Source organism: Aspergillus tubingensis (genome assembly GCF_013340325.1).
Source record: "Aspergillus tubingensis WU-2223L DNA, scaffold_12, whole genome shotgun sequence".
In the NCBI taxonomy this organism is placed as follows: Eukaryota; Fungi; Ascomycota; class Eurotiomycetes; order Eurotiales; family Aspergillaceae; genus Aspergillus; species Aspergillus tubingensis.
In genome coordinates this window covers 1-272,077 of record NW_023336286.1, presented here as the reverse complement: position 1 = coordinate 272,077, position 272,077 = coordinate 1, and the positions used below count along the sequence as shown (strand labels likewise).

Below are 272,077 nucleotides of genomic sequence, written 5' to 3'. Positions count from 1 at the left end.
AGAAATACCAAACAGCCAACGCGACAGCAAACTCCACCTTCGACCAATTCTCCCCTCTCATCTTCCCCGACCTGCACAATCCGGATGTCGACGAGGCAACGAAGAAAAAGTACGAAGTCTTGCTGGGGAAAGTGCATCGCGCGATGGAGGGAGTTGAGGAATACTACGATAAGAGAGATCAAGCTAAATTCGTGAGTTTCCATCATCTCTCACATGTTGCCTTGTCCATCGACTAATATAATAAATTTAGATCGCCAAAAACCCCGAAAGCAACCTCGCCATGGGCTGCAAGCCCGAATTCACCTCTCGATACGCAGACCCTACCAACAAAGCCGCCAGCGGATCTCTACTCGCCATGGCTACGGGAGGGAAATTCACCGACGATACGATCCTCGGCTGGATGGGTATCGAGGGACGGTCTGCTCGCGGAGCGAAACCGTCCTTCTTCGGTGGTCTTGCTGATGCTGCGCTGAAGAAGGCAAGAGGGGGAGATAAAGAGGCTGAGAAGGCTCGCGCGGAGGGCAAGCCTGTCCCTCATCAGAGTACGAAGGGGTTTGTGGGCGGTGGGTTGAATAAGTTGTTGAAGAGGGTATGTTCAAACCCCAATCACTTTGAGTTTTTTTTATTGAGTTGGGGCTGATTGCTAACAATGGTTTAGAAAGTTATTTATATGATGATTGTCAATATGCCGAGTGAGGAGGAGATGAGGAGGGCGAGGGAGATTATTGATTAGATTAGATTTTATTAATTGATATCCGGGTTGGTTTTATTTGGCGTTGCGGATAGATATTACTTTATAATTGAGTTCGAATTTCTCCTTTATCTTTCTCTATCACGTTCTGATCCCACTGTGAGAAACAGCCAAGTCTCTAGCTGAGGAGTGTAAGTGAAAGAAGCAGGAGAAGTAAGTAAAATCTCATAGCTTTGACCAACAATGAAAACAAGCTTGCCTCTCAATTGAACTTTCTTGCATACTATAATTCATATCCTAAAGAAATACGACCGTACCTTCATAGTAAAAGAAATTTGTCCCTGCAGAGATTTTGAACAGTTCGCATTCACCAGTAGGTACTACTATCCGAACTAACTCTATATTATTATCTAGTTTGAAGTAACAGTCATAGGGTTGATATTTATGGAGTAAACAAAGAATACAGTCTAGTGAGTCTATTATTCTCTGCCGAAGGCTCTCTATGTCGGTGGTTGGGTTGACATGGGCTCCTGGCCATTGTGATGTGAGCAGGTTCTTCTCCACGTGAAGGGATGGATGGTTTAATGAGAGAATGATATTTCTTTGACTATTGGTACTATAGTCAGGCCGTGTTATTCCATGATATTGTGCAAGACTACCAGAGAATTCATGAATCATGGTAATTCGTAGGATTGGCTAGGTACTTAGTATCCATGATTTGAACGTATCTTCAGTTTGCTAGTGTATGGGCATTGTGGAACTGGATGCAATGGTAGGTAGGAAAGAAATAAAATCTACAGTGCAGCCAGAAGCTACCAATGGAGAAAATCAATATCAATCAATTGTATACGCACACTGCCATGCAAGAATGTCTCGTCACATCACACAGCACAACACAACACCAACACTCCAGCCAGATGAACAAATGAAACAGGCAATGTAATGCACCATATCTGTAACCAATCTAACGTAACCTATCCAGCTAGGATCCCCCGAACAATAATAACAAAGCTTGTCTAAAATCTGTTCGTTTCTATCTTTCTTCACCAATTATCATCCCATCCACCTTCATCTGTACTCTTCCTTGCCGTCGCGGACGAGCCCGCCCCTGTGCCAGTTGTCGCGGACGACGCAGCTGCAGACGAAGTCGAAGAAGCGCCAGCACCACTAGGCCCCGTCTTCATTGCCGCAGTGCCAATGGCACTCGACCTGGATGCGGTCCTCCGATGGCTATCCTGCGCTGCGACCGAAGAAAACGAGTCCCAGAAATCCTTCCTCTCCGGTTCAACGCGGCCTCTCCGTGCCGCGGCTGCGGCTGCAGCTTCGTCGGGTCCTTCCACGAAACGATGAAAATGGTCCGCTGCGCCACGGACACCGTGTTGCATGTTTTGGCCGAGGGTGGCGGCGTGAACGCGCGCTTGAGCTGCAAGGTCGGATTCTGCTATCTAAACAGTGGAAGAAGTCATCAGTTACTGGCCATAACGAATGGAAACGAAGGATGGATGGGAATGTACCGTCTTCGCTGTAGGCTGGATGTACGAATCATTGACTGTCTTCGCGCTCTTGCCTACAGTCGTTGCAAACCATCCGAAGCCCTTCGTCAACGCACCCATGGGATCCTTCTGGAAATCGTCGAATCCTGGAATTGCCGCCCCGCTACCTGACTGTTTGGGCGTGTTTGTAACCGGCATTCCGCCTCCGAATCCGGTAAACTTGCCTCCCTGCGATGGAGGTACCGATTCCGAGCGCGAGGAGTTTTCGTTACCCAGCCGAGCAAAATACGCCTCGTTGCGTTCCTTCTTACTCATCTCCGGTACTCCATCATGGGATGCCGGGGATCCGGTCCGGACAGCGAGCGGTGTGCTCGACCGAGATGTTGGTTCCTTATTCTTCGGTTGCTGCGGTTTGGGTTGGCCCGGAACGTATTCTCTTCCTTCGGCTTTCGCAGCCAGTCTCTCCTTCCACTCCTCGCCAACTTCGCCCTCGTATCTCTCTTTTATGGTGGAATCTTCGAATGTGCGACCTTCGGATTGCGTGATGGGATGGGAATCGAAGAAGTCCTTCCACGGCTCGTTGCCACCGTGCTCCATGCGGAGGATTTCGGAAGTCTTGAAGGCGTCCATGGTGATGGAGCGGACAAAGGAGATGTGAACACCTAGGCCGCGGTGGGTGCCGGCGCAGTTCAAGCAGATGAAGGTACCGAACTTAGGAGATGCCTGGTTGTAGAGTGTGTGTCAGTGATGGTTGTATGTGGGCGTATTGTCGGGTGGTACGGTTGCGCGAATCGTGGCGACAGTGCCGCGCACGTCTGAGGATGGAAGATTCATACCCATTGAGGCGAAGGGGCGCCGCAGTCGCAGCATTTATCGTTGCCATTGGTTTTGGAGAACTGGAGGAGCTAGAGGGGGAGAGCAGATCCGGGGAAGTCAGCGTGTGTTGTCCAAGGCTCCGACGTCGACGCGGAGGCAGTGGCAGAAACAGGAGATGGAGGGGTGACGATGGCATACCTTGGCCCTCGTCTCCGGATCGACCTCCCACATTCGCGACATGACGAGTCAAGGATAATAAGAGCAGGAAGCACAGATGAAGGTCGGGAATAAGACGGGCAACAATTGCTCAATGCTCCCCAGCCCCTGGATGCGGTGAGAGATCGGGGAGGTTCAGCGGCGAGAAAGAGAGGGGCCGATCGGAGGGGAGAAGAGGCACTACCCTTAGCTTCTGTTAGTCTCTCCACCCGCCAGATGAAACTCAACCTGTCGGGTCCACTTAACAGTAAAAGTAGATATCGCAACAGGCGAAACGAGTGAGGCTGTGTATGAAAGTTGAGAAGGGATGGCAGTGTCCAGGGTGCAATTAATGGAAGGCGGGATTTGGCTGCCGAGGATGCGGCCAGCAGTTCCACTCGCTGTCCCATGGCTCCAGCTCAGCCAACTATGGTACCCATTGGGCTTCAAACGGCATCTCAACACCGACAAGATTGAGCTCCACTGCTTCAATACTTATGTGTTCTGCTCGTTCTGTATGAACCATCTGTATCCTGGAAAGTCGGTTTTCTCAGTGCTGTATCTAGAGAAAAATCAGTCAAACCAGTGACGGTAACTAAGGTAGAGCAATTTTCGACGGGCTATGACTTGTGCAAGACTTCAATACGTTCTTTTTACAGAAGGGGATGGTCATCGCATGAGAAGCAGAAAACTGTGGAGTAGAAGCGTCGAGACCCAGTGTAATGCCGGCCACCGTCGGGACTGGGCTGGACTCAAAGCCGTGTAGTGGTTAGTTGTAGCCGATCTCTTTGTTCGAGCTGACCTCAATTCTAAGACCCCTTCAGCCAGTGCATTGGCGAGGGGAGAGTTCCTTGTTGAATCATCTTGGGCGATAGTATATGTGTCGTGATGGGTTTCGCAATGGCACGAGAGCGAAGTTGAAAAAGCAACTACTTTCGGACATAAAACATTGCCATATACTTCTAATTCTTATGACTGAATCAACGAATGTTTGCTGGCAAGCCTCATGTCTGTGCAATCAAAGAAAGCGAAGCATTTCTCACACACGATCGGGCAGCCTGTCGAGCAACTGAGAGTATGTGCACAGCTTTCATTAGCCTGATACCTTGAGCCATTTGGTGATTCTGAAGCGGCTTTATATCTCATTTGGTATAAGTTATAGCCTATAGCAATTTCAAAGTATAGTTAGTAGCTGTCAGTCACTTAAGATGTTGCAGCAAGAGGATGGCGGGATAAAGCCATCAATGGTACGGAGTAGTCAAAACGCTCGAGCCATGAGCATTCTCATATGACACTATTGGCATAACTAGTGCTTATGCTGAAATTAAGCAACTCAATCCGTAAAGCATGAGTCACTTCGATAAGGTGATTTCGCCGAATGGTGGCATTATTGACTTTGAAGGTTGGATCCACCGATCAGGAACCACATTTATGGCTGGCGATTGAAAATGACAGGCACCAAATTTCCCCAAAATTCAGGCTGCCCCCCAGCAAATAGCGTGGTTCCGGACTCCGGCGGGCGCTAGCCAGGCCCGACCGTTGCCTGCTTTGTCCCCTTGCCGCCGGAGAGCTTATTTACCCTCTTATCTCTCCTCTTCCTCCACAAGCCTGACTCAACACTTCACAGCTCACAGGGCCGTAATCCAGCACCTAAATATCCGCCGCAATTTGGTTGTGATCATGAGAACATCCCATCTTCTGCTCCTCTGGAGCACTGCAGGAGCTTTGGCTTCCCCGCACCCGCAGCCAGACTCGCAAGTAGTCTTCGCCGCGGATCGCGAGGTCCCAAAAACTACACTCGGCGAACACGTCGTGGATGAGGCCATCGTCTCGGCCTTGAACACTTATTCCGACCCAGTTGCTGCGATGGTGTCTTTACGTCCTGAAACTGCAGCTCTTCTGGCTGAACCTCGTCTTCTGCACATTAGAGGCGAAGAGAAGGCGGAATGGATGACTGAAGGCGATAAGCTGCGCCTCCGCCAACGCGGTCAGAAGTTCGTAGACATCACCGACCATCAGGACTTTTACGCGGAGCAGGCGATGGCTTCGGTTTCTGGGGATCCCAGTAAGTCTTCCTTTCTGGCACAGTAATTCTTGTTAGACTAACCCCCTCAGACCTTCCCAAGCTGTCCCATAAAGGTCTCGTGAAGCCGCTGTTCTCTCAAATTGAGACGCAACGAATGCACGATGTCCTGCAGCACATGACCTCCTACTACAACCGATATTACGGTGACTTTCACGGCGAACAGAGCTCTGAATGGCTGCACGACCATATTGCTGAGGTATTTCCTCCCCTACAGCCACAATCCTTGGGCATGAACTTACTGAACCAAGATCATCTCCAACTCGCCTTTCCGCACCCACATCTCTCTCGAATACTTCACCCACCCTTTTCCCCAATCTTCAATTATTGCACGCTTCGAGCCTAAAGTTCGCAGCTTTTCTCAACCTTTGACCATTATTGGCGCGCACCAAGATTCGGCCAACTATCTCTTTCCGCTGTTGCCCGCGCCTGGCGCTGACGATGACTGCTCCGGCACTGTCAGTATCCTCGAGGCCTTCCGCATTCTCGCTGAGAATGGTTACACGCCCAAGGATGGACCTGTGGAATTCCACTGGTATGCAGCTGAAGAGGGCGGGCTACTGGGCAGTCAAGCCATTGCGCGGTATAAGAAGGAGCAGGGTGCTAAGATTGGTGCCATGATGGAGTTTGTATGACTTCCAACATTTTGTTCTTTCATTTTTCAGTGCTAATATCTTCAAAGGATATGACGGCTTTTATTGCCCGTAATGCCACCGAGACCATCGGCTTTGTTGCAACCCAAGCCGATGCAGCGCTCACAAACTGGACAGTCAATCTCAGTCGAGAATACATTTCTATTCCAGCAGAAGTCTATGAACTTGGCCCGTAAGACCCCAAAGTATCCCCAGAGACGCGCCATGTACTGAATGATTCATCAGGAACGCTGGATCCGACTACATGTCATACACCAAGCTCAACTACCCCGCTGCCTTTGCCTCTGAAGGCAACCCGCTCGCTGGGGGTTCTTTCCCGGGTGAAATGGACCCCTATGTTCACGGCATCAAGGATAGGATGGACGTTGACGATGAAACGGGCGTCTTCTCTATCGAAGTAAGTTGAACGCATTCCCCCTGTCCATATCTTGCTGACGATTTGCCAGCACATGGCTCGGTTCTCCGAACTGGCTATCGCGTTTGTTGTCGAGCAGGCTGGGTGGGATAATTCATGGAGGTAGAGTATACTCAGAAGTTATTTCAGCTTCGTAACATGTAGAGCTGCTATATAGTTATTATACTTACAACATACCAATATACTGAGATCTTGACGAAAATAACTCTCTTATAATCTTAATCAATATGAAACTGATGCGCCCCTAATTCAATGAGTAAACTAGTATCCATGACCAAACCAATCCACGTACAGATACACCTGACTATCAATCTGCTGCATGCGAATCAGAAAGCATCTATCACACCATGCATAAGATGGATGACTAATGCCCCGACTACTCAAATAAAGAATGTTTACACTACGCCCTTGTGATCTGCTACTTCATTGATTCCATAACCGCTTAGGATAACCATGCGCATAGCTTCGCCCCCATTCAAGGCGATCCGGAATACCTTAGCAATATGGCCGAGAAAGACAATTCCAGCACCCCTCTCGAGCCGACGTTATTCCAATCAACATCACTCCCAACCTCATCTGGATAACATCATCGGAAACCCCAAAGACTTCTTCCGATATACCAGTGGACGATGGCTCTGGGATGAACAGCAACAGCTCCAAGAGAGATACCGTGAATTCAACATCCTTGAACTGCAGAATATTGCCATACAAGCGTCATATTCTAAATCATGTCTCATTATGGGAAAAATAGGGGAAGGATCATATAACAAGTCTTTCAAGCTTACTATGGACAATGGGAAGACGGTTATCGCTCGGATACCAAATCCGAATGCTGGACCGGCATATCTGACGACTGCTTCCGAGGTTGCTACAATGGATTTTGTGAGTTTCTTTCACCTATTGGTCTTGCCAATTTGCCCTTTCATGCTATTTGTCTGACTTGGATTCTAGTTGAGGACCATACTACACATTCCAGTTCCCAAAGTCCTCGCGTGGAGTTCGGCTGTCGGTTCTACGAACAGTGTAGGTGCCGAGTATATTATCATGGAACATGCACCCGGAAGCAATCTTGCAGACGCTTGGACGGACATGGACCTTGAGCATAAGGTCCAGACGATGGAGGATATAGTGAGCATCCAACAGAAGCTGCTATCCTTGAGATTTTCGGTGTTTGTATACCCATCATCAAGGAACCAACTTCTGTATGCCTTCTAAAATCAGCAGATACGGTTGTCTTTTCTATAAGACAGACGCGCCCCCTGGATCTCAGCCTGCAAGAGTTGTCGGAGACAACTGTCCGCCTGAAGTAAGGCAGAAGATCTCTGAGAAGTTTTCCATTGGACCAGTTGTAGATCCAGCCTTTTGGAGCAACGGACGAGAAAGCATGGATATTGATCGTGGACCATGTACGTCTCTTGCCGGTTTGTCATATCTGATCTCCCCTGCTAATCAGAACAGGGACTTCCGCACTCGACTACATACAAGCCCTCGCCAATCGAGAAGCATCCTGGATTGCTAAACACGCAAAACCACGCTCCCCAACCGATCCCTTGTTCACCTCCGACAGTCAAAACAATCCTGCTGAACACCTCTCCCTTCTCCGAAAATACCTAACCATCTCTCCCCACCTAATCCCACAGGACAAAGACATCACAGGGTCATTCCTATGGCACACAGACCTCCGCACCCCGAACATCTTCGTCGACGAAACCGGCCACATCACCAGTATAATCGACTGGCAAAGCACCTGGACGGGCCCTTTATTCCTCGAAGGCCGCCACCCGCATTTCCTCGACTACAACGGAGAAATAATCCTCAAATCACCTAAGAATTTTAAGCACCTGGATGAAGATACCCAAAGAGACCTCAGAGAAAAGATCTCTAAATCAATCCTACTATACCTCTACGAGAAAAACACCGCGAAGAAGAACCCCCTCCTCGACAAAGTCCTCCGATACCCCAACGGCAAGATACTAACCCATCCGATCCACTTCGTGGGAAACACATGGGATGGAGATATCTTACCACTACGGGAATCACTAATACGGATCCAGAAGTATGTGCTATCATCTCTCACATACTACTCAGACTATACTTACTAAACCACATCCGAAGGAACTGGGCTTCCTTGAAACACCCCACAAAAGAATGCCCCATCACCTTCACCCCCTCCGAAATCCACCAACACCACCAAGACAGCGAAGGATGGAACGAAGTTCAGGATTTCTGGGACGCAATGTCTGGAATCCTCGGCAGGGACGGCTGGACCTCGCACCAGACATACGAACAGGCGGTTTCTATATACTCCCAGCTACAGGCTATTGAAAGGGAATCTTCTTCTTATTCTTCATAGTCAAGACATGATGTATAATAATACCTGACAGACACTAATTCCCAACTCCACTGCACCTAGCAATTTTGAGCAATCTCCATCTCATTTAAAAAGACAATACTACTGCCTAAGACCTGCCAACCCTTCACGACATTTCCATCCTCAACTCTTCTCTCTATCCATCCTATTATTCACTAGGTACTGACCCGACTCTATCTAGACATCCAAACTACTACTCCGTAATTAACTAGTAAAATAAGCAAATATAATATACGATAATCTCCAAACACTACTTCTATAACCAACCAATAAATCCCAAGATCCTAGCACTACTGTAATACCACATCTACTGTACCCATTAGAAACCACAGACTGCCGGCCAGTACCGGTAACTGGAATGACATGGTAGATTGAGAGAAATCCAGTGCCATAGTAGTACCTACTAGAACTGAACTACTAGTGATAGAGACTGGGGAATCTCCGTATTGATCGCTGTGTGATTGATTAACATTCCTTTCATCTCCCACACTGGCGGTGCTAATCCAGGCTGGGATTACATACTAGTATTACTCCGTACTGGTGACCAATGACTTTAATGCGGGGGAGATAGTATGATTACCGCGATGTGTTCTGTTACTACGGTGTTTAGTTAGATCGACAGGGTTTTAAGTAATTATGAAGCAAAATGAAGCGAAGAATGGTCGGATATTCATGGCTGAGTACGGACGTGGAAAATGCTACGATAAACACATGCACAAATACTACAAGGCCAGCCTTGCGGCTAATCATAAGCTAAATAAATATTGCTAAGATACAGTGTGGCAGAATGGCAAGATTCGTGAGCAAAGGTCAGGTTCCGTCAGACAATCACATTACGGCATTTTCATCTCCAACAACGAATCCCTTTCGGGTATCCGGATATAACATATAATGAACCCCCTAGGACCAGATCAAATAGGAAGAATAGTCAAAGGTTTTCGGCTTTAGAACTTTTCCTTTCTGCTCTTGCGCCTTTCTCCCCATGCGGAAAAGAAATTGGCCTCCTGCCGACGCCCACTATGAAAAACCATGCAGATGACGGGTCCCGACTTCACCTCCTCCAATCGATCCCCCGAGTTTCCACGGGAGTGTGTTCGTTCAGGTGGGGAACGAGATTGTCATTTAAGCAGCAGCGGGAGCAGCGTTCTCCTGAGCCGGAGTTTCGGTCGCCTGCTCAGTAGTCTCGGCCTCAGCAGGGGCGATAGCGTCGTCCTCCTTGCCGGGGCTGTCGATGGCGACCTTGACGGCGATTTCACGACCCTCAATCTCCTTGCCGTTCATCTCCTGAACAGCCTTGTTCTGGAGCTCCTCGGAGCCCAGGGTGACGAAACCGAAACCACGGCCCTTACGGCGCTCGTTGCGAGCCTGGAGCTTCTTGATCATGAAACGGGGAATGGGACGAAGAGCAATCTTGGCAGAGACGGGCTGGTAGTCGGCAAAGATCTCCTTGAGCTGGGAGGGAGTTAGCATGTTGCTGTGTTTTGTGACTCCATCGTCCGTACCTTGTCTTCGGTCAGGTCATAAGGAAGGTTAGCGACCATGACCTTGGTCTTGGAAGGAATACCATCCTCGGGAGGACCGCGCTGCTTCTGGGGACGAGGAGCACGGGGCTTACCGGCCTGCTTGGACTCGGCAGCAGCAGCGGTCTCGTTCTGGTTGGTGACCTCAGTCAGAGGAGCAGCCTGACCGGGAACGTTGGTGGGCTCGGCAGCCTCCTGACCGTTCTGAACTGGGGCCTGCTACATGGGATATTAGCATTCAATTGGATGGGAAATAATTGACGAGTCACTTACAGAGCGACCAGCACGGGGCAGACGGCCTCCACGACCACGACCGCGACCGCGGCCACGGCCACGGCCACCAGCCCTCTTGCGGCCCTCGTTACCGCTGGCACCCTCACCGCCACTTGTAGCACCCTCGGCCTTGGCCTCGGCGGGCTCGGGCTTGCGGGCAAGCTGCACCGAGACCTTGCGCTGGAGGATTTCCTTTCCAGACAGCTCCTCAATAGCAGCGGTGGCCTCCTGGGCAGTGGCGAGGTCCACGAAGGCGTAGCCAACGGGACGGTTGGTGCGAGGGTTCACGGGGATGGAGACGCTCTCACTGTGAAAGAGCCATTGTTAGATTCGGTGTTACTTCCCGCATAAGAATGTAAATAATCAAGGGGGTTTCAGAGATGGAGCTCTGAAGAATTGGCGTGCCTGCAGTAGTAGTCACATACCACTGCTGCGCGGTATTACCGTCGGATGGCAGCAAGGGGTGTAGGAAACGTGGCTCTCGCCGGCCCCCCGAATCGCTTGGACCAGCCCAACGGAGCTTAGACCAACCGGGAGGTGAAAGGCCAGGTGGAACAATAACAAAGCAAAGTAACTCGAAAGACTTACATCTTGTAGTTCTTGAAAAACTCCTTCAGCTCCCCCTCAGTGGTCGCATAAGCGAGGTTCCCAATGTACAACCGACGTCCTTCATCGGCACTGGCAGCGGCAGCGTCCGTAGACTGCGCAGGGGCGGGAGCAGTGCCGTTGGTAGTAGCCTCGGGGGCGGTAGTGGCGGGAGCAGAGGCGACGTTGTCGGTAGTGTTCTCGACGGCAGTAGACATCTTGATGGCTGAGGACGCAACGGAGTTGAGCGTGGAGAGAATTGAACGGTGGTTTGAGTTGCGCGCGGGGAAGTCTTGACCGGGTTTGTGTGCGGTTAAGACAAGGACTCAGGAGTAGCTAAAGGCTGCCTGTACTTGAAATTCCTTTGAAGCAAGTGGGAATGGGAATAGCTTGAAGAGGGGGGGAGATAGGAGGAAAAGGGTAGCTTGGTGCCCTAGATACGAGAGTTGACTTGGGGGAAATCTGGTATTGAAACTGATGAAGATTTACCTTGAGAGGAAGGATGAAGTCGACGGGGGGGGGAAAGGAGAAGGTGAGAGAAAAAGGGCAGGCAGCGAGGGCGGTGGCGGGCCTATGCCGAAGGGGGCAGGTTGCTGCCTGAAGATGCCTGGATCAGCCCAGATCTGCCTGAAGATGCCTTGGAGCTGGCCAGCCGTACCAGTTCCGTACGACGCTAGACTGCATTGGGGTGCCCGACGTGGACTTTCCGTCCGGCGGTCTGGGCGGCCCTCAGGCACCTTCCCTGGAGCAGTTTAGACGCGATGGAGCAGCTGGAGCCCTTTGCAGGGGATCTGACATCACCGGTTGTTGACTCACTCCTTCATGAACCTTCTTCGATTAACACTAGTGGTTGTTGGGGAGAAACATCGTTGCTTCCTGAACAACTTCCCTCCCACGTGAAATTCTACTACACTCCCAAAAAAATAAAACAAAAATAATGGCAATGATTTGCAGGGAATACACCTCCTCAAATTTACAACACAATGGTATCATTACTGACTAACTAACTGACCTGCAGTCGCCAGTTCATCCTTAGCATTAGTCAGGCTGCCCGCGAGCCCCATCCCCACTTGCCAACCAACTTGTATCTGGCCAGATCGCCCTCTCCCGTCATCGCCACTCCATCCATTTCCACCCGGCAGTTCCCCCTTCGTCCCAATCAGTTGCTCCCCTGTTTGTTGATGATGGTCGTAGTAGTACCGGCAATATTTCACCCAATTGAGGCTTCAATTCCTTGAGTGTCATCACCCATTTTCTTTTTCTTGTAGCTCAAACATGGGGTCTGTGAAAGCTCGATCAATCAACTGCAGAATTGTAGTCTGTCACTCCTGTATGCATCCTGCAAACCCGATTTTCCCCCCTGCAGCCGAGACATCAAGCACATGACGCACCCCGTCAATCACCCTTCAACCAATCTATTTCCGTTCCACGAAATCGCCCGATTCCCGCCCAATCCCAAACAATCTCCATGATGTTCTTACCTGCAACTGCCCGGGAAGTTCCATAATTGGCCTCGAAGTATTAGCGACCTGTGTTTTGGTGAGTAGGGGATATATATTTTTGCGCGCAATGCGAACATACATCAACACTGAGTATCCTATCTTTGATGGTTATTTGTTTTGACTTATCATATCACCATACTAATTAAATATTTTTTTGGCATTAATTTCTTTCCTTGTCAGCATGTTTGGAGCAATTTGTTTGGTACTGCCTGCCAACATGCAACCTTTAGTTTCAATCTCCCCTCTTTACCCCTCCCACTGTTCGGATCCTTTCAACAAATCCGGTAGTAATATTTCATCTCTATATCATTCATGACATTCCAGTTACACTGCAGTCTTATACTTCCTTGCACGGGTAAGAACCAAACCATTCAATACCTCGATTCCTTGATGATTACCACATCGCTGGGAATTACAGCAGCTGGTAGCAAAAGAAGCATATCATAGGAATAAACTCAAGGATCTTCTTTTCCGATAACCTTTCACCTAGTTACTTGTACTCCGTTGTTAGGTTAGCGTTCAAGATAGTGTGCTTATCGGCAGCTCGTCCGCATATTTGCTTCTGCCGTTGTTTCATTCGTTGGCCTCGAAAGTAATTTCTTTTTGTCCTTCACGAGAGGGTGGGTCTACCTGGATATATTAATAGAACATCTATACATCTACTACTGCCCAATCTTCCGAACTTGGGCATTATAGTACCCATATAACGAGAGCATCTTCGATGAAAGCCGAGGAAGCATGTCCGCATACTTCTGCTCATTAAAATATATATTCTTCGAGTCGTCAATTGTTCTCAGCGAGTTACTGTAGAAGTTGGCAAAAAGTCCTGTGAGCGGTCAGGTCGTAGACAAATTCAACGCTGGACAATAACAGAGGATTGTTAGTGGATGCCTCTAGGAAAGACAGTATTGTCAGTACCCTGCAGAGGCAGAGAAGATCAATGAACTGCGACAGATTATTGCTGATATAGAGTAGCGGGTCGAACACTTGTTGATTAGGTGACATGGTTAGGTAGCTGTGCGACAGCTTGGAGTCTGGTTGTGGGGATATCTTCGGCCATCGATGCTGTGTGTTGTCCACTAGAACGTCTTCATATGCACTATAAATGCGATGCTGATCTTGCAACGGACTATTTGTAGAAACCTGCCTAGGATTATACAAAGTAGATCCAATGAACGGAGACAGTTCTTTTGGAATAGACCATGTCATAATCTCCGATAGGAACACACAGGAGATCCGCGTCGGGAACGAGAAAGCGAGCGTAAATGTTCAACTGTAAGTGTACTGATCAGGTCACTATCCAAGCCAACCTTGGTTAGCTCTCATGGGGGGATTGTGTGCTGCGTGCCTTACCACGTGCTCAAGAAAAGTCACAGGCCGGCCGCATGGCACTCTGAAAGATATTCGAGCAAGTAACTCCTCAATATACACACTTTTATTATTCCGTTCCAGCAAGGCAACTTTGAGGACACACCAAAGTTTCTGCATTGCTATCAGATCGATTGATCGTGGGATTTTATTCCCTGCACCAAGCGAAATTGTCAGCTCAAAGCTGTGCGCATTGATTGGCCTATAGCGATAACTACCCAAGTCTAGAGGTTCCATTATGTGCGCCTTCTTGGAGAATTAAGCGGCCGCGTCATGCGTTGACAACCACATAGTACACTGCAAAACATGTGTGGGATGCTGTTCAATGCATAATCTCTGACCAAGATGGAAGAATCGCTGATGAAGAATGTTATAGCCTCCAAGTGCACCACTCGGCTCTTTCGAGAATATATGAAGCCCTTCTTCGGTCCCCGGATACACTGTTGGGTGGGTTCACAGATCGAACCTGGATCCTGACATCCACCACACCATAATTGCTGGCCGAGAATGTTCGTTTCAGACGCTGTAGTGATTTTCAAAACTTGATGCGTACAGGAAGAATCACGGCCTGGTAAGCTGAAGCCCTCATAGGATACTCAGAAATATCTACGTTCGTCATAGGGCGGCGAGCTCATTATGTATTCGCAGAACTGCAGTCAGAACTATAGGACTTACCTAAATCTCCGTCGGAATGAGAGTTGCCACTCGAACATTAGTGGATGAGAACGGAACTGGACCCCGCATCGGCACTAGAGTGGAAACTAAATGCTGACCCTTGCATATGCGCTGAACCAGAAAGAGGTTTAGCATGCTTTTGAAATATGTCTCAGTTCCATAATCTCCATCATGATCTTAAGCTGGGTGGTTCACTCTCCTAACAAAATATGGACATATTCTCGGTTCTGTCGGAGTTAACGGATATTGGGGGAGTTAAGCTGTCATCAACTTGATACTCCCCACTGCTAGCGTGTAAGCTGCCCGCATAGGCGATCTGTGGTACCATAGTATGAGACTACACTGGAGGCGAGAAGTTACAACTTTACACATCAGTGTAAACTCGAATCCCAAGCTGCGAATCAATTACTACAATGGGTACTCGGGAAAAAGAAAGGGTCCATTCCGAGCCCGTGCCGGACTGTCCAGGATCCACCCGGAAGCAGAGCCATGGGCGATGTCATGACCCTACAGCTGTTTCTATAAGAACTGCTTTCCCTACTTGCGAAGCATGCTCAAATTCTCAAGACTTACACACAGTTCAAGGAAGCTACACTATCGAGATTCCTCGTCAACATGGTCAAAACACTTCCCTTCCAAGACATTCAGGTTCCGTCGCCTGGCTTCGGTGCCATGGGTCTCAGCTTCGGCTTGGGCTACAACCTCAGTCTTGAAGAAGCAGAGCCGGTTCTTTTGAAGGCTATCGAGCTTGGCTGCACTTTCTGGGATACAGCTGTGAGTTTAGCCCATGAACTCTTTGAGTAAGATGTGAAGCTCTAACCCATGGACTCAGGTTATTTACCAAGCGGGCGTGAACGAGAAACTTTTGGGAGATTTCATTCGCAAGCACAATGTGCGCGACAAGATCTTCAGTATGTAAATGCGTAACCCAACAATACAATCTGGTACTGACCGATGCAGTTGCCTCGAAGTGCGGATTTAGAGTGGAAGACTTTACCGTCACCAACTCTGCCTCCCATATCAAGGAATACATTGAAGGAACTATTGAACGACTAGGCTTCACACCTGACCTATACTACCTCCACCGTATCGATCCTAGTACGTGATATTCACTCATGTCTTTTATCAGACTGGCTGACCCCAGACAGACACCCCTCTCGAGGAGTCCATCCCAGCTCTGGATGAGATCCGCAAGGCAGGCAAGACCAAATACATCGGACTTTCGGAATGCTCTGCTGCAACTCTGCGCAAAGCCAACTCCAGTTCGTTTAACCGTCTGACTTCTATCACTGTTCAATATCTAACCTTTCCCAGTTGCCAAGATCGACGCCGTCCAAGCCGAATACTCAGCCTTTGAGACCCTGCACGAGACGGACGGTCTGATCGACACCGTCAAGGAACTGGGTGTGGCTTATGTGGCCTACAGTCCTCTGGGACACGGCTGGCTTGTGGACGACTTTCCCTTCAGGACGCCCGAAGACTTTGCGCCTGACGATTTCCGTCGCGGTTGTAAGTTGCCTTGCCCATTCAGGATTACTTCTTAGTTATGCCTACTAAACGCGGATAGCCCCCAAGTTCCAAGGTGAAAATTTCTACGCCAACAAGAAGATCGTGGATGAGATCAAGAAAATCGCAAGCAAGAGAGGCTGTTCGATCAGCCAAGTGGCCCTGGCGTGGGTTGCTGCTCAAGGCATGATTGCCATTCCCGGCACAACCAAGGCGCACCGATTGGAGCAAAACTGGGCTTCTCGGGAGATCGACCTGACCGATGAGGAGAAAGCAGAGATGCGCAAGATCATTGATGCCGCCAAGCCGCAGGGAAATAGATATAATGAGCGACACCAGGCTATGGTTGGGCACTAAGCGGAGCCGGGTCTTTTGGGTGAGGATGTATATATTTTTTGTCGAGCCAGATTAAACTTCTGTTGATTTTTGAGGATTGCAGGCTATTGCAGGAGTAGAGAATTGAATGAGTATACAATTTGTATATAGCACCGATACTCATGCAACAATGCCAGATTATGAAATCCTTTGTGATTCAGTAGTGGAGGATTACGAGAGGGCCCAAAGAGTTGACGATTGGTGATCCAGCAATGGGAGACGCACGGTTGTTGCCCAAGGCAGTCCGCGGGGGGCTAGACCGCAGTTGGACTGGACGGTGCCAAGTTGGTGAACTGACTAATTTATTATCTTTGTGCTTCAGAGGATTGCAGCTCACAGAATTAAAATTCAGGTTAATGTATACACCGATGCATAAACCAAGTTGTGAAAGAACAGCGCACAGCTGCAAGTTTCATCCACTGGAGGAACAAGAAAGACCCCCGACAAGCCTTGGAGGATCGACGAATCCACTTGGAAACTAACTACTAGTCAGTTAACTAAGGAAGGTGGTGATGCTGACTGGCTTAGTCACGACGTAACCACGGCAGCTTCCTTTCCTGGCAGCAAATCCCATCCTCCAATAGATAAATTAGCCTTTGCGGCCCCTTTCGTTTTCACTTTCCATCCTTCGCCTCTTGAATATTTTTGCCTTTCCTTTCCTTTCCCTCCCTCCGAGAAAACCTCATCGTCCATGTGAGATTCTTCGTGCACGCCGTCTTCAATGGACCCCATCGAGCCCGTCAACGGCTCGCCCGATCCCCACGAAGGCCAGCCACCGTCGGCCACGCCTTCCCCCGGACCGACGTCATACCCCCGACAACGTGCGGCCTCGCTGCGTTCTCGCCGCCCGTCCATTCGCCTCCAACGCCTGCCCTCGTTTGAGCAAGCCGTTTTATCCACCCCCCGATCACAGCAATCGCAGCAAAATGGCGATACCAGCAGAACTCCTGGAGTCGCTCTGTCCCCTCTTCCTTCTATCCCAGCAGCTTCCGCAGAAGACGAGTCATGGCAGGGCAACCGCCGTCGCAGCAACTCGGAGCCCCGACCTGGGCGATGGTCTACACCCAACCCGGCTGCTCTGGCACGGGTGACCACGGGCGGCCAGATGCGCCCGGTGCAAGAGGAGGCGTCGAGCCCCATCGTTTCCTCCGCATCAAACCAACGAATGCCGGAAGATGTCCCTCCGCTACCAGAGATACCGAGACGGGGGAGTCGAACCCCCATGCGATGGGCTAGTGGAGTTGGTGTGAACCGCTTCACGCGGAATCGCGCGTCGACGGTTGGTGGAAGTGCTCCGGCTCAAAACCATGAGGTGGACGACGAATATCGGTCTCATATTGTGGATGTTCTGGATGTCATCGGTAAGCTATCCATCACACCAAATGGTTTCGTGGTATAGTAGCCTAATGTATCTCAGATCCGGAAATATCGGCCTTATCTACCCTCACGAATGTTCAGAATTCCTTGTTCATTCCTAACCTAGGGCCTCTGTTGAATCGCAACCAGACTTATACGCTCTCACCGCCATCGCCTATGAGAGAACTGGAATCGACGAGTGACGAGGAACGAGCGGATGAGATAAAGGAGCCTGAAGTTCGTCCATCCGTGGAACATACCCTTACGTCCGTTATCGGCGAGGGGGAGGAGCCTCGGTTTGCTGTGCTGCCTGAGGGCAGCAACCTTGCGGGCTGGAGCCCGGAAGAAATCGAAGAGCTTAATGACCATGTCCGGCACATGTTGCATTCTCGACGATCAAAGTTTAAGCGTTCGATGAAGGGGTTTAGAAAATATGTATCAAAGCGTGAGCGACGACATTTCCAACTCTCGGTATATGCTGCTGACCTCCTTTCCGCAGCTCTTGGATTCCTGGTTACTCTATATGCCACACTCATCACACTTTTTGGTCTTGCCTGGGTACTCTTCCTCATTGGTACGTGACTGCAATTCACCCAGCGAATCATCGAGCAGAACACTAACCCATTATCAGGCTGGATCAACGTCGGAGGCAGGCAATCCTACATTATTAATGTCATCGATAACGTCCTCGTAGCCCTCTTCGCAATTATGGGTGACGGGCTGGCCCCGTTTCGAGCTATCGACACCTACCACATGATCTTCGTAGCTCGATACACGTCCTTGACATGGAAGATTCGGCGCAAACGACACCTCCCCGATCTCAAGAACAAGAACGACCTTCCGTCACGACGAGAAACAGACGTCGACGTCGAACTCGGCGACACCCCGAAGGATGAAGAATACGAATTCACCGTCCTCGATCCCGTGAGACAACTAAAGCTCATCCACCACCAAAATAAGCTCTCCAAATCCCACACCTTCTACAAACCCCACGAAACCTTCACCCACTACGCCTTTCCCATGCGCCTCCTCATCGCTATCGTCGTCCTTCTTGACTGCCACTCCCTATTCCAAATCGCCCTAGGCACCTGCACCTGGGCCATCAGCTACCACGTGCGCCCCTTCGCCCTAACTACCGTCATCCTCTGCTGCTCTATCTGCTGCAACATCACCGGCGGTGTCCTGATCATGATCGGCGACCGCATGACTCGCAAGAAAGATGTCGTCGAGCGCCTCTTCCGTCAGCAACTAACCGAAGAAGCAATGAAGAAGATCCGAAAGAAGAAGCGGAAAGAAGAAGAGAGACGCAACGCCGAGAATAGCGGCGTGTCACGTTCCCATTCTATCTCTTCTCAGCGAAAGCTGTCACTTTCACAGCCGAGAGAAGACGAGTATGAATCATAAGATGATGCTTTTCAGTTCAAAAGCACGCGCACATCCACTTTAATTTGCTTACACGTTTCACGACCTCTACGATGACCCCATATATGTTACTTATTATTCATGATATCCCCAGCATCCTTATTTCTCTTGCCCTTTTATTTCTGTTTATATATCTGCTTCCACCGAACAAAAACACGATGTTCGGTTTGAAATCGTCATAGATGATTTGATGGATGCCGTTTTGTATTACTATCATTCTATGTATATGCAGCTATACAGACGTTATTTTCTATAATCAACAATGTGAGAGCCGTTCAAACATGATCTATTTAGTGTAACAAAACTAGAATATCATATGGGAAGGAAAGAAAGAAATATATAAGAATATATACATTATTAATAAAAGTAATTGGATTAAATAAATTAAATAAAGTAGACAACATCATGTTCTCAAAGAAGAGAATTAAGATTTCTGGGCCTCGAGATGATGCTGTCAGGATATACTCTGAATGGCACGAACTCCAAGTGACTGACGAGAAGCAGAAGGCCGATTGGCGTATGGCATGTGAGATAACCCTATCTATCCAATGGCCTTGACTTCGAGTTGGTGGAAGAAGATTAAGAGCATGTGCAGTTCCTGATTGAACAAGGCGTGACAAAAGGGACTGCCCGGCGATTTGTCCGCGACAACATCCCTGAATGGGTCGAACATGTGAGAGAGCTATCACCGGAGGGCTGCAGTCAAGGTCCCCTCCGATTTCATTGATGACTGAACATTTCTTGATTGCCAAGCGTGATTATTTCCGTCTTATCTGATGAATGGCGAGCATTTGCATCGTCGCTGCGCTGGCCGTACGATATGGCTTAGTTGTTGTTTGGTTTGATAGCTGTTTATGCCCTAATACTCAGATTTCGCAAGGTTGTTTCCACCTTTTCTTTATTTTGAAATATCAGTGATATACTACTACTTACTATGAAACGGCGTCTAGTAGTACTAGTAATGCGATGCACAATCCAAACCGTCAGTTCAAGAAGGGTCGTCATGCAAATGGACACGCAGATATTATAGGAAAGGATAGAAAGTTCAGCCATGGATGTATGGGCAGGATACACTATGAAAAAAATGACTCCGCGGGGCCTCTGTACTAGATCAGTCTCCAGTGCGAGAGGAACTGGTGCGTGTCTACTACCCATTCAGCTATTGTTGACCGATGCAGGTAGTAGTAGGTCTCTCGCTAAAGGTAATAACATAGCACCTGGCTACCAAGCGATGATGACATCTGGCGAACAGTTGTCTGCGCTCAGCCGAGATCACATTCCCATGGACTCCGACTAGGTGGTAGTAAACCTCACGAAGAGGCATAATATCTCTACCCGGGACGGGATGTTTATATACGGTGCGTACGGTTACAGAAGTTTCCACTAGTAATGTGCAGCAATCCTCCTGCACGCAGGTTGACAATATCTGTAGGGGCGGATTGTATGAAAGTAAAGATCTAATGCTCAAACAAATGGAGAAGAAGAAGGGAAAGAAAAGGGAACAAAACTGTTATGTAAAAGAAGGGACGGCGACTCGAACATTGCTTCCCAAACGCCAACAAACGGAAAGTTCTATAGGAAGATCACCTGCGTGCAAGCCTACGCTGTATTCCGATAACTCTCCATACTTAGAATACGCGTTCTCGCAGGCTCCTGCCGGATTGTGCCGGGATGCCAATATCCCCATATAACCATGACGCTCACCATCGGCACAGCATCAAACACGAAAAGCGGCCATTCGTTTGCCAAAAAAGTACCCCTTCTGCCCCGTCGCATACTCGATAACCCGGAAGATTGAGCGGATCATTATCAGCCAGCTAACCGCGTACAGCGGATACAGGTGATGAGTGTAAGGCACTTCACTTGTCGGCGCGCGCTTCATCCTCTTCTCAAAGACCATGGAAGTGATGATAAAGAACCCGAACACAAAGACCTGGATCATAAGTCCACAGATCACGATCGCCTTTGCTATATTCTCCAATCCGTCCGAAGCCATTAACCCTGAGCCTTGGCCCTGAACCAGAAACGAGACAATGTCACCCGCGACGAAAGTCTTCGTAACCCAGCTGATGCGGACTAAGGAGTACTTTTCAGCACCAACGCTGCGAATTAAACGTGCGAGAACCATGTAGACGCTTGCAGCAAAGAGAACGGGACCTAGTAGAATAAGGACGCTCTGGAGTATGTAGAGGATGAGGTTGGCAGTCGCGTTGGTGCAGGCGGCGCGGAAGGCATAGCCGATTACTTCAACTGCGCGAATTAGATGATTGTTCGGTCAAAAGACGGATTGAAAGTGGGCCAAGAAGATACGTACAGACACCACCAAGGATAAAGGGAATGCAGAATCGTGCGTGCGTTTTCCAGGCTTTCCACACATGGAAGAGGGTGGGAGCGAGGAAGAGGAGGAGGAAAATGACTGAGGCAGCTATAGAAGGGACATATTCCCAGAGATAGTAGTCGCCGCTGTAGGGCTCGAGTTTCGCCATGACAGCGGTGGTGATGATAGATTTTACTGTGAAGGGTGGAAGTTGTCTACATTGTGTGAGACTTGGTTTCCTCTATATAGTCCAGTTCAGTCCATCTAGCATCTAGACGACCTGAGGGCAGGTCTTCCCGAATAGGTAATGATAAAAGGGCTGGTCCGTGCACACGCGGACTTTTCTCGCTCCTATTCGCCGGCTCATCACCTTACGAAATCTGCACCCCACCGTGATAGAATCAGGCCCAAGGCTATTTTTACACACGAAACACATTTCGAACTGTTGAAGGCAAATGAGAAGAAGAAGCATTCGACCGAGCCCTGTCTCACACAATAGGCGCCAGCATATCGATTGATTGCTTAATAATAATAACCAACCTACCGGTCTGTTGCCACCCATACTGCCGCCAGCAAGACGCATACTCGAAATGGCTCGAAGAACCCATACGAAATCTCGAAACGGGTGTCTCGAGTGTAAGCGGCGCCATGTCAAGGTATGCACCTCGGTTTAAGTTCTAGCTGTGCCCGTCGGATGATAAACACTTTCCCCAGTGCGATGAGATGCAGCCCATTTGCTCTAATTGCACCACCGCCGGGCTGGTATGCGACTACGGGAGTCGCTTGCTGAGTGCCACCAGGCGGACCCCCCTACTGGGAGCTAGAGCTCAGTCACTGCCAACGACTCCTGCTCCTGGCGGTACCCCCCTGGAAAGCCCTGCAGGTTATCAACCCGTCAACATGCTCCATGTCGAACTGTTCCATAACTTGCACACGCAAATACGCACCGTCCTCGACCCAAATAGGTCTATAGCCTGGCTAGCGGATGATGTGGCTTACTTAGTTACGACGCCATATCTTGTTAACGAGTTGCTCGCATTCAGTGCACTGCACTTAAGTACTACACGGCCGGATCGGCGAGAATACTATCGCTATCATGCAGCCCAACTGCAAACCCAGGCATTATCTATCTTCAAAGAATCATCTCCTCAGGTAACACAAGAGACCTGCATCCCTTTGTTTGTCTTTGCCGTCAGCTTGGGTATCCACACACTCTGCGACACACTTATCTACCGCGAAGGTCATTTTGCTAATTTTCTCGATCGCTTCGTTCATTTTTTCCGCCTCTACTACGGCGTCCGCACTATAGTTGATGAATCATGGCACATGATCCAGGACACGCCTCTTGCCTCATCCTTCAATATAGGCACGGACCTGTACAGATTCAATGGTCACCTCGGGCCCGTCTGCCAGACCTTGCTGAGCCTGATTAACCGCGCGAATCTTGGTAAAGAACTCACAGATATCTATAGACAGGCGATTGAGTCACTACAGTCATGCCTAAAGGTGATAGAGGACCGGAGCGAGTTGCATGTCGGGATTAATGCTGTGACGACATGGCCGATCTTAATAAGGATAGAGTTTGCGGAGTTAATCGAGCAGAGACGGCCAGAGGCGATGGTCATTCTTGCACATTATGCGTGTACGTTGCATCTATTTAGGGATATCTGGCTTTTTGGGGATTCGGGGGCGTTTATCATTCGAGAGGTTACGGGATACTTAGGCCCGGAATGGGATGAGTGGATGGCGTGGCCGAATCAGATGTTGAGATCGTCACCATCTACCTAATGCAGGATTGAGACTCATAATCATTTCCAGACAACGGAGCTCCATTACTGTTTGATTAGCTCCAACTGGATATGAATTCCAGAGATTGGGCGATGTCAGAAGCCTGGTTAATAGATTGAGTATGGCTGGACGATGGGGTGGGATGTTGTTTGTCTCTTGTAGCCAGAAGGAGCTAGATGAGACTCTTGAACAGAGTTTGGGGAGAAGGCGAGCCTATTTTTTACTATTAATACCTCCGTCTGCCTTCGTATTTGTCAAGGACCAAATGCTGACGGCAATGCCCCGAGCAAGCACCGCGCTGGTGCCGGCTGTAGACCTCGTCTTGCCTGTAATCGAAGGAAGCTCCGAGAGATCCAATCGTCCAGGAAGAACATATCAGTTCCCAAACAACGCATACAACATCCACCTTCACAGGGAATCAAACTGGGCACAAGCTACGGGCACATACGAGGAAGTAATGGCCAGAGCGCGGGCCGGCGAAGAACTCCATATTCAGCCCGGAGAGCACGATTGTGTTTTCCAAAACAGTGCCCCAGATCGGACGGATGGTGACTTTGAAGTCGCATGGGTTGTGCTTGCTTTCTCTCTCGGTGGACGGGAGTTCGATGTAAAAGCTCAAATGGTGGCTGAGTGGGTATGACACCGATGAGGAACAGAAGAGGCTTTTTGAACGAGGATTTAGTCGCATCAAGAAAGCAACCGAGGTGTTTTCCCAGGGGATCAGAGAAACAACAATTCAATGCCCGTTTCAATCGCATCCGACATGCATTAGCAACTATCAAGAACAAGACACTGCCCCGGCAGGCTGGAGTCCAGATCGACCTCACGCCGCGCAAGTTCCGCATGGCAACCTGCACGGGAACTTTTCTTGAGCAGCCCATCCTATCACTTATTTTCCATGTGGTTGATAGCCAGGATTCAGACGTGATATACGAGACCTGCAGCAGGGTTGGCAGGGCCAGTGGGTAAATGCTAAACCGCAGTCTATTCCCCCCATTCCTGCAGGCCACACAGCCTCTATCTTGATTCACCAAGATATTCTCTACCGTAAGATTCTAGAGCCATCGATTCTCAAAGGGAATAATAAAGACTGGAAGCTAGAGGGACTCACTGGCTACGAGGGAGGTGGGGTGGGCTTTTCACGCCGCGTGGCAAAAGCCCTTAGACAGGTTACCTTCGACATACCATGTGGACGAGCGGTTGAAACAGCCTTGAATACTAGACAAGCCCATCTGGAGGTCACTGGCTGGAATGAGGATCTCAAGATATGCTCGTCGTACTACTCGTATTTGGATTAGAAAATCATAGGTTTGTGACTTACCAACTCGCAGATCATCCCAGCAACAATTAAGATCTACCAGAAAGCAAGTACCCCCTTTTCATTTTACTATCAGTGCAATACCACAGACACTAACATTCGTGACGTGCAATTAGTATATGAACAGCCCCCCCGTCGCCCGTGTCGAGTGGAAATTTCAAATCCAGTCAAAATGGCAGGATTTCTGGGTCGGCAAAAGACAACGGTTCGGCACTAGGACACGATTTCAGGGATGGTAGAAAAGCATCGAATGTAGGCAGGCAATCAATCTTACCTTGCTTTGCTCACTTTCTGACAACCAACTACAGAGCACCGTGACCTTCCCTATTAATCATGACTTTCCATTAGACACCAATGCTACGGACTACGACATTGCCTTTGACATAAAAAAGTAACGACATGGAAATTCAATGGAATAATACTGATGAATGGCATGAGATTGCAGGCGACTGGTTGGAAATGATTAACCCATGGGTATACAAAGATGGTAAAGGTCCCTTGAACGCGGTTTTCCAACGACGCCAGGAAAAGATGCGTGAGTTACGGCCCACCTTTCACTTCGGGACTCTGGGCTTGGGCTTCTTCCTCACTACTAACTTGCTCAACCCCGGTGTTTAAGGTCATTGAGATCGACAAGCAGGTTGGCATGCGGGTTCCCCTGGGAATCTGTTGTTAGTTGGCAAGGTAGTCCAGGCTGTAGATCCTACCAGTCCTTCCTGAGTCATATCGGAGACAGGTACATACATGGCTTTTATCGCGTACTTCAATCTTATATCTTACCCGGCCTCAGCCTGTTTTATACTAGAACCTTTCAACCTCCTCCCATGATGGCGTTCAGTATAGCTGCCAGTTCCTCCCCATCATGATAATCCTATATCTTATCTTATCTTATCCGGCCTGTACCAGTTTGTTTACTCAATAGGACAGAGGGCGGACGAACGAATGTTAGAGATAGTAAACGCAATTTCTCGATCAGAGCCGAGAAATTCCAAAGCTCCATATTGGCTTAATATAATCTGACTATGTTCCTCTACTTCTTCATTTACATCAAGTACATACGACCAAAGGGTGTGGAAAAGACAGGATCTTTCCGTCCGCTCAGCCGTACGTACTTGAAGTTCACAAGCCCTCTCTGCCCACCCACACGCTCACCCTTTTCTAGTTTTACCCTGATGGAGGGAACAGGTGAACAACCGCTCTTCGCTCGCGCGAGCCGGGGGTGAGAAGGGTGATTGCGTCTTGATACAGGGTCAAAAAAAGAAAAGAAAAAAACGAAGGTAAAGCACAGAGTATTCTGAAGTGTTCGGAAAGTACAGATGGAAGTAACAAAGCCCTCTTCAATAGTGTTGGGGGGGGGCCAAGAAAGTTGAAATCCTAGAACTTCACTATCTCGCACACTAGGTTAAGAGAATGTAGCTTCCTTGTATTTGGGGGGAGGTCGTGAGTAGATACCACTGACTTGCGATCTCATAAAACCTATATGTATACTGAGTCACTTCTACATATTTGTTAGAAGCTAATTGGTATACAAGTTAGTAGCTACTAGCTTAAGATCAGCGACGCAGCACTCGAGCACCATTGAACTAACTCGTAACGAATCCCTGCTTGAATATACTCGGGCTTTCTGCTTTCTGTGGATGTGTCAATCTGACACCCCATATTCAGTACTCTGTACATTACTTCAGATACCATTACGCCGCTATATATATACCGAATGACAGGTCTAATCAAACTAACCCAACAATGCATAAAAGGTAGTAATGAAAGTAATGACTCGAAATAATATATATATAGACATGTAAATAGTTGGTGCTCATGTACAAAATGCTCTCTCTCCTTTTCCGTAGAGCCAAGTAAAGTAGTAGTAGTAGTAGTCACACACAGTTCAGACCGGGGAGGAATATGTATATAGAGACAGGAAAAAAAAAAAAAAAAAAAAAGAGGAAATAACAAAAAGAGAAAGAGTGAGTGACGGAAATGATAGAATAAACAAATGTCTCGCTCAGGATACTTAAAAAACTAAGCATACAAATCCCAGATTGATGCTCGAATTTTGAATCCGACTGTATGATGAGAAGGAATACCGTGAAAGGGGAGAATGTAACCGCCCTAAACACCGCAACTCGCTGACAAGACGAGGAAGGAAGATAGAATGGAAAAAAATGAAAATGGTGGTAACGAGGGATGTATGGGATGCTGATGTCACCATACAATGTGGATATAGCTTGATGCTTTTGCCCGATTCTCTATGATGAGATTGGGCTGTTGCTTTTTGGTGGTTCGGCCTTACAGATCGCTGTGGAAGACTGCTTGGTCCGCTGCAGGCTGGGATCGCCGGTCGAGGAGGATCTTCTCAAGAGTATCGAGCCTTTCACGCGTAGTGCGAATAGCATGGTCCATCTCGAGGTCGGACATTTTTTCTTCGTTGACTTTGCTGGCCAGCGCACGTTCGCTCTGGACTTTGCGAGAGTATTGCTGTGTCCGAGAGCCCGTCGACCGACTAACGGTGGGTATGGCTAGTCCGTCCATCCCAACCCTGTCTTCTAGCCAGCTCCAGAGCTCGCTTTCTTCCCGCCGCCACATTTCCTCATACGCGGCCAGACGCTGGGGTAAAGAGTAACCAGGGCATCCGATGTCGTGGGATACCACGGATGGCTGGGACGGGCGTCGGAAGAAGAGCAAGAAGAGCAGAATGCCGACTAGTACAATGGCGACGTTTCCGCTCAAAAGAGGCTTGACCGTGTCCACAACAGGTCCAAGCACTCCATGGATCGGCTCCAAAACTCCCCAGGAATTCGCCTGCTGTGCTCGTTCCTCCTCCGCTGCTTTGGCAGCAGCAGCCGCCGCCTCCTGAGCGACCTCGCTCTTCTTGCGTCGTCCCTTACCCTTGCCTTTACCGCCACCCGTGCGGCCACGAGGAACAACCGCAGCTTTGAGGGCGGCAACCAAGTCATTTCCAAACGCAGTTTGACCGTCAATCGCACCCTTTTCAATGGGACCTGCTTTCTGTTAGCACAGCTGTAGTGGGTCATTTGACGCAGTAGACCTACCCTTGAGCCAACTCTTTCCCGACCACTCGATGGTACACGTCATGAGGAATCGTGTCTGATTGTTCGGCGCCCATGTGAAGAGGTACTTGGTCTTGGTCAGGAAGACATTACCGCTGGGGACGTCGGGTGTCTGGGTGCCCAGGGTAACAAGGACGGCCTTTTCCAAGTCAAGGAAATCCAGCGTTTCAGTACTGATACATTTTGTCTGCTTGGGACCAATGGATCCGTTCAGTGGCTTGATATACGAATAATTCCGTGTGCGGCTGTCGTTGGTGAGACCCTTGTTTCCAGTTTCAAATTGGAGCTCTCCCGATTTTTGATTTTCGACAAGGAACTTGGTCATGAACGCACCAGATTGCGCTCCGAACACGTAAGAGTAGACTTTTCCGAGAGGCGCTGGGATCACATCATCCTTGACCACCTTATCGTACTGGCCTGCAGGATCAGTATACTCGGTGGGAGGATGAGTTGGCGGGCCAGGGAAGTCAGTGTCACCATCAGCGGGTGAGCCAGACTTGCTGCCTTTTCCATCACCGCTGGAGTTGGCTCCGGCCTGCCCAGCCCCATTGGCATTGGCAAGAGCGCCCGATGCCTTGCGGCTAACAGGCTTGGTAGGCATGGACTTGTCACTCCCGTTGACGCTGGCGCCGGCAGCTTCGAAGAGGCTATCAGCATTGTCGCCTTCTTCATCCTCATCGTAGATCTCATCTTCTTCCTCGCTCTCATCATCACTATCACCGGCCTTCTCGGTCTTGTCTCCTGTGCCGTCCGTGACCCTGGTTCCATTGGCAGAACTCTTGAGAGAAGGGTGGTTGATTTTCCAGATGTTAACCATGAGATCATAGGTAGACTCTCGACTAAGAAGACTGCGGAACGTATGCCGAGCATGTAGCGTCTGGATAGCTATGGCGTTCGGGAACACCATCGCAGTGGACTCCTTTTCTATCGCCACGACTTCGTCAAAGCTAATTACAAGGGTCGTCACCCAGCCCAGAATATTACTGGAAAAGCAGATGTGGCCTTCCGAAATGTAGATTCGACCAGCTAGGATGATCTCTCGTTGCAAGGCACAGCTGTAGTCCTCGATCAGGTAATCGTCTTCGGGCACACTGCGGAACAGTTGATGAAAGTCCCTGTTTCGCTTCTTGCTGGCAACAGCAAAGCCAGTCAATCGCGGCATGCTGGCATTGGCAGCCGGGGCACCCAAAGCAATAGCACTGGCACCAATTGCACCAAGTGTCGATGTAGTTGCTGCTGAAGACCCACGGTGCCGGCGCCGGGCAAGCCGGCTTCGCACGCTTCCGCTTCGATAGGGCCGAGTATGACCGATCTCCCCATCGAGTATACTGCCACTTGGTGGAGTTTGGTCGCCAGCGCCCTCCTTCGTAAAAGAAGCACTGGACTGTAGGTCGAGGCCGTCATCTGTCGAAGGGACTAACGACGTCTCCGAGGGCTTTTCGTAGGCCATTGTGACTGCTCGGGCTGCACGACTATCCTCAAGTCTGGCTGCTTCTTCATCACGTTGCGATACTTTGCGCTTCTCCAAGGGTAAGTCTGGTTTGGTGATCACAACGCCATCCGGCGTGGAGACAGAACCACCGGGGGGTATGGCGATATCCAGATGGCTAAAGTCCAGGTCTCCAGATCCCAGAGTATCGACGGCCAATGGCTTTTTCTCTTCTGCTTTATTGTTGATGGGCTGGCTGGGGCCTGGCGCTCCCTCAGCAGAAGGCTGACTCTCAGATTCATTCAATCCTCCTTGCGCAACATTGCGACCCTTTGACTGAGAGTTGAGACTACTGCTCAAAGTCGAGGCTGCATTCTGTGCGGCGGAAAAGACGGATGAGAAGAACCCGGTTTGCATGGGCCCCGGTGATTTTGCGCTCGCTTTGGTCTCTTCAATCGTCGGTCCTATCGCAGATATGGAGTTCGACAGCTTGCTGGGCTTGTGGCTCGCAGCAGAGGCGGACCGCACACGCCGGTGGGAGATCATATTCCCCGAAGGGCTGACTATGATACCGGCTGGGGAATCTTTCGAGTGGATAGAATCAGGCGACCTAGTTACGTCTGGCGAAGTGAAAAGCCTAGGAAATTCGGTATTCGGGGTGGGAGGAGTTACGGTGGTCTGCGGGTGCGGAATGGCGGTATGCGGGGGTGTTCTCGGAGCGGGAATTTCTAGAGAAGGGAGAGGCTTGTCTTCTTTGAGATCGGTGCGAATGGGAGCTGGCAAAGGCGGGGGCGGTTCGGCAACAGTCTGAGCTCTCTTCGCTGATAAGCTGCCTCTTCTACTGCTTTTGGAGCTAGAAGTAGATTCTGCTCGATCGCGGTTAGAGGCTTTCTTATCCGGGTTGGAACCGAAGGCGTTCTTGAAGCGACGTCCGGGCGAGATGCCTCGTTTCTTCCCGCGGTCCGATGGCACGTTTAATGAAGAGCCATGCGTCTCCTGTTGCGACTCGGGAGCGGCAGCTTCAGCGTCGCCCTTACCATCTTCTTCCGTCTCGTCTACCGATGTGGTCCTTATAAGGGGGGAGGAGGAGGTGTAAAAGCCAGCATGGGAGTTGTGAGATGTAAGAGGGGGTGTTCTTTGGGTCAATCCACGTTAGTCATGCTATTTGACTCGCTGATGGCGTGCCAATGGAATGGGAACACATGAACTCAGAACTCACCTGTCAGGTTCGGAGTCGTCCGTCAGCAAGTTGACAGTGTCATGGTCCGGGGGGCTCAAGTTCTCGTGGCCCACTGATGAGGTGGTGGAAAGGCCGTCGCGCGACTCTGTTGAACGACTCTCCTGGACATCCTTGCTACTCTCTGTCTCCAGCTGGGTGGACGATTCATCGGACTGCTTCTGGTTCTTATCCTTCTTCTTCTTCCGTCGAGCGGCCAAAAGCTTCGAAAATCCGCTGGAGCCTGCCTTGGCGGAATCAGCCTCGCCGGCTTGCGACTTGGGTCTGTCGGAGGTCGAGTCGATTGAGGAGCGCCCATTGCTTCGGGACGAACTTCCCATTGTCTCCAGATCAACCGGAGTGGTATTGGTACGATTCACTTTGCTGATGCTGGGTATATCGGTTTCTGGAACCGGCGGGGGTTCGGGGATCGGGTTGGCCTCCATGGTGGATGAGCGAATGGAGGAGCGGGGGATGAGGGGAGGACGGGTAGAGGCAGAAACGAAAGTGAATGAACAATTGATTTAGAGTTCAAGGGGATATTGGATAGTAACGGCAGTGCGCATGCTAGAGGTCAGAACCGGTCGACGTCTCTAGCAATGCATTGTATGTAGAAAGTAAGGTAACGTCAGCAGAAAAGGAGGGTCGTAGAGGGGAAAGATGGGTCTAACTGCGTCTAGATGGTCGCAGAGCCCGCAGCATGTCCTTCCTCTCACTTCCCTACTGCTGAAGAATTTAGGGAAAAAGATAAGTTAGGGAAAAAGAAAATGGGGGGTGGGGGGGGGGAGGAAGGGGTAAAGATGACGATGAGGAGAAGGAAAGCGAAACGAAGGCGCTTCGAAGTGCAACTCCGCAAAGCTGCCAGACCATCGACGGTGAACGGAGCATTACCGCCGGTGACCTCTTCCGCTCGTATTTCTCCGCTGGGGGGAGGTATATCTACAAGGTGGATTTCCGATCGGCAGGGATACGATTACGATAAGAGGTTCTTCTGTAGCTGTAACTTCATATACTCTGTCGTCTTTCCCCTGGAATTGCTTTCTAGATCTCTAATAATTAATATATCTTAATCGCGATGGTGAAACTTGCCAGTGCTGCAGCTGGTTAATTATAGAACTGCGGCGGTGCCGGAGCTGTCACAGTGTATGCGCCAGCGTATTACGGTCACAACCATACCACGATCCGGAATCAGGGGGTTGCAGCGGTAACAGTGCGGTAGATGCTGGTAGTGGATAGTAGGGGAGAGTACTTATTGGTACTTGCGGGACTGGTTCCATGGGTGGTAATGTTACCGTCCCATTGGTACCACCGCGTGATCTGCCCGAAGCGGTGAGGGGATGTCGTCACCAGCGATAGTCCTTCGTCGGCCCTTATCTGAATGTCTTAAATCGTTCTTCTCCGATCATATTCAACTCACATTCACTCGCTTTGGGGGGTGGCTTGTGGTAGTCCACTCCGGAAATTTACTTCTCTTTTGAGACCTCCACAGCTATGGAGACTGCTCCCCTGACCTTGGTAAGTTCTTCTTGCGCGGCCTCAAGCGTTGTATCCCGCCTGACAGACCCCTTCGGACAAGGCTCATACCCACGCTCGCAATGCAGTTCTCGAGACTCGCAAGTCGAACCCCGTAGCAGCCAGTGAGGAACATGATCTTGCTGCGGGAGAATTTGCCACTGCAGCCCAGAATAGCTCGGATAAAGAGGTACCTATATGACGCATCGCTGCATCTACACTTACACGAGAACGCTGGCTCATCCTCGACTGCACAGGCTCTGCGGACCCTCCACCTGCTAGAACAACATCACAAAAAACTGGCACAGATCCTCCGTTTTCAACATGAGAATCCCCAAAGCAATGCAGGCCCCGGCGCAGCTGCCCAGCTGTCTACAGAATCGGGGGCGAGATCATCCACCTCCACTGATCCCCAGCATATCCCGCGGCTATCTGGACACCCTCGTCTACCGTCGAGAGAGTCATCCTCCATCGCCAGCAACCTAGCATCCGCACGAGGAATCCCCGCGCACCGTGCCTCTCCGGCATCGCCCACAATCGCTCCTCAGCAAGCCGGGGCCAAGATGACCGACGGCCCAAGCAAGATCCGAACAAGCGAGTCCCGACTACGAGGCACCGCACAGATGCAAGGGATGAGGGAGCGTGAGCGCGAGCGCGAGCGCCACCGCACATCAACTTCCGCTCGACAACCCTGGATCCCGCCAACACCCAGCCCAACGGACGTCACTTCACAGCAGTACGCACCAGCGGAGCCCTCAGAGCCATCCCGCCCACGAGCCTCCCTCACCGAGGAACCCTTCCAAAAGTTCTACTCGACCTTTGAAGGCCTTATCTCCAAGATCTCCGCGCCACTAGCCTTCGCCGGCCTCCCCCTAGGCACTGATCCATCCTCGCAACCCTCCGCCAGCCGCAAATCCGCCCCGGACACCAAAACCGACCGCTACAACGCCGTCCCCGACCGCTCCGCCGAACCAGACATCAACAAGCTCTTCTCCCGCGCCGCCCTCCAAGCCATCAAAGACAACACCGGCGGCGCAAGCGGCGGAACCGGCAGCACCGCCGAATCCTTCTACGTGGTCCCCACCACCGGCGGCACCGTCTCCTACGCAGGGATCCTGACACGGGCCGAAAAAGAAGCCCGAAGAAGCAGCTTCGAAGACGCCGCCGACGAAGACTTCGTCGACGCCCGCGAGACCCCTCCATCCCCGGAACTCCGCCAAAGTCTTTCCGGCGCAGCAGCAGCACCGATGGGCAGCAAAGCGTCCCGCACCCCCACTAGTCAGAGCGAGAAATTCTCCCGACTCACCCAGAACCCGAAAACCATGGAAGAGCTACAAATGGAGAACCAAGCCCTTCGGCATCTATCAGATACTCTATCCAAGCGGCTACACATGTGGGAAGTCAACGCCCAATCCAGCTCCATGGCGCTGCAACAATCCCTACGAGCAATGCACCATACTCAGAATGTCCCGTCTCTGGACCAGCCTCAGTCTCATAACCAATCGCAAGTTCCTTCTCCGGTTGCAACTACCGGTGGCGGCAGCGCCGGGATCTCATCTCCCCCTGTCCCAACAATAGACTACGACCAGCGCATCAAGGAACTAGAGGAAATGGTCCGTCGCGGCGAGAAAGAACTGGGTAAAGTCGGCCGCGAGAACGACAAGCTCCGCGATGTGCTGGGGAGGTACAGAGAGCGATGGGAGAAGTTAAAAGAGGGAGCGAAATCGAGACGGGCCGGTGCAGCTGGTGCTGCCACTACGTCCGCAGGTGGCAGTAGTGCTACTGCTCGACCAGGTAGCAGTAGCAGACGATCGAGCACGCAGCAGGGAGTAGCGGATACAGAGGACGGGTCATCGAAAGCGGGAGGCGGGGAGACAACCACGACAACGGAGAATGCAGACACTTCGAATGGTGAGCGGGAGGGGTCTGATTAATTATCTTGCCCTATCTTTACGACTATTCTTATTCTTGGGTTGAATATCTCTATATGAAGTACTTATATACTATGTCCTGTCATTATTAGCCATAAAAGCAAGCACACGAAGTGAAATGATGAACTGAATTTTATATATCCACCACAAACATATCATCCACTGCCTATCACTACCACCACCTAAATAATAGTACTAAACAACCCAAAACGCCGCCCTCCCCCTAATATCCACGGAACTACTCCCAACCAACACCCCAAACTCGCCCTTCTCAACCACATACTCCATCTTCCTATCCCACAGCCCCAAATCCTCCACCTTAATCTCAACCTCCACCTCCACACTTCCCCCCGCCGGAACAACCACCTTCTCAAACCCCTTCAGCAACCGATTCGGCACCACAACCGACGCAATCTCATCAACCACATAAACCTGCACGACCTCCGTGGCCTCCCTCTTCTCATCCAAATTCCTCACCTCAACACTAACAACCACCGTCTCACTAGCCGACACATTCGTCTTACTCAACCTAACATCCCCATACTCAAACGCCGAATAACTCTTCCCATACCCAAACGGGTACACAGCATGCGGATCGCCCAGGACATACTGGTGTCCGAAATCCAGGGTTCCATTGGGGTAAGCGTGTCCGGCGTCGCCGATGTTGCGGGCTGAGTTCAGGTAGTCGTAGTAGATGGGCAGGTCGCCGACGTAGTGGGGGAAACTGACGGAGAGTTTTCCCGAGGGGTTGTAGTCCCCGAAGAGGACGTCTGCGAGGGCGTTGCCGCCTTGTTCGGACGGGTAGAATTGTTGGAGTAGGGCCGAGGTGCTGTTTGCGATCCAGGTTACGTCTGTGATGGGCTTGCCGCTGGAGAGGACTACGATGGTTGGGATCCCGGTGTCCCGGATTGCTTGGATTAGGGGGCCTTGGGCGCCGACGAGGGCGAGGGAGTCGAGGTCGACGTGTTCGCCGGTGCTGTTTGGAGTTGGTTAGTGGGAGGTGGTATGGGGGACAGCGTTGGGGGACGTACGTTGCGTTGTAGTTCTCCCATAGTTCGGTCTGGTCGCGAGACCAGGTGCCTACGACGACGATGGCCACGTCGGATTTCTTGGCTGCTGCGATGGCTTCGTCGAAGCCTGACTCGTCGTTGCTCCACCGTTCGCAGCCTTGCGCGTAGTTGACTGTGGCGGCGTCGCCGACGGCGGCTTTGATGCCGTCGAGAGGGGTGACGCCGTGCCATTGGCTGCCGTAGATCACGTAGTCGCCGTACTGGGTGAGTTAGCTGTGAGCTTTCTGGTAGTTGCAGCGGGGATAGTCTCACGTTCATGAATCCGTGTGCCATAGGCCCGATGACGGCGATGCTACCACTCTTCTTCAGGGGGAGGGTCTCGTTGTGGTTCTCGAGCAGGACGATGGACTCCTTGTCGATGGTTCTCGCGAGCTCGACTGCCTCCGGGCTGTGGATCAGCTTGTTCCATTCGGATTGAGGAGCGGCTGGGTAGGGGTTCTCGAAGAGGCCCATTTCGAACTTGGATCTGAGAACTCTGGAGACGGCGGTGTTGACGACCTCGATGTCCAATTGGCCGGACTCGACGAGCTCGGGGATCTTCTGGTAGTTGCTATGATGTGTTAGCTGGGTTGCTTACGCCGGATGATTGGGGTACTCACAATGAACCTCCGCCCATTTCGACGTCGTTGCCCGCGGGCAGGGCCTGGGTGGTCACGGCCTCCATATCGATGGGGGAGCTTCTGCAGAGCTTGAAGGCTGTGCACAGTCTGTCTGTGGCACCGGAATCGCTGATGACATAGTAGTCGTAGTTCCATTCTTGTCGGAGGATCTTGGTGAGAGTGAACCAGTCGGCCACTGCGGGGATACCGTCATATCTAGAACCTGTGAGTTGATGGCCGACTGTCGATGATTGTGGTGACTTACGCGTGGTAGGCGCTCATGATACTCCATGCACCAGCATCCACAATGGCTCTCTTGAAGGACGGCAGCCAGCTAGACTGTGTTAGGTGCTTGTTCTTCAGAAGGTAAAATGCACATACGTTGAGCGCAGATATCTCTCTCCTCCTTGGACAGGCGCAGTGTTCAGACCCTGTTCAGGCAAACTGTATCCCACGAAGTGCTTGACAGTGGCGGAAACGTTCAAGCTCTGCAGTCCTACGATATAGTGGTAGGCCATTTCACCAGCAAGGTAAGAGTCCTCTGAGAACGTCTCCTCAACCTGTGATCGACTATTGTCAGCCAGTCATTATCGCTGGAGTATTGCAGTTCTTACCCGACCGTATCGGAGTTCGCGAGCCAGATCGGCCAGCGGCGCAAACAGTTGGGTGGTACCAATAGCACGAGCCTCTTGCGCAATGAGTCGTCCCATTTTCTCAACCAACTATTTACAGGGTCAGTCTCAGTGGCAGGTGGCATATAGCAGCAAGCATACCTTTCTGTTGAAAGAACAGGCGTATCCTATCGGGGAGTTGTAGATAGTCGCATTCTCGAGCAGGAAGCCATGAATACCTGTAGACAGCAACCACTGGAATCAGCATCGACATCAGCATGATAAGGAGGTAGACATACCCTCAGTCTGAACAAGAGCAGGGATCCCAAGCGTCGTGTTTTGCAGCAGATAGTCTTGGGCTCTCTTGATGTTGGTCGCAAGCCAGTCCCAGGGAACAGCATATCCAACTACCAACGTTAGTTGCCTGTCTGCAAATATTCAGAGAAAATGCATACTGTAAAATGCACCAGCCTTCATCTCCATGTTCTCCACCAAGCCGGTGTAGTTAAAAGCCCCAGTTGTGCTGTTCATCCAGTTGCCGATGTCACCTATACCAAGCATTAGCCACTGCAGTGAACGCAACCATCCGAACAAAACGATCAATTGATGTCACAGTCATTAGTCTGCTCCTAGAGAAAGGAAATACACACCCTGCATCAATTGACCCATCTTATCTTCAATGGTCATGCGACTGAGAAGATCAGAGACTCGCGCCTCCACAGGCGCATGGGGATTCTTGTACAGAGGTCTGGAGGCATTCTGCACAGCCAGAGCCCCAGACCCAAGCTGAAGGAGCAAAAGCGCCTTTGCGAAAAGACCGGCCACCATGATGGCTAAGTGAAGAGCCAATGATCTGCTCTTCCAGCTCCTTGGGTACGAGCGAGCTTATGCAGGTAGACAAGCAGGCAGATATTGGGGAAAATACAGAAGAGGAAGCTCAAGGGGGAGATCCCCCTCGGTATTTAACATCACGCAGCCAGCATATGATGTCTAGTGTGCAGACGAAGCGGAGCTCCAGAGAACCAGAAATTAAAAACAAGAAAAGGAAAAAAGGAATTGAGCAAGCAGACTAAGGATGCCATCGGCAGCGACGGACAAGGAATCCGTTTAATTTAGGCTGTGCTCATGCGATCCATTCGGAGATGAGGCCAGTACCCATGGGGGCTGGTAGTGTTGGGGAGCGTGGAGAAGCAGCAACGAATGAGGAAGCATGATGCATGAGTCGGAAGCTGAAGGCGAGCCAGCTGACTGGATATCGGTCGAGTGCCACGATACGTTTAGATTGACAGTCGATGGAGTAATTTCCCAGGATGGGAGGTGTACTCCAGTAGGAGCACGGGTAAATTCAGGACGATGGCAAGAAGGAGAGGGGTAAGCAATCTTGGGAAATGACTCGGAGATGATCCATGCAGTAGACTAACAGCTGCTAGTTAGCCCTAGTTGGGCCAGGGTGCAGGGGATTCGGTGCGGACTTGCCGGCGGCTTGCTGCTCTTTCTCCACCTATCGTCGTCTTTCCTCGGACCAGCAGGCCTGCAAAGTGCAAAGTGCAAGGATGGAACTGAACTAAGGCCCGTCCCGATATTGATGGAATGCCCGCGGGGTGGGCCAGCTGAAGAAAGTCTTGGATATGGGTTCCACCTTTTGGACACTAGCAAGTCTAACACATTAAATATTGCCACTGGCCTCGAGCTACCGGAAATACAACACACATTCGCTTCTCAAATTCTATTAAACGGCTATATAGTCGAAGAATGCTAATGCTCGCAGTGGTATGAGACAGCCTCCACCCGTGAATTATCTATAGGAAAATAAACGTATGTACTAACATTCGGTGTGAGCCAGTCACCAACAAGAGCTCAAATTACGCCCGCGTACCTGCGCCGGTACTCTGCCCATCTTGGTTCCCCTGCGACTCGGCACCGTCTTCACCTTCATTCTCTCGGATGCTCGTCGTAGCCTCCGATCCTCTGTTCGCCCCCGGTTTGTGGAGAACGCCACCCAACCAGGCAAGACCACCGCTCCACGAGTCGCTTAGGCTGCGAAGCCGCGAGAGGGAGGTGGTGTTGTCTTCATGCTGGTTGATGGGGCCGTCCTCCGAATCAACAGCAGGTGTGAGATCCCCAGTGCTTACTGGAGCAGTAGCAAGGGCACCAGTCCCTGGAAGTCGACTGCTGGAAAGCGGGAACCCAAGGCTGTGAGCGTTCTCAACATCGCCATCCACCTCGTACTCGCCGCCTCTTGCGTCTCCGTTACGCTGCCGAGTAAATCCTTCCAAGACTGTCGTGCTCAACTGTTTTCTCCGGTCCATCCGGTGGTGTAGTCTTCGTCCTTTATTGGGACTAATCTCGCCGCGGCGTAGTGTCTCCGCTACTACCGCACTAAAGCCAGCCGAGATGGTCGGCAGAAGAGGTCCAGGTGAGAATTTTGAGATGGAGTTGCGTAAATGCCGAGCGGGCGGCGTCTGCGGGACAATCGCTTTCCGAACGTTCGACTGAGTCCGTCCATGTGCCGAAGTTGGGCCTGCCGACTCATCCTCAGCGCCAGGAGCAGGGGGAAACCGAAGGAGAAAGGGTGAATCGTGTGCTGTAAGCTCCGATTGCGCCGGGGGTGTAGAAGGGCGATGGATCGGTGGTTCAGTATTGGGGGTTTGGATGGCCGACTCTAGAGAGTCTGCCCATGGGTTCGTCAAAAGCGAACGAGCATGCATAGGCGAGGAAGGCTCCGAAGAAGGTTCTTCAAGCAACTCAGCGGTCAGCGAGCCGCGTGGGGAAGATGGCGCAGCCGATAAGACGCCCCGAGGCGTCCGCTGGTCGTCATCCACGTCTTCGATGCCCTGACTAAGGAGGGACCCCGAAGGAGACTGAAGATGATCACCTGCCGGGGTACGAGCTTTTCGTCCTGCCTTATGCGCCCGGGCTTGTGGAGCAGGGGGAGATAGATCGACCCTATCTTGGTAACGGTCGGCGCCCAACAAGCCGATAGCCTCCTCTTCATCGTCGATGGAGAAGGTAGACTCGTTGTCTGCGCGTACACGGCCGCTGGTAATACAGTAGACCCCCATAAACGTTAAGACACAACCACCCACGAATTTGCATGCACGCTCAGCTGTGTAGGACTCGAAGTCTCGATACAGTACAGCGCTCCCGATGATGACGGAGAGAGTGAAAAGTACAAACTGTGTTGGGATGACTTGAGTCGAATCGAACCGTTGCAGAGCTCGGTTGATGTACCGAATCTGCATAAGGGCACTGAAAACAAGGACGAAGACTAGAAGATAGGTGACTGGGAATGTAATGACGTGCCAAAGTGTGAAAGATAGCAGCGATGAGACACCTTTAGTCGACAAAGCAGTATATCCACCTAGTCAAACAGTAAGCAACGATCCACCTGTAAATCATTTAACGGGCCATGTGTACGTACCAAATAACGCCACCAAGCCGACATCGATCAGGATTGATCGCGATCCATACTTGCCGCTTGCCCACATGAGCCCGACAATAAGTGCAGCGGAAACGCCCAGGTACAACTCGAACTCCCAGCGCGTAATCATCTCCCAAATATCATGGGGACCAATCTTCTCTTCCGACGACTTTGCACTGAGGACAACCACCACCGCTCCTGCGATCGCAATAAGAACTCCCCACAAGTCACGCTGTCTGAATTTCTCCTTCAGCATGAATGGCGCAATAACGCAGTTGGAGATGAGGGCAACAACGCCGAGCGGTGACACAATGGACGCCGGAGCAAATCCATAGGCCATAAAATTCCCGACCTCGCCAAGTGACATGAGCACAATTCCCACCCACCAGTACGGCGACCGAAGATACGATTTGCGGCGCACACGCTCACTCCCCGACCGCGCAGTCCGGTCGGATATCATGGAGTCCTGCATATGATCCTGTGAGTCTGTCTCGTCGTCCCTGTAACGGCGGGTTCGTCCGGAATGGCCGCGGGGTTCTTCATAATGATCGGGTTCAGACGTAGGAGATTCATCCCGGTAACGACCCGGTCGAGACGCACGATGTCTTCCTCGACTTGCGTCGCCGTCGAAGTCGTCGTCATCGATAGATCCATATGCGCCGGAGCTGCCGTGTCCATGGTTCGCACGCTTCCAATCCAACTCATGTCTCAACTTGTCCTGCTCCCACTCCTTATCGATACGGATGTGAGCATAGCGCTGGATGTTGAGCGCCAGGGAAATCAACACATTGCCCACCAGCGCAGTCACGATTCCAATCAAGGAAGACCATTCGTGCATTCCTCCGCCACTTCCACCATCGCCATTGTCAGACCCGGGACTGGACGTGAACGTCGGAGAAGGCTGGGACGAGGAGGGGAAGTAGTGATACGGTGTGGGTGTCGGCGTAGGAACAGCGGAGGAGGCGAGCGCGGTGAGCAGGCCTGCTGCCAGGGGCACCTCTTGCAAGTAAGCCATCCGCAATAGGAGGTTGGCTCAAGGGTATGCCGGGCGCAGGTAGGCCTGATTAAAAGGCGAGCGCGGGAGTGAAAAGGAGGTCCCGACTGATCCGCCGCTATAAGGTTGTAGGATGCGGAAAGCCTCCGATGTCGACAAACCGGCAAGAAAACTGGCGGCCGACTGACTGTAACGTAGGGGAGGCTTCCGGTAGTCGTCACAGCATATATTCCTTCAGATTGTTGGCATCAGCTTCTAGGGGGGCAGGGGTTCATGCTGCTGTGAGCCACGACATTCTGTATCCCCTAAGTGATAAAATCCAAGCTCGGGAGTCTTCGTTCACCAGCGACAAAGAAGAGACTCCAAAAGGCACCACAAGCAGTAAGATGAGTACAGACGCTCGTCATTCGCGAGCGAGGTCCGACAGTGGTTAAGTGCACGGATGTAGAGAATAAGATGGGGGGGAGGAGGGATGGGGGGATTCTGGGAGAGAGAGAGAGAGATGCCGAGAGAACCGGCGAGAGAGACTAGTCGCAGTCCCTAAACTCGGGCCTAAAATCCTTGGATACGACCAGTTTCGCACGTGCGAGCCTGCTCAAGTTGGGAGAGTGGGAATTACCACGTATAAGCGCAGCATCGCGTGAGGTTTGCTGGGCAATCAAAGCCGGACAGGCTGCAGTAGTAGTAGATTATCGAGGAGCCCGCCGCAGTCGTGGAATCATTGGCTTGCTCGCCTCCTCCAGATCAACGTCGAATGGACGATCCGGAGAATGGACGACTTGCACATCCTGGCCCACCCACCAGCCCCTTCAACGTCATCGAGCAGGCTGTCCATGCCGCAAGTACTTTCTAGTATTCTACACAGCGGAGTACACTTACTCATTATGCATGATTATGTCTACCGTTTCACAAGATTTACTGCCATAGGGTATCTCTGTTGTTTGTTTAACTCCGTTTAGTGGGCGGATGATTATTAACACACTTTATCTGCCACCAAAGTTCATCACGCTCAACGCCGCCCTTGCTCCAAAAGTATACTGTGTACATGTCCTGAATCGTGGCGTAGAAGGAATGGAACCAATGTTTATTATTTCCGATCGGTCGCAACACCTCACCGCTTTGCCCGCTTCTTATCCGGCCCCTGCTCGTTTTCATCATCACTAATATCCCGGTAGATCGGCGTGGGCTGCGTCTCCTTCCACGCCTTGGTGAAGATCGGGTCCTTCTCGGCCTTGTCCGCATACTTAAGCAGAGCTTCCCGGGGATCCTCATCACGCATCGAACTAAGAGGAATGTTCTCGCGGATATGCTTCTCATCCGGTTGCGATTTCGCAAAAGGTGTTTGTGCTGGTAGATGAGGTCTCCGTGGATCTCTTGGACGGCCTGACGCCGTGAGTCCGATGGTCGGGTGCCGGGCGGACCAGGTGGATGAACTGTAATGAGGCACCCCGTTGGATCCGACAACCACAGAGTCGCCAGAAATCCCTTGGGTGAGATCCATAGTAAGGCTCGGGTCATCATCGATGTGTCGACGCTTCGGTGCCTTGGACATGATCAAGGCAGCACCCTTGGTAGACATGTTAGGGTTGTAAAGAACATGAGTTTCTGCGTTGGCCGAGCCGGTAATGATCTGGTTCATCTTCTCATGCCACAAAACGCTGATAACGGGCGATCCTGGCGTAACGGGCGTGACCAGTTCCGGTTTCAACGTGGCTGGATTCAAGATATGCAGGTGTCCAGTCTCCGAGCCCGTCAGAACATTAGCGGATGTAGGTGAGAATATAATATTCGACGACGGATACCGCGTGCTGGAAGGATGGGCGACCGTGGTGATAGGTTGCTTGAACTTCCTAGTATCCCATAGCTTGATAGTGTCATCTCCGCCCTTGGTAATAACAAGCCGTCCGTCCGAGCTGACATCGATGCCACTCGTCCAAGTATCCTTAGCATGGGCATCTCTAATCTCCGCACTTGGCCGAGTGTACGGCCCGTTTCCGCTCCACATGAGCAAACTGCCATCGAGCGCAGCAGCAACGAGAACGTTAGGTCCACCCTGCTTGGGTGAGCCCCATGCGACAGCGGTCATTTTGCTCCGGCCAGCGGATCCCGCCATTTTTGATTTATGCACAATAACCTCCTTCTGTGACCGGCCGACATTGGCATCCCAGATGCGCACAGTACTATCTGTTCCTGCCGTGGCACAGAGATTCTCGTCGGTTGGACACCACACGCCGCCAGTCACCTCAGAGATATGACCCTTGGTGTTATGAAGATCCCTCAAATACATATCACCCTTCACAAACTCGGTAATCGTATCACCATCGCGGCTCAAAATCCTTGGCTGGGGTGTGGCCGAAACAACCATGACGTAGCTGGGGGACAAGGGATTGAAAGCTGCATAATGCACGGCATGCGCCTCCTGCGCAGCAGACTGCTTTTTGGCCGAAGGATCGACGGATTTGAATGCGCGTATGGTCGACGGGGTCATGGACGCAAAGTCGTGTAGCTTTATAGTACAATCGGTCGAGCCGGTGATCAGTCGCGAACCTGCGGGATCCACGGTCAACGTAGTCACTGCGCGGTCGTGTGTCTTCATAACGAGTTCGTGAGACACCGGGAACTCATCCTCATCGTCAGAGTCGTCATCGGAGTCGTCGCTTCCATCGTCACTATCTGAATCGTTTTTCCGGTTCTCTTCCTCTGCCGCGGGACTAGCTTCAGTTGTCGCCTCTCCTGTTATACCCGCTTTTTTGTCGTCGCCATCAGGGTTCACAGAGACTTCTGCGCGCTTGGTGCGATCAATCTGCGAGCTGACATCGGTTTTCTTCTCTTGCTTGCCAAAGCTAGTCGGAAAGAACTTCTTGAATGCCTCCTCGTCAAATCCGTCCATTATGGCAGCTGGTCTCTTGTCCTGGATGAAGTTTGGCGGAGATGACTTCAGATGCGATAGACGATGTCCTTGTTGTTTGTAAGATTTGGCGTATTTGCAGTGTTTGCGTGATATTGTCACGTGTTGATAAGAACTCATAGTTCTCGATAAGCAGTGGCTCGCGACGTCACCGGAGAATGGGTGAGAGTGCTCCAGGTCAGCAGCATCTACAATGCGCACGGACAGATAACACGCATGTGCAATTTTAAGGGCAGGGCCCGTGTCACAACTACTTGCAGGCCACCATGGTGACCTAGTGCTACTATTGTAAAGATACACTAGGATAGATTCTTGACCTAATAGCACCGCGCTACATCGGTTCAACTAGGGAAAATCTAAGTACAACATCGATATCTGCACGCCTACAAGTACAGTCCCTCCACCGGACCTCCGTCCTGCTTCGTCTTCATGATCCGCTCTCTGGCTGCGCGGAAGTCGTCCATCTGCACCCGCATCCGGCGCTCTCTCAGCGCCATCAAACCAGCTTCAGTGCAGATAGCACGGATATCAGCACCAGAGAGATCGTCCTTCTGGTTGATGAACTCGTCCAAGTCGACATCGTCTCCGAGCGACATCTTGGAAGTGTGCAGGGTAAAGATCTTCTTCTTGGTGTTTTCTGTGCATAGTTAGCAATGTGGTATAAGAGGCATCGTGCTGATAGACTTACGGTCTGGGTTCTCGAAGAGAATCTTTCTGTCGATACGTCCCGGACGGATCAAAGCAGGATCCAAGGTTTCAATCTTGTTGGTGGCCATGATGACCTTGACGTCACCGCGATCATCGAATCCATCAAGCTGGTTAAGAAGCTCAAGCATAGTACGCTGGATTTCTCGTTCACCACCCGACGTAGAATCATAACGCTTCGTACCAATCGCATCGATTTCATCAATGAAAACAATGGAGGGTGCGTGCTCAGCTGCAACCTGGAAGATTTGACGGACCAGACGAGGGCCATCTCCAAGGTACTTCTGAATCAGCTCACTACCAACGATGCGGAGGAAAGTAGCACTGGTTTGGTTCGCGACCGCCTTGGCCAGAAGCGTCTTTCCGGTACCAGGGGCACCGTAAAGAATGACACCCTTGGGTGGCTTAATACCCATCTCCTCGTACAGCTCCGGGTGAAGCAAAGGAAGCTCCACAGACTCCCGCACTTCCTGGATCTGGGTTTCCAGACCACCAATATCGGCATATGATTCTGTGGGAGCTTTGTCGAGCTTCATCACTGATACGAGGGGGTCGGATTCTTCGGTGAGCACACCGACAACCGAGACCGACTTGTGGTGTAGAAGAATGCTAGCACCAGGCTCGAGAAGGTCCTTGTCAACGAACGACATGATCGAAACATAGTATTCCGGTCCAGTCGCACTCGAGACGATGGCGTGGTCATCGTCGATCAGCTCTTCCAGGTTTCCGACACCCATGGGGCTGCCTCTCATATCATCAACCCGGCTTCTCTCATCGGCGTTCCGATCCATGATGTCAAGATCGTTACGGTTCGCCGAATCCAGCGCAGCCTGGGCCTTGGTCTTGCGCAGGCGTTCCATATTCTCCACGTACTCTTCCTCTAGCAACAAATGGTCGTGGACTCGTTGCATTCGGAGGTATCGTAATTTACATCGTGATGTTGGGAAGATGTCTGGAAGCTTGGAGGCAGTACTCGGGCCGGCAGCCTTGCGCTTCTTACGTCCGAGACGAGTCGTAGGCGGCGGAGGAGGTTCGTATCTGGGCTTGTCCTTCTGCAGAGAAGCGAAACGTGAGCCGGCCGCTACCTGACAAGAAGACCACGGGGAGTATAGCATACCTTCTTGTCCTTCTCATCTCTTCCATCGCCACCGGGGCCTCCGCCGATGTTGGACTGCTGGTTACCCTGTGATGAAGATTGGTCAGATAGGTGACATCAGGAGCCGACAAGAGCTGTCAACAAGGGCCAACGCCGGGCACCAACCATAGTCCGAAACTGTGAGAAGCAGTAGGCTTCTTATAGACAACCTATGCAGGGGTCTGGGAAATGTAATGAAGAATTCGCGATGAGCGTGGATGGGGTGAAGAGATGGGGATGGGTGAAGGAGGATGGGGACGTGAAGCTGATGCGTTGCGCAGCTGGGAAGCTGTTGGTCGCCATCCGCTCGGGCCTTGGCGCCCGTCCAGCACATTTGACAGCACGTGACGTGATCCGATCCGTACTTATTACATGCCTTGGTGCCTGAGGCGCTAGTGGCTGATCCCTGAGGCATCTCCCGCAAGCCCCTCTTGGGATCCTCCGCCCAGCAGCCAAAAGTAGTCTGGCGTCAACCGAGCTGGGCCCGATCTGTAACAAAATGTACTGGCAGCTCAGCTCTACTCCGAACCGTCCAGGTAGCCCGACGGGTCATTTTCCCCTATATTGCTTCTACAACTTGTTCCTTTTCTTTAGTCCGGAACATATATTTCCGCTGTCATTCATATATATTCTAGCCGAACCCATCCCGTGCTAGGGTTCGACCAAGTTCCTGTGATCTAATCTTGTTCGATTGTTTAGCGCTCTTCCGTGATAGAGCGCTTACTTGCGCCCCGCCGAGAGCATTGATCCCCTCACTTTCGCCCATACTACAACAATCCTCTCTAGTCCGCTCCCACCAGATTAGGTGACCGCTGTTTCAGATCAGTTGTTGGTCTTCAGCGTTTGTATTAATTGCACCTACGCCAATAGTTCCTTCTTTTCCTCAACCTCCCTGCTACAGACCACCTGCTACACTTCCTCGCCCTCTCGGTAGTTAGCTACTGTGAGGCTGACGAAGCTTTGACTATTGCCTCATAGTTCTTAGATCTTTTCTATTCTTATCCTTCAACTGTCCAGACAATCCAAACCTACTTTCTTCGCTTCTTCAGAAAAGATAAAAATAACACAAGCTACTCGTTTTCCCGAGATTGTTCTCACGATGTCTGGCAATCGTGCGAGGCGTATCGCCAAAGAGATCGCCGACATTCACGCCGACACACAGTCGCAAATCACGGCTGAGCCACTGCACGGTGGTGATGATCTCACGCATCTTCGAGGCACATTCCCAGGACCTCCGGGAACACCCTACGAAGGTGGCACCTATACCATCGACATCAAAATTCCCAACGATTATCCATTTCGGCCTCCCCATATGAAGTTTGTGACCAAGGTCTGGCATCCTAACGTTAGCAGTCAAACAGTGAGTCGCTCTAGTCATGCAAGGTTAGGTTAACCCCAGATTTGCTAATAAAATGACTTGCCTAGGGTGCCATCTGCCTTGACACTCTTTCTACTGCGTGGTCACCGGTGCTCACCATCAAATCTGCCCTTCTCTCACTGCAATCCCTGCTAAGCACCCCCGAACCCAAAGATCCTCAAGATGCCGAGGTCGCCACGATGCTCCTTCGGAGACCGCAGGAATTTGCACGGGTTGCTCAGGAGTGGGCTGTGATGTATGCAGGAGCTCCCAGAAGGCATGCAGGTGAAGGCAGTGGCGGTGTGACAGACGAAACTCTTCGGCTGCAGGAGATCAAGTCGAAAGAAGAGCAGGAGCAAGAGGATTTAAGCAAGTATGTACACGTGTGTAGGGTCAAACATGCTCTGGCTAACCTTTCTGTGCAGATACGACGGCTACAACAAAGACTTGATCGACCGATTCTGTAACATGGGATTTGACGTTGACCGCGTTGTAGCCGCATTCAAATACTATGGCATTGATCGAATGGACGGGGAAGATTACGAGCTGGAGGAGGCGTACATGGGAGACATCACGGCGCGGCTCCTTGGTGAGCCGTAGTTGGTGTGATGTGACAGACGGTTCGGATAGTTTAGATTTTGCAATAGCGACGGTGCCAGGCGATTCAGTCGGGTTTGCTCTCTCGAATCTTGAGACCTCTTCGCACAAACATGACCAAGACAATTTCATTTCTCTTTTCTCAAGTCAGAACCCAGGCTGTGATGACCCATGTTTAATATATCCATTCGCTTTCTACATTTTTCGGCAGCATAGCTCAAGTCAGGATACTATTAGCCTTGCATTAACTCAATCAATACCTCTATGACTGAAGGTATAGTGCCTTTCTAATTAAATACTATCTCTTTTACATGATCCAGGTAATCAGCAAACTGCAGTGGAGGTCTAGTACTTAATGTACGGAAGTAAAGGCAGCGGGCCTATCGATAAGCACGTGGATATGCGGCAAAGTCCGCTGCAGATCAGCTTTGACTTTCCGCCGTCCCCCAGAATCCTCGCGCAACAAGCACTTCCATCATTAGCTACACATTTCGCGACAGTGAACTCACTATATAGCTGTCTTTCAACATGATCGAAGACGAAATATACCGATCATCCTCCCAGTTCCGACTGTGGTCCTTCACCGAAGCATCACTGAAGCAATTACGAGCAACCACCAACTCCGTCGCGAGTGACCGAGTGCGAGCAGCTCTACGAAGGGCACAAGACGCCCGAAGATCAGCCACCTCCTCCACAACAGGGACACCAGCCCCGGGAAGCGATGCGGAGAATAAAGCAGCAGAAGACAAGCAGATTGAGTGCTTGACACCCGAAGAAGAGCAGCAAGTGGTGGACTACTACTCCGAACAAATCATACAACTAGGAGAGAACTACAAACCACCACTTCCCACCATCGTGAGAGTACGAGCTTCCCTCCTACCCCATATCCCAGTCCCTCAAATCTCCCTCCCAATACTAACAGACCCAACCCAACCCCAAAGGCCACCGCAATCCAATACCTCCGCCGCTTCTACCTCACCAACTCCCCAATGACCTACCACCCGAAACAAATCATGCCGTGCGCCCTCTTCCTCGCCACCAAAACCGACAACTATTACCTCTCTCTACGACAATTCGCCGAAGGCGTCCCCGGCCAAACCTCCGCCGACGACATCATCGCCCCAGAATTCATCGTCATGCAAAGCCTCCGCTTCACCTTCGACGTGCGCCACCCCTTCCGCGGCCTAGAAGGCGGCATCATGGAACTCCGCGCCATATCCCAAGGCCAAGGCCAACCAGCACCACACCTCCAACCCTCCCAAACACCAGAAGACCTCCGCAGAGCTCTCCTCTCCCTCTCCCCTTCCTCCGCCACCGCAAACACCATGAACGACCGCATCTCCCGCGCCCACCACTCCACCCGCGAGATCCTCAAAGCCGCCGCCCAAATCACAGACGCCTACTTCCTCTACACCCCAGCCCAGATCTGGCTCTCGGCATTCCTCCTCGCCGATCGCCCCTTGGCTGAATTCTACCTCGACACGAAACTAGGCGGTCCAATCATATCATCATCATCCAACCATGATCAAAATCCCCTCTACGCCCTGCGCACGAAACTCCTCACCACCCTCGCCAACTGCTCCGCCCTCCTCCAAGCATACAAACCCTTCGCGTCAGACGAAGCCCGCATGAAGACCCTGAAACGCATCGTCGGCAAGAAACTCTACCATTGCCAAAACCCAGAGAAGGCCAACATCGCAGGCCAGAAACGCATCCCGGCCGCTGCCGCAGCGGCAGCTGCAGCTGCAGCAGGCGAGTCAGGGACATCAGAAAGCGAAATGGAGCGTCTAGCGAAGAAGCGGAAGCTAGAGCGGGGAAGTGAGACGACGAAAGATCTCTTCGGAGGGGAATTAGTCACGCAAAGGACGAAGGAGAGGCAGATGGAGGGGGATCAGCAGCAATAGCAGTTAGTAATAGTGAACCTTATGGTTCAAGTATATTGTTTATACTATAGTTGTTATTATTATTGTTAGCTTTTTTGGGCGACAACGACGTTGGTGAATTATTGTTTTGAGCGTGTAGATAGGCGCAATAGATGGAAAAGCATTTTATTCATTAGTCTTCTTTATTATTAAAGAGAAAATGAGTTTAAGTGTCTCAGTTGGATTTGGTAAATTATAGTACTGTATATTGGAACATGATGTACTAGATGACCTCTACTTACTTATGCGTCCAGACTTATATATACTACCTAGTAGTAGTATAGTTACTGTGGGTACGGCCACCTGGGTGAGTGTACATACTACCACCATTGGGCTCAGAGACCTTAGTAGTTCAGGTGTGAGTTATTTATAGTTATAGCTGTGATACGAGGGAAACCATCCTACATGGGTATGTATGTCTACGATAACGGAAAGAAGTATAGCAAGGGAATAATATCAAATTGAAACCCTCAAACGCTCAAGTCTAGTTAGGTTGGGGGGAGTGACGATGAAGGTATGAAAAGATGAAACACAGACCATCTAAAACAAAGCACCCAAATGTGTAGTAGTAGTAATGAGCAAAGATATCTCCAGGTATTTGAAAAAAAGGAAAAATAGTAGAAAAAACGGATAACCTTCCGCGCGAATGTCATTCATCAGGATGGTTCATCTCTCCTGTAACGGTAAAGAGAAACTTTTTTCCTTCCCCTTACAAGCCTTTTTTATATTTGCATGTGTGTGTCGTCTCGAACATTCCAATCATAAACAAGAAGATTGATCACTTCTTCCTTCGTTTTCAGTGGTTTGTACTTTAGACAGCACCCTCGGAAATCATCTTCTTGCGGAGGTGGTTCTTGTACTCGCCGATAGTACCGTTCCAGCGGGTGACGGTCTTGTTCTCGCAGACCATGATGTCCTTGGCGATCTTGTCAAGGAGACGGAAGTCGTGGGACACGACGACAACACCACCGCTGAAAGCGTTGATGGCATCGGCCAAACTGTCAATGGTGGGGATATCCAGACCGTTGGTAGGCTCGTCCAGCAGGATCATGTTAGGCGACTCGATAGCCAACAGGGCGAAGACGATACGAGACTTCTGACCCTCGGACAGAGTACCCATGAGGGCAGTCTGGGACTCACCGCTGAGACCGTAACGGCCCAGCTGCTGACGCCAGTACTGGTAGTCCTGAGACTTTTCGGGGAACTTGTCACGGACGAACTCGAGGGCAGACTTGGTCAGATCCAGCTGCTCAGCAGAGTGCTGACTGTACATGCCCAGCTTCAAGTGAGTGTGGCGGGAGACACGACCACCGATGGGGCTCAGCTTGCCGGTCATGATGCGCAGCAGAGTGGACTTTCCGACACCGTTGGGTCCGACAAGGGCTGTGCGGGAGTCCATGTCGACACCGAAGTCGAGGTGCTCGTACAGGGTGTCCTCCCACTTGCCAGAGTAGGAGAAAGAGACGTCGTCGAAGGACAGAACGGGAGGAGGAAGCTTTTCGACATCGGCGAAGCGGAAGCTGAAGACTCTGTCGGGGATGACGGGCTGGATGAAACCATCGGCCTCCATCTTGTCCAGGATCTTCTGACGGGACTTGGCCTGTCTGACCAAGTTGGCGTAGGTACCGGCGGAAGCAATGAACTTCTTGATGTGAGCAATTTCTTCCTGCTGCTTGTTGTAGGCCTTCATCTGGTTCGTCTCCTGTTCGGCACGAGTCTTGTGGTAAGAGTCGTAGTTACCACCGTAGTAGAGGAGCTGCTTCATGCGCATGTCGATCATGTTGGTGCAGACACCGTTGAGGAAATCCATGGAGTGGGAGACGAGGATCAGGGTACGCTCCCACTTCTTGAGGTATTCTTCCAACCACACACAGGCCTCGAGATCCAAGTGAGCAGTGGGGTCGTCGAGCAGAAGCAGGGAGGGCTTGACGAAGAGGGCCTTGGCAAGGGCCACACGCATACGCCAACCACCAGACATGTCCTTGGTCTTCTTGTGGATGGTCTGCTTGTTGAAACCCAGACCGGTCAAGATCAGGGAGGCACGGGTGTGGAAGGTCGAGGGATCCATCTTGTCCATACGCTGCAGAAGAGGTTAGAACAAAGCAAAGAGGCAAGAAGAGGTGGAGAGGGGAAAACTCACGTCGTACAGATCCTCGAGGATAGGAGAGTCAGGACCCTCCTTCTCAAGAATTTCTTCGGCCTGCTTCTCCATGCGTTCGAGCTGGTTCTGGGCCTCGGTGACAACCCACTCAAGGGCACCGAGCTCACTGGGAGGAGCACCCTCGTTCAGAAGGTAGATATCAATGTGCTCGGGGATGGGGTATTCGCGGGTGGCGATAGACTTGAGGATAGTAGACTTTCCGCAACCGTTCTCACCGAGGAGACCGTAACGACGACCGAAGTTCAGTTCGAGAGTCGAGTCGGTGATAAGAACCTTTCCGTGGAACACCAGGGAGGCGGAAGTGACCTTGACGTCGCGGGAGGAGGGCAGAGAAGCAAGGACACCGGTCGTGACACGATCGGAGAGACCGTGCTTGTCCATCTGAGCAGTCAACTTCTCGACCTCCTTCATCTTCTCATCAGTGGTGGCAGGCTGGTCATCGCCGCCCTCACCGTCGACGACGGGGTCGTCCTTCTTGCCCTTGGTGGGCTTCTTCTTGTCGGCGCCATCGGCGGCACGCTTTGCCAAACGAGCGGCTTTGGAGGCAGACACCATCTTGTCGAATAAGCGAGTGGTTGATGGGAGGAGAGGAGAGAGGAGAGGAGGGGGGAGGTGGTGGTGGGTAGGGTAAGGCGGAAAGGGAAGAGGAAGGGACGGTCAGGAAGCCTAGATAAAAGCTGTCCGATGAAGGCGAGAGAGAAAAGGGAAAAAAAAGAACCTGAGCGAAAGGTGGACCACTAATAGCGGGGGGTGGGAGGGGGGCGACCGAAAGTCTTCTTGTGAGTGGGGGGTGGTTCCTTGGATAGCCCTTATCGATAGGCTGGCCAGGCAAAAAAAGATGAAGACAAGTGATCGAATGAGATCGCTCTCACAAATAGATGGGGATCTCAAAGGGAGACAAAAGATGAAAAGATGGATTGATATATACGAGCAGATATACTACTCCGACTCAATACACAAGGGAGAATCCCGTTGAAGTTGTAGGAACAGAAGAATCGACAACGAAGAATCGATGAATGGATGGTTGTTTTTGCCTCGAAAATTCCTTCAGTGGGCGGCTGAGCCTCTCGCTGATTGGCTGCACGACGTCACTGCACGGGACGTGGCGCACGCTTGCCGCATTGGGCATCCACAGTCACGTGCTTCAGAGCCTTGCGCCCAAGGCAGGCCAAGATAATGGTCAGCAGTACTCCACCAGATCAGTTAGTTATAGAAGATGAGTAACTATGAATCATTCCAACATACGGGATTAACCAACGCAACGGAAGTAGTCCACTACATGACACCGTTGCCTTATATATAAACTATGCCCAGCAGCAAGTCGTAAAGAAGTCAACAAAATAGCCATCGTGAATCCCCGTATTCGACTCGATTCGTAATTGGCTAGAGACTCTGTCGCGCATACTTAATAGTACTACTAAGTAATTGGCCATATCCAGCCAACCTACTTTCAGCCTCATCTATAAACATCCAAACTTAGTCTCTTATTCTGTGTTGCACGACATGAATTATTGTTAATAATTGGTCGGAAACCTTCTCCTGGGCTTTTGGGTTTCAAGCCAGGCAACTTCCGACCTCTCTAATATTATGTATGTCTATAATCGTTCGCTAATTCTTTTCAACACTACCATCTCCTGCTCCGTAACCGTGATGTTGTCTGGTAACATGACACTCCCTTTTTCAATAACAATATGGGTCGGAACGCCGGGAAAAGTATCGTGAGATTGAACGGACGCAACACTTCCCTCTTTGGCCTCCCGGGCGCTTTCGGTGTCGTCGGGCTTGGGTCGTTCCAAAGACTGTGGTGTCCACCAGTAGATAGGGAAGCGACGTTGAATGTTGTTGATCAACAAGGCCACCGCCTGCATAAGCACACAGCCAAGCAGCATAATTGGGATTAAGTACCATCCCACCTCGTAGGATTGCGTGACGGCAAGAAGAGCGGTGGCGCCGGCAGGGGGATGGACCGTGTTTGTGATCGTCATTATGGCCGTCGTGATGGCACACGCCAGAGCACCGCCGACTTGCGGCATAGAGTGGGCATTCTCGTTCAGCGCGAAGAGCTTGCCTATGGCAACGCCGACGAAACTAGCAATAATCTGACTCAGGACGGCATTTCGTGGTTGGGCAAAGGGCGATTCGATGGCGGAGAATTCCAAGACAGCAGCAGCACCCTGTGAGGTGGTTAGTCGATATTGAAAAGCAGTGGTGGAGTCTGGGGTCTCAAGAGTGACGTACAAAACTGGCCACAATGATTGGCGCATGGTGAGCTTGGAATGATGGAACATGTTCAGACACCTCCGCTACTACGAGCACACCACAGAAGACCCCGATCATAGACCAGAAGGCGATCACAAGATTCCCCAGGGGTTTCGGGGCGAGAGTCTTCCTGTACCCGAAGAACCGAGAGATCGGCTGGGGCAGATGGCGCCATGGTGGAGGCGGCAGATATGGGTTGAGAAAGGCATCGATGTCCACATGTAGTCGAGAGAAGTCGATGCGCTGGAGCATAGACGCCGACTGAGATTTCTGCGCACTCATCCTTCAGCACTGCCGGTAACCAGCCCGGACAGTCTTAAAGCACGCAACACGGCTCGCCACCCTAATGTATATAAAGTCAGATACAGCCGTCAAAACATGGAAAAGCAGGCCATTGAAGATGGAAAACACCACGAATGAAGAGGCAGCCAAGCACACACATTCGAGGAGAAATGACAGACGCAAAATTTGGCCTATGGCCATGCACTGACACCCATCAAGCGACCAGGCATCAGTTTGATTAAATGGAGTCCCGACGGGTCCATGTCAGGGGGGGCCGCGAAGACAAAAACCTACCTTGGACTACGTGGATTGACAGGAGGTGACAGAGAAGCTAAATATAAACCGAGGAATCCCATTGGAGGTTTGAAACAGACGAAGAGCGAGTGGACAAGGCCATTATGGGGTTCCTCGAGATTAAAATACTAGAATGGGGCCATCCGATCAGCCCTGAGGAGAGCTGGAAAAGTCGGCACGCAAAACGAGGTCTCCTACATTGTAACCATGAGGATCTCCGCGGAAGCGGGTAGTCAGAGGGCGAGAATGCAGTGCTGAGTTGGAGATGGTCATTGATGCCCTGGAAAGAGAGGGACAGAGGCCCTTTTGCTGGCTGGTCCAAGGGATCTTTCTGCCACTCATGATATTCGTGTTGGGTAATGGAAACTCCGGTTTCAGTTTAGCGTCGGGGCAGCTGACGATGAGGTCACTTGTCTGTAATATTACGCCGACTGTTACCCGAGTCTGGTTGTCTTTTCCCTCAAATCACCCATGTTTCATAAGCTCGTAGTGGTATCGGGATTTCAGACCGCGTAACATACCTCATTCCCGCCCAGACTTGAGTAATTGTCGATCAATCTGGGGTCCCCAAAAACATGGCGCCGGCGAACCCTCGCGCCTTTCCTCGCAAAACCCTTCGTGAGGGGAAATGAGGGGGAATTGGAGACACTGTTGAGACCAGACTGTATAGGGATGTCTATACTTGGAGTAGTTCCTCCGTACAATAATCGAAAACTCGCCTGCAGCAAGTGGAGCACGCTACGGAGTAATATTTAGTAACGTTGAGGATCACTGCGGCATCTACTCCTCCTAAGAGAATCACTAGTTGAAGGCTTCACACTGTCACTTGTACAATACAAAATCAATTCTATCCATCATTAAATCATGACCCGTGAGAGGCACACTATTTATGCAAAATTTATACATCCAGGGTCTTTCCCTGCTTCGAGCTCTCCTGAGCCAATTCAATCAGCCGGATCACTTCACGAGCCTCGGCTCCGCTGGCTGGGAGATCACCCTCTCCACCAAGAGCCCGCGCCAGCTTCCGGTAGTATTCCGTCCAGGTCGGGGGCTCTACGGTGGGCATGACTTCCTTCACAGGCTTACCATCCTGGATAGTTGTGAGAGTACCTAGCGGACTGTCAGCATGCTGCCTGGTATCAAAGGGATTAATCTTTAGCTTACCGTATCTCTCAGAAGGCTCGCGACCATATCCGCTGTCACCTGGCTTCACACCAGACTTGAGCTGCTCTTCCTGGACATCGAGATGGAACTATCGACGTGTACACATCAGTATTCTGCTACCCATCGACACCTAGAGTGGAAGACCGTTGTCTCACCTTCTTGAAACTACCCTTCTCACCACGAACCCAGAAGCGGAGTTGCTCCTCTTCCGGGCTGACGACACCAGCCTTGGCCGTGACAAGCACACCCTTGGGGTAGTGGAGCAGAACAGTGAAAGAGTCCTCAAAACCAGAAGTGTTGACCTCGCGCTGGGAACCAATGAATCCAGTCACGCGCTCCGGCTTGCCAAGCAGGTGCACGGCCTGGTCCAAGAGGTGGGCGCCCAGGTCATAAATGGCGCTACCACCGGGGATGACCTTGTTCTTCCACTTAGAAACATCGGGGGAGGGCTCCTGGGGACGATGGCGGTCGAAGTGAGTCTCGAATTCCACCACACGGCCAAGAGAGCCATTCTTCACGAGCTTCGACAGAGTCACGAAATCGGCATCCCACCGGCGATCTACCAAATATTATTATCAGACTATGTTTTTCCGACCTGGCGACTGGGTAAAGGAACGTACTTTGGTACACGGCCAGGAGCTTGTTCTGCTTCTTGGCCAGAGCAACCAGCTCGTCGGCTTCCTGAGTGGTGGGGGTGAAGGGCTTCTCGCAGACAACTGTCGCAAGAAAATGTCAGCACTCATACGGAATTAACTACTACAAGTGGCTGTCTGGAAGCTTACCGTGCTTTCCATTTTCGAGGGCCAGCTTGGCCAAGGCGTAATGCGAATCGGGAGCGGTGGTGATGACCACCACCTGGACACCTTCATCCTTGACCATCTCCTCGGTGGTCCTGTAGGACTTGATTCCGGGGTGGTCCTTCTCGGCATCGTCATCGGGCTTGGGGGTGCGCTGCACAACAGCGGTGATCTTGAATTGAGGGACTTCCTGAATGAAGGGAATGTGGAAGGTCTTGGCACTGAAGCCATAACCCACAATTCCGACGTTCCAGGTCTTTGAAGCCATGATGGGTGGTGTTACTTGCGATGGGATGAGGGTATATCTTGAAGAGGATAGGGAGGACAGTGAACAATGGACAATGGGGAAACGGAGGGAATTCTCTGCTTATATACGCTATGGATATTCGTCTAAGGATTACAAATGGAGCAAACCCGCCTTATTTTCCCCCCATGGCAACGAAGTGGCCATTCATGACTGCTGGCGCGGGGGAAGGTCCTGGCGACGGCAACCTTTGGGTCGGGCGGGGCACGCGGCAAAAGCCGATGTCTCAATGCGTCACTTTCAATACTCGGAATTCATTCTGCGCTCTCGCCGATGCTGCTGAGGCCACTCGGTCCAGCCTTTGCAGGTAGCCATCAAGAAATAATTCTCTCAACTTCTATCCTTGGGACCCTTTCATTCTTGGATCCCCACACATCGGCTCACCTCGATCGCGTCCTACAGATTTCGCATGTTAGTGAAATGTCCCCCCCTCACCCCTCATTCAGTCCCCCGGAAATACGGGTGAAACTCACTCGTGTGGTCTCGGGTTTGACCAATTTGCTCTCATACACCAGATTCGGGTTTCCGGTCAGTTCAAAGCTGGGAGTTGCATCCGCAGGCATGAATGACCCGACTGATCGCTGTGGCAGGCTGGTCGTGTCATATGTCTGGACCGGTCCCTTTTTGGCCGCTTCACGCTTCTGCTCCACCGTGCTGCGGACGTACTCCAAATACGGCGGGTTGCCGGGGTAGAGCACGTTGTCCGCCACCACTACTGAAACCCCGGGCACGATCTTGCCGAGCTGCTCGCAGAGCTTCAGATCGGCGGTATACGCAGGCTTATAGTGATCAATAAGCATCACTTCAACCTGTTTGACATCGCCACTCGAGAAAAGTTTGTCAAGGGACAAATCGCTCCGACCAACGAGAATCGTAACGAAGTCGCGCAGGCCCGCCAGCTCAAGCAGCATGTTCGCAATGGCTGCAAACTCGGGATTCAACTCTAGACTGTAATAGTGCCGTCCGCCAGCCCGACGCACGGCATCTCCGAACAGAATGGCCGAATAGCCAACATAGCCACCAAGCTCGATCATCACTTCGGGCTTCTTTTCCTCGATGATGTCGATGATGAATTTGCCCTTGGCCCGACCGATGTTCATGAAGTGGTACGTTTTACCAAACTCTTCGATCAGATCCAGGACCTTGGCAGGGTTGCCCTGGATCTCATCACGGTTCGGTTGGTCGTAGATGAAGTGAAGCAACTTCAGCTCTCGACCTTCCTCACGCTGTCAAGCAGTCATTTGTCAGGGTATAAACCCACCGTATCGGGGTTACGGCGCAAGCTTACCGAACGTTCCACAGGAGGAGGGTTAGAAGGGGCTTCGGGGGTAGCACTATCACCCATGATCGATAACAGGCGCTGCGTGAAAGGAGAAGGAGGCTGGTAAGATCTAGGGATAGTAAATGGAGAGCGTGGACATCGAAGCCACGTTCGAGGGACAGCAGGATACTTAAGAGCGCCGAAAGACGCGCGGACTAGTCGACTCGGCACCGACTTGGACCTTTGTAGCTGATAATGCCGATATGTCGCCATCCGGCTGTGGGCCACACCCATGATGATCGCATCATGATTTCCATGGAATGATAGGAGCAAATAAGCGAAGCTATTCCATCCCTTGTGGCGGACGCAAGAGTGCACGACATCGCATATTCCGGGCAGTCGGAGATGGTTACCACATCGGTCCAGGCAGGTGTGGTCTCGGTTCCCGCGTTAATTCGTCACAGGATACTTAGCTGCCATCTGATAAGGTTTCACCCCTCATCTGGCTTATCGAGAAAAGCAACTCTGCGTCGGGATGTGTCTCCTCATCTCGGTGACTCCGATGGCAAGGCCAAAAGGTCCATATGGGCGCGGGTCATGTGTGGTGTGTGGGGGGCGCAGAATAGGAACAGGGAGACAATGCAAGTACCCTTTCAACAATGCAAACGTGGAGGGCGTACCCTTGGTCGAGACTTATATGATACGACCCAGTTCCGCATGAATTCAGTCCCGTGCTCAACCTCGAAGCTTAAATCTCATTGAAAAGAGCATGATCCCATAGAGCGGCGTTATTGAGGGGTGATGGTATTAATGCACTCGCTCTGAATCTGAAACCCGACCCGATTCAAGAGACGCCACGACCCACGTTTACATCTCCACTGTGGTCGGATCGCATTGAACCTGCTAGGCTGATACTACCTGTGTGATGCCGATCTAACTTTTTCCAAGTAGCTAAGCTCCACCATAGAATAGGTTCGAGGCTTGTTCATAGGGCAGTCGCCTTGTATACGAAGATGCCATGGTAAAGTGCTTGGAAAGAGCTCCGTACCGGATCTATCCCTTCGTCCGCATCCGCCGCCGGCCATGGAATCTCCGACGGACGATCGGAAATGTCACTGTGCAGTTACTGCATTAGGTATGTTGCGAGCGGCATTCAGCTGCTTTACTTCTGCTTTTGATGCATCTGGCTACATGTTCCCTGATCCACTAAATGGTGTCCCGGGATTTGGTGAGAACCAAGGAACACTTTCCCGGCAGTAGTAGTAGTAACCGAAGACGCGGTAGTTAGTAGCTAGCTAGCTAGTTACCTGTAGATCTGCACTTCAGCTAGCGACTACCTAATTATTCTATCTATTCTGAGTACCTCACGAGATCTAGTGCATTTCTCAACTGCTTACTTTTATCTGCATGCATGACACATACAATGACCTCAACGAACCAATAATGCAACTCTTCCTCACAATGGCATAACATGAAACGAAACCGAAACTGAAACCCAATGAGCAGCTGCATGCACCACACAAGCACATCCCGCCCAGCATTAAATTGGGTATCCATCTACCGATTCTTATCTACCTACTGCGTACTGGACAACTTACATGGCAGGGCTAGCTACTCTCCGTAGCAAGGCAAGGAATGCCGCAACCGTAGCCAAGCAGCTACCCTACCTAACCTCGGCCGCACCCATCCAATCAATTCCTACTTGCACTGCAACCCTACAATCGCATGCAAGTCTCAGACACCAACCAGCCCAGCCCGAGGCAAAAAAAAACTGAAATCCGCATATTGCTTTTTCTTTCCAATAGGCTCCGTCCGCATCCCCCACTTTGCGATGTGGAAACCATAAGATAGACGGACAGCTGTTTAGCTAGTCAGTTAGTTAGCTAGCTGGCAGTCCCAGCCACCTCACTCACTCACTTACTTTGACACTCGGCATCAGCAGCAACCCAACACATCTCTCTCCTAGCTACTAGTCTACTAGTCTACTATCTATCTACCTATCTATCTATCCAGCACCACCCGCCTCGCATCACAAATGCGTATCCTATGCTGACGTGGTCGCCTTGCAGCATTCCACACACACAGAGAGACGCACATTACATTTGCATTCGCGCGACACATACTACGGAGTACATAATATAGGGAGAATTTCCGCCCGTGGGTATTTCGCAGAGGCCATCTTCATTTTCATTTCTCTTTATCATTTTGGGTTTCTTTTTTGGTGCTTTCGGGGTTATACTATACTATACAACAATAACCCCACTTTACCTCTAACTAATTAAACTAATCCCCGAAACCTATCCATATACCCACTGGAGACAATAAAAAGAATCAATTAAAAATAACTTCAAAATGACAGTCGGTCACCCTTTTCGCCTCCGCCGCGCCCTCACAACCAAATCCCGGTCTCTGCAATCTCCCCGCTGCTCTCTCCTCCAACTCCAAGTCCTAGTGCACTTGTTCCGCGTCGCTATTTCCCTCGCTCTCCTCCCTCTTGACAACACCATTCTCCTCGCTGCCTACGCCGCAGGCTACTTCCCTTTCTCCCTAACAGACAGCAACAAAACCGGTGCCCGTCGCCGCGCTGCCGCCCTCCGCGACAGCCAATTCAAGCCGCGGACTGTCCTCGTCACTGGTATCGACACTCCGTATGGCCTGGCCATCGCGCGCGGATGGTATTACTCTGGCCATCGGGTCATCGGGGCCGAAGTGGTGGGCGGGGATGACCCGTCGGGCGTGGCGTGCGGGGAGAGTATGTCCCGGGTACTGAGCGGGTATTATCGCATTACCACTGGTGTCCCTGGCGGTACTACGAAAGGGTACGCAGCGCAAATACTAGATGTGGTGATGAAAGAGAACGTGGACGTCTGGATCCCGTGCAGCGAGGAGACAGAGGGGGAAGAAGATGCCGTCGCGAAGGGCGTGGTTGAGGCACGGACGGGATGTAAGTGCGTCACTCTTGATCGGGGGATGGTAGATATACTCTCCCAATCCTCAACGGACCGGGAAGCCTTCCTGGCATTTCTGGTCGAGAAGGGATTACCTGTTGTGGAGAGACACGAGGTGTTGTCTCGGGATGCGGTACATAAGATCCTGCATCGGTCGCCGACCAAAGTGTGGAATATGCGGAGGGCGGATGATCGCGAGGTGATGCTGCCGAAACGGACTCTTAGTCTGACCTATTCCGAGGTCAGTGAGATTCGCATCTCCAGAGAGAGGCCGTGGATGTTGCAGCAACAGACCAGGTTGGGAGGGTTCTATGCCGAGATGGCGGTCGTTGCAGGGAAGGTCAAGGCAACTAAGATCTACCCCGCTGAGGAGGATGGGGATGGTGGCTGGGGCCAGTCACCGATGGACCGCGGGCTCGCAACGGCGATTCAGGCGCTGATAGAGCGGTTTGCGAGCCAGATGGGTGCCCGGTTGACAGGGCATCTGCGGTTGAAGGTGATGGTGGATGAGGAGGTGAGCGACAACTGTCTGCGGTATGTGATACTGATTGATAGCTGCTCGCATGGCGCGTCGGCGGTCAAGTATCGCATCCTTGAGGATGATTTGAAGTCCTTGGTGGATGGGTATCTGGAGGCATTGACCCCGCAGACAAATGGTGTCGCCGAGGGGGAGGCCAATGGCACGGCGAATGCTGCGACTGCGTCTGCGTCTGCTTCTTCAAAGCCCGATATTACTACGCCTCCTCCGCGTCGACGATTCAGTCTGTTTCGCTCTGCGAAGAAGGCCAATGTGAAGGTATTTGGATCGCTGGGAAAACAGGTCGATCGTGCCCTTAACGAGGGCAGTAAGCTCCTGTTCTTCTGGAAGAATCAGAAGTTCTCCCAGCTGGATCCGCTGCCTTGGTGGTGGCATGCTCATGTCTATCAGCCGTTGAGGGAGCTGGAGATGATTGTGAAACCGAAGAGGGTGAAGAGGGCGTGATTGCATACCTTAGTGATTCACCCTTTCATTCTCTTTCTTTCGATTATCAGTACTTTTTGTTCGTTGGTTATTTCCTTTGTTCCACTCAGCATGGACGGACGGACGGAAGGACGGGAACCACAGGACAGGACAGGACAGGACACGATGTTACGATTACTTGGTTATATAAAGGAGCATTAAGTGGCGCCTTGGGATATTGTTTTGTTATTGCTATTTTGAATATTATGACTCTTCTTACTTGTTGAAATATATCTAAGTATAATCAATTGTATGAAGTAGAATATAATCTACAAGATCTGCAGCATAGATAGTCAATATCCCGCGTACTACAAACAGTCTAGACTACATCTAGAGCTGTTTCCATGAGAACAATTTCTTAGCGCTAGTTTAAAACGGCTAGTACTGCCGCTAGATGATGTGATTGGCTGTGCTTCTATGTATGAATTGAGTGAATTTGGTTATGAAAAAGCAATTTGGATTTGCTTGTTTCGGTTGTTGTATTGGGTTTTGGGTTTGTTGAGGGGCCATCGTTATGTGGGTTGTGGGGTTATTCGGGTTGAATAGTAGTAGTACTACTAAGTAGTATAGGCATGTCCAAGTTGAGGATACTATCTGTGGTCTGGTAAGTGGAAATGTTGGTAAAGGAGGCTGTTAAATAGGGATAGAACATAGTAGATAGTATGTGCAGGTAAGATAACTTCAAGTTAGGGATTCTATGGTTTTGAACGGGAAGCACGTGGTGTACGAAGACATGGACTATATGTCTAGTAATACATGTACGTCATTGTACATCAGTGTAGCAGGAATGTAAGACCATGTAAGGCTAGTTAGGCTGATCTCTTTCTTATATTAAGACTAATATAGCGAGACTACTAGGTATATGATCTTTACTATTTACATGTGATGGTCTTCCTTCGACTGAAGTGACGAGATATATATATATATATGTATAGTATATGTATCATAAATCAGGGCCCGGTCTCTATTAAGAGTTTTAAGTCACCTGGAATACGTCTTAATTTTCTCAGAATGCTTCATCTGAGCAGACTGCGTTATCACTGATACTATCTGGATTATACTGTTCTATTATAGATCTTTCGTCTGCCACTGTTTGCCAACAGATTTGGGCCAGACGAATACTAATCGTGATATTCGCAGAAACGATATTGTAGAGTAAGTGCCATGCCAGCACATTATATCCTCTTCTATCTCCTAATACAGCTGCCTGAACTGCTCCCATGACCTCCAGGTGAGCTGGTTGACTGGCATTCGTCAGCCTTGGAAGGCTCCCCGCAGGATTTCCGATTGGTCGACCAGAAACTTTATATGGAGGGCCTTCGGAACAGGTACGGTACCAACGAGGAATGTAAGCAACCGAGCTTCATCCTCAACTCATGTTGGGATGTCGACCAGACAACGGTATTCCGTAGAAGCCGGGAGCTGTGAGCCCAACATGGTGAATGTCAATATAGATAGTAAGTGTATGGAGAAGTGTATGTCAGGTGCTGCTATTTCTGGCGGCCACATCTGCCTAGGCTATAATTAGTCAAGCGGTAAGATCGGCATCGCAAGTTACGGTACCGTACCAAAGACTGAAGCTGAAGAGATGCTGCGCAATTCGCTTCAGCCACAATCATCTCATCTCATTCACATTCATCTGTCAACTTTTCTGCCCCTTACTCTTTCATCTCTCTCAATCTCTCCTCGTTCAAATAACGTGATTGACTGAAACTCATTTCGCTGCTGATATTGTTGTTGCGCTGCGGGTTCGCCAACGCTACCATTTGAAACCGCCCACTTTAGCGTCCGCGCGGCATTGATCGGGTTGCCCCGTTCACCTGGTCTTGGGTTTTTCGATCGCTATCGGCATAAACAATCCATTCCACCCCATCTCACGCCCCTCCACAACGCCTTTTGAGACGTCTGCCTCGACATACAGCGCATCAAAAGTATTTTCGATTTGATTCCTCACATAAACGTCCGATCGCTCTATCCTCCCTTTCGCTTCCGTACAAGGAAGCGCCCTTTGTCGTCAGGCACCGCTCCCCGTCTTCCGTCTCTCTCCTCTTCCTCCTCCCACAATGAGAATCGCACGGCCTTCTTTCAACCCCGGGAGGACGAAAAACCTCATCCATGGGTTCCAGGGGTTCATCATCTTCCTGGCGTGGGCCCTAACCATCGCTGTTTTCACAAAGGGAGGCGGTATTGATGGGCGTTCCGCCTGGTACTTTGCTTTGGTACGTTGCGATTATTGGAATCCCCACACTTGTCGCCTGTTGACATGTACTGATCCTCAATCATTCTAGTGCTGGTTCAGTATTCCCGGTCTGATCTACCTCGTGGCCGTGCCCATGTGGCCGCGCGCACGCCGCTTCGGAAACGTTTATGCCTTCGCAACCGTCGACTGCCTGTACGCCATTCTGTGGTTCTCTGCCTGGGTTTGTGTGGCTAGCTATGTGGCGGAGGGTAAGAGTAAGGGAAGTTCGGACTCTAGTTCCGACTCTAGCTCCAGCTCCAGCAGCAGTAGCTCGAGTTCGTCGAGCAGAAGGGATACTAGCAGCAGCAGCAGCAAAAGCGGATGCGATAACTGGGCCTACGGAAGCGCAAGTAAATGCAAGGTCAGCACAGCTACTGTGATTCTGGGCGTTGTTGTCTTGTGAGTACACCCATGGCTTCCCTAATATATCTGCTAATAATATAATAGCCTGCTCTTCTGCGTCACTGCCTTCATGTCCTTCCGCAATGTCTCGCATTTCCGCCGCACCGGAACCTTGCCCGACGCCGTCTCCGATCCCACCTTTGCCGCGCAGACAAAGGCCGCCTTTTCCTCGAACCCTGCCCATGATTTCGAGGAGGAAGAAGACGACTTCCGCTCCCGTGCTGGTATCGGTTCTTCTGTCCGTGGCGACCGAGACGAGGACTACGCTCTGCTGCAGCAGAGCGAGGTGGACGAGTTTGGAAACTCGCATGCAGCACGCTCGGCGCTGTCGGGCACATACGACCCGACGGTCTCTAGTGGAAGCGTGCTCCACGACTACAACACCAGCTATGGCGGTGCACACGGCCAACATTACGGAGGAGCGTCCGAATTCGGATCCAGTGTTAGCGGCTATGGACGCTGAGCGTGGCTAGCGGCGGTTTTCTGCGTTTATCTCTTCGAAATGACCATGGAGCGGTGTTTGTGGGCGCACTCGTACTGTATTATCTTTTTGATTGACTTTTTGCGTGAAGTTTCAACTGCCCATTCCTGTCTGCTGCTTCCACTGGTGATGACTGTATGTTGTGATTGGACGGGACAAGTCCCTTACGTTTTCGCATCGGACCTTATGTCTGCATGGTTATTGATGATCTGGATGACACTGTTGGACTATGACATAGATAGCGTTAAGTGTAAATGTATATGGCTACCCAATTCTCCCCTATAATTGCCTAAGCAGGGTCTAAAATCCATGCAGACTTGCTTTTTCCCACCTCTACTGCTGGATGACTTAAATATTTGAATCTTGACATCGTCGATACTTTGATGTCTATACCTGCAACTGTCATTCACTACTATGCCTGGGCAGAGAATTAACCTCCGCACATGACACACTTCTTTGTCTACAGGTACCCCACCCCCTCACAACACCTCAAACATCCATAATTATTAAACCCTACAAGCCATAAACCATCTGAAATCCAACCTCCCATAGATCCACATCTCCTACAATGGACTGCATTTAACTTGCTTGCTTTTAGTTTACCTTGATTGGCTGGTGTTTGGTTGCTGTGGATTCCCAACCGACGCTTTTCCTAGAAGGGCAGATATCAAGTGCCTACATACTACGTAGATAGAAGTCTACTGTGTAGGAGCATCCCTGTGCTTGAAGCGACGGTTTATAGCTGTTCTGATATTTTGGATTGATATACTGGTGCGCAGTATGGAACTATTGCCAGTACTATTTAGTGGACCTTGTGACAAATTACCATACAGTACAAGAATGGTGCGATCACCGACCCCTGTGATGACAGCCTAGCAGGCCGCAACCGAAAGCTCCTTTCATCCACTGCCGCAGTGACATAGCTTGTGTGGTACAGTAGACGTTAGAAATGTACAGTGCTAATGATGCCCTGCCTTCCGCTGAGGCTTATGGTTGAGGCCCACAACACAATTCCACGCCAATTGCCAAGTAAAGTTGCTCTAAATCTTCTCAAATCATACAGATCAAATCGAATAGTGAAGTGAAATTCCAACATGTCTTCTGCTCTTCAGTCTAACTATAAAGGAGCAAGCATCTATGGCGATGGAGATTTTCTTTGCAAGTACGGATTCAAGATGTACAAATCGACAGTGAGTGACAAGAAAAGCCCATATTTTGGGAAGAAGTGTTAGCCTACCTCCCATTAATTAAGCTGAAATAACTAATATATCGAAGATTTGGCATGCAGACGAGGGAGGAAAAGCGCAGACTGGTGCCGGATTTTCATCTGGGACGAGGAACTCCCTCAGATAAAGCTTCTACTCTCTTCGTCTTCAGAACCTGCAACACCCAGAAGAACGTCAGATATCCGACAATATGGGATCCTCACGCCAGTTACCAGTTCAAGAAAAGTACATCCTGCCATAGACAGGGCCAGTAGAGGGAACGAACCGAGCCAAATCACATTCTCAGCCCAGGCAAAGAAACGTTCACTATTTTCGACTTCCGGGCAAGTCCCAAAAAAACCGAGAATAGTGTGTACACCATCTCGGTCGCCTAGCCCTACGCCGTCCATATCTCTCGGTAATGGCAGCCCTGCATCTAGTCTTAATGATACGTTCCCATCGTCAAGGCCAGAAACCATGCATTTTATGAGGGGCAGATCGCGCAGATGGGAAGATTACAAGAAGGATTTATCAATAACACCTACCAAGAACAAATCCGACGTGAGGGATTTCAATCTGAAAAATGGGAAAACCGAAGCGGAAAAAGCAAAAGATAAAGAAGATCTTCTTTCTGACTGGGATGATACCATCGTCTCAGAAGTGATACGGGTTGCCAATGGTCCTATTTGAGGTGGTGCGTGACTATGTCTCAGAAACATGATCCTTTGATAGCCTTTCGCTAGTCTTATTGGTTCAACACCCTAGGCATGAAATAGGACGCTAGAACTGAGGAGAATTATTTATAAGTCTCGAGGTCTCTATAACTACAGTATATATATACTAAAATTAATAGGTCTTTGAACTTCTTTCATGTATTAATCTATTTTTATCTGTTTTTACTTATAATAACTGGTAAAGTATAATCTGTAAATATATTACCATCCTCTCTGAGTATGCAGATATGATAGTATAGCATAGCTATAAAACAGCAGATATTATCTATAATAACTATGATAGTATACTAATCTTTCTGTTCATTGATAAAGAATATCTACGGGAGGATATCTGGAGGGGGAAAACATCCTGATTCTACATAGAAGTTAAATTCTTTATTATAAATTACTGTATGCCTTTTTTCATGAGCAAGTCTCAGTACCGACGAGTAAGATAAATAATCTTTTTTTAAAGATTATTCTCATGTGTATGGACCTTGCTAATGTACAGCAGATGTAATAAACTTCCAACGGTGAGTCCTAGTCGGAAAGTACACATGAAGTATATGTAATATTCTGTGTTTTTCATCTAGGTCAACGGATATGAAGGTGAAGGTGTATGTGGATCCGGAAATGATGCGTGTGAAAGAGGAATTGATCTTTACTGCTGAGGGCTGGTCGATTATTCCGGCTTGATGGAATAGCTTGTGGGTGTGCGCTCGTTTCAAGAAATTGTTTATCTGCGAATATTGAATAGATCTTTCATGAAGATATCTTGTGAACAGAATGGCTTTCATGATCAAAGAGAAGTAGTATGACAGTGTGTTGTCTATTATAGCCATAAAGTGAGTACATGGCATTGCTAAACTGCTTCGGGGACTAGAAGGTGAGCATTGTTCCTCGTAAAGGGGGGTATGGTGATCTTGAGACTATCTACTCTGTCGTACTAAATGTTCTGACTGTTTTTGACTCTCTCGGTTTACGTTCGGTTATAAACGTGAATGCCAAAACCTGATGTGTAGAACGGAGACGAGTCTAAATTAGCCCCCTCAACCACTCAAGAACTCACTTGTTGTGATGTGGTCAGTATGAGCGCTTAGCTTATTGAACAGCCTAGGAATGGTCAAGGGTTGGGGTTTTCAGATTGATGATAAAGCCAAAGTATCCAAAGGATGAATGGATGCTGTCAACATGAAGCAAATTTAGAAAAATACAAGATCGCCTGTTGACATGGAGTCTGACCCTCTCTAGAAGGCTAAAGAAGTCTGTGATGAGTTTTCAATTCCTAAAGAACATTCAACTTTTCTACGTGTGCAAATCGGCATTTCGTACTGAAAATAAGATAGCCTCTTACCAGTTCACGTAACTATCTACACCCTCATGAACCAAGTATAGTACGATCAGAACTTAAAAGTATGACAGAGGAGGCAAAGTCCGCTCAAAATTCGGTGCGTCCCTCCCTAATTCAATTCGAAGAAAAGAAGAACTAACATGAAATGAAGACCAACTTGTTTCTGGACCTCAAGGAGAAGTACATTGCAAACCAGGACGATGCATTCGGCGACAACAGGGCTATACTACGATGGTCTTCACCATTGTGACCATTATATCTGTGAGTGCTACCTGAGCCCCATGCTCCTCCCTCAATTAAAAGCTGATGATACTCTCTAGCGTCCACTTACCTTCCTTTCTTCCGTATTCGCGCTCGATATCTCCCAATCCCCTCACGGACCGACCGGCCGTCCGGAATTTCAAAGCTGGTGGACGTCCCCCCTAATCCGTATGTTAATTTCAATATACTCTCCCGGTCATGAGGCCTTCATTGTGACACTCTACTACAAGTGGAAGGCCGCGAGGATCTCGTTTCCAGTCCCGGACGTCAACCCTCTGGGGATTAGGGTGATGTCCGTCAAGACGGGCGTAGGTGGGTGCGCTCAATGTACTCTAGGCCAACACAGAACAAGTCTGGAGATGATGAAGTATAGGACGGTAGACATAGAGGAGTTGCTACGATGGATATAGTAGCTTAGATGTTGATGTGGGTTTCGGGTGCTTCTAGTGCACTAAGTACAAGATTGACTTAGTAGCGACTACATCCAGAAAATGCAATTGGTTTATTGGCAATTTTTTGACTTTGAATGAGCCTATTGCTAAATAGTCAGAGCCATTGATGCATTGATTCTCAATAGCCGTGATGTGTCATGTGATATCTTGAGAAGAGTTGAAAGCGGAGCACGGAGCCCTGTACGCTACCTCACTTCTCACTTTACCACCGAAACTTGCGATGAAAGTGTACGGAGACCAGCCTGCTATGCGATTTCATACTTTTGACTGAATTTTGAGCAAAGTAGCGAACGAAGTGTATGTCTACAAAAACCAGACAGCAAATAGTAAAAAAGCAAAAAGTTAAGTGACAAGGATGGGATTCGAACCCACGCTCTTTCGAACTGGTGTTTTGGAAACCTAAAACCAGCGCCATAACCACTCGGCCACCTTGCCTCGAATACTTCAGGTAGCCCTGAATTCTCTTATGACGAGCGATGAGAAAAGATAGCCAATATAGAAGGTATACATTGAACTCCGAACGATAGCATCAATTTCTGAGTATAGCGCGTACAGATTGTCACATAAAAGGTGGATTAGGCTTATAGATCTTAGCTAAAACTAAGCTCGTGCAACTAGCCAAGCAGTTAAAGAGACAAATACATATCTCATCAAAGTCAAGAATGCGATAACGATGCAATCTGCAAAATTATTACCCGGTGACTGACCGCCACAAACCATTATGCCGGCAATTCTGCCACCGCCCCAGACTTATCGCAGGACTGGACAACTTGCGTCCAGCTTGCTTCTTCCTACAGTTCTGTCATCTCCCATATGCCTGTTCTTCGATCAATCAATCCAACAGGTCGTTCCCGCGTGTTCCCTATTAATACTCATATCTGAACGTGAGTCAATGAACCCTCCCAATATAATTGAAACCACTAACAACCGCCGCACAGACCATATTCTGGGTCACACCGAAATCTGAAACTACACACGATACCTATCTAGATAGATAGTATCTAGCTATACAAGATCTTCGCACAACCACAACACGATACCAACGATACCCACCACCCATAACTCTACACACCCACACATACAGCTTAGAAAGAAAGGTTACACAAAATGGCCTCCGTCGACCTCTTCACCGAATACCCCCTCCACCTGGACCCAACCAGCAAATCCATCTCCCTCAACACCACCAACACCACCACGCTCCCCACATCCACCGCCACAATAACCGCCGAACTCACAGACCTCAACGCCCTGCACCGCTCGCTCATCTCCCTCGACCCGCCTAACATCCCCCCTCCGCCACTCCCCATCAACCCCAAGCGCAGCGCCCAAATCACCAAGCTCCGCGACAGCGCCAACACCGCATACCGCAAGTCGAACCACGCCGAGGCGGTCCGCCTCTACACATACGCCATTGACATGGCGCTGGGCCGGCCCGGCTGGGAACCTGTCACGCTGGCGAGGGACGAGTTGGCGGGGTTGTATGCGAATCGGGCGCAGGCGTGGATGAGCCAGCGCGCGTGGCCGGAGGGGCTGGTCGATGCGAGATGTAGTGTTGAGAGTAAGCCTGTGGCGAATGTGAAGGCTTGGTGGAGGGGTGGGAAGTGTTTGGTGGAGATGGGGAGGTGGGAGGAGGCCAAGGGGATGGTTGAGAAGGGGTTGGAGATTGAGGGGAGGGTTAGTGAGGGTGGGAAGGAGCTTTTGGGGTTGTTGAGTGAGGTGGAGGAGGGGTTGAAGAGAAGTGGAAGTGCTTGATTGTGGATGAAGAATTAGTGGATGGATGGATGTGGATATGTGATGGAAGGTTGTTGTGAATCGAGCTGGGATTCGATTATCGGAGTACATTATTACTTCTTTCATTATTATATGGCTTAATGGCGTTATGGTTGTATGAATATCATCATGCATTGATTGCGTTCTCTCTTCCCATCCTTACTTACCTACGTAATCCCCTAGTCAATCAAATGTAGCAGATAGTTGAACACAGTATGAAAGCTATCCCAAAACAGCCTAGCAGTATACATAGTACATACAAGTAAGGCTGAAACCCATCCTCACCCAAGAAAAAGAAACAAAATAAAACATGAAACAGCAACGATCAACCAAAAGCAAATCACAAACAAAGTATACAAAAAGAATGAAAGGGTATGAATGAAAAAAGTATCTCCGATGCGGGGAATCGAACCCCGAGCTGCTGTGTGAGAGACAGCGATGTTAGCCATTACACCACATCGGACTTGGTTGGAAATTTGTGGTTCGGAGCAGATAATATTTGACTGGAGGTGGTTTGTGGTGTGGTTCGAGTGGGGACGGTTACGGTTACAGTTTGGTTTTGGTGGATGGTGGTGTTGGTGTGGGTGGGGCATAGGGTAGGTGAGGTCATGTCATGGTTCAGTTGCCTTTTGTGTCTCTTTGTGGGTGTTATTTATTTATTTACTGTTCATCCTAGAGCGGAGCTTTATTTTCTATTGTTTATAGGTTTATAATGTATGTGTTGATGGGATGGGATAATTGTTTGGTACTTCGCATGGGAGTATGATCTCGATTTAGGTATACAGGTTGTGAATATATATCTACTAGTAGTAGTAGTCGCTTCAGTCTTTGTACATAAGTAAATAGCACCACCAGTAGTGTCTGGAATAACTGGTAGTACTAGTAGTAAATAGAGACATCAAATCTCTTCCACCGTCAGTTGTTGCTTTTCGAGCCGTTCTAATAGAAAATCCGTAGGGGGCAAAGACACCCACCCAGCCCATAAGAACTCGACCCCCCGTTGCAACGTAGGGTAGTAACACTCCCAGTAGACCAACCCCAGCTTTGGGCTGCCACACTGTCCAAGCCACCTCTGAACCCATTTCTCTTTCATCACGGGCCATTATGGACCTCAGATCAAGGAAGTCAAGACACCCGGACAATCCCAGAGCCTCTGCGCATGTCTTTATGATCTGAAGGTCACCAGCGCCAGCGAGTGACGTTTGAGGTTGAAATATGGCGTTGATGTTGATTGATTGGGCATTATAACAGACCCAAGTCCGTTGGTCGTATTCTGTCCTTGAGTTTTCAGGGCTGAGCATGATGAGTATTGATTCGAGCATCAGATCCTCAACAGCATCCGCTACAAATAATCAACCATTCATCTTCATATGAAGGAGCAAAAGACCGTTTCCTGAGTCTGTCCTGTATTGATAGACAGCTAACATGATGCCCAGCATGAGGCACCGCAGAAGGATCTCGACAGCAACCAGCTGCCAGCGAAGCACTTTTCCGTAGTACATTCCTTTCATACTGCGATGGTCTGGATCTGTTATTCCTGGGTCCTTTTGTCTATTTTGCCACTGGTATTCCACAGCATCCAGCCCATTTCCTTTGGCATCTAGATGCTGCAGGCTTGTACCGTCGGCCGAATGAGCTCGTCAGACTTATCACCGGCTTCGCAGTCACTTTCGAGGTTTTGTGTCAATTAGTAGATGTGAAAGCCGTAAAACGCTCAAATATTGGCACTTTTTGAGGAGAATATATAACATGGTAAGGGAAAGGACGAAAACATTCCCAAGTTCCTGACAATAGATCTCTCGGAATACCCAGCCCGTTTGGAGAGAATTTCGCACGGCCACAGCGTAGCTCGCTGGCTGAGTACTCTGCGCAGGATTGTCTCCTCCATCGTATGACACTGCATTGTTTTCATCTCGACTCGTGATGTAGCAAGTCGTTGAGTTCAACGTAATTGCTGGGTGCGTAGAAGTCAGATCTTTGAGCTCACTGACAGCTACCAATTAAATTGTGATTGAGCCGGGCTATCAATCTCCGATATGGCGCCTATCAGGCCACATGTCTTGAACCATATGTCCTTCCAGAAATTTGTATACTGTTTTGCAGACAATGACCAGAGAGCAAGGCGTGACCATCGAGTGCCTGTGTATCATAGTAATTCGACGTACTAGCTGTGCCAGGGCCGGGCTCCATAGAACCGGCGTATCCGAGTGGCGAGAGACAACGGAAGCAGACCAGGTGTACTGGCTGACTTGTCACCTATATTATAAGTTTCGTTGCTTTCTGCTGTGCTGTTGATCGGCTGTTCATCTGCTGGTGTATAAGCTTCCCATACAAATTCATTTGGCCGATAGTAGGTACTGTTAAGAGCACCTACTGCTCGTTCTCAGCATTCGTATGACTAGAAATAGTTTACACCGGGGTGCATGGCTGTTCTGATCGAGGATGCATGACTAGCATCTTATGTATCTCCAGTCACTGCTTCCATGTCGCCTTGTATGGGAGAGTATTGAACATAGTGTAGTAACTCAGCTGAACGAGGAGGGGTCAGTCTCACGTATCTGAAGCACGATGACGAACTCAATGATAGAAAGTCTAGTCGTAAGACTGAAGGAGAAAGAGATATATTCTTAATCGAACAGTGATACGTCCCACCAACATGAGCAAGATCGGTACTGCATGCTGATGATTGCTTCCTGCTGCGGTAGTATAGAAGGCGTTGCACCTCTGTCTTGCAGATTGCTTTCCAGCTCTCGACTGATGTCTTCTTAGAGAGATCGAGTCTAGCTTTGCGATCGGTGTAAGCAGTTCTCGATAGTATGGTGGCTTCAGCGATGGTTTGGCCATCCCCGGTTGCGAACTTCCAAAAGAAATTGCCCATTTTAGGTTGTAGAAAGAAGGACGGATCAGGTCGCCGAGCTGCCTTCCCATCCGGTACTGGAAAACCGACATCCCCCTGAATGTGCCGTTATTCTGCAGACGCCGGAACAAGAACGGGGTGGAGACTGCATGAAGAGAATGTTTATGGGCATCGAAACAGCCACCGGACCCAGCTGGCGGAGTTCGACAATATACAGACGTGTCTCAATTGCCGGCATTAGTTCGCGGCTTGCTTGAACCATTCGAGGCTTGTCAATATGTATCATCTCGAGTAGGAGCCGTTGAAAAGGCGATGGTATCTCCATATAGAGAATATATGATGGCGTAGCCAAGTCGGGCTTCTCAGTGCTTGTTGATGCATACCTCCCCGCCTGGAAAATGCGTGCACCCAGTCAGTTCCTCTTATTCAACGTTAACTTGGTCGCGAAGAATGGGCAGCATGCTCAGCATTCTAAGTGAAGAAACCCCCAACCGAACGATCGAGTTTTATTTGAGTTGACAGTCCCACTCATGAGAACATTATGCCAGTAACCTCCACGCAACGATGATGAAAGGTCTTAGCCATCACTTTCAGCCATATTGTCTTGGCCCTAAGACTTGTCTTGCATACGGGGTTGATTGTCAGTTTCAATTCTTGTTAGATATAGTGGAATATGTTTCGCGAGTAGGATTTCTCGATTTCATGAAGCCTGAACCGCCCAATCACAGATGAGCACCTTTAGCTTTCATTGGAACAGCTTTGGGCTCGAAAATATATTATCTGTGATTTTGTTTCCCATTTCCAGCGGCCGAAGATGACTGTCCTATCAGGGAACATATGAGAACTATCCTGGCCCATCCTGGTCACTGAATGCTTCTGTTTTGTTGCAGTATTGACAGGCCATGATGGTCCGTGCGAATCTTGGTTTGAAGAAAGCAGCAATTCTAAATAACCTTCAAAGTTTCGTCTGTCATTGAAGAAAACGGCGGTGACGGTATGAAGACATGACATTTGCGTTGATGTTCCTGTCAATGTGGGTCTTGATCATATTGTTGTGGGTATGTGGAGCTGCTCCTCATATCCTTTGGAGCAGAAGGTGACATGTACATAAGGAGAACCACGAAGAATGGAGAGTAGATGTCGAATTTGGGTTCGACGTCGGCAACAGCAGTTTAGTGCCGATGCATCGAAGAAACGCTAATGCGTTGAACCTTCGAGATCGGGGCGATAGACCAAGAGAATGTGGTACTCCGGAAGCAGTACTCGCAAATGAACAGCATCCTGCTGGATGACTGGGACCGACCATGTAGTGACAATACTCGACCCCTCAGATCGCTTATCTACCGGGAAGTAATGCTGCGACTGTGCCTAGATATGCTGCACGAGGACGTGTTCCACCCATTTGATAAGGAAGAAGAGCGCTCTAAGGCAGTGGCTCATGCCGGAAAAGTCGCTAGAGGACGGCAATTGCAGGCATGAGGCAAGCAGATGAAAGGGATGAGTAGAAGAGACCCTGGGAGCAGAGAAAACGAGCAAAAATGGATGGTTGAGGATCTTCTAACAGTCTCCACGAAGAGAGAGCAATGGTGCTTCATCAAGTACAGCCCAGCGAAACAAGTATGCCGATATGTATACTCCAGGGTAAGGGAAACAGCTCGTAATATCTGGCAGTGTTGATTGGAACTTCATGGGTGTGATGCTGTGAACATGATCGCTCCATGGGTTCTTGACACCCTAGGTCAGTTCCATTGTGTCGGGATGCGGTAGTAAGACCACACGACACTAGTAGCGGGTTTGAAGCAGGAAATACTTTGTGTCCATAACACACCAAGTTGCTGACTAGGTCGAAACATAGATCGGCTCTGCTGCGATTGTTTCCAAAGTGTAAGTAGGTGACTCTTTAGCCCATTGCCCCATGATTTGCGGTATTACAATGAGGAATGTGTGGATACCTCATGCCCTGTCTTTTCAGCCGACTTGCGATGGGTTTGTTTTGAGATGCAGTCTTTACCGATGCAACAGCCCTGTAATCAATCAATAGTTTCTTATATAATCTCACTCTCCATCAACCACACCATAGAATGGTGCTATGGTTGCAAGGTAAATGACGTCGTTGGCCCGTTGCTCCTAGCTTAGCTGGTGCTTCGATCAGTCTGAGCCAATTCCTTAGACCCAGTGCCCTTCAGGCAGATACCAAGGTACAACCGGACGAGTGAGTCGTGGCCATAGAATGGACGGACTGACTCACGTCTGGGCGATATGCATTGCCCAACCAGGTCATCTTGACGATTTTCAGAACTCAATCCCAGCCGTCTTTGTCTTTGGGCATGCAAAAGCCGGCATACAAGCCGAAAATTTTTCAAGAGAGTTTTTTGTTACTTCATGGCCTTGAAGCTTGATCATGTCGGAATCTATGAGCTGGATGAAAAAGTCTGTTTTGCGTCCACGCCACCATGCTCATCGACAGCCTCGGGGTAGTTGCAATGAGGCGATGAAGATTCCGGTAGAAGCTCTGCATGAATTCACTGATTATTTCGCTCTACCGCTGCACGCAGAAGAGAGACTTGGTATCTGGAGCCAATAACCGTCAACAGAAAGGGGAAAAAAAAACGCACCCATGCGACATCAAAGTCATCGGTATAAAAGTCCATTACTCCATGTAGAGACGACGATTCTTCGACGGATGAGACTTGGGCATTCATCTCTGCACGCCACAGAGCGGCTCTAAGCTCAGAATATGAGAAGCATTGGTAGTGCAACTTTGGCGAAAGACCAATACAGAGTTCTTCATAGTCAGAAATGAAGGCGTCTAAGAGAAACGACGGACAGGGTTTCTGGTAGACAAGAACCAAAAGGTTGTGCGTGTTCTTCCCAGACTTTCTGCCTCTGAAACCGTCTTGCCAGAACCGCCAAAAGTAGCCCAGAGCAGCGCTAATGCAGTTCGCCGCCTTGTTCGTGGCATTTCCAAATCAGTTCCGCGTTGAAAGCATATGCCATTATGAGGTATCACGCCACGAGGAGATCCGCCTACAAAGACAAGCAGTCGAAGAAGTTGATTCGGCGATAATATGAAGTCGCCGATCTAGTTATTGTAGCGACAACTCCGAATGGTTCAGGGCGACGAGAGAACAGTCTGGTCGGAGTCGAAATCCACTGCTTCAGAGCAAATTTCTATTCAAAGCGTTTAGACGAGGACATCGTGCCTCGGCGGTTCTTCGAGAAACCACAAAATAAATGTAAAGTGCAGGGTATATACAGAACAAGAAGGTTCTGAACATCCCCTCGTTATTTTTGAAGAAATCAGGCTCATGAACGGCGTAGTATGTAAACTCCTAATGCAGGTTGTTCAACCGGTAATCGCGCACCGTATGTGCTGTGTCGACAAGCAAGCAAGTCTTATATGGACGAGACTAGAATGACCGGATGGATAGGTAAGGCATTTTCTATATAGGCTCTGTCATATAGAGTATCAATTGTGTCAAATCGATGTGAACATGACATCAATTTCGAAGGTTGGTGAGCAACTAGTGTTTGTATATCAGCCCATGTAATATTCTCGTTTGATCATGAAGATCGAGGTGCTTAGCATACCATAAGCGCGACGACACCGTACGAGCTGGAACTTCAGTCGTATGCAATGCCCTGTATTCTCTCTTCTCTAGGCCCATCATTAAGGAAGGATATCTCTATCGTTCCTTTGCTGGTAAGAAAAGTAAACAAAAATCAATAAGCGCAGTTAAGATGAACCACCAGATGACTGAGAAAGACCTCATAAGCCTTGGTTCATTGTAAATCTGCAGCTAACGCTCCATGAGGTCAGACACCAGCTGATGTTCATCCCGTTATTCAAGCGTAGTACGCAGAGCAAATGACAATGCCACCGTCGAAAGCGTCAAATATGTCGGGTGCTTTGCCCCCTAGTTCAGCTTTGGAATTGTTGTGATAGCCGATCAAACCTGTGTCAAACATCCCGATCCTTTGCGCAAGAGACTTTATCCATCCTATGTCATCAACCTCAGGTCTGATCTCGGGGACCTTAGCGATTTGGAGGTCATCGTTCTATAGTGATATCTTCATGAACTTGGCCCGAGGAACTGGTAACCTCTCATGGTGCAATTTGAAAAGATCCTTCTTCTTAAAGCTGCTTGGAATATAGTGCGAAGACTGAACGCGTGCAATTGCATAACGTGTAGTTGGACCAGAACGAGTATAATGTCCTGAAATTCCCCAGAAAGTAAACGTCCAACCAGAACAAAGATGCTCAAGCGTTTATGCAGTATGCAATGGCTGAAGAACGATATAAGGATGCCATATATGCTTTCAATTGCAAGGGGGCGTTCAAGTCTGCGGTAGCTTCAATCTTCCCTTAATGTTCGAGGACAATGCAAGGTCTTTTCGAGATCCTCCCACAATCTTGCTTGGCAGTCTGTTTGCCCCGTGAGGATGATGTGAACCACCCCAGTCACGTTGAACTCTTGAAGAAAGTGTACTTTTCTCAACATGATCACTTGGCGGCATTGAAGCCTGGGCAGCCTCATCGAACATCCTCATGGGCGGATGGTATACTGGGTCAATCGCAGTTGAGATCAACAAAGTATAAGACCGAAGCCGTTGTCTCACCACGCTTCTTCGGAAACGTTTGTTCGACGGGTTTCAAGATCAATTCCTGAAATCGGGCAACACAGCACTCTGAACCGCTGGATCTTCCCATGTCCAGCCTTTGACCACGCTGATTTTGGTTCCATAATACCTTGCTCAATCGGTAGGATAAACAAAACTAATATGGGGAGATGAATCTATTCGAAGCGGTTGTCGAAAGTAGAATATCTGATAGCCAAGACACCATCCATGGCCGTTAGCGATTACTACACACCCTGAACAAAAGCGGGTGCCGTGAAGACCAGCCGACGCAAGGTTTGTCATTGCAAGTGAAATGAAAAGCATCAATCCACACAGGAAAAGCCGTTTTTCAATGATGGACTAAGTGTTTGCTCGGCGATTAACAATTATGTCGGGGTATAACATCGGCAAGCCCGGATCTTCTATGAAGCATGATAACGCGTAAGAAGAAAGGCCAAAAGTCACAGAGCACACCCATACTGGAAGTTCACCGCCATTTGAGAGCTGCTTCCACCAGTAGCAGGTTTCCTAGGCTGCATAGGTCGACAAGGACAAGTATTATATGAAGTTTCTCCACTCGCTCATGACCCAGTTGGCCCATGACTGCCAGTAGCTGGCCATGATACTTCTGGAGTAATGGTGGAAGTCGTGGATATGGTAACGACTCTTACTAGCGTAGGCAGATTGATGAAGTAGGTTGTGATTGTCATAGTCTCGACATTCCGATCGCCTATGCCAGTCGGAACTTTCCTCCACAAGACTGGAAGCATTCTAGCCATTCTTGTCTGGCGTCACGAGAAAATGGGATTCATCCATCTCCATCTGTTTTCTGTACGACCGGTTGCATCTGGCCAGCTTCGCTTTCATCTGCTGGTCGGGACTGACATCATGTACCTCGACTCATCAAATACGGCTTTGCATGTAGCAGTATCAACTGTTAACGAACTGTTTGGCGGACAGACATAAATGATATATATGGATGACTCCCATCAGCGATACATAGCGGTGCATTCTGGTAATCTCCTCACATCCAAGAAACATTTCCAGCTGTATAGACTTTCGGGTACGGTGCCTCTTGTGTGTTGCTGGAAAATCTTCAGACATCGAATGCCTATGATTGTGGTCTTCAGCGTCAAAATTGGATCGATGTCATCTGACGATTTCCCAAGATTGCAAATCCCCGCATACATGAACGTGGATTATGAACTGTCTGTCTTCTTATCCGCCACCTGGAAAGCTAGCATGCTCCCACGTCTGATCGCTCCTTGGGTGATGAACGGGATGTCTTGGAGAAATGCGTCTCCGCGTTGTCGCTGTATGTATCTATATCCACGAAATAGAATCTTGCGCAGCTTGTTGGAAAGTTCGTAAAATGATGTCTCATTCGATCAACTGCGAGGTTCCCTGACAAGCTTAGCATGAGGGAGCATCAACCAGAGATATATCAGTCGAGGAAAAGCAACAGTGAGGACGAGCTTCGATGGTGGTTAATAATGTGCGATTCACGAAGCCAGCAGTATCGTTTGGAGTCAGACAAACAAGGGTATAAAAGGAGACGGCACAGACAAAACACTGGCAGGAGAGCAGATAGGGCGCCCGTTGACAGTAGCCAGCGCACTGTTCTGTACCTTTCTTGTCGGACGAGTGAAAGCAGCTCCATTGAGTTGCTTGGCCGAACCAGCTTCCAAGCATATATCTGGCTGTATGTCCTGATTTCTTCGTTCACCCGAAGATGTAGATATCGAAAGACGCCGTCTCAGGGAGATCATATACTCCCCCACCAGCCTGAATGCGTCAAGGCCAGACGCCGTCCAGATCAAGATGCAGTATGCACTGGAGAGGATGACGTGGACGATTGATACGAAGGATATGGCAGGTTGAAAACAAATCTCTTTTCTCCGATATGGCTGTTGGCACAATAACTAGGAATATTGGGATGAGAAGAGTTCAGTGTTGTTGGTTGGATGTGCTGCGCAACGTCTTGCCTTGAGTGAACGCAGGCCTGACTGTTCTTGAACCTGGAGCATCTCCGTTCATACCCGAATAGCGTGCTCTGTGTAACTTGACTCGTTTCTGATCTTTCTAGCGTCGCTTGTCTTGACTTGACGTTTATCTCTCACCGTGGCACTGTTTTTGTCCTCGGTGTTTCGTTTCTTGGAGTTATTCTTAGACGTCTGCGAGATCCAACGGAGTGGATACGGCATCACTTGCCAGATCGGACCCAATCTCTCTCATTAGTATCTGTAGCATCATTGGGTACAGATTGACGCGCGTAAGCCCAACTTGGTTGGGACACATCCAACTGAAGTGTGGCGTTTCCAGACTCATAGCCTCTGAGTTGGAATGGAAGTCATGACGCAGGATTGAGTATCGTCCTGACTATATCAAATGAACAAGAAACACAATAAAACTCGAGATAGAACCACCGATTGAAGGAGCGCGCATATCGAAACCAACCGCAACGTTGAGCCCTACCCATTCATGCTGACGCCAGGATGTGCTCCTGGAGATATCCACCTCTAAGTCAGCGGTAGTTGAATCATTGATGTTGAAGAAAGCTTCATTTGATTCGACAAACGCACTTCATAGTACTTATGTGCCCTGGAACCAGAACCAAATACCAGTTCCTCCACAGAGTATCGTGATAGTCCTTGTCTGTTTCGGTAACGACTAGCCTTGTACAACTACAAGCTCTTCAAGTCAAGGCTTTTCTTTCTGGTCGCAACCAGCAACCTTTTGGCGCATTCTGATGGTATGTCATGATGGCTTTGATGAAATTGGACGTTGAGCGGGGAGGTTTCTCAAAGACACATTTCTCAAGTCATGAGGCGATAATGACATAGTTGGATCTTATGCTTTTCCAAACAAAGAACGAGTGACACAGGCTTATTTGAAGAGGCCTATGGGAAACGATGTATGCACGAGAATGTATCCAGCATCATGGACTGAAGCCTTCCAGAATCCATTGCCCTTTCTTCTTAGTATCGACAGGCAAGTTATGCTGTCGGGTAGTCTCTCGTACTGTATAATTAGACAGTAAAAGTACCGATCTGCCCGGCATCGTTGACGGTGACTGCCTCCGCGGCAGACGCGTCACCGTAAGACTCTTCTGCAGTAGACATCTCCACGGGTTGTTCCCACTGATCCGTGTCCATGGTCATCTCCATGGTAAGGTCTAGTAAGTGAGAGTGAGATGGGATATGTATGATGGGAGAGATTGGCGAGAAATGGAAGATAGAAGTCGGGAGAAAGAAGATCGGAAAGGTGCAGTTGTAGCAACAGCACCGTTGGCTGGTAGTCCAGTCAAGGGTATTGAGCATGATGAAGGTTGCTCAAAGACTGATCACATTATCAGAGATGCATAGAGATAGAACATGAGAAAATGGTCTTGTGCTAGACCCTGCCGTGATGATCTTCCCTCGTGATATAGAGACAGGGAAGTGGCAAGATGCGTTGTGTCTTTCTCGGTCTTCGTATGCCATTGCGTTGGGGAGATAGAGATTCAGTAAAGCCTCAGTATACCCTGGCTTCCGAGTGTTCCCCTGACAGCTATGTGTATGGTGGTCTCCCGCCGAAATTCATTGAATCGTTGCGATAGTTGGTAAGTCGAAGCCATGTGAGTAATTTAAGGCGGGACCCTCAATCAAGCGAACCCCATTGCAACAGCCGAAGCTCAAAGCTACCAGCCTAGCTTGTCTCTGCGGACCTGGCGACCGCACCATCACCACGCCGATTGATGGGTTTATATTCATCCTCCCCATGTTACAAGCGATACGGGTGATATGCAGCATTATACATGTCCGCTATCACGGTCACGATATCATCGACAACGTGATATATTCCATTTCACAGAGACATCATGAAGGCGTCATTGAAGCACGCATCGACCATGACCAAGTAGCTCGATGGTGCTCTGGCCTTGACGCCATTGGAAGTTGAGCATCGCGGCTATACCAGTTCCCTGGCAGATTAGAGCGAGAAAGCTAAGGAAAGCGTTATATGGGAACGAACGACAGAAAGTATCCGAAGCTCCGCAATATCGTGAGAAGATTAAGAATGGATATAGGTCCCTTCATGGTGTAAGAGTGAAGTGGTGACTTGCATGGCAGGATATATCAGACCCTTTGAGTAGGATGGAACAGGGAGTATTCCAGCACACAATAGAGAAGTCCAACAATGAAGAGGAAAAGTAGGAAGTCTAATATATCAAAGAAGATGCTTGCAGGATGCTGCTTGTGTCGATGGTGCGATGAGGTATATATAAGATGGAAATGAGTATATACGTTGATGATGCTGATGGAAGTGTGAGGATGAAAGAGGTGAGGAGGAAAGGAAGAGAGGGAGAGGAGAAGCGAGCTTCTTATAGAAGAGGCACAGCGAGAATCAGCTGATGTAATTAACAGCCATGAATGTGAAGCGGCTGGTGAAGAACCACCTTCATACAATACGCGACGTGTATAGAATCATTGAGCACAGGGAATCGTAAAGTAAAAGTCGCAGTGAGTGCACATTATTTGACTGTGTGATGCAATTCCATGGCTAAATGCCAAGGGAAGCATGCACCAGTACCTGGCCATGGACCAAGTAGCTTTCAAGAATATAGATAAATTCAGCAATACCAGGTAATTTGAAAAGGGCATGAGTGGGGTAGTGAACATGTGTGCGAAGGCAGCAAAATTTGTGATTCGGAGATTTCCATAAAATAATCTGCCAGCGTGAATCGGGACCCCGTGTCCGTTAATACTGCTGCGTCACTATTGCAAGAGTACGAAGTGACCGGGCAAGCTTCACAGACTGGGTCGTTAGCCAATTCACATTAGGTTTAGGAATGAAAACGGAAATCTGTGTAAAATTTGTCATAGAATCAATGTTGTGGGAAAGGCAATTTGTACGGATTTGATATGTGTGCCACCAGTTGTAGGACTCCACGTTCAGGTCAACCAAAAAGAAGCACAGGGCATCAATCAAGTTACTTACTGGGAAGTAATCTACAGGCTAAACCACTACAAGGCAAATGATTTCAGAAAATCCTATTCCAAAAGCTAACTAAAATGCTAGTAAAACAAAAGCCATGATGGGAATCATACAAAGATACCTTCACAAAGAGGGAAGAGAAGGAAAAAAAAAAAAGAAAGAAAGAAAAAGAAACATGCAAACTAGACCTGAACACTAGATCCATCACTCTTCTTACAAGAAGAGCATGCTCCAGCGCCAGCAGCAACCTGCGACGGTGTGCGAGCAAAACTAGGAGGAACATCCAAGGCAGGGTTCCTCGCAAAGAAGTGTCTCGGACGGAGAAGCAAAGTCATTGGCTCAGCAGGCATGATGGGGTAGTCTTCAGGGGAGGGGAAGTGCGTAAGGCCAAACGTATGCCACAGGACGACGTCCGTGTTGTCGATAGAGGAGTTCGGACCAGCGGCTTCAATCCACGCCGGCAGGCCGTGGGATGGTTCACCAGAGGTCTGGGGTACGTGGCGACCGGCGGGGTGAATCTGGTCATCGGAGTCTTTATTTGGAAGTTAGTGAAACAGTTCCATTATGAAAGGTAATGGTAGGCACTTACACTTAGTGACATGCACGGCATGTCTAGCGAATCCAGCCCGTTTCCAGACCAAACTACCTGCCTTGGGGAGCAAGGGAGGTACTTCACGGCTGACAAGCTTGTAGCAGACGGGCTTCTTGCTGTGGGGGTTCAGCTTGTTGGTGTTGGCAATCTCCCAGGTTCTGGACGTGTTGCCGTCATAGTCGGACATTGCTTCGAGAGGCGTAGTGTACTTCGTCTTCTTAGCGTAGAATGCGTTTCCGTACGGGTTCTCTGCACTTCCGACCTCGGCTTCACTGCGAGTTGCGTCGACTTGGAAGACCGTGTTGTTGGGTCCGTCGACGTTGGCGTCCACACGCAGACAGAAGAGGTGCTGGTGGTTGTGTGCGTTGACGCCAGGGTAGACCTCAGTTCCCCAGCCCTTGGTGTCCTCGCCAGGGTTCATGGCGTAGGTGTTCAAAATACCGGTGAGTTTGATATCGAGCTGGATAGTACCATCCTGGTGGAAGATCCAGTAGACGCAGTACTCGTAGTTGGCGGCAGTGAAGATGTGGGAGATGACTAGCTTCCGACCACGGGTTACAATCACAGACTCATCGCGGAAGTCAGTGTGCTTGAAGAGAATGCCGGCGTCTTCTTCGTGAATACAGATGGCGTTCTTGACAATGGTGCTAGCACCTGCGCGGTTGACAAAAGCAGCATCCATGTAGTGGATAGCACCCTTGCAGTCGCAGCCGAGGGACAGACTGTTGGTCATATAGCCACCACCATACTCTCCCAAGTCGAAAGCGTGCTTGCGCTGATGAGGGTGCTCAGGGTTTCCATAGGGGACGACCATCTCCGCAAGAGACAGACGGTAGAACACAGGACGGACATTTCCATTGTCATTGAAGGTGATGTTGTTCAAGACGATACCCTCACGGTAGTTGAAACCAACGTGAATGTTCCACTTCTGCCAGTCGATAGTACGTCCGTTGATGCCGAAAGAAACGCCCTCTGGCTGCGTGATGTGAATGGGCTTGATATCTGTCCTGTAACTGCCCTCTTTCTCAATTGAAGCCGGGTGGTAGTTGTTGGGAGGCGCCTTGCTGATGGGCCTCCGCACCGGCGGGATGTCGATATGAATGACTTGCTTGGTCTCCGCGTTAAAGATAGGGCAGAAGTCCAGAGGATACGTGTATTGAGAATCGTCAATGTGCGGACGGTAGTACATGAGAGCCTGCTGCAGACGGACACCATTTCCAAAGCGCTCGTCGTAGCCGATTGTCCAAGCTGCAGGTGAGTTAGCATCATGCAAGTCCACAACCTGTCGTCGGACGACAACTTACGATCACAGTAAACCTTGTACATATCCTCCTTCGGAATGCCGATGATCGCACACTGCTCAATGACCTTGGGGTCCTTGCGAACAATCGACTCGACCTCCTGCAAGTCTTCCATGGTGATCAAAGGTTGCACGCCAGGCGTGTGTTCCCATCTCACGATCTTCTTCTCATCAAGGTCGACAATTCCATCGTAGACCTTGCCGCCCGGCGCAATGGCAACGACGTCGGCCGCACGAGTGGGACGGGGAGCCTTCTGCGGGTTCTCCAGCCATGCCATCATCTCCGCCTTGCGGGGCTCATACAGGGTGACCGCATTGAAGTTGACCTTGCCGTATTCCTTGCGGATAAGGGCGACAGCGGCGTCGATTTCCACCGTCGAGAGAGGGTCTAAAGGGTGAGGAGGGGGAGAAGTAGCTTGGACCTGATGGGTCAGCTGTTGAAGGCGCTCGAGAACCATGATGAAGGAGCGGTGTAATGCAAGCGCTCGGAATTATCTCTTAAAAAAGTGAGTCCTTGGTGTGCAGTAGAAAGTATGGGAGAGGTAAAAGTATATGTTTTCCTCAGTTGGAAAATAAACCGGCGACCTGGCCAGTTGGACGGTAGGACGAAAATGAAGAAGTAAAGTGATGCTACCACCCAGACTGTGTGAAACCATAGTCGACACAGAGGGGCACAACCCACCTTATAAGCAGCGAGCGCATGGCTGCACGAGCGCATTGCCAGAGGAGGATATGATTGTACAGCACGACCGCTGCACCACCGATAAGATACGCCTCGATAAGCACGCCCGGATTCCTTGCCCCGAAGCGGTCTAGTGCCACCTACTTCTCCGCTACGACTCAAAGCGGCAATCGGAACCTTGTCTACGACTACCGGTGAGATAGGCTACCCTGGATTCGCAGACTGACCCGAGCGTCGGCCTGGAAGGGTCCGATCTAGGCGTCGGATGTGGTTGCCCCTATCAGGCTCATCAAGGGATGGACAGTCTTGGTTCGAGTCCCCCCTCCCGATGCAAGATCAGCAGACCGATCGCGGACGGGGTAATACAACGCGTTCTGCATCACTGCCAGGCTGTCATTGAGCCACAAAGGCTGAAGTGGGTCTGAGCTACTGACAAGATAGTTTAATAATGCTAATTATTAACATGTCTATCATAGAGGCAAAGTAGATTCCCAACCAGTTCTACCTACGGGGATAGAAACGGACGCTTAACGAAATAATGCTTGACGTAGATCACATTCCAGCCGGAGACGAACACCATACACCTATTGCAAACACCCACCTCCAAGGCAATACGAAGGCACTGCAGGCGATGAACTCCTTGAAACGGACCGAAAAACAGAAAACACTAGCAAACAAGACAATGCACCAAGAAACACAACCGATGCCACATGCTATGTACATCCATCACATCATATAGATTCCTTGCCATCTCTGCCGAAAGCAACATGACAAACAGGTGAAAAGTAATCAGAACCGCCGGCTAAGGTTCAATGGAGAAAAGTGACCGTGGATCCGGGTGCTGTTGCCAGATCCAACCGGTCAGGAGTAGGAGCCTATACAAGCAAGAGAGCAAAGAGTCAGGGAAAATGTACCTAAACGTAGACAATATCTCGAACTCCCCGAACCTGATCTAACACCAAATATTGAAAGGAGATAATACCAAGACAGCCAGACGAACCGACGAGCCTCATGACTTGGCAAGCTGAAATTGCCCCAGGACGCCGCCAGTGGCACCAGGTGTCATCGTATGGGGTGTTTGGCTGCCCAGGTGACCGGCATTGGGGGTGCTTGGCGTGCCGGTAGCCGAGTAGATTGTGGCGCCGTTGAGATTGGGAGTCTGATGTGGCTGCATGTGGTACAGCAAAGCCGGCATCTGACCGTTCAAGCCCCAAATCTGACCCGAGTATTTCGACTCGTCGATGCTGCCGTTGAAGACGAGTTGGCGCATCTTCCAGTAGATCTCACCCGTCACGAGAGAGTCCGACCCTGCCTGATGAGCGATGCCGACGCGCTTGACACCGAGCTCATCCGCAATGTCTTGCAGACCCGACTTCTGTCCGAGATTAGTGAGGATTTGAGCAGCGGCTGGCGTTAACGGAGAGTCGTTTACAGCCTGATTGCGTCCTGCATGTTTCATCAAATATTTGATATCATACAGCGACGGGAAGAAGATCTTGAGGAGTTTGTGGAATTCCTCTTCATTCTCGGGAAGAGGTTTGCAGAGCATAATCTTCATAAGGTATCCGAAATCATAGCCGGAGTGGAAAGAGACCCAATGGACATCTTCCAGAAGGACGAGCCCCGAGCTGATCAGAAGAGCACCAAACTCGAATGGGTCGATTCCGTTTTTCTCATGCATAGAGAAATCGATACCCGCCTTGGCCAGCATCGCCGTCGACTCTTGTGCGTACATATCTTCCTCCAACGAAAACCGGAAGTTGAACTGCCATGTGCACGGCGCAGGGACGAGGCTGTTTCCGAGAGGCTGGCCATTCGCATCCGTAGCGTTGGGCGGGGGTACCTCGCCTTCGGCAGAAAACAAAGTGATACCGAGCTGGATCATTTTCAGGAGATCGACGTTACACCGGAGAGTTTGATAGTGATAATCTGCTTTATTCGTGAACGCTCCCATTGGACGTGCGACGATACCGGGGAACTCGGTGTCCTGGGCCTTGGTTAGCGTCCCTCATCTCCCAGTAAAAGGAGCCGAGCAACTTCATAATTTCCCAGCTCCACAGCTAGCTGCATCATCTTACCATGCTGATGTAGGGATACTTCTCGACGAACTGTCGCAGGATGGCCATTTCCTGAGCCAGATTGTGGCTCCATACGTCACGTATCCGCGTCTTCACCGCACCGGCCTTGGCCTCGAGCGCCAGTCGGCCATCGTGAGTCTGATGTAATTGCTGCTGTTGCATCTGCGCGCCTCGTGCGAAGCCCATCTGGGCGGCGTGGCTGGCGAGTCCGGTGCCGCCTCCATCCCCGGCACTCGCGAACCCTGCGACGGACATACCATTTGCGATACCGGTGCCGGACAGTGTAAACGGATTGATATTTGTGTTCGGGTTTCCGGCGGCAAAACCGGGGTGACCACCGAGAGATGGAGGAGGGAGGGCTGAGTTGGCCGACTGGGCATGGGCCGGGTGATGTTGGGCTTGCTGCTGTTGCTGGAGATGGGCTTGCTGTAGGTGGGTATAGGAAGCTGTTAGGCCAGTAGGCCCGTATCGGCCGACGGGAGGGGGCATGTTGAAAGGCAGCGATGAGAGAGCTGATCAACCGTCACGCATCTGAGATTGGGATGAACGATGAGTTGAAGCGAAGTGGAGGGGGGTCGGTCGGCTCTTTTCGCGCTGGGCTCTGGGACGGACGGGCTCATCCTCGCCGGCGAAGAAGGCGGACAGCTGCGGTTGCTGGATCCGGACTAGTGCGCCAAGCCCCCAGTCCTCGCTCGAACTCCCTCGTTTCCGTACAGCTTCAACTTCCTCTGTTTCCGCCTGGCTTCATTCTCGCGCCACCACCCCCGGTTTCTCGTCCATTGTCTGTCCGGACCCTGCGGATCTCGGTCTCATTTTCCTGAATATTCGATCCGCCATCTAACTAACCACCAACTCACCTCCTCATCCACCGCCAATCCGCTCACCATGGCTCCCAACCCCACCGGATTTGACATCAACGAATTCAAGGCCGCCGCCCACCCCCGGTCGGCCTGGGCCAAGAAGGACCCCTGGGCTCGCTAGTACGCTACATCCACCGCCGACTCAATAATTACGTGTTGTACTGACTATTTACCCCAGCGAGGCCTGGAGATACACCGGTCCCTTCAGCCGCATCAACCGTTTCAAGCGCATCTTCCCTGGCTTCGGCATTGCCAGCGTTGCTTTCGCCGGTTACTGCGCCTACGAGCACTTCTTCCTGAAGGATGACCACCACCACCACGGCGAGGGCCACCACTGAATCACGATCAAGGGAAGCGTAAGTGCGGAGTTGGAAGAAAGAAGCCGACATGCGATGGAAAAAAGATGAAGGATACCCCGGATTGCTGAGATCAATGGCATCCGTACGTGATTAGAGGGTCACAATGTGTGGTGTACAAGCGGGAGAAGGGATTGTCGATTCGATTGGGATAGATTTCTTGTCTCATTATCATGAATGACCCTTAGCTCTCTACAGACGGCGCTTGGGTTGTTTCATTTGTCGGGTGTACATAGTAACTGTTATTTATCACATCAAGTGCATTTTGTTCAAACCTTCTGGAAGTTAGGCTGTGTAGGTATTCGACATTACTCAGCATAGCGATTAACTAAACTATGAATTACCAGTAATAGTACTGCTTGCTATGTATCATAATGCCAGCCAGGAAACTGTTGATTAAGTGAGAACTAAACATGGTCATAAATTGCATTAATACGCCGATATCTCGGAAATCCGCATCTATACAGGCTTTTTGGTCTAATCATCATGAAAACCTTACTCCTCAAATACCAGAGAAATACCGTCATCACCGGCGGTAACAACCCGCTTACCATCCGAGCTCTGCACAAAGGCCATAATACCGCCGGATTGTTCACCCTCCGAGTTCTCAACAAGACCCAAGTGGCCCTTCCATTCCTTCAACAAACCCTGGGCAGCAGCCGCAGTTCCTCCACGGGCATCCCAGCGTCTGACAACACCATCCATACCCACGGAGGTGAGCAGCCACGGTTGGCCTTGACCGGCCGTCGCGGCTGCCAGCGGACTGGGACGAGGCAAGGGGGTGGCAGGAGCACGGCTCTGCAGGAACTCAACCTTAACCACGGCGCCCTCGTGCGCCTCCTTGATGTGACGGCGGACGGCGAAGCGATGGGCAGCGTCGAACAGGGCGATCGAGCCATCCACGGAGCCAGCCGCAAGAAGAGTCAGAGGAGGGGAGGAGAAAGAAAGAGTCTCGACACCGTCACTCTGGGCCTGGAGAGAGGCGAGCAGGGTACCCGCAGCAGAGGCAGTCGCCTGTGAAGCAGCACCCTTGCCCTTCGCCTTGGAAGCAGCGCCGCCAGCCGGCGCCAAACGGGGAAGACCGACCACCTTGATGTTGCCCTCGGCACCACCAACAGCGGCAATAGCACCACCCGGGGAGATGGCGATGGAGTACAGGCCACCCTCGACGGCGAAGCGCTGGTCCTCCGCAGTCAGACCGACGACAGCGCTAGTACCTGGGGAGTAAGAGACGCCAGCGGCGGCAGCGTCGCCAAAGACATCGTAAACGTAGAAGCTACCGTCCTCGGAGACGGTCGCCAGCAGCTTTCCATCGGGGGTCCAGGCACCCGCAGTGCAGGATCCGGTGTGTTGGAAGAAAGACTGAATGATGGAGATGGGAGCAGCGGTATCGCGGGGGTCGATGCGGAACACCCAAGCGCTACCGTCGTTGGCACCCAGAGCAATGATGTTGCTCTTCTCCTCGTTGCCCTTCTCGCAAGGGCAGACAGCAACCCAATTGATCTCCTCCACTTCTTGAACCTCCGCGAGGAACTGCCATGCGAGCCCGGTACCCTGGGGTGTAGTATCACGGTAAGCGCGCAGCTTGCCGTCCATTCCTGCCGTGATAACGAACTCGCCCTTGGGTTCTGTGAAGGCGACGGCGTTCACGGTGTCGGAGTGGCCATCAAGCTTGAGGAGGGGCTGGAGAGAATCCCGCTCGCGCCTGGGTTGCGGATCCGACTCGTAGCTGCGGGGAAGGACAGGGCGCTCCTCATTCGGCGTCGAATCGAAGATATAAGCGGAATCGTCTCCGGAGCCAGTGATGACAATGTTGTTATGGATGGGGTGCTGAGCAATGCAGAAAACGGAGTCGTTGTGGCTATCGAAATGGGCGGCGGAGTCATTCTGCAGGGTGATTTCTTGTTCTTCGTAGCTCATGGGCTGATCGCCATCCTCATCTTCGCCATCGGACTCCATGGGGTGGTCCTCATCACGGTTGATAACCTCATCAGCTTCATCGGCATCAACGTAGGCGTCGTCGTCGGCGCGGTGAGGATCTTGCGACGACATGGTGATGTAAATATGAACTGCGGGGTTGCACCGAACGCAGGGGATGTGTTGTTTTTGGTGGTGGAAGTGTTAGAGAGGAAGTTTCAGGTGAGGAACAGCTTGCGACCGTCCGATTATAAATATTCAAGAGAAATGTGCAAGAACGACAGAGGGCGACGTCCGAAGAGTGAGTATTATTTTTTTTCGGTGCTGATCAATCTTCCCGATCAACCCCCGCTTAGAAATTCGATTCTTTCCCCGCGATGGATGCAAACACAGCAAACATCCGTTCAAGGGGGTCACTAAGAACTGACCATAAAGCATCCCATCTACTGTTTGTATCTTATCTAAAGGACAATCTGGTAAATGAGATCTTATCTATTATATAAAATGTTTATATCCATAGGAGGGAACGCGCTGGGACCAAATTTTCTGCAGCGTACCGCTCGCACATCATGCCAAAGTATAAGCATGCCTACAGCTTGGAACCAGCCTTTCTCCTTGCCTCCTTCTCTTGATCGCGAAGCATCCGACGCAGAATCTTACCACTAGGACTCTTGGGAATGGCATCGATGAAGCGAACGCCGCCCTTGAGCCACTTGTGTCGGGCTTTGTGCTCTTCAACATGCTTCTTGATCGATTGGATAGCCTCTTCGTCACTGCCACGGAAAGAAGGTGACTTGACCACGATGGCCTTGGGGATTTCTCCAGCCGCCTCGTCGGGGATGGCGATGACAGCACAATCAGCAACGGCGGGGTGGGTAAGAAGGTGAGCCTCCAGTTCGGCTGGAGCCACTTGTAATCCCTGTTCATTTCCGTCGGTTACCTCGCGAACTTTTTGTAAGAGGACGAATCAGTGAAAACATACCTTGACCTTAATGAGCTCCTTTATACGGTCGACAATGAATATATGCTCCGTCTTCTTGGGGCCCACGCGGACCACAGCTTCGTCACCGGTTCGCATCCACCCGTCCTCAAAGGTCTCCCGGTTCGCCTTCTCGTTATTTAGGTAACCCAAGACGACACTTGGGCTGCGGACCACCAGTTCACCAGGCGTGTCGTAGTCTGTGATCTCCTTCCCCTCTGGGGTCACAATGCGCATTTCAACGCCAGCAAGGAGGGTGCCAGATGAACCCAAGTAGACGTCCGTTGGGTGGGTCGAGCACACCACAGTTGATGTCTCAGTCAGACCTGCGCGTCCATGTCAGTGCGAGACACTAGTTGTCCTAGAGGAATGCGTACCGTATCCTTGCCGAATTATTACATTCGGGTAAAGTTTTTGGAAGTCTTCAGCTGTTTCCACACCCAAGGGCGCAGCACCAGTGAAAATACTCCTGATTGAGCTTAGGTTGTATTTCGCGCAAGTTTCGTGGTTGCGGAGCATGTTGATGATAATCGGAGGGACCTATTAGAGTTACTCAATTAGACCCATCGCGGAACAGTGCTTGCGTGTGAGCAGAATTACTGACCAGGAACAGTGACGAGATCTTGAAGTTCTGAATGGAAGCTAGATATAGATCCAATTCGAACTTTGGTAAAACAACGGCCTGGTCGCCTCTGAATGGAGAAGCATGGCATATGACCACCAGGCAATAGATGTGGCTCTGAGGAAGCAGGCACAATGCCACCTCGGTGTGGTTGCCTTGGGTTCCGGGAGCCCTGAGGTAGTCGCGCCAAGTGCCCTCAAATGCTTGGATTTGGAGCACATTTGCTATTACATTGCGATGAGAGATCATGACACCTTTCTAGTATGGAGGTCAGATGCGATCAGTCACATAAAATTTCCTGGATGTTCTGACTCACAGGCAACCCGGATGTGCCACTGGAATAGCATAGGAAGGCTGTCCGCCGAGAACCCTCTCCGGCGGCCCAGTTCAGTCTCTCGACCTTGGGGAGTGACTTTCCCTCTTCAATGAACTGCGAGACTGTCTTGAATTGTGCTGGAGCCTTGACTCCGGGGGTGAGTTGTGGTGGGACTTCCAACAGGTATATGCGATCCTTGGGCAACCCAGCGAGGGATGCGGCCTCGAGAGCGGTCTGTAGGAGAGGGAGACATGTGAACAAAGCCTTAGCCTTGGAATCTAGCAGCTGATACTTGAGCTCAGCAGCTGAGTAGGCTGCGTTAGCCGGGGAGACCAGTCCCCCCAGCTGGTGGACGGCCCATGACAGTGGCAAGGTGTCGACCTAGGAAGAAAACTGGTGAGCTAAGACGCTGTAGCGACCTGGGGCTTGAGACTCACAGTGTTCAAACTGAAGATTGCTAACGTCTTATCCCATTCGGTGCCTGTGTTTGGCTTCCAGTTAAGCTCCTTAGACAGAGCGCGAGACAGGTAATCAACACGATCCACCACTTCTAGTGCGGAGAAGCTTTTCCCGGTAATGCCGCAAGTGAAAGGGTCCCGTGAGTAACCCAGCGGATTCCGCCCATACAAGTCTGTAAGCATGAATTCACTGAGCGGAATATTGTCCGGGATAGGCGGCAAAGTGCCTGCCTCTTTAGGAGGTAGGAAGACCATCGTGTCGTGGGGTGTGAGGTTCTCAGCTCTCTGTAGGAACGTGGGTATATTCAGAGGCGGATTTCGCGGGACAAAACGCAGGAGGGAGAGTGATCAAGGATGGGTGAATAGAGGAAGAAATAATGGGGGAGGAGTCACGATCGGCGTGGGGGAGCCGTATATAAGTTACCGGTGAACTCCAAAAGCTACCAGCGATGTGCGGGGAAAGCTTCTATGGTTGAGGGGGGATGGGCCGAGGCTTCAATAACTTACATCAATAATTTGCGGTACCCCTGAGGCTTGCCGGGGATTATTACGACTCTCCAGAAAATGGGATTAGGCTTGCCATGGAGGATCGTAAAACTTTTCCGGAAGACACTCACCGCGACTCCTTTAGTCATTAATGACAATCTTGGAGCATACAACTGACACATAACACCTTGCAGCTACATCTCCTTGCTGCTCGGACATACTATAACCGAGGGCCGACTGGGGGCGACTAAAAAGTAACTAAGTAATAGAAGCAGACGCCCCAGAAATTAGATAGGCCGGTCGCCGGTCGGGGTGATCTGCAGCCCCACACGCGCTTGTGTGGCTTAACGGCTTTTTGCCTCTGCCACCGGGTCACACAATTGTTGCGCATACATCATCATCCAGGACATTAATCTTTTCTCCTCTTCAATCAACGGGTCGAATTGAGTTGACACTCTATCCGGAAGCATGACATCAATCGGTGGGTGCGGGAGCCGCGGGCTGTGCATTGCCGGTACCACCCTTTACTTTGAAGTGTGCATTGTCCCAGACGGTCCAGACTTTCCCCCACACCCTAACTCTCTGGGTCATGGGTTCATCGGCTCTTACCCGATGGCATCCTGGTCGATAGTTTAGCCAAGTTAGTAGGTATTCTGCAGCAGTATTACTTGCTCCTACTAAAGGTAGTCTATTCAGCTGCTCCCTGTCAATTTCCTAAATTGTTCAGTGTATCACGTAGTCATACCAAGTCAATATGTCACTGAGGAAGACCAATGTACTTCTACTTAGGGTACTTGAGGGATTCCACTCAACTGTTCTCTGCCATTTTCCTAAAGCATCCAGTGTATCACGGAGTCATACCATGTCAACAGTTACTGAGAAATAACAACTAAAACAAGTAACTAAATCCCTTTTACACTGTATACACTGAGCCTCATGTGTGCTCACCAGAACACTATTAATATTCTCTCTTCATCCTCATCCACTCCATATCCTCACAAACAGAGAACTCACCTCATAATCTACTCCTCATCACTGTCTCCCCTCATCCATCAAACATCATCCATTCAAAATCCACAAACCCATCAAACCACCCAACCACCCAACCACCCTAACATCAACACTAAACTATACCAAAATGCCAGACAGAGTATACACCTTTCCCCCAACAACCTGCTCAGCATGCCACCAGAAAGGCCACTCAATAATGCAGTGCCCCATTCCACGCTGCATGAGATGTGATTGTGTCGGTCATTCTATGAGATACTGTCCTATGCAGAGATGTGCCAAATGTAATGGCAAGGGACACGATAAGCGGGATTGCCCTGTTTGAGTTGAGACGAGAAAGACTGGTAGTCATGTGGTAGTTTGAGGCGATATGTTGCACTCGGTTCTTTCATCGTTATTTTGGAGTTCACTTTGTAAAGTGGAGAGTATGGCCATTCTGAGAGGGATTGGGATTGGGAGTTGGACTATGTCTCTCCATTTGTGGATTTTATGGTGGAATTTCGGGTTTATACTTTGCTGTTGAGGAATCAGTGATAGGATGATTGCCAACGGGCCTTGACATGGTGCGGGCTTTCCGATTATCTTGATAAAGCTGTCTGTGACAAGTCTGTCTCAAGCCCTGACATTAGCCACGTATGTAATCGAGTAGAAGAATGAGAAAGTTACTAATAATAACATGCCGCAGTTATGTAAAGATTCAATAAGCCAGAGTGTATCTGTTCAAAAGCTAACAGCGTGGACTAAGTACAACCCGTCATTACCTGCGCCGTCCTTTTTTATAGCATGAGAATTAAGCCTCTTTGAATCACTGTAACTGCCTATTTCGTTCGTTGATGAGAAGAAACCTGAGGTAACTGTACTTCCCGTCGTATTTCAATAAGACAAATTTCTAGCTAAAATGCGCACGCAGAGTCAGCACTTGCAAAGAGCTAAACTCGTCGAGGACGCCTAATGCTGCAGCTAACTCCAACCATGGATTGAGTTTAATTCTATTCTTGGCTAACAGTACCTGAACAAACCAGATCTACCAAGCCAGTAAGCCAAGAACACTCCACTCAGCATGCAAGGTATTAGCAATAGCGTGTAAGGGATAGGGGTAGTAGTGTATAGAGTGGTGTCAGCGAACAGGCGGAGATCCCGAGCCGTTCCTCGGAGTCCGCGCGTTCCGCCCGTACACACGCTATAGGCTTCATAGTATAAAGCCATCTGTGTGAACTGCTACTGGCTGCAGACAACACTACAAAGACTCAAGCAAAATGGATAATGCTACAGATGTCATCCACAGTTACTATCCGTCTTCGGTATATCTGCCGCATTATGTAACCAACGAGAGTTCGGCTCTATCGCTGGTTGCTCAATTTGCTGTGCTATGGGCTTTGGTGCTGGGTATCGCATCTGTCTACATTTGCCGTCCGCGAAAGTCAGTGTCTCGAGCCGACCAGTTTGCGTTCATTTGGATGTGCTTTAGTAAGTGGAGCTGTCTTCGCTTGTGTTTGAAATATATGTTAATGAGGAGAAACAGCGGGATGCATACATCTATTCTTTGAAAGTTACTTCGTGGTCTACCACAAGTCCCTAGCCGGCTCGCACACTTTATTCGGCCAGCTCTGGAAGGAATATTCCCTTTCTGACTCTCGCTATCTCACCTCGGATTCATTCCTCGTTTCCATGGAGGCTGTCACTGCTGTAAGTCCTTACATCCGACAACCCGACACCAATCAACTCACCATAAACTGTTGCGTATAGTTCTGCTGGGGCCCTCTCGCATTTACTATCGCATACTGCATCGCCACGCAGCATCCAGCCCGACATGTCCTGCAGCTCATTGTCTCCGTAGGCCAGGTCTACGGAGATGTACTCTACTACGCTACGAGCATGTTCGACCTCTATTACCATGGAGTGTCTTTTTGTCGTCCTGAAGGCTACTATTTCTGGTTCTATTACTTTTTCATGAACTTTATCTGGCTTGCTGCTGGTACTTGTGAGTTTCATCGCATTGCTTTCTGAGTAAAATGTCAGGTTGCTAATCGTATTGCAGATTTTGCGTACGACAGCGCGGTGGAGGTCACGCGTGGTATGAAGAAGTTAAGCGAAATGGACGGGAGGCGCAAGAACAATTAGAGATGTACTGAATTCAAAGAGTTCTTGGGATTGAGTTTGAGTGATATGCATTGGATTGAATTTGTAGAATACCGGGATTGGTTCATGGTTCATGGCGCGCCATTTTCAGAATAGATGGGATAGATAAGACGGTAGAGAAATGCCAGATTACTCGTCTGAATGAAATTGGTGTACTTGTATATACATCTAACTAGCGTTACTACCCAGGACTACTTGCTAACATGACCTTAAGAATGGTTTGATGCACAGACACAGGATCAAATCACAGTCGTGCAGGTATAAATATTGATGAATTTCAACCCCACAACTCAGAACTCATCCCCACGACCTGTCGCTCTCCCACAACATCAAACGACTTCATAACCGCATCAAGCTGCTCTTTCTCCTCAGCTGCCAGCGGAACCGCCGTGCAGTTCTCTTCGACACGAGAAGCTGCCGTCGCACCAGGGATGGGGATGATAGTACCACAGGGCCCAGAGTTAGAGTGAGCGCGGATCCAGGCGAGGGCTAACTGGGCGGGAGTGACGCCGCGCTGCCTGGCTAAGTCGTTGATTCTCTCCACCAATTCAAGGTTCTTGGGGAAATTCTTCACAGAAGTCGGTTAGTATAATCAAACTCATATTCGCTCAAAAACCAGCAGAACAAACGACAAAAGAATAACTTAGAGTAAGGTGATGAACAAACCTCCGGCTGAAACCTCCCAAACCAATGCCTAATATCCCCCTTCGGGATATCCTCCAACTTCTTCACCTGGCCCGTAAGAAACCCATACCCAAGCGGCGCATAGGTCAAAATTGGTACACCCAGCTCCTTACAAGCCACCGCAACCCCATTTTCCAAGATATCCGTACTCCACAAGGAGTACTCCACCTCGACCACACTCAACGGACACACCGCGTGCGCCTTGCGGATAGTAGTTGCACCCACTTCCGACAACCCAACTCCACCAATCAATCCCCCGGCCATTAACTCGCGTAATGCCCCTATCGTTTCCTCCACAGGCACATTCTTATCCATGCGCGCTGGCCCAAAAACATCTATCTTTTTAGCGTTGCCGAGGACATTTCTACACTCGTCGAAGCTTGCACGGACGCCTGCGCGTGTGCATGTCGGGGATAAGGTTTCCGGGTCTAAGCAGGCTCGGATGAAGAGAGTTACCTTTTCGGCATCTTCGGGGTACTCGTCGAAGTAGCGCCGCAGGAGGTGTAAGCCTGCTGTGGGAGGCTGAGGTGGCATGCCGTAGACGGAGGAGGATGACCAGATGGTGGCACCGTGGGAGATGGCTGCTTTCATGGCGCTGAAGGCTTGCTCGTCGGGGTTGGGCTGGGGCGCCATGTCATGCCTAGGAGGCCGAAGCCGGTGATGGGGAGGGGCTTGGGGAGGGGCATTGTGTGTGGATTGGATAATACAAGTTGTGAGAGTTCGGGCTATTGGAGGGGAGTGAGTGTATGAGGGCGAGTATACATTCTGTCGCTGGGGAAGGCCAGTCAGAAGGTAAATGGGCGAGTGGTGGATATAGCCTCGAGAGCTTCGGAGATCGAGAGCTTACTCCGCACGGCGGTCATCGGACTTAAAGGTGGAATTAACTTTACATCCGTTATAGTTTGTGAGCCAAGGAATATGCTTCACCTGGAAAAGCATTTGTTTTGAGGGATGCAGGTCTTCGAGTAGGATGTAATAACGTCTTACGAGCCTGAAAGGGGGGTATGATACTAGGGGGCAGTTTCATCGGTATCTTGCGATACCGGAGACGGAGGCTTGGTTGAACTGAGGTGGATGAAAGGGCTTTATGCTTCGGGGTGTGTACTTTATTGGGTGCGATTGTACTTATTTTGGAATAGAATGCTTGTGCCTCGATAGCATCGGTTTTCTTCGGGGATTGGCTATCTTTCTACATCGGGTAAACTGGGGCCGTGCTAAGGTTGAACAGAGTACTCCGATATAGTATCATCATACTCATGCAACATACGCCTATTGCAGGCTATGAACCGTCAGCACCGTCAATAAATTGAAATTGAAAGAAATTTTCCAGACAACTAGCGGCTTTGTCCCGCAAACTGTGGATGGATGCACTCTTAGGGGAACCACTAAAGTGAAACAGCAGCACAAAACGTTGAGTGCAATGATTTCCTCGAAACGGTGAAATAAAAATGTTACTTATCGGGCGAATCGTCCATATTCATAGCTTCTTGCTCCTCCTTCCAGTCCTCCACCTGCTCTATTACAGCAGTGCTTAGTTTCTTTCCCCTAATATTGACGGCTTTGAGGTCTCCGCACGGAATAGGATACGCCCACCGAGCAAGAAGAGTATACGTTTGATGATTAGTTTCTTTAAGATCGTAGATATGAGTCTTGGAAAAATGGAGATCTTCCCCATCGAAATATACCTGTAAGATACGGACTTTTGATGGGAAGATCGAAGTAATGAGAACCTATGACAAGTTACCCAATAAGTGACTGTCGCAGTAGGCTAAACTCATTTGAACCACTTACCGGAAAGATGGTTTGATCTTCGTAGCACTTGTACGTCAATTTATGCATCATGTATGTCAAAGCGCTAAGGACCTCACTCCTCATGAGAAGTTCCTCTGGCTCCGTGTACTGCAAGACCCTGAGAGTACAATGTGTTTTCTCCGGATCTTTCTGTGCATCGGCTTCCTTGACGACATACCAGTGGTAGACATCGCGGAAGTCCTCGCCAACCTGCACGTTGTCCCCGAAGAACCTAGTACCGGACACACAACAGTGCTTCAGTCAGGACGTATCCTTATAGCTCAGAATGTCTATGTATCTTTTCTACTTACTTCCGCTCTGTCCATATTTCTTTAATCGGCGTAAGGTAGGCGAGTATCTTGTCCAGATTTCTATGGATGTGATATGTCTCTCTTCGTGGGCTGGGATCAAAGTCAAATAGCTTTGCCTCGTCCCACGGAATGGTGGGGAAGAGGCGTCCTGCGTATGGTATAAAGTACACTTTGTCGCTGGTACCGAAATGGTCCCTAAGATCATAATATGTAAGCACGATACCGATATGCTCCTGAAATTCTTCACTCAAGCAGCTCAACGGTAGGTTTGTCACTCTTTCTTTGATTTCCGCCAGACGTTCCATGATAGCCTGTTTCTTCTCCAGGCACTTGATTAGGTCTTTGTGAGACTTGGCATTGGGGCCAACGACCGACATGATGTGTGCTGATCTGAGACAGGTACAGCGGTTTGTATGATAGTGATGATAAGGATCTTTTTGGGGTGGTTTGGAAGTGTTCTGGCAAGGCCAAGCCCTTGATAGAGAAGAGAAGGCGACTATTATCTGATAGTGAGGCTATTTCAAGCCAAAGTGGTAGACCTTACTACAGTGAAAATAGAGCATGATAGTATACACTTACCTCCATGCCATAGGAGGAATTCATGTAAAAATGGTTATCTGCATTAGTTAAACCCCGACCTTTGAACGGGGACACCCTTCTTTCCAGGAGGATGTAGCCAAATGAGATTAGAAATAAAGAAGCTTGGGCATCTATCGCGGAGGGATTGATCTGTTTCATTGTCCTGGATCGTGAATACCCGAAACATGTAGGCGACTGTGGAATACAATTCGCGATACTCTCATGAGAGGCGAGATATGTCAGTGTGAAAAGCCTTAACCCCGGAACTCGCCTAATAGGGCAACTATCATTCTCACTTTGTACCGGAACTTGATTGCTCGTGAGTGACTTGGATCTAATGTTCATAATAAAGCTGTATATAACTGGGTGGGATTATATGGGAACAGAAGGAAAGCCAAGGTATTCTGTTGCACCACTAATGTAGACATAAATGCTGGCTTCGTTCATTGCAATATATCTCGGACTTCGAAGCTCCCATTCGGCAACGGTTTGGCTCTTCTCCTTCTCATTTCTTCCTTGTTTCATGAAATCTATTTTGTCATTTACTTTTTCACCTCAGAGAGACCCACTCCTGTACTGAGAGCTGTCACGGCTGAACCAACCCCGCCATTACTTCAGGAGAATCTTTTCTGTAGCTTCGCAAGCGGCTGTGCTTTGATTACCTTCTTCGCCAGAGTGATAACCCCGGCAAGACTTCCAAAATATTACATAGCTTTATTTCCAAGCTTCACGAGGTGCTCTGCTGAGGAAACATTCCAATTATGCCGTGAAGTCCTTCCTCACCTCCACTTTGCCTCAGGCGACCTACTGAAATATGGAAAGTAATGCTCACTGATTTTGCACACGCGTACCTTCCGGGCCGATATCAAATCAAATCTTACATCGTAGTTCTCTAAAACAGGAAAAGCAACTTTAATGAGGCTTTTTATACCGACCGGAATCACCGAGCTGGGCTTTTGAGCAGCAGGATCGCATTTGGTGGTACAGTGCAGAGTTGCCTGTAATTTTTTTGGGAAGCTTGACTGGGCTTTCCATTGCGATCAAGAGTATTCCATGCTTTTTCTTCACGTTAAGCCCGGATCGCCCAGTGTTGCTTCGCCGGTGGCCCCGAATCTCGGGTTGTCCGAGATCGAAATGACAACCTTGCTCATCTTGACTTATAATCTATACTTTTACTCACAGCATGAAATTTGGCCTATCTGGCATGGTAGGGAGGAATACTTCTAAGGACATGCCCCTCTCAAAGTAGGTGCTCTACTGGCCATACTTGAATGCGCTGGGTTATAGGAAATATGATAGGACGTTGATCAATGTAGAAACAATAATTCTATTGAATCAGAATTTCTATCCTTACTAGAATTGTCATCTTATGTAGATAGGACAATTTTCTGTTCTGGCCGAATTAGCGAGGTCTAAGCTGATATCTGGTTTGAACGGATCGAGGCAATTCAAGACCAGTTTGGCATGCTTTGCGTTTCCGCCTTATCCTCCTCTCGACTCTGCTTATCTCCTCGTCTTTGCTTGTATCCTCGTCTTTACTTGTCTCCTCGTCTTTGCTTGTCTCCTTGTCTTTGCTTGTCTCCAAGAGCCTGTTTTTATCCCTGACCCATTTTCTACCAAATTCTTCCCTTTCCAGCACCCTGGGCTTGAAAAAGAAGGACAAACGGTAACCAGGCTCGCGCATGCTACCCTGTGGAAAGCAGCCCCGTGGGATACGGGATCCATCTGGACCTAGGATACATCCCCCTCGCCACTCGTCAGGATCAAAGGCATACCAGAGACCAAGGCAAAATAACCGCCATTTATCCCATATCATCAAACCAATATCGCGGTAAATTGGTTTATCATCATAACAGTGGAAGAGCTGACGTGTTGATGGTGTACTATAGTCAACAACCACACAGTGAGGGAGGAGTCCGATCGACCCCAATCCTCTGCTGACCATATCAGATCCCTGGCCCCAAAAGTCGTTTGGGCCCTTGTCTATAGGAAGAGCTGGAGGGGCCCAGACTGAATATTCGTCTTGCATTTGTGAAGGACCAGGGAGAGGATCCACGTATGCTCCATAAATATTGACGAATGTCTTCGCCGCTGGCATAGCGGCGAATGAATCTTCTCTCTCACAGAACATACCCCACAGCCATTCATTTACTGAAAGTAGTTCAGACTCCAATGATTTAGACGGGTTATCCCAGACGAGGGGTTTCGTCCGCAAGAGTTTGAGATCCTCCTGCGGGAATTTCAGTCGTTCAGCCGCACCCAGCAGGTCAGAGTAGAACTGGAAATGCCACAGCGCGCGATAGACTCGAAACTCTTCAATCCACGAGGGAGGGCCTGCTTCGCGCGGCTCGTATGGTACTTCATCACCACCATATCGCATGTGGCACATCGGTTTAATCCCCCGAATCCTGCTCAGGAACGTGGTCAAGCAAGCGCACGCAAGCCGTTGGATGTTAGCTGCGACATGTACCATCTCCCGTAGCGAAGCTTGCGATATGGATGAATTGAAGACCACAGACAACTGATCATAGTCTTCTGACCTGAACTGCTCGAGAGTAGTAACTGCTAACGAGGGCTGGCGCAGTGCAATACACTGGCAAAACAGGCCGTGCAGGTCGTGATGCATCATTGGATTTGTTGTCAACATGGATTTGACTATATAAATGGCTTCACGGTTCCCGGGGGTCTCGCCATCTCCGGCAAAGAGTCTTCGTACCCGCGGAGAGACTTGCAAAAGGCTTTCGAGGGCCACCCAGTCCGCGGCTTCCGTGATGATGATGGATAGGATCTCATATGGAAGCTCATCGAATGAATTCATTTTGGTGTTGGTTGTGGCGATTGGATGGGGGCGAAGCAGAGTAGAAGATATCCCGGCTTGCAATGGAGAAAGCGATATCGAACATAACACGTAACTATCGAAGGTAAATCTATTCAGCGAATTCGTTGTCATATCCTTCTATTTATCTTATCTTCTCCTCAGTATATTAGACTTTATATTCTGGAGTCAAAGCAGAATGTCTTTTGTCCCTTGTTCCTTTGTGGTGGAGTGTTTTTAGTCGAGGTAATTGGTAGACTCCGGCTAGTTCTAAGCTGAGGAGAACTCTAGGATGCATAACACCCCTGTTATGCTTTCTTGTATTTATTGGTTATTCTATGTTATTGGAAGTTTAGGCTGTAGATACATTGGTCGTACTACTCATGTAGTGGCATGTACCGTCTTAACACACTATTTTGCGCCTATTGCCAGAAAGAAATAGGTTTTTGTATAAGAGGTAGACTATTACTACTTCATAATGTTCCTCTACCATAATTTTTTGCTAGATTCCTTGGAGCCCTTTACAAGGAACACCATGAATACAAAGATGGGTTTAAAAGCAGACAAAGGCTCGCAAAATCGATTGGCTATACAAAGTTTTGTGATCTCAGGGACCGTATGTTAAGGACTGACAAAGAGGATCTAACGGGTATCATGAACAACAAAGAAGGGACTTGGAGGCCATTTCCGAGAGTTTATGCGAATAAGGCTGATATCATGGTAATCTCGTCAAACATGAATGCTCAGACAATTCCTATTGTTTGGGTAATACCTTTCCTATTTCCCCTTTGGTATATGTGACTACAATGGTCTCTTGTATTTCTATATGACTTTGAAGGCAAGTATGGGTAATATTATTGAATTTCCCAGGTCAAGATTCGAAGCCACAAACAGCAAATATCGAGTGTAGTGGCCCAACAGTACAGTATATTCCCTTGTACAGGCGATTATGGATAACGCTGACACCGAGTCTTCATGTAATATGCACTATGCTACAAATCTATCTGCACACACAGTATATTCTAACTTCCAGGTTTAAGTTTATTCGATTGATAGGCAGTCATCTAACTCCCTCCGTTTGCGTTGTCAAACAATTCAATCATGAGATGGAACTCAATATTCATCCCTTCTAACGTTATCAACCAAAGCTATGACCCAGCTTTGTTGCAATTTGAATTGCTGTAATAACTAAGACCCATAATGATATCCGGTACACTATGCGAGCTTTAACGTTTCGGTGAATGGTCGTTGCCGCAATTGCGGAACATTGCAACGCAAACTGTTGCATGATCTATTGGAATGGTATTCCATTCGGATCTCGGATCTTTGGGCGATTAGGACACGAACTAGGGCTGCTAGATACTTTGCAAAGGAACCCCATTTATTAGTAATGACCACGGAACCAAGAAAGTCGAACCAAGCAGGCAGCTTTTGTCCAGGCCCTGGGTAGGTCCCATCACGAGCTTCCGTCCGTATAGAGTTTACAGTTTACCAATTGATAACGCTAATATCAGTGAACTCAAATATCGATCATTCTGAGGTCAGTGGTTGCGAATTGAACCATCTCACAAGAATATACCTATATTTTTACCAATGGAGCCCTCTTTTGCGTTCGGTGAAGTGCTTTTCCTTCACCAACCCTGCGTACCATTTGCCTCCATTCACACCATCACTTGAATAAGCCCTTAGCCAGTCAGCCATCGAAACAATGGTGTATACCGTGACCGTTCTCTATCCCAACGAAGCCGATGCAAAGTACGACCTTGAGTACTATCTCTCGCATCATTTGCCTCTTGTCGATCGACTTTGGAGAAAATATGGATTACATGGCTGGACTGTCGTGAAGTATGGTCCGGGTGTCACTGAAGACCGAATTCCTTACTCCTTCGGATGTGTGCTCTTCTATGAGGACGACAATGCAGCGAAGCAGGCATTCAAAGGCCCTGAAGCTGCCGAGGTACTGGGGGATATCTCAAAGTTCAGTAACAAGCAGCCTTTGTTTTTGTATGGTGAGAGAATTAGCACGGGAGGCTCAGTTGGCCGGTTTTGATATGTTCTGTGTTGGTCATGCGAAGAAGCTAGGGTGCTTCGAATGGAATGGGAGATATGTATGTACCCATACTGAGGGATGTCGATATCGATGGATTGATGCGTAAAGCGACAGCTTTAATGTGTATCAGTTACAGAAGTATTAGGTGCAATGATAACCCATCTGTATCCAGGGATATACCTGTACTGAATGACATTTTCGTGGCCTTGGAGCCTCAAAGACATTCACTAAAGTCACGCGGGCCGACTGCAGGATTTCTGGTGCCCCTCACCGACGATCACATCATCCTTCTTTTGCTTATCGGCAGGAGATCTCACCATTCACAGGCGGTCTTTCACCATCGCCGAGATCTAGCCTGTTAACTCATCAAGCATCTCTTGTTTCTGCAAGATAAGGCTTCATTCTGGTTTCTGGTGCTTCTGCTGTCGGGGCATTGGGGATATCTCCTAGCTGACGCCTGTGCGACAAGCGGCAGAATATCTGGCACTTTGCAAGTCCCATCGTCTCAGAATTACGCTCATGTTAGCATAAGGCATAGCCATACTACTTCCAAGTGATAGTATCGATTCGCCTCAGCTAAATAAGCGCTGGTCAACATAGCCTTCATGACCAGACTTGCGACCTGGCTTTGGGGTCAGGATCCAAAGGATCGGGCTCTGCTGGCCAAGCTGGATGTTACTCTGCTCCCTTATTTTTCCCTTATTTGGTTCCTTTTTGGTGTGACACGGTCTAGCTATTCCTCGGCCTACATCAGCGGTATGCGAGAGGCCCTCGGGTTCGAGGGTAAAGAATACAACTACATGAGCACTGCGTACCTGGTAGTCTATGCTGTCTGCCAAATGCCCGGTACAAGCCTCCTCACAGTGGTGCGACCGAAATATGTCTTTGTTACTGCCAATGTTACTTGGAGTGTCTTGACCTTAATCACGTACAAGATGACTCGGGCCTGGCAGGTCATTTTGTTGAATGCGATCGAAGGAGGGTTCTCGGCCATCGCATAGTAATCGCCTAATCTACTTTGCATGTGATTGAGCTGGCCGACGCTAACTTTGAATAGCGTTGGTGCACAATTTATCCTAGCCTCGTGGTACAAAAAGTCTGAGCTCGGAATGCGTGCAGCGGTATTCTGCGTATTCGGCCAATTGGGGACACTGTCCGGTGGCTGGATTCAAGCCGGTCTGTTAGAGACACTGGCGGGTAAAGGTGGCCTGCCTGCATGGAAGTGGATATTCATCATTGTTTCAGTGATGACTATCCCGGTGGCACTCTTCGGTATGGCTCGTCCTTTGTCTCAGTAGGAGAATACTGACATGTTCGTAGGCTGGGTCTTCATTCCGGACCTTCCATCACACCGTGCGGCCTGGTACCTTACCGATGAGCAGAAGGAACATGCAGCAACTCGGCTGGGTACCATCTCCAAGAAGTCCTGGGATACCACGGTCTTCAAGCGCGTGTTTCTGAGCTGGCAATTCTGGCTTCTGCCGTTTGTCTTCATGCGTATGTTTAGATAGCTTTGCCTTCAAGTCACTGAGCTAATATTCAATCAGTGTATTCAGTTTGTGTGCAAATGCTAGGAAACAACGTCATGGCCTACTGGCTAGCCTCACGGGGGTACACGGTCGTCCAGCAAAACACCTATCCTACCGTCATCCATGCAACTGCCGTTGTGGGTATAGTTGTGTATGCAGCGATTTCAGACAAGCTACAATCGCGATGGGAGGTCTCTATCGCCATCGGTCTGACTTTTGTCATCGGCTCGGCTATCCTTGTCTCGACCCCTTCCACGGACGCTGGCTACTTTGTTGCCTTCTACTTACTCGGAACAACATACGCTCCCCAGGCTGTCTGGTATTCTTGGATGGCCGACGTTACAGGCCATGACCTCCAGCTGCGTGCCATCACAACTGGATTCATGAACTCCTTCGACTTTGCTTTTGTGACCTGGTGGCCGTTGGTCTTCTATCCAGTAACCGATGCGCCCAACTTCAGGAAAGGGTATATTGCGAGCTTGGTGACGGGGATGTTAACTCTCCCAGTTATCGGTCTTATTGCTTACCTCGAAAAAAGGGACACCGCTAGAGGAATTATTGGAAGAACACGTGCTACTAGTTTACTCGAAGAAGAGCCGGTTATTTCCCGAGGTAATGAGCCGGGAAAGTATGGAAGCACTGCGATAACCGTGCGCAACACTGAAGATGGTGTGTAGCCATTCAACAGATACCAGAAACATGGCTTAGTCTATTTGATTTCGCTTCTGTAGTTTGAGAGAAACTGGATGTGCTTGTTTCGTTACTTGGCCAAGAACAGACTGAAGATGTTTTCAAGGCTGTATCAATCCTCAGGGATGATATTTGTCCGTCATCTAGAATGCACAATGTCACCACCTCGGATGCCATATCCTGTTACATATCTGCATTTGAGAGAGCTTCTAAAGTAGGGCATACGAAAATCTAATGGGCGCGGGGTGACCTCTAGATCGCTCGGGTTTCCGTTTTCGGTAAAACATTATGTTCCTGTCTACTTCAACACCAGCCTTACAATAGTCTGCGACCGTGAGATTTAAACTTCCATAACCATTTTGTCCCCGCGGGCAGATATGCAATTAAAGCTAGAGTCCGATGACCCTTCATGTGATGAATATGGCACAGCATGCTTCCACGCCTCGGACAGTGCAGCCGTTCAGCCCCGATCACAGTAACCCTAAATATACTATAACCTATTTCTCATATTGAAACTCACATGCATTTCATAGTACAAATGGCATGGAGACGTGCCGCTCGTTCCGAGTCGCCAGACAAGGCTTATCTAGTGATCTACATCCCAGTCGATGTTGCTCCAATCAGCCCGTCCATCTCCGCGATGACGTCAAACTAGCTCCAGCCATGCATGCAAAGGAAGGAAACTGGAAGTTATCAAATCAGCCCATCTTGGATGCCACGCTTAGCCACTCAATCACCTAATTCGACGTCATTTAATCTCGTGGTGTCTTTATAAGACTTTCCAGTTTCCTCGAAGGAGAGAAGCATTTTCCTTCCCAATTTTCATCCTCGACTTAAACACAGACTTCACATCCGGAAATACTCTCATCCACCATCAATCATGTCGGGTTTCATCCACAAAGCCGAAGACGCTCTCCATCTTCACCACCACAAGGACAAGGCCGAGCACAAGCACGAAGATGCACATGAGCATCCTCCCACCATCGGTCGTGAAGGTTCGTTTGCCATTTCCTACTTCTATCATCTAGAATCATGCTAGACATTGGTGGCTAAAACATAGGACCAGGCCACGAGCACACCCACCGCTCTCACCCCCCTCAGAACAAGCATATGCACCCCCACCCCAACGAGGAGCAGATCGCCCGGGACGATTTCCGCTCTGACAGAGAATATGACCGTGCGTTGAGGTCTCCGCACCATGGGCCGGGAATTGGGTTTGAGGCGTAGGAAGTGAAATTATCATGTTTAAGTTTGATGTTCTAATGATTATAACGCCATTTAACTGAATTTGCTCGTTTCAATGCATTTAGTGTAGGAAATCATAATGCTAAGCCTGGGGAAATCCCGATACCCCGCTTCAGGATCGACTGGCTGCTTCTGGAGGCAGGTGAAGCGAAGCTATACCCCGTTAGGAACATTATTGTATTTGTGGTGAGACCATTGATGGCGACTGATTGGATCAGTTTCAATAAAGATTGGTATGCAGTTGAACTACCGAACCTTATTCAATTGAAGTCTCGCCCGTCCCTCGCTGTGTAACAGCCAACCAAGTGCACGCATGGGCTTATGATCATGGAATGAGTGTAACGTTGGGTCGCTTAAGTTACTAGCACGGGCGACCTGGTCGGATGAGGTTCAATAAATACAGGGGTGTGTATAGGTTGTCGAACAGTAGCACTTGTTGTCTCTCGCTCTGGAGTTCCGTTCCATGGCGGAGTTCGGAGAATATATAATAGTAAGTATAGCAGGTCATGCCTCAGACCGGACGAATTGTTGATACTGTACCAATATAGACACCAGGTTCTCATTTTCCTTGACGTCAGACGAGTGAAAATAGTCCCGCGACCTTGCTGGGGAGTTCGCTATAGCCTCAGTGTAGAATATAGATGCTCCCTGGCAGACGATGTTTATATCCCCACGGTTAGACAGTAGTGGGATCCACTTGGCATTACACTACTCCTACACAGAAATCTCAAAGTACACATAATAGAACTCATAGCTGGAAGATTTCCAGCGCACTATGAAGCAAGCATGGCAATAAAGATCTTTCATATTAGTGAAGTGATGTTGCGTTGGAAATATGTAAATTCAGGAGGGGGTTGGTTATCAGCTTTGGTTTTCACCTAGCTGATTCGTTTCAGTATTACCCTACATATAACACTAATTTCTTGCACCAAATATCGAGTCGTCTCGGTGGCGCAATTGGTAAGCTTATCCTTCATCACTACATCACACCCAATCAGTTACTAATTCAGCATTAAAGGTTAGCGCGTACGACTGTTAATCGTGAGGTTGAGAGTTCGATCCTCTCCCGGGACGTTTCTTTTTTCTTTTCTTTTTTTTTTGCCCCATACTTTTCTGTCTCCCACACACAGCAACAGCGGTATTGAGGTCGCAATAATATTGTTGATCTATTCTTCTACAGCTTCGTAAATTGGTTTTCGATACTCAATAAATGCTAAACTAGGAACACCTGCTCACGAACCATGCACTTCATGACATCTCTCTTGCTCGAATATGTGTGCACAGGCCAATTTCCTTCGGAAACTCCGCATTTGAGCAAGTCGATGACACAATATCCACGAGTCCCATACTCCAAAGGGCATAGCGTTCATCTGCCCCTGTGGCAGTCCCTGGATTGACCCCTGAGCGGCCCGGATACGAGGGCTTAGTACGCCTCGCATCCAGGCACCTGCCAGTCATTTTCCTCGACGTTTAGGCACGAAATCATGAATGACATGTTTTCTTACGTTCATGCCTTGGAATATTCATAAGCAATCTCCGTAAACCCATTTGAGTGGTCGGAAAAATTCCGCCAAGAACATAGTACTATCGCTTGTCACTAACCCATCGGCGCAGAATGGCCGAGGACGACGACGATAGCCTTGAAACCCCTCATCTGCCCCCCGCATTTCTTCAACCATGCAACAACATGCACCACATGTTGCCCGCATGATACATAATTCTAGTCTATTTCTGGTCTACTCTAGCCGCGATTGCCAACATCTTCTGCTGCGTGAGGGGTCGGTGCGATCGAGTGCCTGACGATGCCAACCCCAACGGGGTAATTCTCCTGCGGGCTTATCAGCCTGGGTAAGGTAAATGGAGTGATTTTGCATTAATGGGCCCAAGCGTTGCCCAATTCTTTGGCTTAAGAATGTAAGGAACAGGAATAGTTCTGCAGGCTGCATAATAGTACTATTGTTGCCCAAAATATTTAAAGAATGGCCCATTCCGGGAGTTGTAGCTTTCATATGATATCGCAAAGTAGAGCCGCCGACTCAGAAGCATCTAAACATGTATTCGTCTGCTTTGGTCTCGCTGGCCGCGGCATTGCTTGCCGGTCAGACGCTGGCCATTGAACTGACAGTGTCAAAGAGTGGTGGGAATTCGTCAAGCCCCCTTCTTTATGGGGTCATGTTCGAGGTATGGACTCTGATTAGCCCTCATCTCATTACTGCAATTGCTCATATGCTTCAACATAGGATATAAACAACTCTGGTATGCCATATCAACTGAGTCACTTGTAAATTGGCACACTAACAAGTGCTAGGTGATGGTGGCATCCACGGCCAAGTACTCCGCAACAACGGCTTCCAGGGCGACAACCCGGGCCTCACGGCATACAGCGCGGTAGGAAATGTGACTATATCGCAAGACACGGCCAATCCTCTTAGCAGCGCCATCACTTCCACACTCAAGGTAGCCGTTCCCTCTGGAGCAACTGGCTACGTCGGCTTCGCAAACGAAGGGTATGAGGGAGTTCCCGTTCTGGGGACTGACTACGACAACTACTTCTATGTGAAGGGTGACTATTCTGGGACCGTCAATCTCCGACTCGTGGGAAACTCGAGTGGGATCATTTACGCGGATCACAACATCACTGTAGACAGCACCAGCACCAACTTCACCTACTATGAGACTTCTTTCAGCTCGTCTGTGTCTGCAGATGCGCACAATGTGTGGCAGCTACGGTTTGATGCTTCCAAGGTGGCTGGGAGCTCCCTAAACTTTGGCTTGGTGCAGCTGTTTCCTCCTACTTATAACTCACGGTAAGTGTTTCTAACTATTTCATTCTAGGCGACAGTCTAACATCGCTCAGGTACAACGGTTTGCGCAATGATGTTGCTAGCTTCCTTGCGGACATCAAGCCGTCTTTCTTGCGGTTCCCTGGAGGCAATAATCTGTAGGTCCACATCAATCGGGATTGGATTTGGCGCTGGACTTTGAATTGACTTGTTTTCAGGGAAGGTGCAACACCTAGCGATCGCTGGAAGTGGAACGAGACTATTGGTCCTGTCGTTGATCGCCCAGGACGCGAAGGTACGGAGACCTGTACCTGTCTTCTATAGAGACCGCCATTGACTTACGTCTCGTGCAGGTGACTGGACCTATCCCAACACGGACGCACTTGGTAAGCTCCAGCTCGGAAATTTCGTTCGAAAGTAAAGCCATACTGACCTAAAGATTAGGTCTCGATGAATACCTTCAATGGTGCGAGGACATGGACATGGAGCCACTCCTTGCTGTATGGAGTGGCCTCTCCCTAGGTGGTGGCATCGTGTCCGGATCAGCCTTAGATCCCTATGTCGACGACATTCTCAATGAGCTCGAGGTATGCTACCCCACAAAATATTCCCAGAGCCTTTCTGACACTAGCAGTACGTCCTCGGGTCCGCAGACACAACCTACGGCGCCCTGCGTGCCAAGAACGGCCGCACCGAGCCCTGGGACGTCAAGTACCTCGAGGTCGGCAACGAAGACAACCTCAACAGCGGCTGCAGTACCTACGCAAACCGCTTCACTTTGATTTACGACGCTGTTCATGCCGCATACCCTAACCTGACTATTGTCGCCTCCACAACTGATACTTCTTGCCTCCCCTCCACCATCCCCGACGGCGTCATCACTGACATTCACCACTACCTTACCCCCGACGAGTTCATCGATCTCTTCGACGAATGGGACAACTGGTCACGCGACTGGCCCATTCTCGTCGGCGAATACGCCAGTACGACCGGCAATGACGGCAGCACCACCTACTGGTCGTACATGCAGGGATCCTGCAGTGAAGCCGTCTACATGATCGGCATGGAACGCAACAGCGACATTGTCAAGATGGCTAGTTTTGCACCCTTGTTGGAGCATTTCGATATGGCCGAGTGGTCGGTGAGTGCTTACTTTTCCATAACATACAGCTCCCAATAATTATCATAAAATACTAACTCCGCAACAGCCCGATCTCTTCGGCCTGGATTCCAGTCCAGACTCCATAACCGGTTCCACATCGTACTACGTTCAGAAGATGTTCTCGACAAACCGTGGCTCCACAGTCCTCCCCGTCAACACGACCGCCGACTTTGATCCGCTTTATTGGGTCGCATCCGTGTCTGACGAGGGCACGTACTACGTCAAGCTGGCGAACTACGGGTCGTCATCACAGAATGTAACCGTGAACATTGAGGGAACTACATCTGGTCAGCTCCAGCTACTCTCCGGGGGAGAGACAGTGAGCAACTATCCCCATGATGTGTCAATCACGACGCAGAATTCTACTGTGTCTGGCAGCGGAAGCTTCACTGTTGATATGCCGGCGTGGGCAGTTGCGGTGTTGGCTGTATCTTAGAGGTTCTGGCACTTATCATTGGTATCGATCGGCTAAACCATTGATTCTATACACATTGATTGTTCTTCACTTGGCCTAATCTAGTCTCTCTGAATAAGATAAAACATATAAAAAGATAGGTAAATAAAGTAGCCGGTTGTCTATAATAGGGAAAAAAGAAGTAGATTCCCGCTAAACACATGCGTTGCGCTCAAAACCCATGTCCCAGCTAAATGTCCCAATACAAAGGAAAAAACAACCCGATCGAATCCACACTAGTTCATTGCCTAACGCTGTATGACGATTATTTATATTACTTCCTGGACTCGTTATATGCAATATTCGGAAGCGTCCCTGACTTCTGCTGCGCCTGCGGCTGCTGCAAATGTAAGATAGGGCAAGCACTGAAAAGCTTTAGAAACAGGGAGGCATGATGATAGACAAAGGATGTCTCACAAAAGCAGGTTGAAGGGATATGTCAGAGCCACGGCGATTCGACCGCATCTTTGCGGTTGTCAAGGCGGGTGGAATGAAGGGTACAACAACTGCGAAGGTGATTGCAGCGGATGCTATGATTTGGGTTGCTTGTGTGCTTGGCATATCTGAATTAATGTTGGATTTTCTTAGTGAACAAAATTTGACTGCGATAGTAGACAGATGTGAATTATGTATGTGTTGATGTATTGCTTTAGTAGATATGACTTGTGCTCTGTGTATGTGCTTTCGATCGAACTTCTGAAGAGAAGGACTTCTCTTCATAATCTACATTCCATGTCATCGCGACCGTTGTCATCTAGACGTAAATAACATATTGGATGCGACTCAGTTGAGCAATGGACTCGCGCACTGTATGTATCGGGAGCATCGGGACAAATTCAATGGGGTTCATTATCCACCCGATCCTCAAGGTTTGGTCCGAGGATTTCCCCAGCTTCGGCTTCTCATCCGAGATAAGCCTTACCCCTCCTCTTCTGGAGCGTCGGGTTCGCGTTGAACTGCGCGGATCAGATGACTTCACTCGTAAATAAAGCGCATGCACATGGAAAAGGTTGAAGCTGTGTTTGATGTCTTGTGATGATCGGTAGTGTAGATCGAACAATTACTGAGAGTGGTATGTCTTAGGTTGGGTTGATGCTAAGTATCTACATTCCACGTCTATATCGCGGATTGATGGCCTAGTTAGCTTGGTAAATTTGGAGATATAGCTTAGGTGTGCTTAGGGTGGCATAGGCTATCCTCTACAGTGTATTCATGGCATATTGTAGACTCACCTTCCTCAAAACAGGCATACCAATGAAAGGCGGTATTAAGAAAGAGTGATTTATTAGACATGTACTATGCGCACTAGTTTCTACGAGTCCTAAGTTTGACCACATTAACCTAGCGAATCAAACGCATTTCTCCTTCTGGGAATCGTTCCTCACTCAATCGAGAATGCATTTCCGCACGGTCGGAGCAAGGTGTAGCTTTCAGAACGAAACAGGCAAGTGACGTATTAGGTCACGTCCTGCAGTCAACCCCTCACAATATCATCTTTTTGGTAAGAGTAGGAAATACTTACTAAAAAGGTCCAGGCAATTGAAGACTGTGGTCAATCATTGGATATCATGGAGCTCGGAAAGATCGGTACTCACCCGAGGGGTGCGTTGACCCGAGGATCCGCGCCCGAGCGGGGATAGCATATGGGGCAGCTATATTCTACATACTTGAATCTTTGTTCCCAGTGAATGAAGGAAGCATTCCATTCAATTTTTAGATATATACAAAGGGATACTCAGGAATCTTATCTTCGCGTCGACTCTTCCTGCACTTTCATCTTCTGCCTGTGCAATATACCCAAGACCTTGGTCCCCCTACATAGAAACGAACGACCTTGAAAATGGCCCCCACATTCGCGTCGAGCTTAAAAGACCCCAGCCTCTTTGTCGAGAAATCATTCATTGACGGCCAGTGGGTAGCATCACAATCAAACAAGACCTTCAATGTTTACAATCCCGCAACGGATGAGATCATTGGAACATGTCCCGAATCAAACACAAACGATGTCAATGCCGCCATCACAGCCGCTGCCAAAGCATTCCCCTCATGGCGGTCGCAATCAGGCCGCCAGCGCGGGCGCATTCTGCGTCGCTTGTTCGATCTGATTGTCGAGAATAAAGAGGATATTGGCAGAGTCATCACTGCAGAAAACGGGAAAGCGAAGGGTGATGCAGAAGGAGAGGCACTTTTCTCCGCTGGGTTCTTCGAATGGTTCTCCGAGGAAGCCCCCCGAATTTATGGCGATGTCATTCCCCACAGCAACCCATCGAGCCGTACACAGGTTCTTAAGGAGCCAGTCGGTGTATGTGGCTTGATCACTCCGTGGAACTTCCCTATGGCTATGGGAGCACGTAAGGTTGCTGCTGCGCTGGCGGCAGGATGCACGGTTGTACTGAAGTCGGATGGCCTGACACCTTTTTCGTCCAATGTCTTGGCTGTGCTTGCTGAGCGCGCGGGCGTTCCTAAAGGTGTATTGAACGTTGTCACAGCTCTAGAGAACACTCCCAATTTGGGTCTTACGCTTTGCCAGTCGGACATTGTCAAGAAGATCTCCTTCACTGGATCAACGCGCGTTGGCAAGCTCCTCATGCAGCAATCGAGCAGCACCCTCAAGAAGCTCAGTCTTGAACTTGGTGGAAACGCTCCTTTCATTGTCTTTGACGACGCCGATATCGAGACCGCTGTTACGAGCGCCATGATCAGCAAGTTCAAGGTCACTGGTCAAACCTGCGTATGTGCGAACCGCTTCTTTGTCCAGGAGGGTATCTATGATCGTTTCAGCCAGAGACTCGTCGAGGAGGTGAAGAAGTGTCAGGTTGGCAACGGCCAAGATGTCGCCGTAACACACGGTCCCTTGACCAACGGCGTGGCCAAGACCCAGGAACACATCAAGGATGCAGTTAGTAAGGGTGCAAGTGTACTCCTCGGTGGCAACACGTTGTCTTCTGTCGGCAAGAACTTCCACGAGCTCACGATTCTCGGCAATGTCAACGACTCTATGAACGTGGCCACCGAGGAGACTTTTGGACCTGTTGCTGCGCTCGCCAAGTTTTCAACAGAGGACGAGGTTGTTCGCCGCGCGAACAACTGTGAGGTTGGTCTGGCATCGTATTTAATTACAAGTGACCTAGGTAAGGCACACCGTGTGTCTGAGCAACTGGAGTTCGGTATGGTGGCTATCAACACGGGTATTATTTCTGATTGGGCTGCTCCGTAAGTTATTCCCATCGTGACTCTGATGATCATTTTGCTGACATGCAGAAGATTTGGTGGCATTAAGCACTCCGGTATGGGCCGTGAGGGCAGCAAGTACGGCATTGACGATTATGTCAACATCAAGATGGTCGTGACCGGTGGTATCAACACTGTGCGCTCGGCAAACCTGTGAAAGTCTATGAATATTCGGTCGCAGAATTGGTGGGTTGAAAGGGCGAGTTGATGGCTTTACATAGACATTATGAAAACGGCTAATGATACGTGATCGAATGACAAAAGCTCAATTATATTTGATCCCCAATTCCAAGTGTGAAATCAACCTTGATTGATACATTGGTAAAGAAAAGAAAGAAAAAAGTACACTACATACTTCAAAAGACGTCTCTATGGCTGGCACCTGTCAGTTCATTGTTTTATTGATTACTTGTCCATTGGTATCAAACAGAGTGACTCTGCTCAGCAAGTAGATTTACATCTTCGCTGGCCCTCGGAATCAGAAGATACTTTGCGACTCATTTCAGAGACCTTATCCCTCGATGCAAGACTTCGATACGCTGTGACCCCCGGATCAGAGCTGGCTTCCGCTACAGTTGGGCTTTTGGAGCTCCGCGACGCCGATACTCGTCGAGCTCGGGGAGATTGCGCATTTCGCTTCTCTTCAGCCGGCGCCGGATCGAAAGACCACAAGGACCCCGGATAGAACAGGGAATCATTTCCATCAACATACATTTGTGGAAATATGACAATCCATGGAGGTCCTGGTAGTAGTCGTTGTTGTCCCACCGCAGTACTACTCGATGGCCCCCTAGTCTTATTCCAAGCCGGGAAGTTGTTGTGCCAAATGGAAGACGCCAATACCCAATCTGATCCCCTCTTCATCTGGTTCCATATGTCGGCAGCTGTTTCCAGATAGGTAATCAACTCTTCCTCGAACACACTATTACCCTCGGAGCTCAACATCGCTTCTAGCTCGTGGAGGAGCTCTGACGTAACTGATTTTATAATGTCCCTTTGTTGTTCTTCCTCTTCTTCGCGGAAGGTTTTGAAGAGAAGTGAGCGAAGTATTGCCTTCTGGCGAGGTTCGTTCGCGGATCTCTGGATTTCATCGCCCATGCTCTTGAGCCCCTTCGGTGATGCAATACACATGGGCTTGAAGACATCCCTAGCTAGTCGATCCGCAATGAGTGACTGGGCAATACGCGCACATGGAACAGGATGATACTCGGCGTAAGAGAACAGCATCGGTTGCGAAGTCCGAGGAAAATGGTGTTGTCCCTGCCTCTGTGTCAGAGAAATATATCCACACCAGTAACTCATGCTAGCTCTCCGGCTCACCTGATCGAAGGGTTGCAAAGGGCCCTTGAAGAACCGTTCAGTCAGGTCAAAGAGCTTGTCTTCGAGATTTTTGAAACTTTTGGAGAAACTACCGGCGAGTGAGCATTTCAATCCCAACTTTGCATCTAGTATCTCTCACAAGTCTTGTTCCAAATGTACGATGTGGAAATCTCCACGAAGGCCATTTAGTGTCTTCTCGGTCCGCCGGAAACGGGAATTTAGGTCGGTATTCTTATCCCTCTCGCACTCAAGATCCTCTTCTAACTTGCGTAACTTTTTCTCGTACTTTGCCAACTGTTCCTTACATTCCCGATCTTTCTTCTGCGAACTCAACTCAGCCCTAGTGCGTTCTTCATCTAGTTGAGCTTCCAATTTATGCTCTCTCTCCTTCCATTTCAGAATGCGCTGCTCGAACGACTTTGTCAATTCTTCCTTCGTTATATCATTTTGCTTTTGCTCTTCCTGAGCCTTTTCGACCTTTGCATTGGCTTCCTTTAATTGCTGATTGAGTTCTTTGACCTGCCTCTGCAAGTTCTCAACCGTGTCGAAGTGTTCAAGATGCTGAAGTACAGCTGCTGCTGATGCCTTGAGGTCTTTAATAGCATTTAATACGGGCTTATCGGCTTTGTCAGATTTATCGGCTTTATCGGATTTATCTTTCGATCGCGAGTTCTGGCTGCCCGGGGCCATAATGAGAAGGAGAGAAACAGAAATAAGCAAGACAACACACAAGTAACCTATGAGAAAGACCAGGGAATTGAGTTCCATTTTGCTCCGGAATAAAAACTGTTATGAGTATTGGCGGGGATATACACCGCTTATTGAGACATGACCAACTTGTGCAGGCAAGGGGCAGGCAGACGTTGGACAGGAATGCCCCCCGTGTTTTTTACAGTAAAGAATTGTCTCAGGATGTGATTGACACTATTTGCTTCCCCTCTTTTCTGGTGATAATAAAATCGAGCGTATAGCTCTTGATAAACTGCAAGGAACAGAAATGTGAGACACATGCTTATCATTCAGTGTTTCTGATTTCTGGTGCCTACCCCAGCTAATAATGGTGATAAAAGGGCAAAACTAACAGGTTACATTTACACGCGAATAGTCTTGACACCCCGCGCGATACTATACACAGACGGAAGGCAAGAATCTATCACATACTCAATCAAATGCCATTACATTTAACTTCCTGTAGTAGACTAAACTTAGACCAGAAGCTTCAATACCGTTGTAGCTGCCTTTTGGGTGCCATGGACTTATTATCACACTAATATAATTATTATTCGAGAATTTCCACATCACGATGTAACTACACTCATTTGGAAAATAATAATAAGGGAACCTGGTAAGACAGACGCCGACTCGCCAGAACTCACCATCAATGTCGCATGAAGTATAATGTGTGGTGATCCATTGATATAAAGCCCACCTCCCATGAATGACACATTATTCCGTTCCTGCTGTCCGTTCACGATCGCGAAGCCGCACTTGCTCCTTGACGGGATAATATGTGAACAGTGCAACCTCGCCAGATTACGATAGACTAGACATTGTCCGAATCGGGAATTCTTCTAGACATAGTTATACCTCTTTGTCATGTATTTGAGCATAAGTGCTCTGATCGCGACGGCATCTGTCGGCAGTTAGTGGAGCGGACTGAGTGATATGATTTTTGGGCTTTGCCTTGACCAGCAAGAATAATTGAGATTGGGTTATAGAAGTAGATCATTTTCATAACGCCGTCAGTAACCCCACTTTCGATGTGAATGTGACTGACGCATGTGTGATGTGTGGAGCATCACCCATTTCGCCCAACCTGTAGAACGCCGGAGCTACCAGCAGGACTAGTAGATACGCGAACAAGACCTTAGAGTATGCATATTAACACATGTATGTAACTATGTGCTGAAAACGAATGTGTAATAAACACGTGGAATAATCAGGCTGGGATACTTTAATAAACTACCCTACAAACCACAAGGCTCGCCGGCATTTTATGCCACTGTGACAGTAGGGCCACGGTTTCTGCAGATGATGGGTTTGGGCGAGCTGCAAATTCCGAGATATTAGCCTAATGAAAAGTAACGTGCCATGCCGAATGCATCCCGCTGAACGGTGGACAGCTAGTCCTGCTCTGGAAGGCAGGCTTATAAAGACTGCATGTATTAGGTATTGTGCCTTAGAGTTCTAGTATCTGATTATATGGTGTAGCTGGGAGACAGAACCTCCATCTCTACATGTATCTAGGGTAAATGCACTCCCAGTGTATTTATGAATCCTTTCAGCAGTTCTTATTGGTTTCAATGGCGAGGATACTAGATTGGTACTCTATATTCACGACCTTGAATGGTTCTTAATACCAAAGTAAGTTGTACATGAATAAGAGACTAAAAATTCTTTGTAATCTGTTATAGAATGATTGTTTTACCGCGTGGTGGCCTTGTCTTCAGGACTGCGGACAATACCCAGTCGCTTTCAGAAGTTCTATACCTCAATAAGATCTTAAAGCAGCTTATTCCAGATCAAGGGAGTTCTAAATCTCGTCGAATTTTCTTTGACGTGCAATAAACAACCTTGAAAATATAAATCGGGGCTTTGATAAAGCTTCCTACAAGAATAGGTAGCATGATGCATTCTCTCATTTTATTCACAGGCTTGCTTTTTGGTACCATTGTATTGGCAGTGCCGATCGAGGGCGATGGTGAGGTGCATTCATCCCATTTTCTAAACGTAATTGACTGGGGACAAAATGGGGGAAACGCTTTTGAAGACAATGATCTATTCACGTACTGTATACTAGAAGCTGGTATCGAACTCATAGTGTTAGCTTTTCTCTATGAATATGGCGATGGGAATACGTTTCCATCGGGTACAATTGGTCAGTCGTGCTGGATACTACTGAGCGGCGAGTCTTTTCAGTGTGAGGATCTGGGTGCTGCAATCAAGAAATGGCAAACGAATGGACTCAAAGTATTTCTCTCGCTTGGTGGTGCAACAAGGAGCATATTCTCTCTCGTCACAGCAGGAGGCTGAAACGCTTGGCCAGCACCTTTGGGACGCATATGGAGATACGAAATGTGATGTTGTATATCGACCCTTTGGAATAACTTTTGTCAATGGCTCGGACTTCGATATCGAGATATCTAGTGGTATTGAATATTACCAATATCTCATCAATAATCTGCGATCTAACTTCAACTCAGATCTTTCCAATAAATACTATATCACTGGGGCACCGCAATTCCCTCTCCCTGAACCAAATATGCAACTAATTATCGCAAACAGTCAATTCGATTATCTTTGGGTACAGTTCTATAACGAACCTTGCTGCTCGGTTAATGGTGTCATCAATTTTGGGTCCTGGGTGACCAACATCGCTGGAACAGAATTTTCCAATACTAAAATATTGGTCGGTTTACCAGCCTCTCCTTATGCAGCCACGAACATACAACGGAGCTCAGTATTACATTTAGTGGAGCGCACTTGCGGCCTTACTCCGTGAATTTGCTAGTTACCCTCATTTAGGTGGCGTTATCTTGTGGTTTGCTGGATTTTCAGATTTTAACATAAACCACGGCTGTAACTATGCTCAGCAAGCCCGCAAAATTTTCGACGCGGGATCACCATTCTAGATGCTAGTGGGCCCTAATTAGAGAGGTTATGGAAGAGCCATAGCCAGAAAAAGCTCTAGCTAACTAGGAAATTTACTCCTAGTTGCCCAATAAGGAGCCTGTCTGACTCAAGAGTGGGCCTTACCCTCACTGTATATTGTGGGCCAAATGACTCGCGAATGCCGTCATATCCGGTGGAATGATTCACGCAATTATCCCCACTGTTCAAATTCGCCTTTTTCAGCAATGGCTCCTGACAAATTCAATACATTCCAATGAGAAAAAAGGGCTTTATTTCTACGCATTTCGGATCCCACCTAACCCACCCTCTTGTACACGAGTGTGTGGGGGGGCCAATCCGGTATCGGATTTGTAACCAATGCTAATCCAAAAATTCCTCTCCGTCTTATAAGCAAACTGGACTGCTTATTTCTGAATTTTGCCAAATTAATTCACAATGGCACCCAAAACTTCTTCGACTTGGATTCTGCCATGCCAAAATGGCATCGAAAGTCTTCAATTACTCGAAGATACCCCTGTCCCTGAAATTGGGGACCATCAAGTATTGGTCAAGGTCCATGCCGCCTCTCTTAATTATCGCGACATAGTAATTGCCAAGGTAAGTGATATCATTATCCAGACTACATGCAAAACCCCCAAGAGCCTCTTTCGCGTCTCTGAGACCACCTGCTGATGAGCACAGGGTGAACCTCAACTCTCTCATTTCCGACCCGGCGTCATCCCCGGTTCTGATGGCGCCGGAATTGTTGAGGCCGTCGGTTCCAACGTCAGTGACTTCCGACTGGGTGATCGGGTCTGTACGCATCTCACATCTGGTCTGCCGTCCGATAAGGCGGCGTCGTGGAATGATGTCTGCGAATTCGGACTGGGTCATAATTACAATGGCACACTTAGTTCATATGCAGTTTTTCACGAATCGTCTCTTGTTCATATGCCTGCGAACTTGGACTTTTTACAGGCGAGCACGTTGACTTGTTCGGGGTTGACTGCCTGGAACGCTCTTTTTGGACTTGAGGGATTGAAGCCTAAGAAGGGAGATTGGGTTCTTATTCAGGGGACTGGAGGTGTTTCGATTGCAGCATTGCAGGTGAGTCTAACTTTGCTCCAGGATGCATTACTTGAAACGAACATTTTTAATGAATATGACATTTGGTAGTTTGCCTTGGCTGCAGGGGCTACGATCATTGCAACAACAAGTTCCACCGTCAAAGCCGAGCGACTCAAATCCCTCGGCGCTCATCATGTCCTCAATTATCGGGAGGATCCTAATTGGGGAGAAACAGCTAAAGGTTTCACTCCGAATAGCCAGGGAGTAAACATTGTGGTTGATGTGGGTGGCTTATCGACTCTCCCGCAATCAGTTAAAGCCATTCGCGCTGGCGGTCTCATTGCTCTGGCTGGGTTACTTGGTGGTGCATCCGAGAATGCTTCCATTCCTACGTTGATGGATTGTCTGGTCAATACTTATATAGTTCGAGGACTCATGCTTGGCACTCGTGATCAGTATCGCGAGATGAATCAGTTCATTGAGGAGAACGACATCAAGCCCATTCTGGATGATCAGGTCTTTGATTATAGACAGGCCAAGGAGGCTTATCATTATTTACAGCAACAGCGTCATTTTTCAAAGGTTTGCATTCGGTTTTAGAGGGGGGAAGCAGTCAATGTATACTATGCTGATTTGGATATGTTGGTTGCGGATTTGAGAAAAGTTCGCTTTGTATTCATAAGATTTCTTTAGTGACATTCCTGCGCTATCTCATTCGATGTTCTCATTTGGGATGGTCTTCGACTCTACAGCTTCAGCTGACCCCGATCCTGTGGCCCAGAGCAGCAAGAGGGTTCGGGATGCTGGGTGGATCTGTTGAAGGACTGGCAGAACTGCGGAACGTCAAGTGCTGGGTTCTTCGTGAAGAAACCATCGGGTTTAAGCATGACGCTGAAACGTTCCATCGGCATAAAAAACCTTAATACATCTTACACCAACCCTAGAAGCAAAGGAACCCCCAATTCCATACATCATCAAACCCTATGCATCTCTCAAGCCTGATCCATCCCGAGTTTCCGCTGCGCAAACCCTCGCGTCCACGGACCGGCAAAATACATCGGAACGGCCATCGCCGCGATAACCGCACAGATGATCGCCTGGACATCCATCGACCCATGATACCCAATCGCCTTGATACTCGGAAGAACAGCATAACTCAACCCGAACCCAACCAGCCCACGACCGGCACAGATGACAACCAACAGCGCCGCCGAGCGCATCGGGAAGCTGTCCAGCGCGTACGTGATCCCCACTATATTCGCCCCAAGAAACCCGAAAAAGACACCCTGGAAGGGGACTGCGATGGCGCTCCAATGCCATCTCGACGGGAATGATCCAGCCTGCCCGTACAGAACCGCACTGATAACTCCGGTGATAGACGGCATGGCCAGACCGAGAAATCGATACTCGGGTTTATACTGTCCGCGGTTGCGCCGGCTCATGACGCGGATCGCGTAGTCGCTGCCATACCCAAGCAGAGGGAGGAAAATGAAGCAGACGAGGATCTGTGCCGCTTGGACGTAGCCCAGACTGGTAAAGGGAAAGGCGTACGGCGGCGCCAGGAGGATCGTGGAGAAGGTGGATGACTGGAAGATGTATACGCCGAGGAATGCGCCGTTGAGCAGGAATAGCCAGAAGATAGACGGCACGCAGAATGCCTGGCCGAGGTGTCTGTAGAAATCTGGGATTCTGCGCCACTGGGGGGTGACCTGGACGAGAGTCATGTGGCCGAGGAACGAGCGAGGCTGCTGGGCTTGGAGAGAATCCACCGAGACGACTTCCTGATGAGTGGTCTGCGCGTCGTCCTTACCGAGGGTCGTTGAATCGTGCGATTCTCCACGCATTGCTTCCGGGGTGCGCTCGAAGGCGGTTTCGGTTACGAACACAATGCTCAAAAGGAGGATCGCCCCGTTCAAGATGGCGAAGACCCCGTACCACCATCGCCAGCCCCAGGCATTAACCATGTACGTGGATGCGATGTAAAACGCGCCGCAGGAGATGTTCTGGATGAATACAAACCAGGCGACCTTGCGACCGCGCTCATGCAGGAAACAGATCTCGTGGATTATCATCGGTGCAAGCGCCTCGCTCTGGCCGGCGGCCATCCCCATAATGTCCCGACCAGCTATATGGCTGTCGAGGCTCTTGGAGAATGCACACCAGATGCTTGTCACCACTAGCAGTAGAATGCTGAAAACGAAAACTGGCCGGCGCCCAAGTGCCAGGGCCAGTGGCATGCTGACTATATTGCCGATGCCCATGAACAGCGTTGGGTAAGTCATGAGGTCGTTGACACGTTCTTGTCCGGGATATTCGGCCTGGATGACTGAGAGGATTGGCCCCAGACCCGAGACGAGCACCACTGCGCTGAAGCTGTACGCGGAGACAAGGAGTAAGATCATCCATTTCCGCCATGCGGGCAGCTTCAGGGGATCTGTAGACCCGGGGATCAGTTCGGCTATTTCCCCCGGAGGCCACGGAGCAGACTATACCGTGGGGATCCGACGAAGGGGTAGGGACCAGGACAATGTGGTTATCGGAAACTAGTTTGACATCGCCTAAGCGATGCCTGGTCTCCGAGAACACATGAGTAGTCTTCGATGTGGCGCTGTCTTCTGCCTGCATGGCGCATGCAGAGAGATAAGCTGGGACGGGAGGATGAAAGACCATAATCAGCGCACCTCAGTGTCCCGTGCATACAACAAGCCTCTCTTATAGACAACTAGGATACCCCGCGAGGTAATGCAGAATCCGGGGTTCGAAGTGTGGGGGAACCTTATCTCCAATCCTTCGCGTTGACGGACCCGACGAACCGAAGCGAGGCGAAGCGAAGCGAGACGACCCGAAGCGAGATGGCACGAAGAGATCTGGGTGTCATTTACCTGAGGAGGCCATGCGGTTGAAAGACCTTTATCCTGGTGCTGTGTCCGAGACTGTTCACAGATATTGAATATCCCATTGACCTCAGCCGAACAAGACCATGAAGAACGACGCCGACATCCCTACCGAGCCCCTGCTACCACCAGCGATAGGACATGCCGGATATCAAGGCCTCAATCCCCGCATCGAGATTCTCCGCCAAGGCGACCGTCCATTCAGTGCTCGAGCCCTGCCCTGTGATATCCTCGTTGAGCATGATGTCGCCATACAAATGCGAGACGGTGTGAAATTGTACGCCGACATCTATCGCCCGACTGCAACGCACGACCGAGTACCGGCCATCCTGTCCTGGAGCCCCTTTGGAAAGAAGTTCAACGGCATCCAATGCCTTCGACTAATCACTCCGTGGAATCTCGGGATCCCACCTGACGCTTTGAGTGGCTTGGAGAAATTCGAAGGCCTTGATCCGGCGGAGTGGGTCGACAAAGGCTATGCGATTGCAAATGTCGACTCGCGCGGAGCCTTCGATTCCGAGGGCCGCATGGTGATCATGGGCACCCAGGAGGCCGAAGATGGCTTCGACACCATTGAAGACCTGGCGTCGCGCGAGTGGTGTAACGGGATGATCGGCATGGCTGGTAATTCGCACTTAGCTATCGTGCAATGGTTCATTGCCGCGCTTCAGCCACCATCATTGAAGGCAATCGCGCCCTGGGAGGGCTGTGGCGACCTATACCGGGAGCAATTTGCTCGAGGGGGGATCTACGGCGGAGATATGTTCGACCAGCTGATCGTGAAACATATGCTACGGGGGCATTCCGGCATGGAGAGCTTCCGGCATGCATACGAGACATCTCCCTTGATGAATTCATGGTGGGCAGATAAACGGCCGCAGATGTCAAATATCAACACCCCCACATACATCACCGGAACCTGGACTAATTCCATGCACGGAATGGGCGCCATCCGGGGATGGATGGAAATCACCAAGACGGACGATAAGTGGCTGCGATTCCATCCATACCAAGAATGGCACGATCTGTGGGCCAACAAGCAAGCCCAGGAGGAGCTACTCCGATTTTTCGATCGCTATTTGAAGCTCCAGCAGAACGGATGGGAATCGACGCCGCGCCTGCGACTGGCGGTTCTGCGGTATGAAACCGCACCGCCACTGGTGAACGTCGTGCATGACGACTTTCCCATCCCCCAGACGATCTACCGCAAGGCATACCTGCGCCATGGGGGGTTGCTCTCACTCGACGAACTCGTTCCGTCTCAGGGCGTCGTCGGAGAAGTATCGTATGATTCCCAGGACCGTTCCGACTTCGTCTCGTTTACGTATTTATTCCCACAGACAACGCAGCTTGTGGGAATCGCTAAAGCCGTGTTGTACATGTCCTGCCCTGCAACCGATGATCTGGATATTCATATCATCCTCTGCAAGATTTCCTCGGACGGAAAGGAACAGAGGAGCCTGAACATTCCCTGGGATAATATTCCTGTCTCATCCATCGATGAGATCCCAGACGAAAATCAGTCAGAACTTATCCTTTATAAAGGCCCGGCGGGCGTTCTTCGCGCCTCACACCGGGAAGTGGATGTCTCAAAATCGCTTCACGAGAATTGGCCTTTCCACCCTCATCGGAAGGAACAGAAAATTCCTCCCGGGCAAGTCACACGGCTTGAGATCGGGATATGGGCAATGGGCGTTGAGTATGCCGCTGGCGAAAGCATCCAGCTCCAGATTAGTGGTCACTATCGGGGAATGACAGATTTTAAAGGGCAGGAGTCATCAGTGAACAAGGGAAAACACGTGGTGCATTTTGGTGGGGGGTACGATAGTCATCTTGTCCTTCCATTTTTAACTTAGCAAGCTTACAGTGGGTAGGTCGTTGGAATATCAATGGAAACTGATCTGTATTCCTAGCCGTGAAAGAAAAAAAAAAAAAAAAAAAAAAAGACCGCGAGACCACACGAGGTATGCCTGATACAGGTAGATCTCATGCAATTCTTGATATAACAGAATATACATGGTACATCTATGGTACTGGGTGCACCTCAGTCAAGTACGATATGTCAGACTCAACACGATTGCTGTTTTTAGGTAACGATATGTTTCTAAGAAGCAGTGTATATAAACTAATGCAGTGTTTATAGTTGCAAGACAAGGATACACCCAACAGTCATCCATCCTGCGCACAATCCATACCCGTCTTAACATTGCACTATTGCAGTCCGCCTAGCATAACATGATCTCACAGCGATGGGATATCGGCGCCACAAGGAAGTAATTCTCAAACTTCATACTATCCTCTGTTGTAGAAGGAGCCAGTCTCGCCGTCGGACACTTCAGAAAGAAGATCACCAGCCCGGTAAAGAGTTCCAGCATCGCGAGATGCATTCCTATACACACTAAGAGAGTATTCGTCAGTGCACGACTGGAATGCTACACGTCTCATCCTCACCTCTGGACCCTGCCCCAAACGGGTGAAATGCAGCGTTCATTTCGGGAGTCTGGCTGAGCCATCGATCGGGATCGAAACTGTGGGTGTTTAGAAACATTTCGTGGATCAGGGAATCACGGACCGGACGCTCACGTTTCGGGTCCTGGAAAGTACAAAGGATCTCGATGAATCGAGAACGCCTGGGTGCTCACGGTTGTTCCACCGGGGATGTTATACCCTCCTAATTGCGCGCCAGATAGCGGCGTGGTTCTTGGGAGACTGCTCGGAGCGGCGCCGTAGAGTCTCAGCGCCTCGTTCACAACTGCCCTGAGGTATTTCGAGCGCATGAAGTCGCTTGGGCTGGCATCCACGGGAAACTTGCGAATTTCCTGTAGCACGCGCTCTTTGACTTTTCGATTCCGTGGCCGGAGCAGCGCCCAGATCAAGTACGTCAGTGAAATAGATGTGGTGTCGGAACCAGCGATAATCATATTTGAGGCCTCGACGGCGATGTCATCTATCGGAAGGCCTTGTGTGTTCTTCGGGTCCAGGAACCTCGAGAAGAGACTCAAAGTGGGATTGTCATTTTCAAGAAGATGCGTCCTATGATTCTCAATCGCCTGCTGCCCATATCCTTGTAACCTACCAGGCAGAGACAGTGCCTCGCGCATTGCTTTGAGAGGAAGCCAGCGTAGAAGACTAAACAGCCAGCCAAGCTCAGCCCGCACGCCAGATATCATCATGGTGACCTCCAGATCTCGGATATACTGTGTTTTCCGCTCTAGTTGCAACATGTCGAAGGAGCGGCCAAACGACAGCTCTCCCGCAATATCTGTCGCCATGAACGTGAACCACTTGAGGATATCCGCATTTCCAACCTCCGCGTCTCGCTGGATCTTGGATACTGCAAGTTCCACCTTCTCGCGGACGATAAGCTCAAATTTCAGTATTGATGTGTTGGCAAATCCCTGCGCGAAAGCCTTCCGGCGTGCGGCGTGATCCCTGGGATCTGTCATGGCAAAGATCCCGGGACGGGGACTCGTCACGAACTTCAGATACCAGGGCGCCTTTTGGTATCCGCTTCCAATCTGGTGGATGGTGCGAAATGTCTCGAGGTTTGCGATCGCTATCTCTTCGGGGGCGATCCGGACGATGTGTCCTGTGCGATAGTCAGCGGGTCAGAGCTGGTGCAATTCCCGTCGGAGGATTGGATGTATACCGTATTTCTGATGCAAATCGTGGATGTACTGAGATCTCCGCCCTCTAAGGACAGCGATTTTTAGAAAGAGCCGGGTGAACCGGGCAGATACTGGGCCGGGAATCTTTCTTAGAGGATCCAAGAGCAACCCGTAGATCATTCTAGCAAGCAGAAATAATGAAACACATGTTGCTATGAAGGTGAACTTGGACGTCATTTTGCTGGCCACTAGGTCAGACCTCACCAGATCATTGCTATGGGCAGCGTCGAACTAAAGAAATATGGACCACGGCATCGTAGAACAATCCTCCATCTGATTTCCCGAGCGGGGAGTCTCTCTGCACCAGACACTATCATGAGGCCCGAACGCTGAATGCTGGAGATAGTAAAGCGAGCCTATCCGAAGCGAAACGAAGCGAAGCGAAGCGAAGCGTGTCAGACATCGAGATAAGCATCCAAGCCGGGTTGGCGTCTCGTATTAATGTGCGCTTTCCTCCGTCTGCTGTAGCTCCGAGCACACTTTCCACCATACGATATGTCCACCACCGTCGAGACAGTGAGAGCATCTGGCCGTCTTTTCGCCGGAGGGGTCGACGCCAAATATGGTGACTTCCGAGACGACCTCCTTCGCGACGGGTATGCCGTCGTGAAGCAAGCTGTCCCGAGAGAGAAAGCATTGGCCTATTCCGATGAGATCTTCCAATGGCTCGAGGACTTGTGAGTGTAGCGTCACCACCAGAACACCCCAAACTAACCTCGAGTGCCAGCGGCCTTGGCTTTCGACGCGATGACCCCAAGACCGTGCACAAAGACTTCCTGCCCGACATCAATGAGAAAGGAATGTGCTTGGGGTATGGCGTGTCTCATGAATCTTTCACGTGGGCTGTCCGCCAGGAGCCCGGTGTTATTGAGGCTTTTGAGAAGGTCTATGACACCCAGGACCTGATTGTCTCCTTTGATTCTGTTAATATCTCGTTCCCCGGTCGAACAGACATTAAGCCAAACAAGCCGTGGCCACACCAGGATCAGGACCCCGAGAGACCTGGCTTCCGGTGTCTCCAGGGATTGGTCAATCTTCTGCCTAACGGGCCGAAAGATGGAGGGTTGATTGTCTGTCGGGGTGCGCATTTGCTTAGCGAGGAGTTCCATGAGGAATTCAAGAATGAGGAAGACAAGATCTTTGCTTGGTATGACAGACCCCAGACTACGTGACTGATCATAGCTCTGAAGGGATAATCACGATTAGGACCAAAGAATGGTACGGGTTTACCGAAGCCGGCCTCAACTGGCTCAAAAATAAGGGCATGGAATGGGTCAAGGTCACTGCCGAGCCGGGGGATCTCATTCTCTGTGAGCCTGCCTGATACACCATCTGGTTAGGATTGTTGCTGATTATTTATCAAACAGGGGACTCGAGAACCCCCCATTATAACGTTTCCTGTGAGGGTAATTCGCCACGCCTCTGCGTGTACACGTGTTTCATGCCAGTTGCAGATGCCACGCAGGAGGACCTGAAGAGAAAGAAGATTGCATTTGAAAGTAAGTTCATCTTCTCCTCTGTTTTCCGAGTAAGCACTGAGTGTTTCATTCGCATAAAGATACTCGGATGACAACCCATTGGCCCAACGCCCTCAACTTGGTGGACTTGCCCGTGCTGAGAAACGGGGAGCCGGATCCCTATAATCGAGCCTCTCCAAGACAGCCGGTAAAATTGAGTGACCGGGGATTCAGACTGACTGGAATCCCGTATATCGAACCGACGGGCGCAGCTTGAAGCCTTCGTGCGGGGACCAAGGCCATGACTTTGTGCGTTGTGATTGTTATTGCTTATCGTCGCACCGATTGAATGTGTTTTTGAAACCGATGATAGTAGTAAGCCTGTATTTTGCGTACCGTATTCGATGCGAAACTGTAGGCTATCTTGTGTTTTATTGATTATTTGTGCATCCTTCCTGAGCACCTGAATCGACCGATATAGGCAGTTCCGTGGTGTTGAAATGTGGCCTGCGGACTCCTGGGGAAACATGGGATCGAACTGGCTCAGCGCCTAGTAATCCATCCCTCTTACATTTTGACGCAATCATACTCCTCCATAGACCTATCCAAGAAGACGCATTGAGCTCTATGGTTGCACCCCTGCCGGTCCAAAGGCTTAGCATCCAAATCTCCCCCGCATTTCGGCTACGAGTGCCATGGCCTCCCCCACATTTCCATCCGAGGGAGCCTTGGCCCCGTGGCTTCAATCTTCCTAGACATACAGCTATCTTGATCACCACTTCCATAACACGATGCAACAAGATACCACGAACCCCCCAAAGCGCAAGCGGTTGTCGTTTGCTTGTAATTACTGTCGGTCCCGAAAGACCCGATGTGACGAGCGACAACCGGCCTGCACAGCGTGTCTGCTGGCAGGCATGGAATGCATCACCACTGACAAGCGCAGACCAGGGGTACGCGTGTACTCCCGACGACGGAACCTCGATGCAGCATCTACCAGCGAGAACATTCCTTTTCAGGATACTGTTCAAAACCCCGTTGCAAGTCCCTTGCTGGGATCTGTCATGGGCCTGGCGATCCCCGAGCTGTTGCCCATGCATAGTCCTGGGAGCACGAGTCCTGAGAGCATTACGCGGCTCCACGACGATACATTTCGAATTCGAGGCGCCCATCCCCAACATTCTTCTAGAGAATCATCCTGCACGGACTGCCCGCCAGCCCCGGCCACAGCCCCATCACGCCCCCGGGAACGATACACCGGCCGACTGCCGATGATGCCTCGATTCTGCGGCACAAGCACGGTGCAACTCATGACGAACTGGCTAGACCTTGCATTTCGCAGACTCGGTATCCCGGATGCGTTATCCAGCGCAGGATTGTTTGGTCCATCTTTTCGAAGTAGCACGTCTCTGCCCCCCTCAAATCTCTATCCTACCGGGCTACCGGATCCACCCACACATCTCGAAGCGTCCAGGCATCTGTCGAGATATCTATCCGACGTCCACCCGATATTCCCCATCCCCATCCAGGGCGTCCTCGAAAGAGTCCATTCGACTATCTTCACCGCGGCCGATTCCCCCAAAGCACTACTCGCACAGCAAGACCCGCCCCTTCAGGCGTTGTATTGCGTGGCCCTCATCTTGGGCGCAGGAGCTGCGAGACCTACAAGCACAGGTTTCAAAGCGGGCGCCTGGATGGCGTACTGTAACAGTCTACTTGGCCACCTGATCGGCTACCGAACAATTCGCTCCATCCAGGCGATCTTTCTCCTATCTCTCGCTTTGCTCGAATTCGACCGAGTCTCCGATTCTCACGATGTTGTGAAACTCGCAATCGGCATGGGCCAGTCCATCGGTCTGGGTGGAGGCCAACGACCGAGAGGATCATCGACCCACCCCGATGAGGGAATAGAGACATGGTGGTGTAGCGTGGTGTTTGAAAAACTCCTCGCATTCATCACCTGCCAGCCATCCAGCGTTGGGGGGATAGATCCGGGCCTTGATCCGAGTGATTGGGCCGATGATGGATCGAGTACGGACTTGCATTTCTACGCGCTGAGGGGCCTTGGGAGGACATTGCATGAGATCAACGACCAAGCTATCAGGGTATGGGAGATGGAAGAGTCCCAGGATCTGTCTCCGGAAGACTCCATACGCGAGAAGCTGGGTGTAGCTGGGAAACTAGTAATGCTGCTCGACGAGTGGCATGAGAAATTAATCAAGCTGCAGTATGTTGGACTTCGTGCCCATCCCCAAACTCCAATTGCCACTGGCATGGAAGCTTAGATATCTAATCGGAGACCCAGACTATTATTAACCCCCGCGACAAGCACGAATGTCCGTCGGAAAGTATTTTTCACCTCGCAGTATTACAACACGTAAGGGTGTTCCTTGCTTCCTCCCAGCCGCAGACCTTATCTCCCTCCCTCACTCACTCACCCATATGCTTGATGCAATTCTAAGCTCACCCTGACCCCAGACTCATCCTCCTCCACCGAGCAACTCTACTCGTCGACCGAGACGATCTCCTCCGAGCACTCCGCAAGTATGGGGCCCAGCAACCATGGCAAGACCTTGCCTCGAGCGCCGCAGTTTCCTGCACAGAAGCAGCTCGAAGCATGATCACACTCGTCGTTCATCTCGAGGAGATCAACGCCAGCACGGTCCCATTCCTAATCAATCCCACTTTGGCGGCATCATACGCGCTGTGCGTGCGGATCCTCATCGACCCCGTCCGTAAGATGAATCGTTCTGATTATGAGGTAGGCACGCTGTCTGACGAGCTGGAGCGATGAGTCGGTATACATACATATATACATATTCTAACGACGACAGCTAATGAAAGTTGGATTGCAATTCGCGCGGGATCGACATCGCATGTACAATCCCACTGACACGTTAGATCTGGTATGTAGTGCCATAGAGCCATATCTAGCGTCATGTCTTGAGCCTCCAAAGCAGGGACAGAACTTGCTGCGGAACGCACCGGTCGAGCAGTTGTCATCCCCATCGAGCTGGGGAGTGAGTGCGGACGAAGGTCGCCTCCAGCTGGTGACTGGCACTGCGCTACCGAGTATCGATTGGACAGGCTGGAGCTTAGATGAGGTGGATGATATCTCGTTCTCGGCCGGAAGATGAATGAGAAGAGGAGGACGGAATGACCGTGGTGGACACGAACGTTCAGAGATCATCGAAAAGAACTCCGCGGATGCTGTGGGAGGAAGGGTTGGAGAAGGGAAAAGGGCGACCGCCCTTATATGGCCTGGAACCGAAGAGAACATGATGATTGAAGGGGGAGCCGAAAATGGCTCCCCTCCCCAGCGACTGGCGACACACTTCGCTGGGGTAGGAGGCATTGAGCGAAGGGAAACTAAGGGCCGCAGAAGTAGCCCTTTTCGGCCGCTTTCTAACCGTCACATCGTTAAGTGGAGTAAAAGAATATGATAAAGGAATAATTATATTAATTATCTAAAACACACAGCAGAGCAAGTATGTAATAATGCTTTATATAACAGCCTGAGTGCCAACAACACGACCAAGCCTACATAGATGGTTGCCTCAACATTCAATCATGATGGATATTGGAGTGTAAGGGTCGGCTATCCTGATACAGGTCAATGGACCGTTGCTGATAATCATGCTCCCAAAGTACGTCCCATATTTAAGTTACATGCTATTTTTGAGCCATGTGGAACCTCTGCGGCTATACGAACACGAACGGGGACCTCAAAAGTCTATGCGGGAACGAGCAAGCCCCCTGATTCGATGAACCCGGTTAAGCTCTGCAGATCCGTTAGAACCACTTCGTCCATGGACTAAGTGGGCGAAATTGCCGCCCGACGTTCCATTCCTTTCTTTTTCTACATGGAGAATAACGGCTTTACACTGTTGGCTTCTTAAAGTTTACTGGAAACAAGATGAGTACCCTGCAACGTCATCACATTTAAAAAAAGCCTGGGAGCGTGCTGTACGTGGTTTGTGCCTACCAAGTGTGCAGTACGATGGTGTTAGCGTGGAAAACGGGCAAAAAGTTGCAAAAAGAAGTGTCTTGCATACTTTGTAGTTTCAATTCAATTTAACTGTGTGCAAAGCCGCAAGCACCAGTATGAAGGCGTGTTTCTAGGCTCGGGATGGTGGTGTGTTTCGATCAGCATGTTTTTGTTTAAGCTCAGCAGCCGTCAAAGCTTATGGAAAGAATTTGTTACAGGATGAAAAAGCAACGATGTGCATGTCAATTGAAAACATAATAAACTAATCTATCAAATTCTATACATAGTACAAATACAAAGCTGCTGGAAAATAATCAAGCTAAGGCTGCCGACAAGCCTCTTGGCTAGACAAATAGTTAAGCATCCGGTGTGTTGAATGTTCCTTGAATACAATCTCTCCCCATAACATCTATCCTCCTCGCATAAATGCAGACAGGGCCTCCAGAAAATCTTTCGGTGATATGATGCTGGCCAACCTCAGTTGGCGCGTGTCTTGTTGTCGAAGCTGGTCAGGGCAGTATGGGTAGCGTAGAATTCACCCTTAGGGTTGTAGTACTCGTCGAACATCAATGGCTTTGCGCCCTTGACCCAGGTGTAGGCATGCTTATCGGTGAATCCCCAGAAGGTGATATCGGTGACTCCAGCGTCGAGGGCCTCAGTGAGGACGGCGCTGTAGATATCAGTTTCGAGGGTGGTGTTCAGGGTATGGACATCCATCTCTGAGATGGATACCTCCAATCCAAGAGAATTGTAAGATTTGATTATATCCGTAATCACACCAGGGATCGGAGCTACTTCGGTAACGTGCATCTGTAGAGCGATTCCGTCGATCGGGACTTTGTCTGATACAAGTCCAGAGACTAGATCGTAGAGCTCTTGACGCTTACCGGGAAGCGACTCGACCAAATTCTCGCTGAGAAACAACTTGGCGTCTGGGCCCGCTGCCCTAGCGATATGAAAGGCGTCTGCAATGTATCCAGGTCCAAGCACCTTGTAGAAGTCATTGGCCTGTAGACCACCACCCATAGACTTAAGAGCCTCGGTGACAACGTCCCACCGATCCATCTTGCCGGCGTATCGGTGCATGATCGCTTCAAAATGAGTGACCATGGCGGCACGGAATTGTTTGGGATCGGTGATGTTGAGCAGGTAATCGGGGTTGCAGCAGCTCGAGATGAGCCCATGCCCCTTCACCACCATGTCGTGCTTCTCCGCGAAGCTGACAAGGCGGTCGGTTGCGTTCCAATTGTAGTGGTTTGGGGTCGGGTGTATGAATGTCCACTTCAACTCATTCTCGGGAGCGAGACTTTGAAACTGATCGGCAAGGACGGTCGCAAATAAAGTATCATTGAGATAATTCGGATTGATAGCCCCGGACCCAATGAGGATACCCTTGCTTCCTGCTACCTTTTTCAGCGGGGTGGTGTTGGTCTTGGTGAAGGCATTTGCTCCTTCACTCGCGGCGAGCAAGGCGGTAATGAGGGTCGCGGCACCAAAGGTCTTCATTGTTCTGGTTGAACCTATGTTCTCTTTTCTTTCCTGATATCTTGCAATGAATAGCATCCAACTAAAGTCTGCTGGTCAAGGTATTTATAGGTTCTTCAGACGGGACACATGGCGTCGCAATGCCGTGAATAGAGTGGGTCTATCATCCTTGTGCCCGTTGCAGCAGGCGATGAGGACAGAAGCTTGGCACCTGTACGAAAACGAACGCGCCTTTTCATTTGTTGAACCATTGTTCCTTTTTGCCACGAGAAGCATTCCCGAGACTTTGTGACCTGCAACAGATCCTGGATCCTTCGTATACTCGTACAGAGTACACTGCCAGCGACCCACATAAGAACTTTAGTGCTGGTATCTCCTGTTTTTCCTGCTAAGTTTTGAGCTAATCCGACGATCTGCTATGTTCATCCCTGGCTCTAATTGTAAATCTCATGAATAAGAATAGGAAATTCGTCGTATAGCTCAACGAACTCAGTGGAGGGTTCAGTGGAGGTCAATCTGTTCTTAAAGCTACAAGTTAGACGAAGCGTTCCGGATGCAGTTGCCAAGTCTAGAACCTTGACATACTCTCCATTTCAAGGTCAAAGGAGAAGATCAGACGCCCCAGTGACCGGTCATTCATCATATACATTAATAGGCCAAGTCACTGAAAACATTATCGTATCTTAGGATATATTTGATATAGTTATCAATGCTTATCGCACTAACCTGAGAGAACAGGTGGGCCGGTCAGTAGCAAAGTATATTCCACCTAAAGCAAAATAAACTTAGTTCGATGACTTTTCGCGTTTTTTACGTCGCAGTGATGTCTTCTTTGTGGACAATTTCAGGGATGGGAATTTTTGAACTGCGATTAAGATATAAGACTTCTGGTAAATTAAAGGCCTTCGAAGATGTTCATCAAATCTAATATAGAACATTCCATACTAGCTTCGTGCTTCTCTCATCTAAAATGTTTGTTAAAACCAAATAGAGAAAGGTACAGCTTACGGTCCTCGACATCAGAGCAGCTATAGCTCTTTAAATACGGTGGACAAATACGGGGTTTCATATTTCGAGAGTTATCGGGCCTTGTATGGAGAGTTGTGTCACAAATAAGTGGAGAATGGTGTGGCTGCTTAGCATTAACATGAAACCTCGACCAACATGTTTCCCCTTCAGCGTTGTGGCTCAAGGCCCTTCTCGAAGGGAGGCGCTACCGCCACACCAGCCAGTCTTCGCTCATGCAACACCCCCTACCTTCCATTTAAGGTAAGGTCCCATCCGAGTAAGGTAAGGCTTAGTTCTTATAACAGGCAGAACCCTACCGCCTGCTACTTTAAGAGTTTTATTGCTTAGTCCAGTAAACTACCGCATTAGAAGGGCGGTGAGCTGTATTTATAAGGCTATACTCCAAAGGGAAGGAACTTTGCCTTCTTAGGCAGGCGGAGAGGGTGGCATGAGCGAAGACTGGTGTGGAGGAAGCCTGGCTGGTGTGGCGGTAGCGCCTCCCTTCTCGAATTAGGGAAACACGGTTGTTCTTCAAATACCATGATATATCCAACCTATTTGAGGGAGTATATATAGAACGCCTTCTCATTTGATCAGATTCAAGCCACTACTCTTCATGGCAATAATGGTCAGCTTAGTAATGCCTGCCAGGAGGCGGAACCTATACTGGTCACACACTTACCGCTAGATGAACAATGAAATATCACGTCTACCTGACCTATTGACCGAGGGAGATGTCTCAATTCATGCCAAAGGTAAAACTATCTGCACAAACGTCAATGTTCTGAAGAGGGCATAGAAAGGTAGAAAAGGTGTACTAAAGGACCTCAGCAGACTATTGAATAAACTAATCTTGCTTATTATGTTACAGACAGACATAGTGCCCCCGACGCGGATCGCGATTGAAAAGTATTGACATACTCAAGGTATAAAGGCCTTGCTGATTTGCTAACCGCTCTATATTCTATTTGGGCGAACCGCAAACTCCGAGATATTAAGCCGAATAAGAATGCATGATTTCAAATTCTTGTTAAATGGCAGACGGCTTACTTCCCTGTAACACAAGGTGGTCTATTAGCATCAAGTCACCGGGTAGAGAAATTCAAAATCCAATAATGCCAATAATGTTCCACTAGCGCCATCATGCCTCTCCTCAAAGGGCCCATGAATATCAGCCAAACGATATGTTCCACCGAAACATAAGTCAGATAATCTCACTTTGGGATGCAAATTGAATGTGGCACAGACTATTATTTATTAAAGCATTATCTTTCAAATATTAACTATCTTCATTGAGATCTTTTTTTTTCGATATAAAAAGAGCACTCGCTCCCCCTCTTCCTACATCACTCCACAATCTAACATTCCTCCTCATTTAAGATCTTTGTTTACGATTACCCTCAGAAACTCATCCACCCTTAACATTATGAAGACTTTTACTGTTGCCGTTACTTCTTTCCTGGCAGTTGCTGGCCTTGTTACAGCAATCCCAATGCCTCAGGGTCTGTATCCCTTGAAGCTGCTCTCCTGTTATATCATGTTAATTATCTCTGTTTCTCTATAACAGATTCTGAACTGGCCAACATAGTGGGTCAGATGGCCACAAGTATTGATCCACCGGTTGGCCAAGGCAGACCTGTTGCTGCAGGTATGTACTGCGACATTGAGTGTGCTACAATTTACCCACCAAGCCTCCCCACTTTGCCGAGGCGATAAATAGTCTGGTGCTAATGCTATTCTAGCTAATGCTGGACAATCTATGGCTGATCCGGGGAACGCAGCTGAGACGGCAGCGAATGTGCTTGCTGGAGCTGGTAATACCTTCAACGAATCTCCAGGCGCTGCCCCTGCTCAAAACAATGCACCGCAGTTACAAAACACAGGTAGGTATCTCCCTTGAACTATAAGCTGCGTGATACTGTCTCATACTAATTGATTTCAAGTAAATTCAGCGGAGGGAGTTATCGGGACTCTAGTCGGAAACGTAAGGAAGTAATTGGGATGGGTGAGTACTTAAACAGCCATGGCTCCTCATTACCATGGAAAGGTGGGAAGTATATATTTCCTCGGTTGACTTACACCCACAAACGGGGCCCCATCATACTGACTGCCAATAGAATATCTCATTGTACTGTTAGGTAGTACTGAAGGCCTGTACTTGACGCAAAGAGGGACGTGATGTAATTGAGAAAGAATTGATTTCATTCATGCCAAAACTTGCTTGATAATTTGTTTCTCATGATGGCAACCATGATGGTGGTATGATGCTAGTGTTGTTGCCATTGTTTTGCGAGTCTCGAATTCGGGAATGGTTCCTAGCGCGGGAGCTAGTCCTAACCGGTATCAAGCTGCTATATCAATCCGTAGCTCTAGTATTTCCAGCTGGAATTCATTAAGCACAACAGTCAAGCCCGAAGTATGATAGGATACGACGAGTAGATGTAGAAAATAATATGTAGACTAGGGTGTAGTTTACTTATAGAATGAAGGTAGTACTGGGCATGTTGCTCCTCACTCACATCTTTCAGTTCCCAAACGCTGGAATATTACGGCCTATTTGGAAGCCAAATCTTCCAGATGTGCTACAATGTTGGGGGAGCACAAGGCTTCCAATATGGGCTAGTGTTCCTCTGAGCCTGCAACCTTCTACTAAATGGACTATCTAACGTATGTGAGAGTAGTCTTGTCACAGCTCTCATGTACAGTTATTTATTAAGGAAACGTCGTAAAGGTGACGCCCGATTCATTATCTGTGAGAATTTTCATGGTGGTATCCTTGTTAGTTAAGTTTATCAAGTAGAATGTATAGCGCTTTAGATCAAATAGCATGCTAATCATCATATATGCTGAATCTACTTAAGAGTTACCAAGATTGCTTGAAGGAATACCAGGGTCTGTGAAAGAAGCCAATGAGGAAAATGGAAAGAGATTAACAAGGATGATTCCACTCACCTAGTATAAAGGAGGGCTATTTTAAGTCTGGTATAATGACAGGTAAATGTATCAGAATAATAGTAACACAAACCAGCTGCAAGTACACAATTACACAATCGGAACTTGACCAAATAGCCGGATAACCCATATTTATATCTATGTCCTGATGACTGATCCCTTTCCCGGCCGTTTGAAACAGAGGCCGGTCAAATAAGCATAATATCAAGGCGTTTAAGCAATTAAGGGGGCCTAGAGCCAACTGCTGGACTCAGCCCAGTTTAATAATAACCATACAGACCTTCAGAATTACGCAAGCGACACCAACTTCATCCAACAGACAATTCCAATGTGACACCTTCCGGCACACATCGTGCTTATACTAGTTGCAGGTAGTCTTCAAACCTAGATCAACAAAACTAAACCCGACCACGATTTCAAGTCACCGTCGTCCTAACCCAATATGGAAAGATCGCCTTGAAGTCCTCGGAACACAGTCACAAATGCCTGTTGAGGTAAAGCCTGGATACAATACCATGTCAAGTGATAAGTATGTGTAACTGAGTGATCGGACTGACCCGATGATAATCATCCCTCGGTCGGCTTCGATATCCGATGCATCTACTTCGTATCTAAATACATATCGTTTCCCTCACATACGCGGCTCAGATCTACCCCTCTTATCTATACTATCCTATTCTGTCTTATCGAGAACTCACATGATATGCTAAGGATCGGAATGACATGCTTACAGAGTATGATTCTTGCCCCCGTTTCCACTTCCGTACAGTTGACAGAAGAAACAAGCGATTGATACTTTTGAGGAAATCATTGCTTTAATAGGGTATTAAAATATGAGCACCACTGCTTCTACTAAAGACAGGCAGATAAAAGTCATCAAGATTTGGTGGTCCCTTTTCGTTTCCCTAATTCAAGCCCCTTCATCAACCACTCATCATACAAAAGCCCCAGAGCTGTCGGTCGGTCAGAAGGATTCCATTGCAAAGCCCGTCGAATCCACCGCAGAAACCCATCTTTGTCTTCGCCCCTGATATCGATAGCCAAAGATTCTAAGGTAGTATCAGGAACCGGGGCTAATCCTTTCCAGGTGCCGGTGTTTTCCCAGAAAACAGAACTGAGATGACTTCGTTCATGGAACTCAGGCGGTGGGTCCTAAGAGTGCAACCAATTCTCCAAGGTGGACGCGATCATCGAATATGCCATCTGAACTTCTGCCTCTGATGAGTGTGGATAAGCTCACAATGTCCCACGCCTTTTGGATACAAATTAGCATACTTTTAGTTTCCAGCAAAGTAAATAAAAACCGATTGCGTGTGATGGACTTACAACCATAGCGACACTCCAGATATCAACTTTATAGTCCCAGTTTGCTCTTAGAATCACTTCAGGCGCCTCGTAAGGATCTGGCATAATGTCTTCGTTATGCTCCTCATCGCCAAGTCGAGCTTCGCCAAAATCACTGAGAAGTGGCAGTCCGTCTCCAGGAGGGAAGCGGGACGATTTGTAAATAGTACGGTCTTGAAGCACCTTTCGGGCTGTTGGCATTCTTAGCTCCTCTTCCTCAAATTCGAAAAGCGCCTTTGGCTTAGGCGTGGGAAGAAGCAAGTTCTTCAGTTGAAGATCTGGACAAGTTAGCCTTTCGATATCGCTAGGTATGAAGGCATAGTACCCGTGTGAATCACACCAGCCACAGAATGTAAGAAATCCAACGCAATCAGTAACTGTCGGATGCACACTTTCATATCCTCAAGAGTTATTGTATCTCGAGGAATCCATTCCAACAGCTCACTTGCACTTATTTCTAAGGGTTCGTGAACAAGACAGATATGTTGCCCATGGCGACCCGTGATAATGAAATGATCGAGTAACTTTCGGATGAGACTTTTACCTGGATGTTTGAACTCTGCTGAGTTCATATGACGATAGATATTCAGTTCATGGTCTCTTTTCTCACCTGTCACGTATATTTTCAAAGCAACATAGCTGGAATTTCTGTAGTACATTATAAATGAAAGCTCCACCCAGAAAGTAGATGATGAATGTACTTACACCAAATCACGACCAAACCATACAGTGGAAGTGACTCCATAGCCTATCTTGGCTAAAACCTGATATCGGTTGTTGAAAATTTCCCCCTGTTGGATGGGATAATATTTCTGGGCCTGATATGTTGGTAATGTCTCTTCTTCCATACGTAAGGATGAATCGAGTAATTTGAATCCAGAAGATGGAAAGTTCCGTGGCATCGATGTCCACTAAGGGGAGACCAAAGCTCTTTGTTGTGGGTACCATCCTGGGCATTTGGACATGTAGAAATATAACGGGCTGTAGGACGTAGAGAGCAATGGTCGCTTTGAAGTCAGCCAGATTAGAGAAGCAAGAGGATTGCGCTGGTATCTCGAAGACCGGTACATTAGGACCCTCAATTCAAAAGAAAGGAACTGAGAATAGCAAAGGTGCAGCTGAAAAGGAATGAGAAATGACTATGGTATTAATCACTCTCCCGAAGAAGCTGGAGGTATACAGTCCCTAGGTGAGATCGTGGAAACCTCTTAGGCAAAATTTCACCATTATTTATCTGCATTTTGTGGAGTGTGCTGAATTTAAAGGAAGTTCACCTCCTTAGTCCCACTAATAAATCTACCTGATGTACGGGGTATTCCTGTACATACTACCTCCCGACTACGGATACAATGTGACATACAGAACATTTATTGTTATAGTCTCCCAACATCCACAATCGAATTCCTTTCTCAAACACGGATGGAAGAAGCACTATGCCTAGCTGTTAATAAACCCTGCAATGCCAGCCCGTGCAATAATTTCCGCAAACCCACCCTCTCTCCCTTCACGAGAAGCGAGGAATTTCCACGTCTTGTCCTGGTGGATATGGATTGTACCAATATGAGTTCCTGCATTAGTCTTCAGTCCCACTGTGACAACAAGGCTTTGATCTTCTCTATCGTTAGAAGAAAAGTGAGCCTTGGAGGCTCTACGCGATGATATTAGATGACTGGTTCAATTGAAGTACGGTGATGCCTACTGTATTTCTGCCGTAGTGATCTCTGGAACCTAGAAAAATCAGCGCCAACTATTCTTGGCTTGTGATCAAATCATCTTACAGATTTCCCAATTGAATTGCACACAGAATTCGTTGTATCGATCCATACAGGGCCATCTATGGTGCCATTGGTGATTACCATCTCTTCGAGAGGAGCTCCAGTGAATTGCATCAAAGAAGCAGAGGCCTTGTGGAGGCCCCTCGCAAAGTTCCGACTCATAATGATAGTAAAAATTATAGTCTTAATCTTGTAAGTGCCGGGTGTAGGGAATAGAGGACTCCGTAACCCTTTATGGCCTTGATGTCCTCTGTATTCTCCGGAATATACCTGCCAAATGGTAATCCTTTCCGCTCTCTCCCTTAACACGAAGCAGGAATCTACCGGTCTACTCTCATAGCTTTATCTGTCCACCTGGCTGAGATGGTGCCCTTTCGGCTCTGAGGTATCTCAACGTAGTCGAACATGTTGAATGTAGTCTGGAATTGAGATATATTGTTAATGAACCTACTCAGGGAGTATATCATTCCTGAGGATTTGGCTTCAGTATCTGTGCATTACTACTAATTAGAAGGGCCACGCTACCTGCGGAACAGCAGATGTTCTGGTTATGTTCTGCTAGCTTTCTGACCAAATGGGCCTATAATACAAAACATTATTGATCTTTCCGCAGCGACCCCGGACGCATGAGTTTCCAGTATTGAGAGGCAACGGTCGACGGATGATTCCTCTTTAGTACCATGAGTAGTGAGTGGAGGGAGGGAGGAGTTGCATTAAAAGTTTGTTACTCTGTGGGCTTGATGTGCAATCGACTATTCAATACTTGAGAAATCTCCATGTCAGAACACGTCCCCATCGAAGAAGATGTCACATTTTAATGAATCGAAATCTAAGAAGGTAGCATCACAGACCCCTGAACCAATCTTTCTCCGACCATCTCCTGCACAAATAAATCATGGAATTGTTCCATTAAACCAGAAGGCTCATCAAATCAAGCATATATACTTCTGGTCCCACACTCGAGGGGTAGAGGCTATACCGACGCAGAGCTGTCAAAGATCAGCCTGCTCTCCCCGCCGTGGAATCAGGTCCGAAAACCCGCTGTATATGTATGGCTCTAGCGGCTCGCTGAGATATGGGTTTCTTAAGAGCACAGACAGCTTGGAATAGGCGCCAGTTCCTTGATGTCAGCTAGCCTTGTTACGCCTTTGGTAAATACGAAGTTCAACGTATAATCCTGGTATCTGTACCTCTGTCTATAGTCCTAGTATATTCATCCTGTACACATAGCTCGTCTCCGAACGCTGATTCTAGCTTCCTCATGGGTCAAACCAACCCATCAAACAGAGTTAGAGTTATCAGCACACGAAAAAGCAGCAGACCCTCCACTCTCAGCATAAGATGCCATGATGTATTTAACGGACCCATAAGTTCCCGCCACCATCATGAATGAGCCGATGAGTATCATCAACACGCTCCACACCACTTGGGACATCCACCTTTTCGATAACCGCGCTGCATCCTTCCCCTTCCTCCAATTATCGTACAGCCACATGGCACCCATCGGTTGAATGCAAATAAGCGGACCAAGTAAAGCACCGATGAGAGAAACCAAGGCATCGAAGACGGGTATTGTGCTGGCAATGATCCACGCGATCGCGACTATTCCGAAGGTACAGCTCAGCCACGTTATCCAGTGCGTGGGCGAGTTGCTGGTGAGGTGGCGCGAGCCGCGGAGGATATTGACGAAGATGAATTTTGCGGGGACCTTTAGTGTTTTAGCAAGAGGTATGGTTGGCATGTTGGGACCTATGTCGCAATTGGGCTGCTTGTGGCTTACATGTGCAATTATTGTCAGTGTGGCTAGGAGCCCGGGTAGTGCAAATGCATAGCTGATGATCTTTACAACTCCACCGGCTGAACCAAGTGCCGGTGAAGAAACGTAGGTACCGCAGTAGTAGTAAACAACTCCGCCGATTACAGAATATACGGCGAGGACTCCAGTCTGGCTTATGACCACCGCTTTGGTGTATTGGTGGGGATCGCGCATTTCGCAGACGATGGAGAAAAACCCTGGAATTGGACGGTATTAGTGTGAGGTAGCATACCTGGAAGGAACAACCAGACGGGTTTAGCTCACCCGGGATTCCTGTAAAAGAGAATAGTAGGTTCGATACTGCTGCAATTCCATCCGCAAAACTGGGATGGCCGACGGCCACCCAGTCGGAAACCCAGGGACCGTCCGTTTTGGGCGCGTCAGCGGGGCGGTCCTCTATACCGACTGCGACAGTAACAATAATCACTATGAAAAGTCAGTGTATCGTGCATAAGACGTGTCAGTGGGGAAAGTACCGGCAGTTAGGATACATGGTAGGCCCACCCATGCAACGGTGGTGATGCGACCTAACGTTCGGATACTACAGAAGCAGAAACCGACGATGGCTGCAACGGCGGTGAAGACGGCAGTGCATGTTGCATGGGTAGACACAGCGTTCAAACCAATGGAAAGACCGAGAATTGCAGAGCCGCTGGTGAAAATGTAATCTGCATATAGTTAGTAACTACTATTGGCGTTATATTACTTCCGACTATTTGATGGGGTCATCACGTACAAAGGCAAAACGCGGCTGAAAGGGCCCACCGGCCCAACGGGCCAAACATGAGGGCACCGGCATCGTCAATGCTGTACACCTCGCGGTGGTTGATCTTGAAGGTGCCAACAATAAAGCCAGACCAAGTAGTGATACAGTAGATTATAAACAGACAAATAATGCCCGGGACCATGCCCAGAACATCTAGAGCGGATGGGATGGCGAGGACGCCCAAACCAATCTGCGTCTTCATCATGAGGATAACGGTTCCTATGAAACCGACCTAGTGGAATCAATTAGCTTCTGTGACTCTGTTTAATGAGAACTGTTTGTATAAACATTGCGAAAGTTGGGACCGTGCTCCGAGATCTCTCCGAACACATCGTCATGGACGTATTCGGGTTGCTGCGGAACGTCCTCAATGTCTTTTTTGTCGACGTCCATGTCGAAAAGGGGTTGCCGAATATTTCCTGGAGAGAAGAAGGAAGATTCCAGCGCAGTGAGAAGGCCATGGCGACCCCTTTATAACAGTTGTTGGGAACCAGCGTAGCCAATGACGTCGGGGCCAATACAGAGGCACAGAACACGATTCATGCATCTCGGATCCCCCGCATTTTCAGTCAAAGTGCGGCAGCTGAATGCGGTCTTGATCAACAAGCTTAACCTTTCCCAATACCGCATATTGTGGGTCGTACCCCCGCAGATAAGCCGACGTTGGCGTTGACAGAAAAGCACCCTCGCAAAAAAACCCCAAGATTCCTATGATCGGGTGCCAACCCGAGATTTGCCGAGTGTCCTCCTGCTGCTTCGCTTATCGGTTAAGATAAACTGCGATAGAAAGAGGGATTAATCGAGAAGTAAGACTGAAGATCAGACTCAATCACGGTCAAACTCAGTATGGCTGATATAGCTAGTAAGTGAGCTAGCCAACCTGCACAGTGGTCGGAAAGCCATGGTAACCAATACGAAACTGCCCAAAGGATCATGGCATGGACGGGAAGAGAATGGATCTATTTACTACAATGCTAATTCGCTGGCTGACCAAACCAGGCAACTATAATATACTGCCACAAACTGTAGGCACCTATGCAATCTTTTGAGTCTGCGTCGAAATTGTTTCGACGAAGAACATCCGATTCTTGACAAAGTGTTTCATCTCAGGAGTTTTGTATGGCCTCTTGGCTAACAAGCTCCCCCTCTTCTTTTTTGATGAATAGAACGTCCCTCCACAATTTATAATCGGTACACCGTGTATTGAGTGTAGAGCTCAATCATGTCACTGATACCGCGCACTCCGACGAGGAGTCTCTCTGCCACTTCTGTCGGAAACAAGTGACCATGCTGACGCGCTCGCGGCCATCAAGCGCCTCGAGTGCCCGGCGCTCAGTGCATCTACCCTGCATGACCGCAGTGGTTCTCTATAATCCGAGGAAATCGTGCCATTACTGTAAATCTGCATACATGGGGTGATAAACATACTATAGCTGGCCCACGAAATTCCATAGCCTCCCACTAGACGTCCTGAGCGCCGTCTCTCTACTGGCCATGTCAGTGCAATCTGAAATTAATATCACATACACAAACGGAAAATTGTTATAATGCCACGCGATGACCGGGAGCTCATTGTCCGGGGAAGCAATATTGACAATCTCATATGTTCGCCTTCTCGTTCCGAATGTTGTCGATCTTGGCAATCAAAGTCGCCCATTGACGAAATGAGGTCAATTTCCAGCAACCTCGAACGTCCTGTCGAGGACTTCCAGAAGTTTCCAAGCATCTAATGTGAAAGGGACACGAGTATGCCTATTAAAACTGGAGCTTTTAATTGAAGATCTGCTCCCTAATTTTCACCATCGCTGTTTCGGGAAACAGAGGGAATGGATCTGTGGCCGCGTGGAGTGGCATGCCGTGTCCCTCCAGCCCAATTTGCTCCATCGTATAGATGAACCTTGGGGTTAGTTGTTCAGTTGCCTTGCTAGGTCGAATGATTCCCACTTGGCGATCTTTGCTCCGAGGATTAGTGACCATGGCAGGTCGTAAGAGGGCCTTGTGGCCTTATTGGTTGCGGTTTCAATAATAGTGGGTAGTTTAACCTGGATGAAGATTGCTTGAGGGGCCATTTTGGATAATGGATCATGTAATGTTGTCACCAACTTCAATGATGAACATGCCGTTGCTGGATACCTGTAGATATGTTTATATGACTCGGATTCATGCTTGGGACGCCAATGATGGCGCGTGATATCTCGTGGTGGTCAATTGCTTGCATGGTAATGTTCCTACACTATCGGCTCTTCCGAGACCTGCAATTGACCATCAGAAATGAAACAAGCCGTGATCTTGCAAGACAGGCAGTATGAAGAAGTCTTATTTGGTTTTTGGTGAACCCGATCCCTGGCATCAATGGTCGCTGCTCTCGGCAGCACCCGCGGCAGCACCCTCGGATGAAGGTGGGGGTCTCGGCTTCTATCCGATGCTTATCATAGAACGTAGGGAATCGATCGTCTCGGAATCGGATGTGAGTATCTATCATAGTAGCCGGAGACAGCGAGTAAAGAATGACCGCAACTGCTTTATTCCGAGACGCTTCTATGGAGGCAGGTTGGTAGAAAAACGATGCATGAATTACGAGTTTGTTTATATGGCCCCGATGCCCTACCAAGGTAATACTCGATCAATCATCCAATCCTCACCATTCTTCTTATCTCTAAATCACTCCTCACCATGTCTTCTATCAACCTTAACGACGTCGCATCTGCCCTCCGCGCAGCCCTAGCTGAAGGAAAACCCATCGACCCACCAACCAAGACCTGGCCCAGCCTCACCCCAGACGATGGCTTCAGGATCCAAGAAATAAACTCCAAGCACAACGTTGCCAACGGCGACCGTCTAGTCGGATACAAGCTCGGCAACATCGCAAAAGTGATGCAGACCGCATTTGGTCTTGACCACCCCGACTATGGGTTCCTGCATGCAAAGTCCTTCATCTACGAAGGCACGCCTATCCACCTCGATAAATTCATCAAGCCGTTCGTCGAACTCGAGCCTGCTTTCGTTCTGAAGGGGCCCCTGAAAGGTCCTAATATCACCGTGGCGGATGTGATCAATGCCATTGACTATGCTATTCCTGCTATTGAGATTATCGATTCCCGTGTCACAAACTGGGCGATTGACCTGCCGGATACGCTTGCGGATAATGGGTCAACTGGGGCTATTATATTGGGTGGGACGCCGCGCAAGCTTACCGATCTTACACTTAATGATACCCGCGGTGTCCTGAAGCATAATTGCAAGGAGCTGATGACGGGAAATACGAAGAATGTTCTTGGGAATCCGATCTCGGCTGTGGCGTGGTTAGTGAATCGGTTGGCGGAATATGATATCGAGTTTCAGGCTGGACAGGTTATTATGCCCGGGAGTTGTCTAGAGGCTATTCCTATGGAAATTGGTCAGTGGACTTGTACGTTTGAGGGATGGGGGACTATTGAATTTGATGTTGTGTAGATCGTCACTAGGTCTAATAGATATATCACATTGTTTTCTTGTGGAATGAAAACTTCTACAATCCAATGAATGTAAAGACTTATTATGGGGTCTAATAAATGGCTTCAGTGATCATTGTGTACTGCTGGTAAAAGATATATTTCCCGTAAGATTCAAGATCCCCTTATACCTCCATCTCGACTACTCGTAGACTGCATCATCGAATCGTATATACTACCTAAGTCATGAACCCTACGACCAATATGTCGCATACTCACTTCCCCCCTTCACTACCTTGATAAACTCCTCCGCAATAATCTCATCCGTCCTCTGCGACGGATGCAACTGATCATACCACAGAAACGAATCCGGACTCGACAGCGTCTCACACTCCGATCCCGCCACATTACAATGATGGATATAACCCGTAACATTCGCCGGCGCAGATCCATTAAGATACTGCTGCGGATGATAATATATATCCGAGATCTGCGCAGATCAGCAACCTTTATACGTCAACCTCCCAAGGAAAGACCTGAACTCACCAACGAATACATATCCATAACCGCCACCTTCGCCCCAGGATACCTCTTCCCAACAACCCACTCAAATGGCGTCCGATAATCATAAACCTGATTAACGGTACTCACCTGCTCCCACATGCGATAACTAATCTCGGTGAAATTCCCCGACTTATCAGGCCAGTAATTATTCGCCCCGATGCCCCCATTCTCCGGCGTCGCATACAGCGGTGCTAACTGCAACGGCACCATGTTCATAATAACAAAGTACTTTCCCTTCGCGGCTTTGTACACGCCATCGAGGGCATTGAACACACAGTCAATGTAATCCGGAATCGTGTTGTTCGCGACCTGCGAATCAGTCAGGAACGCGTAGTTCCCCAGATCGTTCGTCCCAATCCAGATGGAGTAGATTGTGCTGTCTGGATCGTTTTGGAGGAATTTCTCTCCAGTGCTAGGAATGTGGTAGGCGTTGTCGGCTGTGAAGGCTGGGACTTCGTATTCCAGGACAGAGGGGTAAAGTCCGAAGGAGGTCGCTCGGGGGGTTATTTTGTTCGAGCAGGAGGCGCCACTGACGGCGTAGTTGTACCGGTGGGATAGGTGGGCGTATTGGTGCACGAAGTGACCCCAGATGTAGCCGCCGGAGGCGGATTCGTTTGTCTGGTGGTTTTTGTTAGCGGTGTATATATATATGATGTGGGTGTTTCTGTGTATTTGGAGGTAGGGATAGTTTATATGATATCTGGGGAACATACAATGGGCTCGACCCATCCCACTGGCGGCGCGGACCCATTATGGTTGATGAAGTAGCTGATTCGCGTATCGTCCGTATAGCTATCACCAAAGGTGACCAAGGTTTTGAAATCCTGAATGCTCCATTTTTGGGTGGACTCGGCGAGTGCCGCTTCCAACCCTAGGAGAATCACGCTTAGGAAGCGTGGCAGGCGCATTGTGCACTGTCGGTAAGGCGTATGCGAAGAGAAAGTAACGGGGATGTTCACCCCTCTTTATTACAAACATTGAGCACGAATTCGGCCTATGATCGATCGCATTGATGTGCTCTGTTTTTATCCGGATGCGGAGGTGCGGGTAAACTCCGCTCACCGTAACACGACGCTATTCGCGGAAGATCTGCGTCGGGGTGGCCAATGCAGGTGTTTATCCGGGTTGTTTGCTGCAGATTTGGGGTAGTTGGGTGGCTTGGCGAAGCTGGGGGGCAGCGAGGGGTTTCTTAAATTTGATTAGCTGTTTTAGATCATTTGATGGTTGGCTGGGGTGGTGTGGTCTCCGAGGGAATACAGTTAGAAGTAGGCTGTCTAGACGCATGAGTTTATATGAGAGCGTCAATACCTCTGAGCTATCACCATGCACTTATTGGACGTGTTGATAGACTTCGAATCAATATTCCTATGGGCTACGCTAGTTTAAAGGAAAAAGCACGATCAGTATCCTGAACACACCGCAGTCGGAGTGTCCGAGTGCAACTTTCAATCGAAATAAGTAGCCTGAACCTCCCCATAAGATTGGCCATTAAACTCCAGCTCGAATTTAATTGAGGCGGACCCCGGGGTCATAATCATGACATGACTAATAGTGTAGTACTCCGTGCCTTTGCTGTTCGTGTGTTTTGTGAAGTATCGAGTTGGTACACTGCTTAAATCAGTTGTCAAGGTACACAACTGGTAGACACCTGCATACTAATTAGCTGATGTACCTCAGTGGAACATGAAATAGTCAGTTGCCTACTACTATCGCTACGTTCTGGCGCTTCATTGTGAAGGCATATTTTTAGTCTGCTAAAAACACTGGGCGTTCTGCCAACAGCAACGGTGGTGTCAAAACCCATCCTAATGGGTTTTCCTTCGTGAATCTCGTCGCCCTACAAAGTAATGAGCAACAGTTGCATGGTTCGCTGGAGATCATCGACTGAGTACTTGCCTTGTGGATATACCACTTCATCATGTCGCGAATATACCACCTTTCCTTCAAGTCATCCCAGAATCTCTTTGCGTCTGGAAACTTAGCCATTGTGTCGGGATTATGTGTTTCATGCCAAATGCCATAGTGGCATCGAGCAATTCGGTTCGTAACCTGGTTGCCTCCCAAACCATATCGAACCGCACCACTGGATTAAGGTAAGCAGGCTGCGCCAATACCCTTTCTACCTTTAGAGACTCACAGCATCACAGCAGACCACCTAATGCTTGTTAGCCTGGGCAGCATAAAAGACATTCCTTAACTTCTTACGAGTTTGGTGGCTGCATCACAGCAATGTCACTGAATGTCTCCTGAATACAGTGATAGAGGTACTCGGATGACCCGAATCCTCCCACCAAAAGGATTGCCTACCGGTAATAATCAGCCACGCTCGTAAATCAACTGATGTACTCACCTTCACTGGCATATTTTTCGCTCTAGCACTATTAACCTGGTGAACTATCTGCACCTTGACTCGGTCAACAACCGGATCGAAGATCTTCTTAATCTGAGCACTATAGTTCTAGAGTTTAGCTTCGAGGCGCGCAGGGATGCATCGATGATGCAGATTTACTCACCCCTCCAGCTGAAGAAACCCATCTTGTAGACCTATCTTGGGGTTGTCCTTCAATCCAGGCAGAGGTACAAAATGGGTCTCCTCCTCAAAGTCCGGGTCACTCGCAAAATTGGGCTTAATTTGATCTTGCCAGTACTTCAACGCCAATTCGGAGGATTTTCCACTTAGGTGCTTATCGTTCACCAGGACATTGAGAAAAGTCTTGAATGCGGCATCGAGCAGAACCGATCCACAGATGTCACCTGTTTCATTTGTCAGCCGATTTACATAGCGTCTTAGCTGGACGCATAGCATACCGCTGCCCTCGGATACCTCCTCCAAGCGCAATGGAGACACCGTCTTCACGCAGTATGAGATGAGATCCTGTCGTGTTCAGTCATGATAATTGCCAAATAGACACCCATGTGTGGATAGGCTTAGTTACCACAGTACCACCACCGGCATCGCATACTACGACAACATCGTTGTTCTGCATTGGACGTCAAAAAGGAGCTCTTCTTATTGCGTACTCCAACTTACCTCGATGGAGTTAGGTTGAATTGCATTGAGGCAGTACAAAGCTGCCGCCTCTGGCTCAGATACCAAAGTAATATCCTTCTGAGGGATTTTGGCCCTTGAAGCAGCTTTCAAGGTCGCATCCTTTGCCTTATCAGACCAAATGGCCGGCACCGTTAGGACATACTTCATCTCCATCTGTTCGGCTGCTGGGCCAAAGCGCCTCTGGAGAATCTTCTTGGTGTGGTCAACCAGTCCTGTTAGATACATGCCTGTCAAAGTAACCGCAGGTATGCGCGACCTTTTGAGCAGTCCCGCATCTATCAAAGATGCTACGTATCCTGAATTCTGGGGCTCATCTAATAATAGCTTCATGCCCCGGATATTATCTCCAACAAGGTAGTTGGTTTGGTAACCCCAATGGACACGCCCACCGCATTTGATCGCCATGGTGCTAGGGACTTTAGGTGTTGTCCCTGTTGCTAATTATCAGCAGATTGTTTTAAAAACGTATCAAAAGACGCCACAAACGGTTCCCAGCTCCAGGCCACGACATTATGACTTCTGGCTTATCTGGACAATCTCTCAAAGCCCAGGCGACACTGACAAATATTAGTTCCCCGATCACGATTGGGTAATTCATTATCTCTTACCCACTATAAGTGGTGCCGAAGTCAAGTCCAATAACGATACGAGGATTCGACATATTCGAGACACTGTAGTATATTATCGTACAGATACGAAAAAGAAAATGTGGAAATGAAAGGAGGGGTGGCAGAGCGGATTTAAGGAGCCGAAGAGAGATGGATTCTGTCATTACCATGCATCACTTCCGTCCCCATAGTCACGATGACGATTAGCCAGAAGTGATGAAGTCAACGTTGGCAAAGACCTTGGAGGATGAGTTCAGCATTTTACACAACGGCAATTACCACCATGGAGCAGTTCATCGACATCGTTTCCCAGTACTTTCCAATGCTTGATGTCCTTCGCAACATGGAAAGGCCCCGAAGACTTGCTACGAACGGCGATATGTCGCCTCCAAGATTGTCACCTGTTGAACATCTTCTTCGCGTGAGTCGATTTCACAGTTGACGATTCAGTAATGACATCCCCATGCTCACATTCCCAGAACAACCCCGAACTATACAGAGGGTTAGAAAAGGCTGCACTGGCAACGGGTCACGTAGAAGAGGGCCTTCGGCGTCAACTACACCATGCGCAGCAGTTTAAGGAGTCGATGAGATTAGAGCTGGCTAGAAAGAAATCAGACATCCGATCACTCACGCAGCAGATACAAGCACTAAATTTCCAGCCAAACATTCTCTCTGACGACGATATCGCACAATATATGAGACGGCTCCTACAGCGACTGAGGAACTGGACCAATACCTACTTTCGCGACTTGGATCAGCTGAACAAACTCAGACAGGATCTCGAGCGCAGTGGAGCAATGTTTGTACCTCGAGGCCCACATGAGATTCGAGCGTTTATCGCCTCTGTCGTCAGCCAAATTCTGTTTCAGCGCATATTCAGTTCATACTTACTAGGAATACCCAATGAAGAATCGCCAAGGTTCGTGTCTATTGCAGAGACACTACGGCAGAATTGTATGACTTCCGGTCTATTGTAGGTCAAAGTGAGACTGACCGGAACCCTAGGCCCCGGGAATGTTGAACATCACTGGCGCACGGCCACAAGCATAGCTGCGGAGAAGCTTGGAGATGAGCAAAGCGACATCAATATGGTGGTATCTCAAGTGGAGATAATGCTGTCGCAGTACTATTCCGTTGAACCGCCCACCGTGGCCAGACGCTTGCGTGCCCTTGTGCAGGAGTGTATGCAGTTCAAGCGCGATCTAGATCGTCAACCGAGCCGCTATCATTTCTTTCGCAGTGCCTTGGGAGATAACTTTGCCCCGGATCATATGCAGCAGGCTATACCTTTCCAGGAGGTTGCAGGTCGTGTTAAATGCACGCTGTGGCCCGGCTTGTACAAAGAGTCAACGAGCGGGGCTCTCGTTGTAGTACCAGAGACGGTCCTGGCTACGAAAGATGCAGAAGATCAGAGACCAACCTATATAGAGGCGTCAAAAACTCTGGTTCCAGGTTTGCAGGACGTGTCAGACCACCTATCGGACAGTGGGGAGAGCCTCGATAATGAAGGTGTTTCCTGCAGGGATTTGGCCTTTGACATTGAACTCGGAGGAGATACTGTGTGAATGCAGGCTTCATTCCCTAATAATTCAAACAGGCTAATTTCATTTATTCTTGATGATCATAGGCTATTTGTCGGATATTAGAGTCAGTCTCCGTCAATTTCCAGACATATTTAGTAGATAAACCCCCAGTGGGCTGCTGATGCCTTGCTGCCTGGGTGCCTGGTCAGGATTTGCCCCACCCGCAAAACATGTTCGATTTCCCCTGCAAGGTGCTTGCTTCTCCCTGTAGTCAACACGGGCCCTAGGGTAGATACCCACCAACAATGACCTGCTTAGGTTTATGTTGGGACACCTCCATGCATGGCCCGAAAATCATGGGAAGCGGTGTATATCATCCTCATCTATTACTCCGTACTCCGTGCTGGATGATTAATAAGTAACCCCGGCTTCGGTTTCGGAATTGCTAGCCGCGGACTCCGATTGGGGTGCCAGCTAAGGGCTGACACCCATCCCTCAATCCTTATCAGCAGCGCTCCATCGCAATGTCTTCTCTGCCTCATTCCCAACTGGTCTGCAGTTGTACGACGGCACCATGACTTTCTCCGACTCCAAGGGAGGCGCATGGGGCCAGAAATGGCGGTCATCGCCCCTTTTCATTGTCAGCGCCATGGCCATGGCCTTGTTCACTGGTAACACCTCAATCGACTGCGTTTATCCTACTGTGAGGAATTCTGCTTACAATATCTGTCGCCTTATCTAGACACCTTTCTCTACGCCTTCCTCGTTCCCATCCTTCCCTACGTTCTCGAAAACCGCCTCGGATTAGACGTATCCCTCACCCAGCGCGTGAGTTTCGCTTTGCTGTCAGAAACCGCCATCGCTGCTCTCGTTACAAGCCCTTTCATTGGCCACTATGCCGATCGCATGTCCTCCAAGCGAATCTTGCTCGTTGGGTCGCTGTTAGCTGCGTTGTTTGGGTCCATAGTCCTGGCCTTGGCGACATCAAGTAGGTCTCTATGTCGCATATCTCTGAATGTTGGCATACTGACAACCATGCACAGCATTTACCCTCTTCGCGGGACGTCTCATTCAGGCAATTGCCAGCTCCTTCATCTGGGTGGTCGGATACGCCACGATCGCGGACAATGTGCAACCAGAAAATCTGGGCAAGACATACGGGGTTATTTCTCTGGTCGTAGCTGCAGGCACCTCAGGAGGTCCGATGGTTGCGGGCATTCTCTTCGAACTAGGTGGATACTGGGTAGCGTGGTCTAGTGCCTTCATTATCCTTATCCTCGACATCATTCTTCGTCTGCTCATGCTAGAAAAGCCGGACGTCCAAGGCGATGCGGACTATTCTAGCAATGCGAGTGTCGCATCGGATCCGGAACGCGCTCCTCTCCTGAGCAGTAATCCTGGCTTAGAGGCCGACATGGCGGGCTGGAAATTCTATGTATATATCTTGCGGTATCCCCGCTTCGTCTGCGGCGTGCTCAGCTATCTTTCCTTTGCGGTTCTGGTCTCCAGCTTCGACACCACCCTTCCTCTTCATGTTCGCGATGTCTTCAGCTGGGGTAGTTTTCCTGCAGGCATGATGTTCTTCGCTCTGCAAGGTCCCGGGATCCTTCTTAGCCCCATCTGTGGCTGGCTGAAAGATCGGGTCGGGACCCGATGGCCTACCACGGTCGGCTTTTTGCTTCTCGCGCCCGTGATGTGGGTGATCGGCATGCCCGGTGACGAGCGATTCCCATGGGCCAACGAGGGTGACCGCGGAAAAGTTATCTACGCTGTCGGTGTTACTGTGGTGGGATCAGTGTCCTGTCTGCTGAACGGGGCCGGAACCATCGAGGCTACGGGTAAGCATAACTTCAGCAGTACCAAAAAGATAACACTACGAACACAACCTAACGCAAGTACAGTCACAATTGACGAAGTCGAAGCCAAGCACCCCGGCATCTTTGGCCCCAACGGAGGCTACTCCCGTGCTCTGTCAGTAGCCAGTATGGGGTGGACGCTCGGAGCATTCATCGGACCCATCATCTCCGGCTACATCGCCGAACAAGTCGGCTACTACGAGATGAGCTGCGTTATCGGTTTGTTCCCTACCACTCTCAATTTTGTGACAACGCTAACGACATTAGCAATTGTGTGCCTTCTCTCCGGCGTCAACACCTTCTTCAACCTAGACTCGAAAGTCCATTTCGACCGTGTGGCGGAATCCACCTAGACTACTAGACTTATTTTCCGACGCGACCGTCGCGCAGACTCGTATATACCCGGCCGAGATAAACTCCCCGGTTGACCTACATGAAACGGTCTATTGACGATACATCCAAAAGTGTTTCTCCTTGCATATACGAAAAGTTCATGCATCTTGCATTTAGCGTTTCAAAGATATGATAGCATAAGAGAGATCCAGATTCAGAGTCATCATTACATTACATGTGAAGCCGCGCATCCGTGCGTCAATGTCCTATCATTCGTTCATTATCTAGCCCTGTCTAATATATGAGTTGCCTAGACCCTACACTTTAGCACGCCAGATACGAGACACGCTATCCGTGCGCAGCACCTATCTACTTTTTCTTGTATACCCCTAATATCCAAGATACGCATAGGCCTCTCCCCGCCTCAACGGTATAGTTGAAACCCTTATCGGTGCAAACTCGATCGTACAGGTCCAACATGACACAGCGCGACTCAATCATAGGTCCAATCTAGTACTAGTAGGGGACCGTATGTACGCTCGGACCCAAAATTCAGTTGGCCCTCTCGCCTTATCTCCATGTGTTGGGGAAACATACACCTCATATTCAATATATTTGACATGATGGGGATACGTCAACTGTAGGAGGTGGTCTAGGTTGGTCTGTTGGTTTATGTGCGGGGTTAAGAGCAATTGTGATGAGATGGCTTGCGGTATTCCGTACGTTATCATGCTTTGCTTGGGAGACTTTGGGTCTGGGTCTGGGTTGGGTCTGTTGAGAATCCCGTGAACGGCGTAGTGATTAGGAAGTTGTTGAATGTAGAAGATATTATGTGTCATGCTGTTGTTGGAGACCTTACTACTACCTGTAGATTCATCATGATGCACGGAATAGCAACTCCGAAATACAGATCTAGACCTATCTTTCTACGTAGTAGTATCACGAAGCGAAACAGCCTGGCCAGCGACGATCACCCACGAACAATAATGGGCTACTCATATAGGGAAATACCCTCCGCCATGCGGCATTTACCACAGATCGAGATCCCCAATCCTATCTGCATCTGCATGGAACTAAGGTTGATGATGATGAGTACACCCAGTTCATATTGGATAATGATAATAATCGATTCACGCATGGGTATGTCAAGCCACGTCCTCAGGATGAACTAGGCATGCCGATCTCGCGATAGAGTTTGATGACAGTTACCGGGGTGGGGATATAATCGCTCTCTTGTCCTGTCTCTGCAACCGTTGGACCTATAGAAAGTAGCTGTACTAGGCACTAAACTCATCACGAGACGGTTATTTGCGTACGTGTGACAACGACTCTGCCCCCGCTCGCCAAGAGTGGCAGGGGTTTTGGACTTGCAGATCGTCAGTGTCGGATATCGGGTGCGAGGTTTTGCTCATCTTTGGCTATCGGGGCGGATGCAATTTCCGGGTATGATCATGGGCTCCTGCTTCCCACTTTGAAGCGAACGGGTGTTTGATGCGGTGCGATATCATAGTTGCCTGGTATCGATTTGAAGGCTGTGATTGACGGACCTGTATCCCGAGGGAGGTGGTTGTGTTGTAGTGGACGCATTCTCGTATAATGTCTCTGTCAGTCTGTCTAGGCTATGTTTCTATTCCAGGGGTGATGGAGACGCCGGATAGCGGAAAAGGAGGGGGTAAGAGGGGCTTCGCGTGGCCGTTCCGGCAATTCCTCCGGAACGGCTGCAGCAGATGAGGAGTTGACATCCCCTGTTGCGACTCATGATTCGAGGATGCGTTTGTCTGCATAAGGCTGAGTAGTCGTCATGGACGGAGTTGCTTCTGGATTGAAACGATCCGGTGCGTACTAGTCATGGGAAGCTGAAATTCAGAAACAACGGCAGTTCATGGTGTCGGAAAAACAAAGAGAAAAAAAATGTTGACTAGCTTAGTTATCGACTAGGTAGAGAATAGTAGCTATGGATCGTCAGGAACACACACCGTTCTCGGAGGGCGTTGCTGGTGGTGGTCGACCCTGAGTGGTGGAAACCCGAGTTGACGCTAGAAAATTCAGATCTGACAGGTCAAGCGAAACCGGTTTTGAGTCACGCATGGTTTCTGTCTCTGTGCATGACAGGTGCATGAACATTGACATCCGTGAGGGCAGACAATGGATATGTGGTTCCCCTAGTGACTGTCTATACGAGGCAACAGGCTGCCTTCAATTCGCCTAACAGAATTGCCATTCCCTTCTCAGTCTGTTTCCTTACCAAGTAGTCGATCCGAGACCATTGAGGCTGCGTCACGCAGCTCACGGACGAGCCCAAACGAAGTGGAGACTGGAGAGGACAATAGCGCGAGGACTGCATCGAATTTGGTTGGATGGAGAAGTACCGTCGATGGAACCCGGCGGCCGCAAAGACTCCCATAGTTCTCCGTATTATCCCCCTATCGAAGATTCCAAGTCGCGGGAAGAGGGGACAACCAAGGGGAGCTGCAAGCGGAGTCTAGACTGTCCTGATCATTTCGGAGGGTCGGGATCGCGACCGAAGGACACTTGGACCATCTGTGTGCGGTTCCTGAATTATTAGTGCCTGGCTTTTGGATCGAATTCCAACCGGAATGCGTAGTGTTAGGCGCACAACTCCTTTAGTGGAACTGATATGGGAGTTGGGATATCAGGATAAGCGCAGATGGCGCTGACAGGGATTGATCCTCATAGTCTTGGGTTAATAAGCTCAATTGCGATCGTAACATGTGATTGAGATACCAAGTCGGTCAATTCAGCGGCAGTAAATTGAACGACAACATTCTTCCGATGGGGTTCTCTACATCATCATGAACAACTTCACCTGTAGTTAGTTAGCCTGAAAAACCTGACTGAAGATGCCAGGATGTATGCAGGAGCAGGTGACCCCCCCTGCCCTCTTCACGCATTAGTGTCTTGGCTACACACAATCACACACCAAACAAGTAGAAATTTTCAGCAGAAGATCTCAGCTCATCCGCATCTTTGTTTCTGCATCACCATGCATAGTTTCCTACCATTCCCGGTCTCTGCGCCGGCATCGCTTGAGAGTTGAGACACGAACATGAACCCCTTCCGGCCGACAAGATCAGTCCTCCATCCTGGCTCATCTCAGTCTTAGCTGCCACACGGACTGACCCACACCTTCCTGTCCCAACCTCGGTAAGCACTTCCTTCCTTCTCATCCAGTCCCTTTGATCTATCAGTCCCCTCAATATAGTACCTACCACTCACCAATGCATCTAATGGACTAACTTGCTCCCAAGAGTGCCGCGCCGGACCGTAACGGTTGTGATGAGATGATCCAGCGTGCCCACCGCGGGCCAGGATACCGTTCAGTCAGTGACAGCTTGGTCCCACCAGCCTATAGCATCCCGAATCGGCCGTGGTCTCGGAGGTCGGGTGGAGCAGCAGACGCTGGCCTGGCGCCGTTGATGCTCGGTCTCTGCCTCGACGGTCGCCAGACGAGGTTTAGTTTGATGAGTGGAGAGCCTGCAGGCAAATCTCTTTTCGTGGTTTTTATTTTTATTTTTTATTCTATTTTTTTTTTCTCGACATGGAAAGTAAAACTTTTTTTGGGTCTTGGTTCCTGCCAACTTTTTTCGCCGCGTCGAGTCTCCATACCACCATGGCAGACCTACCTCCGAACAGTCTCCATATCCGGCCGAACATGTCTCCTGCTGGTCTCTACAAACTACGGAGCCTGGCCGGTGCACCGGGGTGATTGGTGTACATATACAAACCCCAATCCCCTAACCTTTTCCCCCTGGATATTAGTAGTCAAGTCTCGCCTCCGAAGGATTTTTTTTCTTTTCACTAGAATCTTCTTTATTTTCATTTTAAGCGAATCCTCTCTGGTTTGGGCAGCTACGCACACGACACGCATTCTCTTTATGGCAGCACCCCTCCACAACCTTCCTCGATTTCTCATGAATAGAACCCTGTACCGCTGTCGTATCGGTTGAATCACATTGCAGAACTTGCAACCATGATGGATCTTGGGTATGAGGCGACTCCGCCACCTTCCGCCGGAAAGGATTGGGTCAGCTTCTGGAACTTCGTGGACCGAGCTCCCCCTCTCGAAGCTGAATCGGTCCCCCGCGATATCTTGGTCGTGGGTGCCGGCATTGCAGGCATTGCTGTTGCCCTGGCCCTCTCAAAGGAATTGACGCCCTTTGTCCCCGATCTCCGGATCAACGTCTATGAACGGCACGACATCCTTTCCACATCCGGCGGTGCTATCAACCTCACCCCCGTTGCTCAGCGCCATCTGGATCGCTTGGGTGTCCTCGACGAGCTGGACAAGCTGGGACCGGAGTCTGGCACCGATGTAGATGCTATCCAGCTGTTCTCCAGCCGCTCGGGACGCTCCCTCGGCGCCATCAACTTTACTGATGACAATGGAAACGGATTTGGTGGGTATAAGGGCCGCAGAGTGATGCGTATCATCCTGTCCTTGGCCATGTTGAAAGTTGTCGAGCGCACTAAGAACGTCAATGTGGTCTTTGGCAAGAAGCTGGTCCGCGGCAAGGAGTCAAAAGACAAGGCCGTCCTATACTTCCAAGATGGCACAACGGCCACCGGGGACCTCGTTCTTGGTTGCGATGGGGTCCACTCCAACGTCCGCACCCAATGGGTCTCTCCCGAGCACCCGTCCGAGTACACGGGCATCTCATTCGTCCAAACCATGATTGATAGCAAAGACATCAAGGCCCCTGTTCATTTCCGCTCCACCTCGATGAACATTTCCCGTCATGGCTCTTTGCTCGCCAGTTACTGTGATCGAGATCATACTCAAATCTTCGTTGCCGCCATCGTGCAGTTCCGGGAGGAGCTCCTGTCGCACTACAAGATTGAGCCGGGTCAGGATTGGCGGCGCACCGCGGCTATCAAAGATGCCCTTTGCCAAGAGATGCGGGACCGTTTCGGCCGGTCGGGCCTGCCGGCCATCCGGGACATGGTCAACAAGGCCGACGACTGGATGCTCTATCCTGTCTGGCAAGTTCGCCCGGGTGCACGCTGGTACCGTAACCGGGTCATCCTCCTCGGTGACGCGGCGCATGCAGTAAGTGTTTATCCCTCGATTGCCATTGATTCAATACTGATCTTATTAGATGCCGCCGCGTGATGAATCTGCCGCATACGCGCTAGACGACGCCATTCTCTTCTCGCGCATCCTAGCGAAGCACCGTTACGATCCTCTCCCTGTCGCCTTCAAGGCTTATGAGGATCTGCGGCGAGGAACAGTCAATGCCGCCTTCCAGGTGTCGCGGCGGATGTGGGAAAAGAACCGTGACCTGGGCTTTTTGGAGGGCCGCCTGAAGGAGTGGACCATGCCCATGCAAGTCCGCAACGGCAAGGAAGCTCGCGAACAGGCGTGGGGTTTCGATGCGACTAAGGTGCAGCTCCCCGGACCGGGAGATTCGACCTCGTCGCTGTATTCATCTGAAAAGGAGTTCCTATAGAGGGTTTGCATGGGTGGTGTTCCGGTTGGCGGGCTTGGGTTATTGGGTTCTCACGAGCTATGATATCATCTATACAGTTTTACCACACAGCAGGCATAATGCCGTGGCTGTTTGATTTTTGGCATTTCGGTTCTTGGTTCGGCATCATATATATCAGACATGTTGGTCTTTTGAATTCATCATCCTAACATTTCGGTTGCGCGGCGTACCGAGTTTTGATCCGAGGTACGACGGGGGGAGTCTATTCCCAGATGGGAAGTCTTCCGGATTAATCAATTTAGATAAATGATTAGTTAATGTCAGTTAATATCTCTACTCTTCATCCCTTTCCCTCCAGATTCGAGATATTAGTGACCCAATAAATGAACTGTTATGATCGTCTCGTTAAGAAATAGATAAATACGAACGGAAAGAGTCCCCGAAGCTGCCCCTAATATTCTCCCCTCCCCCAGGAACAACCAGTCCAACTGAACCGTTATGAACCAAAAAGCAACAATTTACCCACCCGGTTAATAACCAGCCCACTCCACCCCACTAACATCCAGAAAAGCGGCTGGCGTAGACTATTTACCCCTTCCTTTCCCCTTGTTCCATCCAAAATTCTTTTCAGTTCCATGGAACAATCCTAATGTCATGCCATGTGCCTGAAAACCAAAACATTACCCCGGAAAGCATGGGACAGACACAATGGAGAAAATTTTTCTTTCTTCCTCGGTCTTACCCTATGGTCAATCAATGTCTTGGCTATGGTCTGATCCCTGCATGTGTCCCATGTCGCATGGCCCTTGGGTTACTTAAGTTTAGTCGGTAGATAGTTTCTGCACTAAACTGCCTAGTGGTGAGTTAGTTGGGCTGACTACCGTTAAACCAGAACATAACTAACTAGTAGTCTAGTTTGGGGTTAGTAGGTTTGTTGTGATGGAATTTTTCGGGATCGTAAGCCGGGATTTGCTCATATAGTTGGCCAATGGGGTTGTTTGGGTGGGTGATGGGTATTAGTAGTCTCTACTATTCATCATGGTAGGTAGGGCGTGGATGGGATGCGATTCCGACTCCGGGCTCGGCGATTCCGATTTCGATTTCGATCTCGCCCCCATTATTAGTTAGATGGATGGACGGACATGCCGGATCTGAGCGGCATTTGGATGTTGGGGTCGGATCTGATCGGGGCGGATCTTTGGGGATCTTGTGATTGTTTTTCAGTGGTATGGGGGCCGAATGAGTACGAACGTTGTAACTGTGGAGGATGTTGTCGAGGTATCGTGTGTTGTGAATGGAAGTTACGAGTCAGTGTAGAATACATGTCCGGCATTGAGCCTAAGGAATTTCCGGGAAAAGGAACCAAGGTCTCTTGTCTCTCCCATGTCGGTCCGTAGGGTTGTGACTGTGTCGCGTGTCCTGGTGGTGAGAGGAGTAAGTGGGGTTCTACGTCATTCGATTGGGGATGGCTGCAATTGCCGGTCAGAATTGTAGTCTTTAGTCTGGAGTAGGTGAGACGCGACGCAGTATGTAGTAGAATGGACGGGATGGTGTGGGGGCGTTTTTGTGGTAGTCTGAGAGTATGGGGTGATAAGTGTTTAGGCGATGGGCGTGGGCGTTGAGTTTCCCGCGGAGATGTCGGAGGTGGGAGACTGCTGGTGGATATAATATAGTAGAATTTATCGGTTAGAGTGGGTTGATTTGGTTTGAATCTTGGTCCCTTGTGACGTGTTCTGTAGGTGCCTAGTACTGTTTATCTATTTTCCAATGTTATCTAGTGGTGTACTGGCTTATGTATGACAGCGTTGCAGTGATATAGTTAGTATCCGTTATGCAAACACCCATTCTTTCATTAATTATTACCCCCGTAGTACTAACTTTGAGCCCCAGAAGAAACACAATCAACATACATATACTACTAATGCCTCTCAAACCCCTCCCCAACACTCCACCCCATCAAAGAAATTAGGAATTAATCAATCATACTGCCACGCCGCAATCGAACTCCCATTCGACACCCACGGGTACGCAAGAGCCTCAAACCCCAAGCAATCACTCACATTCCCCGACGGCACCGTCGCATTCTTCATGGCCGCAAAGACCTGCCATGCACCCCCGTTCACCTCTTCATCCTCATCCAACGGACAAGCCATGAACCCCGTCGCCCCAAGGCCCGTATACGTCCACTGTCCATAGCTCGTACCCGGCGTGTAGCAGAACGTGCTCGTCGACGCACCAGGGTCCATGTATGTCGTATGCGCTTCGACAAACTTCAATGCGCCGGTGGGGTCGACGTAGATTTCTTGGACGTACCCAGAGCTCTGTTCATTGTCAGTCATTTACGTGGTGGGAAGGAATTGCGGAATGGTATGTAGACATACCAGGTAGTTGCTGTAGTCGATCACGGTTTCATCTCCTGGTGGGCAAGCGTCGTATTCAGCTACGTCCTCCGGGCATGCGGTGGAGGTCGTGCCTCCTAGGTAGAAGTTGGTGTCGGCGGCGGTTAGAGGGAGGTTTTGAATGAAAGTGCCGGAGCGGATGGACATGACGGTGAAGGCGCCGGTGCTGCAGTTCGTGGCGGAGAGGGCAGGGGTGAGGAGGGCGAGAAGGGAGATAAAGGTAGCTAGGAAAGTCATTGTTGTGGTTTCGAGGATGGATGTCAGTTGGTTAGATTGGGGTGGATGTGATGGGTTGTGGTTGTGATGTTAGATGAGACGGTCAATCGCATATTTATATTCTTTGAATAGCTGAAAATGACAACCTCAACTCGGCCTCATGTACATTCTACGGTAAACAATCAGGCGTACAATGATCATCTGAGCTTGGCTATTCTAACTGAGAGCTGCATCCGCATTTCTCCGTTAAGCACATCCTGATAGGACATGGCATCTGACAAGCATGAAGCTATACGCGTCGTTGGAATTGTCTCACCTGTGACTACTTTCTACCGAATCACCAGGCCAGCGATACGGGTGGCTGCTTACAAGGAGTTTGATTGGGTTGGCGGGAACGGCCGGGTTAAGTCTACTGGGATGTTGATAGGACATTGTCAGAAAAATACATCATTATGCATGAGGCTGGGTTAATTATAGTTCCGTGTCCGTCTAGTGGGACGCCGAGGAAGCTTACTTTTAGTGTGACTATTCTAATCAGTAGGGGCTGTGTATAAGCACATTGTGTGCTGTCGGGAGATGGTCCGTTCTGATCCTTCTGCTTTAATCACTCGGCTCTTACATGCATCCACCATCATGCCCCTTCTTGTTATACGCGTACGAGTCAAATTTTCGTATTATTTTCTTTAGCACGGTCCCTTGAACATACTAGTATGTGTTCGGTATACTAAGCGCAAAAAGAAATCTTCAACTCACACTGTCTTCTCAATCCCTCCCATGACCAGCGCAGTTTCCAGCTGCTGTGCCACCTCCACTCCCTCCAAATCACGATGCAGCAATGACCCCTTCTGACATGCCTCCCAGTCAAAGCAAACCAGCTTACGCCGATTCGGCGTAAACAACAAATCCAGCTCCTCGAGCGACCGCTGTGCAGTCTCCGGATAGAACAAATACGTAACAAAAGAAGTCGCGATACAAACACCCCCAAAAACGAAATAAATCTTCCATGCAGCCTTATTCAACGCTTCAGGCATATATAAACCGAGCCAAAAATTCGCAAACCAATTAATGCAGGCAGAAAGTGCAGTCCCTCTGCCTCTCGCGGAGATAGGGAACACCTCATTCTGATAAGTCCAGGGCAACGCAGCGCACGTTGAGCCAAAGGAAATCATATATAGAAATACAAATGCCACAGCCGCATTGCCGGCCTTGACGTTCGCAAAGCTGTATTTCAACTGCTGGGATTCGGCATCGAAATGCGGCGAGCCGTAGCCAACTAGTAACATGCCAACAACAAGCATGCAGATGCCCATGAGGCTTGGGCCGATAATTAGTGGCTTCCGTCGACCGTATCGGTCAATCATGACAGTGAGCGAAAAGGAGGCAACTAGGAAGAGGGAGGATCCGATGCCGTTCGCTAGCATTGCCGCTTGAGTCCCGGTGCGTCCAGTCTGCGCGAATACCTTGGCCGCATAGTAGAAGACGATGTTGACGCCGCTAATGTTCTGCATAAATTGTAGACCCATTGCTAGCGCAGTGCGACGCCGGTAGGGCGCTTTAGCGAGTAGGCTCAGGTATGATGGGGGAGGTGCGCGGCCCTCATATTGCACGACTACTCGGATTTCTTGGAACTCGGCTTGTACGGATGGATCGGTGCAGTCACCGTGGCCATGAAGGTCTGCCAAAACTTGAAGTGCCTCGTCGCTGCGATCGTGTTGAAACAGCCAGCGTGGAGATTCTGGGCGTAGATAAATCAGCATACCCACTAAGACCCCAGGTACTAGCTGCAAGGCAAAGCACATGCGCCACGCGGCTGTTCCGGAAATCTTAAGCGCTCCATATTGTACCCAGTAAGATACTAGCAAGCCAACAGCGATCCCTGCGCTCATTGTGGAGGACATAATGCCGCGGACTGTGTGGGGGGTTTTGTTTCGGCGGTATACCTGACACTTTCAGCAAAACAACGAGATCGGAGGAGGGAATAAATTAGAGACAGCGATAAAGATGATATACTTACAGAGAAATGGATTGGAATAGCCCACCCGCTCCGAGTCCATTGACAAGTCGGCCCGCAATAAACATAGCTTGGTTTTGTGCGGCGACAACAAGTGCTTGCCCGATCAGATAAATAGCTACACAAACGAGAAGCGTGTATCGACGGCCGAATCGGTCAGCAAGAAAGAACCCAATCAGTAGCGAACCCCCAAACTCGCCAGCTTGAAGAGCTGCTGTCATGGCACCTTGTCGGTAAGCTGATGGCGTATGAAAGTAGGAAAGAAACTGCGGCATCGTTAAGATGCCGCTCATGGACGCAATCTCCCATCCATAGGCGAAGCCCGCTATTGATGGTGGCAGGGCGTAATACAGCCCCGATCGCAGGGTTACACTCATGTCTGTTCAATCCCTGTAGGTTGATTAACAGCGTTCGATAATGTCAGTTCTAATATACCAGGGTAGAAAAGAACTAGCATCTGGTGGCCGTGGCTTCAATCTGGGGAAGATGCGGGGCCCTGCGCGCCAGCTCATCATTTCTCCGACCAGCATAAGATTGTGCCATAAGCAACTTCCAATATATTGCTTTGATAGCCGGCTGAGTGGATGAGGGGTGAGCATAAGAGGGAGATAGCCAGAGTAGTTGGTTGGCAAGCGCACAGACGAATGAATATGTGATTGGCCCTGCAGGCCGATAAAGCTTAGCATGCAGCCAGCTTGCAGGGTACGAAAATCCTGCTAGTGGCACTTGGTCCTAAGCTTGAGCAGACCATACTTTTGCAGGCCAGTATTGTCTTTTTCATGCATTCATCGCTGTCAATAAGTGCTAATTACGTAGTCTCAACGCTAGCCTTCTCAACGCGGTTATAAGCACACCACGAGATTGCATATATATCGCTCACGTATTCTTGCTGTTCTGTGACACGTAGTCATGTCTGTATGTCATATTAATATAGAGATCGTCGCTCAACGGCAAACTATATATGGTTCCATCTAGAAATGTACGCTTCGGTACAAGCTAACAGCTTAAAGCACATTCGACATACCGTCCCTGGCACCCAGCGCCCGAAAATACTGCTCAAACGCCTCCATGCTCCACTCGCACACCGTCCCATCGCCTGGCAGTTCCCCAATTCCAGTACCTTCAGCAAGCCTCTCCACGGGCACTGCATCATAATTGTCCGGCACCAATTCGAGTCCATTCGACACATCGACCTCGCTCTCGTAACCCCGAACAGTCAAAGCACGGGCCCTTAACTCCTCAATGACCGCCCAATTTCCAGTTTCCAGTGCAGATTCATCTCCTTTCCAATACCCATATGCTTGCTCAACAACCCTCCATGCCTCGTCCCTTCCCTCATTCACCCCCTCCGCGCCCAGATCATTCAGCAGCATCTCCAACATTCCACACTCTATATCTCTCTGAACCAACCAAAGCCACTTCTGCCCTGGCTCATGCTCCCTCAGCACGAGTGCTCGCTGAAGGACCTCTACACAAATAGGTCGAAAATTGTGTCCAGGCTTACACACCGCTAATTTCATTTTCACCAGGAAGAGCTGAACAGTTGCCGCGGTTATAAACTCTAGGGGATTTATGGAACCACAGTGCGAGAAATATCTGGTTTCAAGTGACTGTCGAAAGTCGTTGATGGCCTTATGCTTTTGGATCGGGGACAAACTGTGATAATCGTTTGCATGGTTGAAAGTATCCGAGAAAATGATGCGTCGGGTGAAGGATATGAGTTCAAAATGGAGTAGTTGGAAGAACGTGCTAGATGCAGTGACGTTGGATGTGATCGGTGATGGGAGGCCTGTGTCAACTATGAGACATGGAAATTGTGTAGTGAAGGATGGTTCAAGGATATAGGGGGTTGTGTTGTGATCCTCTGCGGTTCGGGTGTCAAGGGTAACGAGTTGCCACCATAGGTGACGTCGCGATTCAGTCTCCAATACTGAACTGTTTTGTGTTGTGCCGTCGCGGTGGAGACCCATCCGGTATGCCATGTTGATGGCTGTAGGGAGGTGGGTTTTACCTGATGGGCCGTGGCTGTCTAGTCGGGCGCAGGTCTAGTACGATTATTAGCTGAGTTGGGGCGAAAGGAATGAATCACGCACAAGGTATAGAATGAAGGCTTGTAGGAGATTAAATTCCAAGGACGATGAAAGGTCTACTCGTGCAAGTGCGCGCTCGACTCCATTGCGATATCTATATTGTTAGCTAGGTTCGAGTTTGAGGACATGGCTATCTTACCGTTTCAATAGCGTTGACCTATCTTCATTGAGCTTGTCCAGGCACGTGGTTGATGGCATGCTGATTATTGAAGCGTAATAAATCGCAAACATTAAACACTGTTTCGCTACGTCCACAATGGTCCCCTCTGTAATAACTCGCATAATGTCTTTCTGAACACTAGGCGTGTGGAACACCCTGAGCACGGGATCAACAGTATCCAAGTACCAATGCCACAGAATGGATATTGTGACAGGCGATGGGTGCTGTCGTTCGGTTGTTTCTTTCGCGCTATCAAGAGTACGATTTGCGCAAATTGGAGGCTCTGTTCGATTTTCTGAGCCAAGGCCAGTATCGACGCAGTTTCCATGAGGGTTCGAGGGTCTCGTTTGGAGAATCTCACCATCTCCCGTAGTGTCTGATGCCGTAAATGAGAGTAGATGGCGTAGTGAGTCTCCAACCTGACCAAAATCCTCGCTCAGTACTCGTAGCGTATCCTCGATTTTATCAAGCCGACTCGTGACACTGACATTCCCTGAGTCTGGGCTCCGAGAGCGCCTTCTCGTCGGCGGATAAACACATGCCGCTCTAATCTTTACACAATAGGAACAAGGCAGTGACCTATCACATTTGATCTTTCGCCGACTACATTCGAGGCAGGATCTCCCGGATGCGATTGTTCGACGTAACATCTTATTTATTGAATGAATAGCCAATATACGGAATGTAGACCGTACTGAGCAGGCGAGAGAGTAATTGAAATGATGTAAGGAGGAAAGCAATCAGTGATTGGGTATGGCGGACAGCGGAGCGCCGTCCGTATATTTATAATCATGATGAATCATCTGCTTAGAGGTGGGTGATGGGACGTAAGCACTAAGCATTGAGCTGCTGGGGCTAGTCCCAAGTTAGGGTTGAGAATAGCGTATTAGTGTGTATACAACTGATTATCAAGTAGATTCAGTCCCTCAAAGGCAAACATAAATAGCGGCTATGTTCCCTCATTTCTAGCTGCAAGTTTCACAGCAGATTTGAGCAAACGATCAATTCATATCACATCTTCCACTTTACTCAGACCAAAATGGCCATCCCAACCAAAGTCGCGATCATTGGGGTATGTCTTTCGTGTCTATATTCCTTCGGACACCCAACTGACGAAAACAGGCAACCGGATTGATCGGTCAAATTATCCTCAGGGCATTGAGCTCGAATGCCAAAATCACCGTTACCGTCCTAACCCGCCAAGAATCATCCAGCACGACTGAGTTTCCAGTCGGCGTTACTGTCCATAAGACCGACTTTTCGGCCTCCAGTCTCCGGTCACTCCTTCGTGAGCAAGATGTGCTCATCTCTGCAGTTGGTGGGACTGCCTTCACTGAACAAAAGAAGTTCGTCGATGCTGCGATCGAGACAGGCGTGAAACGGTTCATTCCCTCCGAGTTCTCGACCAGCAGCGAAGATGATGCTGTGATCCAGCTACTCCCTCTATTTCAGCAGAAGAGAGATATTATCAACTATCTGAAAGAGAAAGAGGAAGAGGGGCTGAGCTGGACTGGAATTGCTACTTCTGGGTTGTTCGACTGGGTGAGTTGTCTTCTTTTACCACGTCTGATATATTATGACTGATTGGTATTCTAGGGACTTGCATCTGGTTTTCTCGGCTTTGATATGAAGGCCAAGTCAGCAGTTATTTGGGATAGTGGTGTCACCAGATTCACCCTGACGAATGAGGAACAACTTGGGAAAGCTGTTTTATCTGTCGTCTTGCGGTCGGAGGAAACGGAAAACCGCTTTCTATATATTGCGTCTGTTGAGACTACTCAGAACGAAGTCTTGAAGATACTCGAGGAGGTTACACAATCACGGTGGGCAGTCACGGAGACTACGACCCAGGAGCAGGTTGCTGAAGGCCTCAAGAAGCTGGGTGCAGGTGATTTCAGTGGTGCGTTTGCACTAGTCCGGGCGACTGCGTTTGGAAGTACTCCAAGCCTCAAAGCAAACTACGTCAGGAATCAAAAGCTCGCCAATGGATTGCTGGGACTGGGGATGGATGATGTAAGGGAGACTATTGAGCGAGTGGTTGGAGTATAGCTCACCCATATGATAATTCGCCTGCCGTGTGGAATTATAGTAGATAGTATATTTAGAGGGCGGTTTGTGGATGCTCCAATGGACCATAGATGGTAGTACAATATCTTAGATGTGTCGGACGGACCTGGAACGTGCATCAACTCAAGCAGAAGCAGCCTACTTAGATAATGTTTGTAAAACGTCTTATATTCTGATGCAATCGTACAGGTCAGTTGTTGACTGAGCATTATTGACACGCGGGTGTATGGTGAACCTGTGTGAACTCATCTCCCGCGAACTATTAGACGCACTACCTGCTGTATCCATCAAAACACAAATCTTGTTCCACTATGCAACTTTCTTTTTCTCGGGAATGATAATCCCCCAGCGCTAGATGACAGGAAAACCCATCAATACCAGGATTTTACGAAGACCCAGCGAAGCTGGGGTTCACTTTAGCAAAGTCTTGCAGCTGGGCAAACTCTTCTGGTGTGAGACCAACAGTGGAATTCACAATCCGCTGGGTCATGTTGAACAATGTCTCGCTTGTAGTGACAAATGGACGCTTAGTCCATCCAAGCTCTTGGGGCAGGCGTTCGTTTTCTACGCATTTAACATGTTAGCGGCGCTATTGACCCATAATTCATCAAGTCCACCCACCAAAAAAGTATACTACCCAAGATCTGTTGGCATATCCAAGACCGTTTTCTTCAAATGCGATCATGTAGGCGGCAGACTCTCCGAAACTAAATGCCGTCCCAGTGTCCGAGACGTTAAAGTCAGGGTTGTTGGCCTTGGAAGTGTTCCACCGAGCTTCATGTGCCTCAGCTGCTTCCTCAATATCAATCAGAGGACTCGTCCAGTACGATTTTGTCTGGTCGAATATTTTCTGGTTGAACTCATGGTCATTCCCGAAGTAAGGGTCCTGGCGACTGGGCGAGTCAGCTTGATTTCCTGATGTATCTGGGGTTGCAGATACCTCAAACTGGCATCATGCTCTAGGATACCGGGGCGATCAAGGTCACTCAAGGAGAAGGTAGTCGCGTTGGGGTCTTCAACTGTGGTCATGGCCTCTTTATACAGAGCAACAGCAAGGCTCTCTGCAACATTCAGCGTGTTGCCCAGTACATCGACAATATCTTCTTCAGAAATGTCTTTTCCATTGTGTGGTAGAAGTCCGTGGTTCGCAAGGGTATTCAGCATTGGGCAGGGGCCTCGCACTGTTGCTTCTTAGTTTCCATCACTAACTGAACAAGTCAGACATACCATCGCCATGCCCTGGAGGCGACCACGGAAGCAACTTGGCTGAATCTGTGGCCAAAGCCAGGGAAAAGAAAGAGAGAACGGAGAGTAGACTGGCTTTCATTGTGCTGCTTTAGTTCCAGATGTCTGACTTATGCCTTTTGCCAGATAGATGGATGTTGATCTCGAGAGGGTTTATATACGAGCCACCGGGAGGCTGGATATCACGGGCAACAAATACCTTACACATTATTGGTGCATTCAATCAAATAACAGATGCAGTGTAACTTTGGCTTGCGTCCTTGTGAGGTTCAAGGAGGGGAAACCATGCATTGCTTACATGCCACTGACAATCTGTTGTGGGTCTTATATTCAATTTGTCGACATGGCCATGCAACAGCGCAACCCTTAATGGTAGTTGCAGCATACATGATATTTGCAGACAACCCTGAAGCTAACGGTTTGTATAGAGCATATGCTTTGCATATGACCTCGGGAGATCACTCCATTGATTTGCGCAGATCTTATTGCTTCTCACGCATAACTGAGCATGTCATATGTATTGGCACGCTGAGACCTCGACAAGGCTCAGAATATCTCAAATTCTCTATGATCTGGTGATATGCTGCACAGGATACATCGATACTGGGTCAAAGATTTTCGTCCGTACGCTCGATGCTATTGCTTGAGGCTCCCCTTACGAGCTACTGACATAACAAGTTACAAGATGTATAGCCCTGATGTGCTAGCTTGCCGTAATAAACTATATCCCATAATAGAGGCAATCTTAGTAGTCATCCCCAGCAAAATTATGATAAATGGACTCTGTACCTATCGCATTTATTACTTTGAGTGCCACAATATTCATCTACCGGCTAAGAGGCTATAGTCAAAGGCTCCCCAGTCCACGGTCGCAAGCATGTCCCTTAGGAGGAGACTATATGTGACAGATCACCCAGAGCCGAAGCCGGGTACATCTCTATACGTTGTATCCCACCGCTGCTTGTCCACCTGCACGATTTTGGCGATGTTTATCGCATTGTACACCGCAGCGCCAATTAGGTATTTCGCAGGCTATGAATTTGATTTTATCGTGGCTCGTTTTTCACCATCTTTCACAACCTGGCTCTGTCCTAGGTTGTGCTTTTCTTTTGGACAAGTTATCCGCATGTTATTGTTATAGGAAGAATGCGTGCCATGTAGGTGTCCCATCTTACCATAGAGTAAATTTTCGTACTACATAACCCCATGATTTATTTTTGAAAACTTCATGAATTATTTCGACACCTGATTTGTCTTGTGCAGCTGGCCAGTCAATTGGAGTCGATGTATCCCTTGCATAGGGGGCTTGCTGAGCAGACCCTACGAGCTGATGAGTATACTGCCTTCACAAATATGACTCTTGAGTACGGAGCACTTAGGAAACATTATTCTGAGCATATGAAGACACTGTGAACAGTTGGACCTTGTACAGTCACTTACCCGGAAAAGTCTCCTGCCGTGACGGCGGTAAGTAAAAAAAATACAAAAATGCTCACACTCGGATTCGAACCGAGGATCTCATGATTGCTTACTAGTCATGCGCTTTACCAACTAAGCCATGTGAGCTGATTGGTTGATTGCGTCTACATTTTGGACTTACAATTCAAACGATACAGATATCGAGGCCCCCTGCGTGCCTCTCATAGGCTGAAGGGAAAAACCCTCGCTTGCGCCGAGTGGCTGAGGATCTAGGGATTTGGAGATATCCTGAATATATTGGTCGCACATTAAGGCATCAATGGATGTAGTGTTCACCAGTTAAGGTCCTATATTTGGGTCGCACGTCTCAAGTTGCATCAATAATAAGATGATAGAGATAAAATGATGCACAGTAGGAAAGAGTATCATATATCATTTTCTCTACTTAGCCAGACCGACATGGAATCTCATATGACAGGTCTCCGAATTCATCATAGATTAAGGTTTAAGGAGATCGATCTCGAGATGTACTATGGACAGCTCCAACTTCCCCCCTCCCCCGCAGACCGACTGTCCTATCCTGTAGCTTGGGCAGCTGCACCGAAAATTTCTTCATAGCTCGCAGAAACATGATACCGCGTGATCCAGACATGCTATGTCAGCACAAATATATAATCACGATGTCCATACTTTAGGGGCATCACTATTTCGATAGCACAATGAAGAGGATATTGTGACAGATAACTGACTGTATCTAGGGTGAAAACCTCACATGCTATGCACCGCTTTGCCTATACTAAGACCTACTGAGATAGGTCAGGTCTCAACTCGATGATTGCGGACATAAGATGGCATCGGCCTCCAGGTATTACAAACTGGTAGATTTACATTGTAGACATCCGACATCTTTTATGTAAATATATTTTCCTTCGACGTTGCACAATATATGGTATATGTCAATATATTGAAACGGTGTAGTCGTCATGGGCGCTTAAATAACCTGACGATGATTGCGAACCTAGCAAGCTGGCATACGCAACCATTAAAATCCCATGACGTATGGCATAGTATATATTTTCAACTGATGCTAAGATAGTTCAATGATTATGATTATCCTACTGTCACGAAAATATTGTGCACCGCATATTTGTCCGTCGTCCAAGCAAGGGATGAAGCAACACAAGCTCGGTTCTGAGAGACACAGTAGTATAGATAATAGTAGAATTTGAGTGAATTAATCACAATCTGCATTGCGCTAGCATTGTTGCCTTCCTCATAATCTGGCAATGGATGTTCCTTATATGAATTCATGGAGCAGGGGTCCATTCTCTCCCCAACTGGGTTGCGTCGAAGCAAAATACAATATAGGCGTATCTTCTCCGAACAGTTTCCAAGTCTCCGAAGTGTTCTATGTGCAATGTAGATTTAATTTCTATATATCCCATGATAACCCCTTGATTTTAGGGGTATTCTCTAATGCGTCTTGCCATGCCATGCTGAATGACCATCCCCGTGGCTCCACAGCCATACGACGAATAGAATCATTCCAGTTGACCATGTCCTCCAACAAAATCCTGCTGCCTGAACGTATAATAAATAATATGGTTCGAGTCGGTGAAGCTTTTATCCGCTCAGCGCAAACGACTCTGTAGTGAACTTGACGTGAGGAACTTAATTATAGACGATTTCGATCAGAATCGGCCATTTACAAGACAGAAACCGTCGGTGCTGATGAAATATATATTGACTGTCACAACATTGATTTTTGACTTTGTTACTTTGAATACCGTGAAGGTGTCGCAACAGTTCCTTATACTTTTACTTACTACAATCACGTCAGAAAGGGACGATATGGCTAAAGCTTCCCACATTACGGACATCTAGGTTAAATCAATGTGTAAGGCCGGGTGGGTCATCAATGGCATAGAGGCCTAGCTTTCGGATCATACCCGTCAACTGAAAGTTAATCTTAATCGTTATATTAGTATCCCGTAAACCTTACTCGAATTGGATGCCAAAATTCCCACGACTCGCAGCCTAGTTCTCCTACGGCGCCCTCGTGGGTGGTGGTTGTTAGGTATGACTAAGGATCTTAAATGAAACACGGAGCTCATACCTTTATGGATGGAGTAAGAAGAAGGCGCTGCAGTCTCCTATTGGCGGAAGATTAACCACTCTAAAAGTGTTGAAACAACTACAGGTCTGTCTGTTACTATATTAATGCCGAAAACGGAGGACCCCTGCATAGGGGCTGTTCCAGGGTTTAAGTAGGGCGCCAAGAGCAGGGCCCATAAGTGGAGAACGGCCATATGGGCATCAGGGAGAGCCATATTGCACTTTCTTGTAACAGACCAGAATAGCCGTTTGGCCCAAGGTTGTTGATGGCGGTTATCAAGTTCGAGTAACCGCCTAGCAAGCTCATGACTAAATTTAACCTACCCGGTCATTATGGAAAAGTTATGGCGACTTTTGCCACCCTGGTTCAGCGAGCATCTGGACCTTCGAATATTTAGTACATTCGTGCGCTAAATTACCGGAAAATAAAGAGCAACCCTGAAGCCCAGTTATGAATCAGTCCAGAGCCAGGGAACTTTTACTTCTGCCTCCAATTGTTTGTCAGGTGCAATTGACTTTGGAAGACAGCTGTTCCTGATGGTGTCGGGAATCGGAATTGATTACCCACCAAGTGGGTCAGGACGGGAACTCGAGGTAGGAGTCTGCGGCAGTAGCCTTGTCAGAGAGATCCATATAGATTGAATCTTTTCTTGGCTTCTGGTCAGCATGGGGGCAGCATGTTTGTGTCTGCACACCCCATTCGTGCAATGGAAGGCACAAGAGCCAAAACCCCCTCAACTAGGGCAATACTCCCGGGGACCGAAACCCACTGGTGGATATTTCCCCGAAACATCAGACAATAAACGTTAATAGTTACTGAGGAGAGAGGGAGTAATAGGGAAGGAAAGTTAAAAGCTGCTTCGTCATTATTCAGAACATATAAGAATGCACCTTGTCCTCGCAGTCCGTCTACCAGAACAACAAGACCACACGAGCTTCCGCATCTACTCACATCTACCACACACAACTCTATCAAAATGTACACCCGCACCCAGGTTCTCGCAGCTCTTGCTGCTCTTGGCGCCACCGGCGTGAACGCCGCCATGGGTCCTGCTTTCAGCACTGGTCCCGTCTCCGACGACTCCTTCATCCGTGAAGCTACCTCGACTCTTGTCCTCCCCAATGGCCCTAGCGGCGGCTCCTCCGATGCTATCACCTCCCTGTGGGTTGGTATGGGCACCTCCAATGGTGACCTGATCCAGTCCATTGCCGACAACTGGCAGCAGAGCGACTGGACCATGTACGCCTACACTCTTAAGGAGACTAGCGGTTAGTGACTACGGAAACCAACAACAAACGAAATAATTACTTACCCGCTCCTCTCCACAGCTACCTCCCAGGAGCCCATCTACGGTGATGGCCAGGCTGACGGCACTAAGGGCGACAAGGTCACCATGCACTGTAAGTGACAATTACAAGCAGTCGTTTCTGCCTCACAGCTAAATTTCGCGATCTACAGACAAGTTCGATGACTCGACCGGCAACTACACCCAGACCGTTTTGATCAACGGCAAGACCGTCTCGACTCTCTCCACCAGTGATGGCAAGGCTCAGGGCTGGGGAAGCGCTGTTGAGTGTGCCGAGGACAACTGCGGCACTGTCGGTGCTCACTGTAAGTTGAACAAATTTATTATCGAAGTATCTTTGCGTTGCTAATAAACTCGCTCATTAGCTTGGACCAACACCAAGATTATCCTCGATGTTGCTGACCCCAACTACATCAACACGCTTGCCAAGGGCAGCGGCGTCACTGGCGACATGTCCACCAGCGATGGTGGCAAGACCTGGACTGTTACCACCATTAACATTCCTGAGTTCTCTTTCTCTTCCTAAACGCACTGCATGTTACATCAGAACCCATCTGGATATGGGGATTGCTAGGATAGTGCAGTGATTCCTACCTTCGTCTTTGTATTAGTATTATGCAGTAGCATAGAATGCCTATTAATATTCTTTATATACTGGTAATGTTCTTCGCTCGACAAGAGCAGAGCAAAGACTAGAAATCGTAGTTGCACGCTAAGTCTGGAAAACCTCTTATGAATACCCGCTGGTATGTACACCGTAGGGACCTGTCGCCCGAGATATCCTAGATATCCTGAATATCCTCGAATTTTAGCAGCCAAAAAAAAAAAAAAAAAAACACACAATACGGAATTTAATTAGTGAAACGCACTTATATCTATTTTCTACTTGCATCCAATGATACCACGTTAATGCCTCAGCAAGACGGCCACGTCGCGCGGGGTTGCTGCACAATGCGATCCTTTGCGAGCATAGCCACGTTTCCGCCTCTCGGTTAGATTAAATAAATAACAAGGCTCAGTGTCCACACATGGGTGAATGGGCAGCGCGTACGGTCGCGAAAACAATTTTCACATGAGATGCCATATCACTTAAAATTCCTTCATATCTCATAACCTTGGCTTGGTGTATTTAGTCATTTGTTCAACAATATCTTATCGCTGGCTACAGTAATAGGACCCTTGGAAGGCGCAGAGCTATCAACTCCACATAGCAACATGGAAATGCATCAAATCAAACGAAACCACGATTTTAGCGTGAGGCGATGCACAGTTGCTGCTATCTTAGCCTCGCAGCCTTGCGATCTAGGCTACGATGTGTTAATCTACCAATGCTTAAATCTCTTCGTGGCCGGTGTTAGCACCGTTTATCTGTCATCGTTGGTACTGGATGGCTTCAAAAATAGTCATGACTGGGAAGAAGAAAAAAAAAGATGAAAGCCGTCTCTGAGAAAGTTGTGCATACGCCAGAAGTTCTGTTTATACCGTCTATTGCTGAAGAAAATAAGGGAGGATACTCTTCGAAGGCCTTGGAAAGGTTTTACTGCACTCTGGGCGATCGCTTTGGGCGAGATCGCGAGTTTTATTCAAATACAAAAGATGAGCATGGCATGACCCCGCTTCATTACGCAGCGCAGTTATTGCCGACGGGATGCAGTTTCTCGGATGAACACGGGGAGGAACGACGAAAATGGAGGTTGCTACTGGAAGGCCTTGATAAGGGTGATCTGAATGAGCAGGATGACGATGGTCGTACCCCACTGTCTCATGCAGCAGAGCTTGAAAATGCGTGGGCTGCGAACAAATTGATCAAAGCTGGAGCTGACCCCTACCAGAGTGACAAGAACGGGCGATCGCCTTTGTCCTGGGCAGCGCAATCCGGTGGAGAAGAATTGATTAAGCTACTAAGTTGGAATGTTGGGTACTCTAATGACAAGGACAACCGAGGCTGGACACCCTTCCATTATTTCCTACAAAGGGAGCCTGAGCCAACCAAAGGATACGATTTCGGGGTTTTGCCACTTGTCTGGGACGGAAGACATTCCCTTGAGGTTGGCCACTTTAAATGGCGCAAAGCCTTGTTGAAACGTTACGTGCATTCGCGAGTGCCAGCCAACTATATGAGCACATCCTTGTTATCTGAGCCTGATGCTTTTGGCATCACTTTGCTGTCACGCGCTGTACAACTTGATAGAATCATGATCGTCGCAATACTCCTTACCATTGAGGATATCAATATTGGCATGCCAGACAGAGATGGCAAAACGCCGCTGTGGCGGGCGATAGAAGCCGGAAATCGCGCAATTGCTGAGTTACTGTGGAGATATGATGATGTAACTTTGAGGCTACTTGCGACAAGTGCTCACTCCAAATCGGACCTTCTAGAATGGCTTGTTACCAACAATTATTCGTTTACCAGACTGCAAGGACTAAACAAAGAGACCGCTTTCCATATACTGCTTGACATCCCTAATATCAGCATTATGGAGCATCTCCTCCAACAAGCCATAGTCGCCCAAATACCTGACTTGCCTATGGACACAGTTGAAGCTCCAACAAATGTGAGCTCAGAATTTCTAGAGAAAGCCGACAGACGTGGCTTAACCCCTTTAGCCTTGGCAAAAGAGCAAAGACTGCTACCGATAGTGAAGCTTTTCCTTCGATGGCGTGCCAAAGTGGACTGCTTCAGACACAAAGCGGACTGGTTTGATCTATTACCGGACAGTAAAAATAAGGGGCCTTTCTTCAATTTGGAGGAAACGTATCGGAATGTTTCATTTGAGCTGGTACGAAAGAAGAACAATATCCTTGTCTTCGACTTCTACAAAGCAGAGGATGTAACTCCACAAGGACATCTTGTCGAACGATGTGATATGCTTCAGCATCTCTGGTGAATACTGCCTTTTGATGAGTACCTTCTTTAGATGCTAACAGGAAGCATTGGCAGGGTACACAATAGCAAGCAAAATTGGATAGCCTCATTGCAACATGGCCTCTATCATAATACAGAATCATACGCATACAGCCGCGTGCATCTTGACACCAAACTGTCCGAAATAACTTGTGCTCTATCGGCAGAATTTCCCAACCCGGATGCAGGATTCTTCAATAGACATAGCCCATTCCAGTCTGGGGGCATAGCAAGTCACAAATGCTGGTGTATATCGTGGACAAAACCACAGTTTCCGGATACAAGTGACGACATACAACCAGTATTCTACAGCACTACTATCTCTCACGGCCAGATTCCTGCAAGCGACGACGAATTCCTACAGCAATACATTGGCGAATTATTTCAGGAATGGTCCCTAATATGCGATGAAATTGAGACGCATGTCATTGATCATGTACGTCGACCCCTTACCCCGGATCTTGCGTCTTATGCTGACAGCTCTGACCACTAGTGCAATGGTGACGAGACGAGCGCCACTGTTCTGATTACTGACCTAGCTGATGATTCACGTTACTTGGCCACCATCCAGAAGGCCCTTCAAGACCAGATCAAGGGAATACGGAAGGCAATCGATGAATATCGCAGGGTGGATGTACATCACAGTCCTTGTTTGGAAAAGTCAGAAGAAGATCTTAGTCGATTGAAGGCGACTGTTAATGATCGACTGGATAAGCAACATGAGCGGGTGCGTGATCTCCGCCAGATGGTAAGATACCCACGGTATTGACCTCATTAAATGATTCTTACAGTATCAGGAATTTGCTAGGCTTTCCGTTGAAGAGACAGTTTTCATGAGACGTATCAGTCTGATAACTGTGAGACGATATATTGGTTCTCTCTATTCACATGGCTAACGAGGGCAGTTTATCTTCCTACCACTGATGTTTGCATCGGTAAGTAGTAGCGTGAACTGACTTTCATCAATCCCCTCCTGTTCTACTTTGATTTGCCCCGGCTAAACAGCAGCAGAGTCTATTTGGCATGAACGTCAACGCGCTGCAAAGCAACCCTGACTGGCGCTGGTACATCGTGTTCGGCGCCGCATCCCTTCTTTTGACCTATGCGTTGTGGAAGGTTTCAGATCAGGTTCGTTTCCAGTTATCTTGCGCCCCACATGGCCCGCTTTACTGGCCCAATTCACAATTTTACCTTTCTCTTGTGCTTCGTATCAGGCCTGTGCTAATGCGTTACCAGAATGTCCGATTATCCCAGTTATGGTCTGAAATACGAGCGAGTCGGACCATAAAGAACAGGACGAAGGATTGTGAAGGCTGAAGATATCGTCAGAAATGCTTTTTGGGATTGTTGTTACATGTTGGTGTGGGGCCGAAGGGGAATTGGGGGCGGTCATTACTTTCTTTCAAGTATCAGGGAAGTATTTCGGGATGGTTTTGGTCGATTAAGTGTTCTTTTCTCATTTCGACGTATGCTAAGATTGCTCATGCACGGTTTCTATACGCCTCAAGCTGCAAGAAGACATAGTCAGTTACGCTTTGGTATGAACGTTATATACAGTCAAATAATATTTTTGACTAAGTAAGCTAGTAAAAGTCTCTTCACACGTATACAGATTGAAGAAGACACAACAGGTGAAAGAAGTACAACGACTATCGAAGCGAAGATACTACATACAGACGGATAGAGATCCTATCAAAGGACCTTCCAAAATCCATGATTACTCATTCAACCCATTTAGAAAACGGGCATCTTGAAAGCATCAAAAGTGTAGTCCCAAGTAGCAAGGGACTTGGAGTCGTGAACACAAGAGAAGCTGGAGTTGCTGTTCCAGAGAGGACGAGAAGGCCACTGGCAAAGCATCTGGGTCTCACCAGCATAGGTACCGGAGGAGACGGTGGCGTTGAGGCGGGAAGGCTTGTTGCCGTTCTCAACCCAGTCGATCATGATCTCCATGTTGTCCTCGGGGTAAGGACCAGGCTGGAGGGAGTTGGTACCGCAGTGAGCAGCGCCGGGGACAAGGTAAAGCTGGTACCAGTCGGACATATCCTGCAGGGACTGGGTGTAGGTGGTGTTGGGGTACATGGCCTGACGGACAGCCTGCCAGTAGTGGACGGACGAGGCGGTAGGGATACTGGGGTCGGATTCACCGTGGTAGTGGATCATCTTACCACCGGACTCCTTGAAGGTGGTGAGGTCGATGACGGTGGTCTGGAGACTGTCAATGTAGCGAATCATACCAATGTTCATCCAGTCGACCAGGGTGTCGTAGGTAACGTTGTCGAGGTTCTCCAGGTTATCGATGTTGAGGAGCTGCACGAACTTGGTCACATACTCGCCACCGGTAGAGGGGATGCTCAGAGTCCAGGAGTCAGTGGTGGAATCGTACTCGGTGTCACCATCGGACAGCTCAGCGGCGATCTGCCACGAGAGGTAGGCACGCTTGCCGTTAGAGTCGTGAAGACCGTCGTAGATGGCCTGGGCGAGAGCAACACCCTCAGCGGTGACGCTGCCGTTCTGGGCGGGCTGGTAGCTAGTAGTGCTGCCTTCAGCACGCTTGCTGAAGCCAAAGCCCAGGGAGGTGTAGTTCTGTTCAGCGCAGTAGTAGGACTCGCCAATGATGGAGGTGAGGTTGAAGTTCAGCATGCAAAGGTCAGTACGGGAGACAACGCCATCGGTACGGCCGTCGAGAGGGTCACAGGCTTCGATGGTAGCGTTGACGATCTTGTCAAGTTCGCAAGGGGGAGGGTAGTAGTCCATGGTGTGTTCAATAGTGGCAGGGAAGACGTGGTGAACCTGCTGCTGAGCAAAGCGGAAGGCAGGGGCACCGGCAATGACACCGTCATATTCGTCTCCCCAGCGCTGTACCTGACTCATACCCTCACGACCACCATCGGAACAGCCCTCGTAGTAGGTGTAGATCTTCTTGTCGCTGGAGAGACCGTAGAAACCACGGGTCAGGGGCTTGGCGATCTTGGTCATTTCACCAAGAGCCTGGTAGGAGAACATGTAAGTAGCATCCCAGTTGATCGAGCCGTTGCCGTAGAGGACGACTTCATCGTAGCTGTAGGAGAAGGCGTCGTAGCCGGCGTCGGTGGCACCGGAGGCAGCACCGTACTCGAGACCGCCAGTAGCATCGCTGGACAGAGAGAAACCACCACCACCGGCAACGTAGAAACGGTTCTTGAAGTCGGAAGGAGCGGGCAGGGCGTACTTCACGACAACCTTGTCACCCTTCCCGGTGTGGGTGTAGGTAACAGTGACATTGCAGTAGTCGTAGGAGCCGGAGCTACCCATGCCAGAGCTGGCATCGGTGACGGTGTTGGCAGTGACGGCGGAGGGGATCAAGTTGATTCCCAGGAGGGTGCCGTTGGAAGGAAGGGCGGACTGAACATTGGAAACAGTGCAGAGATCGGACAGGGAACTAGCCTGAGCAGTGGCTGCTGCCAGAGCAGCGACAACTGCGCGAGTGGACTTGCGCATGTTGAGGGTCACTAAAGAGTGTGGAGGTGGATTGAATGAGCGAAGGTGCAGACTGTAAAGACTGACTGAAGCGTCTGTTGAAGAAGTTTGTTTGGGGTGGCGGATGGATGTCTTATATAGTACGATCATCTACCCAATATTGGGGACATACCGTGATAGCCGTCTCCTGTGGTTCGAGTGGAGTGAGAAGGCTATTCCATCGGCCGGGCCCACCAGGCTTGACATTCTGCAGCAGAAATTAACTCAGATTCTAACACTCGTCACCCGATTGCGCGGCCCGGAACAGTATTATCCAGATTATGGGGTTTAGTGACATCAGTAGATCACTGTGACAGCTGGCTTTCGCATGTCATGGGCGCAGTGTGATGGAAAGATCCAGAAGGGGCTGTGATCAAATGAAGACTCTTTCTCATATTGCAGCGCAGCGAAGTGTGAGTGATAACCTGTTTGTCGGTCATTGCTGCTTGTATGCTTCCTAAACTTGGTCAAACGGGACCTGAAACCCCGACACGAGTAGCAGGGAGTAGCAGCGACAATGGCATGGGATGCATCTAATCTGCATCTAATCAGGGCCTTCGCCAAGAGGGTCCCGATGTTAGGGCGGTAATAACCTTATCCGGGTGGAGTCAGTAAATCTCCGCTCGAGCAGTCGGGCGCCTTGGCAGGCCACAGGAGGTCCAACCAGGGTCTCGGCTTCTAGGACCCTTTTCGGCCATCGCATTTGCCTGACTGAACATTCACTGAGAGATGAACAGAATTCGACACATATACAAGCTATAAAGTCTACATTCCAGGCAGAGTGATCTACTTCTGCTCCCAAGCAAGCAGTTCCCAAAGGCTAAGCTTTTGGTTCCTGCGCGAAGTCGTGCGCCAAGCCAAATAGGGCATGGCTGGTTAGTGCCAAGTCGAGGCTTCGTCAGCTCAGTATCATGTTAAGGCGGCAGGTCGAAGACCCCCTGTCTATTTTCGAGCCTAGCGAGAGCCAATTTGGGCGTTTTAGACTAGTCGACAGATTCGTCATACCACACACACCCCATGGTCGGGGTCTGCTAACCTTTTCAGCGAACTCCGCAGGGAACCCGCAAACACCGTGGTCAAGGAAATCTGGTCCAGGCCGCGGGTGGCAGATGAATCCTAATTGACCCTGTTCAGCCCTGCGGTGAAGAAAATGATATTGATACGTAACTGTGCTGATCAGAATCTTGGTTCTAGCTTCAGAAAAGGACCCATTTGGATGATACTCACGAAGGGTGTTATTCTGTTGACAACATCCTACATGCTTGTAAGATCCGTGAATATAGGGACTCAATAATACAGGTACGGAATCCAATTAAGTCGACAGCCATCAAGGTGGCATACAGCAGGTGAAATGCATACGTACACGCCCATCAATCCGTGTTTGGCTCCATGTAAGTCTGAAGAGCCGATAACGGCTGTTCCACACTTCATCCCGATCTAAGTAGACTAGGCTGTTTGCCAAGATGATCGGCGCTTCCGCTTAGTCACTCATACTCCCATCATTCAGGGCATTGCTTCCAGTCTGGACATCACTATTGGTCAACATTTCAGCATACCCATAGCAACCTTTCCAGAATAGCTCTAGTCCAAACTGCGAAGAATGGGTGTCCTCCGGTGGCACCAGAATAGTATACTTTGCACGACCTTCTCGCCCAACAACTTGGGAACGTGAGCCCCGTTATTCCCAGTACACCATTCCTTGGTGTTTCTGTTTGATTCCACACTCTTAGCCCCACTGTTTGAGATCATTGCCCCTTGCGCAGCAAAACCACTGCTGGAAAATGAACTGAGAATCATCATAATTTTAGTATTACCAGATGTTGAGTTGACTTGACGGGAGCGTGCTCCATTTTCCGAGCAGAAATCTCGGCCTGAGATCATAGCCTAAAGCTCTCACTGAATAGCTTTTCGGGGCTACTCATCCTCCAGTCGGACTGGATTACCGGAATGGTCCCCTCACCCAGCCTGCGCCGGCGGACGACCGTACCTTCTTAATTTACTCGTGGATGCTGGCAAATTTGCAGCTGCAGAAAAAAGCCACTAGTTCATGAATTTCCATATAGCAATCCAAATTCACGTTTGGTGGCCTATACACGTGTCACTGTTGACTGGCGTTGAAATACCAACTTGACGTTGTGAATGCAGCAAACTTTATACGTATAATTCACAAGAGTGCCAAGGGCTACGTATATGGCCTAGATGGCTTTGTAACCATAACAACTTCTCGGCCTAGGACAGCTCGGAAACAAGTTAACCTCGTGACCTTATCCGAGTGCCACCAGACACCACAGGTTAAAGGTATCCTACATCTGCCCTACTGCTTGCCCTCTGGTTCAGATGCCATCACAAAGTGATCATATCATGAAACCCAATGATGAAAGAGGCGGTCCTTAGTCCTTCTTATCATTACGTTTGCAATATCTCACATGTGGGGATCCATTGCTCCATATCCAGCTTCATGGAGGTGAGCGAATAAAGCGCCGATATTGGAAGTGCATGGCACTTGCTGATGAGGCTGGACGCCAGCAATCAACTTGAATACACAATTTCGATGAACGCAAATTGATGCCTGTAGCAATATCAACACATCTGCGCTGACTATACTGGTGGGCTTCAACAATCTCTACGAAATAAATTGCTCATGTTCGAGAACTTTTCCGGTATCAATTTGATTGCGTGTGGGTCTCAATACCACTACGTAGTCCTGACTGAAGGTCATCCCTATTTTTAGACCCACCCGCATGATAAATAGCAACGCCTTATCACCCCGAGTCCTCTTATGCCTCGTGGCGTGCTGAATGAGGACGAGTTTGTTTGTGTTATCTTCAGTAATCTCTTGCCTATGCGGACCGCGGAGGCTTTGGCTCCATCGATTTCACGTATACCAACATAATCTGCTTCCTTATCTCTCAGCCCGTCTGTCACGCATCACGGCACAGTAATTATCGTGCGACCGGCCCCAAGCCCAGGTCCGCGTTACACCAGGGTTCGCCATTTTGTATGTATCTACCCGTGAGGCAAAGGTTTCGCACTTGCTCACGAGTCATACTCGTGAAAAAAGGTTCGTTGCCACACGAAAAAGCAGTGGTAGGTTGTTTTGAACAATATGCTGTTTCCCCATCGAGGTGTCTCACCAGCCAGTTGATGACCTAGATACATTTACTTCATGGCAAATAGTCGCTCACTAATCTTTATTGCCTGGGATTTGTTGTAGATAATGTTGTGTTGCCCCTATCATTCCGCTTTCCTGGGTCAACCTCCTTCGCCGCGCCCATACAGAGTGCCCAATATCCCAGATCTGACCTACTGTAGACTGCCAGTACGCATAAGGATTGTTTAAAAAGAATACAAAGGACCGCACTGCGACAGATGAGAGTCTATTTCAAAAGGGTCCCTTCCGTTGCAGGGATCAATTCTTGCTCGTCATTGATCATGCATATGTTTGTGCGAAAATATATGTAGAAAAGGATGTTACGTAATAGCTCTCGAAGTGGCTGGATTTCAATCTTCAGGATTCGATTCCTCTGTTGAGATACACGGGCTACTATAGCTAATATCTTGGACATAGCCAAGTAGCTAACAAATATTAAAGGACATGGGAAGGTAAATATATTTAGCGTAATGTATATTGGACGAAACAACTGTTGCAGGCCGTATTCTGAGATGGCAGGCGTCATGGAAATAAGATGCGACCACCGAAAAGGTCTATGTAGTGCTATTAGAGCTATGAGTGACATTTTCAATGAAGTGTCCCATATAGGGGCTCAGTGAATATGCCTTTCTGGGCCCTTTTTTAAGTGTTCATGATAGAAATTTTGTTTACGAGTAACACAAGTATACCATGCGAATATCCGTGAATTGCTATTTGCAACTAATTATCAATGCTGATGCTTTTATATATTATCCCAATGCCATTCTGAGACATACACTTATCAACGCGAATGCGAACTGCCAAATGCGGTTAAAGAAAAGGGAAACCTAGGCAAAATTAAAGCTTCGGAAAACGAACCCGATCCACTATTGTTTATGCGCTCGTTGACGTGGGGCGCTTGGCTCAGTCGAGATTTGTGCTCTGATAGGAGTCGACAGACTCTGGGCCATATACAGTGAGACACAAGCCACATGCACCTGTTTAGATAAAAGGCCGCCTAGGGTAGTCAAGTAACAGGACATATTGTGGGGGTTTTGCAGTAATAATGCCGTGTAATAACTTAAATACTACAGCAATAGAAATCTTTCTGAATGGTGTGCTTACTCATGTATATTTTCCGGAACTCTGACCTGCGCAAATTTTGATTCCCACTTTCGTGGGAACAGGTGAAATCAGCCTCGTTATGGTGGATATCTGTGGATCTGCAGGGTTCTGAGATGAGAGTCTCCACCCTTTTTGAATTAAGCCCTTCACTCGGCCCCATTTCAATTAGGCCCAGACGCTCTCCTTCTACACCACGCATTTGATAAAAAAGTAAGAGTGTTAGTTCGCATGTCTGCACCCGCTACTGTAAGGGCCACAAAGGTATCTGAGTTCATCGTAAATTAGATTTTATTACATCTGAGTCTCTTGCCGAACAAGGCAATCCTGTATAAAAGCACCGACCAATATCTCCCTTAACACAAAATTTGTCTGCCGGCTCGCACAAACTACTCGCATGGACACTATATTATTCGCCCCCACAGCAACACTCAAAGCACATGAGTCCGCAGCATCTAAAAGAATCAGTATAGTATCCATAGTGGAGCGAAGAAGTAAGCATCACCAAGGGGAAACCTACACTCCACAACAAACTTCTCCTGCTTCACCACCTCCTCGCAAGTTCACATCTGAGGATTCCGGGGCCGCTGTCTTTGCTGGTGGTCAGTATCCTTGACGCTATAGTCGAGAGTGTTGTTCATGAATGTACCATACCGAAGCTTTTGTGCTGGGAGCTTCAGGAGCAGTTGGTTGTTGCATGGTCACAGTCTCTGGATCCCAGACATGGCTTTGTGGTTCTGGAGCAGGGGCTTTGCTGAAAGGCATGAGAATCAAATCGAAGAGGTTCATCTTGTTCCCTTGAGAAGAATATTATGCAGAGCGTGCAGTTCTATGGCGAGGAGAACCTTTTATATGTGTGTAGCACCCCTGGGTCTGCAGAAATATGATAGCTAAATTAGTGCCATAGAGCAGGAAAGCGTTATTGAGATTTCCTTTCACCTGCATGGAGCCATCCACTCCACAGCAGATCCACTATGAAACCCATGGTGAGGATCTAGTCGCAACTAGCGACCTTCTACGAGATCGAACGCCTCTTGGGTTGATATTCATGGTTATGTAACAAACACATACTAGGGCGCAGTCTCAGCTCGTGCCATAACACAACATTAACGACTTGTTAAAAATTCATGGTTCCCTTCTATGCATGCCGTACAGAACTGCAAGACGTGGAAATCCAAGGTAAAAAAGGCTTGTTATCTACGGATAAACATAGGAGAAACATACAAGCCTCGGAAAAGGATGAGATTGAGCCAAGTACCTGAAGCCAAAAAACATCACCAATCGGGGAAAAGTACCACCTACTCCACCTCATAAAAGAAGTTGAGTCCTGGGAGCTGGCTCAATCGAATTGGTCAACCTTGTGGATCTACCTAGTAATAAGACCCACAGTTTTATAGGCACCAGCTTTACTGATTGGCTTGTTATCGTACTCGAATGCGAATAGCCTTTTCAAGATTAGCGGTCTTACTTCTTGCACTGATTTTGAAGCTGGTCCTACGTAATGAGTAGTGCCTATCTCACATTTTATTTGTGTTCCGTAGACCCTGAATTTCAGCCCTGTGAGTCAGACCCTTTATCAGGGTCCACCGGGGCTGGCATTAAAATTCGAATCTTCTACCACCTGCCATCCCACTCATCCGTTGACCTTGATTGGGAAGACACAAAACATTTAGATGAAATTTCTGCTGACAGGGTTCCGTAGAAAGATTGTCGTTCAAAATTACGGCAAATTTCGGACCAATTGCTCAAGAGAACTTCTATTCGTGACCCTCTTTTGGCCTACGATGTATCAAGCTAGTGATCCTCGAAACCGAGTGGAAAAAAGAAGCGCATTATTCTTCGGACCTCGTCTCGAATCCGAGACCCCCTATTGGTGCTGTCGTACTGTCTGCGCTAGTTGACGGAGATAAACCCCTGAACACGTTCTTGACCCGGACTGTCGGGTACCTTCACCGGCTTCTTTATGTTGGGATCACGATATTTCGAGAAATGGCACATTTCTGCTTCTATATCTTTTCCCTTATCATAGCCATTTCTCTAAATTCGAACATCGACGTGTAAAGATAATATTGATACAATACATGAAGCTAAATACAATTGGAACGTAATTAGGCGCACAGAGCACGAAGAAGAAATTTATCCCTACCGGTGAAGGAATGTAAGAATCTGAAAGGCCAATCGTGGCTAATAGGAGACACAACGTAGCATCTTCCGCATCGCTTAGGTGCAACGGAAGCTCTCGGCCAGAGAGATATTGCCACCGATATACTCAATCTGGGAAGGATAGGGGCACAAGTTGCGATGGAGACCATTTCCGAGCGACGGGTATTCCACAGGTAGGGTGTCCGGGGCTGTGCCATTCTCGACCCAACGCTGGAGAGCTTTCATGACGGTGGTGGGCTGGCCACCGAGGCCGCCGGCGCAGTGACCGAGACCCGGCGACTCGAAGAAGCGCCAGAAGTCCTGAATATCCGGGAAGAGCGCCTGCGCCTTGTTGTAGAGATATTCGGTACCTTTGGTGGGGATACTGGGATCGGCCTGTTCGGTAAAGGGATTATTGGTTAATTACTGCTGTCATGGCTTTGGCAATTTGGCTGGGGGAAGGATGAAGAGGGTGGGAGAAAGACGTACCATGCCGTGGTAGCTCAGCAGCTTGCCTCCATTATTTTTGAAAGCATGCAAATTTGCATCGTCCGCATTCCAGGCGCTACCATATTCCGAAGTGATGAGGTTGAAAAACTCCTGGTATTCCGTGTGGCTCAACCCCATGGTGTCGAAGCTGATATTCTTAGCGACGAACAGATTGAACCATTCATCCTTCACGGTGGCGAAAGATGAGCTGTTGAATCCTGGTTGAGCACCAAAGGTACTAGCGATGTCGGACCCCGGGTTGTAGCCATACCAGAGCTGGTGGCCGTCAGTGGCCTGCGCGCCCGACCAGGCAGCATCAATGATGACCGCGGCGCCCTGACTCAGTGCGATAGTGCGGTTCAGGGAGTCACAGGTAAATGTTTTGTTCACTGCGGTATAGGGATCGTAGTTACAGGCAGTCATGTTGGAGATAAGTCCATCTACCGCACCATCAAGGGGATCACAGTAGGTGATCGCCTCGCGTGTCAAGAAGTCCAGCTCGCAGACGAGCGGGTTCAGGTTGTGCCAGATGCGCATGAAGAGAGTATAGTACAGCGAGGAAGTAAACTTGGTAAAAGATTGTGCGGGAGCTGAGGCAGCAATACCATCGTAGGCAGTGGGATAGCGCTCAGCGATCATCATTCCCTGCCGGCCTCCTTGCGAGCAACCACTCCAGTAAGAATACTCAGGAGCACGACCGTAGAAGCTGTTCACCAGGCTCTTCCCAATGATGGCTTGGTCATTGTAGGCCCGGGATCCGAAGTTTTCCACTGCAACCCAATCAACATTGCCCGGACTGGTGAGCGCCCATTCACGAGGTCCTGTAGTATCCTTTCCCAGTCCAGCATCGGTGGTGGTGGTAGCAAATCCTTCCCCAAGTGCACCTCCCATGAAGAACTCGGACAACACAAACCGGCCAGCAGCCCACCCGCCACCTCCTGTTGCCTGCAGGCGGCCGTTCCAGTTGGCAGGTTCGGGAAGCCAGGTCTCGACGGTGATGTTATCCTCGTAGCCGGGATGGGTATATTTCACGGTAATGTTGCAGAACTTCGCATTTTCGAGTTCAACAGTACCTCCATTATAGTTGAACGTGTACGGAATGTAATCGGTGTAATTGGTGACCCAAGATGCAGAAAGAGAAATGATCTCAGCCCCGTACACGACCGGGGTCTGAATGGCTGCAGGCGAGCAAATGGAAAAGTTTGACATGGCTGCTAAAGGAATGTGAGCCAGGAACGAGTGTATGAAATGAAATGAGAGTCGCAGATTGCAATTCTCCGATTCATCCTTCCTTTTATACCCAGCTTTTCAGCCTGGACTGGGTAACCCATATTATTCCAACCTTGAATGACATCGATTTGGGAAGGGGGTTTAGGGATGGTGGAGCCCAAGTCGGGCGACGGCCGAGTGGCTCTTCCCGGATAGGATGTTCGTACTCGGGATAAACAGTAACATGCCGGCTCCACCTTTCTCTGAACCCTGGATGCCGAACTAGGTTGCGCCGTACTCGCGCCACAGAACCCTCACGATTTTTAGGCTTCTAGGCACATTGAAATTTACCAATCATATTGCCTTGATACCTGTAATTGCGCGTGTTTACGAATGTCCCATCTACGTCAGACAAATGTCTAAATTTTCTAGTCTCACATCAATCTCGCCAAGGCAGCGCCCTGCTTTTGCTGCCTATGATATACCATCCATGCATTGCGTCCAGTTTTTATCTCCGTCCTCTTATGCGCATCCTGTAAGTGCCTACATACCCGACATACCATATGCTAATGGACGCTGAGTACCTGGAACTCGGGATCTTGTCATGCCTACCGGCATTCATGATATACTCAGCCGATTTATTCCATATGCGCACACATGGAAAGGCAAATCCATGCTCTGCAGATGGTAATACATTGACAGAGGCAACTACTTGATTAAGCGAATCTGGAGACATGGGAATATTTCGCACTGGAGCCAAGAGCTATAAAGGCTATATCTAGATGTGGCACTGGAGGAAACAATGTATCTAGGAAGGATCTATACATTCTAGTGTGATCAAAATCTGAATAATTGAAGACGTGTCTTCGCTGTCTTTCAACGCAATGTAAAACCATGTGATGTATTGACAATCGGTGAATTTCGAAATATGATTTGATCATACACACACCATATCACATTTGACTACCACCAATAAAGCCCTTGCTGCTTTCTTACTGTCATCTCTGGTTTGCAATTTATGCATTGACTTCGTTATCAACATTTTATAAGGACACATAGACGCGCCACTTCATGCGGGATATATTACAAAGCAAACCTCCAGCTCAGTAGATAATGCTTTCCCAATGCCGTCGAACATATAATACCACACTGCCTGCACCCCCACCTCAGCAAAAGGACCAAATCATTCCACTCCTTCATATTTTCAAGATAGACCCCTTCACCCAATGCCCAAGCTGCGCAGACAAGAGACGGTTCTCATTCATAATAAACATCCGCCCATTGCGGCCAAAGGAAAAATTAGCCACGCCGCTCTTGATGTAAATCTTCCCCAACAAGACACCACCGGGCGACCAGACGTTAACCCCGTCCCCGCAGCCAGCGTACACATTACCTTCCATATCGGTCTTGATCCCATCCGGAATACCGTTTGCTGCCATGGCGAAGACGCGACGGTTGGTCAGAAATGGCTGGCCGTGGTAGGTGGTAATGTCGAATACATATCTGAATAGTTGCATATCAGCCAACCATAAAGGTAAAATAGAGTACCCTACTTGCGAACATAAAGGAAAGCGACAAGAGATCATAGAGTGGGGAAGGGAAAATGACATACATGGTGGAAGGCTTAGTCGGATCCGTCGTCCCATCACCAACCGTATACGCCGTATCGGTGATGTATACTATTTTTTCATCAGGAGAGAAAGAAATGCCATTCGGACGACCAAATCCATCCGCAACGACGCGCACATCCCCTGTACTCGGATCATAGCGATAAACTTGGTTCGGCAGTTGCGGTGCAGGCCGGATGCCCTGCTCGTATCCGTACGTAGGATCAGTGAACCAGATAGAGCCATCGCTATGGACAACCACATCATTCAGGGAATTGAAATTCCGACCGTAGAAACCACTGATTAAGAGCTCGGATTCATATGGTGGGTCAATAGACATCTGGAATAGACCCCCAGATTGGTTGAGCGTGCCTTGGCCGCAGAAGATGATTCCAGACTCGTGGTTGATACCTCCGTTGGGAAGAGGAATGGTGGTATTGATTATTTCTGATGTCACTGGGTTGCTGCTAAGGGATACTTTGGAGATCTTGATTGTTGACTGGTTGGTGAGGGGATCGGTGAAGATGTTGCTAGTCATGAACAGTTCTTCTGTGGATGGGATAAAGACACTTGCTTCATGGGCGAACGGGAAGTCATTGTTCTCTAGAAGAACTTCTAATTTTGGGGCATTGCCTGTGATGTTCAGGAATCGACTATCGTAGTATTCGAATCCTGTGGTGGCTTGGGAGAACTCGGGCTGCACGCCGGTGACGGACATATTGTGGGCCATTGGGATGGTGGCCATGGCGAAAGTAATGCTATGTTATTAGTTAAAGTGTGAGGGGGCATGGAGATTTATAAGCTCACTAGTAAGTTATATCGGGGGTTTCTCGGCTGATCTTAGGCCAGGAACTGCGCTGGGGTTGAGGTTGAGCAGCCAGCAATTTCCGCCTTAAGGGATGAAGCGGGGACAATGTGGGCGATCATCGCCGTAATCGGTCCAGGTAGGGAATCAGCGTGTGAATGTACTATTTTGGCAACTTCAACAAAAGAGTAACTCCATATTTATCTACTCAGAGTAGGTATATAACAAGAACACTAATCAGAATAATCAATAGCAGCTTCAAGGGGCATGCTCCATACGCTCAATGTGCTGCCTTATAAGCTCAGCCACATCTGTATGACCATTTTCTTGGGCTAGCGCCAGCGCTGACTTCCCATTCTTATCCTGCAAATGCGGATTGATTCCTTCTGCGGCAAGAAGAATTCTCACAATCTCCATGTCGCCACGAACCGCTGCACATGGTAGGGGTGGAAGCCCATTATAATGCCCACGGTTCGGGTCTGCCCCCGCTGAAAGTAAAAACTTCACCGCCTCCGGACTACAGCGTCCTAATGCCATCGCTAACGGCGTCGAACCATCCCTGCATTGCACATCGACATTCGCACCTGCATCAAGAGAGACTCTGAACAGTTCGACCTGGTCCATCCGACGCCTCCATGCTATGTTGTGGAGAGGCGTTCGTCCATCATAACCGGGAATGCTTGGGTTTGCTCCTCCTTTGAGTAGAAGCTTTACCATTTTCGAATCACCCAATGCTGACGCCTTTAACAGAGGAGTGTCTCCTGCATCGTCCGCAATATCAGGCGTGGCGCCTGCAGAAAGCAGCATGCTCACCTCTTCCAAGGCCCCGCACACGGTCGCGATTGCAAGGGCCGTGTTTCCATGTCTCTGGTCTTGTGTGTCAAGTGCTGCTCCTGCGGCAATAAGCGCTTCAACTATCTCCACGACTGTCTCCGCATGATATAGACCATCACAAGCCATAGTGAGGGCTGTTCTCCCAAGCTGAGACGGGAAGTTAACATCTGCACCCGCAGAAATAAGAAATTTGACCATTTCCGATTTTCTTCCCCGTACAGCGCAGAAAAGTGGCGTTGCTCCCTCTACATTGCGGATATGGAATTCTGCACCTGCAGCGAGAAGCGCTTTGACAACTTCCACGTTTCCAGATTTCGCAGCATACATGAGTGCTGTATCTTCATGGCTATCCTGGGTGTTAACATCCGCACCGGCAGCTATAAGCGCTTCAACGGTTTCCAAATCTCCGGATCCAGCAGCGCGTAGGAGTGGTCCTGATCCATAATCATTTTCCATATGAATGTCTGCACCTGCAGTAATAAGTAACTTGACGATTGACGCATCACCACGCTCTGCTGCTCGAGAAAGTGGGGTCTCTCCAGTACTGGAGGAAGAGTTAGGGTCCACCCTTCCTGTGTTGAGCAGCATGGTGACTATTTTTACTTCTCCAGCACGTGCCGCTTCAGCCAATGGACTCACGTTGTACAAGTCTCTTAAATCTGGATGGACACCCTGTGTAGCAAGCAGAATTCTAACCACCTCTTCATGGCCATGTTTTGCCGCCAATGACAGGATAGATACGCCATATTGATCCCGTAAATGAGGATCAACCCCTTCAGTCGCAAGTAGTAACATCACCGTTTCCTGATGGTTTCCTGCTGCTGCTTTGAGTAACGGGGTTTTTCCATGAAAGCATTGATAATTCGGATTTACTCGCTTGGTAGCAAGAAGCAACTTGACTACATCTAGGTGCCCAGATTCTGCTGCCGCGCGCAACGGTGTTTCACCCCAGTCGCCTTCCTGGTCGGGGTTGACGTCCTTCAAGTTGAGTAGCATTCTCACTATACCTTCTTGCCCTTTCGCCGCTGCGCAGTAGAGTGGGGCGTCCCAAGAGAGTTGGGCGTTCCATGATCCTCTGACGTCAGGCTTGATGCCCTCCGTGGAAAGGATGAGTCTCACAATATCCTCATGCCCTAACTCAGCTGCTTTCGATAAAGCAATTTGTGCAGATCTGAATGATTCTGGCGTGCGTAATTTTGATAGTGACATTCGAGCTGTTATCTCTTGTGCATTGCCTGCAGCCCAGATTAATGCCTGTGGGTAAGGATGATGCATGTCCCAGTGATACAGGAAGGGGTTGATGTATCGATAGAGATGAGTGCTTGTCCTCGCCAGATTGTTCAGATCCTCACTATCTAGCCAGTCTGCGATGCACTGCAACACATCGCCAGGTAGTTCGCCGAGCATTTTGAATAGGTTCTTTTGTTGGCCTGATGTATAGGATGGGGATAGTAAGATGTAGTATGATAGTGTTTGTGTGAAGAAAATGAGGTGCCTCTTCAGTCATATAAATACATATTAAGTAGTTACATTCCTATCGCTGGGTATGCACTAGGTACTCTCTTACTGGCAAGTCGTCAAAGAAACTGACTGACGATAAGCCAGTTTGCTTCTTGATATGCGGACCATTCCAGTATTTCGAGTGCTGTCTTTAGCGAAAAGAACAGGCCGTCCAAAATAATGGGGCTCGTTGCTTGAAGAACGAATGCCTGATGAAGAACAAATGCCTGATGTAGTATCTAGGAAGACTTCATTGTACGTGAAGATCTTGTTGACATGGAAAACGGATGGTACTTCCCGCAGGATAGATGATCTCTGGGAAGCACAAGTTCAAAGTAAAGGTCGAAATGCTGAAGATATGGTTCTTGAAAGCCGACCGACAAAGAGGGCGGGTAGGATTGACATTTCTTTGAAGTGGAGAGCGACCCTCAATCAAGTGGGTTGTGCCTGCCTTGAAAAGATATTCGAACTTGGATTCCTGACAAACATAGCTATCATGGCAGTTTTACATTGGATTAGATACCAAGGGGCTTATCCAACAGACCTCTTCCCCGCCATAGCGATGGTAACTACCAGAAAGTGCCCGTAAAAATATCTGGTTGAGCTCGAATTCATGGTCCCGATAAGGCCTTCTGAACGATGGTCAAAGAAACCTTAAATATGCTTTTTGTAGAGGAGGGTCTTGTTAACAGTCTCACAAAGAATTCTCACAAGGAACCTTACAACTGTACGATCGCTCATGTTCTTAAACCAAAAGATGTCTTTCTGAGGGTCTTTCAACAACTCAAGACCTCTAAGGCCTTTGTTGTCCTCCTTAAAAACACTTGGAGATTACGTTCCCTTCAAATTATCAATTTTTTCATATATGCTTTGTTTGTTTGCACCGCTTGACAGGCTGGGAGGAAGATCATATGGCAGGGTTGTGGATGTGAGGGGAGCCTACCCTTGATTTAATGACAAACCCACCATCTGATCGTAAAACTAACATTGTAAGATTTAATCCCTATTATATCTTCATCGTTTATAGTCATTCACAATATTAAGTCCATTGCACAGCGAATAGCAGGCCTTCCAACATGACGACAATCGTGAACATGATTTCGCCACTTATAGATTATTCAGCCATACTAGCATTTCAATGTAACTAATTAGTATGTTACAATATGCTGGGCCTGGCTAAGCATTCTGGTATTCAGATGCTGCCTAGTCGGATGACGCGTCGCGATCTTTGCTAAGGCTCTAAGTACTGCGGATGTGGGTACTAGGAGCCTCCATCATGGCCTAATCTATGAGCTTGTACACTGGCTGGTCGGCGATAGCTCCTGTTGGAGTTAGTGTATAATGGGCGAGAAGCCCGCAGGATGTGCGCGAGAAAGATATTGTAGTTCAATATCCAGCGCGATGAAAGTTGACTAGAGTTGCCGGTCATCGACTCGCCCACTAGTGGACGCTGCTCCCATTGCGGTAGAGGTTCGTTACTGGCCTCTCCTTAGCTTCTACGCCAGTAGTTCAAGTAAGCATGCGCCCACTCGAATATACCTTGAGTGAGTCATCTAGATATGACAGTTGGCCCGTTTTCGTACCAACTGTGGGTGGGGCCATGCAAACCTCCGCTCTCGAAACATGTCATCGCTACCAGCCTCGAGACCTAACGAACAACAATTGGGCAAGTCTGTAGAGTATTTATATCTCCGCATGCTCATATCAGTATATTATGGTATCTTACAGTGAATACTTGCTTCATGTGTCGGGCCAAGAATTTTTAGCATGCTGCATTCCCCTTTAGCACTCTTGTAAAGGTCATCGAAGGGTATTAGGACCGGCCTAGTTTCTGACTTATTTTCGCACCACTATCAATTCACATTCGCCGCCAACCATGCGAATTCAACACTGTCTATCTCTCATAGCTGCATTGGTGCAATTCACTGCAGCTGCCAACATCACGATTCTCGGGCCCGGGGACCTTCACCAAGACGTCGCAGATTCCTTTCTTTTCTGCCTCAATGCAACTGGCATTTATTACCGGCTGTATATAGACACAGGAATTACGATTGTGCTTCCGCCCAACAATCGCGGTATTGATACAGGTGAAGACGATGAGTTCCTATTGCAGTGCATGATGATGGCCTGTGATACAATGAGTATTGCGGCGGAGGGCATGAACGAGGATAATGCAGACCATATGAATAGTGTTTATGCCTCCTTGGTGACGTACGACTGGCTCGTCGAGCAAGGTGCTCGGGGTTTGCGTGCGATCGGTACGAGGCCGGCCCTGACCCTGGAGGATATTGCTGGGCGCGATGGGGGTGGGAATGAGGTGAGTTTGGCGAAAAGAAATTGTTTTGTATTGTGACCTTGCACTGAAAGATGAATGCAGGAATGAGTCTTCCATGTCATTCACCATAATAGCGTCAAGGGAGAATCACCCTGATTCGGACCGATTAATTCGAACCTTATTGAGATGATCTCGGTTAGTTCGATCACGCCCGCCTCCGTATGCAGCATATTGAAGCCAGAATATTGAGACTCTAATAGCTGGATGGATATGCACACAGTTTGGCAACAATTCGCTATTATTTCTGATGTCATTATGCTATATATCTTTTGTTGTGACACGCATTTCTCTCACATGGCTGGCTAGATGCGATATGCCGTTTTTGGTTGAGCGACTAGTGTCTCGACATTAGTATTAGATCTCTGAATCTCGCAATGTCTATGTAATTCGCATTGTTCAATCCATCTCCTCCGCTGGTTAGCAACTACGGCCATTAGAGTATTATCACGGGATTCGACGTATATAAGCCAGAATATAGTCAACCCTATCTTGCCGGCGACCCCCGGCAAAGGGCTTTGCCACTCCAGGGACTGGGAGGCCAAGGGTTCCCCGATCTCGCCTCCAACTCCACATTTGCCGTTGCGGGGAACCGAAAGTTGGGGTAGGAACCAGTCTGCCATCTAACCGAGCTTATGCCCGAAATTTTTGGTCATTTGTGAATTCTGACAAGTATCCCTTTCACGTCTCATCCCCTCCTTGTAGACTACATGCACAGAATAGAATAGATATAGATAACGACGGACATGGGCACACAGAATGAGGGGCTAGACGCCCCAGACGAAATGTCCAACGAGCATAACGAACATCAACCCCCAGCCGAGGCTAGTCCAGAGAGGCAACCAGTGCCCGACGGAGGGCTAGAAGGCTGGCTCAGCGTACTCGCGGGTTTCTGCGTCTTCGTCAACTCTTGGTACGTACCTACATCCCCATCACCAGTCACGCCCAAGCAGTCCTAACCTCCAGCAGGGGCCTCATCAGCTGCTATGGCGCATTCCAAGAATTCTACCAAACGGTTCTCCTCCCGAACGAATCACCCTCCACGATCTCCTGGATCGGCAGTATCCAAGCCACCCTGATCGTGATGGTCGGCATGGTGACCGGCCCTCTAGTCGATGCAGGATACCTCCGGCCTCTGATCCTCACCGGATCCTTCCTAGTCGTGTTCGGGATGATGATGCTCAGCCTAGCAACGGAATACTACCAAGTTCTCCTCGCGCAGGGCTTCTGCGTCGGCATTGGCGGCGGCATCACCTACATCCCCGCGATGGTCGTTATCTCCTCGCACTTTACAACCAAACGGCCCATAGCCATCGGCTGCGCCTCTATCGGCTCCAGCGTCGGCAGCGTCATCTTCCCCATTCTCTTCCGCCAAGTCCAACCCATCATCAACTTCGCCTGGAGCGTCCGCTGCATCGCATTCATCAATCTGTTCCTCGCCCTCATCACCTGCGCTATCCTCTGCCGTCGACCTGGCAAGAAAACCCGCACTAGAAGCCTCATCGAACTCAAAGCCCTGACTCATCTCCCCTTTATGCTCCTCTCCCTCTCCATGACATGTGTCATGCTCGCTTACTACGTACCCATCTTCTACATCGCCACTTACGCCCGCTCCGCCCTCAGCACCGCAACCAGCCTCTCATTCTACCTCGTCTCCATCACAAACGGCGCCTCCGCCTTCGGCCGCACGGTACCCTACCTCCTCGCCTCAGGAGGCACCCACATCAAACCCATCTTCATCCTAATAGCCTTCGTCGCAGCAGCAGCAGTAGCCATGTTCACCTGGATCGCGACAACAAAAACAGCCGGATTCATCGTTTGGGCATGTTACTGGGGTTTCGTGAGCGGGGTGCTAGTCACAGCGCCGACGTCCATCGTCGCTCACAAGGCATTCTGTCCCGATAGTGACTTCCTCGGGACGAGAATGGGCATGATGTGGGGGATTAGTTCGTTCGGGTCGTTAGTGGGCACGCCCGTTGCAGGAGCGTTAGTGAATTTAGAAACGGCGGACTTTGTTCGTGCGCAAGTGTTTGCGGGTTGTTTGATGGTTGGGGCGGTCGTGTTGCAGGTTTGGCCGGTTGTTTGTGTGGTTAGGGTGGATAAGGGGGTGGGGAAGGTGCAATAGCATAGACGCTTGTGTTAGAGCTTTGGATGCAATGGTGAATCATAGAGATAATTCAAATATGACCTGTAGAACAATATTCCTCTCCTCTATCTTTATCGGAGTTCACTGGTCGTGGATCTATACTTATCCGGTGCTATCTATCGGATTTTTGTATCCTTGTCCATGCATATGCATTTAATTTCAGCGCTGCATTGCTGTCCAACAGCACGATCACATCATCAGTCGACTAGATTTTGATATTATTGTGGCGTATGTCTGATCTTTGTTCCCTATCAGGATACTAATCTCGCTCTTGGTCTTTTTAAGCCAACCACCATCCTAGTACCGCCAGCACATGCACATGCAAATGCAGGCATCAAGACCAAACCACCCCGAAAGCACAATTCCGAGGCATCAACCCTATCCAATCGATAAGTTTCCCGAGGATTGCGAAATCAAGCTTTCAGAAAACTGGTTTCCGAATGCTGTCTCCACCACAGCTTACTATATTATTGCTTTTTATTGCAGTGATAGTAGTGGTAGGGATGTAGCAGGGGAAGATATCATGGTTCAGGGCACTAGTTGAGTGAGGCCCGGGGTCTCCCACTCGGCAGCGTTGGTTGTTACGTGATAGACGGGCCGCTATTAATGGGTAAGTGAGTAGACGTGATGTCTGTGTCTACTGTCTACCGCAAACTGAATCAGGAATACTCCACGGATTAAGCTGGTTGGGTGAGTGGGTCTGGACAGGCCGGTTGTGTGGAATGTGGAGTACTAGTCTAAATGGAGTGAGGCCGAGGATTTGCCGATATGCTCACTCACTTGCTTTATGCTGTGCATGTATGTTATGCAAGTTGTGAGTTATGTGCACTGGCTTACACTACGTACGATTGTTGCCTCAATTAAATTCAATTCAAGCAATAACTATATACCGACCCTAGAGTACTTCACAAGCTAGGGCCTAAATAGCTGTCCTGCAGGTACCAAGATAAAAGAAAGAGTGACAAAGGTATAGTCAACCTCACCCTACTGCGATAAGATCCCAAACGTATCGCAGCACGCTTAGAAAGTAAGAGTCTGACCGGCAGTGCCGACGACAGCAGCCTTGACATTGGCGGAGCCAAGAAGGGTGTAGTCGTAAGGCATGGAAGTCAGGGTGCCCTCCTCGGCATCGCTCGTGGCATCACCGAAGTCGTTGTCGTTGGAGACGGCGTAGCCATCATCGGTTGAGTAGAGGGCCTTCTTGGAGTCGACGAACTGGTTGGACTCGACGAGCAGCTGGGCGCCGTCACGAGTGTTGATGCCGTCGCTCACGTCAAGGTAGTAGCTGTTGTAGATGTGGCCGGTACCGAAGCGGAAAGAGGGACCGCGGGAGTTGATGTTGTACCAGTAGTTGTTGGCATAGGTGACGGTCAGGTGGCCGCTGTCCTCGTCCTCGTTGCTGTCGGAGTGGCCGACCAGGGAGGCCTTCCAGTGGTCGTGGATGAAGGTGTTGGAGACGGTGACGTAGTCGGATCCGTGGGTGATCTGGTTGTTTATTAGTGAAATGGTTTGGGTATTAGTGTGATTGTGGGTTGTGTACATCAATCAGACCGTCGTAGTAGTCCTTGTCGTGGTCACGGTCGGATGAGACATCGCAGTGGTCGATCCAGACGTTGTTGGAGTACTCTGCTTGAATTAGTATATCATAAGGTGTATAATGTGTGGATGTCACGTACGGACACCAATGGCATCGCCGTTGTCAGCAAGGACCTTGGTGACTCCGAGGTTGCGGATGATAACGTTCTCCTTTTCCTTGACGAGACTATTGCACGTCAGTCTGGTTCAACACTTCATTGTGGGGATGTGCTTACACTCCGAATCCCTCGAGGATGGCGTTGGCATCCTTGCCAATGATGGAGGTGTTGCTGCCGATCTTGACCTGGTCGGCGGTCTCCTTGATGGTGCCGTCAACGTAGACGACCTTGGCGTCATCACCGGAGACAGCAGAGGTGAAGGCAGCGTAGGACGAGACGGTAGTGGTAGTACCGCCGGCACCACCGGTGGTGCCGCCGTTCATGCTAGCATAGCCGAACGCAGCCTGCAAAGGTCAATTTCTGTGACGTTCTTCAAATGAGGGTACATACGTCGCTGACGGTTGCGCGCTTGGCATGGGTATAAGTGGCAGTAGGGGCAGCCAGGACCTGTCCAGACAGGAGGCCGGCAGCGGCAACAATCCACTTGAAGTTGGTCATTGTGATTAGGAGAGAGAAAAGAATGGAAAGGTAGTTGGGGATGAGAGAAGGAAAGACGATGTGAGAGGCTTGATTTGGGTTATCGTTCAGGGTCTACCTGTTCCTTTTATATGGATGGGTCGACGGCATTGGGAGCTCTAAGACAGAATGAAATCACTTCAAGCATCAGGACTGTCTCCAGGCTTGGCTGGATACATTCATAGGTGGACTTCAGCATAGCAACCGTGACGAGGTGAAGCTGCAGGTTCTTTGGATGCGACTGCCAAGATGCCGGTCAAGCCCCGTACGGATGAAGCTGGTCGCACCACTCGCATGGCAGGGAGGGAGCATCGTGAGGAAAGACGTTGTCAAGAGGTGGATATTATGCTGGGAGCTGAATTCCACCAACGGCACTTGGCGTTTCAGCGATGTTGCCAAGAGAGCTAAAGTCTGGGTCCATCGTGGCTGTGCGGTGGAACTGTCCGTGCCATTCACGACTAGTGTCCGCTCAGGAACACCGGCTGCGATGCTTGGCGCGTCTGGACATGCCCCCCGGAAGATTCTTAGTGGTGTACGAGTCATTTTGTGGGAGCCGAAGGAGCAGAATAACTTGGCAAAACTAATCAATCAGGGGTTATCCTCCACAGTGGCACGGCTCCGTGGAGTGCCGGTCATATGTTCAGCATTGATCAAGCTCCCTTAACGCAGCAAAGCTACTATCATCGTAAACGTTAGAATCGTACCTTGCCATGGATTGAACAATAGATGCAAGCCATGCTAAAGTGTCTTTTGGCGCGGATTAGAGGATACTGCTTCCGCGGATCATGACCACGTTCAACAATAATCTGCCAACCCCGGGAACATCAAGCCACGGTTCAGCAGAAACAAGAAGGCCAAGCACCGGTCGTTCTCGGCAATAGAGTGCGTCCACTTCCACCTTCGGATGGCTCCGTTTCATCCGTTCCTTTGCTGCCCCTTTGGCCACGATTTAAGCGCCGTCTTCAGGTGATTGATGGCAGGAGAGCTCAGTTCTTGGCTGTTCTTGAGTGATCCTGATTCTCCACCTATGGTAAATATGTGAAGCAGCTAATATATCATGTGCATGGTCTAGGTGTGTCGATTGGAGGTCGTCTTAATTAGTTGACAGTTCGTCGGCAGTGCCGGAGGCGACGAAGGTATGCAGGGTTATGATCCAGTCTCTTTCGGTACTTGACATCACGGCGGTTTGAAGACGCTTGCTGAATTCTTCCACCTCTAGTCTGGATGCAATATATGCGATGCGGTCATTTCGCATGATAGCCGAAGTGGCAAAGTACAGTAGTGCTTCTGATAGATTGCGGGTGTGGAGGGCACACCGCTAGAATAGTAGTGTCAGGATGAGGGCATTACCGAGATTAAGCCGGGGTACTGAGATCGATGCCGTCTCTTCAACTATCCTATTTTCCTTTAGCTTTTTTCCAGCTTTCCTAGTGAGTAGCTACTCGTTCTGTCAGCTAAGTCTGAGCTGTAAGCTATCTTGACCAATAAACAGTATTCCATACAATCCAACTCACTTGCAAAGTCAACCCAGATTTCCCCCTCTAGAAGAAAATGAGAAAACGAAAACCAACAGCATCATCAGCATCATCTGCCTTCATCCTCTTCACATTCTCTGTGATATAGCCATGTCTACAGTCAGTGAGATCACGCCATCTGCATCGGCAGTAGACCATCACCTTATTACTCAGCGCCAACAATGACATCCGTCCATTTCCCCTCACTTCCCCTCACCACTTCATCACCAACATCGCCATCTCCATCTCCATCACAATGTCGAACTTTACCTCCGTTCCCTTCATCGACTTTCAGCGTCTTCAAGATCCAGAAACCAAAGCAGAGACCCTGGCCCAGCTCCGCGACGCCATCTTCCTCGTAGGCTTCCTGTATCTCACGAACCACGGACTGGAAGTAAGCCGCAGCCAACCACCACCAGCGCCCATATTCCACAATATACTAAAGACATCCACTACAGTCCCTCACCAAACGCGCCCACGCCGCCCTCCCAACCCTCTTTTCCCTCCCAACCGAAACGAAAGAACAAACGAACATGATCAACTCGCCCTCTTTCCTGGGCTACACGCGTCTCGGGGCCGAAACCACCGCACTCAAAACCGACATGCGAGAAGTATTTCCCCTTCCTCCCTTGTTCCTATCCCACTCACAACACATACCCTAACATACCACCCACGCAACTAGCAATTCGACTTCGGCACCCCCAACCTTCCCCCCTCCAACACTCAAACAGCACCAGTCTGGTCCCGCCTCGAAGGCCAAAACCAGTACCCTACACCAGCCACTCAATCCCTTGTAGAAGAATACATTACCTCTTTCATCCCATTAAGCAACACCTTCCTCCAATACGTTGCCGAATCCCTCTCTCTCCCGCCAACAACCTTCGACACGTACAGAGGAACCATGGACAGACTCAAATTCATCAAGTACCCGCCTCAATCCTCAGGGGAAGACAAATCCCAAGGCGTAGGGCCACATAAAGACTCAACCGGTCTATTTACCTTCCTATCACAAGATACGACAGGCGGATTACAAGTCCTTAATAAACGCGGCGACTGGATCGATGTTCCCCGGCTGGAAGATGAGGGGGCACTAGTGGTAAATATTCAGCAGGGGTTTGAGGCTATCACGGGGGGTGTTTGTAGTGCGACGGTTCATAGGGTTGTTGTAAGTGCCATGTTTTTCGTTTTCTCTGGGAAGTAGTACTGAAGTGGATGGGATGCAGGCACCCAAGAATACAACGCGATACAGTATCCCGTTCTTCATGGGGATACGGATGGACTTGACATTGTCAAATTTGCGTGATTCGGCGAGACATATTGTTGAGAAGGTTCCTGTGGGGCAGTGGTCTGATGAGGATGAGATGAAGAGAAGGGCCGAGGATGTGCCGAGTGAGTTTCTTTCGGACAGGTTCGATTGTGTATGTTCCTCCTCCATCATCATTGCTACGATATCGCTATGTAGAGGCATCTATTGATAAATGTCGATTTTGGGTCTAGTTCGGCGAAGCCTACCTCCGCAATCGAATCATCAGTCACCCTGACGTCGGGAAGAAATGGTATCAGGAGCTGTATGAGCGGTACTCGAATGATCCTTTTTATTTGCATTGACCGTTTCTTTTATATATATTATTGTCTTTATTATGAATTTGACCACACCACACTATGTAAGTTAAAGCTTCGCTGCCGCTGGAGGCAGAATGTTATACTTAACCGCCTTGACTGTTGTCCATCCCTCCAATGCCTCTTCTCCCATGTCCCGTCCAAATCCACTCTCTTTGACTCCTCCGAACGGCATATTCGACGCTAGCATCGCCCATGCGTTCACAGTGACCTGTCCGGACTCGATACCTGCAGTGACGCGATGCGCGCGGTTCACGTCGTTAGTGAAGACGGCGGCGCTGAGTCCGTGCGCGGTGTCGTTGGCCAACTTGATGGCCTCTTCTTCGGTGTCGAAGGGGGCGATGCACTGTTCTTGTTAGCCCCCATCCACCTCAATCACAACAGAGGTAGAAAGTAAAAGAAAAGGGGAGGAAAGAACGTACAGCAACCGGTCCGAAAATCTCCTCCCTCATCATTCTCTCTCCTTGCCCCACATCCGCAAACGCCGTATTCTGGACGAAATACCCCTTCTCCCCAATCCTCTCTCCACCAAACAACACCCTCACTCCTCTCTTCTTCCCCTCCTCCACATACCCCAAGATCTTCTGCAACTGCGCCGCACTGGACACTGGCCCCTTCGTCGTCTTCTCATCTAATGCATCCCCGATCACGGGCTTATCCTCCTTAGATAACCGTGCGTACTCTTCCAGAAACTTCTCGTAAATCTCCCGCTGGACATAGATTCTCGACCCCGCCGCACAGATCTGTCCGTTATTCGCGGTGATCCCGATACGCGTCCACAGCAGAGCATTGGCTAGATCGCAGTCGGAGAATACGATCGAGGGGCCTTTACCCCCCAGCTCTAGCGAAACTTTCTTCAGGTTGCTGGATGCCGAGGCGCGCAGGATGGCGCGCCCGGCGACAGTGGATCCCGTGAAGGAGAGTTTGCGGATAGCTGGGTGCGTGGAGAGAGCGTTGCCGGCTTTGGCACCGTCGCCGGGGAGGATAGATACTGTGCCGGCGGGGAAGCCTGCTTCGCGGATGAGGAGGGCGAGTTTTAGGGCAGACAGGGGGGTTAGTTCGGAGGGTTTGATGATGAGGCAGTTTCCCACTGTTAGGGCGGGGGCGAGTTTCCAGATTGTGATCATTCTGTGGAAGTACGATGTTAGTTGGTTGGTGGGTTAGGGTATCGGGGAGGGGCATACAGAGGCGCATTCCAGGGGACAATGGCGGCGCAAACACCTAGTGGCTCGCGGAAAGTATACCCCACTCCACCGTCAGGGAGATGCAACGTCTTGCCGTCGATCTTGTCGGCCCAGCCGGCGTAGTAGCGGAGGGTGGAAATGGCTTGGGGCATGGTCATGGCCTTGCTGTCTGTGTAGAGCATCCCACCTTCCAAAGCTTCAAGGGATGCGAAATCCTCCGCGTCGCGCTCTATCAGATCGGCGAGTTTGTGCAGGAGGGCGCCGCGGAGGGCGCCCGGAGTGGCTTTCCATGCGGGGAGGGCTTGTGTGGCGCAATGCACGGCGCGGTCAATGTCCGCTGGGCTGGCGGAGGAGACGGTTGCGAGTGGGGTGCCGGTGGAGGGGTTCTCGATGGTCAGGGTCTCGTTGGTGGAGGCCGGGGTGAACTCATTGTTGATGAAGAGGGTGGTCGGGACTGTGCTGTTAGGAGAGAGGGTTCTAGACAGGGTGAGGTGGGAGAGTATAGTACCTTGGATTTGGCGGCCTTTGGCGCCAGTAAGGGTGACGGTAGCCATTTTGTATTTTGATTTGCTTTTTGTATAGCTCTTTCGGGGAAAAAGCAATGTATGCAGCTGTGACTAACTATAAGTATACCCGAATTGAATTCCGGAGAGTTCCGTCCCCCGGAACTATTCCGAGACGTGATGCGGGGAATTTACAAGAAAGGCAAGTGACAGGTTGATCGGAATGATAGTCCTTCAGTAGTCATTTTGTTCGGTAAGAGAAGGGTCCGACTGCCGCGGAATCATAGAGCAGTGGTGAAGTCTGTCTGCCGAGTGGCTGATACGGTGGCACCCACGCAGTAGCTTACCCTATAAGGCTTATCACTGCCGAACTGGGGGGTGTCGCAGGATGACTCGTATTGCAGACCATTATTGGTGGGTCAGCTCGTGAACCAGCTTCCATCAGCCTGACTCCCCGTGCAGACATATCAGCCATGGCTTTGATCTTGCACATGGCGACAGTCCGTCTGTCCTTCCCATCTTCTGGTGTCCATGTAACATGCTTCGTCCGACAATGAGGATAATAAACTAGTTGTAGCTACTGCTGCAGAGACAGGGATCTATCTTGGTGCCTAGATGCTGCATGAAGAATGGGTACCGTGTGCCGTCCGATATATATAGTTCGGCTTGATGCCTATTACACTGCCACCATGACAGGCTGCTACGATTTCTACAGTAGTACCTCTAGTAGCTGGAATGACATTGTCTATAAAGTTAGTCTATATCCAATTAAAGTCACCATCATGTACTACTACCTAGTACTCCTACGACTCCTCACTCTCATCCCCCTCACCACCAGCTACACCGTCGATCAACTCTGGACCCTCACCACCCACTTCTGGGACAACTTCCTCTACCCAGCCAACACCGCGCATATCAACCCCAACGACACCTCCATCTTCTCCGACAATGTACTTACTTCCCTCACATCCCATACCCTCACATCCCCTTCCATAATCATCCTAAGTAACTGCAGGTCCAAGGCCGCGTCGACGTCACCCGCACCTTCACCGACCGCGACCTCAACAACGAATATATCTTCGGTCTCTTCTCTCAACCCACTCATCCCAGCATCTTCGGTGTCCCCATTGCCTACAACATCACCCAATTCGCAGCGACACAGAACACAGTGGCCTCCACCGTCGTCCTAACCTTCAACATTAGCACCTTCGACCTGATCATCCCGGGGGTAATTACCGCCTGGTTCGAATTCAATTCCGCCGGTCAGATTACCCAGTACGACGCCGTCTTCCGATGGCTGGAATGGCTATTCGTGCAGATTCTGCAAGCTGCGGGGCGCAAGTTTCACACGACTAACGAAACAGAGATTCGCGAAAAGGTGGCGGATCTATTCGCCCGGACAATCTGTCGCACTGAAGAAGAGTATTGTCTAGGCAGAAATCGGCATTATGCGTCTATGCAGGACTGCTATGTGTTTCTGACGCAGAAGATTCGCTTTGGGCAGCCATACGAGATGGGGAGGAATACGTTGCTGTGTCGGGAGGTACATGATAGTATGGTCAGGTTAAACCCGGATGTGCATTGTGCGCATATCGGCCCTTCTGGCGGAGATTATTGTGTGGATGATCAAAGCTACGAGGTGGTCTTGGAGAGATATTTTCGGACTTCGTGGGTGCCGGATAATTTGGCCCCGATGAATGTATGGGTATGGCAGAATGGAAGTGAAAGCAGAACGGTCTAAGTTGAAGTGATGGCTAACGAAGCAGAACAAGAAGTGAAAATGTCAAGACGGGGAAAAAGAAAAAGAAGAAGAAGAAAAAAAAGAGCTATCTATTAACTTATTTGACGTGCCAGAAGGACAAAGCAACGGACATGAAGAACTTGAGACCGGCGATAATCCACAGGGCAGCCCAGATGTTGCCCGTGGCTTTGCTGATCCATCCACCGGCGATGGCACCAACCAAGGTCAAAATGAAGGCGATGACACGACGGTCGCGCTTCTCATTGCGCAGCAGGAATAGCTTGGGATCCATCATCAGATCACAGAGCAGACTGGTGATCACCACGGTCGGCACCTCGTTGTAGCCCAACACACGACTGGCGACGGTCTGGCCCGCGGACTGCATACTGAGCAAAACGATGACGGCCTCTTGGCTCCAGTGGGTGACGAACGTGGTAGAGTGGGCGTCGGCTAGGTCACCGGCGATGACATGGCTCTGAGAGAGAGCCGCAGCGATGATGACGAGTACGACCTGCAGCAGAAAACAGGCGACCAGAGTGCCGCGCCGTTTGGGGCCGAGAAAGTTGTTGATGCGGGAGAAGATGAAGCTGCCGATCGCATAACAGCCGATGGCCGTCAAGGATCGCGCCCAGTCGTACGGTCGGCTATCCTGCTGCGAGGCACCCAACCCCACGAAAATGGTGTTTCCTGTTTGCATGGAAACGAAAGTATTGTAGGCTGTGGGGGAGAGTGTAAGTATGGTTCCATTATTATGAATTATGGGGAATTATGGAGATTGATGGAGATTGATGGGGTAGAGACAAGAAAGGTGTGGAGGAAAGGGATAAGAGAGTGTGGAGAGAGAGAGAGTGACTCACCATTGTACATGGTGCTGTCCAGCAAACCCGAACAGAAACAACAGGCCAGCAACAACAAATCCGCATATTTGACATTGATCTCAGCCCTAACATAGCTAACCATTGGGCTAGCACCTTTACTGTCCTCCATGGTTGCAATGGCTGAAATTTAGGCTGCTGCACTGATGGGTTGGAGGGAAAGAAACAGAGCAAGACAGGGCCCAAGCAGAGATGCAGAAACAACAGCAGCAGCAGGAGCAGAAAAAGGAATATGAAAGTATCTTTCTTTCTTACTCTCTCTGTCTGCCAGTCGTCTCTCAATAAGCACGCTCGGAGCAGGAAAGAAGCGGGAAAAGGCAGGCTGACAGACGCGTGGAAATTGAAGAGCTTGCCAGCTTTAAGACAACCGCAACCGTGGGCCCGCGTGGGCCGCAGACCCTCAGAGCAAAACCTTCACAAACCTTTTTTTTTCTTTTTCGTTCCAAGATTCCAAGACCAGGCCGCTATCCCTTTCTCCTAAAATCCCCCCAAATTTCTACCGATCGCCCAGAGTGGCCAAGCCGGGCGAATCCGGAGCCGCTGTCGGGCTTGGGCTGATTCCCTACAGCACTAGACTCGACCTAACTCAACTAACAACTGGACCGAGAACTCTAGTGCTATCGAAGTGACGAGCTAGCCTCTCTATCCGCCGTCTCTGGAGTCTCTAGCCAAGTCAGCCACGACTATCATTGCCTGTCTTTTCTTTTCCCTCTCGGACTATGCTGGTCGTCCAGTCTACCCCCTCTCTTTCTCGTCATTATTCACCCAATCTAAAGTAACTAATCAGACTGCTTACTACCCTTGAACCTCCCAAACTGGATCTCCTCTCCGCCAATCGGCTGACTTGCGCCTCACCACACAGACACTCACTCACTCAACACTCTCTCTGTCTCCCTTACCCTTGTTCTTCTTCTTACTCTCTCCCACTCCCCCTATACTCCTCCCGGTTTAGTCCGGCCCTACCTATCTATCGATTAATCCTCTTCCAATCTGCAGCTCCAATAGTCGTGGCGGTTTATTTTTCCTCACTGCATCCGATCTGCTAGGCAGGGGACTTGTCGGACTGCTTGCTGTGTCGGACCCGCGTCGTCAGTTTCACCATGCGGCACCACCCAGCCGGGTCCGAAATGTTCCTCAGCTCTCCTCTTCCCTTTCCTCTTCTGTACTCATGGGTTACACACCGGGGTCCTAATCACCGCACTGACCGGAGAGTAAATACATTCTAGGCCATGAGCACATTTCTAGGCAACTTGCGGAGTGACCATGACCCTTTCATGACCAAGGAAGGAAAAAAAGAGTACATCCACTACCTAAGAAATCACTAGACGTGCGCAAGAGCCAACCGCGCAGCCAGATTCATCACTCAGTCCCCAGCAAAACCGGGGCTGGACTCGAGACTATCGCCTCCAGTATTAATTTTCTGTCCCCCCAGGTTGCCAAGATACTTGGCTCTGCAGCATGCAGCAACAGAGACGCACTTAATGTCGGCGATGAGAGTCCGCACTGCAGCTGCTGCCCTGGTCCATCTGGTCCATCTGGGTCCTGGTTTCTCCATCGGCTTCTCCGTCGGCTGGTCAGCCATGCACTATTGCCTATCTCATCATCACTAACCTCCATCACCCCCTCTCTCACCTCATCTGCGATAAGTCCCGGGAGCCAATGCGCTCCGGTTTCTCCGCCATTCAGCAGGCGTGCTAGAACCCGCCCTGCCGCCGGCAATCCTCAACAGTGACTCCGTGGGTGGGATGCCGTTTAACTTCCGGCGCATCAGCCGAGCCCTGGCAGTCTATCGGTGCAGATCTGCCTCCTCGGCCAAGCGCCAATCAAGCCCGATTCATCCCATTTCTCGCCCAGCTGGCGAACTCCGGAGGTTGATTGCTCGCTGGCTTTCAGTTGGCCACCAAACTTACTCTCCCTCCCCCTCCATCCCTCCTCTGCCAATGCGACTTGGCTAGGCTACTGTCTTTTTCAGCTGGGTGAAGAACAACGGGCCCCGTGCGTGATGAGCAAAAGCGTCTGACATGCAGCAACTGCAGTATACTGGAGCCCGCGGCTACCGAGGAACTCGTGCTCGTGTGCCACCGCATCGATTTGAATCGATGCGTCTTGTCCATGCACTGTCGGCGTGGCCTAAAGTACGGGCCAAATCTATCTGACTTCATCTCACTCAACACCCCCTCCTTCATTCTCCCCTGACCTGACCAAATCCGGAAATCACCTAGTCAATCAATCCTGCCATCACCGGCGCGCGTAATCTGAAACTACGCGCGGAGTATGTCTCTTAACTCCCCTCGCGGTGGCGGTCCAGCCAGCCCCATCCTTTACTGGATCTGGCGATTTACTGGTCATTAGCCTACGTACGGGGTAAAGAGGGGACGGGAAAACAAAAATGCGAATAATATAACAATAGTAATATGAAATTAATAAAAAAGAAAAAGAGGAGGGGGAGCTTATCTAGGCCCCTGCTGCATTGCATTCGGACATTTTTCGACTTGTCACAGGCACAAATCATAGTCCGCCGATGGCGTCGATTGACCATTTTATTTTCTTTTCTCGGCGCTGGGATGGTGGCCAAGAAAATTGAATGGCAATGGTTCGTTCACCGGAGTAGGGTGTACGTGCATTTGTGTGGATTGACGATGATTCTCGGCCAAGGGCTTGCGTTGCAATCCACCAGGAGGGGAATGTTGCAGACAGAAAGAAAAGAGGTATTGGGAAAAAAACAATTCTCAAAATGATCTTCTCAGGTAATGAATATTGGTTGCTGGCGGGATGATCTTCTCCCGACACGTCTATATAAACTGGTCACCTTCTGGCTCTTCCTTTGGTTTCTCTCCATCCTCATCAAGCCTCTTTTCTCTCCTATCTTCAACTCTCCACTTTCCAAGGGATAAAAACTCTCCTTGTTCCCACCTATATATACCTTGTGGTTTTTCTCCCCTCGCAATGAAAGTTGATACCCCCGATTCTGCTTCCACCATCAGCATGACCAACACTATCACCATCACCGTTGAGCAGGACGGTATCTATGAGATCAACGGTGCCCGTCAAGAGCCCGTGGTCAACTTGAACATGGTCACTGGTGCTAGCAAGCTGCGCAAGCAGCTTCGCGAGTCCGATGAGTTGATCGTATGCCCTGGTGTCTACGACGGTCTGTCCGCCCGCATTGCCATCAACATGGGCTTCAAGGGCATGTACATGGTATGTCCATCCTAACTACTTCCATTCCCTTCTTCCCCACAATCAATCAACACACACTTCTCCGCTTCCGACAAACAAAGATCATACTAACGGAAGGGTTTTTAGACCGGCGCCGGCACTACCGCGTCTAGACTGGGTATGGCCGATCTGGGTCTAGCCCACATCTACGACATGAAGACCAACGCGGAGATGATCGCGAACCTGGACCCCTACGGTCCTCCCCTGATCGCTGACATGGACACTGGCTACGGAGGTGAGCAAAATCCCCATAATCCCCTAAACTTCCACCCTCCGCCAAGAAAAAATGATCTACCCGCTCCCAAAAGCAGAACGGCAATATAAGACCCAGTTTCCCCACTAACCACCAAAAACAAAAACAATACAGGCCCCCTAATGGTCGCTCGTTCCGTTCAACAATACATCCAAGCCGGTGTTGCGGGTTTCCACATCGAAGACCAGATTCAAAACAAGCGATGCGGTCACTTGGCAGGCAAGCGCGTCGTCAGCATGGAAGAATACCTGACTCGTCTCCGCGCCGCCAAGCTCACCAAGGACCGCCTCCGCAGCGACATCGTGCTGATTGCCCGCACTGATGCCCTCCAGCAGCACGGCTACGACGAGTGCATTCGTCGCCTTAAGGCCGCCCGCGATCTTGGCGCCGATGTTGGTCTCCTTGAGGGCTTCACCAGCAAGGAGATGGCGAGGCGGTGTGTGCAGGACCTTGCGCCTTGGCCGCTTCTGCTTAACATGGTGGAGAACGGGGCTGGGCCGGTTATTTCCGTTGATGAGGCTAAGGAGATGGGCTTCCGTATCATGATCTTCTCGTTCGCTTGCATTACCCCGGCCTACATGGGCATTACCGCTGCTCTGGAGAGGCTGAAGAAGGATGGTGTCGTTGGGTTGCCGGAGGGCATGGGGCCGAAGAAGTTGTTCGAGGTTTGTGGGTTGATGGATTCGGTGAGGGTTGATACTGAGGCTGGTGGTGATGGGTTTGCTAATGGTGTTTAAATTTCTTTTTTCTTCTATTTTTTTTTCCTTTTGATTTTTTACAAATTCCCTTGTTTTGTTCGTTTACTATATCTGGTTTTGTTCGATTTCCCTTCTGGTATCTAATTTTGTGAGAAAGAGAAAGTGTTGTTGTTGGATTACATTGGATGGGATGGATGTGATGGAAATTATTTTCGGGATCAAAGTGCAAGGAAAGGAAGAAAGAAAGGGGGCTGTGTTGTTTATTGAATTTTCCAAAGTGGGGAAACCGATATTTATTTCCTACTATACATATCGCAGCTTGCGTGGTACATATACTATTATATACTACATTACCAAGAAGGGAAATGGAAATTGAGTGGTTAGATTTTCACTTACTTGACAGGTAATATGTTCTTGACCGATAGAGTAACCCGCTACTTTCTTACTGTACTCCATCTGACCTAATCAATCATAATGTAATTAGTTAAGAGTATAATGTAATATAATATAATTTGGTTGCCTTATGCTTACTTCGTTACTCCTCACGTCAGATCAGATCTTAAGTAGTATTTGGTACGTGGTGTGTTTCACTCTACAAACCTTAATAGATTTAACAATTGTATTCTCAGTGAGCAAAGCAGCATAAGAAGGGAAGCATTCTAGACCCTGACAGAACACATGCTGATCGACAGATCCTTACCAAAGATGGTAAGTGGTCTCAGGAATCTTATTCCAGTAGTAGTAGTAGTAGTAGTAGTAGTAAGCAAGAATAAGAAAGCAAAAGAATGATTAACCATCTAACTAACTACTAAGTAGCTAACTAGCTGGGTAGCTACTGCATGCATGAACACGGAGTCGCCGTGCAGTGCAAAAAAATTGGTGCGTGCTCAGCTGCAATCTGCACACTGCCACCCTCGCCCTACAGAAGAAAACATGCTGCTAAGCTCCACTCTTGCTGTTACCGCGATGAAACTAGGGCCAATAATGATGCAGTTACTATTGGTCCCACTGGGGTGGGTTGGGTAGCCTTATGGTTGTGAACACTGTCGATCTTAGTGTATTTTTTTTTCTTCTTCTGGTTCTATTTTGTTTTGTTGAGTTGTCTTATGCTGTGTTGTGGTTGCTTTTCTTTGGGTAACGAGGGAATGAAGTACTATCGTATGATAATGGGAACTATGTTATGTTGTGTTATGCTATTGATGGGTGGATGATGATGATCTGCGTGGAAAATAATGTCAGAGTCTTGTCTGATTCGAACTCCGTCGTCCGTCTGATGTCAGCCAGCCACATTCACACATCCACGCAATCACAATCAATACAAAGGGATATTCAACCCCTGAATGGAAACGCAGGGTCCAACGAAAAAAATCAATAAAATAATGTAACAAGGAAAAGAATATTCATCAGCAGACTGCATCAAAACAAATCATGATTCGTTCATTTCATCCATCCCCTACTGTCACTGCCACTTCTCATATCGCCCCCTGCATCTGAATCCCAATGGATCTCATCTCATCACATTAATGTCTCCTGATGCACCACAATCCGCCACTCTCCATCACTCCCCTGGCTCCATGTCGTCGACCCGGTGCCCCGGTATGTCTCTTCTCCGCGGCGCGCATTGATTTTGTATGTTACTGACCCGGCCATCAGGTCGATGACGATCACGCGCACCTCCTGCAGTTCGTACTCGTCGAAGTGATGGAAGGGTGGCTTCAGCGCCTCGCTAATTGACGGCTTCGAATGCAGGTGCAGAACCTCGCGCTGCGGGAAAAGTAGGTTGGCTTCTTCGTTACACATCTTCTTGATTTCGGGCCCCGGGTCAGCAGAGGTGAGCGCCGTCCAGAGACGACGCTCCTTGCCGATAAGGTCTTCGCGGATGCGTTCGTGGATGGAGCCGACCATTTTCGGTGATTCCGAGCTGAGCTGGTGTTGTTTCTTTGGATCTGACTTTGTGGTTCCTGATTAGACTTTCGTGGGTGGCTACTGAGGGATTAGTTATGGATATCTAGCTGATAGCGGTTGTCATGTAAGCTCACCTGAGTGAGCCGGTCGGGGGTATTTCGTCTAAGGGATATCCTAACGGGTGGCACAACAAATCGGCGATGCAGGGTCCAGGATGCGACGCGATGCGATGCAATGCCAGCAGAAGAAAGGGGAAGATAGAAAGATAAAAAGGAAAGAGTATAACAACTAACAAGTTGGAGGGAGACGGGCGGGTGACGTCACGGTCCAACCCCACGTGGATGACGTCGTTTCCCGATGACATCGGCCAGTTGACTCTCATCCTCCCTTTCCCCCCTCCCCCCAATGCTCTATCCCTACGTCTGGCCTGATTATTCTCTTTAGGAATAAGGTCATGGACACAGCAGATGCGGACTCATTTCCCGCGATCGGCAGGCGCACGGGAGCATCTCGCATCTGACGATGACGCGGCTTTCTCTGCTGCATCTGACTCCTCTGGTGCAGCTGCTGCCCATCGCTGCATTTCCCATTTAGAGAGGACCCTTTGTCCACTTGCGGAGGTACTGCAGTTGGGCCTCGCGTCCAGCGTAATCTTCAGCGGTGGAATGTGATCGCGTGGAGCGGCTCTTTCATGCCATCCTCTCACGGACAAGAACGATCGGTGTGACGAAGTCATCAAAGCTGACGTTGACCTGTTACGCGGATTTCCTGTCAACTCACACGGTGACACGCCCCAGCTGGGGTATATAACCCCTTTGTGTCTTAGAGCTGTTCAGGAATGAAGAAAATTGTCCGAATAAGAGGACGCCTGCGGCTCTGCCTGATGACCATGGCATCCCCTCTCACACCCGGGATCATCATCGCTCAATAACGTTCCGACCGTCTCTCGGCTGCCCGACAATATTCCAGCTGCTCCATGGATCAACCCGTGACCTGCCACTCCGCTCCGAGGTCGTACGAGGCCGTTGAGGTCTGCTGCCGCCAAGCATCTGACATTGCTTTGGATCGGCCAAGGCAGCCACGGCAAGGGAGGCCAATGTATTTGTAGCAGCAGTGCAGCATCTCCACCAAGGCCGTTACTGGTGGAGGAGATCGTCGGAGATCTGACCGCGCAATGTGAGATCCCCTGCCGTCCACGTCAGCGTGGCTTCGCGTCGGACCTGTATGGAGGAAGGGGGATGGAGTCCGGTGAGGAATAACCTCCACTCGACCGGAATTGTCTAAGACAGCACTCATCACACCCTTGCCATGTGGAGCGAACCCGGCGAGTCAGTTTCGAAAACTGAGTTTGGGGCCAGCTTTAACTTCAATAAACTCGCAGCGATCGGTGGGATCCCTAGAAGATCCTCCGTCTTCTAGAATCCGTGAGCTGCCGGTGGAACCATCTCTGTCGGAGTGATGGATCAAACGATTGGACCCCGAGAGTTACCAAAATGGCATCACGGTCGCAAGTTGGCAAGGGATGATGCATTCCTGTTCGAGTCCGCGGATGGTCGGCGTGTTTCGATCACGTGATAATATACCAACACTCTGTAGGCTTCGTGACAGACGCCAACTGGCTGACAGTTGGATTCCAGAATGCTCGGCTGGATTGCTTATTTCATTGGGTGGTGATCAGCATATGTTCGGAATATTCACCCGAGTGGCATGATAGGAAAGGAATGGAATGAAAATCGACCAACGAGAAGCCTCGTTTGGGGAAACCACGGGGGTATTGGCGATGATTGGATCAATGAAGCCCAGAAATTCCCCAAGGCCGACAAATCCGTTGTAAGTATTCTTTAGTAGGCCCTGGAGACTGACATTCCTCTTGCAATTGAGGTACAATATGAATTGACTGTCATGTCAAGGGATGTGACTGTTCTTATTTTATCATCGAAGATGCTTGGAGTCTCTGCCCCGCGATCCAACTACTTTCAAGTATGGGAGGCCTCGCATGAGAATCCGAGCGGGAATGTAGTAGTCCGCGGACATGACATTGCGACCAGGAAGGAGCGAAATGTTCATGGCCGCGGCAACAAGTAATTACCAACGCGGGATGCCATTCTGAACGTAGCTCACTGGCATTTCGTCTCCCACCATAGTAATCTACGATGTCCACATATTGATAGTACAGGTTACAAGTGACATTCATGATATTTTGTCGGAATGGTGATTAGCATTGTGTGGCTCCATGTAGTTATTCGAATGGAAATGAACGACTGTTTAATTAAATCGAAGGAGATGCCACGAACTAAACGACAGAGTAATATGGCCCTCTGAAGTGTAGGTGTGTACTGGATTAGGAGTTGAATCATACGAAGTGCATAGTTTTCCTAGATTGAAGTTGCTAGTACCCTACCGGAGATCTCCTATCTATACCTGTACTGTCCAAGATATATATTTCTACGGGATACTCCTACTAGCACCACTACCAATGGCGATAGTACTACTGCCAAGGGATAAGATAACGTGCAAATAATGCAGATTGACACCCGGCTATAATCTCTTCCTCATTAGTAACTCATCCATCTAATCAGTACGCCCTACGGGGTCTGAATGCAACGAGGTGGAGAGTGCCGTGGTGGTGATCGGAAAGTTCTTCAGCTGGGCGCAGCCCCGCACGTGCCCTGCCTCGTGCCCTCATCATCCTTCCATTGCAGCCCTAACACCTTCACAACTCTCTTCATCGGGATCTGAACCTCAGCTATTTATGTACTATATAAATTCAGCTACGGCTGAGGCCACGCACGATGTCACCATATCTGTATAGGGATTTGGATCAATCGCCTAGGTGCAGCAATGGAAGCATCGGGAAGCACGATGAAGAGGAGAAATCCGGTGGAATCCCTCCACTCCGGCACTAGTGGCGCCGTTGATAGGCCGGTGAGCGATAAGGCAATCTAAGTTAATTAAATTGCGCGATATTGGTGGTGCGATGGTTATCGGCGGGCTCCCCGCTTATCTCTCTGCTATCTTTCCCATGTTTTGCCTTTTGGGTTGTTGTTTTGTTCCTGCGTTAGTTCTTGGCTCCGTCCCGTGGTGCCACGGGGAATATCCTCTCGTGTTGTGGGAACAACTTTCAGGAACAGGAAATGATGGCATCTATGTCCTGTATGCTGTACCTTAGTCTACCGATGATCTCTGTATCCATTGACAGCTAGAAGAAAAATGGAAAACGCCCGCGGCAAACTCAGCTACTCAATCGCGTCCCATTCTTCAGCTGGGTGGAGAACAGCACTAACTAAGTAACCCCAACTAAATGCACCGCAGCAACCGGCTCGGTTCGTACGGAATGGATTGCCGATCATTGGCTTTCTGGCAGGCACCAATGCTACCCTCTCCGCTCTCAATGCAAATCCTTCCTAATCAGCCCGTCTCCCTGGCAGAGTTTTTCAACAATGTGGGCATTTAGCACGCGACGGTGGGTCGACTAAACCACCCAATGGCCAAATCCCGATAGCTACGCCGTTGATACCCAGAACAGAAAGACCTCAATCGCAAGCTATAAAGCTGGTCTCCCCAACTTCGCTTTCACCATCCAGCCATTGCAGCCAAAAAAGTGCACTCCACCACCATCGCACACACCATGCAGCTCCTTCAATCCGTTTCCACGGGCCTGCTGCTCGCCAGCAGCTGCCTGTCCTCCCTTGCTGCGGCTCGCTCCGTCCCCGCGGCCAAGAACATCGCCGCGCGCCAGTCCACCGACAAGATCGCTCCCAAGGTCTTCATTGTCTCCATGGTAGCCCACCCTCATCTATCACCCTAACCCAACCCCACCATGAGTGCTGCCATATACTAACAAACCACCCAGTTCGAACCCGAAGCCGCCATCTGGTGGGGTATCCCCGAGTTCAACGTGCTGGAGCACAACATTACCATCCCGGGAGCTTCTCCCCTCTTCCCGGACGTGCACTGCACAGCCGACCACAACATCTGCCAGCTGGTCACCGGTGAAGCCGAGATCAACGCGGCCGTGACCGTCTCCTCCATCATCTTCAACCCCACATTCGACCTGACCAACACCTACTTCCTGATCGCCGGTATCGCCGGTGTCAACCCCGAGCAGGCCACCATCTGCGGTGTGACTCTGGCCCGCTACGCCGTCCAAGTCGCTCTGCAGTACGAGATCGACATCCGTGAAATGCCCGCCAACGCCACCACCGGCTACTTCCCCCAGGGCGCCTACTACCCCTGGCAATACCCCGGCAGCATCTACGGCACCGAGGTCTTCGAAGTCAACGACAACCTTCGCCAGATCGCCGCCGCTTTCGCCAGCAAGGCCACCCTCGCTGATTCCGACGCCGCCAAGGCTTACCGCGCTAACTACAACACCTCCGACGGCATCTACGCTGCCGGTGCCTCCGCCCCCTCCGTCGTCCAGTGCGATGTCGCTACCAGCGACGTCTACTACTCCGGTAACATCCTCGGCGATACCTTCGCCAACACTACTAAGGTCCTGACCAACGGTACCGGTACCTACTGCGCCTCCGCCCAGGAGGACAACGCCACCCTCGAGGCCATGGTCCGTGCTGCTAAGGCTAAGCTCGTCGACTTCTCTCGTATCATCGTCATGCGTACCGCCTCGGACTTCGACCGCCCCTACCCTGGCGAGTCGGCCCGCGAGAACCTCCTCTACGCTTCTACTGGTGCCTACGAGCCCTCTGTCCAGAACATCTACAACGCCGGTGTCAAGATCATCGAGGGTATCATTAGCCAGTGGAACTCCACTTTCGCTGCCGGTATCACCCCCAGCAACTACATCGGTGATATCTTCGGTACCCTCGGTGGATCCCCAGACTTTGGTCCCTACGCTGATGCCGCTGAGGCTGGTGTCTCCCTCAAGCGCAGTGTGCCCCGTCGTCGCAGCCTGCGGGGATACTAAACCATCTCTTTTAGAGAGAAGGAAGATCTTGTATGAGTATGATGCAAAATGAGCATGAGTATGTGAACGAACTTAATTAATATCTAGCTAGCTGGTTAGTTAGTAGTAGCTGAATCAGTCAGTCAATTGACATAATAAAACAACTATTCTATCTACCACCCTCTCTACCCTGTTAACCTAGCCCAATAACTCCACAGGAAAAGCCCTAGCCATTGCCTCATACCCCCTCGGATTCAAATGCAAATGATCCCCACTATCAAACTCCGCCTTCAACAAATCAGGCCTCGCATCCCTCCTAGCCACCCGGTCAAAATCAACCACCCCATCAAACACCCCGGACTCCCGTATCCACCCATTCACCCTCTGTCTCGTCCTCTCTCGTTCCGGATCCGAGTACGGCTGCACGACGGACGAATTCGCCGGTGTCCCGAACGGCGTGATCGTCGCTCCGATCACCTTTATCCCTGCTGCATGCAGTCTCGTGACGATTTGTTTATAGGACATGATGATTCTATCGCCTACTATTTGCTGCGCGGTGGGGGAGGTAGATGCTGTGCCGATGTCGTTGACGCCTTCGAAGACGATCGTGTGCGTTATGTGGGAGTGTGCGAGCACGTCGCGGTCGATGCGCGAGAGGGTGTTTGGGCCGAGGGAGTCGTGGAGGAGTCGGTTGCCGCCGGCGGCTTGGTTGAGGAGGGAGAGGGTTGTTGTTGGTGAGTGGAGGGTGTGAAGGTATGGGAGGAGGAGGTCGGGCCAGCTGTGCATTGTACAGATATCCTGCGTCAGTCATTTGATATATTGCTGGAGGTAAAGAAGAAGTAAGGATACCGATTATTCTCATTCGTATCGCTCCCTCGTCCGTCTGTTATGCTGTCGCCGAGGATTGCGCACCCGTGGTACGTATCTGGGAGGAAGGCTTCGATGGTGGAGATGAAGTACCTTTTCCCTCATTTCTATCCATTAGTATAATTTGTCCGACTGAAACGGTGTGATATAGATGCATAATGAACTGAAGAGAAAGGGGATGGATATACCAATGCTCCACCCCCACCACATCCCCGCCAACGACCTCATTCACACCAACTAAATCCCCAAACCCCATCCACGACGTCGTCCGACTCCCCGGGTGAGATGTAATATCCGTCCCGTTCTGCCCGTTCTCCAGGTACAAGTCTACTGTTAGTGTCGTACCCGCTTGTTTCGGGAGGGTTATCGGGTCTGAGACGATGAGGCTACCGACTGGGACGAGGATCGAGGTGTCTCCGTCGAAGGATAACGGGGTTGTGGTACCCGGGATGATGGATGCGCTGCCAAGGGTGTTGTTGGCTGGGACGGAGATGGCCACGGAGGTGATGGGGAGGTCGGTACTTCCGAAGGCGTTGGAGAGACGGAGACGAATGGTTTGGGCTGGTTGGGTGAGGCGGAGGGTTTGGCGGAGGGTTGTGTTGGGGAAAATGGAGGGTGTGGAGTTCTACTTTGAATAAGTATTGGGGTTCGGTTAGTGATGTATACAAGAAGGGGCGGGGGCGGGGGAACGTACAAATGGGGCTGGGGGGAGGTTGGCTGGTTCGGTGAGTTGGGGCATCGTGGTCCAGATGTCGACCCAGTGGGATTGGGATTGGGAATCTGACTGGGAGGAGGGAAGGGGGGTGGATAGAATGGGTAGGGCTAGGGAGAGGAGGATCGCGAGGTAGAGGGGGAAGTTATGATTATTGTGACGGGCCATGGTTGTATTGGTGGCACTCAATTGAAGTGATATTCTCAATAATTCACCTTGGTTCCCTGGATAGTCCGAGCAGCTGGGGTAAAGCAGATATACTCATGGTATCGGCTAAATGGGTAATCTACAATGATCGACCGGCTCCACGAATGCGGGGAAGCATATCAGGCAATATGCACTTGTTGCTATCATACAGATGATGTACATGAAGCGAGGCTAATTACAGACGGCTATATACAAGCAGATCTTGATGCGCCCTCAGTATGTCTTCAGTGTCTCAAACCACTCCTCAAATAGCTTAACCTTGGCATCAGATGCGGTCGGAATTTCTCCCCATCCGTCGCCCACATGCTGCACCGTCGGGTTCTCTCCCGTGGCTGGCCACTGAGCCAGGGCTCCTCCATTGGGGTTGCCTGTTTTAATAAAGTTGGCCCAGTACTCATTCATCTTTCGTGCAATCGAGTAGTCTGCCGCCGTCCACGGTAGATCCGTGCCGTACAGGTTGTTCAGGACGTAGTTGATCTCAGATTCGTGGTACGCTCCCTGATCCTGGCCTGGCGGAGCGTGGTCCCAGAAGTAGGTATATACAGGACTAGTCCTCGCGGTCGACCAGAGCTGCGCCCACAGCCAAGTGCCCACCTTGGACCGGTCGGTCCACTGGGAGTTGTAGGCTCCCGGGGCTGTTCGTGTTGTGTTTCCGGGGTACTGCTCCAAGAAGCGGGAGAGCCATGGCTCGCTGAACGTCTCATTCATGTCTGCCAGGTATTCAGATACCGTGAGGTTCAGGCCATAGCTAGCCCCGCTCTCATCCTTAGTATTACCTGTAATGACGGGCACATCCTGCGCCAGACCTTTGATAAGCGTGTTGTAGTAGGTGTCCGGCATGGCATAGTAGTCCAAAGTAGCGCCGAAGCTCCATTCGCTGCTGCTGCCGAACGTTCCGCCCGACACGACGAGATCGTCCATCGGCAATTCGCGCATCTCGGCAATGGAGCTGCAGTTCACGCTGGCCATGAAGCGTTCACCCTGGGCCAGCTGATCCTCCAATGTGCTGTAGCCTTCTGCCAGACTGGTGCACAGGGGGTCGTGCGGATCCCGAACTCCGCTTTCAATGATGGCGCCGACAATCAGGCCCTTGGTCAGTGGGCTGTTGAGGATGTGCTGGGTGGCGGCTGACCCAGCGGACTGGCCCATGACCGTGATGTGCTTAGGATCACCGCCAAACGCGGCGATGTTATCATGGATCCACTTGAGCGCTGCAAATTGGTCGAGCATGCCCCAGTTGCCGGAGCTATTGGATCCCGTTACCTTGTAGAATTCTTCTGACAACTCCGGGTGTGCAAGCCAGCCGAATGAGCCAGTACGGTAGTTATAATTCACGTAAACAATACCCTGGTCTGCCATGCCACCGCCGTCAAACAGGGCATCAGCAGCCGTCGATAGGGCGGGGTAGCTCCACATCACAACCGGGAGCTTTGCATCCGTGGAGTTGGCGGGACTCCAGATGTTGAGATTCAAGCAATCCTCGTCGATAGTAAACTCAGAGCTGCCCTCGGTGGCTGACGGGCAAACATTTCCAAAAGACTTCGCATCAAGGGTGCCATTCCATGCGCTTGCTGGCTGAGGTGCCTTCCAGCGGTTCTCACCCCCTGTGGTGGCGGCAAAGGGGATGTTCTTCCAGACGGTGATGTCCTTCCAATGGGTCAGGTTGCCGGCGGGCTCGCTGGTGAAGGCCGGGTAGCCTTGAACGCCGCCATACTGCGTTTTGATGATGGTGTCATAGAGCGCTGCATTGGCCCCGATCAGGAAAGGGATGAGTGTGGCGAGAGCGAGCCTCGCACGATGAGACTGATTCATTGTGTCTTGAATGCTAATAGGGTCAATGAACTGATATAGGATGATGGTAAAACGATAATTCAGGTTGCTTGGGGATAGAGGCAGCGTTTAAGAAAATGCTGCAATGCCTTCGGAGGTCGGCGAGCAGACCTCTTAACAGTGCTCCGACGGGAATCATGCATCTTCACGGATATTTGCGCCGAGGGATACGCGGCCTGATCTCCCATCAGTGTGAGGATCATTGCCATACCCGGCTCTCTGACGATCCCCTCGGACAGGATGACGCAAAATAGATTGATTTGGAACCGTGGTACAACGCCTGCCCTGCGGAAATAAGGTAGGGATACTCAATCCGCGGTCCGTTATTGGTCCCGCTTAAGCAAAGCTCCGCAGGTCGGAGGTCGGAGGTCGGAGGCAAAGATAGAATGGTGTCCGCGATAGGTATGAATTTGCGTTTCAACTAGGTTACTCCCAGATACCGCACCTGCGATGGCATGTTCGGCGCGTACTTCTCTTAATATCCGTCGGAGCGACGCGTAATCTAAGCACTTCATTTGAACTGGGCACGTTGTTGGACGACGATTGGTTTCAACCAGTCTTGGTGCTCCATAGATTGATTTCATGGAGGAAGTGTCGTTATATTGATATCTGAGATGACACTACAAAATATTCCGCTCCCATGACTCTGAAAACCATTTTGGGAATTCAAGAGGCAACACTCGTTGCTTCCAAGTGCCATGTCAACCTTCAATTACAGCTCCCGGAGACTCCACCAGCAGCGTGTATTCCAATCCTCCTTTGATAACAGCGAGGTCTGACTTGCGTGTAATCAAGACATCTCGACTAACAACGGTCGAGATTATGTGCCTTGATCCCGAAAACCAATCATATGGCACAAAGAAATGGCGAACGTATAGCTCTTTGCTATCCTCCGGTATGTCCAGATCAGCAGTACAGACCCAGGAGTGGGTATCCAGGAAGACAATCTTGCTGGCCGCGGTAACACCGATGCAATGTGTGATATACCGGCTCATGGTGGCTGATCGGTTGATAAGACATTGATTCGATGTCCTGTCGACATGAAGTAGCTTGTTCCCCAGTAGCGTATCTTTCTGTCCTGCGCATATCGCGCTGGGACTATCTGGCCTATCTCCTTCGTTGTAAACAGTAAATGCCTTCGCATCGAGCAGGTAGAGCCTGCATGTCTTAGCTGGGCCATCTAACTCCGATAACTCGAGAAGTATGCGTTGTTTCCTAGCGGATGTGCAAGGAAAGGCATTCTTGATCTGTAGACCACCTAAATCAATATTGACCTCGATTGTTGCTACTTCCGTCCAGTCACTCCAAGTATAGATACGGGCGGTCGCGCCTTCAAAGCATATCACATGTTCTTCCGAATCATGATGTTGCAGCCACTTGCGGATGCCGGGTTTCGACGAATAACTTCGCATGTCTAATTCGTGACCGCTGATACTCCACAAATGATCTGCTTCTCGAGTGGACAATATGAACCTTCCTGCGACATCACTAGCCAGTGCTTGGGTAATCGCATGTCCGCAGTCGAGGCGTGATTGGAAGAGCATTTCTTCTGGCAGCCAACCTTCTGTCGGTGATTTCTTGAGTCTCCACCCAATTATTCTGTTCGACACGTCGATGCTGAGCAGGAGTTTAGCATTGGGTAGCCAGCTGAGCGCGTGAACACTGATCTTATGCCGATAGAGTGTGCGTATCTCGTTGCCTGATCGTATATTGTAGAGACATACTGATCCATCGCTCTTGCTGCAGAATACGGCATCTTCCTGGACCTCCACAATAAGTGCAGTGATTTTGACTCTTGTCTCTGTGGCCACTGTCTCGAACACAGTATTTGACGTAGCCTGGCTGCTTTCGTCTCCGCCTGAGTCACCAAGAAGAATAGCAGGTTCCCAGATGTTACATTCCGTACGCCTGATGTCGGCCAATCGCAGGCTATCCGGGCTAAATGCCAATTGTTTGATGTAAACTTTCGTGGACTCAACGCGGTAAAGAAGCGTCAATGTCTCGAAGTCATATATTTGGATTATTCCAGATCCGACACCTCCCGCTAGCAGACGCCCATCAGGACTAGCTGCTAGGGTTTGACAATTGGCCTGGAAGCTCACCAGAACCTCATCCTGGAATGGATCAACGAGGGCAAGCTCTCCATCGAGATAGGCTACCACAAGGAGTTCGATCGAAGGGTTGGGATTGAAAACCAATGCAGTGACCATGTGTCTGCTTGTTTCACCATTGGCGAGTTTCTTCCCGCAGCTCCCATAATAGGCGTCCTCCTGGAGGTCCCAGAGGATGATGGGCTGTCGGCTGTAGGTAACTGCCATCATTTGGTGACCGACTGGTATTGATACGGCAGAAGGAACTCGATGTGTCTGAACATTCATATTGTCAGAATCGTTCCATGCCCGATGGGGATATTGCATTCCGCCGCCGTCGAGTCCCCACGACGCCAAGTAATTTTTGGCCGACGCAACTATAAGTCGATCATCATACATTATCATCCCTAGTGGCCGGGATGGGGCAGGATAAGTGGAAACCAACCGGCCACTAAGAATCTCCCATGTGTTGATTGTCTTCATTCCGCATGCAGCAACCAGCCCACGTCTGCTAGACAATTGCAAATGCATCACTCTTTCTCCATGCTCCAGTGTTGTAAACTCTTGACACGACGTAGCATCGTACAGCGCGACCTTTCCGGAACTCAAACCAACTGCAAAAACCATCTCGCCGTAGCAGATGGCCGTTGTTTGACTCTGACTGAACTCAATAGATGCCAGTCGATCATCCCACTGGTTCTGGGAAAGGCCCATCACGGAAAGCCTTTTCACAGTCTTGCCAGCATTATAAATTATGGATTTCTGAGGGCAGAAAGGTATAATGAGAGAGTAAATGGCCGCGGGCGAAATCAGTAGAGCGTCAGAAAATTTGGCAGCAACGCGTACCAGATCCGTTGTCCAGCCTCTGATAACAGGCATATCACCACCAACAGGCGGGAGATGTGCCATGCAGGTTTTGAGGTATTTTCTGAGATGTTTGGCGGCGCGGATGATAATATTAAGATCCTTGGTCTGCGCAACCACCTCTATCCATGACAGGACATTCGCCCTTAGAAACTTTACAAGTAGGTGGAAGACATCAGTTGCAAGTGGACTTGACTTTGACAGGTGGAACGAGAACTCTGAACAGGCATAGGCACAGAAATTCGACCTCCTTCTTAAAGAGAAGGCGGCAGCACCTCGTCTACCCGTCCGAGGGGGCTTCATCTCGTCGCCTGTGAGGTACATAAGGCAAGTTCGAGCAATGCGAGTATGTGCTTCTTCCTTCCTGATAGCATACTCAGACTTGAGGTTGGCGTTGAGAAGAAACTCCCTCGCCGTCTCATGAGCCATCTGAACCTTGCCAAGTTTGTCAATTGTCACAAACTGGCCACAGAGTGATAATACACTTTCCTCTAACCTCGGGAAATGATCGTTGACGTCCAGCCTCAAGGCGACTTCAAGCTCAGTGATTTTGAGTGGCCTCGTTGCGCATGTAGTCCAGATAAGAACAGCCTTGCTTAATGTCTTTCCCTGTGAAGCTTGCGACATTGACTCGAGCGATCTCATATAGAGCTGTGCCATATCCCGAGGCATATCCTGAAGAGCCTGGCTTATCTCCTGCTCACTGTGCGAATTTGTCAGTTCTTTAAGTACCAAGACAGTCCACAGAAATGACCCTTGGGACTTATCCAAAATCTTGGACACTAAGTTATTGCGGTGTTCGTCTCCACCTACCGCCAAAGACCCTGTTCCGGCCTCGACGAGCAGCTTTATATCCTGGAGAGTGTCAGAAACGGAGACTTGCTCGGACATAACCCTAGGCGCTTCAAGCGATGAAAAGTATCGGCATATCTCCGGTGTCGCCCTACTAGTCACCAGAATCCGTAGCCGGGTCGATTCGTCGAGATTGGAAAGCATGACGTCGAAAAATAAAGAGAAGGAGGCACATTCATCAAGTCCATCAATTACCCAATAATGACCCTCAAGGACAGCCCGAAGAATGCCGGCTTGAAATAGCCTTCTCCATAGAACCCGCTCGTCCTCACTATCAACTCTGACTCCCTGGCTTTGCATCTCAAGAAGTATTTTCCTAACCTCGGCATTTGTGCAAGCCATCTGGAGAGCCAAGGAACGCAGACATCCACTAAGTCCACTTTTCGACTTATCACCATATTTAAAGAAATAGAAACTACAACCAGCCCTGGTCTTGTGAAGCTGACTGACAACGTATCCAGCAAGCACCGACTTTCCAGTGGCTGGTTGTCCATTGACCCAGAAGACGCTTGGACTGCTGTTTTCAAAGCTTTTCCAGGTAAGGAAACTCGACTTGGATCCAAACCACTCACAAGTACCTTTCATACGAGCGTCTTCGAGAAGGATAAGGTCATCCTCAATGTCTGCATGAACGCCTAGATACGTCTCCAGCTGCTGTAACTGGATTCTCACTTGCTGTGTTTTCGACGTGGCCACTTGTCTTGAGTAAGAAACTTGTCCATATCAGTGTCACCTGTGGCGTCGATATGGGGACTTACCCGAATGCGATATTCGGCTCACGGTCAATGCTAAGGGATTCCGAATGGTGACATAGTTTGGATCTGTGACCGCATCGAACTTGCAGATTGAGCGATGATCGGCTCCCAAAGGGATCTGTTGCTCCTGGCGATATCCGAGAGTGGCTGAATCTGGGTCCACGATGAGTATGCTGAACAGTCCAACGGTAAGTTTGTATGTCTCATAGAACGACCATAGTTCCATCTTGCCGGAATAATTCCGGAATTGATCGTTGATAGATTGTATCGTACTAGATCCGCGCTTGAGGTCAGAGACGTATGCCCGAGAGGAATACGTAATCTTTAGGATATTCTCAAGTAGCTTAGCCGAGTCAGACCCTCTATGGGGCGTGGCAAAGAAATAAATTGCTTGAAAGCGCTTCACGAGCTTCTCAAACAAGGTGTCTTGGCTCGCTAGTAGATAAGCCTTTTTGATAACCAAGCCGCCCATACTATGTCCCAAGAGCACTATTGGTGTGTCCGTATGACTCAGATGTGGAGAGGTGCTCAACTCCCCTAATAGGGATTTTGCGAAATGGTGTATGTCTAGACAATTACCCTTGCCCTTCAAATAATCTGAGTTGTACCCGAAACTGTGTACTCTCACATTGCTGAATGCGGGATCCTTTGGAAGCCACTCCTGTGGCCAGTAGTGGTAGCTGGCGGTTGATTTGCTCCATGTTTTCCGAGAACCACCACCGAGGCCGTGTACGAAGACAAACTCAACGTGAGGCTCCAGTGGCGAGTACAGGAGATTTAGGCCAAGAGGGCCTTTTGGATCGTCCATGTTGACTATACTTTGACCATGTCACAAGTACGCTCCTTTTGGACAAAGACACGTTCACGTACTACAAATGTCTGTTGTTAGCCATGTCTACAAGTTAAGACACAGTGACAGAGAGAACATACAGCCACTATAAATATATTAGCCCAACAGCACGGCAGTGGCCCACCGGGCCTACTCTGGGACAAATGAAGCAGGACCACGGTGAGACAACGGAAGGGCAAAGAAGCGAAACTGCATCCACCTTTACCGGTGTGACCTTCCATGAGCAGAATTATCTGATTATTATAGGAAGGTAGAGCACCCAACAGCTTTGAGATTTCTGCCAACCTACCGTACTGCCCGGAAGGAAAGAACGGCCTGGGGCGGTAACGTTAACACCCCAGCGAGGATGCCATTACCAAATAAGCAGTTGGCGCTTCGATGGCCATTGTACCAAAGTACGTGGCTGGAACAGTTAACATGGGTAACAGTTTCCCACTACACCTACATACAGTGGGGCGCGATAGGGACGTTGAGTGGGTGACTTAGCGCCCCTAAGCACCCTAAGCTGTCAAAGGGGGATGATGGCGGCCCGCATCAGCCATTCCCCCTCACCCCAGGGGCCATTGGAAGAGAAGATCGATCCATGTGGTCTTTCTGGTCCTGCATTCTTTCTTTTCCTTCGTGATACATACACCACCCGAGACCACTTTGATTCGATCGAGGTGCAGCGCATTTGTTAAATCCCTCTACTGGTGCTTTCGTACAATGGCCGCCAAGCCAAGCCACCCCAGTATTCCAGCTGGCGACCACAAAGCCTACATGGAATATGCTCTCGATCAAGCTCGTCTCTCACCTCCAGCCCCGACGAAGTTTTGTGTCGGAGCAGTTCTGGTCGATGCCGATAAAAACGAGATCCTTTCAACCGGATATTCTATGGAATTACCAGGAGACCGTCCGGGAGATCCAGGCAACACCCACGCGGAACACTGCTGTTTCATCAAAGTGGCCAAACAGCATAATATCCCCGAGGATCAGATTGGGAAGGTGTTGCCCCAAAACACCGTTCTGTACACGACCATGGAGCCATGCAACCGAAGGCTGAGCGGCAATCGAACCTGTGTGGAACGGATACTCCAATTGGGCGATGCAATTAAGGTCGTTTACGTTGGAATCAAGGAGCCGGAGAAATTTATTGGGGAGAACGCGGGAAGGAAGCGACTGGAGGAGGCGGGCGTCGTGGTTCAGCTGGTGGAGGGCATGGAAGATCGTATTACCGAGGTCGCGACAGCCGGGCACTAATACTTTCAGGGTATTAAAGTTACACTACTCATACTCGGAAATTATAGGTTTCCAGAAACCTCATCTTAATGTGGAAAGACTTCGTGCTTCATATCTAGTATACTGATAATAGCGGGAGATAGAAGTAGATAACGGCCAGACACTAAGCACATTCAAAAAGTAAGTTGCCAGAAAATATTACACTTCAATACATTTGAAGACCTGGTCAAGTCCATGAACAATAAGTAATTTACTGATGTTGTAACCAAGTAAGCCACAGATTAATATTTAAACCTGGGATCTATTTACTCACCCAGAGATCTGCCCAAGCTAGAGTAGGTGAAATTATATATGTGATGTATAAGTAGTAATGTAAACTAGTAGTTTCCCAATAATAAAAAGCAGTCCTGACCCGCGACCGGAGGCGGAGGGCGGAGGGTTCCATGCTTCAACACAAGTACTGCCAGTCTAAAAGCCTCGTTGTTTAAGCCCACCAATCTACGACCAAGTCCCAACAATCATGCTTGGCCAATTTGGAGTCTTCGACTCCCTTCTAGTCAATACTCCACCCGTAGCTCTGGACTAGGTCTTCAAGCGTTCAACTTTCCGATGAATCATTCTTTTCTTCTTCGTCTTGATTCCTGGTCCGCTTCCGTCTCCGCTGATCTTTGAGTAGAAAAATAAGGGCAAGGACCGTGCCGAATGCCGTCAACCCGACCGAAAACCAGAGCGTACCCCTGTAACCATGCAGCAACTCTGCCTTGGTGTGTCCACCATTGTTGATCTGAAGTTCAATAGTACCAGCGAAACCCAGACCGAGCGAGATACTATAGACAACGATCGTCATGATCACACTAGATCCCATCCCCTGGTACTGTCTCGGCACTGCATTCGAGAAGATGATAGTGGCAGCAGGCAAAGATGAATCCATGGCGAAGGTGGCAATGATGGTGGCGAAGAAGAAGTAGGTCCAGTACGTCGAATGTACAGGTCGCAGGGCCATGAGAAGGGAGGTCAGGAAGTAACACAGCATTGCAAACAACATGATGAATGGGGCGGGAACCTTGGTGATTATTTTGCCTACTATCAATGCTGTTGATATGCCGGTGACGAGGATGGGAGAGAGCCATGCAGCTAGTTGGATGGGCGTTTGACCGCCGATGTTAAGGCATATCCGGATGACATAGAAGAGCTAGACATATCGTTAGTTTGACAGAATCTTGGGCCAAAGAGGTGTACTTACCCAGATGCCAAATGTGGACCAGCCGGCTGCTGTACAACCGAAGACGAAGGCGATGTCGGAGGTGAGGACGGCGACAGGTAGAATTGGATAGCGAGCTAGGCGAATTTCGATGTAAAGGAACGCCGCCAGGAAAAGGAAGCTGAGGATGAGACACACGTACACATAGGGTTCATCCCACGTAGTAACCAGGCTCTGATTCCAGGCGAAGTTGAACAGAACCAGGGCTGTCACCCCGGTGACACCTCCCGGGAGATCAAGGTGGTCCAAGGTTTCGCGTATCGTTCGTCGCTGTTTTTGCTCACCCTCAAGAGGCATGTCTGGAATTGCAAATATGGCGAGCACGAAGAGAAAGGCAACCCCCAAAGCCTGACTCCAGTATATCCATGGCCACCACGCCATGGCGAAGAGGGCCCCAAAGAGGAGACCGGCCATCGCACCGACTGGAGCTGATGCAGCAAACCATGCGAACCCCATGTTGCGAGGGCCCTGCGAGAAGCATTTGCCGAAGATAGCGAGTGCATTAGGCACTGTTAAGGCGGGACCGAGGCCCTGCAGGACACGAGCAAGGACGAAGACGGGCCAGCTGGAATAGACAGAGACTCCTGCCATCATGCTGGTCAAGGCAAGCCAGCCCATGCCGATGATGAAAACTGCCTTGTTGCCGAACTCGTCGCCCAAACGTCCCCCGATCAACACGAACGTGCCTAGAGTCAAGCCATAGCCAGATACTGTCCACGAGAGTTGACCAGGAGCAGTGACACCAAAGGAATCGCCAATTATTTCGAGAGTCGTGAGGCTGTTGCATAGGCCCAATTGATTGGTAAACATGGATGAACACACCGTCATGATGAAGATGATCCGCCGAAGCAAGTTGTATCTATCCGCAATGTAGACGTATTCATCTTGCGCAGTCTGTTCAGAAACTACACGTGAATCATTATGAGTTAGTCAATGGATTGATAAGGCCCCCAGCTATTGTGAGACATCTTCAGGAGCTACTTACCATCATCATGTCTCGATGACATTTCGATACCATGCGATTCAATTTCCTGCGCTCCTGGAGATGAGGTAGTCATTGCGACTCGATTTGAGTGTTATTCGACGGTAGCGATGGAGGAAGAGGTTGAGGAGATACGAAGGAGTACATTTTGGCAATGCGAAGAGAGTGACCTAAAAGAGGACGCTGCTAAGCTGATCTATCTCAACACACAATGCAGTCTCCTTTGATGCTGTCCAAAGGTCGATTTGTCAGTCCCAATCCGGAGTAATAACACGGTCTATAGTACCAGGGCTAAAGTCTCCGGGTAAGTCTCCGTTGCTCCGTTCCCCGACTGTCTTACATAAACCGCCACAAAAATGTCGCCTCTGGTATATTCCAAGTCACTGCAATGGTTCGAGGCCCCTTATCAGCCCACGCAATGGCAGGATAGCTTTTCGATAGTAGCGTTAATAATGTAACTACCTCGCAACTTGGATCTGGGTAATCGAAACGCCATTTTAGGGTCACTATGTCCCAACAAGAACAGTGTTGGCCGTGCGCCTTGCTAAAATCAATCAACGAAGCGCTGGCCATTGTCTGTCATTGTTGTCCGATGACTGTCTGTGATTTTCTATGGGATACTTACTACAAGACCTGCAGAAATATGAATCAGCACAACAACCGCTCATCCCATCATATTTATTATCCACAACGCCGATATTGAGATAGAGCGACTGATGATCGCTTGTCGGGACGAAGGCTTTGTGCTTTGCAATCGGTTCCAGGAAGACATCCTCGCTAGGTGTCGAGCGCTATGCTCGCATCTAGTCCAAACGAATATAATGCAAAATTCAGCAAGCAAGGGATGGGCAAACGGAGCAACGCTCACGATCGCAAGACCGGGTGGTATGTGTTAACGACAGACCAGTCCGTGTATTCACCTTGGACGACTGGTCGGAGAGAGCTTCATTGATCTCAATCTCATTATTGACGATCTGCAGATGAACGAGGCACAATTCTGCACTTCACCAAATTTGGAGCAGCTACTCCTGGAAATGTCAGAGTTAGAAGGGCAGCCACGCATCGCCAGTTTCTGCCCCCTTGCTTGGTCGCGACTGGAGATTGAAGCGACCGAGAAATGAATTTCTGATTATGGTCACGATTTGATCAAACCTCTGGACAAGGACCGATGTCAAGATTGGTTCAAATTGCCCAGCCAGACGTGGGCTTTCTTGAGCTACCGTGTTGGCCGTATTATCTAGTGCCTTAACCGCAGTATGACTGCCTTCCGGATACCGGTTGATGAAGAAGGTATGTTGATCTTTCATTACCGGAGGACAGCACCCGAGTGTACGGTCTCTCTTCGTGCCATATGCATGGCTTTCTCCGACCAAATGTGGTCATTGCAATGCACCAAGGGACATCCCCACGATGGCTACCTCTGAGGTTGCAAGTGTCTGGGAACCACTAGCTTTAGAGAAAGGAGTAGAGACTAGACTGTGGATGATGATCAGTCGCCGGGTGTCAACAGACAACGTGGAAATGTTCCGTGTTATTGACTTTGAGTGCTCCGTACCAGGCCAGCGCACTGACAGCATGGAGAGTCACCGTGCGTCACGGGAAGTCTGCACCTCGGCAAATGTTGAAGGGCTGCATCTCGTATCCAGGGGACGATAGAGTCGCTCCGCGTCATGGCAAAGCTTGAATGCGGGGAAGTTCACATGAGGGTCAATGTAACCCCAGTGAAGAAAAGCAAACTCAATTTGTCTCTCATCCTCAACCACCTTCATGACCCTACAAGTACAAGTTGATGATTTTGTTCATTAATCAGACTGCTTACATAGGTGTATCTTGCAGGGAGAGCGGTGACACGCAGCCAAGACCCTTAATCTGAGTTATCTCGAGCATTGACAGGGGTGCTGATAACTAACATCGCAGCCGATATCGCCCAACGCTATCTCTCCGGCTGATAAGGGCCACCGCGATGCAACCTTGCCGCATCCGTCGTCGTCGCATCGCCAGATCTGCGGAGAAGCCGTGGGGGGTTCCAGTTATCCTCCTCACGGCCGGCTGATAAGCCTGTTCCTGTCCGTTCTTGTTTATGCATAAAGCAGACCGTCTTTCTCCCTTCCCTCCTTGCATCGTCACCTCTTGAAAACACCCCTCCCTCCAACCTCCCCTTCCTATCCTCTCAGCTCTAAACATACATCCGCAGTCGGGAGGAACCATGATCGCCCAAGCCTCGGATCCGCCGCCGAAAGTCCAAAAGTCGGTTACACGCGACTCCATCACCGACGACGCTTCACACATCGACCGCTACGGCTCTGTCCCGGGGGTCGTCGAAGATGTCGTCCAGGTCATCGACCACAAGGCCGAACGGGCTCTCTGTCGCCGCTTCGATTTCCGTATACTTCCCGTGCTCGCATTAATGTGTACGTACATCCATCTAGATATTATTTTCTCACCTGCTCATAACTCTAGACCTCTTCAATGCTTTGGATAAAGGCAACCTCAGTAACGCCGAAACCGCCGGCATGAGCGATGGTACACCAGCCCTCGCTCCTTTATCTACCGTCGCTAACATTACCAGATCTTAACTTCAAACCCGGCCAATATAACCTACTCCTATCCATCTTCTACGTCCCATATGTTGTATTTGCGCCCCCATTTGCCATGCTCGGCAAGCGCTGGAGTCCCGCACGCGTATTGCCCGTACTCATGTTCTCTTTTGGCTCATTCACACTGCTCTCGTCTGCGACCAAGAACTTTGGTGGCATGTTCGCTCTGCGCTGGTTCCTCGGCATGTCTGAAGCGGCCTTCTTCCCGCTAGTCATTTACTACCTCACGACCTTCTACCGGCGTGGGGAGCTTGCCCGTCGCCTCGCCATTTTCTACGCAGCCAGCAACATCGCCAACGCCTTCTCCGGCCTACTCGCCTTCGGCGTCTTCCAAATCAAAGACTCCTCACTCCCAGACTGGCGTTACCTCTTCATTCTCGAAGGCGGTGTCACCGTGCTCTTCTCCTGCTTCGCTTTCTGGTATCTTCCTCGCTCTGCCTCGACAGCCTCCTTCCTCAGCGAAGACGAGAAGCTCCTCGCCCACCACCGCATCCAAGTCGACAGTTCCGCCATCGTCGACGAACCCTTCCACCTCCGCTCCGCTCTCGGCATTTTCAAACACCCCTCCACATACGCCTTCCTCGCCATCGAAATCTGTCTTGGTGTGCCCCTGCAGGGGGTCTCCCTTTTCATGCCCCAGATCATTCAACGCCTGGGCTTTTCCACCGTCAAAACAAACCTCTACACCGTGGCCCCTAATGTCACCGGAGCCGCCATGCTCATCGTCCTAGCCTTTGCATCAGACGCCGTTCGCCTCCGGGCCCCATTTATCGTTCTAGGCTTCCTCCTCACTTTTACGGGCTTCATGATCTACGCTGCTATCGACGACGTCGATCGCCAGATCCACCTAGCGTACTTTGCCACCTTCATGATGACCTGGGGTACCTCTGCGCCGTCGGTGCTGCTCTCCACATGGTATAACAACAATATTGCAGATGAGAACAAGCGTGTGCTGTTAACGAGTATTGGTGTGCCGTTGGCGAACCTAATGGGCTTAGTGTCGAGTAATGTCTTCCGGGAGAAAGATAAGCCCAAATATCTGCCTGCCCTCGTCACAGTGGGCGCATTCGGTGGAACTGGTGCTATTCTGGCGGCGCTGTTGGGAGTATATATGCTTGTGGATAATCATCGTAGGGATCGTAAGGAGGGTGTCAGGATGCGGGCGCAGGATGTCCCGACTGAAAGGTTGCGCGACGGACCGGGCGCTGTCGGGTTCCGATGGTTCTTATGATATTTTTCTACGATGTTTACGAGGAATGAATACAGTAAATGAGTATTTCTATTAACTGTTGAGAAGGAGTCTTGTAGAATAGTAAGTAGTAGAGCTCGTGCTCGCTCATTCATGTGAACCAGATGCGACCATCTCCCAAAAGATGGCCTAGGGGTGCCGTGCGAGGTGCATTTCTCATGCCCGGGGACAACATGTACTTCCTGGGGAAGAGTGATAACCTTTTCATTATTGTCAATGACATATCGAGGATAGACTTGCAGGTTAGTCCTCTCAACCAAGCTAGCCAAGTATCTACCAAGTCGGCGGAGTCCATATTGGCTAATGGGCTCATGGCTAATAGAGTCGCTAGTATACAATTTCTATGATTTCTCTCAGGACAGAAACTCCTCGACTGTATAGCAATAAGGTACCTTGATGAAAGATCCTGGAGGCACGTATAACCTCATAATGGATAACATATGAGGTGTACATGTATACTCAGTTACTGAGAGTATAAGGGATTCAAGCTTTCCCATGGGTCGAGCAGGCGCGTATTGGGATACACGCACAACCTTGTTATCATAGATCCAGCGTGCCAGACTGAATCTTCTTGAAGAATCAGCTACTGCATTTGAAGTCGACAACGCCTGCCCTGGAGTTCATCAACAGCGCGACAATCAAGCCGTACAATCCTATGATACCATCCCGCTGCTATCAGCTTCCATCCGTTCCTCAGAGAAACATAGGTCAGAGGTACATACCCAAGACCTCAGCAAAGATTAAAATAAGAATCATGCCCACATAAAGCCTCGACTGTTGCGCGGTCCCTCTCACCCCCGCATCGCCGACAATCCCAATCGCAAACCTGCAATCAATCAGCCAATAACCACTATCTGATATGAAGAGACACTCTCAAATAGAAATTACTTACCCAGCAGCCAGTCCGCAAAGCCCAACCGCCAGTCCGGCGCCCAGCTGAAGCAGACTAGTGTACAGAGCCATCTCCTGCGCGAGGTTGTTGGCAATCAGTACTGAAACAACGAGACCGTAGATGCCTAGGATGCCGGCCATAACGATGGGAACGATGTCTTCGACTGATTAGCTCATGGAACACTACATGCAGGGTAGTATAGGTGGAATATTACTTTTGACGATCAAGTCTGGCCTCAGGACACCTGATGAGCAAACGCCCACCCCGGCCTTTGCGGTTCCGTAGGCTGCCCCGATGCTCGTGAATACAATGGCGCTTGTACAGCCGAGGACTCCGAAGAGAGGCTTTGAAGGTTAGAAGATGTCTTTGTTTGCTTTGATTATAGTCGGCAGGTACTCACCCCATAGCTGGGACTAGATATTGGTGCCGTTAGCTACTCCTTTAGGTAGATAAACACGCAAGACTACTTTGGGATCCTGACCAGAACTCCGATAGCATCGTTTCTTCACTTTCCCTCGTTCTCGGCGCTAGACTGGTGTAAATGTAGGATTTGGCTGATGCTACGAAACAAAACAGTCGGTGGAGACTAGGCAGGCAGCTTTATACCTTTCACCAAGTCTAAGCCAAGCTAAACATATGTCAGAAGACCCTTTGCCCGGACCTATTGGGCCTACACCGTTGACATTTAAAAGCCAGTTCCTCGGCCAATGGAGCTAGTTCTCTACTCCCAATAGGCGGCATTTGTCGGGAGCCTAGGGCTCCCGAAAGGACAGTATACCACCTACATAAGCACATTTGATAGGCATGGTGATCGCTTTTCATTTTAATCCTGGTATTATTCCGGAGGGCTGTATACTACTGGTTCGAGGGCGCAGGCAACCATAATCCTGATCGAGCGGATGTTCCCGATCGAGGTGGGGGATGTCTCACTTGGGTTGACCAGTGACCACTCAGAAAAGCTGGTACTTTCGTACTTTCGCCGAGTCATGGAACCAACGGTCTTCCGGGCCCAAGTTGGGGGAAAAGATCGTGGCTCTGCACTAGGGCAGCCTTATGGCTGAGATGGGTTGTCCACCTGGTCAATGCTGCCCTTCCTGGGATACGATATGGACCGGCTGTTTGAGGCAGACGGGCGCGTAAATACTAGAATGTTGGCACCATATAGCTCAGAAGCAGAATGTATGTAGACTATCTACCTAGAAAGTCACGAGGCTCTTTTAATGTTTCAGTATTCTCAACTTCCATCTATTTACCTCTACAGTTCTAGTAGACTGACTGCTCGGGTTTTCTCAGGGCGGAATGCCCCACTTTATCTGCCTGAAAGAGATAAATCTTCCAGTCGTTGTTCGATGAGGACTGACCCCGCCGTGCACAGGCCTATATCTAAATGCCTAGCGACTACTGAATGACACGTTGGCTATACTGCTGGAGTACCCTGGATGGGGCTGAGACTGCGCCGGTCTGTCAGGGTATATTTGTTGTTGCCTAGCCTAGTAATCGTGGCCTAGCCATTTCATATTTACTCGTGTATATTCCTGCTGTTCTGTCACTTCATCTTGCCATTTCTTGAAGGGAGCATTGCATCGTGTTGATAATGTGATATAAGGTGGATGGTATAGTTGTATTGCCTACCAGCCACATGCGATCATAAGCTTGCTTCATGGTTGGGTTTGTGAATCCCCTTAGAGAACGGCGTTCTTTTCAATTGCCTCTCTACTCGATATTTTGAATGGGCTGAGCAAAATTAACTACTCTCCTAACGAAGCTTATGCTGAACAGGATGAATGAGTAGGATACTTGTTTGGGGTCTTTATTTTTGTCGCTATGAAATACTTCGTATCTACCGTAGCAAGCTGGCCATATCCGATAATTGACTCTGGCGATGTCTTGAATGTCGTATAAGATACTAAAATTTTGTAGCCTATGGGCCTTTTAAGGCCGGCTTGCGATCCAGAATTCGGACAAATGAAGGAACATGTGATTAAGAATCAAAATGTCTGTCGTAAATCCGGTCCTATGCTCTATCTCCGCTCATGTCCTCTTGGCGGATAATATCCGGTGTCATCACGCGGGCTACTTTCCACTGACGGTCAATTGAGGTTTAGGGAAACGATTTGGCAAAAGTTCTTCTAGTGGATGAAAGAATTACAGAAATCGCCAAAGCTACAAGAAGGAACTATTGATTGGGAGATCTCGCCTATCACTTACCTGATCGATTTAGAAATGGGCCCATTTCTTCGGTGCGTCCCTGTGTTTAGCTCCCGCGATTTGCTTATTATACGTCATTGGATGTGGGGATTATGTTTCATTGGTCACGATCGCTCTATACCTAGATTTTAGATGTGTAAGGTCTTCAAGGGGTTTCTGAATTTCACCTCCTGCTAGTGGCTTATCATATGTCATTAGGTATAGACATCATGTTGCGTTTCTCACAATCACTCTGGCATTCTGACTTTGCCTGGATTAGCAGTGTAAGCAAGTCAACAGGAACCCAGTCCATTCAGGGGATAAATACCACTACTCCCCTGGGTTATTTCCAACCCATTCACTTCCATTCATCTCGAAAAGCTACCATCATGTCTTTACCTGTTCACCCTATGCCTCGCTCGCCCCTTGACCGCCATCGCCAGTTGGCTCCGTCTGCGGCGGTCAGGGTTTCTCCACTCTGTCTTGGCACCATGAACTTTGGAGACGCATGGAAGGACTGGCTTGGCGAATGTCCGAAAGAGACTGCATTTGGAGTTCTCGATTACTTCTTCAGTCAAGGCGGCAACTTCATCGATACCGCCAGCAACTACCAGAACGAAGAGTCTGAGAAATGGATCGGGGAGTGGATAGCCGAAAGACAAAACCGCGATGAACTCGTTCTCGCCACCAAGTTCTCCAGCAGCTACAAGAACCATGAAAATGGCAGACTTCAGTCAAACTATGGCGGCAATAGCGCCAAGTCTATTCGTGTCTCTTTGGAATCCTCATTGCAGAAACTACAAACGAGCTACATCGACCTCTTCTACCTTCACTGGTGGGATTACTCCGTTTCGATTCCCGAATTGATGCATAGCCTCAACGATCTGGTCGCCAGCGGCAAGGTTCTCTATCTCGGGATTTCTGATAGCCCTGCCTGGGTAGTTGCCAAGGCCAACCAATACGCTCGTGACCACGGCTTACGCCAGTTCACCGTGTACCAAGGTCTTTGGAACGCCTCAATCCGCGACTTCGAACGAGAGATCCTTCCAATGTGCCGCGATGAGAATATGGGATTGATTCCTTGGGGCGCCCTCGGACAAGGTCAGTTTCATACAGAAGCAGGATACAGAGAGCGGGAGCAGACGAACCCCGGGCGCAAGGGACGGCCGGCATTTGATGTTGAGAAACGTGTGGCTAGGACTCTAGAGACAATTGCGGATTCGAAGAAGACGGATCTCACCAGTGTTGCTTTGGCGTATGTCCGCCACAAAGCCCCTTATGTGTTCCCGGTCGTTGGTGGGCGGAAGGTCGAGCATCTGCGGAAGAACATTGCTGCACTAGAACTATCCCTCAGTGTCCAGGAGGTGAACCAGATTGAGGCATCTTATGAGTTTGATCATGGCTTCCCTCATACCTTCCTCAGCGGCTCCCTTCTTGATGGTAGCACTCCGCGGGCTCCCAAAGGTCCTGGAGACGTGTGGCTGACGAAGTTGATGGGAAACTTTGATTGGGTGGAGTCAGAGAGGCCGATTGAGTGTACTAAATCTGCTTAGTTCTGCTGCTAGTTGGCTTTCGAGACAAAGACAAGACTATTTACACTTATAGTACAATAGATTTAGGCATTGTATGCTGCAACTTGCACTGTATGCTATGAAAGATGTTATAAACTGTCTGCAATGATTGAGCAAAGGCAAAGTTAGACTGACTAGGAGGCTTCTCAAAGAATGCAAACCTATTATCAATGCTGGATGCTGGTAGAGATCATTTTGTCCCGAAGTACGGCTGTGGACGTCATATTGGAATCTAAATTACCCAAAGATACTTCTGTGACTTTATTAACTTTCACTCTCATATAAATTTGATAATCTATAGGGTTTGAAACTGATTGTGTGGTGGTACATTGGCTATAATTATATAGAAATCTCTTAGATCTTTGATACTACGTACAAATGCGTGGAATTGGATAAAAATATATTTTCTACGTTCCGTTTATCAGAATATAACTGTACGAAATTACACACTAGAGAGCCCTGATAAAATCCGATTCGTAGAGAAGTAATGCTCGGCCACTTGGCTTCAATAGTATCTATTTAAGGAATAATATATTCAATTGGGCCTTCGTTCCACGCGGTGCGGGAGCCCGCACATGACAAGTTTTGAAGCCCCGAGCAGCCCCAGGGCTAAGATCAAGTACCTGGTAGCAGAGCTAAACAGACGCGTTGAAAAAATCGACGAGCCTGGGTAACGTCACAGTTGTATTGTCATACAGATCGAAATGAGTGGCATTGGGTACCACAAATTCTTCCTTGGGCTCCAGAGCATTTGCGTACGCTCGCCGCGAGAAATACCCGGTATCTGCACGAGATCCGTACATAATCAGGACAGGCCGCGGGGAAAGAAGCCGCATGTTGTCAAATGAATCGTAGACAGCCATCAATTCCTGGCTTCGAGCAACGTATACATTGGGGGCACGAGGATGCATGCCACGGGAGGTGCGATAATAGTCATACGCCTCTCGGAACATCAAAGGTAGATCTGGAGTGACTTCTGCAGGACTCATGGGGGCACTGAACACCAGCTCAACACCACCGGTGGCTGTTTCCCGCGTTCGCTGCTCACTTGCCACAGTGAACAGATCATTGAGGGCGGTCAAGTTCACTTCACCACCACCAAAAGGCTCACGATGGTATTGACCCACATCAAAGGCACTCACAGTCGCCAACGCCTTGATACGCTTGTCGGCCTGAGCAGCGTAGGATACGTAGCCTCCTGAAGCACATATACCCAGACCAGCAATTCGTTCGGGGTCCACGAGTCCGGAGAGAGTGGTAAGATAGGAGACAGCATTCTTCACATCTTCGGTCCTCTGGTGCGGGTCCTCGAGATAGCGAGGCAGTCCATCGCTCTCTCCCTGGTATGCTGCGTCGAAAGCTAAAGTCACAAAGCCATGTTCTGCCAAGCCTTCGGCATAAAGACCAGCAGTTTGCTCTTTCACCCCAGTCCAGGGATGGCCGACAACAACAGCAGGCAGGGATGCATTGGTGGTGGGCAAGTCAACACTGTTGGGTAGAAACAAATTTCCAACTACATTGATACCGTTGCTGTCGAACTCAACTCGGTGGGGGGTGGCCGCCTCACTGCGATGGATGGTGGCGAGAAGTGGTATCAAAACGGTCAACAACATCATGATAGTTCAGTTGGCCAAGTCAAGCAATGAGAACAAGAACAAAGGGAAGAGTCTGGGATTCGCAGACTGGCTCAGGAGGTTAATGAATGACAAAATGAGTTGGTTGGATGAAGGCTGCTGAAGCCATGTGCAACTACACGAGTATATATACTACAATGTCGTATTACTCTCTCCACATTCAATGCATGATTTCGTCCATACCCCGGCAGGGAGTATCTCGAAACCTATCGGCTGAGAACCACCCATAAGCCGCCAAGCCTCGCTACGAGTATACTACTCAGACAAACGGTACAGTGGTAACATGGTCCCCTAATAACCGATATTGAGGCGTTTCCGTCTGTAGATACTGGGAAACTGTGACGTGTAATAAGCAACAATGCTGCTGCTAGTGCCAAGAAATATGCCGACAAAGGCAATTCAGCATTGACTCTTGGCGGTACATGATCCAAAGTCGAGCATGCGAAGGCCAAGTAAATTTTGGTCCTCAGGGATTGAAGACTGAGTGGGGAAAATTTAGACTTCTACTGTTTTGGTTATGCGACCTGCTTACCATATGTCATAGGTCTCCATATTTGTTCAGTCGTTCTCCACTCGGCTTACAGCTCGGCGTTGCCTTGAGTTAACTCCGTGTGGTCTAACACTAAAAACGGGACCACTTCTCTCGATCCTAACCACGATGAGATCTTCTGTTTTGACAAGAAAGTGCATATTTGCGGCATACTGATGATGGATATATTCTAGTCATATGCTTAACTTATTTCAAGAAATGAGACACCCCGATGAAATACTCTAAAACCCCAACACGTATAAGCCTTGTTATAGGCTCATCGTGGTCTAAAATTGAATGAGATTTTGCCAAGAACATTCTCGGCGTGGTCTAAAGTAGGCAGTAAAATGATTGGCAGAATGTTAGACCACGCTCACCCTTTTTCAGACCACGATGAGCTGTGACATTATTTGGTCGGTCGGTTAACTGCTTGGGATGAGTAATCATAGGATACCCTACCATGACCGGTTGATAAGGTTACGGAATTTCTCCTGGTCATGTGAAGCACTTTCGAAATCATTCCTGCATAAATATGGCCAACAGTACCAATTTATCCCATGGAGACCGGGTGGGCTGCACGCCGGGGCTGCCTGAAGTGCGTTCGGCTGAGGAAGATTGGACTGGTCTGACGGACCCAGCGCTTCGGCGAAAACTGCAGAATCGATTGAACCAGAGAATCTACCGTATGCCCATTGTTATCAGTTGGTGTGGCGGTATGCTGACCTTGGACTGGCCACTCAGGTCAACGAAGAAGAGCAAAGCCTGCTGCAAATACCTCTGAATTGGACATAAATCCAGCCACAACAGAGAGAGCAGGGAACTCGCTAGCGTCGGAAGATCAGTGTGAAAGGATAGAACAGGAACGCACCAATGCAGTTGCAAGCAGAGAAGAAAGTGAGGACGCTTTAGCTTCGCCTAAATCTAGTATCCAACCACCAACATCGATACATCAGATGAGTCGGGCGGAGATCCTACAGATCATGGCGCAGTACGAGGCGAAGGCGCGTAAAGATTACGCATTAGGCTCTCCAAGAGTCGATCAACTCCTGACTTTGATCCAATTTAATGTTTTTCGGGCCCTTGTGGATAACACATCCGCGCTAGGATTCACTATGGACTGGCTGGATGAAGAAGCCATGTCCCCATGGTGTGCAAGTGTATCTGACTGTCGAATCAGACTTTGCCCAATCAGTCTACGCCCTACTTCATTACAAAAGGAAATTCCCCACCATCCGTGGATAGACCTTTTCCCAATCCCCAAAATGAGGGATAATTTGCTACAGAGATATGGAAACTTCGATGAAGCTGCTCTTTGCAATGACCTTGTTGATTTCTATGACGTTACAAACGACGAGACATGTCTGATTGTGTGGACAACACCATGGCATCCGACGGGGTGGGAAGTCAGTGAGACCTTTTTGCGTAAATGGAACTGGGTTCTCAGAGGGTGTGACGATCTGGCCAAATCAACTAATTATTGGCGAAGATTACGCGGAGAAGAGCCCTTGAATTTCGATTATGGCCTGCAATAAGCTAATATGAACACCTTACATACCCTGACCATGAATGAGCCGGTGTCATTATTGAGAAAATCGGGTCAATTTCTGATTTACGGTTAGCCATCATTGGTAGTTTATAGTGGCGCTTTATAATTGTAGCCAATGTCTCTAGATATCCACAGTCGTTCCCGGGCTCTAGCTCCACTACTCTGCTTATCATCCGTTCTGAAATATGGGACCATGTACTGTTGTTTCCAACGTTCCGGCATTCAAGCTCACCTAGAACTTCGTAGACTGATAGTGACAGCCAGATAGCGCGATGTCAAAAGGCTCGGGTGTCTCATAAAAGTGCACCAATCTCAGGTCCCTTTGGACAGCCATTCCATTTATATTGACGAGCCATCCAGTAAACTACTATCATACTACTTCCCGCTCACCCTACCCAGAGGCAACCTGGTCGTTGCTTAATATCCTTAAACGTACCGATCTACAAAAAAAGGACCTTCTTCTCAGCATGAAAATAATAAGTCTAATAGTTCAAGAAACTTACAGTACGCATGGCCCTCAAGGCTTCCGTGCTTGCATGCTTTCGGACTGTGCGCTTATCTATGTGAGTCAATCTTCTGTTCCTTCATTTTCCCCATAGCCACCCTCCCTGCGGCCATTGATTGAACTTCTGTAGACAACAGTCTGGCGCTCACGGTCACTGAATACGTCTCTCCTGCACGTCAATAATTGTCTAAGAATTCTTAATGATGGTCCCTTAGGGTAATACACAAGAACCAAAGAAACATAACGAAAAATAATCCTTTCTAATGGGAACCAGCCATGATAGTACGAAAGAACGCCAAAACCTTGACACAAAATGCATGCAATGCACAATATCCAGCAAACCACCGCACATTCATTCCTAATTTCGAGGACAAAACTCCAGATATGGTCCCTTCTTCGCAGCAGTCAAATGATCATAAAGCTGATACTCATCAAGCCGATGCCGGCCAAACTCAGCGCCCACCTTCCCCTCCCCAATCTTCCCCAAATCCCCCTCTGGAAGGCGGATATCAAACTCCCAAAGCACCTTCGCCAACACAAGATGGAGCTCCACATAAGCGAGACTCTTACCAATGCAACTTCGAGGCCCGATTGAGAAAGGATTGAACGCTGATCGTGCGCGTCCAACATCCCCTTGTACCGAGCGACACTCGTCCGCGATCCACCGCTCGGGCTGGAAGCAGAACGGCTCAGGATAATAAGCTGGATTGTGATGAATGCTGTAGATGCACGTTCCCACATCCACACCAGGGGGGATATACTGTCCGTCCACAGTAGCTCCTGCTTCCTCGGCCTCACGCCACAGCGATCCAGCCGCTGATGGGGACATGCGCATGCTCTCGTCAATGCAGGCACGCAGAAATACGCATTGGTTCATTTGTTGGCCCATGCGGATCTCATTTGGGGAAGTAAAGATACTGCGGACCTCATTCGCTGCGCGCTCGTAGGCTGCCCTGTTATGCGATAGGTAGAAGAAGCAGGCTGCCATCGCGGTAGAGGAGGTGTCGGTTCCCGCGACAATCAGCGTCGCGCTCTCGCCGCCTAGTTCTCGGTTGCGTAGAGGAAGGCCAGTCTCCGGGTCTTTGGCTTTTGCGAGGAGCGCGAAGACACCCTTGCCTGTCTTGGAGGCTGCTTCGATGCCTTGGGTGAGCATCACCTCGACAAAGCTGATGAACGTGTTCCTGGCCTTGATGGCTTCGGGGAAGAGGTATTTGTCGAGACGGAAAATGCTGAGCTCGGGCGCTTGAGCTAGGGTTCCGACTCGGACGTTGGACTTCTCGATCACCTCCGGTACGAAGCGGAATGTGGGGTCACGCAGGGTTGACCAGGGGCAATCGAAGATAATGTTGCTCATGACGTCGAAGGCGAGGTAGTCGGCTGGAAAATATGGTTCTGTGTTAGTTTCATTGGACGTTAGGGTTATCTCAGTGGGAAGCACATACTCATTCGGCCCATATTTTTCGGTGTAGACCAGGTGTCTGCTGGCACCGGCTTACCTCCCTCTCCTGCCTTCAGCTGGTTGCAGAGGTGCTTTATTTGCTCCAGGATGACAACCTCGTGGTTTTTGAGTGCGGAATCCGAGAAGCCCTGGCTGATGACTCTTCGCTTTTTGCCATGCTTCTTCTTGTCAATCACGGTCAATGTGTTCGGGGCCCGATGCACCATGGCGGCATAGCGTTGGGCCTTTTTGAAGTTCTTCCCATGGCTGTATATGTCGTGAAGTCCGTCGGCAGTGTTGACAAGGAGGCTATTAGGTCCATATCGGACAAAGTCACCTAAGAGCCGAGAGATCCTCACGTTAGTACTCCAAAGTTCGTATGCCATTAATAGTCGGAGATACTCACCGTACTTCTCGTGGCATCTCCACATGTCAAGATGCAGGTCCCCGCGCCATGCATGATAACCGGCATACAAAGTGGTGATCTTTGCCAGCCAGGGACCGGGATACTTGGCTAAGGGGTGAAAGAAAAGTCGAGAAATGCAAAGTCCAGCTGCCTATGAATCTCGAATGTTAGCAATTTTGTTCATATGTTATAGGGTGGGGGGAGATGGGGAGACGAACGCTGCAGCTCAAAGCTATGAGACCCAGTAGGAGTCCCTTGAGGGCGAAATTTGATAAGATTTGTGAGTCGATCATACTTTTCACACACCCTCACTTTTCAATGATAGATCAAAAAATTCAGAAGTACTTTGATGGAAGAAGAAACTACACCGGTCTCCCTCTCTCAACTTATGCTGGCGATTGACGACGCCATGGGCAGCAGGAACAGCTGTAGGATTGAACCGCTGATCGAACACGAGGTCAGACAGTCTAAATTTGCAATGCGCAGTTTCATCTTGTCTGAGACATTGGTAGCTGAGCCATGGTGGTAAGGCTGTCCAGTTGGGCTCGGAAGCAAGCAGTTGGTGTAGCATAGCCTTGTAGCAGAGAACAATGGCCCGTTCGAGTAGCATACATTATTACCTCAAATGATATCATCGTTATTAACCAAATACAGCCCTACTGGGCCCTTGAGTGAGACATAACAGCCAGCTAGATGATGATTGGCTTCCTTCCCCAGCTATGTACATTCTAGAAACGTCATGGCGGACTCGGACTGCTTACTATGATTACTATGCAAACCCAAGATCATCTTAACTTACTCTACTGGCCTACAAACCACCGGAGGATTGCATGGTAGATCTGAGCCCACCGTCCTCTAAGCCATCAGGGATCCCCCACAGATCCACAATAACGTGGCAAAAGGAGGGGCGATCTAAGCTGCATCATAGATGCTGACAGCATTGACAGTATCAGAACAGACAATTTAAAGGGAAAGTCACGTGTATTTACTATTGCAGCCCAGCAGGAAACGAGGATAACTTGGAAAAGAGTTGACTTTCTCATTTTCAAGATGGAACAGCCCACACCGTCAAATTCCAGGCCTCACTGTGTTCATCTCACAAGCGGCATCTGTGGTGCTATGATGTATTCTTAGCTCCTGAAGACCTCCGGTAGTTCAATCCAAACACTTATTTTTGTCTATGTTACATTAGCAGGAACAGGATCACCACGTGGCAGTGTAGGTACATTAGCTCGTTTCAGTTCGGTGTGCCACTCGTTCGAAGTTGTAGTTTTGCTCTTCAGTATTGGGTGTTCGTCACTGATCTAAGCCAGCAGATGTGCAATGCAGGTTCTGTCTTAGGTCAGGCACACATACATTGAAAGATCTGTCTGTTCATTGCCTATTTCGGATGGGTTGTTGATATAGTAATAAATAGTAATAACCATGATGATGCTCATGAGCATCGTTTACACAGAGGTTACGCCATCTCTTTGCAAGCCATGTCTCTAAGAGGAAGGCGAGTGGGATCTAGAGTTGTCGCATCTGTTCTTCTTCGTCTCATCTATCACCCTGTATGGGTGACTTTAGTTTCGTGGAGACGCAACACATGATCCTGCATTACCGTTTTTATCGCCCCTTGTGTGCCTGGCCGTGAGATACGAGGAAGGTTTAACACTTCAGATTGCCTTTAGAATTCCAGTAGTATGCAGGAAATAGTGGATCTTGTTTGTATCATTATCAATTTGCAAGATACTCTCGTAGTGAGAACTGGATACATGTCGGAGATATTGAGAGATTATCCTTTAGATAATGACGGTTGACTCATCCGTGCTATCGATGTTCCGTTCTTCTACAATCAAGGTTAGAATATTTATTTGTAACTGTCACAAATAGCAAACTATCATGAAACAACTTTCTATAAACACTAATGCTCTATCAAAGTAACATGTAGATATATCCCCGAAATCACACCACCTCCACGACGCCTTAACAGGAAATCAGTTCATTGTCGTCATTTTACATAATTACACTAGCAACTCCGTATCTCTCCTCATAACAGTGGCCACTGAGAATGTCATTCGTTAGATGTAAATTAGATGAAGAAGGACTTAATTCCAGACTCACCTTCTGAAGCACATCCCCCAAGACCGGACTCTTGGTCAACTGCATGATACCCTGGATATACTCCCTGGAGAGCTCAAATGGCTTGGCGACCAGATTAGGGATGTACCTTCCAATCAGTCGATCCGGATCGACCATGGGCTCAGATATGTGCTTGTGAAGCAGGTAGCGGAAGGAGTCCACTCCAGGGCGGAGCAGACTACTGTGGAAAGGCACATTGACATTCAGCGGAATTGTGGCTCGCCCGCGTTGCAAAACTATCCGCTTCTTCGTTGCTGTGACTGTGGCCTCCAGTCGTGCGAGGGTCTTCTGGATGAATTTCTGCACCTCCTCAACAGCGGTAAGACTCAAGACTCCAGATGCGATAGCATCGAGCAACTCTGAGAGGGTGGCGAGTGCACGAAGCTGTAAATCAAATGTTAGTTGCTATTCCAGTATCATGTTTCCCCACGCCGAGGCCCCTAATGGGGTAATGGATAAAAACTCACATCTCCTGCGCAGACGTATTGCATATTGGCAACATTGTAATTGACAATCTCAAGCAGTCCTCCTGGGCCCCTGCTGCGAGCAATCTCCGCGACACACCAGTGTAGGTCCTTCTCGCTGAACCTTGGCGAGACACGCATCGGGTTGACGGCACACATGGAGTAGTCAGTAACCCCCTCGGTGTCTCGTTTGACTGCATTCTGCATCGTCAAGCCCCGGTAGAAGACAAGGGCCGATACTTCTTCAATGGAAAAGATCCTGCCCATTGCAGCCAGCGCCACATACTCGCCCAGCGAATGACCGGCGAATAGACTGTCTTCTCTCACGACACCTTTGGCCCGCATATCTTCGAACCGTGCCATTTCCATCAAAGCCAGGGCTGGCTGAGTGAATTGCGTCTGATGCAGGAGGCCATTGGTGGAGCGGAACGTGTAAGACCGAGAGGATGAGGTGATATCAGGGAAGACGCGCTTTGAAATCACCGTCCCGTCATCTCCAACAGTGTCGAACTTGAGAGAGGTGTAGTTCGCGCGAACGGCACGGCCCTTGACACCACCGAAATACACGGTCAGGGTCTTCGGGTTATCCCGTACAATTTGGGATATGGAAAATCCTAGAGGATAACTCATTAGTCCCGATTTCTAGTACCAGCGCGAGGTTAGAGGAACTTCAGCCTCACCGTATGTTTTACTGAAATACTCGTCTGCGGTTTGCCACACCATCCGAGCACTCGCACTCTGCTTCTCAAGGTCCATGCCCATTCCCGGCTGCTGGCTGCCTTGGCCGGTGAAGACATATGCCACTGGAGGCTGCTCGACCGTGGCTTGCGCAGAAAGAACCTTGACACCCGAAGATGTATTGTGGACCTGGATGGAAAGCAGGAGGTTGCCGCGCGACAAGCCTACCTGATCGACCTTGATGCCGAGCTTATCTCCCGGTGAAACCTTGCCGTCGAAACTGCAGGACCAGGAGCGCATTCGTGAGGGATCGCTTTGCGCGACATGCGCTTCGACCAGCGCTCGAACATATCCACTGGTGAACATTCCGTGGGTAACTCGGGTCTCGTGCCCTGCGTAGCTCGCAAACAACTCTGAGAGATGAATAGGATTGCAGTCGCCCGAAGCTTGCCCGTATTTGGCTGCATAGTCCGGAATGGTAATTTCAAGGTCATCAAGCATAGTTTGCGGCTGCGGGAGTGCCTGGGAATCGTTTTCGAGTTGACTACCGTGTCTGCGCAGATAGTCCGTCACTGGGTTCTTTATGTATGTCTCACCGGAGAGGTTAATAGTCCCTAGTACTTGAGATTCCCCGGTTACCGACCGATAGACGAGCCGTCCCTCCACGGAGATATCTGCGTATTTGTCCGAGTCAAGGAAAGAGTAGCGGCTCCGGACTTCAAACTGGACGGACTTGTGGAGATAGTCCAGCAGATCGATACCTGGATTCAGAGAGAGCCAAGCCCGGGACTTCAACAGAGCGATATCCTTTTGCGAAGGAATGTTAAGGTTAAACGTCTCTTCTTCCACCGCAAACGTGTTTTCGTAGTCCTGGTATTCGCCCAGCAGGATGAAGGTGCTCTTGATTCGGATTGCAGGATTGTTATTACGGTAGAGGGTTGCCTCTGCGTCAACAACCTTTCCTGTTCCTTGCTTAATCTTGATCGAAGTCAGTCGGCCTTCTGAAGATAGACAGTCCCCTTCTTTCAGTGGCTCAATCCCATCACAGTATTCGAAAGAATTCTTAAGGTGCAAAAGCCGCAGGAAATCTCCAGACATGAGCGGATGAAAGAGGCAACTCATGAGCGGTCTCCATCCAACCGCTATAGCCAGATCCAGAGGTGCATAGAGAGGAATGTCCAAAGTCTCTGACGTGTACTTGGAGTTATGATTGCAAATACTCTGGACGAACTGACGGATTATCTCTCGTGTCAGGACCACTGCCTCGCCGCGAAAGACATGATCTAAAGGAGAGACCAACGTCGTCAAAGATGGAGTTTTTCCGACCCAAATATGCTGATAGTATTGTTGGATCCGTGAATTCCGGTTAGCCCTTACTTCAGTAATGCTGGGAGCGCCAAGCTGTGGCTTGTACTGAAACCGTAACTCCAAGGGCTCAGATGCGGTATCTCTCAGAGTCATCAAAATGTCGCTGGTGGGCTCGGAAGAAGCTCTTCGTAGAGTGGCACTTGCGATCAAATGTGGCTGTACTTTGCCTCCTGTAGTTCTTTGATACTCTACCTCCCTGATGAAGATCTCCGGCATACTCGTCGACTGGGGATTCCGCACTTTTACGACTCGTCCTCTGCCCGTTGCAGCAAACAGTCGACGAAGGGGGTTGTAAATCCGCTTCCCATTTTGAACAATCATCGGCTCTGTGAAAATGGCACGGCACCAAGGGGCAAGGGTTGATTGGGTGAGGGCTTTCAGCCACTGTTCACTTGAAGGCTGGCGATCTATATCCGTGGGTCGATAGGTGACGGCGTTCACCCCTTGCTCAAGAACAAATCCATCGCAAACCAGGGGAAGTGAGTCGAGATCCTCTGTTTTCCTCGCAAAGGGAACCTCAGAAAGGTCACCAGCGTATCGCTCTTTTAGGATCGGCGCTATGTAATAGTTATGAAGGCCTTCAAGTATACCGCGGACCGGCTCATTAGCTGTGCAGGTATACTGCGCGGCCACTGGTCCATGGAGGATACAAATGCGCCCAACATCCTGTCCGAAAACAGCTTCAAGGCGCTCTGATTGCCATAGAGAGTCCTTCTTGAACCAGTACTCCATATCCTCGTCCAAGGCCACAATGTAGGGCACAGGCTTCTGTCCGCGGCGACGAGAAAGTAAAACCACATAGTCAGCATCGGCTGCAGTGATAACTTCCTTCTTGGCTTGCGGATATTTGGCGAAGAGCTCCTCCTGGAACTCATGAGGATGGTTGAGTTGTGATGGATCTCGGAGAACAGCTCGGGTAGTTTTCTCATTCGCTGCGGCGCCGGAACCAAGTCTCTCTTCCATGCGTCGAGTCCAGTCCCAGACCAAGGTTCGGAAAGATGTGTCAATCCACGCCTGGAGATGTGGCAGATACAGCAACTCCACCATTCGCTGCCAGACCTCCGCATAAGTCATTTCTTGTAGGTCGACCACGGCTCCGGTAACATCCCGGCCGAACCACACCTTCTGAAAATCTTCATTCAACCGGCGGATGTAATAGTCTTTGCGAGCCAGCAGCGCGTCTTTCTGCTTCCCACGAGGGAGGCTGAAGATATCCCGGTCCAATTCTGCCCAGAGCTTCACACCCCGGGTGGCCACCTTGTGGATGGGCTCTCCCATCTCGGAGCGGACGGTCAGGATACCCCCTGTAGGCTTCTTATAGGTGCCTTCCCAGTCCGCGTCCCCAACACCGGGGATGTCGCAAATGGCTTGTTTAACAGCGAGACTGGTACGCGCTTCCTTCGCGGTCATCACCCTACTCCCCAGCAGAATGGCATCAAACGGCATTCGAGGTCGACCAAACATGGTCTCCGACCACATGCCGCTCAAATAAGGGTAGGACCCCTCTCCGTCGCCAAATCCACTACCTGCTACCAGAATAACGTTGGAGCAGGCCCGAATCTGCGCATACCGTTCGAGGATGGGCTCATGGAAATCCTCGTAGGAATGATGACCTCCGCCGCGACCGCCAGTCCACTGAAGGATGATTGGGAAATCAGGACGAAGACGTGCAATTTCCAGCACTGCGTCAATTGCGCCCTTGGATCCCGGCTTCAGGGAAAGATGCTCCAACTCCAGCTCGTCAATGTAGCTTTGCACAGTCTCAGGAGACGGTACACCTGCCCCGATTGTCAATCCTGTGACCGGAACTCCCGATCGCCGCAACTCCGCTAGCAAAGGGATTTGCCATGCCATGGCCCGTGGATTCGCGTAGATCACATTGCATGTAATTCCCCGACCAGGAGTGATTGCTGCAGCAAGAGACTTGAGACTCTCACGCATCTTATCAGCATCGGGGAAGCCGCCACAGGCTATCTCGGCGTGGTATCCAGCATTGAGTATGGCTGCTACAAAATCGGGCGACGTTGTGGTTGGGGTCATCCCGGCCACCATGACCGGAGGAAGGCCGATGACGCGAGTGAACTTGGTGTCTACTAGCATTTGAGGATCGGTGCTGGGAGACTGAATGAGGGATGGGGCGTATTCTGTGAACCAGGTAGGGCTATATCGGACCGCAGCATACCGGGCATAGAAGTCACCTGCATAGCCCAAATTTGGATTGGTGCCTCGATGAGCGGAGACAATCATAGTTCGCAGGCCTGTGCCCTCGCGATGCTGGCTGACAAGACTGCCGATTCCGGCGTCTCCCCCAGGTCCAAAATCCAAAAGATGAGTGAAACCCGGCAGGACCTTCTGCTGTAACATCTCCCACTCGACCCTGCCAGTGCAGATCATCTGTATCAGCTGGGGAATGATGTTCTCACTGCTCTGGAGATTCTCGGCTGTTTCTGTGTGGTAGACAGGGAAGGCTAAGTCAGCTCCACGAAGAGTGAAGGGAGCCAAGTCTTGGAGAAGTAAATCCTCCGTCTTCTGCAAGTATGGGGAGTGGAAGGGCGCGCCAATTGGTAGGAAGCGGGTGCTTATAATGGGAGCGCGTTGGCGAAAAGGGATCCGAGACGAGTTAGTGTTGGCCGAGGATGAACCATTCTTTCCAAGCTGAAGGATCCTTTCCAGTGCCTGCAACGATGATTGCAGTCCGGCGACGACAAATTGTTGCGGTCCGTTAACTAGAGCGAGATGCACAGCCTGCTGTGCGGGGAGTTGTGCATTAATCTGATCAATCTGTTTCTGCAGCGCAGTCTGCGGAATTCCCTTGATGCTGAGCATGTACGACGAGGGGGATCTCTCGAGGCCGGAATTCGGACACATAGTGCTTGTGGTCTGTTGACAACGGGTCCCGATCCAAAAGAGCACCTCAATGACCTGTCGGGCGGCAGTGTAAAAGCTGTCCCATGTTGTGACAGCCGCAACGAAGGCGGCTACGACGACTCCCTGAGAATGACCGCTGGCGCCGTACAAAGATTGTCGCATCTCCCCCGGGGTAACACTCAGGTTGATGCATGCAACGGCATATTGCACCAGCTGACAGACAGCAATAAGCGGCAGACTGACGGCCGGTGTGGTGAGGTAGTCAATAGGGGGACGAGTATCCGGGGTGGCGAGCCAGGCTTGGACATCAAGACCATGCAGGAAGATCTCCTTGAACTGATCATCCGCAGCCAGGCGGACGAGCGTCTCAGACATCAGACACATGAGAGATGCAAGGTGTTCCTCATAAATGGTATGGGTCTCCACGAGCTCGTCAAAGTAGCTCTCTACTCCTTGGCCGTTGAATAGCGCAAACAGCCTTGCTTGGCCTGTTTGCGCACTCGCAAGGAGCTCACTGGTCCCGGTCGTGCATCGGTAGTTGGCTAGGGCACATGCTTGAAAGTATGTGCGCAGAATCGAGCGATCCACGGCCGGGTCGTCATTCTTAGAAGCCAAAACGGTGTTGATGTTCTCATTCCGAAGCAGGCTGGTTTGAACGAAGCTCAGAATCTCGCGGAGGATTGCGACGTCCAGCGACGCACTCGATAATTCATCGTAAGTATAGTCCAGAATAAACCGTAAAAAGGATGAGCACAGCTCGAGAGGACTGGAGAATTCCTGTACTGTGGACGCTATCGAATTGGCGAATTTATCTTTCAGCAGTCGGCATCTCGGTGTCAGTTGACTGGAAATAGGAATTGAGCATTGAACTGCCCCGAATTCGAGTGAAATTTCGTCCGCAAAAAGTGATTGTGGTTGCCGTACTTCCTCCCATGGTGCCTCAAAGATTGAAGAAGATCCTTGCGATCCTAGCGATGACCACGGGCTCTCCATGATTGTGTTGTGTATAGCGGCGGAATGAAGCTCTGCTCTTACCCACGCCCCGAGCCGCGAAGTCTGCAGTCAGTGTAATATAGCTCAAGGAAGACTTGCCAACATCTACAATCTTACTCCATCAATTACCACAGCCTACCAGGAACACCTTCGCCACTCTGGGCATGTCCCGTATCCTCTCCACCTTTCGCATATAGAGTGGATACTCCATCGCAGCCATCCACGTGTCGGATCCTCAATCTTGGATCCTGCCGCCGGTCACCTTACTCTATCTCTGCTGCGTAATAATTACTATTGAGCTTCGATGCGACTGCGCCTGTTGTGTTGGTCGATGTTCTTGTTTCAGATTCGAAACTAGATCTTCCTGCAGGTACGTGAATTCTTGGCGGTGGTGAAAATAAAATCATACACATGACAATACGGTGTAACAGTACGACTGTACTCATTCATCTTACGGTATATATTACATACGTAAATGATTAACATGATCCCCTGCGCTAGTGTGGATGAATATAGTAAGTGATCGACACAGAATACTACCTTCTAAATGAAGTTGGTAAGCTGCAAGGCTCTGTCTTACCCATACTCTGTGTAGTAAGCCACCGTATAATTTTGGCCCCATAGGAAGGAAGGATTCGTATTCATAGCATAGCAAGGTCCTCCACTGCAGTGACAGCAGTATATTGATGGAGATTGCTTCAGTCCCTAGTTCCAGGACTCTACTTTTATAGGTTATTGATTTGAGTACGTTCGTCTGCAAAGGCACCACCAGCTGCGGGTAAGGTCTGCTAGCCTCAGTTCGATCTGCATGGTGATGGTTTGGTGGAAATCACTTAACGGCTGCTGCCGCTTAGCACCCTCGTCAGATGTCAGCACATGGCTTCGACAGGTTCAGAACTAGTGTGACGGTATTAAACTGGGGCTAGGAAACGTTGTAGTAAGATTGAAGAAGATTCTTAATCATAGTAAGCTTATGAACATACTCTCAAACCGAATAAGCTCAAGCATATGACCGTCTAATATTCTTGTAGTAATAATAATAGTATATCTTCTTTTATAGTGCTAAACAAACTCGGCATACATACTTGATTTTCTAGGACGGTCGATGGCCTACTCTTTCTGTTTTAGTGCTCATCCTTTGCTGCTTTTTCCTCACTGAGTAGATCTGAGCACGCCCTGAGCAGCCTGAGGCGATCACTGAGCATGGGGTGAGCAGGAGACTGAGTGCCCTGAGCAAGTAACCTTAATAAACTGCACCTCCCCTTGCCTGCTTCTCCACTTGCAGTCTACTCTTTCCTGCCATGCTCTTCTAAAGCCTAATACTACTACCAGGTCTCTTTTCCCAGTAGGAAAATGATGTGATTACTACATTGTACTAGTATAGTAAATACTTTAGTAGATTTTCTCTGATAATAGACTACACAAAGCCCAGAAATTTATATAAGGAACTCTAGTTATCATAGGAGTTACGAAATCTTTAGAGTAATCAACTGTACTAGCTAATTAAGATATCTTTGGCTTTTAATTTTAAGTAAATTATTTAGTAGAAGGATATGGCTAATGTATTTCTATAATATTAAAATATATAGTACAGAAGATGTGATAGGATCTACTTGTCAGGATAGAAAGCCTGTTGACTAGGTAAGGAATTAGCCATTAAACACTATATATTTATCTGATAATAACAAAAATAGCTTATATCCACAAGATAAACTGATCCTTAAGAAATCAGTGGCTTATTATAAAAGAATTAATACCTTATAAATATTAGGAAGATATAAAACCTTTATTAATAATTTTATAACTTTTATAATTAGTATAATATATTATTTTAATAATTTTTATCCTAATAACTAGATTATTTTATTTTAAATTATATTTTCTTTTACTAGGACAAGCCACCTAGCTCAGATATTAAAAATAATTATATCTATTTCTGATTCAGAACAGTAAAAATCTAATAATAAAAAATAAAGAACTTATAGAGTTTATAATATAAATAAAATTATATATTATTTCTATATAGCTTTATAAATATTTAATTATATTTATATAGGTAGATTCCCTATAAAAAATATAAATAAAAAATTTTTTTATATTATTTTTTCTCTTTCTCTTCTACCTCATAACTATTATTTCTTTAATTATTTATAATTATTTTCTTTATATTTTATTATTATTTTATGTAATTTTTATTATTTTTATTTATTTTATATTACTATTATCATCTTTTTATCAGATATCAGTCTTATTCTTAATTACTTTATAATAATTAAGAGAATAGTGTATCTTAAGTAAAATATTTTTATTAAAATTTATTATAATAATAATAAAGATAGTTTATATTCATAAGATAAACTGATTTCTAAAGAATTAATAGTTTATTACAAAGAAATCAATATTTTATAGATATCAAGAAAATACAGAATCTTTATTAATAATCTCATAACTCTTATAACCATTATAATATATTATCCCGATGACTTTTATCCTGATAGCTGGGTTATTCTATCACAGAAGATTAATATAACTAAGTAAAAAGATTTAGTTTGAAAATTAGGACGCGGCGTTGATTAGCCGTGTTAAATTCAGCCTGGATAATTTGATTTATATAATATAGATAGATATCAGATTAATTCTAATATATATAAATATTACAAGAAGTATTATTTTTTATTATCTGAAGTCTTGGCTCAAGCACAGAATAATGCTAGAGTAATATATAGATATAGCTGGTGTAATGGTTGACACGCAGTATATATAAATAAATATAAACTAAAATTTATATAGAAATACTGATGTTTCTGATTGCGAGACCGATTCAGCCACTAACTGTATATATACCGGGAATGCTTCGGACGACCAGAGACAGGACCAGACAGGGACAATACTGTAGAGTCGTTGATTTCGATACCAGAGGAAACTTGGAGGAAAAATGTCGGGACGGGCCGAGAGACGAACCCCTGAACTGCCTGACCATGACAACCATAAAAATTTGCTACTATAATTAATAACACTGAAATATATGATAAGATTACTAGCCCACTATGCCTAAGAGCAAGTGATTAATACTGAGTAGAGAAATATATACTTCCAGTAGAAGAAAAGAATAAAAATAAGCTAATTATCTAATATAAAGTAGTAATTTCAGATAATTTCTTAACAGAGAACAAGGACTCAGATATCTTTAAACTTATAAAAGAAAATTATTAAGCTTAGAAAAAAAATCAGATAAAAAGATGAAATATATAAGAAAAAGCTTTAAGAAGTTAAAAAAGAATTCAATATTATTCTTACAGATTTTCAATAGGTAATTACAGACTTTGATAAATTAATTCTTAATATTATAATTCTGTTTTAAATTATGCACTCAGAACAGCCATAAAAAAATTCTTATAGAATCTAATTCTTATATATTATAGTTAATTCTTCAAGATCTCTGTTTTATACAGATATTATCTATACTTCTTCTACTAGTTAACTGAGTAATATATAGACTATCTTATTATAAAATATAATACTAACTACCTTCACTAATATCTTATATTATATCTACCAAGTCTAAGCCATATACATACCCCAAAGGCCTAAACTAATCATACGAAACCTGCGCCAACAACCGATCCGCCGTCTCTCTAAACGCCCCCATCGCCGCCCGCCACAACTCCGGCCCCAGACTGATTCTCGCAACTCCGATCTTCTTCAACTCCGACACCGTCAAGTATCCATCCCCAAGGTTCAGCTTCACATTAACCCTCCCGCCCAACGCCTTCGCCAGCTCCCTGACTTCATCCCCAGAGACTCCCCGACCGCCCGGTCCCCACACAAACACCGTGCAAGCACCCGCATCCAGAAACGCCTTTCCCCGCTCGATCGCGTCCTCGATAGATCCCGTCCCCGCTGGGCCCAGGACGTCAGTGCGCGCATTGATCACAAAATCTGGCACGCCAGCCTCGCGGGCAGCCTGGACCGCGGTGCGGATGCGGTTCACGGCCTCGGGGAGCGAGCGCAGCTTGCCCGCTGCGTTGTCGAAATCTTCCAGGTTGCAGCCGACGGCGCCGAGAGCGATGACGTCCCGAATAGTCTGGGCGACGTCCTCGTAGCCATCTTGCATGTCGACGGTCAGGGGCAGCTGTGGGGACGTAGTAGCGGCCACGACGGCGGCGATGGTGCGCGCGGCGGCGAGGTTCTGCGGCAGAGTGAGCGACTCGTCGGCGATGCCTTGCGAGGCGGCCACGGCGTAGCTGGCCGTCGCGATGGCCTTGGTGGTGGCATGGCCCGCGATGTAGGAGGCTGTGGCGCCGTCGTAGACGTTGCTGAGCACGATCGGGTTGCCGGGGTGGTGGAGGCTGCGGAAGTAGATGGCACGGTCGTTTTGGGAAGACATGATGATGGTTGAGAGAATGGATAGAGGTACTTTGATTAGAGGGGGAATTAGTTAAGAGGTCGGCTTTATAGAGAGGTATAGAGAGACGTGAGTCATTGTAATGTGTAGATGCGGAGATACGAGAACATTGCTCTGGAATTGTCCACTCGCGAGGCTGCATGCAACTCCACTCAGATGGTGAGACATTGCCATCTTGATCTTTTTGTTTTTATGAGGCACCCCGCCCCTGTAAGGATAGAAGAAGCAATCAATCAATCAATCAATTTATTCTCACTTCAACAGGTTATGAGCCCGGGTTTGCTTAGCTTAGTTTGGAGAATATTCCCTGCTCCTAAGTTTCCCCATCGAGTGATAACATCATCTGTTGACTAAACTGGGATATATAAACTAGCTATTATTTTATTATATTATACTTTAACTTATAAAATAAATAATAAAAGTTAATAATTTTAATAAAAATCTAAATATTTTTTATTTATTTCTAAGAAAAAGTTATTAGCGGATCCCTCTCTGATCTATAAATTAAGATTATATAATATTATATTTTATATAAATTTATTAATAGACTTCAGAAATTCTTGGCCAGCAGATTGAAGAATTTAATAATAATTTAAATAGATTAATATACAGAAATATTCTTAAGAAAATTTTTGAGTAAAATATTGTTACGGACCCCTGCTAGTTGACCTACTAGTAAGACAGACTTATTAGACAGAAAGCATCAATAAAAGCAGTACTCAAGCAATCAGAAACTCTTATCAAGAAGAATTCCGGATTACTCTTATAATACCCGGAATGGCCTCATACCACATGATTACAGTATATAGGCCAATATATAATATATAATATACCATCATGGTCTATAACTACTATGCTGGAATATAATAAACCTGATAATATATAATATAATATTTAGAGGATAGGATATATAAGAATATTCTCTTATATATTTAATTAGTTCTGTTCTTCATGCTCAATAACACTATCTTTAAATAATTATATATTTAAAAGCTTAGCTATAGAATATTTATTTATATTTACTTATAAATAATTATATAGTATTATTCAGTCTTACTTCTCTGCTCTTATTTAAATACCAGTTGCTCTTAGATAGTCATTAGCCTGATATTCCCTTGATCCAGTTTGACAGTATGTACACCAGTGAAGCTAAGCTAACAGGGACAGGGAAGCGATCCTAGGCTTTGACAAATATAGCATCTTCTTTAAATAAAAATAAAAAGATTATAAAATCTACTCCAGAAAAATCTGAAAATGAAACTGCTAGAATCTAGAAAAGAAAAAGATTTTTTAAAAAAAAATTTCAATAAATTAAAAAAAGTCTAAAGTAATTGAGAAAAAATTTATTAAAAATACTTCTAAAGACAATAATTAGGAGAATAATATAATTTTAATTAAATTATAAAAAATAAACTAATTTTATCCTATTACAGAATTATTTTTAATATAAATAATATTATTTTACAGAAATCTCCTGCTATCTGTTAAAAAACTAGTACTAGAAAAAAATATTAGAAAATATAAAAAAAATAATATTTTAAGAAAATTAACTACTAGTAGGTAATGATTAAAATAAATCTAATCTAATAAGTTATTCAAGATAATAATATATTAAATATATTTTAACTTAAGATAAAAAATTATAGTGTACTAAGATAGTCTAATAATTAAAATATATATATATATCTTTTATATAATTATATCTGAATATATATACAAAGATAATATTAATATTTAAATATATTAATATATTTATAGTAATAAAACCACCAATATATTTTAATCTAAATTTATATTTAATTAAACTATCTAGCTTTTACTATTTTTAGTATTAATTATATCTACTTATATTATTATATTAAAAAATTATATAAGCTGTAATAATAATAATAGAATAAGAAATATTCTATATTTCTATAAGAGTGAATATAATAAGATAGTATGAAGAGTATGTCTTAATTATAAATATAAAATATAGAATTTATTTTCTTAAGATATTATTACTGACTATTCTGATTCTGTCTGTAAATAGTAAGATATCTATAAATAGTCTATGAATTATATAATAAGTATTAATCAAGTCTTATAATAGAATTATTATTAGTATAAATATTCCTCGTGATAATAAGTATTATAAAGATAATAAGAATTTAGATTTTTATAATTATTTTTTCCTGTAAGGCCTTGGTCCCTAAGACTATAAATATTAATAATAATTTTAATAGTTATTCTAATATAAACTTATTTTCATGGTAGTTAGAAACCTCTAATATTACTTATAATAAACTAGATATTATTAAAATTCCTGTATATAAATCTTTATAAAAGAAATTATATAAGAAAAAAATTATTTATTTTTCTTTTTATAAAGTCTTTATAAGATTTTTTAAATTATTTTCTGTAGTATCTTCTCACGGGATTCTTTTATAATATATTATTATTATATTTTATATAAATTCTCTGATTCTGTAGTTTTTTGGATATATTATTTTTTTATAAATATTTTTCTATAAGTTTTTATTTATAGAGTTTTTTTATAAAATATATAAAGTATTACTTTATTATATACAGGACTCTAGAATTTATTATAAAATTTTAAATTTCTTATAAAGTTCATTTTAAAATATAAATTAAAACTTAGGACTTAAAGTTTTTAATTAAATTTTATATAAATTTCTTTCTGCTCAGGATCTAATTTTTTTTTTATAATTTTCTATTTTTCTTCTGGTTTTTCTTTTTTTCTGTGAGAAATATTTATATATAACTTATTTTTTTATATCTATAATAATTAGATTATTATTTATTTTTATAATATATTTTTTTATTTTTATAATATTATTCTAACATGCCCTCTCACGCAGTTAAAAATAAAAATATTTATTATTATATTTATATATAATTATTTTTATTCTTTTTTTCTCTTCCTATAAAAAACTAGTAAGTAGCTTTTCTATAAATAATTATTATATTTTATATAATATAATATTTTTATATAAAATATACTCCTCCGCTGTTATATATTAATATATTATTATTATTATTATTAAATAGACTTATATTATAATTATTATTATTACTCTTTTTTTTATTAATTTATTTTTATTATTTATAGTTTTTTTTTTTAATCTTTTTTCTGCTGTAAGTTAGCCTTTGTATAAATATAATTAAATTTATAATTAATTATAATAATTATTTATTATTATTGTTATTATTAATATAGTTTTTTCTATATTTCTTATAATTTTATTTATAGTTTCTGTATCTTCTATTATAATAGATTATCTTATTTTTACAGATATTTATATATATATATATATATATATATAAATATTAACTTATAACAGCCTATATTTTCTATAAGTATATTTAATATTATTTAATTTTTTATAATATCTGCTATTGACAGTCTTTATTAAAATAAGATTTATATTAAATAATATATATTAATAAATGTATTAATAGTTTTAATTATAAAATATTTCTATATTTATAAATTATTCCCATCTCCTGCGGGTATTTCTAAGATTATTTAAAATTAATTTATCCGCAGATAATAGGGCTCATGAGTAGTTTCAATATTAATTATTAAAATTATATATAATATTCTAATTTACTAGAATATCTATAATATATTTAATTATTTTATATAATTTTTTTTAAAATAGGCAGGAGTTCCTTTCTAATTATAAATATTTTTATTTAATAATATTTATTCTTTGTTTTATACTCTTTATTAAATATATTTTATAAAAATAATTAAGAAAGTGTATCCAGTTTTATAAGATTATATTTATAATTAAAATTAAAATAAAATATAAAATATATTATAAATATTAAAACAGTATCCTGGTTTTCAGTATATATTGATAATAATTATAATTAAAAATATAATAAATATTTCTATACTAGTTATAAAGAATATAAATTCTATTAATTAAAATATATATTTTTAAAATTAATATAATTTATTTTTAATTTTACAGCTAATATTCTACCTGTATATAATATAAAAATATCTGATAATCAGAATTTACAGAATATTAGATAATTTTTTAAGTTTTTATAATATAATTTTTATTATTTTTTTATTTTTTAATAAATAAAAATTGTCCTCCGGCTATAAAGTCTTTATATATTTATAAATAATATAGATTTATAATAGATTTTTAAATATTATTTTTATTAAAATATTTTTTTTATTTTACCAGGATTTCTGTAGTTTAATTTTATTTTTATAAAATAAATAATACCTCTGGATAGTATTTACAGAGTTTTTTTATAAATAAAAATATTCTTATAAGTTTACTTTATTTATTTTATAATATTTATAAAATAATAAAATATAAAATATATTATAAATTTAAATACCTGCAGGTAATTCTAATTTATAAAGTTATATATTTATTTTTCTAGTATATAATATAGTTTTTGTTTTATAAATCTAGTTTCTTATTAATCTGCTCTCACGGGAGATATTTTATAAATAATTAAATTATTTAATTTATTATAAAACTCTTGAACTACTTTATATAATTATAAAATTCTTTTTATTTATTATTAAGTTTTTCTTAACTCTTTTACAGGTGTCTTAGATTCTTTTAATTTTTATAAAAATATTTAATTTTTTTAGAATTTTTTATAAGAATTTAATTTAATTATTCACAGGTATTCTATGAATATAATTAAAAAAGAAATCTTTTTAATTAAGACTTATAAAAAATTATTATATATAAATTTTATAAGTGGTAACAGATCTGTCCAGTTATTTTATTTAAAATTTATATAATTTTATAAATATTATTTAAAAATACTATTTAAGTACTTTGTTTAATTATTTATTTATAAATAATAAATTATATTTAATTTTAATCATCTTATAAAAATATATATAAAATCTAACTAGAATTTTTTCATGAATATACTGTCTCAGTTAATAATAATTTTTATAAATATTTTATATAATTAAAAATTTTCTATAAAAGAATTCTTATGAGATCATCTCTTATAAGATTCTTTTATAAAAAATATAAAATAAACTATTTTATTATATTTATTTATTATTATTAAAATATTATTAAAGATCTCTTATGAGTCTCTTATAGTACTAATATTTATAAATAAATTAATAATAAAATCTATTATAATTTTCTTTTATAACTTTATAAGTACTAGAAAAAGTTCTAGTAAGTTTTATTATTTTTTATAGATTATTTTTTTTCTAATAAACTCTGCAGGTCTTATAATAATTTTATATAAAATTTCTAATTTTTATTTATTAGATTTTTATAAAACTAGAATTATTATTTTTTATTTATAAAATATTCTGTAATAAAATTATTATATAATTTTATAGATATTTATAACTTTAATTTCTATTTATTAAAAATATATAATTTCCTGGATCTCCAGAGGAGATTATTAAACTCTCTATTTAATAAATTTATTTATTCTTTTATTTCTCCTGAGTTTCAAACTCGCGGGATTTTTTAATTGTTTATAAATTTTTTAAACTTATTTATTTTAGATTAATATATATAATATCTTTTTAAGTAATTCTACAGATGGGCTTTTATAATATAATATTTTTATAAAAATAATTTTTTTATTATTTTTTTCTCCGCGAGCTGTCCTTGGCTTATTAAGATTTATTTAATTATTATAAGTTTTCTTCTGTAATATTTTATTATTAAGTCAAAAAAGTATTATGATATTATTTTTTTAATTTCTTGTAATCTTCCGTGAATATTTTTCTTTTATAATTTAAATATTATAATGAAATGTTTATAAGATTTTAGATTTCTAGACAGTGCGTGATATAAAATCTGAATATTATAAAATATTATATTTATTATATTTATTTTTATAATAGTTTTATATTTATTATGAAGTATTTCAAGACGTTATAATTTATTATAAATTTAACTGTGAGATCTACTCTATCTAATTAAAATTATTATTTCTTTAAAAAGTTTAATTATTATAGATAACTTCTTGTCGGGAATCCTGTAATTCTATTTTATTATAATTATTTTTTATAAATTAAATATAACTAGTATTTACTGGCTATTTTTATCTTTCTGTAATAGTATTTTATTAATTATAAATATTAATATATTAGTTTTAATATATACTTATTCTCTTTTCTAGAAATAAATTATAATAATATCCTTTATAAATATATCTTTTGATTTATAGAAGCTTTTATAAATTTTTTAATATTAGAAAATCTGGATCTAGTTTTTTTACAGGATTTCTTGACCAGATCTGTAAATAAATTAAATATTTATAAATATCTTTATATAAATTAGCAGTACTAGTTTATAAAATCTAAGAACTATAAATTCTTTTTATATTCTGTAGCTCTGGCTACTTATAGATTATTCTAATTTATTTTAATTTTATCTATATATTTTTATAATTAATAATAAAATCTACAAAATTAATTTCTGATTTTACAAAATAATATTCATTTTATTTTATATATAATCTTATTTTTTTAGAATTTCCAGTACCTTGCAGATCTGTTTCTTATATATTTCTAGATTTTATAAGTATATTATAATATTATTTCAATGAATAATAATAAAATAATCCAGGTACTCCGTGAATAATAAATCTATAAAATCTTAAAATTCTGCAGGAGTATCAATTAATCTAAAAAATATAATTATATATTTAAATATTTTATATTTTATATAAAATACTGTTTTCCACTTATAATTCTTTATAATTTATATTTTATAATAAACTTTGTGAAGGTCAAGCTGAGTAAATTATAATATTTTTATAGAATACTTAATATATTTATTAATTTACAGCAGTAGATACTTATTCTTAATAATTTATTTATTTTTTTTATAATAAATAATATATATTTACAGGCTCCCGTTCTTCTTTTTTATATATAAAATTAAAATATTTATAAATAATTTTAAATTTCTGATTTAATTCTCTATAAAATAATTTTATAAATATTTCTACAGGATCTTTTATTCCGCAGGGAATATTTTATAAATTACACTTATTTTAAATTTATATTTTTCTATAAATTTAATTTCTAGATTAATTTTTGATTATAAGAACAGATATAATATAATTTTTTCTTTTATAAATATTTTATTAAATTTTTATAATTAATTAAGTAGTCTCTTCTCCTGGTCTTTATAAATTTTTAAATTATTATAATATATATTTATTTTATATTTTTTTCCACAAGAAATTTTTCTATATATATATAATATATTTAAACTATTTAGATTTCACATAATTTTAGATAATAATAATTAAACTTTATAATAAATCTTATAATATAAATCTAAGATATTTCTAATATAATCTTTTTATATTTAATATTATAATTATAATATTTTAATAATTCTTACAGTTGCTTTCTGTATTCTTGAGAATTATTATAAAAATAATTATTTTTTAAAATAAATATTATTTTTATTTAAATATTTTACAAGTATCTCTATAGAAGCTGGTTTTTATTTTATAATCTTTATAAATATTACAGAGATTAGATTTATTTTTATTTTTATACTTATCAGTATTTTTATTTTATAGAATATATTAGAGTTATTTCTTACAAGTAATCTTCTATATATTTATAAATTAGAATATATTATAAGTAATATCTTTTCTGGTATTTCCTGTTTTATATAAGTAACTAGTTATTTTTTTATAGCAGGTTTTCTTTAATATAATAGTCTGCTGTGAAGTAATCTTATTTTCAATAATAAAAAAATATTATTAGCTTAGAAGTTATTACAGGCTTACTGGCTAATACTTATAAAATAATATTAATATTTTTTTATAATAAAATATCTTATAGCCTTCCATCTTGCAGAATATATTATAAAAATTATTTAATTTTATTTATAAGTAATAAAATCTTTTTATAAATAATCAAGTTTTTTACTCTATTAGCATAGGCTTGGCTGTATTCTTATAAAAAATATTATTAAATTTTATTTATTTATAAAAGGTTTTAATTATTTATAGATCTTCTGCTTAACTGTCACAGGAGAAAATCTAAAAAATAAATAAAACTATATTATATCTAACTTTTAGATTTTATAATTGAATTTTGTTTTTATTTTTTTATTATTAAAAATATATAAAGTTCTTTTTTTTATAAAAAATAATTTTAAGAATTTATAACTAAGTATCCTGTTTTTTATTATTTAGATTTTTTAACTAGATTTCTAGAAACTCGCAGAGGCTTTGTTATTTATAATTATAATAAATAATTATAGTTTTTTCTTCTAGAAATTACTAAAAATATAATCTAGATAAATTATTATAATATTTTTTATTTTTTATTCCAGTTATTTATTTCCACGGTTAATTCTTACTGAGTAATAAATAACTAGTAAAAAATATAATTATAAATATTATAATACTTACTATCTTACAGAAGATAAATATAAATATTTAAATATTTAGAATTTATAATAAAGTTATTAGAGTTACTTAGATTTCTGCAGGTTTTTTTTGGTCTTATAGTAATTCCTAATCTTGATTCTAGATTTATAATTTATTTAAGTAAATTGATGTTAAACCCTAGGATCACTTCCCTGTCTCTGTTAGCTTAGTTTCACTGGTATATATATTATTAAATTCAGTTAAAAGGGTATCAGGCTGATAATTATTTAAGAATAATTAGTCTTAGATAAAAGAAGAGAAGTAAGACTGAATAATACTGTATAATTATTTATAAATAAGTACAGATAAATATTTCTGTAGCTAAACTTCTAAATATATAGTTATTTAAAGATAGTATTATTGAGCATGAAGAACAGAACTAGTTAAATATATAAAAAAATATTTTTATATATTTTATTCTTTATATATTATTGTCATGATATATTATACTACTGATAGATTATTTTATATTACTGATATATCCTGATTATAGTGCTGTTATATTATAATATATTAATAATATATTATTATAGTTATATAGCACGTGGCTGTTTTGGGTATTATAAAAGTAATTTAAAATTATATTTATTAATAGTTTAGTTTTGTCTGAGTGCTGTTTTTATTAATATTTTCTATCTAGTAAATCTGTTTTATTAGTAGATTAATTAATAGAAATTTATAATATTATTTTTTCTTTTTCAAGATTTCTTGTTCTCAAGAAATATAAATCTATAGTATTTTCTTTCTCTGAGGTGAGTTGTTCAGTAATATTTTCTAATTTTTTTTTATTTAGAATTAATTATGTTATCCAGTTTTTCTGTTTATAAGAAAAATCTTTATTAACAGATTAAAAATAAAGATTTTCTTATAATTTTTTTTATAAGCATTGTATCTATTTGTATAAGGTATATATTAAATCTAAAAATTCTGATTATTATAGTAAGTATGTTAAGATGAATAGTATCTATTATAAAATATTTAATTTTTTATTTTCTAATGCTAAGTAAAAATATTTAATTAAAGTTTAGAATTTTATTAAAGAAGAAAAAGAGATTATTTTAGTAAAATTTCTTTAATTACAGAAATAAAAGTAATTATTATAAAAACAAGCTAATGATTTTATAGCTTGTAATATAAAGAAAATTAAAAAACTAAAAAAACTTAAAAAATAAGAGTAGAAGAAGTATAAAATATAAAAAAAGCTGTATAATTAAAGAGCTGCAGTATCTAAAACTGAGATTAGTATTATTATAAATAGTAGTATTGAACTAGCTGCTGTGTTTAAGCTTAATTCTAATTTAATTTAATTAATTAGTTTCTCTTTTTTCTGGATAAATTTTAACTTATCTGCTAATAGTATTATTTTATAAGTTAGTAATAGCTTGTTAAATTCTTAATAAATTTCTATATATTTTCTGAGATATTATAGTTTTTTTATTTTATTAAATAATATAATTTACTGCTAATTTTCTTATAGTTTAGAATTCTTTTAATTTTATATTCTTATTTAATATTATTATTAATTTTTATATTTTCTGTAATTCTAGTATTCTTTAACACAGGTTCTAATAATAAGATATAAAATATTAAATGAATTTTATTTATTAATTTCAGTAATTTTAACTTATAATTAACTAGTTTTTTTTTTCTTTAATAATAAATAATCCTAGTTTATAGTAATCAAGTTTCTGGCTTAATTATTTTATTTTAATATTTTAATAAAGCAGGAATATTTTTTTTCTTTTTTTTAAATTAAATTTCTTTTTGTATTAGTGGTCATAGTAGATTTTATTTTATAGATTTATAAATTTAATATTTTAAAATAACTAAATATATATATTTTCTATGAATATGATAATATTTTCAGCTATATCTATAACTGACTATTTTTTTAATAATAATTTAAGAAATTTTGGATAGTAATTATAGTTTATATAAAATAATAAAATTTTAATTATTAAATAACTGGTATTATTATATGAGAATTATATTATAAATAATAGATCTATCTAATTATTTTATTAATAATTAATATAATATCTTAAGTATTACTTGATTATCTGATTAATTTTTTCTATCTATTTATTTATTTACAGGTGATAAGCTGTTATTATTTATTTTTTAATTTTTATAAGATCTACGAGTGATCTCCAGAATTTTAAGATAAATAATTTATTTTTATCTGATATGATATACTTTAATATTTTATAATTTATAATAATATTTTTTAAAAATAGTTCTGCCATCTGTATT

The 272,077-nt window shown here is 48.1% G+C and overlaps 91 protein-coding genes and 3 non-coding genes across 94 annotated transcripts in view; 42 read left to right on the top strand and 52 right to left on the bottom strand.

Moving 5' to 3' along the window:
• Positions 1–733, top strand: part of AtWU_10148 (uncharacterized protein) — a gene marked incomplete at both ends in the record, with an annotated part of 2,383 nt that extends 1,650 nt beyond the window's left edge. Inside the window, 3 exons of the mRNA XM_035505253.1 lie at positions 1–191; positions 251–589; positions 659–733. The exon at positions 1–191 is cut by the window's left edge and continues 170 nt beyond it. Of these exons, the coding sequence (XP_035361146.1) occupies positions 1–191; positions 251–589; positions 659–733 (605 nt within the window). The remainder of the gene's footprint in view (positions 192–250; positions 590–658) is intronic.
• Positions 734–1,734: 1,001 nt separating this feature from the next.
• On the bottom strand, positions 1,735–3,024 carry AtWU_10147 (GTPase-activating protein GCS1; the record flags this gene model as incomplete). Its single annotated transcript, XM_035505252.1, has 3 exons — positions 1,735–2,136; positions 2,206–2,907; positions 2,965–3,024. 3 exons carry the CDS (start codon positions 3,022–3,024, stop codon positions 1,735–1,737), a joined length of 1,164 nt encoding a protein of 387 aa, XP_035361145.1.
• A 1,851-nt stretch (positions 3,025–4,875) lies between these two features.
• AtWU_10146 (peptidase family M28) lies at positions 4,876–6,452 on the top strand (the record flags this gene model as incomplete). The annotated part of the gene is made up of 6 exons (XM_035505251.1): positions 4,876–5,260; positions 5,311–5,477; positions 5,530–5,907; positions 5,961–6,103; positions 6,157–6,328; positions 6,378–6,452. 6 exons carry the CDS (start codon positions 4,876–4,878, stop codon positions 6,450–6,452), a joined length of 1,320 nt encoding a protein of 439 aa, XP_035361144.1.
• A 347-nt stretch (positions 6,453–6,799) lies between these two features.
• Positions 6,800–8,699, top strand: AtWU_10145 (phosphotransferase family protein; the record flags this gene model as incomplete). Its single annotated transcript, XM_035505250.1, has 5 exons — positions 6,800–7,228; positions 7,298–7,515; positions 7,571–7,752; positions 7,805–8,402; positions 8,462–8,699. The coding sequence occupies 5 exons, from the start codon at positions 6,800–6,802 to the stop codon at positions 8,697–8,699; spliced, it is 1,665 nt and encodes a 554-aa protein (XP_035361143.1).
• A 1,140-nt stretch (positions 8,700–9,839) lies between these two features.
• AtWU_10144 (RNA-binding protein) lies at positions 9,840–11,313 on the bottom strand (the record flags this gene model as incomplete). The annotated part of the gene is made up of 4 exons (XM_035505249.1): positions 9,840–10,169; positions 10,220–10,456; positions 10,511–10,817; positions 11,099–11,313. 4 exons carry the CDS (start codon positions 11,311–11,313, stop codon positions 9,840–9,842), a joined length of 1,089 nt encoding a protein of 362 aa, XP_035361142.1.
• Positions 11,314–15,255: 3,942 nt separating this feature from the next.
• Positions 15,256–16,503, top strand: AtWU_10143 (aldo-keto reductase; the record flags this gene model as incomplete). The annotated part of the gene is made up of 6 exons (XM_035505248.1): positions 15,256–15,414; positions 15,473–15,551; positions 15,601–15,738; positions 15,789–15,902; positions 15,955–16,149; positions 16,208–16,503. The coding sequence occupies 6 exons, from the start codon at positions 15,256–15,258 to the stop codon at positions 16,501–16,503; spliced, it is 981 nt and encodes a 326-aa protein (XP_035361141.1).
• Positions 16,504–17,242: 739 nt separating this feature from the next.
• Positions 17,243–19,281, top strand: AtWU_10142 (uncharacterized protein; the record flags this gene model as incomplete). The annotated part of the gene is made up of 4 exons (XM_035505247.1): positions 17,243–17,882; positions 17,939–18,322; positions 18,377–18,451; positions 18,509–19,281. The coding sequence occupies 4 exons, from the start codon at positions 17,243–17,245 to the stop codon at positions 19,279–19,281; spliced, it is 1,872 nt and encodes a 623-aa protein (XP_035361140.1).
• A 1,735-nt stretch (positions 19,282–21,016) lies between these two features.
• Positions 21,017–21,785, bottom strand: AtWU_10141 (RTA1 domain-containing protein; the record flags this gene model as incomplete). The annotated part of the gene is made up of 2 exons (XM_035505246.1): positions 21,017–21,549; positions 21,614–21,785. 2 exons carry the CDS (start codon positions 21,783–21,785, stop codon positions 21,017–21,019), a joined length of 705 nt encoding a protein of 234 aa, XP_035361139.1.
• Positions 21,786–22,339: 554 nt separating this feature from the next.
• Positions 22,340–23,404, top strand: AtWU_10140 (C6 finger domain protein; the record flags this gene model as incomplete). The annotated part of the gene is made up of 1 exon (XM_035505245.1): positions 22,340–23,404. The coding sequence occupies one exon, from the start codon at positions 22,340–22,342 to the stop codon at positions 23,402–23,404; it is 1,065 nt and encodes a 354-aa protein (XP_035361138.1).
• Positions 23,405–23,669: 265 nt separating this feature from the next.
• Positions 23,670–24,702, top strand: AtWU_10139 (uncharacterized protein; the record flags this gene model as incomplete). Its single annotated transcript, XM_035505244.1, has 2 exons — positions 23,670–24,038; positions 24,349–24,702. The coding sequence occupies 2 exons, from the start codon at positions 23,670–23,672 to the stop codon at positions 24,700–24,702; spliced, it is 723 nt and encodes a 240-aa protein (XP_035361137.1).
• Positions 24,703–27,008: 2,306 nt separating this feature from the next.
• AtWU_10138 (GRAM domain protein) lies at positions 27,009–30,881 on the bottom strand (the record flags this gene model as incomplete). The annotated part of the gene is made up of 3 exons (XM_035505243.1): positions 27,009–27,721; positions 27,773–30,354; positions 30,439–30,881. 3 exons carry the CDS (start codon positions 30,879–30,881, stop codon positions 27,009–27,011), a joined length of 3,738 nt encoding a protein of 1,245 aa, XP_035361136.1.
• Positions 30,882–31,926: 1,045 nt separating this feature from the next.
• Positions 31,927–33,881, top strand: AtWU_10137 (uncharacterized protein; the record flags this gene model as incomplete). The annotated part of the gene is made up of 3 exons (XM_035505242.1): positions 31,927–31,950; positions 32,012–32,137; positions 32,205–33,881. 3 exons carry the CDS (start codon positions 31,927–31,929, stop codon positions 33,879–33,881), a joined length of 1,827 nt encoding a protein of 608 aa, XP_035361135.1.
• A 192-nt stretch (positions 33,882–34,073) lies between these two features.
• On the bottom strand, positions 34,074–36,986 carry AtWU_10136 (putative beta-glucosidase; the record flags this gene model as incomplete). Its single annotated transcript, XM_035505241.1, has 11 exons — positions 34,074–34,854; positions 34,910–35,148; positions 35,201–35,498; positions 35,548–35,763; positions 35,813–35,881; positions 35,929–36,107; positions 36,162–36,269; positions 36,321–36,397; positions 36,458–36,565; positions 36,614–36,706; positions 36,809–36,986. The coding sequence occupies 11 exons, from the start codon at positions 36,984–36,986 to the stop codon at positions 34,074–34,076; spliced, it is 2,346 nt and encodes a 781-aa protein (XP_035361134.1).
• Positions 36,987–37,957: 971 nt separating this feature from the next.
• AtWU_10135 (DUF803 domain membrane protein) lies at positions 37,958–40,594 on the bottom strand (the record flags this gene model as incomplete). Its single annotated transcript, XM_035505240.1, has 3 exons — positions 37,958–37,980; positions 38,035–39,519; positions 39,580–40,594. The coding sequence occupies 3 exons, from the start codon at positions 40,592–40,594 to the stop codon at positions 37,958–37,960; spliced, it is 2,523 nt and encodes an 840-aa protein (XP_035361133.1).
• A 1,090-nt stretch (positions 40,595–41,684) lies between these two features.
• Positions 41,685–43,463, bottom strand: AtWU_10134 (WD40 repeat domain-containing protein; the record flags this gene model as incomplete). Its single annotated transcript, XM_035505239.1, has 1 exon — positions 41,685–43,463. The coding sequence occupies one exon, from the start codon at positions 43,461–43,463 to the stop codon at positions 41,685–41,687; it is 1,779 nt and encodes a 592-aa protein (XP_035361132.1).
• A 401-nt stretch (positions 43,464–43,864) lies between these two features.
• Positions 43,865–45,450, bottom strand: AtWU_10133 (proteasome regulatory particle base subunit RPT2; the record flags this gene model as incomplete). Its single annotated transcript, XM_035505238.1, has 4 exons — positions 43,865–44,118; positions 44,170–45,238; positions 45,304–45,369; positions 45,448–45,450. 4 exons carry the CDS (start codon positions 45,448–45,450, stop codon positions 43,865–43,867), a joined length of 1,392 nt encoding a protein of 463 aa, XP_035361131.1.
• A 970-nt stretch (positions 45,451–46,420) lies between these two features.
• AtWU_10132 (E2 ubiquitin-conjugating protein UBC1) lies at positions 46,421–47,278 on the top strand (the record flags this gene model as incomplete). The annotated part of the gene is made up of 3 exons (XM_035505237.1): positions 46,421–46,681; positions 46,747–47,051; positions 47,104–47,278. 3 exons carry the CDS (start codon positions 46,421–46,423, stop codon positions 47,276–47,278), a joined length of 741 nt encoding a protein of 246 aa, XP_035361130.1.
• Positions 47,279–47,803: 525 nt separating this feature from the next.
• On the top strand, positions 47,804–49,179 carry AtWU_10131 (TFIIH complex kinase subunit CCL1; the record flags this gene model as incomplete). The annotated part of the gene is made up of 2 exons (XM_035505236.1): positions 47,804–48,136; positions 48,217–49,179. The coding sequence occupies 2 exons, from the start codon at positions 47,804–47,806 to the stop codon at positions 49,177–49,179; spliced, it is 1,296 nt and encodes a 431-aa protein (XP_035361129.1).
• An 829-nt stretch (positions 49,180–50,008) lies between these two features.
• On the bottom strand, positions 50,009–51,913 carry AtWU_10130 (ATP-binding cassette family ATPase ARB1; the record flags this gene model as incomplete). Its single annotated transcript, XM_035505235.1, has 2 exons — positions 50,009–51,277; positions 51,338–51,913. The coding sequence occupies 2 exons, from the start codon at positions 51,911–51,913 to the stop codon at positions 50,009–50,011; spliced, it is 1,845 nt and encodes a 614-aa protein (XP_035361128.1).
• A 1,040-nt stretch (positions 51,914–52,953) lies between these two features.
• On the bottom strand, positions 52,954–53,899 carry AtWU_10129 (HPP family protein; the record flags this gene model as incomplete). The annotated part of the gene is made up of 2 exons (XM_035505234.1): positions 52,954–53,532; positions 53,597–53,899. The coding sequence occupies 2 exons, from the start codon at positions 53,897–53,899 to the stop codon at positions 52,954–52,956; spliced, it is 882 nt and encodes a 293-aa protein (XP_035361127.1).
• Positions 53,900–55,091: 1,192 nt separating this feature from the next.
• Positions 55,092–56,422, bottom strand: AtWU_10128 (putative NAD binding Rossmann fold oxidoreductase; the record flags this gene model as incomplete). Its single annotated transcript, XM_035505233.1, has 5 exons — positions 55,092–55,303; positions 55,358–55,445; positions 55,513–55,916; positions 55,978–56,073; positions 56,140–56,422. The coding sequence occupies 5 exons, from the start codon at positions 56,420–56,422 to the stop codon at positions 55,092–55,094; spliced, it is 1,083 nt and encodes a 360-aa protein (XP_035361126.1).
• Positions 56,423–56,812: 390 nt separating this feature from the next.
• On the bottom strand, positions 56,813–57,803 carry AtWU_10127 (O-methyltransferase; the record flags this gene model as incomplete). Its single annotated transcript, XM_035505232.1, has 3 exons — positions 56,813–56,854; positions 56,932–57,684; positions 57,747–57,803. 3 exons carry the CDS (start codon positions 57,801–57,803, stop codon positions 56,813–56,815), a joined length of 852 nt encoding a protein of 283 aa, XP_035361125.1.
• A 2,268-nt stretch (positions 57,804–60,071) lies between these two features.
• AtWU_10126 (uncharacterized protein) lies at positions 60,072–61,649 on the top strand (the record flags this gene model as incomplete). Its single annotated transcript, XM_035505231.1, has 1 exon — positions 60,072–61,649. The coding sequence occupies one exon, from the start codon at positions 60,072–60,074 to the stop codon at positions 61,647–61,649; it is 1,578 nt and encodes a 525-aa protein (XP_035361124.1).
• A 2,081-nt stretch (positions 61,650–63,730) lies between these two features.
• On the top strand, positions 63,731–64,771 carry AtWU_10125 (uncharacterized protein; the record flags this gene model as incomplete). The annotated part of the gene is made up of 3 exons (XM_035505230.1): positions 63,731–63,886; positions 63,956–64,305; positions 64,354–64,771. 3 exons carry the CDS (start codon positions 63,731–63,733, stop codon positions 64,769–64,771), a joined length of 924 nt encoding a protein of 307 aa, XP_035361123.1.
• A 4,347-nt stretch (positions 64,772–69,118) lies between these two features.
• AtWU_t249 lies at positions 69,119–69,206 on the bottom strand. The gene is given in 2 exon segments: positions 69,119–69,160; positions 69,170–69,206. It is a non-coding gene; the product is annotated as a tRNA-Leu (tRNA).
• Positions 69,207–69,878: 672 nt separating this feature from the next.
• AtWU_10124 (uncharacterized protein) lies at positions 69,879–70,523 on the top strand (the record flags this gene model as incomplete). Its single annotated transcript, XM_035505229.1, has 1 exon — positions 69,879–70,523. One exon carries the CDS (start codon positions 69,879–69,881, stop codon positions 70,521–70,523), a length of 645 nt encoding a protein of 214 aa, XP_035361122.1.
• Positions 70,524–70,932: 409 nt separating this feature from the next.
• AtWU_t248 lies at positions 70,933–71,004 on the bottom strand. The gene has a single exon. It is a non-coding gene; the product is annotated as a tRNA-Glu (tRNA).
• A 12,170-nt stretch (positions 71,005–83,174) lies between these two features.
• AtWU_10123 (peroxisomal copper amine oxidase) lies at positions 83,175–85,342 on the bottom strand (the record flags this gene model as incomplete). The annotated part of the gene is made up of 3 exons (XM_035505228.1): positions 83,175–83,524; positions 83,582–84,832; positions 84,889–85,342. 3 exons carry the CDS (start codon positions 85,340–85,342, stop codon positions 83,175–83,177), a joined length of 2,055 nt encoding a protein of 684 aa, XP_035361121.1.
• Positions 85,343–86,575: 1,233 nt separating this feature from the next.
• AtWU_10122 (CCR4-NOT core DEDD family RNase subunit POP2) lies at positions 86,576–88,133 on the bottom strand (the record flags this gene model as incomplete). Its single annotated transcript, XM_035505227.1, has 2 exons — positions 86,576–87,553; positions 87,645–88,133. 2 exons carry the CDS (start codon positions 88,131–88,133, stop codon positions 86,576–86,578), a joined length of 1,467 nt encoding a protein of 488 aa, XP_035361120.1.
• A 396-nt stretch (positions 88,134–88,529) lies between these two features.
• Positions 88,530–88,842, top strand: AtWU_10121 (NADH dehydrogenase [ubiquinone] 1 beta subcomplex subunit 3; the record flags this gene model as incomplete). Its single annotated transcript, XM_035505226.1, has 2 exons — positions 88,530–88,624; positions 88,683–88,842. 2 exons carry the CDS (start codon positions 88,530–88,532, stop codon positions 88,840–88,842), a joined length of 255 nt encoding a protein of 84 aa, XP_035361119.1.
• Positions 88,843–89,355: 513 nt separating this feature from the next.
• AtWU_10120 (WD40 repeat domain-containing protein) lies at positions 89,356–90,912 on the bottom strand (the record flags this gene model as incomplete). Its single annotated transcript, XM_035505225.1, has 1 exon — positions 89,356–90,912. One exon carries the CDS (start codon positions 90,910–90,912, stop codon positions 89,356–89,358), a length of 1,557 nt encoding a protein of 518 aa, XP_035361118.1.
• Positions 90,913–91,366: 454 nt separating this feature from the next.
• AtWU_10119 (acyl--CoA ligase) lies at positions 91,367–93,407 on the bottom strand (the record flags this gene model as incomplete). Its single annotated transcript, XM_035505224.1, has 6 exons — positions 91,367–91,696; positions 91,760–92,082; positions 92,134–92,296; positions 92,361–92,636; positions 92,695–93,075; positions 93,132–93,407. 6 exons carry the CDS (start codon positions 93,405–93,407, stop codon positions 91,367–91,369), a joined length of 1,749 nt encoding a protein of 582 aa, XP_035361117.1.
• A 2,495-nt stretch (positions 93,408–95,902) lies between these two features.
• AtWU_10118 (EXPERA domain-containing protein) lies at positions 95,903–96,767 on the top strand (the record flags this gene model as incomplete). The annotated part of the gene is made up of 4 exons (XM_035505223.1): positions 95,903–96,113; positions 96,169–96,332; positions 96,393–96,627; positions 96,685–96,767. 4 exons carry the CDS (start codon positions 95,903–95,905, stop codon positions 96,765–96,767), a joined length of 693 nt encoding a protein of 230 aa, XP_035361116.1.
• A 295-nt stretch (positions 96,768–97,062) lies between these two features.
• On the bottom strand, positions 97,063–98,102 carry AtWU_10117 (aldo/keto reductase family protein; the record flags this gene model as incomplete). Its single annotated transcript, XM_035505222.1, has 2 exons — positions 97,063–97,353; positions 97,452–98,102. The coding sequence occupies 2 exons, from the start codon at positions 98,100–98,102 to the stop codon at positions 97,063–97,065; spliced, it is 942 nt and encodes a 313-aa protein (XP_035361115.1).
• Positions 98,103–98,920: 818 nt separating this feature from the next.
• Positions 98,921–99,948, bottom strand: AtWU_10116 (WD domain, G-beta repeat family protein; the record flags this gene model as incomplete). Its single annotated transcript, XM_035505221.1, has 3 exons — positions 98,921–99,199; positions 99,261–99,492; positions 99,572–99,948. 3 exons carry the CDS (start codon positions 99,946–99,948, stop codon positions 98,921–98,923), a joined length of 888 nt encoding a protein of 295 aa, XP_035361114.1.
• A 1,604-nt stretch (positions 99,949–101,552) lies between these two features.
• On the bottom strand, positions 101,553–102,968 carry AtWU_10115 (AMP-binding enzyme family protein; the record flags this gene model as incomplete). Its single annotated transcript, XM_035505220.1, has 1 exon — positions 101,553–102,968. The coding sequence occupies one exon, from the start codon at positions 102,966–102,968 to the stop codon at positions 101,553–101,555; it is 1,416 nt and encodes a 471-aa protein (XP_035361113.1).
• Positions 102,969–104,673: 1,705 nt separating this feature from the next.
• On the top strand, positions 104,674–105,015 carry AtWU_10114 (dimeric alpha-beta barrel; the record flags this gene model as incomplete). The annotated part of the gene is made up of 1 exon (XM_035505219.1): positions 104,674–105,015. The coding sequence occupies one exon, from the start codon at positions 104,674–104,676 to the stop codon at positions 105,013–105,015; it is 342 nt and encodes a 113-aa protein (XP_035361112.1).
• Positions 105,016–105,620: 605 nt separating this feature from the next.
• Positions 105,621–107,221, top strand: AtWU_10113 (pantothenate transporter; the record flags this gene model as incomplete). Its single annotated transcript, XM_035505218.1, has 4 exons — positions 105,621–106,015; positions 106,073–106,287; positions 106,336–106,512; positions 106,563–107,221. The coding sequence occupies 4 exons, from the start codon at positions 105,621–105,623 to the stop codon at positions 107,219–107,221; spliced, it is 1,446 nt and encodes a 481-aa protein (XP_035361111.1).
• An 893-nt stretch (positions 107,222–108,114) lies between these two features.
• Positions 108,115–108,461, top strand: AtWU_10112 (uncharacterized protein; the record flags this gene model as incomplete). The annotated part of the gene is made up of 2 exons (XM_035505217.1): positions 108,115–108,229; positions 108,301–108,461. 2 exons carry the CDS (start codon positions 108,115–108,117, stop codon positions 108,459–108,461), a joined length of 276 nt encoding a protein of 91 aa, XP_035361110.1.
• A 2,070-nt stretch (positions 108,462–110,531) lies between these two features.
• Positions 110,532–112,860, top strand: AtWU_10111 (glycoside hydrolase; the record flags this gene model as incomplete). Its single annotated transcript, XM_035505216.1, has 9 exons — positions 110,532–110,660; positions 110,720–110,735; positions 110,788–111,286; positions 111,337–111,420; positions 111,481–111,557; positions 111,616–111,648; positions 111,707–111,849; positions 111,897–112,403; positions 112,471–112,860. The coding sequence occupies 9 exons, from the start codon at positions 110,532–110,534 to the stop codon at positions 112,858–112,860; spliced, it is 1,878 nt and encodes a 625-aa protein (XP_035361109.1).
• Positions 112,861–114,718: 1,858 nt separating this feature from the next.
• AtWU_10110 (NAD-dependent succinate-semialdehyde dehydrogenase) lies at positions 114,719–116,266 on the top strand (the record flags this gene model as incomplete). Its single annotated transcript, XM_035505215.1, has 2 exons — positions 114,719–116,091; positions 116,143–116,266. 2 exons carry the CDS (start codon positions 114,719–114,721, stop codon positions 116,264–116,266), a joined length of 1,497 nt encoding a protein of 498 aa, XP_035361108.1.
• Positions 116,267–116,550: 284 nt separating this feature from the next.
• AtWU_10109 (major facilitator superfamily protein) lies at positions 116,551–118,119 on the bottom strand (the record flags this gene model as incomplete). Its single annotated transcript, XM_035505214.1, has 3 exons — positions 116,551–117,369; positions 117,430–117,517; positions 117,569–118,119. The coding sequence occupies 3 exons, from the start codon at positions 118,117–118,119 to the stop codon at positions 116,551–116,553; spliced, it is 1,458 nt and encodes a 485-aa protein (XP_035361107.1).
• A 3,378-nt stretch (positions 118,120–121,497) lies between these two features.
• AtWU_10108 (zinc-dependent alcohol dehydrogenase family protein) lies at positions 121,498–122,709 on the top strand (the record flags this gene model as incomplete). Its single annotated transcript, XM_035505213.1, has 3 exons — positions 121,498–121,659; positions 121,744–122,148; positions 122,218–122,709. The coding sequence occupies 3 exons, from the start codon at positions 121,498–121,500 to the stop codon at positions 122,707–122,709; spliced, it is 1,059 nt and encodes a 352-aa protein (XP_035361106.1).
• Positions 122,710–123,101: 392 nt separating this feature from the next.
• AtWU_10107 (MFS general substrate transporter) lies at positions 123,102–124,734 on the bottom strand (the record flags this gene model as incomplete). The annotated part of the gene is made up of 2 exons (XM_035505212.1): positions 123,102–124,543; positions 124,602–124,734. The coding sequence occupies 2 exons, from the start codon at positions 124,732–124,734 to the stop codon at positions 123,102–123,104; spliced, it is 1,575 nt and encodes a 524-aa protein (XP_035361105.1).
• Positions 124,735–125,089: 355 nt separating this feature from the next.
• AtWU_10106 (CocE/NonD family hydrolase) lies at positions 125,090–126,859 on the top strand (the record flags this gene model as incomplete). The annotated part of the gene is made up of 1 exon (XM_035505211.1): positions 125,090–126,859. One exon carries the CDS (start codon positions 125,090–125,092, stop codon positions 126,857–126,859), a length of 1,770 nt encoding a protein of 589 aa, XP_035361104.1.
• A 369-nt stretch (positions 126,860–127,228) lies between these two features.
• On the bottom strand, positions 127,229–128,848 carry AtWU_10105 (cytochrome P450; the record flags this gene model as incomplete). The annotated part of the gene is made up of 4 exons (XM_035505210.1): positions 127,229–127,401; positions 127,455–127,531; positions 127,587–128,592; positions 128,653–128,848. The coding sequence occupies 4 exons, from the start codon at positions 128,846–128,848 to the stop codon at positions 127,229–127,231; spliced, it is 1,452 nt and encodes a 483-aa protein (XP_035361103.1).
• A 318-nt stretch (positions 128,849–129,166) lies between these two features.
• Positions 129,167–130,405, top strand: AtWU_10104 (phytanoyl- dioxygenase; the record flags this gene model as incomplete). Its single annotated transcript, XM_035505209.1, has 5 exons — positions 129,167–129,348; positions 129,399–129,818; positions 129,878–129,981; positions 130,039–130,170; positions 130,230–130,405. The coding sequence occupies 5 exons, from the start codon at positions 129,167–129,169 to the stop codon at positions 130,403–130,405; spliced, it is 1,014 nt and encodes a 337-aa protein (XP_035361102.1).
• Positions 130,406–130,919: 514 nt separating this feature from the next.
• AtWU_10103 (putative Zn(II)2Cys6 transcription factor) lies at positions 130,920–133,265 on the top strand (the record flags this gene model as incomplete). Its single annotated transcript, XM_035505208.1, has 5 exons — positions 130,920–132,355; positions 132,434–132,505; positions 132,607–132,889; positions 132,963–133,034; positions 133,089–133,265. The coding sequence occupies 5 exons, from the start codon at positions 130,920–130,922 to the stop codon at positions 133,263–133,265; spliced, it is 2,040 nt and encodes a 679-aa protein (XP_035361101.1).
• A 1,328-nt stretch (positions 133,266–134,593) lies between these two features.
• On the bottom strand, positions 134,594–135,622 carry AtWU_10102 (endo-1,4-beta-xylanase; the record flags this gene model as incomplete). The annotated part of the gene is made up of 1 exon (XM_035505207.1): positions 134,594–135,622. The coding sequence occupies one exon, from the start codon at positions 135,620–135,622 to the stop codon at positions 134,594–134,596; it is 1,029 nt and encodes a 342-aa protein (XP_035361100.1).
• A 2,413-nt stretch (positions 135,623–138,035) lies between these two features.
• AtWU_10101 (uncharacterized protein) lies at positions 138,036–138,605 on the top strand (the record flags this gene model as incomplete). Its single annotated transcript, XM_035505206.1, has 4 exons — positions 138,036–138,111; positions 138,177–138,257; positions 138,352–138,492; positions 138,553–138,605. The coding sequence occupies 4 exons, from the start codon at positions 138,036–138,038 to the stop codon at positions 138,603–138,605; spliced, it is 351 nt and encodes a 116-aa protein (XP_035361099.1).
• A 1,832-nt stretch (positions 138,606–140,437) lies between these two features.
• On the bottom strand, positions 140,438–142,842 carry AtWU_10100 (U4/U6 small nuclear ribonucleoprotein PRP4; the record flags this gene model as incomplete). Its single annotated transcript, XM_035505205.1, has 6 exons — positions 140,438–140,713; positions 140,802–140,813; positions 140,888–141,183; positions 142,399–142,553; positions 142,605–142,633; positions 142,684–142,842. The coding sequence occupies 6 exons, from the start codon at positions 142,840–142,842 to the stop codon at positions 140,438–140,440; spliced, it is 927 nt and encodes a 308-aa protein (XP_035361098.1).
• Positions 142,843–143,959: 1,117 nt separating this feature from the next.
• On the bottom strand, positions 143,960–145,655 carry AtWU_10099 (putative amino acid transporter (Mtr); the record flags this gene model as incomplete). Its single annotated transcript, XM_035505204.1, has 6 exons — positions 143,960–144,388; positions 144,461–144,693; positions 144,761–144,922; positions 144,973–145,164; positions 145,233–145,494; positions 145,551–145,655. The coding sequence occupies 6 exons, from the start codon at positions 145,653–145,655 to the stop codon at positions 143,960–143,962; spliced, it is 1,383 nt and encodes a 460-aa protein (XP_035361097.1).
• Positions 145,656–147,935: 2,280 nt separating this feature from the next.
• AtWU_10098 (2-keto-4-pentenoate hydratase) lies at positions 147,936–148,715 on the top strand (the record flags this gene model as incomplete). Its single annotated transcript, XM_035505203.1, has 1 exon — positions 147,936–148,715. The coding sequence occupies one exon, from the start codon at positions 147,936–147,938 to the stop codon at positions 148,713–148,715; it is 780 nt and encodes a 259-aa protein (XP_035361096.1).
• Positions 148,716–148,946: 231 nt separating this feature from the next.
• Positions 148,947–150,165, bottom strand: AtWU_10097 (SGNH/GDSL hydrolase family protein; the record flags this gene model as incomplete). The annotated part of the gene is made up of 3 exons (XM_035505202.1): positions 148,947–149,183; positions 149,240–149,875; positions 149,971–150,165. The coding sequence occupies 3 exons, from the start codon at positions 150,163–150,165 to the stop codon at positions 148,947–148,949; spliced, it is 1,068 nt and encodes a 355-aa protein (XP_035361095.1).
• Positions 150,166–150,702: 537 nt separating this feature from the next.
• Positions 150,703–152,970, bottom strand: AtWU_10096 (Hsp70 family protein; the record flags this gene model as incomplete). Its single annotated transcript, XM_035505201.1, has 12 exons — positions 150,703–150,905; positions 150,962–151,094; positions 151,154–151,340; positions 151,395–151,412; positions 151,463–151,560; positions 151,608–151,707; positions 151,771–152,011; positions 152,066–152,132; positions 152,194–152,238; positions 152,289–152,740; positions 152,796–152,866; positions 152,918–152,970. The coding sequence occupies 12 exons, from the start codon at positions 152,968–152,970 to the stop codon at positions 150,703–150,705; spliced, it is 1,668 nt and encodes a 555-aa protein (XP_035361094.1).
• Positions 152,971–153,200: 230 nt separating this feature from the next.
• Positions 153,201–154,485, top strand: AtWU_10095 (uncharacterized protein; the record flags this gene model as incomplete). The annotated part of the gene is made up of 3 exons (XM_035505200.1): positions 153,201–153,338; positions 153,397–153,874; positions 153,926–154,485. 3 exons carry the CDS (start codon positions 153,201–153,203, stop codon positions 154,483–154,485), a joined length of 1,176 nt encoding a protein of 391 aa, XP_035361093.1.
• Positions 154,486–155,017: 532 nt separating this feature from the next.
• Positions 155,018–156,652, top strand: AtWU_10094 (MFS transporter; the record flags this gene model as incomplete). Its single annotated transcript, XM_035505199.1, has 5 exons — positions 155,018–155,114; positions 155,186–155,431; positions 155,487–156,281; positions 156,345–156,518; positions 156,567–156,652. 5 exons carry the CDS (start codon positions 155,018–155,020, stop codon positions 156,650–156,652), a joined length of 1,398 nt encoding a protein of 465 aa, XP_035361092.1.
• Positions 156,653–160,623: 3,971 nt separating this feature from the next.
• Positions 160,624–162,100, top strand: AtWU_10093 (FAD-dependent oxidoreductase; the record flags this gene model as incomplete). The annotated part of the gene is made up of 2 exons (XM_035505198.1): positions 160,624–161,700; positions 161,750–162,100. The coding sequence occupies 2 exons, from the start codon at positions 160,624–160,626 to the stop codon at positions 162,098–162,100; spliced, it is 1,428 nt and encodes a 475-aa protein (XP_035361091.1).
• Positions 162,101–164,055: 1,955 nt separating this feature from the next.
• AtWU_10092 (uncharacterized protein) lies at positions 164,056–164,715 on the bottom strand (the record flags this gene model as incomplete). Its single annotated transcript, XM_035505197.1, has 2 exons — positions 164,056–164,400; positions 164,461–164,715. The coding sequence occupies 2 exons, from the start codon at positions 164,713–164,715 to the stop codon at positions 164,056–164,058; spliced, it is 600 nt and encodes a 199-aa protein (XP_035361090.1).
• A 728-nt stretch (positions 164,716–165,443) lies between these two features.
• AtWU_10091 (sugar transporter) lies at positions 165,444–166,592 on the bottom strand (the record flags this gene model as incomplete). The annotated part of the gene is made up of 1 exon (XM_035505196.1): positions 165,444–166,592. The coding sequence occupies one exon, from the start codon at positions 166,590–166,592 to the stop codon at positions 165,444–165,446; it is 1,149 nt and encodes a 382-aa protein (XP_035361089.1).
• A 1,117-nt stretch (positions 166,593–167,709) lies between these two features.
• AtWU_10090 (transcription factor domain-containing protein) lies at positions 167,710–168,993 on the bottom strand (the record flags this gene model as incomplete). The annotated part of the gene is made up of 3 exons (XM_035505195.1): positions 167,710–168,750; positions 168,799–168,889; positions 168,935–168,993. The coding sequence occupies 3 exons, from the start codon at positions 168,991–168,993 to the stop codon at positions 167,710–167,712; spliced, it is 1,191 nt and encodes a 396-aa protein (XP_035361088.1).
• A 1,001-nt stretch (positions 168,994–169,994) lies between these two features.
• Positions 169,995–171,004, top strand: AtWU_10089 (aromatic alcohol reductase; the record flags this gene model as incomplete). The annotated part of the gene is made up of 3 exons (XM_035505194.1): positions 169,995–170,027; positions 170,078–170,497; positions 170,552–171,004. 3 exons carry the CDS (start codon positions 169,995–169,997, stop codon positions 171,002–171,004), a joined length of 906 nt encoding a protein of 301 aa, XP_035361087.1.
• A 403-nt stretch (positions 171,005–171,407) lies between these two features.
• On the bottom strand, positions 171,408–172,349 carry AtWU_10088 (peroxidase family protein; the record flags this gene model as incomplete). The annotated part of the gene is made up of 4 exons (XM_035505193.1): positions 171,408–171,586; positions 171,644–171,915; positions 171,963–172,203; positions 172,250–172,349. 4 exons carry the CDS (start codon positions 172,347–172,349, stop codon positions 171,408–171,410), a joined length of 792 nt encoding a protein of 263 aa, XP_035361086.1.
• A 1,407-nt stretch (positions 172,350–173,756) lies between these two features.
• On the bottom strand, positions 173,757–173,833 carry AtWU_t247. The gene has a single exon. It is a non-coding gene; the product is annotated as a tRNA-Thr (tRNA).
• Positions 173,834–176,778: 2,945 nt separating this feature from the next.
• On the top strand, positions 176,779–177,634 carry AtWU_10087 (uncharacterized protein; the record flags this gene model as incomplete). Its single annotated transcript, XM_035505192.1, has 4 exons — positions 176,779–177,070; positions 177,131–177,202; positions 177,261–177,413; positions 177,474–177,634. 4 exons carry the CDS (start codon positions 176,779–176,781, stop codon positions 177,632–177,634), a joined length of 678 nt encoding a protein of 225 aa, XP_035361085.1.
• Positions 177,635–178,538: 904 nt separating this feature from the next.
• Positions 178,539–181,333, top strand: AtWU_10086 (ankyrin; the record flags this gene model as incomplete). Its single annotated transcript, XM_035505191.1, has 7 exons — positions 178,539–179,995; positions 180,053–180,452; positions 180,510–180,764; positions 180,814–180,873; positions 180,922–180,951; positions 181,028–181,144; positions 181,253–181,333. 7 exons carry the CDS (start codon positions 178,539–178,541, stop codon positions 181,331–181,333), a joined length of 2,400 nt encoding a protein of 799 aa, XP_035361084.1.
• A 417-nt stretch (positions 181,334–181,750) lies between these two features.
• AtWU_10085 (putative tannase) lies at positions 181,751–183,496 on the bottom strand (the record flags this gene model as incomplete). Its single annotated transcript, XM_035505190.1, has 1 exon — positions 181,751–183,496. One exon carries the CDS (start codon positions 183,494–183,496, stop codon positions 181,751–181,753), a length of 1,746 nt encoding a protein of 581 aa, XP_035361083.1.
• Positions 183,497–188,175: 4,679 nt separating this feature from the next.
• On the bottom strand, positions 188,176–188,555 carry AtWU_10084 (peroxidase, 2 family protein; the record flags this gene model as incomplete). Its single annotated transcript, XM_035505189.1, has 3 exons — positions 188,176–188,221; positions 188,287–188,357; positions 188,421–188,555. The coding sequence occupies 3 exons, from the start codon at positions 188,553–188,555 to the stop codon at positions 188,176–188,178; spliced, it is 252 nt and encodes an 83-aa protein (XP_035361082.1).
• A 1,431-nt stretch (positions 188,556–189,986) lies between these two features.
• AtWU_10083 (feruloyl esterase) lies at positions 189,987–191,606 on the bottom strand (the record flags this gene model as incomplete). The annotated part of the gene is made up of 2 exons (XM_035505188.1): positions 189,987–190,304; positions 190,398–191,606. The coding sequence occupies 2 exons, from the start codon at positions 191,604–191,606 to the stop codon at positions 189,987–189,989; spliced, it is 1,527 nt and encodes a 508-aa protein (XP_035361081.1).
• Positions 191,607–192,802: 1,196 nt separating this feature from the next.
• On the bottom strand, positions 192,803–193,958 carry AtWU_10082 (SMP-30/gluconolactonase/LRE family protein; the record flags this gene model as incomplete). Its single annotated transcript, XM_035505187.1, has 2 exons — positions 192,803–193,109; positions 193,219–193,958. The coding sequence occupies 2 exons, from the start codon at positions 193,956–193,958 to the stop codon at positions 192,803–192,805; spliced, it is 1,047 nt and encodes a 348-aa protein (XP_035361080.1).
• Positions 193,959–194,276: 318 nt separating this feature from the next.
• Positions 194,277–196,259, bottom strand: AtWU_10081 (putative ankyrin repeat-containing protein; the record flags this gene model as incomplete). The annotated part of the gene is made up of 1 exon (XM_035505186.1): positions 194,277–196,259. One exon carries the CDS (start codon positions 196,257–196,259, stop codon positions 194,277–194,279), a length of 1,983 nt encoding a protein of 660 aa, XP_035361079.1.
• A 1,969-nt stretch (positions 196,260–198,228) lies between these two features.
• On the top strand, positions 198,229–198,735 carry AtWU_10080 (MFS general substrate transporter; the record flags this gene model as incomplete). The annotated part of the gene is made up of 2 exons (XM_035505185.1): positions 198,229–198,669; positions 198,730–198,735. The coding sequence occupies 2 exons, from the start codon at positions 198,229–198,231 to the stop codon at positions 198,733–198,735; spliced, it is 447 nt and encodes a 148-aa protein (XP_035361078.1).
• Positions 198,736–199,430: 695 nt separating this feature from the next.
• Positions 199,431–200,809, top strand: AtWU_10079 (putative MFS monocarboxylate transporter; the record flags this gene model as incomplete). The annotated part of the gene is made up of 2 exons (XM_035505184.1): positions 199,431–199,597; positions 199,654–200,809. 2 exons carry the CDS (start codon positions 199,431–199,433, stop codon positions 200,807–200,809), a joined length of 1,323 nt encoding a protein of 440 aa, XP_035361077.1.
• A 1,041-nt stretch (positions 200,810–201,850) lies between these two features.
• AtWU_10078 (pectate lyase family protein) lies at positions 201,851–203,022 on the bottom strand (the record flags this gene model as incomplete). The annotated part of the gene is made up of 5 exons (XM_035505183.1): positions 201,851–202,315; positions 202,371–202,456; positions 202,507–202,592; positions 202,642–202,868; positions 202,915–203,022. 5 exons carry the CDS (start codon positions 203,020–203,022, stop codon positions 201,851–201,853), a joined length of 972 nt encoding a protein of 323 aa, XP_035361076.1.
• A 1,788-nt stretch (positions 203,023–204,810) lies between these two features.
• Positions 204,811–206,162, top strand: AtWU_10077 (isopenicillin N synthase family dioxygenase; the record flags this gene model as incomplete). The annotated part of the gene is made up of 5 exons (XM_035505182.1): positions 204,811–204,948; positions 205,013–205,165; positions 205,237–205,719; positions 205,778–205,972; positions 206,052–206,162. The coding sequence occupies 5 exons, from the start codon at positions 204,811–204,813 to the stop codon at positions 206,160–206,162; spliced, it is 1,080 nt and encodes a 359-aa protein (XP_035361075.1).
• A 61-nt stretch (positions 206,163–206,223) lies between these two features.
• AtWU_10076 (putative aldehyde dehydrogenase) lies at positions 206,224–207,912 on the bottom strand (the record flags this gene model as incomplete). Its single annotated transcript, XM_035505181.1, has 3 exons — positions 206,224–206,520; positions 206,597–207,302; positions 207,359–207,912. The coding sequence occupies 3 exons, from the start codon at positions 207,910–207,912 to the stop codon at positions 206,224–206,226; spliced, it is 1,557 nt and encodes a 518-aa protein (XP_035361074.1).
• A 731-nt stretch (positions 207,913–208,643) lies between these two features.
• On the top strand, positions 208,644–209,602 carry AtWU_10075 (major facilitator superfamily protein; the record flags this gene model as incomplete). The annotated part of the gene is made up of 2 exons (XM_035505180.1): positions 208,644–208,811; positions 208,877–209,602. 2 exons carry the CDS (start codon positions 208,644–208,646, stop codon positions 209,600–209,602), a joined length of 894 nt encoding a protein of 297 aa, XP_035361073.1.
• Positions 209,603–209,699: 97 nt separating this feature from the next.
• AtWU_10074 (YoaK family protein) lies at positions 209,700–210,589 on the bottom strand (the record flags this gene model as incomplete). The annotated part of the gene is made up of 2 exons (XM_035505179.1): positions 209,700–210,319; positions 210,460–210,589. The coding sequence occupies 2 exons, from the start codon at positions 210,587–210,589 to the stop codon at positions 209,700–209,702; spliced, it is 750 nt and encodes a 249-aa protein (XP_035361072.1).
• A 2,834-nt stretch (positions 210,590–213,423) lies between these two features.
• oahA (isocitrate lyase/PEP mutase family protein) lies at positions 213,424–214,686 on the top strand (the record flags this gene model as incomplete). The annotated part of the gene is made up of 3 exons (XM_035505178.1): positions 213,424–213,678; positions 213,784–213,931; positions 214,064–214,686. 3 exons carry the CDS (start codon positions 213,424–213,426, stop codon positions 214,684–214,686), a joined length of 1,026 nt encoding a protein of 341 aa, XP_035361071.1.
• Positions 214,687–216,162: 1,476 nt separating this feature from the next.
• On the bottom strand, positions 216,163–216,552 carry AtWU_10072 (nuclear transport factor 2 family protein; the record flags this gene model as incomplete). Its single annotated transcript, XM_035505177.1, has 1 exon — positions 216,163–216,552. One exon carries the CDS (start codon positions 216,550–216,552, stop codon positions 216,163–216,165), a length of 390 nt encoding a protein of 129 aa, XP_035361070.1.
• Positions 216,553–220,180: 3,628 nt separating this feature from the next.
• On the top strand, positions 220,181–221,476 carry AtWU_10071 (purine-nucleoside phosphorylase; the record flags this gene model as incomplete). Its single annotated transcript, XM_035505176.1, has 2 exons — positions 220,181–220,333; positions 220,406–221,476. 2 exons carry the CDS (start codon positions 220,181–220,183, stop codon positions 221,474–221,476), a joined length of 1,224 nt encoding a protein of 407 aa, XP_035361069.1.
• Positions 221,477–221,653: 177 nt separating this feature from the next.
• On the bottom strand, positions 221,654–223,202 carry AtWU_10070 (SGNH/GDSL hydrolase family protein; the record flags this gene model as incomplete). The annotated part of the gene is made up of 4 exons (XM_035505175.1): positions 221,654–222,233; positions 222,305–222,415; positions 222,511–222,947; positions 223,017–223,202. 4 exons carry the CDS (start codon positions 223,200–223,202, stop codon positions 221,654–221,656), a joined length of 1,314 nt encoding a protein of 437 aa, XP_035361068.1.
• Positions 223,203–223,454: 252 nt separating this feature from the next.
• AtWU_10069 (carboxylesterase/lipase family protein) lies at positions 223,455–225,053 on the bottom strand (the record flags this gene model as incomplete). Its single annotated transcript, XM_035505174.1, has 1 exon — positions 223,455–225,053. The coding sequence occupies one exon, from the start codon at positions 225,051–225,053 to the stop codon at positions 223,455–223,457; it is 1,599 nt and encodes a 532-aa protein (XP_035361067.1).
• A 719-nt stretch (positions 225,054–225,772) lies between these two features.
• AtWU_10068 (NACHT and WD domain protein) lies at positions 225,773–230,440 on the bottom strand (the record flags this gene model as incomplete). The annotated part of the gene is made up of 2 exons (XM_035505173.1): positions 225,773–229,572; positions 229,636–230,440. 2 exons carry the CDS (start codon positions 230,438–230,440, stop codon positions 225,773–225,775), a joined length of 4,605 nt encoding a protein of 1,534 aa, XP_035361066.1.
• Positions 230,441–231,187: 747 nt separating this feature from the next.
• On the top strand, positions 231,188–231,721 carry AtWU_10067 (putative DRAP deaminase; the record flags this gene model as incomplete). The annotated part of the gene is made up of 1 exon (XM_035505172.1): positions 231,188–231,721. The coding sequence occupies one exon, from the start codon at positions 231,188–231,190 to the stop codon at positions 231,719–231,721; it is 534 nt and encodes a 177-aa protein (XP_035361065.1).
• Positions 231,722–232,298: 577 nt separating this feature from the next.
• AtWU_10066 (MFS transporter) lies at positions 232,299–234,019 on the bottom strand (the record flags this gene model as incomplete). Its single annotated transcript, XM_035505171.1, has 3 exons — positions 232,299–232,892; positions 232,944–233,866; positions 233,947–234,019. The coding sequence occupies 3 exons, from the start codon at positions 234,017–234,019 to the stop codon at positions 232,299–232,301; spliced, it is 1,590 nt and encodes a 529-aa protein (XP_035361064.1).
• A 2,130-nt stretch (positions 234,020–236,149) lies between these two features.
• On the top strand, positions 236,150–237,771 carry AtWU_10065 (putative MFS transporter; the record flags this gene model as incomplete). Its single annotated transcript, XM_035505170.1, has 3 exons — positions 236,150–236,354; positions 236,404–236,466; positions 236,513–237,771. The coding sequence occupies 3 exons, from the start codon at positions 236,150–236,152 to the stop codon at positions 237,769–237,771; spliced, it is 1,527 nt and encodes a 508-aa protein (XP_035361063.1).
• A 597-nt stretch (positions 237,772–238,368) lies between these two features.
• Positions 238,369–239,179, bottom strand: AtWU_10064 (V-type proton ATPase proteolipid subunit; the record flags this gene model as incomplete). Its single annotated transcript, XM_035505169.1, has 6 exons — positions 238,369–238,442; positions 238,512–238,615; positions 238,682–238,838; positions 238,896–239,025; positions 239,082–239,094; positions 239,163–239,179. The coding sequence occupies 6 exons, from the start codon at positions 239,177–239,179 to the stop codon at positions 238,369–238,371; spliced, it is 495 nt and encodes a 164-aa protein (XP_035361062.1).
• Positions 239,180–241,257: 2,078 nt separating this feature from the next.
• Positions 241,258–242,421, top strand: AtWU_10063 (aldo/keto reductase; the record flags this gene model as incomplete). The annotated part of the gene is made up of 1 exon (XM_035505168.1): positions 241,258–242,421. The coding sequence occupies one exon, from the start codon at positions 241,258–241,260 to the stop codon at positions 242,419–242,421; it is 1,164 nt and encodes a 387-aa protein (XP_035361061.1).
• Positions 242,422–243,074: 653 nt separating this feature from the next.
• AtWU_10062 (alpha/beta hydrolase) lies at positions 243,075–244,055 on the bottom strand (the record flags this gene model as incomplete). The annotated part of the gene is made up of 1 exon (XM_035505167.1): positions 243,075–244,055. One exon carries the CDS (start codon positions 244,053–244,055, stop codon positions 243,075–243,077), a length of 981 nt encoding a protein of 326 aa, XP_035361060.1.
• Positions 244,056–245,134: 1,079 nt separating this feature from the next.
• AtWU_10061 (bZIP transcription factor) lies at positions 245,135–246,134 on the top strand (the record flags this gene model as incomplete). Its single annotated transcript, XM_035505166.1, has 2 exons — positions 245,135–245,285; positions 245,344–246,134. 2 exons carry the CDS (start codon positions 245,135–245,137, stop codon positions 246,132–246,134), a joined length of 942 nt encoding a protein of 313 aa, XP_035361059.1.
• Positions 246,135–247,011: 877 nt separating this feature from the next.
• Positions 247,012–248,790, bottom strand: AtWU_10060 (cytochrome P450; the record flags this gene model as incomplete). Its single annotated transcript, XM_035505165.1, has 4 exons — positions 247,012–248,030; positions 248,096–248,428; positions 248,498–248,648; positions 248,716–248,790. The coding sequence occupies 4 exons, from the start codon at positions 248,788–248,790 to the stop codon at positions 247,012–247,014; spliced, it is 1,578 nt and encodes a 525-aa protein (XP_035361058.1).
• Positions 248,791–250,529: 1,739 nt separating this feature from the next.
• Positions 250,530–256,992, bottom strand: AtWU_10059 (fatty acid synthase subunit beta; the record flags this gene model as incomplete). The annotated part of the gene is made up of 4 exons (XM_035505164.1): positions 250,530–250,544; positions 250,604–251,005; positions 251,089–251,699; positions 251,766–256,992. 4 exons carry the CDS (start codon positions 256,990–256,992, stop codon positions 250,530–250,532), a joined length of 6,255 nt encoding a protein of 2,084 aa, XP_035361057.1.
• Positions 256,993–260,584: 3,592 nt separating this feature from the next.
• AtWU_10058 (isocitrate lyase/PEP mutase family protein) lies at positions 260,585–261,379 on the bottom strand (the record flags this gene model as incomplete). The annotated part of the gene is made up of 1 exon (XM_035505163.1): positions 260,585–261,379. The coding sequence occupies one exon, from the start codon at positions 261,377–261,379 to the stop codon at positions 260,585–260,587; it is 795 nt and encodes a 264-aa protein (XP_035361056.1).
• Positions 261,380–272,077: the final 10,698 nt, after the last annotated feature.